The 246,620-nt window shown below is 46.5% G+C and overlaps 10 protein-coding genes, 3 long non-coding RNA genes and 1 other non-coding gene across 36 annotated transcripts; 9 read left to right on the forward strand and 5 right to left on the reverse strand.

Moving 5' to 3' along the window:
* The first annotated feature begins 17,305 nt into the window (after positions 1 to 17,305).
* THEM4 (thioesterase superfamily member 4) lies at positions 17,306 to 60,012 on the forward strand. The gene is made up of 6 exons (XM_003259257.3): positions 17,306 to 17,751; positions 38,079 to 38,265; positions 43,906 to 44,065; positions 44,893 to 45,003; positions 56,162 to 56,286; positions 58,673 to 60,012. The coding sequence occupies exons 1-6, from the start codon at positions 17,653 to 17,655 to the stop codon at positions 58,711 to 58,713; spliced, it is 723 nt and encodes a 240-aa protein (XP_003259305.1). The 5' UTR covers positions 17,306 to 17,652; the 3' UTR covers positions 58,714 to 60,012.
* A 19,746-nt stretch (positions 60,013 to 79,758) lies between these two features.
* On the forward strand, positions 79,759 to 87,833 carry THEM5 (thioesterase superfamily member 5). 2 transcript variants are annotated; one of them, XM_003259256.3, is made up of 6 exons: positions 79,759 to 80,416; positions 81,382 to 81,583; positions 82,657 to 82,795; positions 85,557 to 85,667; positions 85,988 to 86,112; positions 86,435 to 86,524. In XM_003259256.3, exons 1-6 carry the CDS (start codon positions 80,294 to 80,296, stop codon positions 86,476 to 86,478), a joined length of 744 nt encoding a protein of 247 aa, XP_003259304.1. In that variant the 5' UTR covers positions 79,759 to 80,293; the 3' UTR covers positions 86,479 to 86,524. The 2 variants fall into 2 exon arrangements, with proteins under 2 accessions (XP_003259304.1, XP_030680371.1); XM_030824511.1 differs by having other exon boundaries at positions 85,988 to 87,833.
* LOC115837628 lies at positions 82,297 to 89,796 on the reverse strand. The gene is made up of 2 exons (XR_004032660.1): positions 89,488 to 89,796; positions 82,297 to 83,616 (listed from the first exon to the last, which is right to left on the reverse strand). It is a non-coding gene; the product is annotated as an uncharacterized LOC115837628 (long non-coding RNA).
* A 1,423-nt stretch (positions 89,797 to 91,219) lies between these two features.
* LOC115837627 lies at positions 91,220 to 95,277 on the reverse strand. Its single transcript, XR_004032659.1, has 3 exons — positions 95,023 to 95,277; positions 94,655 to 94,734; positions 91,220 to 92,020 (listed from the first exon to the last, which is right to left on the reverse strand). It is a non-coding gene; the product is annotated as an uncharacterized LOC115837627 (long non-coding RNA).
* Positions 93,568 to 95,941, forward strand: C2CD4D (C2 calcium dependent domain containing 4D). 4 transcript variants are annotated; one of them, XM_030824508.1, is made up of 2 exons: positions 93,568 to 93,694; positions 94,540 to 95,941. In XM_030824508.1, the coding sequence occupies exon 2, from the start codon at positions 94,771 to 94,773 to the stop codon at positions 95,830 to 95,832; it is 1,062 nt and encodes a 353-aa protein (XP_030680368.1). In that variant the 5' UTR covers positions 93,568 to 93,694; positions 94,540 to 94,770; the 3' UTR covers positions 95,833 to 95,941. The 4 variants fall into 4 exon arrangements, with proteins under 4 accessions (XP_030680368.1, XP_030680369.1, XP_030680367.1 ...); XM_030824509.1 differs by having other exon boundaries at positions 94,683 to 95,941; XM_030824507.1 differs by lacking the exon at positions 93,568 to 93,694 and adding an exon at positions 93,703 to 94,095.
* A 5,917-nt stretch (positions 95,942 to 101,858) lies between these two features.
* RORC (RAR related orphan receptor C) lies at positions 101,859 to 128,942 on the forward strand. Of its 2 annotated transcripts, none has more exons than XM_030824515.1 (11): positions 101,859 to 102,000; positions 104,328 to 104,357; positions 116,979 to 117,064; positions 117,450 to 117,591; positions 118,831 to 119,343; positions 119,561 to 119,682; positions 120,620 to 120,752; positions 120,910 to 121,017; positions 121,199 to 121,309; positions 122,819 to 122,928; positions 128,858 to 128,942. In XM_030824515.1, the coding sequence occupies exons 1-11, from the start codon at positions 101,961 to 101,963 to the stop codon at positions 128,939 to 128,941; spliced, it is 1,479 nt and encodes a 492-aa protein (XP_030680375.1). In that variant the 5' UTR covers positions 101,859 to 101,960; the 3' UTR covers position 128,942. The 2 variants fall into 2 exon arrangements, with proteins under 2 accessions (XP_030680375.1, XP_030680374.1); XM_030824514.1 differs by lacking the exon at positions 128,858 to 128,942 and adding an exon at positions 126,639 to 128,203.
* On the forward strand, positions 126,817 to 134,007 carry LINGO4 (leucine rich repeat and Ig domain containing 4). 2 transcript variants are annotated; one of them, XM_003259253.4, is made up of 2 exons: positions 126,817 to 129,048; positions 131,549 to 134,007. In XM_003259253.4, exon 2 carries the CDS (start codon positions 131,562 to 131,564, stop codon positions 133,344 to 133,346), a length of 1,785 nt encoding a protein of 594 aa, XP_003259301.1. In that variant the 5' UTR covers positions 126,817 to 129,048; positions 131,549 to 131,561; the 3' UTR covers positions 133,347 to 134,007. The 2 variants fall into 2 exon arrangements, with proteins under 2 accessions (XP_003259301.1, XP_030680373.1); XM_030824513.1 differs by having other exon boundaries at positions 128,648 to 129,048; positions 131,641 to 134,007.
* A 9,727-nt stretch (positions 134,008 to 143,734) lies between these two features.
* On the forward strand, positions 143,735 to 173,538 carry TDRKH (tudor and KH domain containing). 7 transcript variants are annotated; one of them, XR_004032662.1, is made up of 20 exons: positions 143,735 to 143,859; positions 151,206 to 151,354; positions 152,670 to 152,776; positions 154,160 to 154,349; positions 155,058 to 155,197; positions 155,294 to 155,615; positions 157,699 to 157,859; positions 158,032 to 158,204; positions 158,416 to 158,480; positions 158,758 to 158,909; positions 159,135 to 159,236; positions 159,494 to 159,590; positions 159,796 to 159,887; positions 169,698 to 169,872; positions 170,053 to 170,209; positions 170,699 to 170,823; positions 171,024 to 171,074; positions 171,632 to 171,733; positions 172,288 to 172,371; positions 173,003 to 173,538. XR_004032662.1 is itself a non-coding variant. In XM_030824517.1 (14 exons), exons 2-13 carry the CDS (start codon positions 151,231 to 151,233, stop codon positions 159,846 to 159,848), a joined length of 1,698 nt encoding a protein of 565 aa, XP_030680377.1. In that variant the 5' UTR covers positions 143,735 to 143,859; positions 151,206 to 151,230; the 3' UTR covers positions 159,849 to 159,887; positions 164,121 to 165,043. The 7 variants fall into 7 exon arrangements, 6 of the variants coding, with proteins under 6 accessions (XP_030680377.1, XP_030680381.1, XP_030680378.1 ...); XM_030824517.1 differs by lacking the exons at positions 169,698 to 169,872; positions 170,053 to 170,209; positions 170,699 to 170,823; ... (2 more) ...; positions 172,288 to 172,371; positions 173,003 to 173,538 and adding an exon at positions 164,121 to 165,043 and having other exon boundaries at positions 158,032 to 158,216; XM_030824521.1 differs by lacking the exons at positions 169,698 to 169,872; positions 170,053 to 170,209; positions 170,699 to 170,823; ... (2 more) ...; positions 172,288 to 172,371; positions 173,003 to 173,538 and adding an exon at positions 164,121 to 165,043.
* On the reverse strand, positions 163,344 to 170,347 carry OAZ3 (ornithine decarboxylase antizyme 3). Of its 2 annotated transcripts, none has more exon segments than NM_001290275.1 (5): positions 163,344 to 163,601; positions 164,426 to 164,511; positions 164,970 to 165,145; positions 165,884 to 166,020; positions 170,032 to 170,347. In NM_001290275.1, coding segments are annotated over 5 exon segments (573 nt in total). In that variant the 5' UTR covers positions 170,064 to 170,347; the 3' UTR covers positions 163,344 to 163,458.
* Positions 169,699 to 210,807, forward strand: MRPL9 (mitochondrial ribosomal protein L9). Of its 4 annotated transcripts, XM_030824522.1 has the most exons (8): positions 169,702 to 169,872; positions 170,053 to 170,209; positions 170,699 to 170,823; positions 171,024 to 171,074; positions 171,632 to 171,733; positions 172,288 to 172,371; positions 209,477 to 209,587; positions 210,404 to 210,807. In XM_030824522.1, exons 1-8 carry the CDS (start codon positions 169,720 to 169,722, stop codon positions 210,437 to 210,439), a joined length of 819 nt encoding a protein of 272 aa, XP_030680382.1. In that variant the 5' UTR covers positions 169,702 to 169,719; the 3' UTR covers positions 210,440 to 210,807. The 4 variants fall into 4 exon arrangements, with proteins under 4 accessions (XP_030680385.1, XP_030680382.1, XP_030680383.1 ...); XM_030824525.1 differs by lacking the exon at positions 210,404 to 210,807 and having other exon boundaries at positions 169,699 to 169,872; positions 209,477 to 210,087; XM_030824523.1 differs by lacking the exons at positions 209,477 to 209,587; positions 210,404 to 210,807 and adding an exon at positions 173,003 to 173,540.
* LOC115837629 lies at positions 173,533 to 177,997 on the reverse strand. The gene is made up of 3 exons (XR_004032665.1): positions 177,341 to 177,997; positions 175,880 to 175,967; positions 173,533 to 173,612 (listed from the first exon to the last, which is right to left on the reverse strand). It is a non-coding gene; the product is annotated as an uncharacterized LOC115837629 (long non-coding RNA).
* On the forward strand, positions 191,693 to 191,796 carry LOC115837723. Its single transcript, XR_004032782.1, has one exon. It is a non-coding gene; the product is annotated as a U6 spliceosomal RNA (small nuclear RNA).
* Positions 210,188 to 218,290, reverse strand: RIIAD1 (regulatory subunit of type II PKA R-subunit domain containing 1). The gene is made up of 5 exons (XM_003259245.3): positions 218,187 to 218,290; positions 217,635 to 217,711; positions 212,173 to 212,219; positions 210,905 to 211,032; positions 210,188 to 210,305 (listed from the first exon to the last, which is right to left on the reverse strand). Exons 1-4 carry the CDS (start codon positions 218,268 to 218,270, stop codon positions 210,962 to 210,964), a joined length of 279 nt encoding a protein of 92 aa, XP_003259293.1. The 5' UTR covers positions 218,271 to 218,290; the 3' UTR covers positions 210,188 to 210,305; positions 210,905 to 210,961.
* Positions 218,291 to 222,971: 4,681 nt separating this feature from the next.
* On the forward strand, positions 222,972 to 237,773 carry CELF3 (CUGBP Elav-like family member 3). 7 transcript variants are annotated; one of them, XM_030824530.1, is made up of 15 exons: positions 222,987 to 223,037; positions 223,811 to 223,916; positions 225,114 to 225,196; positions 229,288 to 229,473; positions 230,377 to 230,425; positions 230,819 to 230,947; positions 231,089 to 231,168; positions 232,233 to 232,376; positions 232,520 to 232,661; positions 232,874 to 233,023; positions 233,435 to 233,500; positions 233,808 to 233,951; positions 234,210 to 234,353; positions 235,007 to 235,144; positions 236,727 to 237,773. In XM_030824530.1, exons 5-14 carry the CDS (start codon positions 230,377 to 230,379, stop codon positions 235,132 to 235,134), a joined length of 1,176 nt encoding a protein of 391 aa, XP_030680390.1. In that variant the 5' UTR covers positions 222,987 to 223,037; positions 223,811 to 223,916; positions 225,114 to 225,196; positions 229,288 to 229,473; the 3' UTR covers positions 235,135 to 235,144; positions 236,727 to 237,773. The 7 variants fall into 7 exon arrangements, with proteins under 7 accessions (XP_030680386.1, XP_030680388.1, XP_030680387.1 ...); XM_030824532.1 differs by having other exon boundaries at positions 230,822 to 230,947; XM_030824529.1 differs by lacking the exon at positions 229,288 to 229,473 and having other exon boundaries at positions 222,978 to 223,037.
* The last annotated feature ends 8,847 nt before the right edge of the window (positions 237,774 to 246,620 follow it).

The following is a 246,620-nucleotide window of genomic DNA, read 5'->3' on the forward strand; positions in this document are numbered from 1 at the left end:
AGAAGTTGCAGTGAGCAGAGATTGTGTCACTGCACTCCAGCCTGGGCAACAGAATGAGACCCTGTCTCAGAAAAAAAATGCCAAGTCAAACATAAAATTATAGAAATCTATCATAGAGTTGTATAATGAGACCAATTTCATTTAGATAGGTAGTTCTAATTTTAGTCTCTATCTTTTAACAGGATCTCTGAGCTCTGGGCAGAGCCCACACTGAATCCTGGGTCTCCAAAAAAAGAATTTTCATGAGGCTAGACCCAGTGATGCTTTTACGGTGCACCTTTTTTTTTTTTGACAAAGGCATTTCTCTAAGTGTCTAAACTACACTCTTTCCTATCTTAAACATTCAAGAGTAGCTTCTGCTGTAACAACTATTTTCACTCAGAAAAAAAAAAATCAGGTAGCACAATACAAAATCAAGAAGTTTAAGATCTGAGAGGAAATTGTCTATTTATACTCATGTCTATTTATACTCATGGAGGTTTCTCCCCAAAAAGGAGTCTGATGCCTTCTCTACTTTAATCCTTTTCACAAGGCAGTTTATAATTAAACCTAGAACTCTGACAGGTACTCTTGAATACCAGTCTCTGATAACTTTAGAAATTGCACCATTGTAATAGAGAGGAAAAAAAAACAAACTTCTAAGACTCTCATGGAGAGGTGGATAATGTTAAACATTGCTAATCCTTTTGTTTTTCAGTTAATACAAGTTTTTTCTTTTGAACTATTTACAACTTTACCAATTGAGTATACTCCTGTGAACAAAATTTGGAGCATATTGCTTTCTCCCTACCTGATTTCTCCAGAATTTAGAAAGATTTTGTGAGTATTCTCAACTTATGGCAGTATATTTATTTGCATAAGTGCAAAAAGATTCTGTTTTCTTTTGTAACAGAACACAGTTAGAGATTCTGGTTATTCTACCAAGGCTTTGACTAGAATGGCATGCTTTCAAATATAAACAGATTGCTTTAAGGAATCAAATTTTACTTATAGAGCCAATAAAACCCCCTTGGGATAGCTGGCCTCATACTTTGTCTACACAGTCCTTGTACAGAGTTCCTGACCTGTGTTAAGTAAACAATGTCACTTTCTGACAGGCCCAGGAGCCCTACATTATCTTGGGACCTCAAGAGGAAGAACATGGTCGGGCACGGTGGCTCACGCCTGTAATCCCAGCACTTTGGGAGGCGGAGGTGGGTGGATCACGAGGTCAGGAGATTGAGACCATCCTGGCTAACATGGTGAAACCCTGTCTCTACTAAAAAAAAAAAAAAAACATACAAAAAATTAGCTGGGCGTGGTGGCGGGCGCCTATAGTCCCAGCTACTCGGGAGGCTGAGGCAGGAGAATGGCGTGAACTCGGGAGGCGGAGCTTGCAGTGAGCCGAGATTGCGCCACTGCACTCCAGCCTGGGTGACAGAGTGAGACTCCGTCTCAAAAAAATAAAAAAAGAAAGAACATTCATCCAACTCATACAGGTATTTACAGGCATAGATAAATCCAAGGCTGGACTCAAGGCTTTAAAAAGTATAATCTGAGATTCCTTATAGAACAAAGTTTCAGCAAAGCCAATTTTAAAAAGAGCCTATTTGGCGAATAATTATTCTTGCTACACTGTAATATTCTTACAACAAAATGGCCCCTTAAGTGGAATCAATAAAGACTGTAAATGGTCTCGTAGACCCGTTGTATAATAACTGCCAGTCTGCTCTGCGTTGCTGATTTTACAAGGTGCTTTATGATCATCCAGCCCAGGGAGTCCTAGTCTCTTGCTATTTCCTCTAAGGAAGAAAGCCCACAGTTTTATATAGTGCCATAGTCCCTGATCAATAAAGTTCCAGATTTGGGGTCAAACCCCCCCTTAAGTGCTTGTTAGTCTCCTACTTTGGTTTGTCTTCAGCACCCAACTAAGCACATGTTTCTCAAGAATCCACTGAGACTAGAAACTCCCCAAACACTGGAAAGTACCTTAAGAATGTGTATCCCAAGACCTGCAATGACCAAACACATGGCCTACAAGTACTGTTACTTTGAAGCCCTGGAACTTGTCTATACCAAAAATCTTGATACAAACAACTTTTTAAACCACTCCCTGCCAAGTCTCTTTTCAAGTTTCAGAATAAATTAAGAGATCAGCTTTCAGTTTTCAAATCCTAAGCTCCACCCCTCTTACCTTTCCTAGGCAGAAATCATTGTTTTCAGATCCTTGCTTCCTAGCTTAATTTCTTCTCTGCCTCAGTTTCAACATCTGTAAAATGGAAATAACAGTACCCACCTCACACAGGGGTTAGAAGTATTAAATGTAAAATGTTAAGAATAGACCAAGTCCATCATACTGCTCAACACCCTTGTCCCACATTCTGGATTGGGGTTTGTAGGGGATGGAGGTGTATAACTTTTTAAAGCTTTTTAAAATAAGTTGCTGTGAATACTTCAGGTATAAAAAAGCAGATTGGGTGATAATCAACCAGCATTCCTACCATTCTTATCTGCTTATCAAGACAAAACCTGCCAATGTCCCTGGCTACCTGCATTCCAAGTGTTTAGGAATTTGGTGCTAAGACCTGACCTGAGGCGTCTTATAATCTTTACTCAGTGGAAATATGCATATAGTTTACTACAGCATATTGTGTTTACTTAGAGGAGCTGCCCTGGATATTTGGGGGATGGGTCTTTTCTAAACTGTTAAAAGCAATTAATGCCATTATTCTGAATAAATATTTCTAATATGCAAAAAAGTTACTCTACTTTATACAAATAATTGGGCCAAGCATAGTAAGTCTTAAAACTAAGACTTATTTTGCAAGTAAATTTGTCCTATATTTTGTCTTCAAAAAATGGGGTGCTGGAGAGAGAAAAATTATGTTTCAAAAGAACTATAGTATACTTGTTAAGATTCTAGTCTTGGGCCTGGCGCAGTGGCTCACGCCTGTAATCCCAGCACTTTGGGAGGCCGAGTCGGGTGGATCACGAGGTCAGGAGATCAAGACCAACCTGGCCAACATGGTGAAACTCTGTCTCTACTAAAAATACAAAAATTAGCCAAGCATGCTGGTGGGCGCCTGTAGTCCCACCTATTCAGGAGGCTGAGGCAGGAGAATCACTTGAACCTGGCAGACGGAGGTTGCAGTGAGCCAAGACTGCACCACTGCACTCGGGCCTGGCGACAGCGCAAGACTCTGTCTCAAAAAAAAAAAAAAAAAGATTCTAGTCTTGTCTGTTGTTCTTAAGTTTTTATTATTTTCTACAATTTGTACTAAATTCTGAATTCTTTGTGGGCTATGAGCCCCCAAACTAATGCTTTCAAATTTTTCTTCCACTTTTCTGACTTCCACTCAATGAAATTTTTACTACCTTTTTCCAGAGGCCCTGCAAGCTAAAGCTTATTCCTTGTCCTACGGGTGACAAAAATGTGTCAGATTACCATGCCTTCCTCGTCTATAACTAAAGGTATTTTGAGTCTAACATCTGGATAAGTTATGCCCAACATTAACATTTTTCTTCCGTTCCATAGAAATGCCTCTTATTTAAAATCTGTGTGCCTTCATCACATATAGAGGCCTAGCCCACCTGCATTGCCACTCTCCTGATAGGAGAAATAGCTATGTAACTGAACTGATCTAGTCTCAGGACTAGGAAACTGACTAAAAATATATGGAATGGTATATTTAAATATGCTCTTTCCCATCTATCCCAATCGGTCTGACAACCTCTGACCTAAATCTCTCTCTGCTAGTGACCCCTGTCTGACTGTTTCTTGGAGCTATTTACCTGGATCCCTCAGAGATTAAGATCAATTATACGAAGACTTCTGAAGCCAGGAGTTTCACTCTTTATCCTAGGACTCATTATTTACCTTCTAATTCACTGTTCACTTAAATGCTGTGCTAAAATTATAAATGAGAATACTAATGCCTTTATCATGCAAGCCTTGAAACCCCATTGCACTTGAGCATGTGCAAACAGCTGTAAAGCAGTTCCACTCCTCTTACCTTGGGGTCAACACCTACTCCCATTATGCCCCATGTTGGCAGGAAGAAGCTAGAGCGGTCATTAATCGCCCTTTCCCATCTTCATAGCCCACATCTTAAGAAGAAGGTGTTTTATAACCTTATTTACTCCTGAAATTTACTCCTGCCTTTAGAAACCCAAAGGGAGGGACTGAAACTGACTTTGCAAAAATTATAACTCAGAATATTATGATGGTGAAAGAGATCTGACCTAACCAATTCCATCTTGCCCCTACCCTGCAAGCTGTCCTTGTTCATTCCTGGGCACAGGCTGAACTAACTTTGGGAGGAACTTATTATAGTTTAACACTTTGAAACAAAGATTATAACAGCCCTTTCCCATAAAAAAAAAATCCCCTTCCTGCCTGGGGACTAGACTGCCTTTGTAAGACTACCAAATCAGCCGCATGATTAGAAATTATGGTTTAGGAGTCATGCAGCTGGAGGCTGCCAAGATTCCGAATATCCCCAAACTGCTCCTCAGGATAACATCACTATTATAAAACCTAAGACCAATGCTTGAGATATTTTGCAGACCCTGCACTCAATGGATCAGCTGGCACCACCCAGATCAATAAACTGTCTTATTTGGTCTTGTGGCTGACTCAGAAACTGACTCAGCACAAGAGGACAGCTTAAATTCCCTGTTTCATCTCCCACCCAACCAATCAGCATTCCTGCTTCCCAACCCTCTACCCACCAAATTATCCCTAAAAAATGCATTCCCCAAATTTTGGGGGAGACTGATTTGAGTAATAATAAAACTCCAGTCTACCATACAGAGGCTCTACACAAATTAAAGCCTTTCTCTATTGGAATTCCTGTCTTGATAAATTGTCTCTCTCTAGGCAGCAGGCAAGGAGAACCCACTGGGTGGTTACAGGAGCACTGAAGACTGAACTCTGACCACCCATTCTGTTACTGGATACTCCTGCATAGTTCCAGGCCCTTGGTGTCCTGAACAAAGAAGTGGAAGTGACACGCACAAATAGCAAAGCAGCAAAAGTTTATCAAGCACAATAATATACTCTTGGAGAGGTGAGAGCAGGCTGACCTCTGAAAAATGAGATCAGTTTGGTGTATTTTGGGTCATTTTTTTTTTTTTGAGACAGAATCTTGCTCTGTTACCCAGGCTGGAGTGCAGTGGCACAATCTCGGCTCACTGCAACCTCTACCTCCCAGGTTCAAGAGATCCTCCTGCCTCAGCCTCCCAAGTAGCTGGGACTACAGGTGTGTGCCGCCATGCCTAGTTAATATTTTTTTTTTTTTTTTTGTATTTTCAGTAGAGACAGGGTTTCACGACATTGGCCAGGCTGGTCTTCAACTCCTGACCTTAAGTGATCCACCCACCTCGGCCTCCCAGAGTGCTGGGATTACAGGTGTGAGCCACTGAGCCCAGCCTGTTTTTTTCTGCTCTTCCCCAAACTACCTAATCTCTAGCCAGCGTGTGCATTTTGATTGACAGGTGAGTTGCTCAGTTTCTTGGCCTCTGTGCATTTGCGTGACACTTCCATTCTATAATTTTAAGTACATGCATGATATACAGCCTATATGCATGATCCTTAAGTAGCTAATCACCATGGGTAATTGTGGGGTCATTTTAAGGATATATTTTCTCTCTAGTGGGCATGCCCATCTCTTAGGAGCTGCCCCTTACTGGTTTGGTCCAGATCTAGCCAACCATGGGGCTCCTTACTCACTTCTGTATCTTACTTCTGGTTTTGCTCAACTTCTGCTTCTTATCTTGCTTCTGCTTTTGCTCACCTGCCTCTTTATCTTTCTTCTGCTCCTACTCATTCCACCCTTTATCCCACCTCCAGTTCCCTCTGCTATGCTCCTGCCTCAATTCTTTGTTCTAAATTTCTTCCTGAGGAACCTGGAGGGAGTCACAACCACAAAACAAATCTAACATCTTCTGCTGACCCCAAATTTTAAACAAAGCTTATCTTCCTTAACCAATTGCAAATCCGAAAATCTTTGAGTCTACCTATGACCCTGTAAGCCATCCCCTTCAAGTTATCCTGCCACTTTAGGCCAAAACCAATGTGTAGCCTTCATGTATTGATTTATGATCTTGCCTGTGGGAGGCCGAGGCTGGTGGATCACAAGGTCAGGAGATCCAGATCATCCTGGCTAACACGGTGAAATCCCATCTCTACTAAAAATACAAAAAATTAACCGGGCTTGATGCGGGCGCCTGTAGTCCCAGCTACTCAGGAGGCCGAGGCAGGAGAATGGCGTGAACCCAGGAGGCGGAGCTTGAAGTGAGCTGAGATCGCGCCACTGCACTACAGCCTGGGGGACAGAGCGAGACTCCGTCTCAAAAAAAATAAATAAATAAAAATAAAAACTATTACCTGCAAGCCATCAGAGGGTCAGGATTTAAGCACCAGCTGTCTGGTGCCCTGCAAACAAATGCCTTCCTTTCCATAGCTGCAAAACCTGAGTGTAGATATCTGCTCTTACTGCACTGGGCTAGTGGACCCCAGCTCGGTTCTATAACATGGGGAGCTTCTAAGTTGGTGAACTTGATGTGCTGGAAGGGTGGCATGCCCAGAGAGGGCATGGAAGTTATGTCACCCTCTGCATACCCCACACCCCCATCCCTGCCGTATCTTTCCCCATGCATCTTTTTTTCCATTTGGCTGTTCTGGAGTTGTATTCTTTATAATAAAACTGTTACCATAAGTATAGTGTTTCCTGAGCTCTGTGAATCATTTTAGGTGTCATCCAAAAGACCATCAGAATGGCTAAATAGTAGAAAAGAGAATTTTATTGGTGATATCAGTTTGCAAGCCAGGAGAGAGGCTCCAGCCATGGACCAAAGGTGCTTTCTCTTCCAAGGTGTTAAAAGAAAACACTCTTTTCCAAGGTGTTAAAAGAAAAACCTTAGACAAATTAAATTTATCAGAGTTTCATGGAGCAAAGAACGATTCATTAATCAGGAAGGCCCCAAGCTGGAATAAACGCAGAGAGACTCCAGTGCAGCCAAGTGATGGAAGATTTATGAACAGAAAAATGAAAGTGACATACAGAAAAAGTAAAATGACATACAGAAAACGGAAGTGAGGTACAGAAACAGGTGAGTTGGTTACAACTTGGCGATTGCCTTATTTGAACAGTTTGAACAGCTGCCCCATTTGATTGACCAAAACTCAGTGGCTGGCACAAGAGTAGACTGCAGTCTGTTTACACTTCCATTTAGCTTACTGTTCACTATGTACAGAGAAACATTTAGGCAGAACTTAAAATATGTAGCTTTAGGCTAAACTTCATTTAACAAAGGAAAAGAATATGTTGGAGTTTATGCCTCACAGGACCAGCATAATAGATAGATATTCAGCAAGTTTGAGAGAAAGGCTATACATATTTATGAGGGGAGCCCCATATATGTTTAATGGGTAAACATAGTTACATAAATCCTATGTTCACTTTGGGGCAGAATTTTAGAACGAAAATGAAGTAGAAGTTGGCCTTTATGTCAAAAGGTGAGCTGTAGGACACAAAGATGGTTTGTGTGCAGCCTCTATAAGCTGGCTAAAACTGGCTTGAGGTCTGTAGTTGCTTATTAGGAAAGAATGTTTGTTAAGACTGGTCCTGTGTCCAATCAGAGTTGCAGTGGTCTTGGTTGTAAATCAGAAGTGATTGCTCCTTTTTTTTTTTTTTTTTGAGACAAAGTTTTGCTCTTGTTGCCCAGGTTGGAGTACGATGGCGCAATCTCGGCTCACTGCAACCTCGGCCTCCTGGGTTCAAGACATTCTCCTGCCTCAGCCTCCCAAGTAGCTGGAATTACAGGCAACCACCATCACGCCTGACTAGTTTTTTGTATATTTAGTAGAGATGGGGTTTCACCGTATTGGCCATACTGGTCTTGAACTCCTGACCTCAGGTGATCCACCCATCTCGGCCTCCCAGAGTGCTGGGATTACAGGCATGAGTCACCGCACCCGGCCTGATTGCTCCTATTTTTAGGGAGTTTAGTCATAGGAATTTCGAAATGTGCCATGCCAGCCAGGCCCTGAACCCTTGACCCATAGGTAATTTTGTTTCCTTCACTTTGGGTCCATATTAGTTGATAAAGGGGCATTTGTTTTTTTCTTTTTTGTCGCATAGGGAATTACTAAAGAGGGAAGAGGTCATGGGAACCCCAGAATTAATAGTTGGTTAGGCAAAAGTGTAGGTAGTCTGGGAATCCCATTTGTGGTGTCTGAAGTGAGGGCAGTCTTGTGGGATTAAGCACAAGGTTAACATGGGGTCTGTGCTAACCCGGTGTAGTTAGTGTCAGATTTTAATTCAAATGTAGAACACCCCGTTGGTGTCAGAGAACTGAAGAATTGGTTGTTATTTGGAAAAACCAGTCCCGCAGCCAGGAAGGGTCAGAGTCCAATTTAAACCCAAGCTTTCTATCAGAATCTAGGCAAAGAGTAGCTAATGTTGCCAGAAGACCACACAATATAAAAAGAGAGTCCAAAGGGCAAATGTTCCCAAATTTAACAAGAAAGTAGGTGATTCCATGAAGAAACAAATTTCCAGAGATATAGGAATTAAACTTAGATGAGTTGGTATGGAAACCAAGAGAAAAGGAAGTTTAAAGAAAGGTGATTTATACTCTTAATTGTTGTGAAGACATTAAGTAAGACAAGGCTTGACAAATATTCACTAAACTTGGTAGTTGTGAATGACAATTCAATAGTACCTGGGGCCAGAACAAAAAGAGTTTTTTAAATGTAGGTTGGTTTGTGTTCCTTTTTTTTTTGGAACTTTGTCTTTGGTGGAAAGGGGGTAGCAATGGATGAAGGGTATAGGTGTGAGGGTTTCTGCTGTCATGATTGTTGTATTATGTAAAAGAGGTTTGAGTATGTTGAAACAGGCAGAAGCTAGATATAGAAAGTGCTTAATGGGGGTGTCAAAGGATACAATTCCAAAATATCTAGTTTGAAGATCTCAATTGGCTTTATTTGCAATTCTAGAATAAGACAAATTCTCATTCTATAAAACAGAATGAGTGTTCCAACGAGCTCAGCAGAGGAGATTGGTTTTACAGACAGAGAAGGGCTGAAGAAAGCAGAAACAAAGAACAAAGAGCGGATAACTCATTTCACAGTTACTTTCCTTGTACAGTGAGAAGAGGAAACAGAACAATGGAGAAATAACTAATTGGTTAACATCAGGTTACATTTTTTGGTAATGATTAGGGTAGATGAAACTTTATTATCATGCCCGTTTGGGAAATTAGGCTGTTCTCTCTCTCCTGATTTCTAGGAAGATCAAATAACAACTTAGTTTTGGTTTGGTTACATTAAACTTTAGTATGACTGGCTCCATTTTGATTTTTATTCCGATCTGCTGGGGCCTAGTGCAGGCGCTTAGTCCAAAACAATGGCCTCCTGTAATTTTTATTTAACAATTTTCCCCTTTTGGTCAAGGCTCAAGTGAGAACCTGACCAAAACTAAGGGCATTGGCACTAGTCTCAGTTACCATCATTTTAGGTTTCCAGTCTCAACACATCATTCATAGGTTAGTGTCCTCATCATCATGCATTTCTTTGAGTTTTTTGTTATTCCAGCCAAAGACAGACTATTTGACATTCAACAGACGGCTGTATGCAAACATTTAAAACTTTTTTTTTTTTTTTTGAGATGGAGTCTCGCTCTGTCACCCTGGTGGAGTGCAGTGGTGTGATCTCAGTTCACTGCAACCGCCGCCTCCCAGGTTCAAGTGATTCTCCTGCCTCAGCCTCACAAGTAGCTGAGACTACAGACACGCACCACCATGTCCAACTAATTTTTGTATTTTTAGTAGAGACAGGGTTTCATCATGTTGGCCAGGCTGGTCTCGAAATCCTGACCTCAGGTGGTCTGCCCACCTCAGCCTCCCAAAGTGCTGGGATTACAGGTGTGAGCCACCACACCCAGCCACAAACTTTTAAAACTTTTTGAGAGCATACAGTGCAACAGAGAGACTACTATTATTACTCTCAGGAAGATAATACCAAGAGTCTGGAGTATGCTCCTTAGCTAGGGTCCTCATGAAACAAACCAACTAAAACAGAATAGATTGAAGAATGAGCCAGATGAGGAGTATATCCATCTTAACCAAGTAGCCAGTCTATTTTTTCAGCCCAGTCTCTATGATACCTGATATATGTATCCCTGTGCAACAAGAAGTGTTAGCAACTGCAACGATTCCTTCTTGTTCAGCTAATAGAAAATCTTATGACTGAGTTAAAGTATGGAATGACAATTTGCAAGTCACCCACAGAAGCTACTGATTGTGAAATTCTAACTATAGCATTATTCTGCCAGACAAAAAAGATAGGCATAAACAAGGAAAAATTAAGGGAAATAATAGTCTCATTATGGCAGGGTCTTGTTCTGACAGTTTCGTCTGTTTGTTTATTTGTTTGTTTGTTTTTTGGAGACAGGGTCTAGCTCTGTCACCCAGGCTGGAGTGCAGTGGCAGTGGCATGATGTCAGCTCACTGCAACCTCCACCTCCTGGGCTCAAGTCATCCTCCCACATCAGCCTTTTGAGTAGCCGGGACTACAGGCATGCACCACCGTGCCTGGCTAATTTTTGTATTTTTTGTAGAGACAAGGTTTCGCCATATTGCCCAGGCTGGTCTCGAACTCCTGGGCTCAGCAATTCACCTGCCTCAGCCTCCCAAAGTACTAGGATTACAGGCATGAGCCATTGCACTCAGTTGTTCTGACAGTCTTGAGAAAAACTCCCCATGATAAAGTTAACAACTCATGTGGGTTTGTAGTTTGAATTTCTCTGGTTATGGCATTGGGCAGTTTGGTGAACGTGGTATGGTCCACAAGTCAGGCATGAGGCTTGTCCCTTAAAATTTACATTGAGTTGTCCAGCTGTAGCTTTGGGGCTTTAGGAACAGAGCAATTTTTGTTCTTAGTTGGAAAATTATAGCCAGATACTGAAGGAAACTAGAATATGGGATCCAGTCCAGTATACAGGTAGACAATAAAAATTTGAAAACAATGAATAGGAGTACAACCTAATAATAGGTGTACTATAGTTTTTCTTCAGAAACATAATTATTCTCTTTACAGTCACCCCCACTTCTATCAAAGATAAACACTATAAGACTAATATGTTTGCAACATAAATTTAGTCTCATCAAACTTGATCATTAGACTTTCTTCTCAGTATTTAAAAAACAGAAAGCACCATGTTTCTTTAAAAACAATCCTTTCTTCACCTCTGGCTGCTGTCCTCTCTTCTCACTATAAGAGGTCTGAAGAGTAGTCAGTCTACCCCTGTTTGTATGTTTACCTCCCACTCATTCCTCCAGCCTCACCTCCCCACCTCAGCTGCTCTTACTGATGTCTCTAATATGTCCTATGTTCTAAAAAAAGGACATTTTCAGGCCTTTATCTTAAGTTCCAAACTATTCTATTATCTCTACGGTACCTTCAACACAACGTATCCAGAAAAGAACTCACTTTTCTTCCCTGTGCCCCTAAACATACTCCTCCTTTTCCCTTTCTAAAGGGTACCTCCACTATTTGTAGTCCAAGAAACCTGGATAACATTTTAGTCCTCCTTCTTTCCCCTGCCCTTGGCCTCATCCATTACCAAATCCCCTCACTCTATCAACCCCCACAAAGCACGCAAGTGTTTCCTTGATTCCAGTGCAATTTCCCCATAGCCTCTATCATGATCCTTCTAAAATATCAATCAGATAATGCCAGTCCTCTACTAACAGTCTTCCTGTAGCTCTCCATTTCCTCCAGAGTGATCTCTAAGCACATATAGGAGAATAGAGTGCTTTGGGATCTTGAAGCCCCAGGCTGCTTCTCCAGCCTTTTCAGCCTCATCTTTCACCACATCCCCCTCTTACTGGATGCCCAAACTCCACGGAAACTCTCAGTAGTGTCCTCAACTTGCCAGGTGACTTCATGCTGTCCTTTGACATAGAACCTGCAATGTCCTCTCTTGCCTCATTTGCTGGGCCAACTCCAACTTGTCCCTCAAGACAGCTTGTACGTTACCTGCTCAGGGATTTAGTAACTTGCACAAGGACAGTTTCATTATTCATCTATTGTAGGTTTTCTTTTTGAGACTCTTAAGATATTTGAATTAGTGTCAATCCTAAATGGTTTCATACAATACTAAAGGAAGTCTGGCCTGCAGTGATCCTACAACTACAGAAGTGGATTTGTTCCTTTAGTCACATGTTGGTGACTCAAAATCTATATTAAGCATTTGTAAGTATTTATAAATGATACTTTTTTATTATTCACAGTATACCAAGGCAAAAATAAGCTTTCTTAAGTTGGAATTCTGTAAAGATTGCTGCTTATCCAGTTCATCCCACCTCACTCATTACCAGAATCTTCATGTAACAGCTTGATTGGTCTGTCAATCCAGGTGTCTTTACATAGCAAATCCTACAGATGCCCTTAACTCTGAATTCAACAAAGGCAATGTTGAAAAAGACCAACCCAGCACTCTGTATTTTTTAATTTTTTTTTAAATGTTCACCCTGTCTTATGGTGCTGCAGCACTCTGTAATGACAGTGATATAGCAGAACTTTCTTGGAAATATATCATAACATCCATGAAACCCTACATTTGATGATGGCATGGGAATATATAATTTTCTCCAGGTGTTTCAGCTGTAAAATAGGGATAATAATGGTAATCTCACATGATTATCCTGATGATTAAATGAAGAGAACTTTGAACTAGAGATAAAAAGTTAAGATTCATCAGCAAATAAAAGGTATTTAAACCATGGGAATTGATGAGATAACTAAAGAGAAAAAGTTGAGAGAGAAAAGAAGATCCCAGCCCTCCTTCCAAATGTTTCCCACTCATTAGTTCGTTCAGCAATTATTTTTGAGTGTCTAAGATCTGCACGTCACTGAATGCATGGGTACACCAAAAAGACATGGAAAAAGCCTGTAGTCTCCTCAGAGAGAAAGGTAGCACACAAATATATATTTAACTACAAACTATAATAATTGCTTTAAAGGAAAAGTTTCAGCACTCTGAGAGAATTTAATGAAGACCTAATTCAGATTAAATAAAATCATGTATATAAAGCACTTAGCATACTGTCTGAAACCTAGTAAGCACTTTGTTCAAGGAGGGCCTCCCTAAGAAAGTGGCAATTATGCTGACACCAAAAATTTAGTAGGAGTTAGCTACGAAAGAGTAGGCAGAAAGAGCATTATAAGCAGAACATCAACACACAAGAAGGCCCTGGGGCAGGAAAGAGCCTGCGGCACTCCAGGAGCTGAAAGGAGACCTGTGCAGCTAAAGCATATGACAGGTAGTAAATGACAATACCATCTACCTGACACCCCACAAGTAGAAATCTCCCTCTCCCCCATGTGATTAAAATGGCTTCAAGAACCATACAACATTACATGGACATACTGTATGATGGTTAAAAAAAAAAGAACCACACAATAACTCTGTACATTATATTAAAATACTAATGATGCAGATAAATTGTATCTACCTAAAAATGAGCCTGCAATTCCTCTTTTCAACCTCCTCTTTCACAGTCACCCTTCTTCCACTACTGAAAGGGAAGATGGACCCTTAACCCAGCCGGAGACTCATTTTGGTGCCTTGCCCCATGGATAACAATTCAAGAATACACCCTTTCCAAGAGTGAGACCTATGACAACAAATCCAAGAAAAATTCAGCAAGAAATATTAAAGCAGCCAGCATCACACTGTTATTCAGTTTTCTTATAAATGCAAGGTTTGAAATTTAACTTAAAATTTAGATGTGAAATGTTATCAGAGGTGCATTAATAAGTGCAATAATAAGAATACAAATACCTCATTATTTTAAATGGGCAAAATATTTGAATAGACGTTTCAATGAAGAAGATACACAGATGAAAAATAAGCCCATAGATGTCCTACATTATTCATCATTAGGAAAATGCCAACTAAAACCACAATAAAATACTTACACACATCTAGTTACAATGGCTAAAACATTAAAGATTGGCCATACCAAAGGTTGGCAAGGATATGGAGGAACTGAAATCCTTACACACTGCCGGTAAAATGATACAACTACTTTGGAAAAGTTTGGCAGTTTCTTAAAAAGTTAAACATACATCTACCACATGATCCAACCATTCCACTCTTAGATATTTACCCAAGAGAAATGAAGGCATACATCCATACAAAGACTTGTACTCACAGCAGCTATATTTGTAATTCACAAAAACTGAAAATAAACCAAATGGTCATCCATGGGTGAATAGAAAAATTGTGGTACATCCATACAATAGAATACTACCCAGCAATTTTAAAAAATAAATTCTCAACATAAGCAAAACATGGATGAATCTCAAAATAGTTATAGTGAATTAAAAAAATCCAGACCACAAAAAGTACATACTATATAATTCCATTTATATAAAACTCTAGAAAATGCAAATTAATCTACAGTGACAGAAAGTACTGTATGACTTTCTGTCATACAGGATTTACAAAAGGGCATGAGCAAATTTGTGGGTAATATTTTGTGGCTCATTATCTTGATTATGGTGATGTTTGCATGAGTGTAAACTTATATCAAAACATCCAATTGTATACTTTAAATATGTTCAGTTTATGTCAACTATCTCTTTTTTTTTTTTTTTTGAGATGGAGTCTCCTTCTGTCACCCAGGCTGGAGTGTAGTGGTGCAATCCTGGCTCACTGCCACCTCCGCCTCCCGGGTTCAAGTAATTCTCCTGCCTCAGCCTCCTGAGTAACTGGGATTACAAGTGCACGCCACCATGCCCAGCTAATTTTTGTATTTTTAGTAAAGACAGGGGTTTCACCATGTTGGTCAGGCTGGTCTCGAACTCCTGACCTTGTGATCTGCCTGCCACAGCCTCCTAAAGTGTTGGGATTACAGGCATGAGCCACTGCCCCTGGCTTTTTTTTTTTTTTTTTTTTTTGATATGTAGTTTCGTTCTTGTTGCCCAGGCTGGAGTACAATGGCGCGATCTCGGCTCACTGCAATCTCCACCTCAGCCTCTCAAGTAGCTGGGATTACAGGCATGCACCACCACACCTGGCTAACTTCTTTTTTTTTTTTTTTTTTTTTTTTTTTTTGAGATGGAGTCTCGCTCTGTTGCCCAGGCTGGAGTGCAGTGGTGCGATCTTGGCTCACTGCAAGCTCCGCCTCCCACGTTCATGCCATTCTCCTGCCTCAGACTCCCGCGTAGCTGGGACTACAGGCGCCTGCCACCATGCCCGGCTAATTTTTTGTATTTTTAGTAGAGACAGGGTTTCACCCTGTTAGCCAGGATGGTCTCGATCTTCTGACCTCATGATCTGCCCACTGCAGCCTCCCAAAGTGCTGGGATTATAGGAGTGAGCCACTGTGCCCGGCCTTAATTTTTGTATTTTTAGCAGAGACGGGGTTTCACCATGTTGGCCCGGCTGGTCTCAAACTCCTGACCTCAGGTGATCCACCCACCTCAGCCTCCCAAAGTGCTGGGATTACAGGTATGAGCCACTGTGCCCATCCTATGTCAACTACACCTCAATAAAGCTGTCTACAAAAGTAAAGAATGGTGAGAAGACTATTGTTTCATATCATTGGCTTATTCAAAGCCTAGTTCTATCAAGATTGAACATTTGTTCCTTGCCTAAACCATACAAGCTTCGAACTCCTCCACTTCCATAGACTATCAATCCTATTTCTAGACTGTAACCTGCCCTTCCTCTTCCAAATCTGACCAGACATTTTATATGCGCTGTCAACACGAATATCCCAGAGTAAGCCATGCAAGAATGTGGATGACTTAGCTAAATGTGCTGCCGCTACTTGAAAAATTTAGAGTTAAAATTTAATGAAGTTTAAACTCAGTGTAACTGACCTATAATTGCCCTAAGTCTAAGGTCTTTTAAGAAGCTGACAGGTGCCGAGTGCAGTGGCTCATGCTGGTAATCCCAGCACTTTGGGAGGCAGGCAGATCACTTGAGGTCAGGAGTTCGAGACCAGCCTGGCCAACATGGTGACACCCCGTCTCTACCAAAAATATAAAAATTAGCCAGATGCAGTGGCACGCGCCTGTAATCCCACCTACTGGGCATGCACAACATGGGAAGACAACAGACACCAAAGATACTTTGGATTCTTGCTGCTAAGTAAGTATTCAAGCACTACGTGCGCGTTGTTACAATTAATAAGGCAATCTGACCCCATCCCTGCCACCAGGAAACTGCAATACTATTAATATATTAAAAAGGAAGACAACTGAGATAAAGGGAATGTGGGAGGTGGGGGGGGGGTGCTTAGGAGATATCAGAATACAACCTCTTAGAATTACAGAATCTCGACAACCATCCTTTATGCCTGATCTTCAGTTCAGTAGCTCTAGGATTCCAAGGGACCCCTCCTAACTGCATTGCCTTCTCTCTCCAATTCCCTTTGTCTCAGAATGTTACACCTTCCCCCAGTTAATAGCGTGGGCTTAAAATGTATCTAGGTGTTCTTACCTACTGACAAACTGCTGGAGTTGTTCATGGGAAAGGAATCAAGGCAAAATATCTAATGCATTCAGGTCGTTGGAGTTTTCTTTTTAATTTATTGCTTTTTTGAGATTGGGCATTAGTATGTTGCCCAGGCTGAAGTGCAATAGCAATATCTCTGCGAGACTCTGTCTCAAAAAAAAACCATTAGAGTCTTCACCTTAGGATGGACTAGGGCTATGGCATACTGGTAAGCATTTAAAAATAAAGGGGTAAGATGGCCTGGATTTGCAGTATCTGAGTAAAGGGAATACTCCAACCCAGTCCGATTTCAAGGTCCCAGTGAGGTTACTGAATTCGAAGCTCAGACGGTATGCGCCTAGTATTCCCACCATACGAATACAAGAGAGGTAAGTAACCTCAAAAGCATTGATAACAGTAAAATAGTTACAATACCTCTATTACCCCTTTAGTATCCATTACCTTCGTTTGTAATATAATTTAACTGTCAGTTTACATAACAAAAGAGTCTTTAAAGGCGCAAGCGCGCTCCTGGGGAGAGTATGGGGCTGTTGGCAGGGAAAGCAGCTTTTCGATCGTATAAATGTTCTTTGTGCCCAGACTGCCCTCTATAAATCAGCACTATCAACCCTGTCCAGAGACTTGTCCACGACCTCCAAGAAAACACTTTATTCATACTACTCCTAGCGTGCGCTCCTACCCGCCCCAGGGACTTCAGTCTTCCAGGGGAGGGATAACTACTTGGGGACACGGAGCACTGCCTTCGTCCCGGGTCACGCGGGAAGGATGACCGCAAAGCCTCCAGTCGGCGCCGGGTTCCGGGGCTGAGGGGCTGAGGGGCCCAAGACGATAACCGGGATCCGCTCCGGCCGCGCTCCTCTTGCCTTTGAGAAGCCCCGGAAGTGGCCCGGCGCTTGGCCGCAGCGGGAAGTCTTCGGAAAGAAAAGGCCGGAACCAGAAGATAGACTCACAGCAATGCCTTACCCGGACCCCGCCCGCCTCACACCCGGGCCAGCCAGCAGCCAGTAGTGCGCACCGCCTCCTCGCCAAGCTCCGCCCTGCGTCCTCCCCAGGGGTTAACTCGCAATGCGCGGTCTTGTGGCGGAGGTAGTGTGGACCGTCCAGGGCTAGAGTAAGCGGAGCCCCGCGGCCCGGAGCCATGCTGAGGAGCTGCGCGGCGTGCCTCCGCACGCCGGGGGCCCTGCGCCGGCCGCCGGTAGGCCGGCGCCTGCCGGGTAGCGAGCCGCGACCCGTGCTGGTGAGTCTGGGCACCCTCGGGCATGGGGCGGGAGCAGGACTCACAGTCAGAAACACGCCTGCGGTAGCAGAGCCTTCGATTGTTATCCATACCCCAACCAGCCAATCTCAGAATAAAAGCTCACTTGGGCACCACACGGTAGCATAAGCAACAGGGGCCTAGGAATACTCAGTCCTGAGATTCAAACCGTTAGAAAACGGATGGAAAGGTGACTCCGTTTTTTGTTTTTTAAGAGACAGGGTCGGCAGGGCGCTACCTGAACTGCATAATTTAGGCCATCTATTTATATTTTGACAACATCTATATTTTACCAATAATCTTTGAGGCTGTTTTTATTTTTCAAAGATTAAAGTCACATGAACTAAAAGGTACCACAGCTTTTATCTTCCCTTTAAAAAAATATTTGATCCAAGCGCTTATCTTCCTTTAGGTTAATTAATTAGAGCGCTTTTTATAGACATCACACACAACACATATATAACTACACAGACAGGCAGAAGAAAACCCAGTTGCCATAAGATCTTTCATCACAGGGAGAGGGATCTATCTGCTTTTAATTCTTAGGGTTCCATGAGGAAAACAAAGGTCTCCCCTCTCATACGGGCATTAAAAGTGGCAAGGCAAAATGGAGAACAATAACTCAGTTGACCGAAAAGAAACACTTTTTCCAGCAAAATAAGGTCCAAGGAAAGGAAAACATAAAGGCCTTATAAATATAATTACAACTTAGATATCCATTTTTAATTAAGCCGAGCACTCCTTAAGAAAATTCTTTTAACTCCCTTATTATCTAACTTTAGCTCCACCAAGCGGCCAATATTTCTGGCTTTCAAACTTTACTTAAAGGCTCAGAGAAAGGAAAATCCAAGGTGGTTGGTAGAGGGCAGGGGAATCAACAAATAGCGAAAGGGTATACAGATACCAAACCAGAAAGGACTCATTCCCTAAGCCAGGATGAATCTGGGCCACGCCAGGCTAAAGGAAGCTATGCCATGGGGTTACAGGCCATGCCCCCAAGGACGTAAAACAAGATGGAGGCCTGCAGCAAAGTTTGCTCTGGAGCATACAGAAAGACATGCAAAACACACAGATTGGCTACAGCTTAAGACTAACCTCACAAATCCTTTCTCACAAAACTCTACAGAAAATATAAACAGTAATCCTCATCATTCCTAACAGAGCAAAACGTCTTCCAAAAGGAAAAGAAAAACCTCCTTTAAAAGTATACTGCTGATGGGGTGGAGAGGAGATAAGGATGCCTGGGGGAAGAACTTCTTATTCCTATGCAAATTGTTCCTCCACCAGAGAGAGGAGCTTAATTGCTGTGGGACAGAGCTAGACTCCCTGGAATGGGGAGGGGGAGACTGCAGGCACCTGGTAGGGAACACCAGCCAGCCATGCCGGCGCCTTGGGGCCTGGGCAGTGGCTGTGGCTCATTCCTGCCCTGTGTGGCTATTGGACACCACACATACATGCTGCAGACACCACCATGCACCCCAGCCAGTAAAGAAGTGGGGCCAGGAAGCTACCCCACCCAAGTGCCTTGTGAGTGGGTGTGGACCACCTCCAGTATTGTAAAAAGAAAAATAGGTGCTGTTGCTGTCCCCCCAAAAAGAAGAGGAATGTCATAAGACCAAAAGGCTCAGAAATGAAAGTGAGAGGTTTTGAGTTCCCATTTCACTCATCCTTCTGTTGCAGAAATGAAGGAGGACTGGAGAGGCCACGGGGTGAGACAGGAGAACTTTGTTGAGTGCACTCAGACCCAGCAGACTAACATCCAAAAACTGGGCTTAGAACAAAGACAGCACTTGACTTTTATACACACTTCAAAAAGGGGGTGGGCTAGCTTGAAACAAGCTTACAGTGGCGCGAAGCGTAGTGGCGTGAAAGCAAGGATACAGAGGCAGAACAAAGGCAGTTAATCAAATTGTGACCGGTGCATAATTCAGGATTACATATTGTGTTTGGAATTGGTGGGTTCTTGGTCTCACTGACTTCAAGAATGAAGCCGCAGACTCTCGCAGTGAGTGTTACAGTTCTTAAAGGCGGCGTGTCCAGAGTTTGTTCCTTCTAATGTTCGGATGTGTTCAGAGTTTCTTCCTTCTGGTGGGTTCGTGGTCTTGCTGGCTCAAGAGTGAAGCTGCGGACCTTCGCAGTGAGTGTTACAGCTCTTAAGGCGGCCTCTCTGGAGTTGTTGGTTCCTCCCGGTGGGTTCATAGTCTCGTTGGCTTCAGGAGTGAAGCTGCAGACCTTTGCGGTGAGTGTTATAGCTCATAAAGGCAATATGGACCCAAAGAGTGAGCGGCAGCAAGATTTATTGCAAAGAGCGAAAGAACAAAGCTTCCACAGTGTAGAAGGGGACCCGAGCGGGTTGCCACTGCTGGCTCGGGCAGCCTGCTTTTATTCTCTTATCTGGCCCCCACCCACATCCTGCTGATTGGTAGAGCCGAGTGGTCTGTTTTTACAGGGCGCCGATTGGTGCGTTTACAATCCCTGAGCTAGACACAAAAATTCTCCATGTCCCCACCAGATTAGCTAGATACAGAGTGTCAACACAAAGGTTCTCCAAGTCCCCACCAGAGTAGCTAGATACAGAGTGTCGATTGGTGCATTCACAAACTGTTAGCTAGACATAGGGTGCTGATTGGTGTGTTTACAAACCTTGAGCTAGATACAGAGTGCCGATTGGTGTGTTTACAATCCTTTAGCTAGACATAAAGGTTCCCCAAGTTCCCACGAGACTCAGGAGCCCAGCTGGCTTCACCCAGTGATCTCACACTGGGGCTGCAGGTGGAGCTGCCTGCCAGTCCTGTGCCGTGCGCCCACACTCCTCAGCCCTTGGGTGGTCGATGGGACTGGGCACCATGGAGCAGGGGGCGGCACTCATGGGGGAGGCTCGGGCTGCACAGGAGCCCATGGAGGGGGTGGGAGGCTCAGGCATGGCAGGCTGCAGGTCCTGAGACCTGCCCCACGGGAAGGCAGCTAAGGCCTGGCAAGAAATCAAGTGCAGCGCCGGTGGGCCGGCACTGCTGGGGGACCCAGTACACCCTCCGCAGCTGCTGGCCTGGGTGCTAAGCCCCTCATTGCCCAGGGCTGGCAGGGCCAGCTGGCTGCTCTGAGTGTGGGGCCTGCCAAGCCCACGCCCAGCCGGAGCTCCAGCTGGCCCGCAATCGCCGTGCGCAGCCCCGGTTCCCACTCGTGCCTCTCCCTCCACACCTCCCTGCAAGCTGAGGGAGCCGGCTCCAGCCTTGGCCAGCCCAGAAAGGGGCTCCCACAGTGCAGCGGTGGGCTGAAGTGCTCCTCAAGTGCCGCCAAAGTGGGAACCCAGGCAGAGGAGGGGCCGAGAGCGAGTGAGGGCTGTGAGGACTGCCAGCACACTGTCACCTCTCAATATGACCCTTGCTTATGCAGCCCAGGTGGCTGTTATCTAGGCTTGCTCAAAAGAGCCTTGCAAGTGCTTATCTCATAATCTTCGCTATGGTTCCCAGACGGCCGCAGCCTAGGCCTACTCAGGCATGTCTTAACAACCTTCACTGTGCTGTTTAGATAAAACAGAATACTTGAAGTTACTAGTTACAGAAAACAGGAATCTATAAACTCATAAAACTTGAAGAGCAAGGTACAATCACATGGAAGAGGGATGGGATTCGAGGGGGACCTTTACTTTTTCTTATCCTTTTGTTGAAGGAGTGCTGGAAGAGTCTCCAGAGCACATCCTTTGAGCCCTGGCTTCTTTGAGAATGTTGCTGAGACTACACCCGGGTCCGGGCTTTGCCTGTTACTGCCTTTGGGATGAGTCAGCCTCATATAGAAAGCTTGTTTTTCTCTTTTTTAATTTTATTTTGCTTTCTTTAATTTCCTGCCTCACTTCCTCAGGCCCCACATTTGAGCGCCAAACACAGTATAGGACTTTCTTCTCAATTCATCTAAAAACTAGGTTCTTGTCACACAACCAGGAAAGATCAGGCTCATGGACACATAGAAGGGTGAGAATAATGGAATTTATTGGGCAAAAAAGGAAAAAGAGAAAAACCTCAGCAGAGGAAGAGGGAGCTGCTCCTACCCTGCCACACAGGAACCCAAGAGGCCGGGCTCCTTGCCTCCGCCAATGGCATGAACTTCTGTGGCTCCACCCTGTTCTCCCAGTCAAAGGCTGATGGGAGGTTCTCTAGGGAGCTCTTTTTACTTCGCTGTCTTACCACTTTATAAATGTATAATCAAAGGTCAAGCAAGACCTTTCCTCTGTTCAGGACAACAAAATATAATCATTGTCCCTAACATTTTTACTTCATGTATAATCTATGCTTTGTCTTTACTTCAGATATCTTAGTTTTCACCTCCTCGAACTGAACCCTTTATTATTTCTATTTCTACATTATTATAGTGTCCATCTGCAGTAACAAACTCAACCCCTGCCAAACTAAAATTAATAGTTCCATTCCTGTTTTCTCTCTCCTGATCCACATGTGCACACTAAGAAAAACCTTTCTTTTCATTCTATTCACCCTAGTTTTCAAAGCCACAGCTCTAGATAATCATTCAAGACTCTTCTGCTTTCTCTTTCCCAGTCAGTAACTCCCCACATCCCTCAGTCCCAATGTCCTAAATATCTTAAAACTTTACTTTTCATTTCTCAGTACCTAGTTCAGATTCTGACCATATCTGACCTGGGCCTTTGCAGCAGTCTTTTAACTGGTTTCCCTACCATTGCATTTAACCGTTTTAATTCATTCATTACACCAGATGGAGCTTTCTAAAACCTATGTTCATATTACTCCCTTGCTTAAAACTCCTTAAGTCTCCTCATAAAGGAAAAAGGTACTGTATCATTCAAGTACTTTCATGATTCTTTAAAGATGACACTTCTTTAGTTAACTTAATCCTATGTAATAACATTGGTGAAATCATGTGTGAGTTTTCTACTTATGTCCTTTTATAACATATGAATATATTTTGTTATATTTTAAAATACATATATTTTTGTCCTTGTGCCACCTAAAATCATTTTTCTTGCTGGTTTTTGGAAATGCTGACCTAGAAGATGAAATCTAAGCCCTATGGTGTGATCCCTCTTGTTCCTCACATCTTGCTGCTCTTCTTCTCTTTCCACCTTACATATATGAAGGCTGAAATCCTAGCAGTTCCCCAATGTGATATGATTATTTCAGTCTCCTATGCCTTTGCTTGGAGCAGGCCCCCCTCGTCATTCTCTCCTTAATGAACTTTTTATCCATAGGAAATCACTCCATCATTTCAAAGTTTTCCCTGAAAGTCATCCCTTCTATGCCTGTATCTACTTCTCTTGTAGTATTTTTCACATCCAAGGCTGCTAACACTTGAAGGCAGGGTCTAAGTCTTGTCTCTGTTTTACCTGTACCTCACATAGAACCAGGGCATACAGTAGGACTCAAAAAAAGTTTCTTGGATTTAACTGAATCCCAGACTTTAAAAGTTAAAATCAGGAGAACTCACAGTTAAGGGAGTCATTCTAATTCCTAAAAGTATTTAATTAGCTCTGTATCACTGGTCCATAAAAGGACAGTGGAACTGATGGATCCTAGAGTTGCTTGTTTAAGATGAGACCAGTGGCTAATGAGTTCAAATTCATAACTCCAAAGTTTATACATACTATTTTGCCTCTCAGTTGACATGTTTTGGTCAATACATAGTAATCTGTGATGAATTGTCTTTGTTGGGTTTCTTCTAGATTCATATTCTTTAAAAGTTACATAATCAAGACTGGATTCTAAGGAAATAATCCAAAATAGAGGAAAAGCTATATTCATAATGTTCCAGTGGGCATTTTCATTTAGAGCAGCAAAAGATGGGAAATAATTTAAATGTCTACCTTAATGGCTAATTATATAGTATATCAGTTTAATGCACTATTTTTCTGCTATTGAAAATGGTGGTGGGTGGAACCAAGATGGCCGAACAGGAACAGCTCCGGTCTACGGCTCCCAGCCTGAGTGACACAGAAGATGGGTGATTTCTGCATTTCCGTTTGAGGTACCAGGTTCATCTCACTAGGGAGTGCCAAACAGTGGGTGCAGGACAGTCGGTGCAGTGCACTGTGTGCGAGCCGAAGCAGGGGGAGGCATTGCCTCACCTGGGAAGCGCAAGGGGTCAGGGAGTTCCCTTTCCTAGTCAAAGAAAGGGGTAACAGATGGCACCTGGAAAATCGGGTCAGTCCCATCCTAATACTGTGCTTTTCCAATGGGCCTGGAAAACGGCACACCAGGAGACTGGTCCCACACCTGGCTCAGAGGGTCCTATGCCCACGGAGTCTCGCTGATTGCTAGCACAGCAGTCTGAGATCAAACTGCAAGGTGGCAGCGAGGCTGGGGGAGGGGTGCCCACCATTGCCCAGGCTTGCTTAGGTAAACAAAGCAGCCAGGAAGCTCGAACTGGGTGGAGCCCACCACAGCTCAAGGAGGCCTGCCTGCCTCTGTAGGCTCCACCTCTGGGGGCAGGGCACAGACAAACTTAAAAATTCAGCAGGAACCTCTGCAGACTTAAATGTCCCTGTCTGACTGACAGCTTTGAAGAGAGTAGTGGTTCTCCCAGCACACAGTTGGAGATCTGAGAACGGACAGACTGCCTCCTAAAGTGGGTCCCTGACCCCAAGCAGCCTAACTGGGAGGCACCCCCAAGTAGGGACAGACTGACACCTCACTCGACCGGGTACTCCTCTGAGACAAAACTTCCAGAGGAACTATCAGACAGCTGAATTTGTGGTCTCAGGAAAATCCGCTGTTCTGCAGCCACTGCTGCTGACACCCAGCCAAACAGGGTCTGGAGTGGACCTCTAGCAAACTCCAACAGACCTGCAGCTGAGGGTCCTGTCCGGTAGAAGGAAAACTAACAAACAGAAAGGACATCCACACCAAAAACCCATCTGTACATCACCATCATCAAAGACCAAAAGTAGATAAAACCATAAAGATGGGGAAAAAACAGAGCAGAAAAACTGGAAACTCTAAAAAGCAGAGCACCTCTCCTCCTCCAAAGGAACGCAGTTCCTCACCAGCAACGGAACAAAGCTGGATGGAGAATGACTTTGGCGAGTTGAGAGAAGAGCCTTCAGACGATTAAACTACTCTGAGCTACGGGAGGAAATTCAAAACAATAGCAAATAAGTTAAAAACTTTGAAAAAAAATTAGACGAATGGATAACTAGAATAACCAATGGAGACAAGGGCTTAAAGGAGCTGATGGAGCTGAAAGCCAAGTATCGAGAACTATGCGAAGATTGCAGAAGCCTCGGTAGCTGATGTGATCAACTGGAAGAAAGTGTATCAGTGATGGAAGATGAAATGAAGCGAGAAGGGAAGTTGAGAGAAAAAAGAATAAAAAGAAATGAACAAAGCCTCCAAGAAATTTGGGACTATGTGAAAAGACCAAACCTACGTCTGATTGGTGTACCTGAAAATGACGAGGAGAATGGAACCAGTTGGAAAACACTCTACAAGATATTATCCAGGAGAACTTCCCCAATCTAGCAAGGCAGGCCAACATTCAGATTCAGGAAATACAGAGAATGCCACAAAGATACTCCTCGAGAAGTGCAACTCCAAGACACATAATTGTCAGATTTACCAAAGTTGAAATGAAGGAAAAAATGTTAAGGGCAGCCAGAGAGAAAGGTCGGGTTACCCACAAAGGGAAGCCCATCAGACTAACAGTTGATCTCTCGGCAGAAACTCTACAAGCCAAAAGAGAGTGGGGGCCGATATTCAACATTCTTAAAGAAAAGAATTTTCAACCCAGAATTTCATATCCAGCCAAACTAAGCTTCATAAGTGAAGGAGAAATAAAATACTTTACAGACAAGCAAATGCTGAGTGATTTTGTCACCACCAGGCCTACCCTAAAAGAGCTCCTGAAGGAAGCACTAAACATGGAAAGGAACAACCGGTACCAGCCCATGCAAAAACATGCCAAATTGTAAAGACCATCGAGGCTAGGAAGAAACTGCATCAACTAACGTGCAAAATAACCAACTAACATCATAATGACAGGATCAGATTCACACATAACAATATTAACTTTAAATGTAAATGGGCTAAATGCTCCAATTAAAAGACACAGACTGGCAAACTGGATAATGAGTCAAGACCCATCAGTGTGCTGTATTCAGGAAACCCATCTCACATGCAGAGACACACATAGACTCAAAATAAAGGGATGGAGGAAGATCTATCAAGCAAATGGAAAACAAAAAACGGCAGGGGTTGCAATCCTAGTCTCTGATAAAATAGACTTTAAACCAACAAAGATCAAAAGAGACAAAGAAGGCCATTACATAATGGTAAAGGGATCAATTCAACAAGAAGAGCTAACTATCCTAAATATATATGCACCCAACACAGGAGCACCCAGATTCATAAAGCAAGTCCTGAGTGACCTACAAAGGGACTTAAACTCCCACACAATAATAATGGGAGATTTTAACACCCCACTGTCAACATTAGACAGATCAACGAGACAGAAAGTAAACAAGGATATCCAGGAATTGATCTCAGCTCTGCACAAAGTGGACCTAATAGACATCTACAGAACTCTCCACCCCAAATAACAGAATATACATTTTTTTCAGCACCACACCACACCTATTCCAAAATTGACCACATAGTTGGAAGTAAAGCTGTCCTCAGCAAATGTAAAAGAACAGAAATTATAACAAACTGTCTCTCAGACCACAGTGCAATCAAACTAGAACTCAGGATTAAGAAACTCACTCAAAACCGCTCAACTACATGGAAACTGAACAACCTGCTCCTGAATGACTATTGGGTACATAATGAAATGAAGGGAGAAATAAAGATGTTCTTTGAAACCAACGAGAACAAAGACACAACATACCAGAATCTCTGGGACACATTCAAAGCAGTGTGTAGAGGGAAATTTATAGCACTAAATGCCCACAAGAGAAAGCAGGAAAGATCCAAAATTGACACCCCAACATCACAATTAAAAGAAGTAGAAAAGCAAGAGCAAACACATTCAAAAGCTAGCAGAAGGCTAGAAATAACTAAAATCAGAGCAGAACTGAAGGAAATAGAGACACAAAGAACCCTTCAAAAAATTAATGAATCCAGGAGCTGGTTTTTTGAAAAGATCAACAAAATTGATAGACTGCTAGCAAGACTAATAAAGAAGAAAAGAGAGAAGAATCAAATAGATGCAATAAAAAATGAAAAAGGGGATATCACCACCGATCCCACAGAAATACAATCTACCATCAGAGAATACTACAAACACCTCTATGCAAATAAACTAGAAAATCTAGAAGAAATGGATAAATTCCTCGACAAATACACCCTCCCAAGACTAAACCAGGAAGAAGTTGAATCTCTGAATAGACCAATAACAGGCTCTGAAATTGTGGCAATAATCAATAGCTTACCAACCAAAGAGTCCAGGACCTGATGGATTCACAGCCGAATTCTACCAGAGGTACAAGGAGGAACTGGTACCATTCCTTCTGAAACTATTCCAATTGATAGAAAAAGAGGGAATCCTCCCTAACACATTTTATGAGGCCAGCATCGTCCTGATACCAAAGCCTGGCAGAGACATAACCAAAAAAGAGAATTTCGGACCAATATCCTTGATGAACATTGATGCAAAAATCCTCAATAAAACACTGGCAAACCGAATCCAGCAGCACATCAAAAAGCTTATACACCATGATCAAGTGGGCTTCATCCCTGGGATGCAAGGCTGGTTCAACATACACAAATCAATAAATGTAATCCAGCATATAAACAGAACCAAAGACAAAAACCACATGATTATCTCAATAGATGCCGAAAAGACCTTTGACAAAATTCAACAGCCCTTCATGCTAAAAACTCTCAATAAATTAGGTATTGATGGGACGTATCTCAAAATAATAAGAGCTATCTATGACAAGCCCACAGCCAATATCATACTGAATGGGCAAAAACTGGAAGCATTCCCTTTGAAAACTGGCACAAGACAGGGATGCCCTCTCTCACCACTCCTATTCAACATAGTGCTGGAAGTTCTGGCCAGAGCAATCAGGCAGGAGAAGGAAATAAAGTGTATTCAATTAGGAAAAGAGGAAGTCAAATTGTCCCTGTTTGCAGATGACATGATTGTATATCTAGAAAACCCCATCGTCTCAGCCCAAAATCTCCTTAAGCTGATTAGCAACTTCAGCAAAGTCTCAGGATACAAAATCAATGTACAAAAATCACAAGCATTCTTGTACACCAATCACAGACAAACAGAGAGCCAAATCATGAGTGAACTCCCATTCACAATTGCTTCAAAGAGAATAAAATACCTAGGAATCCAACTTACAAGGGATGTGAAGGACCTCTTCAAGGAGAACTACAAACCACTACTCAATGAAATAAAAGAGGATACAAACAAATGGAAGAACATTCCATGCTCATGGGTTGGAAGAATCAATATCGTGAAAATGGCCTGACTGCCCAAGGTAATTTATAGATTCCATGCCATCCCCATCAAGCTACCAATGACTTTCTTCACAGAATTGGAAAAAACTACTTTAAAGTTCATATGGAACCAAAAAAGAGCCCGCATCGCCAAGTCAATCCTAAGCCAAAAGAACAAAGCTGGAGGCATCACGCTACCTGACTTCAAACTATACTACAAGGCTACAGTAACCAAAACAGCATAGTACTGGTACCACAACAGAGACATAGATCAATGGAACAGAACAGAGCCCTCAGAAATGATGCCACACATCTACAACTATCTGATCTTTGACAAACCTGACAAAAACAAGAAATGGGGAAAGGATTCCCTATTTAATAAATGGTGCTGGGAAAACTGGCTAGCCATATGTAGAAAGCTGAAACTGGATCCCTTCCTTACACCTTATACAAAAATTAATTCAAGATGGATTAAAGACTTAAATGTTAGACTTAAAACCATTAAAATCCTACAAGAAAACCTAGGCAATACCATTCAGGACATAGGCGTGGGAAAGGACTTCATGTCTAAAACACCAAAAGCAATGGCAACAAAAGCCAAAATTGACAAATGGGATCTAATTAAACTAAAGAGCTTCTGCACAGCAAAAGAAACTACCATCAGAGTGAACTGGCAACCTACAGAATGGGAGAAAAATTTTGCAACCTACTCATCTGACAAAGGGCTAATATCCAGAATCTACAATGAACTCAAACAAATTTACAAGAAAAAAACAAACAACCCCATCAAAAAGTGGGCAAAGGACATGAACAGACACTTCTCAAAAGAAGACATTTATGCAGCCAAAAAACACATGAAAAAGTGCTTATCATCACTGGCCATCAGAGAAATGCAAATCAAAACCATAGTGAGATACCATCTCACACCAGTTAGAATGGCCATCATTAAAAAGTCAGGAAACAACAGGTACTGGAGAGGATGTGGAGAAATAGGAACACTTTTACACTGTTGGTGGGACTGTAAACTAGTTCAACCATTGTGGAAGTCAGTGTGGCGATTCCTCACGGATCTAGAACTAGAAATACCATTTGACCCAGCCATCCCATTACTAGGTATATACCCAAAGAACTATAAATCATGCTGCTATAAAGACACATGCACACATATGTTTATTGCGGCACTATTCACAATAGCAAAGAGTTGGAACCAACCCAAATGTCCAACAATGATAGACTGGATTAAAAAAATGTGGCACATATACACCATGGAATACTATGCAGCCATAAAAAATGATGAGTTCATGTCCTTTGTAGGGACATGGATGAAACTGGAAAACATCATTCTCAGTAAACTATCGCAGGGACAAAAAACCAAACACCGCATGTTCTCACTCATAGGTGGGAATTGAACAATGAGAACTCATGGACACAGGAAGGGGAACATCACACTCCAGGGACTGTTGTGGGGTGGGAGGAATGGGGAGGGACAGCATTAGGAGATATACCTAATGCTAAATGACGAGTTAATGGGTGCAGCAAAACAACATGGCACATGGATACATATGTAACAAACCTGCACATTGTGCACATGTACCCTAAAACCTAAAGTATAATAATAAAAAAAAATAAAATTAAATTAAATTTAAAAAAAAAGAAAATGGTGGTAACTGATATTACGGAGAAAGTGAATACTAAATAATTTCAAGTGGTAAAAGCAGAAAGCAAAATTGTGGGATTTTTAAAATTTTGTTTGTTTTTGTTTTTACTGAGATTACAAGTATATTAGGGATAATTATATTTAAAAAATTTGGAGGAAAGAAAATTTGCCATTAGTTATATTAAGAGGGAGAGATGGGTGGGTTTAAAACTTTTTCTTTTCTTTCTTTCCCAAATTTTCTGAGCTGGGTTCTGAAAGGATGAGCCAATAAAAAAAAAAAATATGGAAAAAGATTACAAATCCTGGGCTAAGGGCAAAGTGGTTTCAACCCTGATCATGTATCCCCAACCCTCTGATACTCCAAAGTCAGGACTTCCTTTTGTTCATCCAGGACGTTTTTATTCTGTAGAGTTTTTTGTTTGTTTGTTTTTGTGACAGAATCTCGCTCTGTTGCCCGGACTGGAGTGCAGTGGTGCAGTCTTGGCTCACTGCAACCTCCACCTCCCCTGTTCAAGCAATTCTCATTCCTCAGCCTCCCAAGTAGCTGAGATCACAGGCACACACCATCAAGCCTGGCTAATTTTTGTGTTTTTTGTAGAGATGGGGTTTCACCATGTTGGCCAGGCTGGTCTCAAACTCCTGACCTCAAGTGATCCACCCACCTCAGCACCTCCAAAGTTCTGGGACTACAAGTGTGCCACCATGCCTCAGCTTCCATAGAGTTTAGTTTTGATTTGTTTTGTTTAATTTTTATTTTTTAATTTTATTTTTCCATAAGTTATTCAGGTACAGGTGGTATTTGGTTACATGAGTAAATTCTTTTCACTAGTGATTTGTGAGATATTGGTGCACCCATCACCTAAGCATTATACACTGCACCATATTTATAGTCTTTTATCCCTCATCCCCCTCCCATTCTTCCCCCCAAGTCCCCAAAGTCCATTGTATCATTCTTATGCCTTTGCATCCTCATAGCTTAGCTCTCACATATAATTGAGAACATACAATGTTTGGTTTTCCATTCCTGAGTTACTTCACTTAGAATAATAGTCTCCAGTGTCATCCAGGTCACTGGGAATTTGGGTTGGTTCCATGATTTTGCGTTGGGCATTTGGGTTGGTTCCATGATTTGCAATTGTGAATGATGCTGTTATAAACATGCATGTGCAAGTATCTTTTTCGAATAATGACTTCTTTTCCAAACTGTTTTCCATAGCAGCTGTACTAGTTTACATTCCCACCAGCAGTGTAGAAATGTTCCTTGATCACTGCATCCACGCCAACATCTACTGTTTTTTGATTTTTTTTTTTATTATGGCCATTCTTGCAGGAGTAAGGTGGTATTGCATTGTGGTTTTGTCTATTTGTGCTCTTTCAGACTTTTTGAGGAAGGCATTTAGGGCTATGAACTTTCCTCTTAGCACTGCCTTAGCTGTATCCCAGAGGTTTTGATAGGTTGTGTCATTATTGTCATTCAGTTTGAAGAATTTTTTAAATTTCCATCTTGATTTTGTTTTTGACCCAATGCTCATTCAGGAGCAGGGTGTTTTTGTTGCTTTGTTGTTTTGTTTTTTTTTCTGAGACAGAGTTTCGCTCTTGTTGCCCAGGCTGGAGTGCAGTGGCGCAATCTCAGCTCACTGCAACCTCTGCCTCCTGGGTTCAAGCAGTTCTCCTGCCTCATTCTCCTGAGTAGCTGGGATTACAGGTGCATGCCACCACTCCTGCCTGATTTTTGTATTTTTAGTAGACACGGGGTTTTGCCATGTTGGGCAGGCTGGTCTTGAACTCCTGACTTCAGGTGATCCTCCTGCCTCAGCCTCCCAAAGTGCTGGGATTACAGGCGTGAGCCGCAGCGCCTGGCCTATTTGCATGGTTTTGAAGGTTCTTTTTGGAGTTGATTTCCAGTTTTATTCCACTATGGTCTGAGAGAGTGCTTGATACAATTTCAGTTTTCTTAAATTTATGGAGGCTTGTTTACAGCCTATCAGGATCTATCTTGGAGAAAGTTCCATGCACTGTTGAATAGAATGTGTATTCTGTGGTTGTCGGATGAAATGTTCTGTATATATCTGTTAAGTCCATTTGTTCCAAAGTACAGTTTAAATCCATTGTTTCTTTGTTGACTTTCTGTCTTGATTACTTGTCTAGTGGTATCTGCCAAGACCAGCTCAGTTATGGAGACCCTAACCCAGCGGTGCTAGAGGAATTAAAGACACACACACAGAAATATAGGGTGTAGAGTGGGAAATCAGGGGTCTCACAGCCTTCAGAGCTGAGAGCCCCTAACAGAGATTTACCCACATATTTATTGACAGCAAGCCAGTGATAAGCATTGTTTCTATAGATTATAGATTTACTAAAAATATTCCTTAGGGGAAACAAAGAGATGGGCCAAAACAAAGGGATGGGCTCTGGCTAGTTATCTGCAGCAGGAACATGTCCTTAAGGCACAGATTGCTCATGCTATTGTTTGTGGCTTAGGAACACCTTTAAGTGGTTTTCCGCCCTGGTTGGGCCAGGTGTTCCTTGCCCTTATTCCGGTAAACCCACAACCTTCAGCGTGGGCGTCATGGCCATCATGAATATGTCACAGTGCTGCAGAGATTTTGTTTATGGCCAGTTTTGGGGCCAGTTTATGGCCAGATTTGGGGGCCTATCCCCAGCAGCTGTCAGTGGAGTATTGAAGTCCCCCACTATTATTTTGTTGCTATCTATCTCATTTCTTAGGTCTGTTAGTAATTGTTTTATAAATTTGGGAGCTCCAGTGTTAGGTGCATATATGTTTAGGATTGTGATATGTTCCTTTTGGACAAGGCCTTTTACCATTGTATAATATCCCTCTTTGTCTTTTTTGACTGCTGTTGCTTTAAAGTTTGTTTTGTCTGATGTAAGAATAGCTACCTATCTCTGCTTGCTTTTGGTGTCCATTTGCATGAAACACCTTTTTCCACCCCTTTAAGTTTATTTGAGTCCTTATGTGTTAGGTGAGTCTCTTGAAGATAGCCTATAATTGGTTGGTGAGTTCTTATCCATTCTGCAGTTCTGCATCTTTTAAGTGGAGCACTTAGGCCATTTACATTCAATGTTATGATTGAAATGTGAGGTGCCGTTGTGTTCATTGTGCTCTTTGCTGCCTGTGTACTTTGGGGTTTTTTGTTTGTTTGTTTTTTGTTTTTGCTTTTTAACTTGTATTTTTGTTTTATAGGTCCTGTGTGATTTATGCTTTAAAGAGGTTCTGTTTTGACGTGTTTCTGGGATTTGTTTCAAGATTTAGAGCTCCTTTTAGCAGTTCTTGTAATGGTGGCTTGGTAATGGCGAATTCTCTCAGCATTTGTTTGTCTGAAAAGGACTGTATCTTTTGTTCGTATATGATACTTGGTTTCACTGCATACAAAATTCTTGGCTGATAATTGTTTTGTTTGAGGAGGCTGAAGATAGGGCCCCAATCCCTTCTGGCTTGTAGAGTTTCTGCTGAGAAATCTGCTGTTAAGCTAATAGATTTTCCTTTATAGGTTGCCTGGTGCTTCTTTCTCACAGCTCTTAAGATTCTTTCCTTTGTCTTAGCTTTGGATAATCTGATGACAATGTGTCTGGGTGCAGATCTTTTTGTGATGAATTTCCCAGGTGCTCTTTGTGCTTCTTATATTTGCATGTCTAGATCTCTAGCAAGACCAGGGAAGTTTTCCTCGATTATTCCCCCAAATATGTTTTCCAAGCTTTTAGAATTGTCCTTTTCCTCAGGAAGACCAATTATTCCTAGGTTTGGTAGTTTAACAAAATCCCAGACTTCTTGGAGGCTTTGTTCATATTTTCTTGTTCTTTTTTCTTTCTCTTTGTTGGATTAGGTTAATTTGCATTTCTAAAAGTGCATCCAAAATTTCCTGAATTTTTTACTGTTTTTTCTTTAAGCTATCTATTTTCTTGAATATTTCTCCCTTCTTTTTTTTTTTTTTTTTTTTTTGATGAAGTCTCACTCTGTTGCCCAAGCTGGAGTGCAGTGGCACAATCTTGGCTCACTGCAACCTCCGCCTCCCAGGTTCAAGCAATTCTCCTGCCTCAGCCTCCCGAGTAGCTGGGACTACAGGCATGTGCCACCACGCCCAGCTAATTTTTGTATTTTTAGTAGAGATGGGGTTTCACCATGTTGGCCAGGATGGTCTTGATCTCTTGACCTTGTGATCTGCCCGCCTTGGCCTCCCAAAGTGCTGGGATTACAGGCGTGAGCCACCACACCCAGGCCTCCCTGCACTTCTTGTATCATTTTTTGGATTTCCTTGCATTGGGCTTTGCCTTTCTCTGGTATCTCCCTGATTGCCTTAATAGCTAACCTCCTGAATTCTTTTCCAGATAAATCAGGGATTTCTTCTTGGTTTGTATCCATTGCTGGTGAACTAGTGTGATTTTTGGGGGGTGTCAACAAGCCTTGTTTTGTCATATTACCTGGGTGGGTTTTCTGGTTCCTTCTCATTTGGGTAGGTAGACTCTGTCAAAGGGAAGGTCTAGGGCTGAACGCTGTTGTTCAGATTTTTGTGTTCCACAGGGTGTTCCGCTGATGTAGTACTCTTCCCCCTTTTCCTGTGGATGTGGCTTCCTGTGAGCCGAACTGCAGTGATTATCTCTCTTCTGGGTCTAGCCACCCAGCGAGTCTGCCCAGCTCTGGGTTGGTACTAGGAGTTGTCTGCACAGAGTCCTGTGATGTGAGCTGTCTATGGATACCAGTGCCTGTTCCGGTGGAGGTGGCAGAGGGTGCAGTGGACTCTGTGAGGGTTCTTAGCTTTGGTTTAATGCTCTACTTTTGTGCTGGTTGGCCTCCTGCCAAGAGGTGGCACTTTCCAGAAAGCATCAGCTGTAGTAGTATGGTTAGGGACCGGTGGTGAGCGGGGCCCTAGAACTCCCAAGATTATATGCCCTTTGTCTCCTGCTACCAGGGTAGATAGGGAAGGACCATCACGTGGGGCTGGGGCTAGGCACATCTGAGCTCAGACTCTCCTTGAGGGGATCTTGCTGCAGCTTCTGTGGGGGATGGGGGTGAGATTCCCGTGTCACTGGAGTTGTGTACCTAGAAGAATTATGGCTGCCTCTGCTGAGTCATACAGGTTGTCAGGCAAGTTGGAGAAAGCCGGCAGTCACAGGCCTCACCCAGCTCCCATGCAAACCTAAGGGCCGGTCTCACACCCACTGTGCCCTTCCAACATTCCTGAGTCTGTTTCCAGGTGGAGGGCAAGACGGGATTGAAAACTTGTCTGAGGCTTTCCACGTCCCAGCTGCAAAAGAAAAGGGCTTTAGTTCTTCCCCGACCTGTGAAGTCTGCAAGACGGGTTCACGCCCTCCCCCAAGTTCTGGTCAGGAGGCTTCTCCCCAGTTCAAACTGTTACAAAGTTCAGCTGCAGAATTTCTTCTCCTTGTGGAATTTTACCCCCTGCTCCTTTGGCTACCCACCTGATGGATCCCTGTGGTGCCAGGCAGGTATGGGCTGCTTGGGGACTCAGTGAGCTCTCAGGACCTTTCTGCTGCTTCCCCTACCCCTGTATTTTGCTCAGCTTAGCTCTCTAACTTGACTCAGCTCCAGGTAAAGTCAGAAATTTCTCCTGCAAACAGACCAGCTTCTCCAGTGGGGGTGTGTGTTCAGGAGAGGAGGGTCTTTCTTTCCCACTTCCACAGTTGGGGCACTCACAGTATTTGGGATGTCTTCCAGTCCTGCAGGAGTAGTCTGCTTCCTTCAGAGGGTCTGTGGGTCCTCTCAGGATTGCTGGTTCTTGCAGTCAATCTTGAACTAAAATTCACAATGCAAGCCTCCACATGCTCAGCTAATACAATTTTGAAAAAAGTTAGAGGAATCACTGTGCCCAATCCAACACGTATTATGTTCCTACAATAATTAAGAATGATCACAAGGTCCCACAATAGGCTGTCTGCAAGCTGAAGAGCAAGGAGAGCCAGTCAGAGTCCCAAAACTGAAGAACCTGGAGTCCGATGTTCGAGGGCAGGAAGCATCCAGCATGGAAGAAAGATAAAGGTTGGGAGGCCAGGCTGTCTCTTCTTCCATAGAGTTTTTGAGACAGGTTCCCTGTATTCTTCCCACCAAGCCTGCATTGGAGCCAGCCCCTGCCAGCAGAAAGCTGGTTCTCCCATCATACTGTGACTTCCCTGTTTTGGTTTTATGGTGCAGTGTGTGTATTGTAGGTACATTAAATCTGAATGAACTGATAAGGGTGGCTGAAAGTAGAATGCCGTGGAGTTAATAGCTCCTGTGATCCTACATGTTCCAAGATATCTACAGCAGTCCAAAAAGCCAGTTTTCCTTTCTGGTGTCTATGGGCATACACTTTGTTCTGCTCCTTAGTAAGTCACACTTTGTCTTCCAGGTCCTCTAGGATCCCTGCAATGTTCCATTTGTTGCCTGGGCATTGGAATAATAGCAGTGCTTGGTGCTACAGAAATAGATGGATAGAAGCTGTGGTTACTGTGACACCAAAAACTTGTCCCCTGAGCTCCCTACTCCTCTTTCTCCTATATTTTTTGGTAATTGGCTCTGTCATTCACCTCACTGCAGGATTCAGAATCCTGGTACTGGGTCTTATATTTCTCTTTTTCCCTTACCCTCCTTATCCAAATAGTCACCAGTTCTGCTTCATGCTCTCATGATTTCTCACCTGAGTTACCCTAGTAGCTTCCAAATAGGCCCCTCTGATTTCAATCTTGGACACTCCCACTATCTTTTATATTATGGAAAGATGTAATCATGTTACTCCCCATGTAAAATCCCTCAGAGAGCACTGCAGATACAATTCAAGCCAGTTAGCTTAGTGTTAAGGTTTTACATGCATTTCTGCAGCCATCTGCCCCCACTCTTGCACCCTAATAATGCCAAATTTCTTTTAGGCCATAATTTCATCATCTGCAAAATGAGGATAATAAATAGTACCTACTTCATATGATTGTAATAAGGCCCCTCAAAACTGTTTCATGCCTCTTTTGCCCACTGCATTAGGCTATTCTCATATTGCTATAAAGAAATACCTGAGACTGCATAATTTATAAAGAAAAGAAGTTTAATTGACTCACACTTCTACAGGCTATATAGGAAGCATGATGGTAGCATCTGCTTGGCTGCTGGGGAGGCCTCAGAAAACTTACAGTCAGCCGGGCACAGTGGCTCACTCCTGTAATCCCAGCACTTGGGGAGGCCGAGGTGGGCAGATCACCTGAGGTCAGAAGTTCGAGACCAGCCTGACCAACATGGTGAAACCTCATCCCTACTAAAAATACAAAAATTAGCCGGGTGTGGTGGGAGGGCACCTGTAACTCCAGCTACTCAGGAGGCTGAGGCAGGAGAATCACTTGAACCCAGGAGGTGGAGGTTGCAGTGAGCCAAGATCACGCCACTGCACTCCAACCTGGACAACAGAGTGGGACTCTGTCTCAAAAAAAAAAAAAAGGAAGCAAGAAAACTTACAGTCATGGCAGAAGGCAAAGCAGGAGCAGGCACTTCACATGGACACGGCAAGAGCAAGAGTGCAAGGCACAAGGAACTATACACTTTTAAACAACCAGATCTCATGAGAACTCACTATCATGAGGACAGTACTGAGGAGAATGGTGCTAAACCGTTCATGAGAAATTCACCCCCATGATCCATTCACCTCCCAGCAGGCCCCACCTCCAACGTTGGGGATTACATTTCAATATGAGATTTGAGCAGGAACACACATCCAAACTATATTCCAGTGTTTGTTTTTTTTTTTTTTTTTGCCTGTAATACTTTTTCCAGCTGGCTAATTTCTGCTTATCTAATCAATATTCAAGTCAAAGGACCCCTTCCTGAACCCCTAATGCTAGATGAATACTTCTCCTTTATCCCCTAACTTCCTGTGCATAGCCACTGGAAGCGCTTTTAACATAGAAGATAATGCCTGTTCTTCACCTCCATCTCCAGTGTGCTGGGCTTACCTGTGCTTGATTAAAGTTTGGAAAAAAGAATGGAATCAGCAGACCTGAGCATAATCCTGGCTCTGTCAATAGCTCGCTGGGTGATGTTGAGCAAATCATTTTCCGTCTCTCAATCTCTCATTTTCCCAAGGAGGTTGGACCAGGTGATCCCTGAAATTCCCTTCCATTTTGAAGTGACAAGCTTATGGGGAGAAGAAAAGCAGCAAGATAATCTTAGAAATTGGGAGAATATGTTATGAAATAGAATGCACCTCCTATTACTTAACTTTTCTTTTTCTTCTGTCTTTTAGAGGTCATTTTCTTCTGAGGAAGTCATTCTTAAGGACTGTTCTGTCCCCAACCCCAGCTGGAACAAGGACCTAAGACTGCTCTTTGACCAGTTTATGAAGAAATGTGAAGATGGCTCCTGGAAACGTTTGCCTTCATATAAACGTACACCTACTGAAAGGATTCAAGACTTCAAAACCCGTTTTCTTGGTAGAAACAGCCACTTTCCCATTAATATATCTGAGCATCAAATATAAAGCTAAGAACAGATTGAAGTACTAGTTATTACCTGAAAAAAAGAAAAGGGTATAATGCAGGATTATGGTTCTATAGTCACCAGTTTTATAGACCAGAAATCACAATAAATTTTGCAGATTGGAGAGCATAAAGCCTATTGCCAAGAATAAGACTGCTTCCACCCTGGCATTCTTATCACCATTAGCAAGAGTGAAGAAAGGGTCCCAGAGAGCTTCCACCCTTCTACAACCTCATCACCTCTCCGTCTTGAGGCTGTCATCTAATCTCATTTCACCCTTTATCCCATATCTGGTTATATCACCCTAAGAAGCTCAGAACACTCAGGTTACACCCACATCTCCCAGTATCTAAATCCCCAGGGCAACCCACCCAACACCCAAAACACACACATGGCAATTCCTATCCTTCCGTGTTTTTTTACTAATATACTTTTTTAGCATTATAATTTTATAGAAAAATTAGCCTAAAGTACAGAGAGTTCCCATATACCCTTTATCCCCTCCCCACCCCTAATTTCTCCTATTATTAACATCTCACATTACTGTGGTGTATTTGCTACAATTGATGAGCCAATATTGATATATTATTCTTAATTAAGGTCCATAGTTTGTTTTAGGGTTCACTCTTTGTGTTGTGTTTTCCGTGGGTTTTAACAACTGTATAATGACAGATGTCTATCATTATAGTATACTGAATCATTCACAGATATTTCTGAGTTACTCATTATCTTTTAATCATCCAAACACATCTTTAGGTGGTGGGTGGTTTTTTTTAACTGACTTTTAAGAAGGCCCTTGGGCTGGGCACCGTGGCTTATGGCTATAATCCCAGCACTTTGGGAGACTGAGGCAGGCGGATCACTTGAGGTCAGGGGTTTAAGACCAGCCTGGCCAACATGGTGAAACCTCATCTCTACTAAAAATACAAAAAAAGTTAGTTGGGCTTCGTGACGGGGACCTGTAATCCCAGCTACTTGGGAGGCTGAGGCATAAGAATTACTTGAATCCAGGAGGCAGAGGTTGCAGTGAGCTGAGATCACGCCACTGCGCTCCATCCTGGGTGATAGAGTGAGACCATCTCCCCCCTACAAAAAAAAAAAAAAAGAGAGAAAGAAGGCTCTCAATATTGCCCAGCAACCATACTTCATGTTTCCCTAGTTTATTCACTCTCCTCCTTTACTGGATGAGTATTTTCTGCCTTTTTCTTTCTTCTTATGCCTCTAATACTTTCCCTTCTCACCCTCAGTTGGTCTCGCTTCCTATCTCACTAAGAGGAAATAAAAGCAGTCAGAAGAGAACTTCCAGTCTTCCATTGCCTCACATATCCTCCTCCCTGCATCTGTGCCTGATGTTCTGCTTCTTCCTGCTGTGAGTGAACCATCCACACTCTTAGGGAGACCAAGCCTTCCATTTGTGCGCTGCATTCCATTTTCTTTGGCTTACTGAAGGACATCCATCTCTGCTAGATGTTTCTTATCAGCATATAAACATGCCACAGCTGCATTTCTGTCTTCCCAGTCTCTCTCTCTGTTTTGTTTTGGGGGTTTTTTTGTTTGTTTTGTTGGTTTTTTTTTTTTTTGTTTTTTTTTTTTTCAGTTTTGAGAATGAGTCTTGCTCTGTCACTCAGGCTGGAATGCAGTGGTGTGACCTCGGCTCACTGCAACCTCCTCCTCCCAGGTTCAAGTGATTCTCCCACCTCAACCTCTCAAGTATCTGGGATTACAGCTGCATGCCACCACACCCGGCTTATTTTTGTATTTTTAGTAGAGACAGGGTTTCACAATGTTGGCCTGGCTGGTCTCGAACTCCTGAATTCAAGTGATCTGCCCCACCTTGGCCTCCAAAAGTGCTGGGATTACAGGCATGAGCCACTGTGCCCAGCCTATCTTGAACCCACTCCCTCAAAACAGCTCTTGCCAAGGGTACCAGTGACCTTCATGTTGCTGAGTCCGCTAACTCTCAGCTTTTGGCACAGCTGGTGACTCCTTTCTATTTGAACGTAACTTCCAGGACACCACATTCTCCACTTTACTGGTCCCTCCTTTTCAATTTCTTGGGCTGGTTCTTCCCCATCCTCAAACCCTTCATATTAGGGTGCCCTCAAGTCTCAGTCCTTAGTACTCCTCTCTTCTCCACACTCCATTGGTAATCTCATGCAGTCTCTCAGCTTTAGAGACCATCCAAAAGTTGACAACTTCTTAATTAAATGGTTGAAATTTAGTGCCTGGGTTCAAATTCTGGTTCCACAATTTAAAGCTGTGCAACTTTGAGCAAGGCACTTTACCTTTCTGTGCCTCAGTTTCCTCATGGTAGATACTTTAGTATTTGCTGAAGGAATGAATAAAACAAAAATAAAACTAATCAAGAAAAATTATAGAGTTCTTAAGTTTCTTTGCAGAATCTCTGATATATCTCAAGGGAAGCATTATTCTGTTTTATAAATGAAGAGGAAAAATGTGTGGTTTGTATTACTAATTCTTTTCCAACTGTTAGCACATCACACAACTGACTGTCCTTACCCCAGCACAATCTGGCTTCTATCCTAACAGCTCTACTGAAATGTCTTCACTGAAGCCACTAGTGACGGAAGTGCCAAATTCAGTGTGCATTCTTCAGCACTTACTGTACTAGACCTCCCTGTCTCATTCTCATTGAAACATTTTCTTTTGGCTTTCATAAACATTTCAGACCAATCTTCCCTCCTCCTTCTACTTGCTCCTTAAATGTCAATGTTTTCCAGGGTTCCATTCCTACATTTTGCTTATTTCTTCATCCAACCCTCATTCACTCTTGACTAAAATTTGACCCTCTCAGAATCAAGAGGAATTTGAGGTCCTCTTTGCTACCCACACTTGTTTTCAAACCATTACTTCCCCTCATCTTAAAAAGCCCTCTGGGCTGGGCACAGTGGCTCCACACTTTGGGAGGCCAAAGTGGCAGATCACTTGAGGCCAGGAGTTTGAGACCAGCCTGGGTGACAGAGCAAGATTCTGTCTCAAAAAAAACAAAAAAAACAAAAAAAAACCAAAAAAAAAAACCTCTGTTTCTTTCAGTTTATACCATCTAACTTTGTCACCCTCCTCTTCTTCTCCTCCTTGTTGCTGTCATCTGTCAACTTCTCTCTGTGTTGAGTATTTCAGCAGCTGGTCTGCTATCTACCCAACTCCATTCAGCATTCTCAGCAACTCGAGCATCCACACAGTGGCTCCTCAGTTTATGTGCTTCCTCATCACTATGAACTTTTCTTATCCCCCAGCCACAGCCACACACTCCCATGAACATCTCGAGCCTTATCTTCATGCAGTACACAGCCTCCAGATGCATACATTTAAACATCCTGTTTTCTGATGACAGCATTTTTCCTTTCAGCAGCTTACTTGTTCAAAGGCCCCTCAGAAACAATTGTTATTTCATTAAGACCTTCTGAGTTCATTGAATCCTTTACTTTCTCATGGTCCCGTAGCCCTCATCTATCTGACCTTTTGTAGCCCACCTAACCTAGGAAAACCCCAGCCCTGGATGAATGCAACCATCTGCCATCTTTACTTTGAACAGGCTTTCACATAGTTAAGCATTGCTAGAGAAAATCACCCTATCTAGCAGATAGGTTTGGTGATTGTGATCTTCGTAGTCTCATCTCCTGTCTCCATTCTTATCCTCCTCAAAGCCCTTCTTCCACTCAACTGTCAGAATGATTCAAAATGCAAATCTCATCATGTTATTCCACTGCTATTTTCAGTGCTATCCCATTTCTTAGAATACTATTGCCTTTCAGACTTAAAAATGAATATGAAGCACCTAGGAATCTTGTTAAAATGCAAGTTCTGCTTCAGAAGGTCAGAGGTAGAACCTGAGATTCTGCATTTCCAACAGACTTCTTTCACCATCACAAAGGACAAATGCATCCTCTTGAGAGCAGTAGCTTTTGGTCTTTATTTTGAAATGACCTACATTTTAACTCAACCCAGACCTTATTTTTCTCATTTTTATGAAATAAGCTCAAGGTTTGCCAATCTAGACCAGAAATCTCGAACTCCTAAGTAAAAAAATTATAGGTGCTTAACACCTATCTTATCCTGAAGTCCTGGAATGTCAGAATTGGAAGAGATCTTAGAGCTCATTTTGTTTTATCTCCTCATTGTATGGATAAAGTGTGCAAAAGAGTGAGTTCTAGGCCACAGGTAGGCCAATAATTTAATTTTCCCAACTCACGGGCCAAGGTTCTTTCCACTGCACCGTAATACTCATCCCCAATTTTAAGTTTCCTTGTCTGTCCTTCTAAACCATCAATTCACTCAACAACTGCTTAAGTGTATATAGTATGTGCACATCTGTGCCATTTGTTGGGTATGCAAAGTCTAAAAGACAGGATGCCTGCCCTGGGATGCTCATGACCTAATTAAAAGGCATCCTTCTGTCCCTCTCCCCACTTCTCCTGGATCTTCTCATCTGTATCCTTTTCCACGTTTGTAAATATAAATTCAATAGAAACAAAAAAAAAACAGTTTTATATATGGCAAATCATGATGAGCTATGAAAGAAAGGTGAGTAGGGGGATTAAATTTTAAAATAGATACAAAAGGATAAATGCATTTCTTGAGAGCAATGGCTTTCAATCTTTATTTTGAAGTGACCTATATTTTTATTCAATCCAGTTCCCCCAACTTGCTCACAATTGTGTAAGTGAAAAAAAACTGTGTCTAAACAAGTGCACTATTAATTACCCAGAGTATATGGTTCTGTTAACTAAGTGTTCTGTTCCTTTTTAAAGCCTGGTTAATGGCCAGGCTCTGTGGCTCACGCCTATAATCCCAGCACTTTGGGAGGCCGAGGCAGGCGGATCCCTGAGTTCAGGAGTTCAAGACCAGCCTGACCAACATGGAGAAACCCTGTCTCTACTAAAAATACAGAATTAGTCAGGCGTGGTGGTGGGCGCCTGTAATCCCAGCTACTCGGGAGGCTGAGGCAGGAGAATCGCTTGAACCTGGGAGGCGGAGGTTGCAGTGAGCTGAGATCACGCCATTGCACTACAGCCTGGGCAATAAGAGCGAAACTCTGTCAAAAAAAAAAAAAAAAAGAAGCCGGGTTACAACCCACAGTCTGATTTCATGAACCCTAATGGTTCTAACTGCCAGTTTTGGGGGCTTTGAGTATTGGGCAGAACTGACCCTGTTGCTGATTCAGACTAAACTCATGTCTGCCAGGGAAACCTCCTTTCTGTTACATTTTTTATTTTCTGTAAATTGCATTTAAACCACAGTTCTTCCAAGAAGAATTTCCATCTTTACTGTACCATTTTATTCAGTATATTGTTAGCATTTATATACTATATTCCTGATTGCCATATGTAGGTACTTTGTTTTGATTTCATGTCTGTTTACTCTGTCCCCAGTTGAACTGTTAATTCCACAAGGGCAAAGATCCTATTTTCTGTTTCGTTGAGACCCTCCCATTCCTTTCAATTTTGCACCCTGTGGACATTTGAGTCAATCATCTATTGACATGTGATTCTAGCAGGGTACAGGTGCTTGGCTCTGCCATGGCATTTCTCTCACCCTTGTTTCTCATTTGCCATCCACCTCATTTTCTATAGACCCAAAGCTTATGAAAGAAGAACAAATGTCACAGGCCCAGCTCTTCACCAGAAGCTTTGATGATGGCCTGGGCTTTGAATACGTGATGTTCTACAATGATGTTGAGAAAAGGATGGTTTGCTTATTTCAAGGAGGCCCTTACCTGGAAGGACCACCTGGGTAAGAATGATAGCCTGAAAGTGTGGATGTAAAAGATTTTTATCTTACACTGCCCCCATGTGTCCTGTCCGTGGACTACAATTAAGAGTTTCAAATGGTCACATAGATGTATATTTATTGACATGGAAAGATGTTTATAATACATTATTAAAGGACATCTTATCTATATTATTAATATTGATTAAATATTTATATATATGAGCATTATAATATTATAGGGCATAGGGCAATAGAGTATAATTTTAGAGCATATCATTAATGTGTTAACAGTGGCTTGTCACTGACTAGGTGGGTAGTATTATGGGTCCTAAATTTTTTTTTCTTTTTTTTTTAATTTGCATTACCTAAATTTCTAAACAATGAATATGTATAGTTTGTTTTGTTTTGTGAGACAAGGACTTGCTCTGTTGCCCAGGCTGAAGTGCAGTGGCATGATCATAGCTCACTGCAGCCTCGAACTCCTGGGCTCAAGCGATCCTCTCACCTTAGTCTCCTGAGTAGCCAGGACTGCAGGCACATGACACCACACTTGACTAATAATAAAAACATAATATAAATTTTCTAAATTATATTTTAGCTTTTTGCTTGCTTGTGATCTGGTTACTATTAAATTCTGGTTTTATTACAAATACTTAAGACTATACTATTATGCTGTGAACAAAACAAAGTTGGAGACACAGATAGTATTTGGCATTCAGTACACTGAACATGGGCTAAGTGGACCTTTCATAAGTAAATTGTGTGAAGATGCTTGGTTAATTTCTCTTTTTCAAGAGGCTATCTTCGAACTTCTGAAAACATTTCTCCTCCACTCCTGTTGTAACTAGATTCGTTCATGGAGGTGCCATTGCAACCATGATTGATGCTACTGTTGGTATGTGTGCAATGATGGCTGGGGGAATCGTCATGACTGCCAATCTCAACATCAATTATAAAAGGTAAATTCACAGTAATTCTCTATTTATCCTTAGGTGTTGTTAAGTCAGGTTCCCAGTTGCAGATCTTGACACCATAATTTGTGTTCAAGTGATTATTAAAGAAGTGCTCCCAGAGGAAACTAGCAAGGGAGTGGGAGAAGCAGGACAGGGAAGATGAAGAAGTCAACCAAGGCTGAACTCTCAAAAGTCCAGCAAAGCATAGCTTTCGCTGGATCATACAAGGGAGCTCTAGAATGAAATTTATGCCTCAGAATTGTCTGTATCTCAGATGAGGGAGCTAGAGTCTTTATACCCTCGCATGTATCGGTCATAGGATCAGGGCCATCCCAAGGACTATAAATTTCCAAGTACTTCTAAGGGTCTCTGTGTTTGAGCAAACCAAAACAAGTGAAGAAAGGATCCAAGGAGCTCTGGGTGGAGCACCAACATCTACTACATAACAAAATTAATTTTTTAAAAATTTAGCTGGGCCCAGCAGTGCACATCTGTAGTCCTAGCTTCTTGAGAGGATTGCTTGAGCCCAGGAGTTCAAGGCTACAGTGAGCTAGGATCATGCCACTGCACTCCAGGGTGGGCAACAGAACAAGACCCCAACTGTAAAAAAAAAACAAAAAAAACAAACACACACACACACACACACACAAAACACCACGTCTTTTCAGTCCACAAGCACAGATGTCTTTCCATTTATTTGTGTCTTTAATTTTTTTCATCCATGTTTTGTAGTTTTCAGTGTATAAGACTTTTGCTCTTTGGTTAAGTTTATTCCTAAGTATTTTATTCTTTTTGATTGTTTTTTTTTTAATTTTTAATTTTTTTTTATTATTATTTTTTTGAGACAAAGTCTCACTTTATTGTCCAGGCTGGAGTGTGGTGGCATGATCTCAGCTCATTGCAACATCCACTTCCCAGGTTCAAGCTATTCTCATGCCTCAGCCTCCCAAGTAGCTGGTATTACAGGCATGCACCACCACACCTGGCTAATTTTTTGTATTTTCAGTAGAGACAGTGTTTCACTTTGTTGGCCAGGCTGATCTCAAACTCCTGGCCTCAAGTGATCCGCCTGCCTTGGCCTCCCAAAGTGCTGGGATTACAGACGTGAGTCACTGCACCTGGCCTTAATTGTTTTCTTAATTTCCTTTTTGGATTAGTCATTGTTTGTATATAGAAATGCAACTGATTTTTCTGTGTTGATTTTACATCTTGCAGCTTTGCTGAATTTGTTTATTCATTCTAACAGGTTTTTGTGGAATCTTTAGGATTTTCTATATACAAAGTCATGTCATTTGTAAACAGATCTTTGTACTTCTTCCTTTCCAATTTTAATACCTTTGATTTCTTTTTCTTGCCTAATTGCTCTGGCTAGGACTTCTAGTACCATGTAGAATAGAAGTGGCAAAAGTGGGCATCCTTGTCTTGTTTCTGATCTTAAATGAAAAGGTTTTAGTCTTTTACCATTTAGTATGATGTTAGTTGTAGGGTTTTCATAAATAGCCTTTATTATGTTGAGAGAGTTTCTTTCTATTCCTGGTTGTGCCTTAGATTTTTAACCTTTAAACCCAGATTGTCATTGTACCTCCTTTTAATGATTTTAATGGCAATTACATTGATTCTAGAGATTAATTTGGAGAAAGTTGACATATTTACAGATGGTCAATATTTCATATTAGTTATGACTATAAATTAGATTCTAGAAATCTGGGTTTTCTTAACATGATAAAGAATATATTAAAAATTAAGTTTTTTATATTTTTCCATGTCCTGTGTTTTAAAAAAATTTTTCCATGTTCAAATAAAGTTGAATAATGAAGTACAACATCCTTCCTAAAAAATAAATGTAAAAGGTTACTTTGAAAACAAGCTGAAACAAAGTATTTAGATTACCGTTTATCTCAAAAAGTGTTTGTGTCTTAAGCACATACTCAAATGCAAAATGGGAAACAGAACCTGCCAAACTCTATGCTTAGTGCTTGTCCCACCCAATAAACCATCCACAAAAATCAGTTGCGTTGCTGTTCATTTGTTCCCCACAATTGGAAAACATACTGAAAAGAAGTTTTACCTGAAGTCATGTGGATAGAGAGCAATTTAGTCAGAATTAGAACTCACATCTTATGACACCAAATCTGATGCTCTTCACTACAACACACAGCCTCCATTGTCTTCTGTTAGTTGATGACTAAAGACCAGAATAAAGTATTGGATTTTATAAGTAATTTAGAATTTAATATTTATCAGGCTGTGTTTTTTTGTATACAGTTATTTAGGTTCATAATAATAGTAATAATAACATTAAATTTAATATGATTACTTGATGGCCCTTCAGGATGCTACAGGTAACAACCTGGGATTATATTTTAATTGAAAATAATTTGCAGTGTCAATTAATCATCAGATGCCTTAATCTACCTTGCTTCCTTTAAGAAGCAAGATTATTCCTTAATGATTTCAAATAATTTCCAGCCCTCTGATCCAAATATCCCACTTGATTTATTTCCTTGTGCCTAGCACATTAAGATAAATAGACAAAGCAGGTCTAACTAGTGATGACTAGCCAGCTGAAAGGGTAAGTATCTCAGCATGCCAATGACCCATTCACGACACATGAGTTGAGAAGCTCCGATTCGATTTCTTCATGCAACATGGCAAACAAGAAATGCTAAAGGACATTCCTCCTTCAAAACAAGTAGATCCTGTACCAAATACACAAGGAAAGAAACTACCAAGGGTGACTATCAACAGAAACAATAAATAAGATTTAGACCTCAGGGATTTAAGATATCATGATAATCAAATACACAATATAAATGAATAAAGTATGAGATGTTTAAAGAAATAAAAGATGAGGCTAGGCACGGTGGCTCACGCCTGTAATCCCAGCACTTTGGGAGGCCAAGGCGGGTGGATCACCTGCGGTCAGGAGTTCAAGACCACCCTGGGCAACATGGCAAAACCCTGACTTTACTAAAAATACAGAAATTACCCAGGTGTGGTGGCACATGCCTGTAATCCCAGCTATTTGGGGGGCTGAGGCAGAAGAATCGCTTGAACCTGGGAGATGGAGGCTGCAGTGAGCCAAGATTGTGCCCCTGCACTGCAGCCTGGGCAACAGAGCGATACTCCCATCAAAAAAAAAAATAAATAAATAAAAGATGAAATCACAAAAAGAGAAAACAACGATAAACTATAAAAATTATTAGGCAGGTTTGCCACGGAACCTAATAAAACTTTGAGAAATGAGATTGTAGGCCAGGCGCAGTGGCTCACGCCTGTAATGCCAACATTTTGGGAGGCTGAGATGGGCAGATTACAAGGTCAGGAGTTCAAGACTAGCCTGACCAACATGGTGAAACCCCGTCTCTACTGAAAATACAAAAATTAGCTGGGCGTGGTGGTGCCCACCTGTAATCTCACCTACTTGGGAGGCTGAGGCAGGAGAATCACTTGAACCCAGGAAGCAGAGGTTGCAGTGAGCTGAGATTGCACCATTGTACCCCAGCCTGGGCGACAGAGTGAGACTCCATCTCAAAAAAAAAAAAAACAAAAACGAAAAAAAGGGAAATGAAAGTGTAATTGTTTAAAAACAAAAAAATACCTCAGTGAATAGGTTCAAGGACTATTTAAACACAGCTGAAAGTGAACAGAAATATAGAACTGAATAAATTACCGTGATAAAAAGGTATGCTGGTAAAGGTCAGAACATTTCCTCTGAATTTGCTAGAAACTCAAAAGCTGTGGAATGTCATTTCTTTCTCTCCATTTTCCTATTATAACTACCCCACCTTGTGGGCAGTCTATATAGAAAGGTTTCTTTGATACCTGACTGATGTAAGAACAAGAGGGATAAATGTGAATTCTTGTGGATAGATAACATAGGAGTTACTTGAGTTACTTCTAAATATCACTTCACTGCAAGAATTTAAAAAGAAAGCTTTAAAAATACACTCAATAGTTTTCTTGAAAAGGGAAAATGACAATCCCTAGGCTTCTGGTTTTTGTTTGCTTTTTAGAGTTTCGATTGCTTTTCATTCTGTAATTTTTTTTATCAGAAGCTTAGATCACTTTAATAATCTTGTGGCACTGTGTTTCTAATTTGTAGCCAACATATTCTGGAAGCTTGTTCCTTCCTTCCTTCCTTCCTTCCTTTGTTTATTTATTTATTTATTTATTTATTTATTTATTTATTATTTTGAGACAGAGTCTCACTCTGCCATCCAGGCTGGAGTGCAGTGGCATAATCTCGGCTCACTGCAACCTCTACCTCCTGGGTTCAAGCGATTCTCCTGCCTTAGCCTCCCAAGTAGCTGGGATTACAGGCATAGGCCACCATACCCGGCTAATTTTCGTATTTTTAGTAGAGACGAGGTTTCACCATGTTGGCCAGGCTGATCTCAAACTCCTGACCTCAGGTGATCCACCCGCCTCAGCCTCCCAAAGTGCTGAGATTACAGGTTTGAGCCACTGTGCCCAGCGTTTGTTCCTTTAAAATGCACAATTAAGGCCAGGCTACTTGGGAGGCTGAGGCAGGAGAATTGCTTGAACCTGGGAGGTTGCAATGAGCCGAGATCGTGCCACTGCACTCCAACCTGGGCAACAGAGCGAGACTCCATCTCAAAAAAAAAAAAAATGCACAATTAAATCCTTTATTTTCACTAAAAATTTAGTTAGACATTTTATAACTGATATGGTTTGGCTTTGTGTCCCCACCCAAATCTCATCTAGAATTGTAATCCCCATGTGTCAAGGGAGGGACCTGGTGAGAGGTGACTGGATCATGGGGGCAGTTTCCCCCATGCTGTTCTAGTGATAGTGAGTTCTTACAAAATATGATGGTTTAAAAGTGTTTGGCAGGCCAGGCACCATGGCTCACGCCTGTAATCCCAACATTTTGGGAGGCCAAGGTGAGTGGATCACCTGAGACCAGGAGTTCAAGGCCAGCCTGACCAACATGGTGAAACCCCATCTCTACTAAAAATGCAAAAAAAAATTAGCTGGGCATGGTGGTGTATGCCTATAATCCCAGCTACTCAGGAGGCTGAGGCAGGAGAATCACTTGAACCTGGGAGTTGCAGTGAGCCAAGATTGTGCCAGTGCTCTCCAGCCTGGGCAACAGAGCAAGACTCCATCTCAAAAATAAATAAATAAATAAATAAATAAATAAATAAATAAATAAATAAGTAAATAAATAAATAAATAAATAAAAGCATTTGACAGATCCCCCCTTGCTCTCTCTCTCTCTCTCTTCTGCCGCCATGTAAGATGTGCCTTGCTTCCCCTTCCCCTTTCCCTTCACTTTTGCCATGATTATAAGTCTCTTGAAGCCTCCTCAGCCATGCAGAACTGTGAGTCAATTAAACCTCTTTTCTTTATAAATTACCCAGTCTCAGGTAGTTCTTTAGCGTGAAAACAAACTAATACAAACTCTTATGATTTTTATAATCTCACAGCCCAGTAAACCTTCAAATCATTTCTCCCTACAAGTTATTTTCCCCTTCCATTGAAATTTAATCAAGAGTTCATTTGTCAGATCCATATGCTCGGTGATGGTGGTGGTGGTTGTATTACTAAAAACACTAAATTAGTCACCAGCTCCATTGTTCTAGTGCAGTATTGAGATATATCCCATAAATACATCAACATGCCCACCTCAACTAAGTCATTTGGCAGATAAAACAAGCTCAAATGCAAAATGGGAAGCAGAACTTTGAATCAGACTGTTGGGGATTTGAATCCCATGTGTGCCACCAAATAGCCATATAGCTTTAGCAAATTACCTAACCTCTCTGGGCCTCAGTTTCCTCATCCATTAACCAAAGACAATAATACTTTTCTTAAAGAGATATTTTGAGGATCACAGTTAATGTATTTGGAGCCAGCAGCTTAATATGTTAAATGAAGCTTTTTTTTTTTTTTTTTTTTTTTTTTTTTTTTTAATGAGATGGAGTCTCTCTGTCACCCAGGCTGGAGTCAGTGGTGCAATCTTGACTCATTCCAACCTCCGTCTCCTGAGTTGCTGACATTACAGGCACATGCCACCATGCCCGCCTAATTTTTGTATTTTTAGTAGACATGGGTTTTTGCCATGTTGGTCAGGCTGGTCTTGAACTCCTGGCCTCATGATCCGTCTGCCTCGGCCTCCCAAAGTGCTGGGATTACAGGTGTGAGCCACCATGCCCGGCCTAAATGAAGCTTTTTAATTATTATTTTCAGATCTAGGTTTAGCAGAGAGAGAGAGAGAAAAAAAAGATTATCCTGAATCCAGCACAGAGAAAAAAGGAAATGGAAAATATAGAGAGCGTAAGCTATAGTGGACAAATAAAAAGATCTAACATGCTCTAATTAGAGTCCTAGAAAAATAGAATAAAGAGAATTGAAGAGATCCAGTATTTAAGGAAATAATGGGTCAACATATTCGAGAGCTAAAAAAAATCATGAATTGACAATATAGAAAGCAATATATATCAAGCTAGGTTTTAAAAGTATATCTAGAGACATTATAGAGAAATTGGAGAATACTTAAGACACAGATCTTAAAAGCAGAGCTAAGATAGAGCAGCCATTACAGAGCAGTCTTGCTTTTTAGAAGCAAGAGGGCACCATTACACTGGCAGTAAACCTCTCAATAGCAACAGTAGAAGCCAGAAGACAATAAAACGTCTGCTGAAAGAAAATGTCAATCTAAAATCATGCTCTCAGCAAAGCTAAAGTTCAAAAATGAGCACAAAATGAAGGTGCTGTCATTCAAACAAATGGAAAGAATTTATGGAACAGCAGGACAACACCCAGGAGCTCCTCAATGGTGGACTTCAGAAAGAAGGAAAGCAATCCCAACAGGCGGGAGGATGAAAGGAGGAATCATGAGCAAATTAATTGGTAAACATGTAGATAACTAAAATCTAAATAGAGTCTACAAGTAATATTGATGTCTAAATTCTGAGGATTGGTGTGTTGCAGTGGCTCATGCCTGTGGTCCTAGCTACTTGGGAGGTTGAGGCAGGAAGATCGCTAGAGCCCAAGAGTTCAAGGTTGCAGTAAGCTATGATTGCGCCACTGCACTCCAGCCTGGGGGACAGACTGAGAACCCATCTCTAAAAATAATAAAAATAAAAATTTACAATAAATAAATTATAGTGATTAACAAAAGGACAGCTAAAATACTGGATAACAATAGCATGTAGTTTGGGAGGAGATGAACAGAGTTAATGTTGATACATCCTCATATTTTTCAGTGGAGAGAATGATTAAAATAAGAGAAAATGAGTGTATAACTAATATCTGAAACAATACAAGATCAAACAAGTAGTAAAACTCAATTTTTAAAAAGGCAAGGAAAAAAAAGAGGGTCAGAAAAAGCGGGTCAAATAATAAGCCAAAATAAGATGATAGAAATACGTCTAAATAAATCAGTAATGACTATAAATAGACCAAACCATCAGTTCAAAGACAGATTATAAAATTGAATTTTTAAATGTAAAAAACTAGAAACTGTATGAGACATTTTTGAAATGACACCAAAAGTTTAAAAGGAAGAGAAAATATGCTACACAAAAGTTAACCAGAAGAAAGCAGGGATCAGAAAAAATAATGAACTGTCAAAAAAGTAATATTGGGGATAGAGAAGCCTACTTCATAGTAATAAAAGATTCAGTTCAACAGTAGGTAATAATAACTAAATCAATATGCATCTAATAAACAATATAAATAAAATTGATATAATCATAGGGAGAAGTTGACTAATCCACTTTTATATAGTGGGAGATTCCAACACATTGTTCTCAATTTTTTTTTTTCGAGACAAAGTCTCGCTCTGTCACCCAGGCCGGAGTGCAGTGGCGCGAGCTCAGCTTACGGCAACCTCCGCCTGCTGGATTCAAGCAATTCTCCTGCCTCAGCCTCCCGAGTAGCTGGGGGACTACAGGCACCCACCACCATGCCTGGCTAATTTTTTTCTATTTTTATTAGAGACAGGATTTCACCATGCTGGCCAGGCTGCTCTCGAATTCCTGACCTCATGATCTGCCCACCTCGGCCTCCCAAAGTGCTAGGGTTACAGGCGTGAGCCACAGCACCCAGCCTGTTCTCAATTATTGGTAGGTCAAGCAAACAAAAAAAAAAAATCAGAGCCAAGTGAGGTGGTGCACATCTATAGTCCCAGCTATTTGGGAGGCTGAAGCAGGAGGATCGCTTTAGTCTGGGGGTTCAAGGCTGCAGTGTGCTATGATAACTCCTGTGAATAGCCACTGAACTGCAGCCTGAGCAACATACTGAGACCCTGTCTCCAAAAAAATAAAAAACAATTAGAAAATGGAGGATTTAGGCCAGGCACGGTGGCTCAAGCCTGTAATCTCAGCACCTTGGGAGGCCAAGGTGGGTGGATCATGAGGTCAGGAGATTGAGACCATCCTGGCTAACACGGTGAAACCCCGTCTCTACTAAAAATACAAAAAATTAGCTGGGCGTGGTGGCATGCGCCTGTAATCCCAGCTACTTGGGAGGCCGAGGCAGGAGAATCGCTTGAACCCAGGAGGCGGAGGTTGCAGTGAACCAAGATCGCGCCACTGCACTCCAGCCTGGGTGACAGAACAAGACTCCATCTCAAAAAAAAAAAAAAAAAGAAAGAAAGAAAAGAAAGAAAATGGAGAATTTAAACACTGCAAGATAACAAGTATGGTTTATTAGACAAACATAGAACTCTGCATCCAATAATTAGAGAACAGCACACTTCCTTTTTCCCAGCACACATTTGCAAAAATTGATCATGTATTGGCTTATAAATTAAGTCTTAATAGATTTTACAGAATCAGAACCTTACAAGCCAATGTTCTGGCCACATTGAATTTGAGGTAAAAAAAAAAAAAAAAAAAAAAAGAACTTTTTAAAAAAAATCTATAGTAAATTTGAGTAAGCTTAGCTAGTGTAACTCCTACATTTCACTACTTTAAACCTATAGGCTTTTTTGGTTTACCTAATAGTCCCATGTGGTTATCCTGGTCAGTGAGGGTTTTACCCCCATGAAGTGATTGAGAGACCCAGGCTTGTTTCAGAGTGAGACTCCTCCTTCCTCTTAGTGCCTCAGTGTCTTATTTATTCAACTATTTAGGCTTTCTAATCATTTTATTCTTAGTTTTAATAAATTTTTGAAATTTTTTTCTATTTCATCTGCATTTTCAAATGTATTGACATAAAGTTATTCATAATATTCACAATATTCTCAATTTTTTAAAAATTTCAGCTAAATCTATATCCTTTTTGGCCTGAATAGTACTTATGTATGCTGTCCCTCATTGTCTTGATCTATCTTGCCAGAGATTATTAGTCTTTTCAAAGAGTTATCTTTTGGCTTTGTTATGCCTTTCCAGTGTGTGTGTGTGTGTGTATGTGTGTGTGTGTGCGTGTGCGCGTGTGTGTATAGACATATAATAAAACAAATTTTTTTCTTTTTAAATGCTGCTTTTATCTTTGTTATCACTTTTCTGCCTCTAATACAAATCTAATTAAGTGTCCTAGCTAAATGAAGGAAAACAAGCTAAAGCCAGTTTCCTGTGCCAACCAAACTGATCTGTGCCTAAATATTAGTTACATTTAGAAAATTATACTCTATAGTTGTTCCATTATTTTGTATTTTCTGAAACATTTTCTGTAGTCTGTTTACTAATCTAGGACTTTATGTTACAAGGGCAACTCTTAACTCTCACTAGCTTAAGCAAAAAAGGAAACATATTGGCTTGTATGGTTGAGAAGTCAGGTGTGGCTGAGTGCAGATATTCAGTGATGTCATTAGGAATCTCAGCCACATTTTCTTCTAGATCTGCTTCATCCTTATATAGCCTTTCCCAGTGTAGTGGCACAATGGCCACCAGCCAGGCCAACCAGGCTTGTGTCTTGTAAGCCTAGCACCTCAGAGAAAAAAGAACCCAGCCCCAAGGGCTCCAGCACAAGTTCCAGGATTGACTATTTCAGCCTGTGCCCACCCCCACAACTGGTCACTATGTGTATGTGGAGCAGAGGGATCATTATTCAATGCCAGTCAACCTACATGGGCTAAGAATGAGGGAGACGTGGTTCCCTGACAAAAGGGGTACATGAGTGTATCAAAGAGATATGAAGAGAATGAAGGGAGGGTAGGGGATGGATAAATGAAGAGAGTCATGTTAGTAGAAAAGGGAGTTGCTGGGCAGGCGAGAACACCTAATGTCCCCTGGGTCTTAGTAAATGTTGAATTGGATCAACAAAAGAGCAAAGGAAAAGTTAATGGGAGTGGAAGTATTAAAAGGTCATTGAAAGGAAAACTGGGCAGAGAGATCATCACGGTGATAACTTCCTTTCTACCTGGAGTAGTTCCGTCATCTGCTTGATAGTACCATGGGAGCACAAAACACATTTCCGTGCTCTACTTTCTGTTTCAACCAACTGAAATTTCACCTTTAAAGAGATACCCTTTTCACTGTGATATGTATCTCCAGGATTCCCAGAAACGTCTATAGCCACTAGTCACATGTAGCTATTTAAAGTATAAATTAATTCAAATTAAATAAATTTAAGGACTCAACTTCTCAGTTATGCTAGCCACATTTCAAGTGCTCATTAGGCACATGTGGCTACCATATTGGACAACTCAGATATGGAACATTTGTATCATCACAGAAAGTTCTATTGGACAGTACTGACTTAGAGCAGTAAGCTGTTACCAGCAATTTGTTGTTATTAGGTGTCTTTCTAGTCACCATTACTCAGAATTGAATGAGAAATGTTGATTATGACAGAAGAAATGAGAGCAGCTGCCTGGGACCGTCTGTTGGCGCTGTTTTCACTTCTTTAAAGCATTTCACCTCCCTTAGGACTTTGCAGTGGATCTCCAGATGGGATAGTCTCTGCCATCACAGAGCTGGAATTCCTGATGATCCCTTTGAAACAAGCCCAGAGAGACATCCAGGGACTGTAGCCTAGGAGCCACCTGAGAGCCGTGGTGCTTGGGAGAAGGGGAGCTTGAGAGGCTGTTGGTGTCAGAGTCCTTGAGGAATGTATTGTCTAAGGCAGTCAATGCTCATTGTTGTCAGGTGTCATAAATTTCTACCCCTTGTCATGTACTTGATCATCTTTTAATGCTATATAAGTCAGATAAAAACTGATTTTTTTCCTTTTTCTTTTTATTCTGCAGACCTATCCCTCTTTGTTCTGTTGTTATGATAAATAGCCAACTTGATAAAGTTGAAGGAAGGAAATTTTTTGTTTCCTGTAATGTTCAGAGTGTCGATGAGAAGACCCTATACTCAGAGGCGACAAGTAAGAAGCTGGTCTTATCTCTTTCTTGGGGTTTAGTTGGGTTGGGTTGGGTTGGGAGTTTTGGTTGGTTGGTTGGTTGATTTGGGTTTTGTGGGGGTCAGAGGGGTGTTTTGGTTTGGTTTGGTTTTTTGCCCTGGTATTATAACCCATACATGCCAAAAAATTCTTTTTTTTTTTTTTGAGATGGAGTCTCGCTCTGTCGCCCAGGCTGGAGTGCAGTGGCGCAATCTCGGCTCACTGCAAGCTCCGCCTCCCGGGTTCACGCCATTCTCCTGCCTCAGCCTCTCCGAGTAGCTGGAACTACAGGCGCCTGCCACCACGCCCGACTAATTTTTTGTATTTTTAGTAGAGACGGGGTTTCACCATGGTCTCGATCTCCCGACCTCATGATCCGCCCGCCTCGGCCTCCCAAAGTGCTGGGATTACAAGCATGAGCCACCGCGCCTGGCCACCAAAAAATTCTTAATTCCCTGTCATGCAAAGAACGAGTTAAAGATATTCTTATACATTGCTAGTAAAGGGCAAGTTGCCAGCATCTATCAAAATTACAGCCCAATGCATAAGCTCATGCCTGTAGTCCCAGCACTTTGGTAGGCTGAGGTGGGAGGATCACTTGAGCCCAGGAGTTCGAGACCAGCCTTGGCAACATGGCAAGACCCCATCTCTACAAAAAATACAAAAAATTAGCTGGGCATGGTTGTGTGCACCTGTAGTCCCAGCTACTTGGGAGGCTGAGATGGGAGGATCCCTTGAACCCAGGAGACAGAGGTTGCAGTGAGCTGAGATCACACCTCTGCACTCCAGCCTGGGTAACAGAGCCAGACCTTGTCTCAAAAAAAAAAAAAAAAAATTTTACAAAGTGATATGCCCTTTGACCCACCTCCAGGACTTTATCTCACAGGTATAATAACTGCAAAATTATAATGTGTTAGATTGCTAGTGGGTTCCAGTGATTGTGTCACTCACGCAACATTATTTGCAATAGCAAGACAAATGGCAAAACATAGCAAACATAGCTATCCATCAATAGGAGACTGGTTAAAGAACTACAGCTCACCTATAAACTATATTGTATGTGTGTGCCATTACAAAATGGTGAAATATTGTGATACCATAAATAAGAAAAATATGTCTATACTTATGTGTGTGTAGACTGTCTCAGGAAAGTCACACACATGACCTGTTTCTTCCCCGGAGTACTGAGGTTCATCCATGTTGTTGGCTGTGTTCACTTGTTTGTACCACTGTGTAATACTCCATGTGTGGCTATCCCACAATGAATGTCTCTCTTCCGATGACAGTCCTCTGACTATTACAAATGGGGCTGCTATAAACATTCTTGTTCATGTCTCCTGGTGGTGTGCATGGGCAAGAGCTTGGCATATACTTAGGAATAGAATTTCTGGGTGGTAGAGTATTGTGAGTATTCAGCTTTACAGAGGGATGCAAAATTGTTTTCTAAGCCTGTACCAAATTAAACTCCCACCAGCAATATATGAGATTCTTTAGATTCCCATCTTCTCTAGCAATTAGTGAAGTCAGACTTCATGATTTTTGCCAGTCAAATGATTATAAAATGACTTCTCGGTGTGATCTTGATTTGCATTTCTCTGATTACCTGTGTGGTTGAGTGTTTCTTCATATGTTTATTGACCATATTTTTTCCCATTCTGTGAAATTTTTGTTTGTTCAGCTTTTTTTCCATTTGTTCTCATTTTCTGACTGATTTATAGACATTCTTTACATATTTTCTATTAGAACAATTTTTTTATTGGATATATAAGTTGCACATACCTCCTTACAGTGTATAAGTTGTCCTTTATTTGCTTTAAGGTATCTTCTTTATGAACAGAAATTTTTAATGTCAATTTAGTTGCATTTATTACATTTTTCCCTTTATGGCTAATGTTTTTTGTATCTTGTTTAAGAAATTTATTTTTCCTCTTAAGTATGAAGCATTTGCAGGAATGATGGATATAAGGAGCAGGTGGAAAATAATAACTTAAATCCACAGTCAATTTAAGAACTGCATTCCAGGCTGTGGTTTGTACTTCCTGTCTCACTAAACCTTTCAATATCATAAAGGTGCCAGATGGCTCACTTGTAATTTTAGTTCTTTTCATTTCCCTGGCTGTCTCTAATGGAAGTAGTAAGGAACCATGAAATGGCCAAGTGGTGAGGACCTGGTTGTCCAGGGAGAGGTAATACAGTATTGTGATAGTCAAAAGTTGATTCTTAATTTGGCTGAAAAATGAGAGTGGACAGATAGACTGAAGGTACAAATGTGAATCAAATCCTTCTTTTGTATATGTCTTTCTATTTAGAGTAGTCCATCAGATTGAAGTCAGTTGACATATAATCATCTGCTGTTATTTTGTTTGTTTAGGCTTATTTATAAAGCTGAATCCTGCTAAAAGTCTGACATAAAGAGCTGCTGGTGAGCTCCATCTCATTCTCTCCCCTCCAGAAGAAGCAGTTGTCCCCCAAATACTCTGCTCCCTCACTGCCGAATCCCTGTAGGAGAAGCCTGCCAACAGTGACCTTCCGAAACAGCCGTCTGAATACAAGGAGGATTCAGTTTCTATCTTCTCAACTTTTTAACACAGAAACACTTCCTGCAAGCATATCGACAACTCTCAGGCCAGGCGCTGTGGCTCACGCCTGTAATCCCAGCACTTTAGGAGGCCAAGGCAGGAGGATTGCCTGAGCTCAGGAGTTCAAGATCAGTCTGGGCAACATGATGAAACCCCGTCTCTACTAAAATACAAAAAATTAGCCAGGCATGGTGGCGTGCACCCGTAGTCCCAGCTACTCAGGAGGCTGAGGCAGGAGAATTGCTTGAACCCAGGAGGCGGAAGTTGCAGTGAGCCAGGATCATGCCGCATCACTCCAGCCTGGGCAACAGAACAAGAACCCATCTCAAAACAAACAAACAACAAAAAAAAACTCTGTCTCCTTAGGTAACTGCTCCACTGCGGACTAGAGAAATAAACATGTATTGAAACGTTTACTGCAAACTTGAAAATGCTAGAAAACCAGGCATGAAGAATAAATACATGGCGAGGAACACACAGGCATGTTCATATGCATATACATTGTAAGTAAGTTAGAAAGCTAGCTTTGTTGTATCTGAACACATGAATCTTTTTTGGTCAGTGTAGGAAGCACAGCCAGATCCTATAGGAATGAATACCTCAAATCTGTTGTCTGAGATTCTAGAGAGTAAACCACTGTGCCATTTTTAACCCAGGCTGTACTGTTGTTTCTTACCAACAGCATAGGTTTTCATCACTGGAAGGAGCCTGTGTTCATTTCCTAGGGCTGCTGTAGCAAAGTAGTACAAACTGGGTTGTTTAAACCAACAAAAACTCATTGTCTGTCAGTTCTGGAGGCCAGAAGTTCAAAATCAAGATGTTGACCAAGGCCATTCTCCTGAAGGTGCTAGGGGAGGAGCTGTCCGTGCCTCCCTCCTGGCTTCTGGGAGCCTCAGGTGTTCCTTGGCTTCTAGATGCATCATTCCAGTCCTCCATCTTCACATGGCATTCCCTCTGTGTGTCTCCACAGTGTCTTCCCTCTGTGCAGATCTATCTATGTGTCCAAATCTCCCCTTTTTATAAGGAAACCAGTCATAATGGGCCCACCTGAATGACCTCATTTTAACTTGATTACCTCTGTAAAAAATGTATTTCCAAATAAAGTGATGTTATGAGGTATTGGAGATTAGGACCACAACACACCTTTTTTGGGAGGACACAATTCAACCTGTAAAAGAGCCTCGACAAGACTAAAAAATGAATGGAGAGACTTGAAGGGGGCCAGCCCCTCCACACCTGTGGGTATTTCTCATCAGGTGGGATGAGAGACTGAGAAAAGAAATAAGGCACAGAGACAAAGTATAAAGAAAGAACCCTGGGCCCAGGGGACCGGCGCTCAGCATACGGAGGACCCGCACCGGCCCCAGTCTCAGCTCCCTCAGTATTTATTGATTACTATTTTCACTATCTCGGCAAGGGGAATGCAGCAGGAGAACAGAGTGATAGTGGGGAGAAGGTCAGCAGGAAAATATGTGAGCAAAGGAATCCGTGTTACAAATAAGTTCAAGGGCAGGTACTGTGCCCAGATGTGTACGTAGGCCAGATTTATGCTTCTCTCCACCCAAACATCTCAGTGTAGCAAAGAGTAACGGCAGCATTGCCGCCAGCGTATCTCGCCTGCAGCCACAGGGTGGTTTTCTCCTATCTCAGAATGGAACGAACATAGGATCGGGTTTTACACCGAGACATTCCGTTCCCAGGGGCATGCAGGAGACAGAGGCCTTCCTCTTATCCACCACAAGAGGCCTTCCTCTTTTACTAATCCCCCTCAGCACAGACCCTTTACGGGTGTCGGGCTGGGGGACGGTCAGGTCTTTCCCTTCCCTCGAGGCCATATATCAGGCTGTCTCAGTGGGGGGAACCTTGGACAATACCCAGGCTTTCTTGGGCAGAGGTCCCTGCGGCTTTCCACAGTGCATTGTGCCCCTGGTTAATTGAGAATGGCGATGATTTTTACCAAGCATACTGCCTGTAAACATACTGTCAACGAGGCACATCCTGCACAGTCCTAGATCCCTTAAACCTTGATTTCATACAGCACATGTTTCTGTAAGCACAAGGTTGGGGCTAAAGTTACAGATTAACAGCATCTCAAGACAAAGCAATTTTCTTAGTGCAGATCAAAATGGAATTTCTTATGTCTTCCTTTTCTACATAGACACAGTAACAGTCTGATCTCTCTTTTCCCTACAGAGACTAATGTTCTGGAAAATATATTCTGCTTCCTAATGCAGGCAATAGATTATTTGGGCTTCCATTTCTTTCCTTTCCCCTTATTAAAAATTTAAGCTGAACCATATGAAATCACTATTTTGAAGATCAGAATGGTCAAATATTTTTTTTTTCTTTTTTTTGAGACAGAGTCTCACTCTGTCGCCCAGGCTGGAGTGCAGTGGTGCAGTCTCGGCTCACTGCAAGCTCCGCCTCCCGGGTTCACGCCATTCTCCCACCTCAGCCTCTCCGAGTAGCTGGGACTACAGGCACCCGCCACCACGCCCGGCTAATTTTTTTTTTTTTTTTTTTTGTATTTTTAGTAGAGACGGGGTTTCACCATGGTCTCGATCTCCTGACCTCGTGATCCGCCAGCCTCGGCCTCCCAAAGTGCTGAGATTACAAGCGTGAGCCACCGTGCCCGGCTGGAATGGTCAAATATTGACAATTTCCTATGGTTCAACCTAATAACTTAGGGACAGCCTTGTGGTACCCTACCCAGTCATCCTTCCACAGCCAAAAGATCAGCTGGAGCCCTCCATTGCCAGAGCTGACTAACCTGGGATGGCCAAGCCAGAAGAAGACCCAGGTCCTGGAAGCTCTGTCTCTAGTGCCCAACTCCAGTTCTCAAGCTGCAAGAAGGGCCCAGCAGACATGGGGGCACTGCAGAGGTGAAGCTGGCAATTCCTTCTCCCGGAAACTCTGAGAGTGCCTGGGAAAGTGCCCCAGAAGATGGCTGGGCTCACAGCTCTACAAGTTACAGGTCTGGCAACGGCCACCCTCTATTCCCAGTCTTCCAACAAATCCTGAAACTTAAGAGTGGACTCTTACGATAATTATATTTCACATGTTAAAAAATATGATTCCGAAGGAATAAGCCAGCACTGCTCATTTAGCTAGTTTCACTTAACTAGTTGGGAGGAAGTTTAGACAGTGAAGGTACTGTACTCTCATCGTTAGATGTCTCTGGCAGGCTTGCAGAACTGCTATGGCACACCAGACCTCCAGCCAAGTGAAAGAACCTAACTGAAAGAGTGCCAAATGACCAGGTTTTCTTCATGTTAAGTATGCCTGCCTCCCTTCGTATCCACTTTTTTCCCTTTACAGTTTCATTTCTTACACTGGTTTGCTCACATCCAGGTTAGATGCTGCACAAGATCAACTAAGGAAAAAGCTCAGTCACTGTTAACATAGGGTTCCCCATAGCCAGTGAGGGAAAAATGGCTTCCCTGCTTTGCAGCAGACTATTCCTAGCCTTCACCATGCCCTGGCACTCGCTTTCCACAGGTTGTATTTTGACAAGTATATAAGATAGCAAAAGGTGGCAGAAGAGGCAGAAAGAAGGAGGGAGATGCCATCGGAATTGCCAGCTCCACTCCATCACTGGCTTGCTGTGTGACCTAACGGAACTATTGCTCATTTCCTGTTTCCTTCTTTTTCCTTTCTTTTTTTTTTTCAAGACAGGGTCTGGCTCTGTCGCCTGGGCTGGAATGCAGAGACACGATCTCAGCTCAATGCAACCTCCACCTCCCAGGTTCAAGCGATTCTCCTGCCTCAGCCTCCCAAGTAGCTGGGACTATAGGCATGCGCCACCAAACCCAGCTAATTTTTGTGTTGTTTGCAGAGACGGGGTTTTGCCATGTTGCCCAGTCTGGTCTCAAACTCCTGGGCTCAAGTGTTCTGCCCACCTCAGCCTGCCAAAGTACTGGGACTACAGGCATGAGCCACCTTGCTCAACCTGTTGCCTTCTTTATACCAAGTGCTAACATTTTGAATGAATATTAGGAATTGATGCTGGTTAGTGCTAAAATATCTTTAAACTATTGGTGTAAACATAATTAGGACTTGAGTTTTTGCTCTTACTCCCAGGTTTCTAAATGTCTAAGGAACAGTAAAATGAGAGTCATGTGCAGAAATATATTGTTGGAAGAATTTTTTTAAAAAGCAAAATAAGATTAAGTTTTTCTCTAATGGGAAGATGGAATGAAATATATAAGTTAAGAAAAACCTTTTCTTCTGTATTAAGGAAGCTCATATCCTACACGTTCCTATGTTCCCTATCCCATTACCTTCTCGGGACCCTTAACCTCTTCTGGGGACTTACTAAGCCAAATTATTGTCTTACCTAATGGATGACCATCATGGAACCCTAGTCAAACATATTTTTCAGGACCAAGTATACAACATCCTCTGTGATGGAGACAATGAGGCAATCTTTCAAATTTAAGTCACTAAAAATAAGTCGTGAATTTTATGTCTCAGAAAAGTTTGAAATTTCACTTGATAGTATTCTTGGTCTGGCACTACTCTGACCAGTTTAGAATTACAGAATTGGTTTATTCCTTCTCTTAAATTATAGATTTAAAATTAAGTGGGCTGCAGACAAAGATACCATAAGAGGAAAAAAAAGTCAAAACTACAGATCAATATCCCTTACGAGTATAGATGCAAAACTACTCAACAAGATAACAAGCAAATCCAATAGCACATTAAAAAGATTATATGCTATGACCAAGTGAGATTTATCCCAGAAATGCAGAGGTGGTTCAACATAAGAAAATAAATTAATGTAATACACCACATTAATACTTCAAGAGAATAAAACCACATGATCATCTCAATTGGTGCAAGGAATGGCATTTGACAAAATCCAACACCCTTTCATGACAAAAAGCACTGAGAAAACTAGGAATAGAAAAAGACTACCTGAACATAATCTAGAAAAATGCACAGCTGGTATCACACTCAGTGATAAAAGACGGAAAGCTTTCCCCTAACATTAGGAACAAGGTAAGGATTTCCACCTTCACTACTGCTATTCAATATAGTACTGGAAGTCTTACCCAGAGGAATTAAGCAAGAAAAACAAAAACAGCTTGCAAATTAGAAAGGAAGATGTAAAATTATCTCTATTTGCAGATGACATGTCTACATATAGAAAATCCCAAAGAATTCACCAAAAAAACAAAACTAGCACTAATAAATAAATTCAGCAAAATTGCAGGGTACAAAACTTCATTGGCTGGGTGCGGTGGCTCAAGCCTGTAATGCCAGCACTTTGGGAGGCCGAGGCGGGCAGATCACAAGGTCAGGACATTGAGACCATCCTGGCTGACATGGTGAAACCCCATCTCTACTAAAAATACAAAGAATTAGCCAGGCGTGGTGGCGGGCTCCTGTAGTCCCGGCCACCTCAGGAGGCTGAGGCAGGAGAATGGCATGAACCCGGGAGGCGGAGCTTGCAGTGAGCCGAGACTGCGCCACTGCACTCCAGCCTGGGCGACAGAGCAAGACTCCGTCTCAAAAAAAAAAAAAAAAAAAAAAAAAACTTCATCTTTTGTGCATTAAAGAATATTATCAGTAAAGTGAAAAAAATCCCTACAGAATGGGAAAAAATTTGCAAATTATATATCCAAAAAGGTGTTAGCATTCAGAATATATAAGGAATTCTTACAACTCAACAACAAAGAACCCAGTTTAAAAATGGGCAAAGAACTTGAATGGACATTTCTCCAAAGATATGGAAATGGAAATGGCTAACAAGTATATGAAAAGAGCCTCAACATCACTAATCATTAGAAAAATGCAAATCAAAACCACAATGACCACACCTACTAAAATGCCTATAATTTTTTTATTTTATTATTATTATTTTTTTTTTGAGATGGAGTTTCACTCTTGCTGCCTAGGTTGGAATGCAATGGCGGGACCTGGGCTCACTGCAACCTCCGCCTCCCAGGTTCAAGTGATTCTCCTGCCTCAGCCTCCCGAGTAACTGAGATTACAGGCACCCACCACCACACCTGGCTAATTTTTTTGTGTATTTTTAGTAGAGATGGGGTTTCACCATGTTGGCCAGGCTGGTCTATAATTTTTCATTTTTAAAAACAGTGTCAAGGAGGATGTAAAAAAAAATAGAAACTTCATACATTGCTGGGTGAATATAAAATAGTGCAGCTGCTACGGAAAATTCGGCAGTTCCCCAAAAAGACATATAATTACCATATGACCCGGCAATTCCACTGCTAGGTATAAATACAAGAGAAATGAAAACGTACATCCACACAGAAGCTTGTACACTAGTGTTTATAATAGCATTATTTGTAATAGCCAAAATGTGGAAACAACCCAAATGGCCATTAATGAATGAATGGATAAACAAATTGTGGTACACACACACACACAATAGATTATTATTCAGCCATACAAAGGAATGAAATACTGAAACATGCTGCAGCTTGGATAAACCTCAAAAGCATCACATTAAGTGAAAGAAAACAATACTATATTTAGAATAGGCAACTCCATAGAGACAGAAATGGGTTAGTGATTGATATGGTTTGGCTGTGTCCCCACCCAAAATCTCGTCTTGAATTGTAATCCAAATTGTAATCCCCATGTGTTGGGGGCAGGACCTTGTGGGAGGTGATTAGATCACGGGGGCGGTTCCCCCATGCTGTTCTCGTGGTAGTGAGTGCATTCTCATGAGATCTGATGGTTTTATAAAGGGCTTTTCCCCGCTTCGCTCAGCACTTCTCTCTCCTGCTGTCAGGAAGGATGTGTTTTCTTCCCTTTTTGCCATGATTGTAAGTTTCCTGTGTCCTCCCCAGCCATGCAGGACTGTGAGTCAATTAAACCTCTTTCCTTTAGAAATTTACCCAGTCTCAGGCAGTTCATAGCAGTGTGAGAATGGACTAATACAGTGCTTGCTAGGGGAATGAGTGTGGTGGGCATGGAGGAGAGAACAGGAAGTGATTTAAGTGATTACTTACAATACTGTTTTTCTAGGGTGATAAACTTTTAAAACTAGAGAAAGGTGGTAGTTGCACAACATTGTGAATGTACTAAATGCCAATGAGTTGTACATTTTTAAATGATTCGGCTGAGGGTGGTGACTCATGCCTGTAATCTTAACGCTTTGGGAGGCCAAGGCGGAAGGATCCCTTGAAACCAGGAGTTCAAGTCCAGCCCAGTCAACATGGCAGACCCCATTTCTACAAAAGAAAATTTTTGAAAATTAGCCAGGCATGGTGACATGCGCCTGTAGTTCCAGCTACTTGGGACGCTGAAGTGGAAGGATTGCTTGAGCCCAGGAGTTCATGGTTGCAGTCAGCTATGAACATGCCACTGCACTCCAACCTGGGCAACAGAGCAAGACCCTGTCTCAAAAATAATAATGATAATAATAATCAGAAATTGGAACCCTCATACATTGCTGGTTGGAATGCAAAATGATGCAACCATTCTGGCAGTTCCTCCAAAAGCTAAACAGATTTACCCAGCAATTCTAGTGGTAGGCATATTCAAAGGAATTGAAAAGAGGGATTCAAACAGATCGTTGTACTTCAGTGTTCATTGCAGAATTATTCATAATTGCCAAAAGGTAAAAACAACCCAGATGTCTATCTACAGATGAGCAGATAAACATCATGTGATATATACATACAATAGAATATGATTCAGCCACAAAGAGGAATGAAGTTCTGATACATGCTACAACATGGATTAAGCTTGAACACATTATGCTAAGTGAAATAAGATTTTAAAAGGACAAATATTGTATGATTCAATTTATACGAAATATCTAGAATAAGCAAAATTGTAGACAGAAAATATATTAGAGGTTACCAGGGGCAAGGGAGAGGCAGAAATGGGGAGTTATTGTTTAATAGGTACAAAATTGGGATGATTAAGTTTTGGAAATAGATAGTGGTGATGGTTGTACAATATTGTGAATGCAATTCCTGCCACTGAATTGTACACTTAAAAGTGGTTAAAATGGCGAATTTTATGTTACATATATTTTACCACAACGTCAGAAGGCTATTGTAATATACCAAAAACCATTGAATTGTACATTTTAAATGTGTGAATTGTGTATTATATGAATTTTATCTAAACAAAGCTGTTTAAAAAAACAAAAAAGATAATACTAAAACTGCAAGTACAGGCCGGGCACAGTGGCTCACACCTGTAATCCTAGCACTCTGGGAGACCAAGGCAGGTGGATCACTTGAGGCCAGGAGTTTGAGACCAGCCTGGCCAACATGGTGAAACCCTGTCTCTACTAAACCTACAAAAATTAGCCGGGCATGGTGACGGGTGCCTGTGGTCTCAGCTACTCGGGAGGCTGAGGCAGGAGAATCACTTGAACCCAGGAGATGGAGGTTACAGTAAGCCGAGATCACGCCACTGCACCCCAGCCTGGGTGACAGAGTGAGACCTATCTCAAAAAAAAAAAAAAAAAAAAAAAAAAATGCAAGTACAAGCAAACAATAAGAAGATGGCCGAGCTGACACTTGTACTACCAGGAGCCCTTTGCCAGCCACGTTACAAAGATAAAACAGTGACTGACATGCTCAGTTTCACTGGTCTCACTTTAAATACTACTGTAAGATTTTTCTATTGAAAGCAAAAATAAGCTGGGCGCGGTGGCTCACGCCTGTAATCCCAGCACTTTGGGAGGCCGAGGCAGGCAGATCACAAGGTCAGGAGATCAAGACCATCCTGGCTAACATGGTGAAACCCCGTCTCTACTAAAAATACAAAAAATTAGCCGGGCGTGGTGGCAGGCGCCTGTAGTCCCAGCTACTCAGGAGGCTGAGGCAGGAGAATGGATAGAACCCGGGAGGCAGAGCTTGCAGTGAGCTGAGATCGCGCCACTGCGCTCCAGCCCGGGCGACAGAGCGAGAGACTCCATCTCAAAAAAAAAAAAAAAAGAAAGCAAAAATATTATTTGTATTGATACTAAATACAACTTTTAATTGTTAAAATTAAGTGGTCTGGAAACTATCAATCTCGTTTGTGTGATATTTTGTTTTAAAGTGTTTTGTAGATCTTGTTTATTGCTTAGGAGAAATTAAGATTGCCCAACCAAGGGACCTTGAAAAGATTTCACTTTTTTTTTCCGTTTCTGCCTTCTCAGGTCCTTCCTAAACATTCCCTTCACCAGCAGAACTTTTTCAAATTCATCCCACTTATCTTTAACTCTCTAAAATCTTACAGTACTATGACCTGAATCTTACTTAATTCTCTAATTTTTTAACAAGCTAATAAACCAAAAAGCTCCTCTGTATGTATGTATGTACGTATGTATGTATGTATTTGAGACAGGGTCACACTGTGTTGCCCAGGCTGGAGTGCTGTGGCACAATCACAGCTCACTGCAGCCTCAACCACTCGGGCTCAAGTGGTCCTCCTACCTCAGCCTCCTGAGCAGGGGGAACTACAGGCAGATAGCTTGAGCTCAGGATTTCGAGACTAGCCTGGGCAACATAGTGGCGGCTCCATAGGAGGAGAAAAGATGGCAAAGAGAAGCGATTCAAAGTTTTTGGAACGTGTCTAGAAGCACCTAGGTGGCGTGAGGGAGTTGCAGCAGGAGGGAGGAGGGCAGAAAGAGGCAGGGGCAGGGGACAAGAATTGGAAGGGGAAGGGGTTTGTAGAGTCAGGGCCATGAAGTGGCTCACCTCCAACATGGGCCCCATTCAGCCCCTTTGGGTGGTGGAATCTGAACTGGAAGCAGCGGCTGTGTGTGACCACAACTGAAGAACTGTGTCTGTGTGTTAAGCATCATAGCAATGGGAACCCAGGCCCACCTGGTGGGAGCACCCGGAGGTGAGCCTCACTCTTGGGAGAGGAACTTCTTCTTCACCCCATCCTGAGAAAGCAGTGGTGGCTGTCATCATGGAAGCAAGGGTGTGCTTGGGTGGCCATCACTGTGGAAGAAAGACAGGCTCAGTGGAGGACGTGCCTCAGTCACCACAGGAAACTGTCGGAGACATGGCAGAGGTGACAGCAGCACCAGCATCCACAATGGGCCCCTCAGCAGCCTCCCACCCTGTTTTCCCTGTGAGGAGCTGGGGCTGCCGCCTTGGCCCTAGTGGCTCCTGGCTTCTTGGGCTGCCTACAGGAGGCCAGGAGGAGCAACCCTGAAGCAGGGTAAGAAATGATACATTGCCTGCCTGCACAGGTTGGAGGTGGCTTTGCAGCTCATGCACTAAACTTGGGGCACCTTCTGTTAGACCAGTATTCACACCCCAAATAGTGTATGCACAATTATGAATGACTTTAATGAAAATGAAGGTCCCTGCTGGCTGCCCTGGGAATATGTGCCCAACCTTGAAAGGTGGCAGTTCACTCGCCTCCTGCCAACCCTCCCCAGTCCTCACACTTGTGCTTCCAGAGCACAGCAGTCTGGCCAAGTGCAGACAGGGAGGGACAAAAACTGAGGAATGTCAACTTCCAGGAGCAGCTGACCTTAAAGAACCTTTTCATGAGCATATGTGCAATAGATTTAATGCAAGGCTTTTACCCTACTTGAGAGAAGCAGTGTTAAAGAAGACATACAGAGGCTGTTTATGAAGAGGCAGTATCCATCTGCAAGTGAAAAAAAAAAGATGAATTGGCCCATAACGCTTCTCTTGAGTTGTTCAAACCTACTGCAATACAAGTAATTAATTGTGGAAAAAAAAAGTGATAGCTATTACTCAGTTACAGTTTGCTAGGCATTGTGTAAGCACATTATTTGTGTCACTTTCTTTACTCCTTAGATACTGTTGATAGCCTCAATTTACATGTGAACAAACTTTGTGAGGCTTAAGTAAATTCCCAAAATCACACAGCTACTCCATTAAGTAGGTACTTTTATTATTCCCATTTTACAGATGCAGAAGTTGAAGCAAACCTGGGATTTGTATCTGGGTCCTCCTGGCTTCAGATCCCAAACTTCCAGCATCAGGATTCACTACCCCTCCGTGATGACCAACACAGAAGTGCATAAAGGTGTGATGGTGTAAGTGGAGACAGATCCTGGAGAAGGCAGAGGTGGAAGGGACATTTCCTTTATCACTGCACTTAAGGCCAGAGTTTCCAATTTACAACTTTGAAAATGTTATATTTTATAAAGAATAATACGCGATCAAGAAATTGATAAAGTTTTAGGCCAGGAGGCCAAGGTGGGAGGACTGCTTGAGCCCAGGAGTTCAAGACCAGCCTGGGCAACACAGCAAGATCTCATCTCTACAAATAATTTTTAAAATTAGCTGAGCATGGTGGCATGCACCTGTGGTCCCAGCTACTCAGGAGGCTGAGGCGGGAGAATCAATTAAGTCCAGGAGGTCAAGGCTGCAGTGAGCCGTGATCACACCATTGCACTCTAGCCTTGGTGACAGAGCGAGACCCTGTTTCTAGGAGAAAAAAAAAAAGAAATTGATAAAGTTTTAATAATAAGGAAAATTTTGATAGTGGCATATCATTAGTGTCAATTTTAGGATCAGAATAAAACTCCTCTAGAATAATAAGGTAATGAGTAAATAAAAGTGTAAAGGACTGGGGTGGATGTTACAGAGTGGTCGCTAATTATACATTACCCTAATGTACATTAGCAGAGTCAGGAATAGAAATGAAATAAGTGTTCTAATTTAGGAGACAACACTTGGGCTGTTGATTGCCTCTGAAAAACTTTATTGTTCTTCAGAAAACAAAAAAACTCATCACAGCAGGTGTAGATAAAGGTGACAAAGGGAAAACATACTAGAAACAAGATTCAGGAATAATATCTACCTCACCCAAATCTAAAATATAGGAAAAATGTTTTCATAAAGTCACCCAAGTCCTCAGTTCATTTATAAAACATGCCCCCCTGCAAACTTTAGCAATTTTCTAAAGAACTCTAGGATTGAAACACTGAACTGTAGCACTTGGAAATGAACCTCAGCCAGAAACACCACCTTCACCCCTCCTCTCTCTTATTTTGTCTCTGTTTCATCCCTTCTCTCCCAAAACACAATGTTCACAATGGGGACTTGCCTCCTCCGTCACCCCCACCCTATCCATCTCTGGGTCAGAAATGTCTAGGCTATTACTAAGATACAATCATGGACACCAGTTGTTTTCTTGTCTTTCATCTTCTATCCCTTCCTCCCAGTCTTCTGAAAACAGAACCATGCTGACTTGGCAGAAAGCCCTTAGAGTCAAGCTGGGTGAGAGGACTGCCAATCAAACCTGGCCACTTGACAAGCTTTGATCATCATAGCTCCCTACCCCCTTGACCACAGACATTAGTCCAAGGAGGAGGCACATAACCTAACAATAGAGTCTTCCCTGGGATTTCATATGTGGATGATAGGTGAAGGAGAAAACAGATTGGGATGAATTTTGGAAATGCCATCCATGAGGCTTGATGTGTGGATGGACAAGTCACGTAACCTCAATGAACTTGAGTTTTCTTCTCTTTACAACAAGAGACTTGAACCAAAGGCTCTTGGAGGCACCTCCAGATTCAGTCTGAGGGTTCTGTGGGCCTTCACCTATGATGAGGTCAGTCTGTCTGGTCCAGCCATGCCCTTTCAGGGCCGAGATACCTGGCAAAATTATGCATCTAGGGAAAATCTCTCTTTCATAAGCTTAGATACAGGGTTGTCCCCTTTGCCATCATTTCGCCCTTCTCCTTATCAAAATGTACTTTTAAGTTCCCATTTAAACTAAGAAGTAAAATACAATAACTAATTTTATTTTATTATGTAATACAATAAAATAATGTAATATACTTTTACAGTATGACCCTTCACAAGAATATTTATATTTCATTTTATTTATTTATTGTAACAGATGGGGGTCTCACTATGTTGCCCAGGCTGATCCTTGAACTCCTGGGCTCAAGCAATTCTCCTGCCTCAGCCTCCCAAAGTGCTGGGATTACAGGTGTGAGCCACCCAACCCAGCTAGAATATCTACATTTTAAAAGAGAAGCAAAACTTTATGAAGAACAATGCATGATGCAATGACTGTCAACATCACAATTTATTAAACTCACTCCAAGCTTCCCCCACATAGAAACATACACACAGTCTTCTTCCCTTCACAGCCTTTGGAAGGTCTGTGTGTGCCTGTGTGTGGTATTATGGAGTCAATGTGTGAGTGAGCATATATATATGTGAATGTGTGTATGTGCATTTGTGTTTATGTGTGTAAGTTTATATATGTGTTTGAGTGTGCATGTATTTGTGTGTATTTGAGTGTGTGCACGCACCTGTGTGTATATTGTATAGACATGTGTGAGTATGCATGCATGCATGTATGTGTGTGAGCATGTATGTGTGTGAGCATGTATATCCACATCTGTGGATGTGTGAGTGTATCTATGTCAGTGTAGGTGACTGCATGTGCCTGTGCATGTACTAAAAGAGCCAGTTAACTTTGGAGCTGCAGTTGCTGAAGGTGGGGGCAGAGAGGAAAGCCCACAGTGCCAAGGAGTCAGGCCAGCTCAGGCTAACAGAGGTTGCTGTGGAGAGCACAAAGCTTTCTTTCTCACCCTGGCACCAATAAACTCTACACTGGAGCAGCTATAGCTGATGGAGCCACCAAGGCACAGTGGCCATGCCATGTGCCCAGTGCCCAGCTGTGGACAGCAGAAGTGCCCCTCCAAGGAGGCCACACCTCCAGAGTTTCCCTGAGCTACTGAAGGCCAGGAGCCACAGCCATAGGAAGGAAAGGACTTCCCAATGAATTCTTTGTATGTCTTCATAGACAGAACCGAAGACAGCCTCAGAGCCAGACACTTGCAGACAGCCCAGCTTCCATGAGGGAAAGCCATGGTCAGGCTGGTTTAGTATGACCCAATCTTTTCAGGGCACTCAAAGAATGGAGTGTCATTGTTTTCCCTCATCCTCCAGAAGCCCAAAGATAGAGCCCTACCAGGCCCCAGGGGAAAAAGAACCTGTTTTTCAGTTGCTAATTATTCCTGCCTGGGCTCAAATGGGAAGAATTCTGAGAAGAAAGGGAGTCCCCCCAGCGCTGACAGAACAGAGGCCTGAGGACTGACTGGGGAGAGGGGAGATAGAGAACCTTGGCTACAGGGGATCTGGCAGGGAAAGGTGCCCAAAGAGGGAAAGGGCTCCTTGTCTGGGGAGCACAGAGATAGGGGTGGCTGGGGGAGAACCTTGGGAGGCTCCCCTGCAGGGACAGTGCTCAAGAACCCCTCGGGAGCCTCCTGGGGCCTGAGGAGGACTTGCCTGCACCCCACCCTTGTCCCGGCCACTGCTGTGACTATCAGCAAGGACAGTGCCCTACTGGGGCCACAAGACTTGCTCCATAGCCATCTGTTATCCTGTGTGGAACACACTCCACCCCTGGGATGTCCCTTACCTTGAGAGAGGAGGCTGGTTCCTGGGCGTCCTCAGCGGCTGGTGAAGTCCACATCACCTGTACTTGGAAGCCTCAGGAGCTTGGCCATTGAGCTGACTCAAGCACCTAAACACCCCTGCTTCAGAGTTCTCAGAGGAGAAAGGGGCTCAGGATGTCAGGAGTGTCAGTCATTTAATATGCTTCTTAACAGGAAAGTGGCCTTACTTTGTACCCCAAGCTGGTAAAGCAGATATGCCAGTGGCACTGTGTGGCTGTCCCACTGGTTTGAAAGTATCCCCTCTCAAGCTGTGATCTGGATTTGAGGTGGAGGGGATTGCAGTACAGGGCTGGCCAGGGCCTCTGAGCCCCACCTCAGCACGTGCGTGTGCGTTCACACACACACACTCCTTCAGGATGTCACCACAGCTTTCTGAGCTTGGAGGTCCTGCCTCGCTGCCCCTTAACATTTCACAAATAGGAACTCAGTTCTAGTTGAGCAGTGGTCAGGGCTCCACATTTGTGGAATGGCCTCGGGTTTCCCCTCAGTCTCAACACAGTTCCTGTTTCTGTTCCCTGCCGAGACCCCCTCATCAGCCCTGTGATCACACCGGCAGCTGCCCACACAGCCAACACCTGCCTACCAGCTGTGTGGCTCCCTTAGGCAAAAGGTCCCTGTGCCATGGCCCAGGGGCCCTTCAAGCCCAGCCTCCCAGGGTTCCTCTGGGCAGAGTGCTCAGCAACCATTTATTTTAGCCCCCATCCTGTTCCCCATGTTTTGTCAAGACAGTCTTTTCCCCGGTCGTGGTGAGTCCTCACCAGCCCTGGACTGTCTGAGGGTGGGTTTGTGCCTTTCCCAAAGCTGCCCATTGGCACCTTTCTCCTGTAGCAAAGACCAAACACCTTAGAAACCAGATGAAGCACAAACCCTGAGGCCCCATAGAGCCAGCTGATTCATTCGTTTCAACATGTAACAGTTACTTTCCTTTTCAAAGAGTCCCCTGTGGGTGTCCAGGTGTAAAACAAATCTCAAGAAGGTCCCTCCCAGAGGGAACCAGGAAAAAAATGGCTAATCTGGGAAGAGTCAGAGACTAGATCTGGGGCAGACAGGCAGCAGACTCCTGGAAGGCCTGGGAATGAGCTGAGAACCAGGGGGCAGGACCGGCAGCCCACAGGACAGGATCCAGTCAGAAGCATTTGGTTTGGCTCAGGCAGTATTTTCATAAATTACTATTGCAGCATCTAAAAGTTAGAAGTTTTCACATAAAAGTCTAGATTTGTGCCAGCTTTTCTTGAAAAAGCAGAGGTGCCGGCAGCTGGGCCTATATCATGCTAACTCCCACATGGATTGAGGCCAGGTTTGCCCCCAAGTCCCCTTGGGTCTGCCCACCACCCCTATTATGCACAGCTGCTCCTGCCCAGCTTGCCTCTGACCCTTAGCTCTGCAGATCAAGGAACCCAGCTTTCCTGAGGGCAGGGCAGCCTTGGCGGGAGTTTGACAGGGAGCCTTCCAGAAGTTGCCCGTGGTAAGCCTCCAGGGCTGAATCTTCAGGTGGGATCTGACATCTAGAGAAGGTCCTTCCTCATCCAGAATGCCCAGATGGGAATCAGCCCAGACAGCACCACTCCAACGTGCTGGGAGTCCCACGATCCCATGGGGAGCCAGCCAGTCCACATCAGGGGAGCTCAGCACATGTCCAAGGTGATCTGAGAAGGGCTCCCAGGGCCACCCAAGACAAGGAGGGATTTGGGAGATTTCTGGGAATGTTAATCATCTTCCTGTTTCCTCTTAGTGGTTAACAGTAAATGTCTTTGAACAAAACATGTCCTGTGAATTTGTTTGTGGGGCAACAAAGAGGACAAGGTGGGGAGACTGAGTACTCCATAGTCAGCCTTACAAGGGAAGGAACTTCAACTCCAAAAGGTAGAGAAGTGCGAGTGAGTTTAGATCTGGAAAAGAGCTGATCTGCTGAACCTACCAAGGCCTTGGTCACTCCTGCTCTTTCACTGTGAGCCAAAGAGTTTGCTCATGCAGTGGTATGCTGGAGCCGGGTCCTACTGGTTTGCAAAAGCTGATTGGGCTCACCTCCTCCCAACTGCACAGTGACTTCATATGGATAGCTAGAAATCAGCCACCATGGGAATATTTACACTGCAGAAATGGGCAAATGCTACAAATCAGAGCTTCTCCCACCTTACCCCCAGCCCCAGGGCAGACTGTTACATGTTTGACTGCACACCACTGCTGGCTCTGCTGTGGACCACAAGCAGATCAGGCCCAAGACGTGCTTCTGGGCATAGGTCATACCCAAGGAAGAGAAGCTTTCAAACTCAACATGCACCCACATGTCCCAAACTGGAAATGAACCAGGCCAGCAGTAAGCTAAACCAAAACTCAGCAGGAGTTCTCAGTTGTGCTTAACTGGCACTGGCTTCTTCTTTTTTCTGACTGTTTCTCCAGAGACTCCAGGCCTGAGGAGGGCTTTCTTGTCTCTGAGATGAATTTTTTTTTTTTCTCTGAACTAAATTCATACAGAAGGAGAAGGGAAAGGTTGGGGCTAAAGTTCATGTTGTCACAAAACCCATTCAAAGTATTAGCTGAGCACCTTTCCACCTCCCTGGAGAGTGGACCACTTGACCCACATCCAGGAAGGGCTCTGCATTGCAGAAAGCATCCACAAGATGTGTGGAATGGTGGGAGGAGAGTTGGAAAGGGAGAAAGGAGCACTTTCTCAATAATCCTAATCTTTCTCTTCCTAGATGGCCTTGGAAACCTCCTTCACTCTCCTCCAGCCAGCCTAATTCGGGGCCACATCCATGGTTGTACCATCAGTTATGGATGTTCTTCTCAGATATCCTAATTCTTTCCATCTGTCATGCCCTTGATCTAACTAGAGCTGCTCTGCAGTATCACAGACAGCGCCAGAGCCTCGTCTCTTTTATTTTCTCCCTCCTGGATGCTCTTCCCTCCTAGCAGAGAAGTGAAAGTTGACCTCGACCAGTTGTCAGCTCCTTCCCTTCCTCCGTTTTCCTCTGGACCACATCATCCAGCTGAACCTTGGTAATTATCCACTCAAGAAAATAAAGTGATACAGGAAACAAATGTAACTGTAGTATGTGGCAAGGCTGACAGCAAAAGTTACATAATCATAATTATGTAAATATTTGAAAGTCGATTTAACCAAAAATCGTCAAACAACCAACATAGGAGGCAACAAGAGATTCAGACCCCACTGGGATCACCGTGGGAAAATCGCTGAGTGACAACCCAGCTCCCAAGTGGCACTAAGCTAATGAAACAGCAATTTCCTTTCCCAGGTGCACCTATCAACTTTTTTTTCTTTTAATTGAGACAGGGTCTCACTCTGTCACCTAGGCTGCAGTGCAGTGGCACAATCTGGGCTCACTATGGCCTCAAACTCCTGGGCTAAAGTGATCCTCCTGCCTCAGCTTCCTGAGTAGCTGGGACCACAGGCACACACCACCACACCCAGCTAATTTTTTTTTCTTTTTTGTAGAGTCAGGGTCTCACTATGTTGTCCAGGCTGGTCTTGAATTCCTGGGCTCAAGCGATCCTCCCACCTCAGCCTCCCAAAGTGCTGGACTTACAGGCATGAGCCACTGCACCCAGCCACCTACTGACTCTTTATATTTTTTGACACAGAGTTTCACTCTTGCTGCCCAGGCTGGAGTGCAATGGCACAATCTCAGCTCACCACAATATCTGCCTCCTGGCTTCAAACGATTCTCCTGCCTCAGCCTCCCAAGTAGCTAGGATTACAGGCATGTGCCACCATGCCCAGCTAATTCTGTATTTTTAGTAGAGATGAGGTTTCTCCATGTTGGTCAGGCTAGTCTCAATCTCCCAATCTCAGGTGATCCACCCGCCTTGGCCTCCCAAAGTGCTGGGATTATAGGCGTGAGCCACCGCGCCTGGCCCTACTGACTCTTCTTAGGAGGACAGCTCTTTCCGCCTGAGGATCCCCTCTTGCTCCCCACTCACCTGTCCTCTGACTTCTCTCCAGTTCACCTACCCTTCCTAGGATTTTTCTTTTCTATCCTGTCTTCTCAAGTCCATCCTTCCAGATCAAGGATGGACCCAGGGAATGAAGGGACACCAAGTGCCAGGGGAGGCCTGGGCAAGCCACAGGCACAGGGTACCAGCCACAGCTATTGTGGTAAACTGAGGACCAGAGAGACAGATATGGAAAAACAGGACGATGTTTATTTTAAGGTAGGCACTGGCTCAGTGGATTCACATCCAAAAAGCTGAGCATTGAATAAAGACTGAGCAGGATTTTTATAAGCGGGCTTACAGAAGCAAAACAGGCAATTAATCATATAATGACAGGTCACATAATCTATAGCATAACTGATGACTTGGCATAACTTGTGGCTTTGCATAGCTGGTGGCCTTGTAGCTGCATGGAAAGAAAAAAACAAGAACTGGCTAAATACAGACAGACATTTGTGCTTTTTTCTTTTTCCTTCACCCTTGCTCCAGACGGGGGATGTCTGAAGCCTATTCCTTTGGTTTCAACTTCTCGAACAGCGGACAGCGTTATCTTATAATTGTCTTTGAAGTGAGCTTGCTAGGCAGAGAAAAACTTGTTCTTCCTTTCTTTTTAACCTTTGCCTTTTTAACCTTTGCCTTTTTAACCTTTGCCTTTTTAACCTTTGCCTTGCCACATTCTGGGCCTTGGCTTTTGCTTCTCAAACTAGGTCACTATGACCTTCTTATAGCCTTGTCTGTTACTTTTCTTGGAGTGAATGAATGTAGTACTTACTTTTTTTTTTTTTTTTAATTTCTGCCTCACAGCAATGGCTGCGGCCCAGAGCTGAAAATGAGTGCTGCCAGATATTCTCACTTATCTGGGGATGGCAACCAACTCAAATATCTTTGCTTAGACCCAGAGCCTGAATCAACCAAAAAAACTGGTTCCAGCTGGGTGTGGTGCCTCATGCCTGTAATCCCAGCACTTTGGGAGGCTGAGGCAGGCAGATCAGCCAAGGCCAGGAGTTTGAGACCAGCCTGGCCAACATGATGAAACCCTGTCTCTACTAAAAATATAAAAAATAGCCGGGTGTAGTAGCAAGCGCCTGTAATCCCAGCTACTTGGGAGGCTGAGGCAGGAGAATTGCTTGAACCTGGGAGGCAGAGGTTGCAGTGAGCCGAGATGGTGCCACTGCACTCCTGGGCAACAAGAGTGAGACTCTGACTAAAAAAAACAAAAAACAAAAAGAAACAAAAAAAAACAAACTAGTTCCCCCAGTCCTTGAGGAAGTTTAATTCAAACCTTTGCAGGAGGTGAGGGGAAATATTTATATTCTAGTCTTCTTCTAGGGCAACAAAATACAGAGGGTGAACCAAATCTTTTAAATTTCCGCATTAAATCAGTTTCATCTTTTGGAACCTGCCAAAATGTCATAATCATCACAACTATTATTATTATCATCATCATCACTGTTAATGATTCCACCTTTGCACAGTTCTGATTTTTTTTTTTTTTTTGAGACAGGGTCTCACTCGGCCTCCCAAAATGCTGAGATTACAGCCATGAGCCACTGTGAGAGGACTGATCTTTAGAACATGCTTTTATTTTAGTCAATTTAAAACTGAGACTTTTCATTGAAAATTGGCAGTTTAAATTCAATAGAAGACACAACGCCACCAAATCCCACTGCCTTGCAGATGTTGGCTGAGTGTCCCTTCCCACTCACAAAGCCTCACTGCCGCGCCCACCTCACTCCCAGCACTGCCTGCTGACATCAGCCACTCCCTGGGCATGGGGTTCCCAAAACATGAGAGTATCCCTGCCAAGCTGTTTCCTCCAAAATTATTTGCTGCCCTCCCTGTCAAGCCCTCCCCGACCTCCAACTCCTATCCCCAGCCAGAGACCAGCAGGTGAGACTCTCCTGTGCTAACCCTTGTCTGGGATATAAAAAGAGGTGTTGGCCGGGTGCGGTGGCTCATGCCTGTAATCCCAGCACTTTGGGAGGTCACCTGAGGTCAGGAGTTCAAGACCAGCCTGGCTAAAATGGCAAAACCCCATCTCTACTAAAAAAAGAAATACAAAAATTAGCTGGGTGTGGTGGTGTGTGCCTGTAACCCCAGCTACTCAGGAGGCTGAGGCAGGAGAATCACTTGAACCCAGGAGGCGGAGGTTGCAGTAAGCCGAGATCACACCATTGCACACCAGCCTGGGCAACAAGAGCGAAACTCTATCTCACCAAAAAAAAAAAAAAAAAAAAAAAAAAAAAAAGAGGTGTCTAAGGCTGTGAGTTGGTTTTCTTTTTTTTCTTTTTTCTTTTTTTTTGAGACAGAGTCTTGCTCAGTTGCCCAGGCTGGAGTGCGGTGGCTAGATCTCAGCTCACTGCAAGCTCCACCTCCCAGGTTCATGCCATTCTCCTGCCTCAGCCCCCTGCGTAGCTGGGACTACAGGCGCCTGCCCCCACGCCCAGCTAATTTTTTGTATTTTTTTTAGTAGAGACGGGGTTTCACCGTGTTAGCCAGGATGGTCTCGATCTCCTGACCTCGTAATCCGCCGCCTCAGCCTCCCAAAGTGCTGGGATTACAGGCGTGAGCCACCGCGCCCAGCCTGTGAGTTGGTTTTCTGAGTCACAAAATCATACCAGAGTTTTCAGAGTCCGGTATACACTGCAGAGCACATACCAAGAACACTCCACCAGCACCCTCCAATCAAGGGAAAGGCTTCCCTTATCCTTCTGGAAATATTCTTGGATTCTCCCTCAGAACCCCCAGGCAGCTCTCCAAGGCTCTATATACCCCATACTATTTGTTTATGTACTTGTTTACTCCTTTTGCAACTCAAGCCAGTCCTGCTGCCTTTTCATGCCCAAGCAGCATCTGTCCCTCCCCAGGCACTGGGTGGGGCTCTTAGACCAGCTAAAGGTGCCGAGCATCTGTGGGTGTTGCAGCACACCAGCCCAGCCTTGCCTAGCTCTCTGAAAGAAAGCCTGCAACAGAAGGGAGAGAAGTGGCCCCAAGTGCAGCTGAAAGCACTCCTGGGGAATCAGCCAAGACCCTCCATCCAAGCAGGGCCGGATCCTTGCACTTGGCCATGATAAGGAGAGGCTTCCAGGTGGCAGCAAGACTTGGCCACCACAGAGGCCTTCTTGGGCCCCCCCGTATCCTGCCCAGACTCAACCCTGCCTCAGCATTTGGATCCTCCACAGACTCCATGGTGAGTTCCCAGCTCAGCCAGATGGCCAGTGTTTTCCCAGGAGCCTAGGGCTTAAGGAGCACCCCAAATCTCCTCTTCCCAGCCCATAGCCAGGGCAGGTGGGCAGTGTTCGGAGGAGCTATTTGATTTGGCAAAGAGAAGGTGCTCTGGGATACCAAGTCGCCCCCATTCAAAACTAAAACCACCAGGAGACCTGCATCTGGCTCTGAATCTTGTGTGGCCACCAACAAATGACTTTCCTCCTGTGGGACTCAGACTATTGCAGCAAAGCTGGGGTGTCCCCAGACAGAGGACCCCATCTGTGGCATTGGCAAGCAGCTCACATGCTGTCTACAGTTGTGACTGGTGGTGAGGACTTCCTTACGTCACACAGACGGGCACATAGTCTGTGCCCCAGCCATGGCACCACACCTTTGTGGGGGCCCAAATGTGTTTCAAAGGAGCCGCCCTGCCCAGGCAGGCCCACAGCAGTGGGCGGAGCTGGAGTAGCCCCTGAGGTGGGGGTTGCTAGAATGGTCCTCAACAACTGTGACCCTGCCCTGCAGAGGAGACAGTGTCTAGTGGGACCACCAGCTCTCACAGTCACATGCTTGGCAACCTTGGCCATATTCCCTCAGTTTCCCCATCTGTACAGTGAGGCTAATATGAGCAGTTGTCAACTTTAAAGAACTGCTCACATGTTTTAAGCAGAACAAGGGTAAGGCACCGCATCGAGCAGCATGCCCATCATCTCTGGCCCCACTCCCTGCCCGCCCTTCCCTTGCTCTTTAGCATCCCTGTGCCCCGTCACCCATAGGGGTCCGCAGCCCCCCTGCAAGGAATATGGGCCCTTTCCCTTGGATCGATATTCTGGCAGAAGGGATTGAGAAGCCCCAGCACCCAGGAACAGCTGTTTAGAGGTCCCGAGCCCAGGCAGCAGCCCCGCTCCAGGATGCTGTCTAGTCATTCTGATTTTTCCTGCCCAGTTCTCAAGATTCTTGCCAGAGAAGACAGACTTGAAGGATTATGCTCTTCCCAATGCCAGCTGGTGTTCGGACATGCTGAGCCTGTACCAAGAATTTCTGGAGAAGACCAAGTCTAGCGGCTGGATCAAGCTGCCCTCCTTCAAGTCCAACAGAGACCACATCCAGGGACTCAAGCTCCCATCTGGACTGGCAGTTTCCTCAGGTAAGGACAGGACCATGAGCACACACACCCCAGCCGCCCTTCCCTGTGTTCTAAGACTGAGAAGCAACTTCACAGACCGCCTTCCAGTTCTCAGCCAAGTTCTTCCTGCTGTCCAACTCCACCCCTGATGCTGCAGCCCCAGGCAATAGGCGGCGGGTGTCCTCTCAGGTCTCCAGCTCCCCTCCTCCCATCTGAAGCAGCACACCCTGGTGGGCCCACCTTTGCTCCCAGCCAAGCATGTCCCCACTGGAGGACAGCCAGCCCAGCTCCTGCCCTGACTTCTCACTGACTGCCCCTCCCTAACTATCAAGCCTCATCCCAAGCCTTCCGCCCCAACCCCATGAAAGCCCTTGGACCCCACACCCCTTCCACTGGAGGCCCTGCACATCATCCCTGCTGTGCGGGGTCTGGAGCAGCACCCCTGAAACACCTAATGATCCTAATGGATCCTAATGATAGAGCTTCCACCCTCTTGTGTGTGTGTGTGTGTGCGCTCGCGTGTGCACGCACGTGTATCTTCCTGTCTCTCTCATTCATATATGTGGTCTTCCTGCCTAGTGATGAAGGAGTGGTACAGGGGACAGACTACCCTTGGGTTTATGGCACAAACAAAGCAGGAATACCAACATAATTTTTTTTCAACGAATTTGGTACTTCCAAAAAAGGATGTAGTAGTGGTAGCTGTCTTGGAAAAAAAAAAATCAGAACTTCGATGGACTTTTCTGCTCTTATTTTACTGTTTAGTATTATTCTTTTGAATTATATGTGAGTTACATGAGTAATTACATTTTCAATTTTCAATGCTTATGGTATCTTAAAGTCTTGCCCTGGCCCTGATCCTATCTCCATTCTCAGCCAGGGCACTTCCTGCATGTTTCTCCCCTAGACAGAAAGGCTGTGTGAGGACAGCAACTGTGCCTCTGCTCCCAGAGGGAAGGCTCCCTGGGGGTGGACCTGGTGTCCTCTGGTTTTCTCTCCTTAATCTTGTACCAGAGGCAAGACTCAACCAAATGGTGCTGCATCCTGACCATACCCTCCCTTCTCCGGCTACGACACTGCCTATCTCTCCCCAGACAAAGGTGACTGTCGCATCTTCACCAGGTGCATGCAAGTGGAAGGACAAGGCTTTGAGTATGTCATCTTTTTCCAGCCATCCCAGAAGAAGTCGGTCTGTCTTTTCCAACCAGGTCCCTACCTGGAGGGGCCCCCAGGGTAAGGTCACTGGTAGGACTTTGGCTGCCTCCTGGGCTTGGCTCAGCAGGGCAGGTTCAGCACCCACCAGGCTGGCCCTGGAATCTCTATCTTTCTCTCAGGGGTGAGGATGGGAGTGTGGGGCACTGGGCTTCAGCCTCATAATACCAGGCCTGGAAGGACACACAGGGTTATCTGGCCTAATCCCCAGTGTGCAGATATGGGCTTCTCATCAAAGTCTCAAAATTTTCTAGACAAAAGACCTGAGAGACCACTTTGAGAAGAATGTGGTACACTTGGAAGAGGGCAAGATCTGGAATCTAGACTCTGACTTGGTGTCCTGCTTGGCTGCTGCTGGCTGTGGGACTCTGAGCAAGCAATTTGACCCCTGGTCTTCAGTCTTCTTACCTGACACCTGGGGCAATAATATCTACCTCCCAGGGTAAACAGAGATATGATATTATGGGCCTATGTGTGCGTGCTCATGAACCGTAAAGCACAGTACAGCTATCAGACACTTCTATCCAAAACCCATGTTCTATCCATGGGGAAATGGAGGTGCACGCAGCTAAAGTAACTTGCCCAAGGCAGCACCAGCAATCAAAGTCAGATCCAGGACTCTAATCTGGGAGGTGAGATTCCAAGTCCACTGTTCTCTCCACTCTACTCTGCTGCCTCCAGACTTGGAACAGACCTCGGGAGGAATGCACACTGGGCATAAATGTGTCCACAAGGGAAATCAGGCTGACCCTGGGTCACCAAGTTCATGGTTGTCCCCCTTCTCCTCCATCCCGATCCCTGCTCCAGATGGTCACTGAAGGCTGGAGGTGGTGCTGGAGCTCCTACAAGGGAGAGACAAGAGAGGGCAGGAGTGGCTTTAGGGTCCTGAAGCCTGAGAGGGGCTTAACTGGGGTTAAATAGAATCCAGAGTGCTAAACAGATGTCAGGGCCTCCAGAGGCTGTGGATGCCAACTGTAGCCCTCAGTCACCTTGGCCATCCCAAAGGAGTCCTCCACAGGGACACTGCTCCACACACTAGGATGTGCAGATACTAGTGAATTGCTCAGAGCCCTGCCCAGGCCATGGACTCCCTCCCTTCTGAAGCATGGCTGACTTTTATTTAGGGGCTGATGGAGGTGAGGCCAAAGAGGCAGAGGAGGACCATCCAATACTAAGGCCAGTGGATTGAGGGGTTGGGGGTCTAGAGAAGAGATTAGTATCCACCAGGCCCCTAGACCATGGGGAGTGGGAAGGAGGAGTTACTTGTTGGCCAAGAGCTACTCTGTAGATCCACATACTGGCCAATGGGTCCCCAGGCTGGCCAGTGAGGACAAGGAGGAGAGAGTTGGTCTCGAGTTCTTTGACACCAACTCTTTTCACTCTCTTTCAAGTAATTTGGGAGGCAGAGAGGGAAGTGCCTAAGAAGTGTGTAAATTATGTTTGCAAACATTTGTTTATTTAATCTGCTGAGATCGGAATTGTGAAATTCATGGTGGAAAAACTAAGGCTCAGGAAGGTTTAGCAATTTGCTCAAGATCAAACAGGTAGTGAGCTGTGGGACAAGGAGTCCAACTGGGTGGGTAGAGACCAAAGAAGCAGGGAGGGAGGGGTCTGGAAAAGCCACTGGTCACAGGAGCAGGAGGGTAACCCATGGCAGTACAGTGTGGACAGCTGATCTGGCTCCGTGGAGAACAGGCTGTGCTTTTGAAAATCAGGAACTCAAATCTGTTTGGTGTTATTTGAATTCTAAAATGGGTGCCTATTTTCCCCAAATTAGCCAACCAGGAAGTAGCTGACATAAAGCTTGCATAAGCAAGAATGAACATGTTATGCTTTTTTTTCTTTTAAATTTTGAGACAGTCTTGATCTGTTGCCCAGGCTGGAGTGCAGTGGCGCAATCTCAGCTCACTGCAACCTCCACCCACTGGGTTCAAGCAATTCTCATGTCTCAGCCTCTCGAGTAGCTGAGTTACAGGCACTTGCCACCACACCCGTCTAATTTTTATATTTTTTAGTAGAGACGGAGTTTCACCATATTGGCCAAGCTGGTCTCCAACTCCTGACATCAAGTGATCTGCCCACCTCAGCCTCCCAAAGTGCTGGGATTACAGGCGTGAGCCACTGCGACTGGCCATTCTATGCATTCTAAATAAAGCAAATGTCTGCAGCATTTGAGCATTTCAGCTCAATTTCAGCATTGAGCCTGCTGAAGCAGGCGCTCTGCTTTCTGTGGCAACGCTGCTCAGAAGTGTGTCATGCCAGCCCTTGATAGGTCATAAGTTATGTTTCACATTTACTTATCTTGAGATGTGGGCCTCGCACTGGCTGTAGTGACTTAAGGTAAGTTGAGAAACAGCCCAGGGTTGTGCCTCAAAGACTGAATCAAAAAGTTCAGGGACTTTTTCATTTCCTGTATATGCCCATTCTTCCAAATTATGGCAATTATTGCCAGCAATTAGGTAATCAACCAGAAAAATGTTTTCTATTAACTTTATCAGAAAAAAACAATTTTCCCTGATGAAATAAAATGTTGTATCAGTGGCTACAAATGCATGCTGAAGCAAAACAGAAAAGCTCAGCTGATTTTGACGGGTTTGATCAGATGGGATGCAGCTGTTTCCTTCTTTCCTATTTGGCTGCCCTGAGGCTGAAGGTCTGTGTTTGGAAGGGTCTAGGGAAAGGGAGAGGTAGGATCACCACAGGAGGGAGGGAAGGCCCATTGAGGGGGTCTGCCCAGCAGCCCCAGCCCAGGCCTTGCTCCTCACCTTACCCCCACCCCCAGGTTTGCTCACGGCGGGTCCCTGGCAGCCATGATGGATGAGACCTTTTCTAAAACTGCCTTCCTGGCTGGAGAGGGGCTGTTCACACTAAGCCTCAACATCAGGTTCAAAAAGTAAGTATGGGCCCTTGGGGCATTGGCCAAAGTCACAGACCTTTTCATCCCTGGAAGTGGCCACCCTCGGCAGCTGGGGTGTAAGGAGCCCTGCCTGCCACTCTCCTTCTCCAGCCCATTCCCAAGCAATTCCTCTAGTCCCTGGCCAGGACACAGCCTCTGCTATCCAACTTTGGGAGCTGACAAAAAGGCCCTGAGCCCAGGGCCACTTATGAGTCCTCTAGGCAGGGAGGGATGAAGACAGGGAAGAGGACGCAGAGGGTGAAGGGATGGGGGACCGGGTTCACATGAGAGATGGGCTAAGCTGCCTCCTCTCCCAGCTTGATCCCCGTGGGTTCTCTGGTCGTAATGGACGTAGAAGTGGACAAGATTGAGGACCAGAAGCTTTACATGTCCTGCATCGCCCACAGCAGAGACCAGCAGACAGTTTATGCCAAGTCCTCAGGTACAGGGGCCCCCAGCCCAGCCCCAGGCCCCATCCTGCCACCACCAACCCCCAGAACAAACAGGAGGAAGAAAAGATGCCAAGGATTCATCCCAAGCTGCGGTCCAGCTTCTTTAGGGGTGGGATAGGGCACCTACTGGGGACACAGATGAAGTGAGGGAGAGCAGAACTAGGATTTTTTTTCTACGTATGAGTTATCCAACCTGTAACGAAAGGACAGGACCCAGGTAATGGGTAATTTGCAGCCAAATGCTCAGAGTGTCCATCAAGCTCCTGCCATCTCAGTGCAGCTCTTGCAGCTCAGCTCACCCTTCTCTTGCAGGTGTTTTCCTTCAGCTGCAGTTGGAAGAAGAGTCTCCCCAGTAACAGCCACTGTGCCTGCAGGAGAGCCTCCCACTACCTCCCCTGCCTGCCTGGGACCCACCAAAGAGCAGGGAGGGGTCCTCAAGCAGCAATTGGTGAGGCGAGGGAAAGGACTCTTTTCTCTGAGTAAATAAAGTCTCACAGTCCCATTCTCGGCCCAGGGCCTTTCTGTGGTTGGAAATCAAAATCCTTCCAGGGCATCCCACATACCCACCTTCCCATTCAGCACCGACTGAAAAGATTTACTGAGTACCCGCCAGGTGTCAGGCACTGTGTGAGGCACCAGGCACCCAGAAGTGAAAGACAGGGCCCCGGTCTCAAGATGCACAATGCGGGAGCCAGGTGCCAAGTCAGAGTGCCCTATCACACTCTTCCCACACCCACCCTGGCTTCTATCATAAGTGCAGTGTCATCTCAGCAGGAGGAAGGGCTAATTTTACTCTACAAAAGCAATCAGAAAACATCTTCTAGAAGAAGCTCTTCCTGAACTGTCTCAAAAGTTAAGTGGTGTTCATTAGGCAGGCAGGGGAGAGGAGGATATCCCAGGCAGAGGGGAAGTAAGACAAAGGTGCAGAGGTGTGAAAGTGTACAGGGACTTTGGAGAAGAGCAAGGTGTTGAGGAGGACAGGCATTTAGGGAAAGAGAAGGTGGGCAGGAGCAAACCACAGGAAGGCTTCGTAATTCCTGCTGCAGAGCTGGAACTCTGTCTTGCAGGCAACAGGGAGCCTCTAAAGGGCTTGGGCTGGGGAGTGACAGCTTTGTTATTTAGAAAGATGACTCACTGGCAGTAAGGCATCGGCAAGACTGAAGGCAGGAGCACTAGTTAGGAGATCCCTGCAGGCTTTACACTAGAGACAGTAAGGGCCTGCAGGGGTCAGAGCTGGGAAGCTGAGAGATATGAGAAAATGTTACAAATACAGGAAGTGCAGGACTTTGCCACTAGTTATACAATGCGGATCTGTGAAGACGAGCTGTCTAGGATGACTCCAAGTTTCTGGCTTATGAGTTTCCAGGTGGTTATCACTGGAAATACAGAAAAAGGTGGGGGTAAACAATGAGCTCAGTTTTACATGCATCGAGCTTGAAGTGCCCATGGAACTTGTACCATGTGGCAAGTGCCAGCAGGAACATGGATATTGTGATATGGAGCTTGGAGAGATAAGCTACTGACTCAAATTGTGAGCCAATATAAAATGTGACATGAGGCCGGACGCAGTGGCTCATGCCTGTAATCCCAGCACTTTGGGAGGCCGATGCGGGCAGATCACCTGAGTGATTCCAGAGTCAAGAGGCTGGTCGGGAGTTCGAGACCAGCCTGACCAACATGGAGAAACCCTATCCCTACTAAAAACACAAAAAATTAGCCGGGTGTGGTGGCACATGTCTGTAATCCCAGCTACTCAGGAGGCTGAGGCAGGAGAATCACTTGAACCCGGGAGGCGGAGGTTGCGGTGAGCCGAGATCACACCATTGCACTCCAGCCTGGGCAACAAGAGCAAAACTCCGTCCCAAAAGAAAAAAAAAATGTGACATGAAACCCCTGAGAATGCCTTATGCAGAGTGGAAGTCAGGAGGAGGCAAGGGGAAAGACAGAGGTGAGGAGGGAGGGGGAAAGGGGAGGGAGGGAAGGAGAAGGAAAGAGGTCAAAAATAGAACCAGAACCTTATGTCACACTAAGGCTTAAAGTTGGGATAGAAAACCAAGGATCGACTAAAGAGGCTGAGAACAGGACAGGAGTAACCATCCTTAAGAGGAAGAGTTCAGCAGTATCAAATGCTGAGGAGAAGGCAAGGAAGATGAGAATTAAAAAGAAGCTTTTGAGTCAGGAGTGGTGGCTCAGGCCTGTAATCCCAACACTTTGGGAGGCCAAGGTGGGAGGATTGCTTGAGGCCAGGAGTTTGAGACCAGCCTGGGCAACAAAGTGAGACACTCATCTCTACAAAAACAAAAAAGGTAAGAAACTAAAATAAATAAGTGCATAATAAAATTAAAAAGAGACCTTTGGATTTGGTCATGAAGAAAATGTGGTTTCCTTTGCCAGAGCAATCTTAGGAGGTGGGAGAAAAATCCAGATTACAGTGGATGAAAATATGAACAGGGAATGAGGAAATGAATGTAGATGCTTCTTTCTAGGAATGCTGTTGTTATTCAAGGAAAGATATTTGATTGTATTTTAATTGCTAGTGGAAAGAGGCTGAAACTTTTAGGAGAAAGGGGGACAGAGATGTCATCCAACAGAACAGCTCTCTTAGAGCTGTCTTGGGAGCCATGGGAGAGCGTCAGCATGACTCTGAGACCGAAAGGAAGGAGGTAGAGTACAGAGCAGGACAGGAAGTTGAGGGGATTCAACCCAGGGTGCTTCAACTTTCTCAGTGAAATGGAAGGCAAGGCCATCAGCGGGGAAAGAGGTCTGGAGGAAGGGGGATGGTTTGGAAAAGCCACTGTAGGGATCAGGAAAACAGGTACCAGGTACATGTGTGACCAAGACATCCTGAGTGCCCAGCTGCTGGTAGAAAACAGGTATCTGGAGTGGCACCAACCTTAGGAGAAAGGAAGATGGGAGCCAGCTGGCAAAACCCAGGGGCAATGGTGGATGAGTCAGGTGAGAACAGTGGAAGCGGAGGAAAGACGGCAATATGGCTGGTACACATTTCTAAGGAGAAACGATTTGCTGTGAGGGAGAAGAACAATGGAGGAGGCAATGGCTATCCAGAAGAAGTCTGTAGCTCCTCTGAGCCTGGGGAGGAGAAGGGTGGGACCAGCTTCCACAGGGACAGCTGTAAGAGGTGTCCTGTCTTAAGACAACCAGAATTCCACTGAGGCTAGTAGGTGGAGGGGATGTTCAGCAAGAGGTCAAGATTAGGGAAGGTTTACCAAAGAATTAGAGCTTCCCGAGCCGTATCATAAAGGACTTTGTTATTAGGTATGGTAAAAACAAATGTTGAAACAGATAAGCCTTTAAATCTCTGTAGCGTAACCCATATCTTCAAATAGAATGTATTTCTCACTCACATAAAGTTCAGCCCGTGGTGTCTAGCAGTCATTCAGGAACCTGGCTGACAAAAGCTTTGTGATCTCCAACACATGACTCCAAAATCACCCTTGGTGTAGGCATCCAGTTGCCAGATGAGAGAATCCACAGGAAGATGTTCTGGGCCAGGCCTCCCAGTGGTTCCATTGGCCAGAATTCAGTCACAAAGCCCCACTAAACTGCAAAGAAAGGTGGTTAGAAAATATGGTCTAACCCCAGCCTGACCAATATGGTGAAACTCCATCTCTACTAAAAAATTTTAGAATACAAAAATTAACAGGGCATGGTGGTACTCGCCTGTAGTCCCAGCTACTCGTGAGGCTGAGGCGGGAGAATCGCTTGAACCCAGGAAGCGGAGGTTGCAGTGAGCTGAGATGGCGCCACTGCACTCCAGCCTGGGTGACAGAGCAAGACTCCATCTCAAAAAAAAAAAAAAAAGAAAAAAGAAAATATGGTCTAACTACATGATTTTTGTCTGTTTTTTTTTTATAATCTACAAACTTTATTCAGATTTTGCCAGTTGCCCACTAATACCCTTTCTGTGGTTCAGCATCCAATTCAGAATCATATGTCGCATTTAGTTGTCATGTTTCTTTAATCCCCTTTAATTTGAAACAGTTCCTCTTTCTTTGTCTTTCATGACTTTGACATGTTTTTTTTTTTTTTTAATTTCCTTTTTTAGAGACAGAGTCTTGCTCTGTTGCCCAGGGTGGAGTGCAATGACGTGATCATAGACCACTGCAGCCTCAAACTTCTGGGCTCGAGGGAGCCTCCTGCTTCAGCCACCCAAGTAAATGGGACTACAGGCGCATGCCAGCAAGCTCAGATAAATTTTATTTAATTTTTTATATAGATGGGGTCTCCCTATGTTGCACAGGCTGGCCTCAAACGGCTGGCCTCAAGTGATTTGCCTGCCTTGGCCTCCCAAAGTGTTAAGATTACAGGCATGAGCCACTGTTTGGAATCCAGTCCACTGATATGTTTCTCAGAGTACGAGTTAGTTGTTTTGTAGCGTGTTCCAAGGTTTGGATTTCTCCAATGTTTCCTCGTCATTAGATTCAAGCTATGCATTTTTGTCAGCAATATTTCAGAAGCAATGTTGTGGCCTTCTCAGTGCTTCACGACATGAGAAACATGATGCTGATTTGTCCCATTAATGCCAATGTTCCCTTTGATCAGTTGGTTACTACGGTGTCTGCCATATTTCTCCACTGAAAATTACCATTTTTACTTTTTTAATAAGTATCTTATTGGGAGGCACTTTGAGATTGTATAAATATCCTGTTTCTCGTCATACTTTTGCCCATTAATTAATTAATAAGCTTTTATTGATCATTCTTGCCTAAAGCAATTATTACTGTGATAGTGGCCAGTGGTAATTTTCTAATGCCATCATCCCTTCAACATGTTTTCATTCAAACTATGTTAAAGAAGAAAGTAAAATAGGGGGCCAGGCACGGTGGCTTATGCCTGTAATCCCAGCACTTTGGGAGGCTGAGGTGGGTGGATCACTTGAGGTCAGGAGTTCGAGACTAGCCTGGCCAACATAGTGAAAACTCCATCTCTACCAAAAAATACAAAAATTAGCTGGGTGTGGTGGCACACACCTGTAATCCCAGTGACTCAGGAGGCTAAGGTGGGAGAATCGCTTGAACCTGAGAGATGAAGGTTGCAGTGAGCCGAGATCACACCACTGCACTCCAGTCTGGGTGACAGAGCAAGACTCTGTCTCAAAAAAAAAAAAAAAAAAAAAGAAAGAAAGAAAAGAAAAGAAAAAGAAAAAGAAAGTAAAATGGGTTTGGTGAGTAGCTAGCAGCCGCTGCCTCAGTTTAAGAGGAGGGCCAGTAGAAGATGACAGAGTCTATGTAAAAACTCTTACTCTGGCAAGTAAAATATTCAGCTTCAGGCATATGCTAGGGCTCCAGGATCTGGGGCTGGAGCTGGGGATTCAGGGAATCAGAGAGAATGAAACCCTTTGTGACATGGAACCAGGTCAGAGAGTTGTGCACAAATTCAGCAGCAGCAGCGAGGTAGGTGGGTCAGGCTCCCTCTCTAGTACCTAGACCACATGGTTCCTAAGCCATCAGTCTCACGATGGGCAAAGGATAGGTGGACATGGATTTGAATGGCCTCAATTTAGTGCCTTCCAAAAGCTAGAGATGTACCGGAGGCCATAGCCAAAAAGCTTATGACAATCAACTATTTCCTCTCCCATATACTCCCATAAAAACATTTTCTCCTTCTGTGCTTTCACAGTGCCCATGATATCTACACTCTAGACCCAGAGTCTAAATCACTGTATACTAAAAAACTGGTTGCTCTTCATTCAGGGTCAAGGAGAGTCTAATCTTCATTCAAACACTCCCAGAAGGAAGGAAATACATTCCATCCTTCCTATGCAGTCAGGAAAAGGAAGAGGTTGGTCCAAGTGCAGTAGTGTTTACCACTAACTGATCACAACCAGTTGCAGATTTCTTTGTTCCATCTCCACTCCCACTGCTTCACTTGACTAGCCTAAAGAGAAAAAAGAAAAGGAAGAAAAATAAAACAGTTGTGTTCCCTGGGTCCTACCTACTTCTGGACTTCTTCTTATGGAAGTCAAGTGTCCATATTGTTAAGTCAGACTGAGTTGGGTTTTCTGTTTTCTCATACTTTTAGTGGATGTCAGCCTAAATGATGCCCACATGTTATCTTGTTTAATCCTCACACCAACTCAGAAACTTTTATTCTTTCTGTTTTCCAGATGGAAAAGGAAAGCCCCAAAGAGATTAAGTTACATGCTAGAGGTCACGCAGCTAGTCAGTTGCAGAATCCAGATTCCCAGCCCATCTGACTGATGCCAAAGCCATGAATACTACAGCACTCCAAGAAGACGGACCCTCCCCCAGAAACAACACCAGGGCTGAGCTGAGTCAGAAGCCACAGGAATGGAAGGTCTGGAGGCCGCCAGGGATCGCCACAAAAGAAACACTTGCTTTGTTAAAATCTTCAAGTATCATATGACACAATAATCATGGCATTTAGGTTTGTTTCATCTTGTTTCCTGCATTTCACGATTTGTCTTATTGTCGTTTGCATGTTTATTGTCTGTCTCTCCCCTTAGACAGCTCTCTATTCTGTGTATCCCCCTAGCACAGTGCCTGGTACATTTTAGGCACTTCAATGAATGGATGAACAAAATGATTCAAGTATAATTTTGCTTACTACTTCACTCATCAAATACATCCTGATTGAGTACCTGCTTTGCACCAAGCACTGTTTTTAAGATTCTTAGTCTAGTAAGAGAGGTAGACATTAAACAAATAACCACATAGAGGGGGAAAAACTGTAATCAATGCCATAAAGGAAAAGTATGAGGTACTATGAAAGTGTACAGCAGGTGCCCCTAATTTAGATGGGAGGGTGTCAATGAGGGCCTCCAGAGCTGAAGCATGAAGGGGAAGAGTGGTCCTAGGTGAGGAACTAGCCTTGCTTCCTTTCAGAGATTGAAGGATGGTAGGTGTGTCTAGAGTGCAACTGATGGTCTCATCTTGTTTGTGGTGGCCTGTGCTTCCTAAGATCTGTCAGGGATGGAGGGCATAGGCCAGCTGGATCCTGACTGTTGGATCCAGCTTTATCTTCAGTGTTTCTAAGTCCAGAAATCCTGAGTCTGGCCACTTTTCCTTTAGCCAGAATAATTCAGAAAACTATTAGCCAGAATAATGCAGAGAACTGATCACTGCAAGTCACTCTGCCTTGGAGCTGTTGGAATGGCTCCAGAACAGGGCACTGGGGGCCAAGGCAGGATTTCAACCAGGAGGGTTTTACAGAAGACGGACTTCACCTGTGAGGGCTGGGGTTGGAACCGAGCACCAAAGAAGTGGCCACTGTCCACTGATGGCCGCCTGCCTCTTCTCCGTAGCCCTCCCCCACCCCTAAGCAGCCCAGCTTCAGCAAAGGAGGCCTGGGCACAGGAATGGATTGTTGCTAGAAACCTGGCTTCAGCTGGAGGAAGTCAGAAGACCGGGCTGATGGCCGCGCAGACAGAGCTGTGTTTATCCAGGAAAAGAGGTAGGACGTTGGCAGCGGAGGCCCCTGCCAGCTCCTCCCAGAAGGACTGCGCTGGGGGAGCAAGCTGCAGAGAAAGCTGCTCCCCTCTGGCTCTGAAAGTGTCAGGGCCTGAGGCCAGAACCCAGAGGCGACCCACAGGTGAGGCCAGCAGTCCGGGCGCGCGACGGAGAGGATCGCGAGCTCGGATCCCAGGGCAGAAGGTCGGAATACGGTGCTCTTGGTGGCTCCGCGCAGGGGTGAGGCGAGCGCGTGGTGGCGGAGCCTTCCGGAGACCGCTCTAAGGGTGGCGGAGAATCAATGCTGCCTTTGTGCTCGGTGGTTTCCGAGGGAGAAAAGGAGTGGAGAGTGTGAGGGGCAACCCAACGGCCCGGCCCCGCCCTGCAGACGCGGGATGCGGTAGGGCTGGGAGGCGCGGGAGCTGGACGGTCAGGGCTACCGGGGGTGGGATTCTGTGCCCCCGGGAGGTGCGTCTCCTTGGACCAGCCCAGGGTGTCCTGAGGTCAGCAGCCAGGTGTGTCCCCTGGCTGCCAGGAGCAGAAGTGAGTCCTCTTCTGGCTTGGAGCGACTCGAGGAGGGGAGGGAGGAGCCAGAGGAGGCAGGTGGGGCTAGGACTGAGGGATGGCTCAGGGCCAGAGAAGCTTGCGCCGGGGCAGCCTGGCAAAGGGACGAAGTCCCGAGGGGCGCCAGACTGAATCCCAGAGGAAAACCCAAGTCTTCGAAGTGGGCGGGGGAGAAGGGCGTGAGCCTGCCTAGGGCGCGGTGTCCCAGGGGGTTTGGGATCTGGGTCCTTTTGGTATAATGCGGTTATTATCCTATTTGTCCTAATAGTACCCTAGGGTTCCAGTGGGTACTATATGGGCCCTCTAACTCTAAGGTGAATGGGGTATCTTTAGTACCAGTGGGAGAATCTGTGTACTTGGTGACGGAGGCCCGTATCTGAAAATGTGACTGACTGGCCCTTCGCTCCCTCCATTTCTCCCCAGCCCCCCAGACTTCGCCGCCCTTTCTTTTTCTGCTCAAATAGGGGCCCGCGCTCCCAATGGGTCAGGAGACCGGGGCGCGGTGGCTGACCGCCCGGTGTACGCCAGCATCCCTCACCTCTGACTCCTCTTCTCTCCTCGCCCAGCCCCGCTCCGCCGAGCACTCCCATCTGAGACGAGATTTGGACCCTCTCGACCCTGCGGAATTCGGAATTCCATTACCCCACCCACCGCATGTGGCTCTTGGAAAAAGCTGGCTATAAGGTGGGGGCCGCGGAGCCTGCGGCTCGTTGGGCGCCTTCCGGCCTGTTCTCCAAGCGTCGCGCCCCGGGCCCGCCCACGAGCGCCTGCCCCAACGTCCTCACCCCGGATCGCATCCCGCAGTTCTTCATCCCGCCTCGGCTCCCGGACCCAGGCGGCGCAGAGCCCGTAGCCCGGCGGGACGTGGCGGGGCGCGGCCTCCCCGCGACCTGCTCGCTGCCTCACCTGGCGGGCCGCGAAGGCTGGGCCTTCCTGCCGGAGAGCCCGCACACGCGCCGGCGGGAATCCCTGTTCCACGGGCCGCCACCCGCCCCGGCCGGGGGACTCCCCGCGGCGCAGTCCCGGCTGCACGTCTCCGCCCCGGACCTGCGCCTCTGCCGGGCCCCCGACAGCGACACGGCCTCGTCGCCGGACTCGTCGCCCTTCGGCTCCCCGCGGCCGGGCCTGGGCCGGCGCCGGGTGGCCAGGCCTCACTCTCTGTCCCCAGAAAAGGCGAGCTCGGCCGATACCAGCCCGCAGCCGCCGCGCCGCGCCGGGCCGCCCACGCCGCCGCTCTTCCACCTGGACTTCCTGTGCTGCCAGCTGCGGCCCACGCGCGAGAGCGTCCTGCACCTGGGGCCCCGCGGCGGGCAGCTGCGGCTCTCCACCGAATATCAGGCCGGGCCCGGGCGGCTGCGGCTGCGCCTAGTGAGCGCCGAGGGCCTGCCCCGGCTGCGGTCCCGCCCCGGGAGCGGCGGCGGCGGCTGCTGTGTGGTGCTGAGGCTGCGGCCCCGCGTCCGGCCGCGGGAGCAGCAGAGCCGCGTGGTCAAGTGCAGCGCCAACCCCATCTTCAACGAGGATTTCTTTTTCGACGGGCTCGGCCCGCCGGACCTGGCCGCCCGCAGCCTGAGGGCCAAGGTGCTAGACAGGGGCGCGGGACTTCGCAGGGATGTGCTGCTGGGGGAGTGCGAGACGCCCCTCATTGCGCTGCTGCCCCCGCTGGGTGGGGGACTAGGTCCCGGGTCATCCCTGGCGCCCACCCATCTCAGCCTGTAGACTGATCCCCTGGCTTCCTCAGGACGTCTCCACTGTGTCTGCAGTCCACATTCTTTCCACCCTGCCCGGCTTGTATTTATTTTTGCTAATAAAATGTCCGCTTGTCCTTAGCCAGATTTTTCCCCTTACTGGCACCTTACACGCTCGGGCGTAGAGCCTACCCATCTTCCCTCTATCCCGGCCATACGCGGGGGGGAAGATGCTCATTCAGACGGTCTGAGTAGAGCAGACCTTAAGCAGTGGTTCTCAAGCTTGAAGGAGCATCAGAATAACCAGACCTCAGAAATCCTGGAAGAGCTTGTTAAATATGCGGGGTCCTGGGCTCCATCCCCATGAGATGCTCCTTCAGTAGATCTGGGCCAAGTAGGTCCTAAGGTCCCCGTCCAACAAGGCCCCCGAACAATCAGGGACCCCTGCAATCACTGAGTCACTCTGACAGAAACCAACACAAGCCACCTTCCACTTGGGGGTCCCTTGAGGCTGCACAGAGGAAATTAACACTCCCTTCCTGTGCCCCTCTAAAACCCACATCTGTCCTGAAGACAGATGAAATTTCTGGGTCTCGGGAGTGAGTCAGGGGATGTCAGATGAACACACAGTGCCCTTTAGTCTTCCTTCTTCCCTCTTGCCTCTTCCACACCTGTGCCTCCCTTGAGGGGTGGGGCAAGTCTGGAGCCAAGAACCAGAGAGGTGCTTGGGTACCAAATGAATGAAATATAATGTCCCAGGGATTGAAAGGGGGGAGGTGGGGTACTACCAAAGTGTGAGAACTGTTCTCAGGAATGCCAGAAGAAGCTCCTCCAGCCAGGAGGTGGGGGTGGGGGGAGGTGGATAATTGTAGGTCACATTGTGTTTACCTCTACCTGAATGTCCCTGACGTCAGCAGTGACCTTCTTCTCTCTCCCTCCACCTTCCCAGGAGCCGGTTCCTCTGGACTCAGGCCAGGCTTGGAGGAGGGAGGGAGGAAGTGAGGTAGGCACTAGGCTAACCCAACTTCTTTCTCCCTCTCCCTTGGGCCCTTTCTCATTTTTCGTGGTGCCAGCGGTGACCTGCACCAGGGCTAAGCTTGCTGGATCTGACAAAACCTCAGCACCTGGACACGCTAAATTCCAGAGCTCATGCGCGCGCGCGCGCACACACACACACACACACACACACACACACACACACACACGGCTTCATTCAGACAGCTCTCCAGTTCCTTCTCCCTTCCCTGATCAGGTCCCCACTACCTAGCCCTAGGCCAGAGAACTCTTGCTCCAGGTGTCCACCAGGTGGTGGCATTGACCAAACAATCCTAAGTGCTACCTACTACACATGGATTATAACCACGTGAGGAACTGTTCCAACAATTAGGCAAGCCATTTATTCCTCCCAGCACCTTCTATAAGGGTGTAAATACTATTGTTATCCAATGGGACCTTGGGCCTCACATAGCTAGTAAAGGGAAGAACTAGGACTCACATAGCTAGTAAAGGGAAGAATTCAGGGAGTCTGGCTCCAGAGTCTGGACTCTTAATCACTTCAAGATAATACCCCCCACTGCCAGCTGCTGCCTCCCAATCAAGTCACTCTGAAAGGGGCCTCCTTCCCTAAGATGGTAGCTCTGCAAAGGTTTCGTACCCTGCCGGTTTAAAATCCCATGTTTGAATTCTGGGAAGTCTACCTATAGATTTAGGTTTACCCCTAGTACTGGATTTCTATTTCAGCCCCCAAATTCTCCCATAACAACCCTTGGTGAGAAACTGGATTTGATGCCCATTTGAAAGTATCTGGAAAGAAAGTTAGAGGCCGTAGAACTTTCATGCATTCCTTCAACAAATACTTTGGGAAGGTCCATCAGGTGGCAGGCATTGGATACAGCAGTGATTAAACAGACATGGGGATCAGAAAAGTGATAAAATAAGCCATTAAAATGTAAAGAATGCTACTTGGTGATATGTTACAGAGAAAAATAAAGTAAGAAAGGGAATAGAAAAGAGGGGTCAGATAAAGAGAAGGGAAGATTATAGGGACAGAAAGAGGGAGGGAGGAGAGGAAACTTTTTTTTTTTTAACCATAGTACTTTGGACCAGGTCCTGAACTTTATCTGTGTTATCTCAGTTAATCATCACAACCACTCAGTAGAGTAGGTATTATTATTCCTCTTTTTTGGGGTGGGGGGATGGAGTCTCACTCTGTTGCCCAGGCTAGAGTGCGGTGGTGCGATCTTGTCTCACTGCAATCTCCACCTCCCAGGTTCAAGTGATTCTCCTGCCTCAGCCTCCCGAGTAGCTCCCACTACAGGCGCATGCCACCACACCCACTGGTTTTTTGTATTTTTAGTAGAAACGGGGTTTCACCGTGTTAGCCAGGATGGTCTCCATCTCCTGATCCGATCTCGTGATCTCGGTCTCGGTCTCGTGATCCACCCGCCTCGGCCTCCCAAAGTGCTGGGATTATAGGCGTAAGCCACCCGTCACAACCCCTCAGGAGAGTAGGTATTATTATTCCCACTTTACAAACAAAGAAATGGATCAGATAGGTTAAGTAAGCTTGCCTGGGGATCAGCCCTGGCTAGAGGGAAAGGTTCTGACCTGACTCCACCCAGACACCCCCACTGCCACCCCAACTGCTTAGGGGAAGCTGTGAGGAAATCCAAGGCCACTCCTCCCAGGAGCAGTTCACTCAGCATTCACAGCCCTGAGGCTCTGTGATGGGGGCCCTAGCATTGCTGGAGGAACATCCTGGGTAGCTAAAGTACAGAAACAGGGGAATGAGGAGGTCCTAAGAACCCCTCCAGCGTGCAGATTGCTCTGGCCCCAAAGCACCTCTATAAACACTAGTCAGAGGCCAGGTGTGGTGGCTCACAACTGTAATCCTAACACTTTGATAAGTGGACAAATGTGGGAGGCTGAGGTGGGCAGATTACCTGAGCTCAGGAGTTTGAGACCAGCCTGGACAACATGGTGAAACCCCGTCTCTACAAAAAATGCAAAAATTAGCTGCATGTGGTGGCATGCACCTGTAGTCCCAACTACTTGGGGGGCTGAGGCAGGAGGACCTCTTGAACCCAGGAGGTCAAGCCTGCAGTAAGCTGAGATCACACCACTGCACACCAGCCTGGGTGACAAAGTGAGACCTTGTCTCAAAAACAAAACAAAACAAAACAAAAAAATCCACTAGTTAGGACAGGTATTATTGCCCCATTTTTACTGATGTGGTAGCTGAGGGCTGAGATTTCCCTCAGGGCCTACAGCTAGTAAATGGCAGACCACATTCTTAAAAGTGATTCTGCTCCAGCATTTAAACCCTTCTTGCCGCCTTCAAGCCTGTGTGACTATAAATGTTAATTGGTAGAGAGGAGAGGTACAAGCAGGGTCACTGTGGAAAGTTCAAGGCCAGGAGCTAGGGTCAAACTCCCACTGTTCCTCCACCCACAGTGGCCTTTGTGACAAGAAGGGGGAGGGGTGGGGACTGTGAGATCTGGAGGCTACCGAAGGTTACAGAGCCTGGGCTGTCCTTTTTCAACGGTTGAGGCACAACCCATCCCTGAGTCACTCCAGTGGGTTGAGGCGTCTCCAGGCATGGAACCCCCTAGAAACCAAAGAAAGGTGGTCCCTAATCACTGGATCAGGCATCCCAAGGAGAGGGCCCTCCAAGGATGGGGCTGGGGAAGTGTGTGCCACCGCAGAGTACCCAGGCTCCACATATTTTCCACCTTGACCCCCAGGCCCTCCCTGAAAGGGCAGACTTGTGCTGAGCTTTAAGTGCTTTCTGTGGTTTAGGGGTGGGGAGGGAGGGAAAGAGATGTTGGGGACTGCTCCCCAGTTCCAAGCCACCACCACCACCTCCCATCCCTTCCAGAGTGTTTGCCCCCAGCATGGAGATTTCCCTGACAAGGGGACTGGGCACGTGGGGATGAAATGATTCTCTAATCCCTATCAGCCCCTTCCTTACGTAAGATTGTATTTGAAGAGGAAATAATCACCACCCTGCTTTGAAAGGACGATTCCTCCAGATAACGGGCTGTGATTGCAGCAAGAGGGAGAAAGTTTAGACAAGAGGGGGAACTTCCCAAAAGGATGACCAAGGGACCTTCTTGCCCTGGGGAGAAAAAAAACTCAAGCTATCCATGTTTAGGGCAGGGGGGAGGTAGAGAATGCCTAGGAAGCATGTGACACTCGTAGGCCTAGAGGCCAGGATACTGTCTTCTAAATCTCCAGTCACTTCCTCCCCACCCTACACAGTAGCACAAAATGGCACAACTGGGGAGTCAGCTGTGCCTGCAGTGTCTGGGGATGCTCTGTGTCCATCCACAAGCATTCTACGTGACCTCTGCTCTGTGCCTGCGATTGGTGGGTTGTAGGAGAGGTAGTCACGAAGGGCCCCTGGGAGACTCAGAGTTAAGAGAAAGAGAGGCCTAAAAAGGAGAAAAGATAGACAGGGGACAGTTGGAGAAGAGCCACAGACAGGCAGGAGCCAGCGAAGAGAGACAGAGAGATGGGGAATAACTGAGGAGTTCTGGGGAGGAGGGGAGCAGAACCACATCTCCCCTGCACTCCCACCCCCGGCATGTTGCTGGCTCCTCCTGTCAGCTGAAGGGTGCTGGGTGGGGGAGGCAGGGTGCTGCAAAGCACTTTACCTCTCATTCCAAACCTGCCCAAGGGGCAGAGCCCCCAAACAGACCAACATCCTGTACTGTGCAGAGACGCATACATGGATGAGTGGGCCCACATTTACCAAAAGAATACGGGGATAATCAGAACCTCAGAGGCATAGACACATACCCTCAGACTCTCAGTGCAGAAGGTCCCCCAAACTTCCCCTCCTCTTTCTCACTACTCATCCACTGTCAATGACCCTAGGAGTTGAAAAGTCCTTCTCCACTTCTACGTTTATCTCTCAATCTGCAGCCATGGGGAGACTCTGGGAGCTACCTAAGAACAGAGGTGCTGATGGTAGCAGAGTGTGAAGCTCCAGGGTTGGGCAGGAGTGGAGGATGGTGAGACGAGACGGCAGAAGAGGGAAGGGACAGCTGCTTGCCCTCTCCATGCCAGGTGCCACGTGCACCAGGTGGGGGGGAGTGGGCGAGTCACGAGGCTGTGGCATGGCTGATTCTTGCTCTGCTGTTTACCAGCTGGGAACGAGAGCAGGAGGAGGTGCCAGGGAGCCTCTTGCTGCAGCCTGGCCCCTGGCCAGTTGACTGTTGGGTAACCAGGAGAGCCAGGCCCAGCTAATCAAACTCTGGGCCCAGGCCATGCAGGAGAAAAGCAGCACCAGGATCCCCAGAAGCCTCGTCCTCTTGGCCCCCCTCAGAGCCTTCACTGCAGGCCTCAGTGTGGGCCACTAGGTCTGGGAGCCTCTCCTTCTCCCAAAGAGTCCAGTGCAGCATCTCTCCTCTCCTCTTCCCCACCATGGCTTCTCTGCCTCCAGGCACTCCTCCAGGCCTGCCCCTTGCCCCAACAGATGAGGAGCTCGTGGAAGCATCAGGGGGTCAGGGAGTCCTGACAAGAGCAGGAAGGGTTAGGGGCAGGGGCCAAGCAGGCGGAGGCCTCAGGGAACTGAACAGTCACTGGGAGGAGTCTGACTGCATCCTAGAGAAGAGACGCAGTCCCCCAAACCTGCCTTCTCCATCTCCCCTATGCCTGTCGCCTGTCTTAGGTAGAAATCACAGGATTCTGAAGTCACAAAGACTTGGGTCCAAATCATAGCTCACCCATTTATTGTTCTTGTGTGAGTCCTTGAGCAAAATCACTAATATCTCTGAGACTCCCTCTACTCACTGATGAATCTGGAATAATAATGTTTCCCTGTGGTGGGTGTTGTGAATATTTACACAAAGTAAAAGCATGGACTTACATAAAGTGTCCTATAAAGGGCCCAGCACACAGTAAGTGATTAATAAATGCTAGTTCCCTTCCTTTCTCCTGTCCTGTTTCTCCTCAAGGCTCCATGCGCTGGTCCACTGGTCTCTTCTCATGTCCCCTCCTGGTGCCAGGACACTCTGCCAGCCACTCCTTTTCCCTGCCTGCTGGAGGGCCAGGTGCTCCCGCCTTCCACCCTCCGCCCTCCTCCCTCCCCTGGGCCCTGCTCCCTGCCCTCCTGGGCAGCCAGGGCAGCCAGGACGGCACCAAGGGAGCTGCCCCATGGACAGGGCCCCACAGAGACAGCACCGAGCCTCACGGGGTAAGAGGCCCATGGCCCTGCCTGCAGGTGGAAGAGACTGCCGGAGGTTCAGAAGAGGGCAGAAATGGCAAGAGACTGGGCAAGAAGTGAGGAGGGGAGGGAGGGACAAGAGTGCAGAGGAGAAAGCCCTGGGTTGGCAGGGAGGGAAACTGGAGGAGAAACAGGAGGAGGGGCTAGGGTGATGACAGAGGAGAAGAAATTGCAAAAGGAGAGAAACAGGAAAGAAAGGGAGAAGCGGGAGAAGGAAGGAACAGGTTGGAGGGTAGATGGGGAGGGAAGAGCCAAGTCAGGGGAGCCAGATCTAGACCCAGCGAGGGGTCAGAATGTGGACAGGCCCTCCCAGGTGTGGGCCTGCCCCAGGAGGCACAGGGACACTGCTTCCTTGATCTGGCCAGGACCCCAGACAGCAGTGGCCGGGAGGCTGGCTGCTCCACCTTCCGTTCATTCACCAGTGGAGAAACCTGTCTTTTAAGGAGTGACAGACTTGGGGAGTGTGGCAGGGGGAACCACACCCTGTCAGCTGCCCACGACCATGTAGCCTGGTCCTTTCCTCGCCACTCACCCAGGGGTGTGGGATTTCATCTCTGCAGAGAATGTGGGGCACTGGGCCATCAGCAGGGAAGGACAGAATGTCAGGCCGTCCTTGGCCCCACCCATGGTCCAAGTCAGGAACCCCCTCAGAGCAGGATCCCAGGGCCATAGGCTTGGTCAGCTGTGAGCATGGAGGAGGAAAGTTTGAGGGCCAGAGCCACCAAGCTCCAGGGCCACCTGATGGAGGAAGAACTGGCTGCCTGGGTGAGCAAGGGGAGCACCCCCACCACAGGACTGCTCTGAGGTGCAAGGCTACAGGCCAGGAGCCGGTGCCACGTCAGGGAGGAAGATGGGTGGGGCCAGGCAGGAGCAAGGGGAGGTGGGCGGGGCTGGGTGGGGCCTTGCCACCTCGGGGCAGTCTTTTCTCCTCCCTCACCCCAGCAGAGCCCAGGCCATGAGGACACTCGCCTCCACACAGCCCAGTGACCATGGCCTGCCAGTGGGGAGCATCTCCCGGGCAGAAGGGCATTGTGTGTGTGTGTGTGTGTGTGTGTGTGTGTGTGTGTGTGTGTGTGTGTATGTGTGTGTGTGTGTATGTGTGTGTGTGTGTCGGGTGTCAAGACTGAACAGCAGAAGGAAAAAAATAACAGAACAGAGTCAGAGGTTAGGGAAGCTATAGAGGGTGTAGGGCATGGTTGAAGCACTTTCTGAGACAAAAGACTGGCCCTGTGCTCTGTGATGAGCTGCTATGTGGATGTAGGAAATGGGCCAAGGTCTGGCAGGGGAATCCTCTTTCCAGGGGCTCCCTGGCTAGGTGTTTCATAGATGCTAACTGCATGAATGGGTGACACCCCCCCACCAACCACGCTCCAGCTAAGGCCCTCCCCTCAAGGGCTGCTCCTCCTGGAGGTCTGAGTATCCGTGTGACCCCATCCACCCACTCATGCTCCCTACTGCCCAGTCTCCACCCAGACCCGGCCACGCAGCAGCAGCAGAGAAGGGATGCCTTCCTCTTCAGGCTGGTAGGCCAGGGAAGCCTGGCCCATGGAAGCCAGAGAGGGGTCTGTGTTTGTAGCTCTCCCCTCCTCTTCCTCCAAACATCCTCTCCCCCTACTCCCAACCCCCACATCTCTGAAGCCCTGGTGTTTTCAGGCATAGATAAGCAACCAAGAGATTTCAGTCCCACAGAGATTTAACTCTGGCTGTAGGATATTTCTTGTGCACCTCCAATGAAATTGCAAGGTGAATAAGACCGACACCTCTGGAAATTACAAGGTGAATAAGACCGACACAGTCCCTGCCTTCACAGGGCTTTACAATTTGGCAGGGAAGACCCATTTCATAGACAATGACACAATTACAGCAGTTAGGTGACAGTTGGTGACATGGTGAGTGCCAGGAAATAAAATGCAAGGAGCTAAATGTGTCAGCACAAGGGCAGGGGAAGGGGGTGTGTGTGGCTTCTCCAAGGAAGAGACATAATCAGAGACCTGAGGGAGAAAGAGAAGTTGGCTAGATTAAGGGGTACAGGAGGGACGGGCATTCTAGGCAAGGAGCAGCTTGGGGGAGTCCCAGAGGCAGTGAGGAGCCTGACACTTCTGGGTACCTGGAAGAGGGCCAGTGTGGCCCAAGGGCAGAGGAGGAGAGAGGGACAGTGCAGGGGGTGGCCTGCCTGCCCTTCAGACGCCAGGCTCTGAGGGAAGGAGTGCGGCAATGGGATCCTAGGAGTGGGGGAAGTGTCTCAGCCCCTCATGGTCTTCAACCTTTGACGTCAACCCCCTCTCTTGTCTTTACAGAGCTGCTGGCTGCAAAGAAGACCCACACCTGTGAGTAGGGGGTCCGGGGCAAGAAAATGGCTGGGGCATAATGAGATGTAGAATAATTCAGCAAGTGATCTGTGGGGGGACTGAGGTTGGACAGAGGTGGAGGAGTCAGGAAGAGATGGCAGGCAACAGGAAAGCAAGGGGAGGTGCGAGGAAACCACAGATCAGGGCAATGGGAGGAGATGAGGAAGAAGCCTGAAGCATGAAAGGAAACACTGTAAAGAAACCAGGAAAGAACAAAGGAAAAGGGAACCACCTTGTGAAAAAAGGCGAGGAGAGATGCTGGACAGAGGCAGGGAGATGGGAGGGGGTGGGGGCCGACTGCCAGGCCCGGGAAGGAAGGAGATAGAGGTAGGGGGGCATGCAGAGGCGGGGTGGCCTCAGGAACTCAGCGCTGCTGCCAAGGGAGACAGGGAGCCTGCACCAGGCTTTTTTTTTTTTTTTTTTTTTAAGACGGAGTCTCGCACTGTCGCCTGGGCTGGAGAACAATGGCACAATCTCAGCTCACTGCAACCTCCACCTCCCAGGTTCAAGCAATTCTCCTGCCTCAGCCTCTCGAGTAGCTGGGACTACAGGCACCCATGACCACGCCTGGCTAATTTTTGTATTTTTAATAGAGACGGGGGGTGTCACCATGTTGGTCAGGCTGGTCTCAAACTCTTGACCTTGTGATCCACCCCCCTCAGTCTCCCAAAGTGCTGAGATTACAGGCATGGGCCACCGTGCCCAGCCTGCACCAAGCTTTATGGTGCTGAGCCAGGTTTGGTGTTCATCTCTGTGGTTAACACATCCTGAGGTGTGAACAAGCCTGGAGCCAGCCTGTGCAGGACTAGAGAGCAGGAGAGCTTTATCTCTGTAGGAAACAGAATGGACAGGGGCACTCTGTGTCCTGGGGCCCTGAAAGCCAGACTACAGCAGGTAAGAAGGGCACTGGAGCTCAGAGAGGACTTCCCAGTGGACGCTAGTGAATAAGCATCGTCTCTAGGGACCACTCAGCACATCAGCTCTCCTCTCCTAGTTTGCGGCAAAGGCTAGTCCCCCAGAGAATGCACACAGTCCCAAAGCTATGCCCATCAGGGCTATGTGTGCCCTTCTGTGAGCATGGGTCCCTGAATCGAGAGGATCCCTCCAGGGTAGGAGTGGCCACACCATTTCTCCGTAGCCGTCCCTTGACTGCCTTGCCAGTTCCTCCTGAGAGCTCACTGCCATCTCGCCCACTGCCAAAATTGTCTAGAGCCTCCCTGTTCCAAGTAGAGACATCTCAGAGAGCAAAGCATTGCCCTTCTCCCTGAGCTGGGCAGTTCAGGGCTGAGGGCCATCCAGGATGCTACCTCCTCCTGGGTGGGGGTTGCTTTGCTCAGCATAATCCTGATCAGTGTCTCGCCTGCCCTTAGCCACAGGGCCCCACGGAAATGCTGAGCAGGGCCCCGGGAGGAAAGCGGGTCAGGGAGTGACGCGGGTGAGCTGGGGGAGGGGGGTCACGGACCATATGTGGGTGGGGGGAGTAGGGGGACTTTTGGAGCAGCAGGAACTGGGAGAGGTCAAACCCTATTCCTACCCTTAACCTCTGACCTCAGAAACCTCAGCCAGGACTATACCTCCTTATCCCTTTCCCAACCCACCGGTCCTCATGTCCCCACCCCAAGAGTGTCGTCCTGAGGATCCAGGCTGACAGCCTCTCCCCCACTCCACAGCCCAGCTCCTGAAGCCCCAGGAAGGCCCAGGAAGGCAAGGAAAGGCCTGTGCCTGGATGAGAGGGTCTAGAGTCCCAGCAAGATCAGACACCTCTCAGGAGTTTGCCCCACAGAATCCAGGAGACATTAAGGCCTCCCCCGGGCCGAGAGACTCTGAAAATTGGCTCCTGAATTGAGACAACCCCAAGATGGGGGTCCAAGATGGGGAACCCAGGGGAACTCCCCAGACCAAGAGGGAGCCTGAATACTGAGGGGCCCTGAAGAGGGACTCTCAAAGCCAACATACCCCACAGAGCACCTAAGAAGCTGAGAAGGTCTCTGGAATTGTTTGGCCCCTCCCCCAGGCCAAAAAACACTCCAGAGAGACTCATATACCCAGGCTGAGACACCCTCAAAAGCAGACTTGAACCAGAGAAACCCTCCCATCCTTCAAGTGGGATCCGAAGCCAATCTGCCTGGGCTTGAATCCTGACTCTGCGACTTACTAGCTGTGTAACCTTGGGCTAGTTACTTAACCTCTCTGTGTCTCACTTTCCTCCTCGAAATGAGGATAATGGTAGCTACTTCACAAAGTTTTTTTCTTTTTTCTTTTTGAGACAGTCTTACTCAGTTGCCCAGGCTGTAGTGCAGTGGCATTATCTCAGCTCACTGCAAACTCCGCCTCCCAGGTTCAAGCAATTCTCCTGCCTCAGCCTCCCGAGTAGCTGGGACTGCAGGCGCTCGCCACCATGCCTGCCTAATTTTTGTATTTTTAGTAGAGATGGGGTTTCACCATGTTGGCCAGGCTGGTCTCGAACTCCTAACCTCAGGTGATCCACCCGCCTCGGCCTCCCAAAGTGCTGGGATTACAGGCGTGAGCCACCGCCCCTGGCCCACATAAAGTATTTTGTGAGGATTAGATAATCCACATAAAACATTGAGAACCATTTCTGACACACAATAGTAAGCACTATTATTATGATTATGAGTATGATGATGGTGATGATGATCATTATCTACACTCCAATTTCAGCAGTTTGGCTCCTAAGGAAATTTCTGATTTCCTTCTGTGGATTGTGGGTATTTGCCTGGTGATTATTACTGCTTCTATCATTTCCATGTATTCCCTAGCGCAAGATATATGTGGTGTCTGCAGGGAGGAGCGTGGGCATGGGGGTGGTGGGACAGCCCCCCAGGCTGCACCACAGTGGGTATGGCTGTTGGCAGTCCACAGGGTGTCAGGTGGCAACATGCCACCACCCCAGGCAGACATCCTGTGACTTACCTCTGAAAACATCCCTGTCCCTGAAGTCACCTGGCAAAGAGGGTCAGGCTTGGAAGGTCCTCAGGGGTAGCAGGAGTAGAAACCTGGCCTCAGGCTCGTGTGAGCTCCATTCCGGCTCCCCAGCCAGAACTACCCTGGCGGGTGGAAACAGCTTTTACCGCGTGTGGCTGTCGCATGTGGTTTTGGAATTTTCCAACGCCCCCTACGATTGGCTGCCCCTCCCCTCACACCGTGCCCCAGGCCCAGATTGGCCACGTGGGGCGCCTGTCATCCTACTCACTGCACCCCTTGGGGGTGGGGTGGGGGGTTGTCACTTGGCCACCTGTGTGGTGCAGAGCTTAAACCCCCCAGCCCAGAAGCACTGGGGGAGAGAGCTAGGTGCAGAGCTTCAGGCTAAGGCGCTGCTGAGAGGGCCTCGCACCGCCTCTGCCGCCAGCTGCACCCCACTCCTGGACCACCCCCTGCTGAGAAGGACAGGGAGCCAAGGCCGGCAGAGCCAAGGCTCAGTCATGAGAAGTAAGTGAATGGGGCCACCTGGGGGCGGGGGAGCCTGGACCCTGTCGTCACCCCTCTGGAAAGGAGGATGTCTTGGGAACAGTGTGAGCAAAGCTGAGTGCTCCTTCCTGGCAGGGTGCGTCCTGGTCAAGGTCAAGATCTGTTGGGAGTTGGGTGGAGCAGCTGGGGAGTCCTGCTGGCCAGGCAGCTCCCTGACAGCAGCAATGGTTAGAGGACTGTTGAGGAATTCCTGAGTTCCAAAAAGAACCTCCAAGAGTATCTGAGGTATCCAGGCCCCTCATTTTACAAAAAGACTGACAGCCAAGGAGGCTGCGTACTTCACCCAACGTTACACAGCTGGTATCTGATGGGGGCTGGTAATTACTAGGGGCCCTGAACGCACTCTCCTGGCTCTTGTTACAGTGTTTCCCTCTGTGCCTCCAGCCTGCTTGTGAGTAAAAGGAGGCCAGAGCAGTTGCTGTGCTCTGAAGCAACAGGACGGCGAGGGTCAACTGAGGTTGGCAGGCAGCAGGGCACAGAATCCCCACATCCAGGCCTCAAAGCCACCAGGCTTTCTGCCCAATCCAGGGACATGAGGACTATGTGGAATCCAGTCAGGGTGCACCGGGGCACATGCCTGCGTGTGTGTGCATGTGTGTGTGTGTGCGTGTGTGTGTGGGGGGGTGTGTGCGCGTGTGTGTGGGGTGTGTGTGCGTGTGTGTGTGCGCGTGTGTGTGTGGGATGTGTGTGTGGGGTGTGTGTGTGGGGTGTGTGTGTGGGGGTGTGTGTGTGCGCGTGTGTGTGTGCGTGTGTGGGGGTGTGTGTGTGTGTGTGCGTGTGGGGAGGGTGTGCGTGTGTGGGGTGTGTGTGTGTGTGTGTGTGTGTGTGTGGTTCTCCAGGGTCAGTCACCTATTTGATGGGGGAAGCAAGGCAATGGAGATGAGATTGGAAAGACCTCAGTCTCACTCTTTTCCTGGCTTGGAGCCTGGGCCAACAGTTGGTGGGCAGATGTCTGGGGTTCCTGTGCCTTCCAGCAAAGCAAGGGTGGGCAACCTCAGGAAGTCCCCTGTACTTGTTGTGAAGGGAAGCCAGGGAAGCCAGAGAAGCTCTCAGAGCACAAGGTAAAGGAGGAAAAAGGAAGCCCCATGCCCCTATGGCTGAGGCCTGAGGCAGCCCCAGCTTCAACCTGGGGTCTTCCCACAAGCCACAGAAGGGAGGCCGTATTGAGTCCTGGAAAGACCCCTGGACTGACAGTGTAAGACCAGGCACTTATGCCGCCTGTCACTGGCTAGCTGTATAGACTTAGACAAGCCAAGTCACTGGGCCCTGGTCTACCATCCGCAAAACAAGGGAGCTGAATTTTAAGATAGAACAACAAAACCAACTATGGAGAGTCTCCCAGTTCCAAAGGCCCAGGGCCAAGAGAGAGCTCAGTGCCCTGAGGCGGGCATCCCCAAGGTGATGAAGGAGACTCAGCTCTCCCAGAGATTAGAAGGAAGGGAAACCAAGGAAAGAAAAGAATTCCACTTCTGTGATGGGGACTGAGGCCACAGTGCAGGCATATGAGCTGGGGTGGATAAGGAGGGCTGGAGAGAAGAGCCAACAGCTTCTACACAGAGGAAAGGGCCCCTTGGAGCTTCAGTTTCCCTTCTAGCTTCTCTCTATTAGCAGCAAATGCTGGCAGACTGGTCTTCCCAGAGATGGCGCCTAATGAGCAAATCAACCCTGGGATGAAATGACTAGGTGTGCTTCTAGCCCAGCAGTGGGGCAGGAGTCCCCAGCAGGGGCTGAGGGAGACACTTGTCCAGCTCTCCATTATTCCCACCCCCACCCCACACACAGCCCCACCCAGGCTGGGAGGTAGGAGACAGGGCCTCCTCCAACGAGGGGGTCAGTGCCACTGGTCCTTCTCACTTGGACATTTACAGGTATCTCATAGCCCCAAGTTATCTGACCCCAATGAGTGCCAACCACCACCAGCCCCTCCAACCACCGATGTCGAGAGTCAAAGCACATGGGGCTTGGGACTGTGACACACCCAGAGACCAAGGGCCCGACAAAAGGAGCAGAAACAGATTAAGAAATAAGGAGAGATGCAGAGGCCCAACTGAAAGGGCAGGTTTCTGGAACACCTGGGGAGAGAGTAATGTCCAGCTGGAGGTGTGGATAGAGAAACACCAATAGAGCCAAATGCATGGAGGTGCGGCCGGGCACGGTGGCTCATGCCTGTAATCCCACTTTGGGAGGCTGAGGCTTGAGGCCAGGAGTTTGAGACCAGCCTGGGCAACAAAGTGAGCCCCTGTCCCTACAAAAAAAATTTTTTTAATTAGCTGGGCATGGTGGCATGTACCTGTAGTCCCAGCTACTCAGGAGACAGAGGCAGGAGGATCATTTGAGCCCAGGAGTTCAAGGCTGCAGTGAGCTATGATCAATGTCATGGCACCCTAGCCTAGGTGACAGAGCAAGACCCTGTCTCTTAAACAAACAAACAAACATGAAGGTATGAAGCCCAGAAACAGAGCTGGAGTGCAGAAGATCACGAGGCACATAGACACAGGGAGAGGTGGAGAGAAAAGATAACTGGCAGTAAAGGGAAGACAGGGAGACACAGGGTCTAGGAAAGCGGTAAGGGGGAAGTAGGGTGGCTCTGACAAGGATGGCACCAGCGCCCTGCCATCCGACCTGCTGCTGTCAAGTGGAGATAATGTGTCTGTCTATACACCAAAGAGACTCCCAGCCAGCCAGACGGAGGGTAGCCCAGACATCTTCCCCTAAGGGCATGGCCAGCATGGCGCCAATAGGCACTCAGGCCCTGGCATTTGGCCTGGATGGGGAGGTGGGAGGCTGAGGGGTGCGAGGTCACTGTCTATGAGCTGATCTTTCTTAGGTTTGGTCATGATCATGAGGAACAGTGGGCCAGAAAGGACTCCAAGTCCCCAGGGTACATAGATATCACCCTGAGAGCCCAGGGCCATCTTAGGACTCCGTGAAGGGCTTCTTCCTTCCTTGCATCACTCCAGCACACTTCTCTTTCCCCGTCTTCCCATTCCTAACAGAAATACCAAACCACCGAGCCCAAGGTGCTAGACTCTGAAAAGACCCAGCTTGTCCCAGCACAATGAAAATATTCGGTCCCTACTAAGGGCTCCTCCCCGTCCCCTGCCTCTGTGCTGCTGACTTAAACTAACAGGAAACAGGACTTTCTAAGGGCTAAGGTCTCTCCCAGGCAGGCAGCCCAAGGCCTTTGCTCCTGTTCCCATATAGCTAGTCCTTTCGGAGGTCTCACCTCCACGCCTGCTGCTGCAGTGCAGCCCCTTCCCTGGGGCCCTGAGGCTCAGAAAGAATGGAGATGTCTATTTTGGGGGAGGGACAGTAACAAGGCAGGGCCTCAGGGTCAGAGCCAAGGTCTTTCTGGGTCCACTACCCTCCCTGAGCAGCAAAGGTGCTCTGGGATGGGGGACAGATGGCCCTGAAGGCAGGGAAGGCGCTGATGGTGACGTCTGGGCTCCCACTCGCCAGAGCTTCCTCCTAGTGATTCATCCCCTCCCCCATTCACTAGTTGTTTTCACTCGCCTTTCTCCAGTCCCAGACTGCGGGGGTGGCGGAGGCACCAGGAGGGGGTTTCGGCTGGCTGGCTGGCTGTCATTCATGGCTTTTCAAAACCCCAGACTCTCCCTCGCCCACCTGAGTTTTAGCTTCACTATTTTCTCAGCCCTAGGATCTGGGTGTTTCAGCAGAAAATTCTCACCAGGAGCTGCGATGAGGGCCTTGGCCTGGGCTGGGGGTAGTGTTCACCAGGTAGAACCGCTTCTCCCCCAGGCCCCACCCAGCCCTCCCACTCCTGCTCCCCTGTGGTGGCACCCACCACCTTGGTTTCCAGCTTTGCAGAAGCTGGGGGAACTAAGAGCTGAGAAAGGAGGGAGGCTGGTGACAGGTTGGGGTGTGCAAGGGACCGCTGACCAGAGCTGTGGTCTCGGTGGGGATTGAGACAGAGAGTTCTGGCTGTGGGGAGAGGAGGAGCTCAAGCTAAGGAAAGAGATGCATTCCTCTTTCTCACTCATTCATTCATTCTGCAAAGAGAGGCATACCAAGATGTATGGAAACCTAGTCTATACCCTAAAGGGGCTGTGGTGTTCCCGAGGAGTCCCCGGGAACCCTGTTGGGATATATAAGTCGTCCCACTTGGCCTTAGAGAAAGGGGTAGGGCAGGAGGAGGCTGGGACCTCAGAGGAAGAGTTGGGACAGAGGGAATAATATCTCTTGGGATCTTTATACAAACAGGAGTCCTGGCTTTAGTTCTGTGGGTTTCCTCTGTGAATTCTGTTCCTAGACCACCACACTCACCTCACACTTTTTTCCCTACAGCCAAATAACCATGTCCTCTACCCAGGTCTCCAATGTGCATTTGGGTGTCTTATCCTCATAAAGTATGTAGCTTAAGGCTTGAGGGCACTGGCTGCAGAATTACAGAGATCTAGGTTCAAATGCTGGATCTGCCACTTCTGGCCATGTGACCTTAGTCAAGCTGCTTATTCTCTCTAGGCCTCAGTCTGTAAGATGAGGATGATACTAGCAGGGCCTACTTCACAGGGTTGTTGTGATCATTAAATGAAAGTGCATGTAAAGCCTGGCACAGAGTAAGAATTCAGCCAATGCTTATGTCTATCATTATCCTTTCTCCTTAGTCAGTATCCACTGGGGAAAAGGGAGAGAGAAAGAGGAGAGGAAAAGGCCCATCTCTAGATTGACGAGGCACCAGGAGGAGGAGATGAGGACCCCGGGGTTTCTCTGTGTGAACCCATTCTCTACCATGATGGTGGGGGGTGGTGGTTCTGGGGTTTGAGGGGAGAGATCCCCCTGGGTTGCAGCCCCTCCCCTGCTCCTACCACTTCCTCTCTGTGGCATAGGGCACCTGGACAGGGCCCAGGGTTGGCTTCCTAAGCTGGCACAGGGCCAGGCTCTGGAAGTACTCAAAGCACTATCACTGAATCTCGCAGCTGTGAGAGGCTCGATTAGAGGAGGATGGAGGACTTTGCCTCTACCGTATTTCCCCTCATAGCAGGAGCTACTAGGATGCTCCTGGGGGTACTTCAGTCTCTAAAGCAATCCAGAGGAGATTCAGTTTCTTTTTCTAGTATTGTCTCGGAATGAAGTTTTAGAGGTCACACTGGATGGCAGAAAAGATACAAGAATGAGCTCAGGAAAAGATCGCCAACCCCAGCCCCACTCCCTGGAAGGAGCAGCCTGGCAAAAAGACAGGAATAGGGATTAAGTTCTTATTACTCAAAGTATAGGCTGAAGACCAGTAAGCTTAGGCACCAACTAAGAGCTGACCAAAGTGCAGAATCTTGAGCCCCACCTCAGATCCCCAAGTAATCTTGTTTGAGATGCAAAAAGCCATAGTCATTCAGTTATTAGATGACTTAAGGAGCTGGCGGGTGCATTTGGGCATTTGTCTCTCCTTTTGGAAGCATGTGGAATTGGAGTTTTCTTTTGGAGAAAGCTCTCTCTCAGGAGAGAGCTACAGTGAGAGAGCTGTAGGTGAGATCAAAGATCTTTCCAAGACAGCAGGTGAAGGTAGAGTTAGGGCTGCCATGGGAGCAGTGGTGCAGGGGCTGGCTCGAGGTTCCTGACCTTTGCTTGGCTCTAGTTCCTGGCACTGGCAGGCCCTTAGATGGTAAGTTCCTGGCAGGCCTGGCTCCTGGGCAACAGTTTGAGTAATCCTGTGATTACTCAGCTCCTTCTCCCCAATCTGAGTTCCCACCACCTGCTGCTTCAGGGACGTGTCTCCCAGGGGTAGCTTTTGAAGGTGAGTTATCATCAGAGATGTTTTCAGCTCCTCTCACCAACCCCCAAGTCTACCAGCCCCCTTCCCATTCTCCCCCACCCCTTCTGTACAAGTAACACATACCCTCATGTACACAGCACTGGTACTTTCTTTCTGAGGTTTGGGTGGATGGCATTGAAGGGAGTGCAGGTGGCAGGGGAAGGAGGGGGGAGCAGGACTAGAGGGCCTGAAGTGCTGAGAGGGCCATGGGTTGGGCAAAGGCCAGGATACAAGCGTGGATTTTCTGTGTTTCAATGTTTCCGCAGCCGTCTCTCCATCCCTAGATCTATGTCTCTGTTTTTCCTGGTCCCAAACCTCTTGGTCTCTCCAGCTCAGTGAGGCTAGGGGGTCTGACATTCTAGCTCAGAGTCTTTGGCCTTGTGTGCCTGTCTCACTGGGTACTTCTGTCTTGGACTGGGAGGATTGAGGATGGGCTGACCAGGTGGCTGGAGTCCAAGGCTGTGGTGTCCCCCAAACATGGGTATCTGCGAAGGGGGTCCTTGACTGGCCACATCTTCCTATGAGAAGGTCAAGGTCTTGGTGACACTGTTGTGAGGTTCCTAGGGCCAGGAGCAGCAGTGGGTCAAGCATGGGGCAGGGAGATGTGTCTGGGGTCACCCATGTGGTCAGCACACACACGCACGCGGATGTGGCTCTTGGAGAAGGGAAGAGGCAGGGAGGCCTGTGGTTGACTGCTGGGCCAGAGCCCGAGTTCCCACTGTGGCTTGGCCTAATCTCCCTCCCGCTTACTTTTTTGGGTGGCCCATGTTGGTTTCTCCCGTCTCTGGTCTTAGGCCAGTAAAAAGAGAGATGCCACAGTGTTGGACGGGGAGGTGTTGGGCAAGAACAGAGTCCACAGGGCCCGAGTGCTCCTCTCAGCCTTGCCAGGCCCACTGGGCTTCTCAGCCTGACCTTTGCTCAGGAGTAACTTGAATACACAGTGCTTTCCATGGGTGATATCATTTCATTACTCTCTGTTACCTACAATCACCCCATGGACAGGCAATAATACTTTTATCCAGATCTTGCTGACAAGAAAACGCAGGTCTAGAGGGAGAATCTAAGTGACTAGAAGTAAGGGGGCCCCCACATTTTCTGCCCCTGTTCCAGACACCCAGTGCCCTCTTATTCTCTCTTCCCCTCCATGCATTAAAATCTGCTCTTAATTTACTGGAAAGAATCTGGAAAACTCACTTACTACCTGGTCCTGGGGGGACCACAGCTTACAGTGTGAGCACTGGAAGCTTGCTGCTGGGCAGGCACGTGTGGCTGGGGGTTGGGTGAGGAATTGAGTGCTAACGAAGGGATTTCAGATACCCATGTGCCCTGTCCCCGTCGGAGGCAACTACTGCCTCTGACTCACCTCAAGTCTGGCCTGAGGGATGATGGTTTAAGAGTGATGGAAATAATATTTTGGGGAATGGCGGGCAAGCCATGGTCTCCCTGCCCACTTCACATCATCAGGCCCGATATGTGACCAGTGTCCAGGCCAGGGACTGGAGGTGAGCTCACAGCAATGTGCATTCGCCCTCCAGAGAGGCTGCCACTTCTTTTGCCCCTTTGGTGGGAGACATGTCATAGATTAAAAGGGGCTCTGGCCGTTCTCTTTACTCTTCTGGCCTGTCCTGCCCCAGGACTCCCCACTCAGAGGGGAGGCAGCAGGTCAGTGATGGTGGAAAAGAGACCCATGTGCTCTGGGAAATGCTAAAAACACCTACAGTAACCAGGGATCCCAAGCTTTGCCCAGCTACCTTTCAATGAAGAGCTGGGAGAAGGCCTCCTGTGGTCCCACAGAGCTCATCAGAGAGTTGTGGGCATTGACAGGACCAGGGCAAAGCAGAGATGAGCCTAGGGCCAGCAGCAAACCACAGGGGTGGGGAAGCAGGTACAGGTTACAGTGAGTTCGGTGGGAGAGAGAACCTGGGGTCCTAGTGCCCCATGAGCAGACGCTAACATACAAATATGCACGTGTGGACGCAGGAGCAACCAGATATGTCGTAGGCTCACAAATGACACGTACTTTTCATGCATATGCACACGCACAAGCACACCTTCAAACATGCCCACTGAAATGTGTACCCCAAAAGACAGGTACACAGAACAGCATAATGGAAAGCTCAGGGGAACTGGGATGTAGACCCAGCTCTTAGGCAAACTAGCCTATGACCCTGGCCCAACCGCCTTGCCTTATCTGGCTTAGTCCTTCATCGGTAAATGAAGAGGTTGAATGAGATGGTCTCTAGTCTCAGCCATTTTTTTTTTTTTTTTTTTGAGGCGGAGTCTCCCTCTGTCGCCCAGGCAGGAGTGCAGTGGCGCGATCTCGGCTCACTGCAAGCTCCACCTCCCGGGTTCACGCCATTCTCCTGCCTCAGCCTCTCCGAGTAGCTGGGACTACAGGCGCCCGCCACCACGCCCGGCAAATTTTTTTTTTGTATTTTTAGTAGAGACGCGGTTTCACCATGGTCTCGATCTCCTGACCTCGTGATCCGCCCGCCTCGGCCTCCCAAAGTGCTGGGATTACAAGCGTGAGCCACCGCGCCCGGCCAGTCTCAGCCACTTTTAACATTGATGATTCATGTTCACACAAATGGATACAGATACCCTTGTACAAACATAAGTGTTCACACTCAGACACACGGATGTACACAAAGCCACACTCTCTCTGCTCTGGGGCCAAGAGCCTAAGAACCTTTCTTTCTGGCTAATTCTGGCTAATTCTTTCCCTAGGCTCTCAGGCATCCAGCAGAGCTGGGGTGTTGAGCCCCAGTTTCCTGGGCTCCTCCCTGCCACCCCCTCACCCCGTCTGTATATAGCACCTCCCTGAGCCTTCACTGTCTGGCTGGGAAGGACTGGCATCTCTGCCTATCTCCCACCCCCTGTGTACCACATCTTCCTGCTATACCCTACACTCTGCCCATGGGAGCTGAGCCCCAGTGGGGGAGGGAGGCACAGAGAAAACCCCTTGGGCGGGAAGCAGGTGTTGTGAGGCAGTGAGGAGTCCTATGTCCCAAGGCGGGAGGGAGGCAACTGGAGCTTTTCAACTCGAAGGGCTGAGCAGGTGGCCCCTCTGCAGCTGCTTTCTCTGCCTCCATAGCACTGATACAACTCCCGGCTGCCCCTCGACACTCCCCTCCTCTGTGAAACAAATGCAGCTTCCTCACACCCTTTGCTGAGAAGCATTTGGCATTTCACTTCCCCTTCCATTTTGCAAGAGGGAAACAGCAAGCTGGAGCTGGTTGGAGAAGTAGGGGAAGCACCAGGTACCTGTATCTGCAGCCCAGGTACATGGTGGTTGAATGCAGAAAAGGCTCCTGGGCTGACCTACTTCTCTTTCTCTCTTCCAGCACAAATTGAAGTGATCCCTTGCAAAATCTGTGGGGACAAGTCGTCTGGGATCCACTATGGGGTTATCACCTGTGAGGGGTGCAAGGTGAGTCGTAGGCATGTGTATGCATGCATGTGTGCGTGTGCATACACAAGCACACACACACACACACACACACACACAGCGTCTCCTTAGAGATAAACAAGGGGCTTAATGGCCTTTGTTCTGACTCCAGGGATGATCTCCTGGGCAGCCAGGAAAATGCCTGAGTAGTGCCTCCCTGCAGGGCCCTCGACACTGGCAGGGCCCTGTCTTAAGCTGGGGAAATGACTACAGGATAAATTGCAATTACACAAATAGATGGAGGAGAGAGAAAACTGACAGGTCGTGGGATGTAGAAAACCTGCCAGAGCTTGTGGGCTGGAGGCCTTTGTGAGTGAGCTGGGCCTGACCAGGATAAGCAGTCTTGCCCTCCACCTGCTTTCCCCAGGGCTTCTTCCGCCGGAGCCAGCGCTGTAATGCGGCCTACTCCTGCACCCGTCAGCAGAACTGCCCCATCGACCGCACCAGCCGAAACCGATGCCAGCACTGCCGCCTGCAGAAATGCCTGGCGCTGGGCATGTCCCGAGATGGTGAGGCCAAGTCGACAGCCCCCTGGGGTTTTTTTTGGTGTCTCCAGAGGGGCAGCCTGGCCTGCTGAGCTAGACAAGGCTTAACCTGCAAGACTGCCCGTCCTCTGGTCTGCTCTCCATTCCTCCCCCTTACAACCCCTTGTCTCCTCCCCTGCAGGGATGGATGGGTCACCCCCATCAAAATTCTTTGGAGCCCCCAACCTTAGGCTTTGCTAGAACAAAGCTCCTCTTTCCAAGGTCCCATACCTCTTCATCTCTTCTTACTTGGAACGAATTCTCCTCACTCTGCTTCCCTCTGGCCCAGCTCCCATGCAGCTCTGGCACCTTCCCCTGCTACCCTGTTGCTGTAGTTCTAGCTCTATCTCCTTTCCTAGTTCCCCATTCCCATAGTTGGACACAGGACTGTAGCCAGGAATGGAAACAGAATTGGCCGGAGAACAACCAGAGGGTGGTCACGGGGGAGGGCTGGTGTTCCTGGTGCCTTATCCACCCTCCTCACCCACCACCTCCTCACCAGTCCCCCTGCACACCTCCACCACCACAGAAGGAGCCTAGGGTGGAGCTGGGGGGGCATGAGGTGATGAGGAGCCAGAAGGAGCCTGTCAGCAGTTTTCAGTGCCCAAAATAACAAAGCAAAAGGAAGCACGCAGGGGTGCAAAGGGGCAGGCGGGGCGAGGGGCTGTGCCCCCACACCTGGGAGGGGTGGCGGGGGGAGTAAAAAGGCAGGAAAGAGAGAGCAGAAGAGGATGTTCAGAAACAAGCCGCGGAGCCCGGGTTGGGCTGTGGTGAGTATCTAGGTCACCAGGGAGCCTGCAGGCCTGACCACAGGGAGACCTGTGTTCTCAGCTCTCCTCTTCCTCCGACCCTCCCAAAAAGGCGAGGTGACCCCAATACAGCTTGAGGCCCTCTGCTCGACCACCCCCAGCCCCAATATCTGGAGGCCAGAATCCCCAGCCTAGACTCGTTGCTTGAATTCTGCCATGATTCAAATCTGATCTAGAACTTAGAAGATTTTGCTTAGCAGATTGAAATGGCAGGCTGGACAGACCCCAGAAGCAAACAAGAGTGAGAGGTGGATGGGGTCTTGAGCATAAATTCCCTAAAGGCGAGAGAAGCTGTGCTTGGAGTCAGCCATTCAGAGAGCAGCAAGTTAATCCTTTAATGACCAAATGCCTGCTGACCCTGCCCTGTGCCATGTTCTCCTGCCTCATAAACCCCTGGTCCCTGGACCTCTTTCAGCTGTCAAGTTCGGCCGCATGTCCAAGAAGCAGAGGGACAGCCTGCATGCAGAAGTGCAGAAACAGCTGCAGCAGCGGCAACAGCAGCAACAGGAACCAGTGGTCAAGACCCCTCCAGCAGGGGCCCAAGGAGCAGATACCCTCACCTACACCTTGGGGCTCCCAGACAGGCAGCTGCCCCTGGGCTCCTCGCCTGACCTGCCTGAGGCTTCTGCCTGTCCCCCTGGCCTCCTGAGAGCCTCAGGCTCTGGGCCCTTATATTCTAACGGCTTGGCCAAGGCAGGGCTCAATGGAGCCTCATGCCACCTTGAATACAGCCCTGAGCGGGGCAAGGCTGAGGGCAGAGAGAGCTTCCATAGCACAGGCAGCCAGCCGACCCCTGACCGATGTGGACTTCGTTTTGAGGAACACAGGCATCCTGGGCTTGGGGAACTGGGACAGGGCCCAGACAGCTACGGCAGCCCCAGTTTCCACAGCACACTGGAGGCACCCTATGCCTCCCTGACAGAGATAGGTGAGCAGCTGGGGAGGTGGAGAGGGTGGTAGAGATGAGGGAGGGGTTTCCACCAGCACCCCATATCAATCAAACATGCGCCTGAGGGAATTGAGGGGTCCGGACGAGGGGTGGAGGGAGGAGGCAGAGCAGGATAGGCCAGGCTGAGAAGTGCCCCTGCGTGGGTACGGGTAGGAGCTGGCTGAGATCAAGCCATGCCTTCCTTCTCCGGCCCCAGAGCACCTGGTGCAGAGCGTCTGCAAGTCCTACAGGGAGACATGCCAGCTGCGGCTGGAGGACCTGCTGCGGCAGCGCTCCAACATCTTCTCCCGGGAGGAAGTGACTGGCTACCAGAGGAAGGTGAGGCCAGGAGACCTGCAGGAAGGGAACACATCCCACCCCCACGGGGAGAGTTCAGAGATGGCTACCTGCACACACCTGGGTCCTGGGGCAGGGCGGGACATCACAGACACAGGCTGGCCAACAAGCATGTGCACACCGTCTATGCACAGGCTACACCCCAGCAGATGGATGAGCGCTTTTCCTTAGTTCTTGCCTATTAAAATTGTACCTGGCCTTCATCCTACCTCCTCTACCATGCAGACCTTGGTGTACCCTCCTTCCTCCTCTTCCATCAACAATAACAATAATCAGAACCCTGATTACCATTTGTTAAACACCACTTCTCTGCCAGGCATTGTGCTAAACGCTTTATGTAAATTATCCTCAGTCCCTACCACAACCAACCTATGAGGGTGGCATTTATTCCTATTTTTAACAGACAGAAACTGAGCCTAGAGGGGTTAATAGATTTCCTCAAGGTCACAAAGTGGTGGAACCAAAGTCGAATTCAGATTCATCAGGCTCCAAAGTTTATGCTGCCTTTTCGATTACACTCTCATGATACCACCTGCTCTAAACACACTCGTTTGGCACTTCACATTTGCTTCTCTAGGTTATTGAGACCTTGAGCATAACCTTTGTGGGGGAAGGGGCAGCAGTATGTCCTGTTCACCTCAACAAGATGTACCTTGTTGGAGGGCAAAGCTGTATCTCATGCTTTTTTGATTCCCTCACAGCAACTAACTCGGTGTCAGCAGCCGGTGGGTGCTCAGTGTGTGGGACTCACTGGCAGGAATCTGTGCATTTGTGCTAAGACCAGCCTTTTGAAAATGCTAGTTGAGAACATAGGAGTTCAGAGCCTACCCCTTGCAGTTTATTAGGTGGGGCTCCAGGGCTCAGGAGGATCACAGGGCCACACAGAGCGCTACAGCGGGACCCTCCTCCCTCCCTGCAGTCCATGTGGGAGATGTGGGAACGCTGTGCCCACCACCTCACCGAGGCCATTCAGTACGTGGTGGAGTTTGCCAAGAGGCTTTCAGGCTTTATGGAGCTCTGCCAGAATGACCAGATTGTGCTTCTCAAAGCAGGTGCCCAGGGATGGGTGGGTAGGCCTGGGGGCAAGGGGACAGAGCACGGCACGGGGCAGAGCCAAGTGGAGGGAGGTGGCTTAAGGAAATCAGGGGGACAGAGTCAGATCTGGCTTTGCTTGACACTGTCCCTGCATCTTCTCTCCCCACTGCCCAGGAGCAATGGAAGTGGTGCTGGTTAGGATGTGCCGGGCCTACAATGCTGACAACCGCACGGTCTTTTTTGAAGGCAAATACGGTGGCATGGAGCTGTTCCGAGCCTTGGGTGAGGGGCAGGGAGAAATGAGAGAGAAGATTCTGATGCCAACCCCAGGCAAAGCTTTGTGACCCAGGGCACCCTCTTTTCAGGGCGAATTGCCCCCTCTGCTCTAAACACCATAAGGGCGGTGTCCTCGGGCACCATCACTCCAGCCACTGTCTCACTTTTCTCATTTCCACTCCATCAGGCTGCAGCGAGCTCATCAGCTCCATCTTTGACTTCTCCCACTCCCTAAGTGCCTTGCACTTTTCCGAGGACGAGATTGCCCTCTACACAGCCCTTGTTCTCATCAATGCCCGTGAGTGTCGCTGGGCTTGGGTGAAGGACATTCAGGTGGCAGGGGCATGGCAGATATCGAAGAAGAGTCTAGACCTTCGGATGTGGTTAAATCTGGGAAATTGCTTTAAATAGCAGAATGAGCCCTACTCAGTATTGCTATAAAATAAAATGAGTTAAAATAAAGATTCAGAGGATGCTCAGAGAGGGACAAGAGCAGCATAAGGTGGGGTTGTGGGAAGTGGGGAGAAATGAGGTTGAGAGGAAATGAGCCACTTTCCTGACGGAAATGTGTCTGTTAGTCTGTGGCAGTGATTTCATTGTAGCACCCATCAGAATCACCTGGGGAGCTTTAAAAACTATTGCTGCCTGGGTCCCACTTCCAGAGATTCCAGTGTACATGTGCTCCGTGACTTATGATGGGGTTATGTCCCAATAAACCTATCAGAAGTTGAAAATATGGTAAGTTGAAACTGCATTTAACACGCCTAACCTACTGAATGTCATAGCTTAGACTAGCCTACCTTAAATGTGCTCAGAATGCTTACATTAGCCGACAGTCTGGCAAAAGCATATAACACAAAGCCTATTTTATAATAAAGTGTTGAATAGCTCATGTAATTTATTGAATATGGTTCTAAAAGTGAACAGCAGAATGGTTGCATGGGTATTCAAAGTATGGTTTCTACTGAATGCAAATGGCTTTCTCACCAACATAAAATCAAAAAATAGTAAGTCAAATCATCATAAGACTGGGACCATCTGTAATTGATCAGGGGTGTGCTGAATTTTAACAGCCACGCCCAGGCCACCAAGATTAAGAATCACTGCTCTGTGTGAACTAATTTTAAGGCTGTATGCCTATAATGGGAAGACTCTGGATATCCTATCCATTCCCCTGGCATGGAGTAGCTGGGCTGAGCCAGCTGAATGCTAAATATTCAGAGAACCTAGGGAAGTGGGTCAAGCTGCTAACCTGAGTTTGCAGATCGAGACTATCAGTCTGCTGGCTCTGCCAGTGAGTGGACACCTAAATATGCCCCTCAAACTAGAAGATAAAAACTTTAAAGATGACTTCTGGGTATTTTATAGAATCAGGGCAAAAGTTAGTCACAGATTGCTGCAAGCCCCCTGGTGCAGGCCTGGGCACCTTCAGGAAGGCCACCTCCTATCAGGAGCCTTTTTCGTACATGGGAGAGCTCTTTTCCAACTCTTGTTCCCCTTATGACAGAATCCTAGTGCCTAGCATTGAATGAGCTATGTGGAATATCAGGTTACCAGGGAGAAGGTAGCTTGGAGTCAGGAGATCAGAAATTCTCATACCTTTCATCTCTTCCCAGTTTTCCTTGTAGACAGCTAGCCAAGCCCAATGTCCCAGAGCTTACCATTATCAAACCAAGGCACACACATGCACGCGCTCAGCTGAGAAGACCTCTATCCAGCACAGATGTCCAAAAAGATACACCCTTTTGTTGGGAGTTAATGTCCATGTTCTTTCTTGTTCTCATTACGGTCCCACCCCCTCCTCCAGACCGGCCAGGGCTCCAAGAGAAAAGGAAAGTAGAACAGCTGCAGTACAATCTGGAGCTGGCCTTTCATCATCATCTCTGCAAGACTCATCGCCAAAGTATCCTGGCAAAGGTAGGAGCAGTCCCTGGGGTAGAAGAGGCCAGGCCCATCGCCAGCTCTGTGACATCAGAGTTTGCGAGGGCCGGGGTCTGTGGGTACAGAGGAGGGAGTGCGGAAGTACCACGCTGTGTTTGAGAGCTTGCATCAGCCGTGGGAACTAAGGGAATGAACAGCTACTTCCATGTGCATAAAGACTGGAAAGTTAGAGGGCCTGGAACTGGGAGGGACCTCCAGGGAACAATTCAGTTTAATATAGCCAGCACTTACCCAGCACCTGCTTGTACAAGGCACTGTGGAAAGATACAGAGATTTGGTTGCTGCCCCCACCAAGAGATTTTAATCTGGTATGAAGAAGAGATCGGTGTATCACTAACTCACACAAAGTAGAATGTGGTATGTGATATAATAATAATGCAATTAACAGAGTGCTTTTGCTGACATGCTTTCTCATCCTCATGGCAACCCAGTCAATAGGACGGGTGTTCAAATCTCCCTATGTAGCAGCCGGGCGCAGTGGCTCACACCTGTAATCCCAACACTTTGGGAGGCCGAGGTGGGTGGATCACCTGAGGTCAGGAGTTCAAGATCAGCCTGACTAACGTGGTGAAACCCCATCTCTATTAAAAATAAAAAAATTAGCCAGGCATGGTGGCAGGCGCCTGTAGACCCAGCTACTTGGGAGGCTGAGGCAGGATAATCGCTTGAAACCGGGAGGCAGATGTTGCAGTGAGCCAAGATTGTGCCATTGCACTCCAGCCTGGGCAACAAGAGCAAACTCTGTCTCAAAAAAAAAAAAAAAAAAAAAAAAAATCTCCTTGTAGCTATTAGGAGACTTCAGTGACTTAAATGCAAGATTGAATCCCAGTGCTGTTTGCCCTCTTTCTATCCCTGTGTCCCCTATGTATAACTATAATAAGAGACACCAGGAAAATGTTATGAGAGTATAAAACAGGGATTAAAAATAATTTGGGGGTAAAAGGAGTGGGTCATAAATACTTCCCAGGGCAGATGACATTTATACTAGGCCATGAATGATGTAAGATTTTAACAGGCATTCATGGGGGTGGGGCAGGCATTCCAGGCTTAGAGAACAATAGGAGCAAAACAAAAAAAAAATGAAAAAAAAATCCTTTTCCTGGGGGTCTAACCAAAAAAATGGATGAGATGAGTAAGAGAGGCTGGGGATAATTGCTTTATGGGATTTGGGTGTGGAACTAGAGTACAATGAAGACCAAGAACAACAGGAGCAAAAACAAGGCGGCAAAATAGTGTGTATGTGGAGAATCGCTCATGGTACATCCTGACTAAAGTGTAAAATCAGGAGCTGGGATAGACTGATGGGGCAGAAGAGCACCAGATGATCAGCCTGAAAATTAGGTCAGGGGCAAATCAGAGAGGACTTTCAATGCCATATAAGAGTTAAAGCTTTATTTCTAGGCCACAGGGAGCTCCAAAGGCTAGAAACATGACACAATCAGAGCTGTCATTTAGGCAATTTACTTTGGAACCAGTATAAAGGAACCATTTATGTAATTATTCAAGCAGGCCTTTGCTATGTGCCAGGTACAGGGCTGGGTGTTAAGGGTACAGCAATGACTTACACAGTCTGTGCTCTGAAGAACTTGAACATTAATCTGCTACAGGATGGATTTGAAGGAGGAGAGACAGGAATCTGGGAGAGCAATTGGAAAGCAAATCTGGTTGGATCTGCTTTCAAAATACATCACCTTCCCTACTATTACCACCACCCCAGCCCCTACCAGCTCTCAGCTCTCACTTGGACTTCAAGAGAAGCCTCATAACTGAGCCCATGTTCCACCCTCATCTGCCCTGTAGCAACCACATCACACCTACTCAGCACCCACGCTAGCCCTTTTAAAAATGCAGTCTCATCATGCCCCACTCCTGTGGTTTTTTCTTGTTTTTGTTGTTGTTTGTTTGTTTTTTTTGTTTGTTTTGAGGCAGTCTTGCTCTGTCGCCCAGGCTGGAGTGCGGTGGTGTGATCTCGGCTCACTGCAACCTCCACCTCCCAGGTTCAAGCGATTCTCCCGCCTCAGCCCTCTGAGTAGCTGGGATTACAGGGGTGAGCTATCACACCCGGCTAATTTTTGTATTTTTAGTAGAGATGGGGTTTCACCATGTTGGCCAGGCTGGTCTCAAACTCCTGACCTCAGGTGATCTGCCCACCTGGGCCCCCCAAAGTGTTGGGATTACAGGTGTGAACCACCACACCTGGCCTTGACTCCTGTTCTCAGCCCTCCTGTAGCTGCCTGTGATGCCGAGAATCAAATCTAGAGTCTGTGTCATGGTCAAGTGGCTCATAACATGATCCCTGCCTTCTTTTCTCACCTGATCTTCCACTGCCCCTTCAAACACCCATTGCAGCCACACTTGCTTCCTTGCTATTCCTTGAACACATCAAACCCAGTCGCACGGCTTTTGTACCTGCTATTGTAGTCACCTGGAGGGTTCTTTACCCAGTTTTCCAAATGGCTTACTCCATCTCTTCATTCGGGAGAGGTTTTTCCTAACCAGTAACCCCATACAAAAAGCTTTAGTTTTCTTTAAAGAACTTATTATCTGACACATTACATATTTATTTTCTGGGTCCCTCACCAGAATGTAAATTTAATCAAGATACAGATTATACTTTATTGACTGATATATCTGATATATCACTAGAGGCCATCACAGTGCCTAGCTCAGCTTCAGATGAGTTCTCAACAAATATTTGTTGAATGAGTGAAGGAAGCTATTGCCATAGCCCAAAAAAGCTCAGAACAAAGCAGTGGCAAGGAAGAGAAAGAATCAAGGAGATATGACGGGATCACACCCTGCTGCCTGCTTTTCCCTGACTGCCTCTTTCCAAGGAAACTAAGCTAGTGGGAGGGAGGCAATGGCAGGCAAGAGACATTTTTAAGCCCCTTGGTTATAGAGGAGACTGCAAGAGATAAATTGTTCTTTCAGTCGTGCTCCAGTGAGGTCTCCCTGTCTCCATCTGCTCACTGGTTTCTGTGCCTTTTTCGTCTCCCGTTTGGCTGAGTGCTGCCAGCATTGGTTTCCTACTTGCAGTGTTAGGTGCCTGTTTAGAAAGTCTGTTTAGTTCAAAGAGTTATTAAGCATGTGCCATATGCTAAGCATTATGATAGGTACAGAGGAGACAGGGAAAGAGAGACCTCAGCCAAGGAGCTGAAATCTAGGGTGGGACGGCAGACAAATTGGACTATTTTCCTGCAATGTAGTAAGTGCTATACAGAGGAAAGCCCAAACGAAGGGCCCTTAATCCAGATGGGGAGCAGTTAGGGAAATAGTCTTAGGAGAGGTGACACCAGAGGGTAAGGATTAGTAATGGGAAGAGGGGAACAACATGCACAAAGGCAGAGGCATGTGACAGCATACAACAAGAGTCACAGACAGTCACTCTTATAAAAGCATGAAGTGCACATTAGAGTCTTTGATGAGGTTCATTCTAGAAGTATTGGGAACATAAATTGAGGGCTTCACCCAGAAAACATTCACCTGTCCCCCATCCACTCTCACTTCCCTCCAGTGTCCTGAACACACACGTACTTCTACCAGCGGGATTTGGCTGGTGCCAAAGTGCCAAGTACATAAGGGGAAGGCAAGGAGGGTTGGTCCTAGCCCAGGAAGAACAAGTGGACTTCTTTGCTCTGAGGAGAGCTGAAGTATTGACCCTCCCTTCCCCATTAACCCATATCCAGCTGCCACCCAAGGGGAAGCTTCGGAGCCTGTGTAGCCAGCATGTGGAAAGGCTGCAGATCTTCCAGCACCTCCACCCTATTGTGGTCCAAGCGGCTTTCCCTCCACTCTACAAGGAGCTCTTCAGCACTGAAACCGAGTCACCTGTGGGGCTGTCCAAGTGACCTGGAAGAGGGACTCCTTGCCTCTCCCTATGGCCTGCTGGCCCACCTCCCTGGACCCCATTCCACCCTCAGCCTTTTCCTTTCCCATGAACCCTGGAGGGTAGTCCCCACCAGCTCTTTGGAAGTGAGCAGGTGCTGCGGCTGGCTTTCTGTCAGCAGGCTGGCCTGGCAGTGGGACAATCGCCAGAGGGTGGGGCTGGCAGAACACCATCTCCAGCCTCAGCTTTGACCTGTCTCATTTCCCATATTCCTTCACACCCAGCTTCTGGAAGGCAGGGGGTGGTTGGGATATAAGGACTTCTGGGGGACCAAGACATCCTCAAGAAAACAGGGGCATCCAGGGCTCCCTGGATGAATAGAACGCAATTCATTCAGAAGCTCAGAAGCTAAGAATAAGCCTTTGAAATACCTCATTGCATTTCCCTTTGGGCTTCGGCTGGGGGAGATGGATCAAGCTCAGAGACTGGCAGTGAGAGCCCAGAAGGACCTGTATAAAATGAATCTGGAGCTTTACATTTTCTGCCTCTGCCTTCCTCCCAGCTCAGGAAGGAAGTATTTGGGCACCCTATCCTTTACCTGGGGTCTAACCAAAACTGGATGGGATGAGGATGAAAGGCTGGAGATAATTGTTTTATGGGATTTGGGTGTGGGACTAGGGTACAATGAAGGCCAAGAGCATCTCAGATATAGAGTTAAAACTCAAACCTCTTATGTGCACTTTAAAAATAGACTTTAGGGGCTGGTACAAATCTGATCAGAGACACATATCCATACACAGGTGAAACACATACAGACTCAACAGCAATAATGCAGTTCCAGAGATACATGAACCTGACACAATCTCTCTTATCCTTGAGGCCACAGCTTGGAGGAGCCTAGAGGCCTCAGGGGAAAGTCCCAATCCTGAGGGACCCCACCCACAAACATTTCCATGGTGCTCTGGTCCACTGATCTTGGGCCTGGGGTGATCCAAACACCACCCCAGCTCCAGCTGTCTTCTACCACTAGAAGCCCCAAGAGAAGCAGGGGTCGCTGGCACTGGTCAGTCGGAAGGCAAGATCAGACCCTGGAGGACTTTCCTGGCCTGCCCGCCAGCCCTGCTCTTGTTGTGGAGAAGGAAGCAGATGTGATCACATCACCCCGTCACTGGGCACCGCTGACTCCAGCATGGAGGACACCAGGGAGCAGGGCTTGGGCCTGTTTCCCCAGCTGTGATCTTGCCCAGAACCTCTCTTGGCTTCATAAACAGCTGTGAACCCTCCCCTGAGGGATTAACAGCAATGATGGGCAGTTGTGGGGTTGGGGGGTTGGGGGTGGGATTGTGTCCTCTAAGGGGACAGGTTCATCTGAGTAAACATAAACCCCAACTTGTGCCATTCTTTATAAAATGATTTTAAAGGCAAGAGGTGTGTGTGTCAGAGGGTGCGGGAGATCCTTAAATTAGATTACCTGCATGCCTGCTCTCCAGTCTCATTCCTGGGTCAAGACTCAGGTTTCCAGCTCAGCAATCCATCAGCATTTTACAGATCCAAGCCACCCTCACCCCGACCCTGCAGTTTCTCCCCAGGTGGAGCAGTCCCTCAGTGAGGACTGTGAACGAATCCTCAGGAAGCCCCACTGTAGGAGCCTCAAACTGAGCCCCACGGGAGATGCTCTAGACTGAGAACTTCCCATAAATGATACCCACAGAGAACGTTTAGATTTAGAGGTTGCACAGAATTGCTCCACATCTGGGAGACCAAAAGACAATCCTCTGGAAGGTGGCTGGCCCAAGCTCCCCAGTGGGGGAATCAGGATGTCAGAGAGATCCTCTGGAACCTGCTGTTCTTGCTATTGCATGACCCCTCCCTGGCACCAGAGCCTCCCTCCTGGCTCCCTCCCCTGTCACTTGCCAGCCTGTAGTGGTGCTTGCTGCAGCCCTCCCTGGTTGCTTTATTTATTTATTTTGCACCAACAGGGTTGCTGCAGACTCATTCTTGCCTGGTTTAAAAAGAGAGAGAGAGAGAGGAAAAAAAAAAAAAAGGAGAAATGCTTTCTGGCTCTTTTCTCCACCTCAGTCTTGGCAGCAGCGGCTGCAGCAGCAACAGCAGCAGCAGCAGCAGCGGCAGGCGGCAGCCGGGCAGCCAGGCAGCGGGGGTTGAGGCACACAGGGAAGGTGCAGGGGCCTGAGGTGCAGCTCGAATGGGACAGGGCCCCCAGCGCTGGACAGATGCAGTGCCAAACTTGATGCCACCTTCCAGCTTCTCCGGTAAGTGCCCCCACTCTCTGTCCCAAAGATGCAGCGGTCCTTCAGAGACAGGCCAGACTAGTGTGCCCCTCAAGGCAAGAGGTTTTGGGCCCCCACCCTGCTAACAATTAATCCTGGCCCCATGGGACTTTGAGGGGGAAACTCAAACATCCCAAGTACCCCTGGGTGGAAGCGCTCCAAGGAGACCTCCCTTCCATCTCCCCAGTGCTCCCCCTTCCTCTGGAAGGGTTTTTCTTCACAACCAGTATGGATCTTCCAGAAATCTTTCCCCCAGGAACCCTCTCCCCACACAGTTCCCATTTGTCAGTCAGTTGTGCTTTAAAGAGGATACAGGATACCCAGGTTCAAAAGTGTCTCTGGACTGCCACATAAAGACAAGAAAAAGGCTCCCTACCGTTGAGGGGTGATGCCTTCAAGGGTCATGTCTTGGTGATGTCCCCACCCCACTGAAGAGACAAAAAAGTGGTTCTGACATCTCTCTTCCTGCAAAGTGGCCGGAAGCCGGTCCTGCAGCTGTGGAGGTTGGCAAGGGAAGTTTGTGATTAAATTAGCCACCTTAGAAATAAAATAGGTTGCTCCAGCTCCCTCAGCCCCTGGCCCAGCAGGCTTTGGGACTCAGGGGAAACTCACCGGAGCAGGAGGGAAAAAAGCTGGGTTACATGCTTCACTGCACTTTTGCTGAATGCAGAGCAGAGGATGGGCAGGAACTGCAGCAGTAGTGATGAAGAGCTAGCTGTCAGGTGGACTTCCCAGAACAAGCCTAGGGAGAACAAGGGAGGCTGGGCCATCTTTCCCGGGAGAGCTCCAGGCATGCCACAGAGACCTGTTAGGTCAAGATGGGGCGAGAGGAGTCTGCTCTGCAGTCTTTGCCCCACATTATTCTTTCTAATCCCCGAGCCTCACACCAGTTTTCTGCATCCTTCTGCTCTTTTGGCCTCTTTCTTTAGTTTCCCAACTAGGACAATCCTCTCAAGTGGCTGTAGGATAGCCACTAGAATGATCCTTCTAGGAGGTGGAGTGTGGGAAGGAAAGGGGAAGAAATGACCATCTCTTAAACTGCCTCTCCTAAGTTCCACATGAGAAAAAATAAGGCATGTAGTAGAAAGCTGATCCTGTAGAGCCCAGAGAGCCTGAAGCCCACAAGCCCAAAGGTGATCAGGATTGCCGCTCAGGAGAGACTCAGATGCGCTGTATCCCAGAGAGCATCCGTAGGCTTCTGCTCCTATCTCTGTAGCCATCCCTTGCCAATTCCAGTACTTCCTCTGCCTTGGGGTCCCTGTTGACATCGAACAGGGTGAGTCAAGGGCCCTCATCACCTAGAGGGCCCCTTCTCCTCTGTCACCTCAGCCACTGTAGTCACCATCTTCCTGAGGGTTCCCGGACCCTGGTACCCAGAAACTGACTATAAGTCTACAGGCTCTGCACACTGTCTGTGCCCACATACCTGCTGTGCCAGCCAACGCCCCCCTTCCTCCTCACCCTACAGAGCTCGGTCAGATGCTGTCTCTCCTCACTTATCTATGCTCCCTGGTCCACAATCTGTCTCTTGGGAATTTCTCAGGCAGCTCAGGCCAAAAGGGACATGAGCTCTCCCTCAGATCCACACACTGGACCAGAATCCAAACACCATTATGGAGGGATATGAGGGAAGCCCAAGACTGAAGACCAAGCAACAGAACTCAAAACCTGGGCATCCTTTGGGTCCCTCACACACCCCAACTTCAACTGTAGTGGAGAAGCAGTTGCCCTTGGGCTCTTGCAGGGGATTCCCAGCTTCCCAGTCAAGTGCCCCCTGCATCCTATGCCACAGCTAATGTACAGCTTGGCAGTTGTCCACACAGGCATTTTGGGGAGATTGGATCTTGTTAGTCCAGGGCTCAGGCCCTGGGCCAGGCTGGAAGAGGGCTCGGCATGGGGGTGGAGCTGAGGCCTGCATGTTTCCCAGCCTTGGGTGAGCTAGTCAAGGTGAGGACGTCTCCAGTCAGGACAGGGAACTCTGGGCCAAGGACATGATCTCCCTGAGCCTTAGGCAAAACTATGGGTACATAATGTGAAAGAATAAGCGTGAGCAGAGAGGGACAGAGCAGAGCTTGGGAAGAGCAGATATCAGGGAGAAGGGACCTGAGATACTCCTGGATCTCACAGACATCAGGAAACCCCATTACAGAAAGACTCAGTACCTCCCTGCTGTTCCCTGCCCCATTCCCATAAGCCTTTTCCCCACAGAAATCAGGCTTGGCTAGGGTTCCATGAGCCAGTAAGCACTTGGCTGGTTATCCAGGGCTGGAAGAGGGAGGAAAGCAGAGATTCCCCAAAGAGAAGCTCCAGGAAGCCCCAGGGAGGTGGCACACAAGAATTCTTCCTGGTTCTGTGCCCTACTTGTTGGCAATGCTGAGACAGATAGACCAATTTCTCTCCTCTCTAAGAAGGGCCAGGAAGTCCAGGGTCACCATCATCTGAAGCCACTTTCCAAAAAGGGTCATGTCATCATCTATTCCAGGACTGAAGAGGGAATGGATGCGGCCACAGCTCCAAAGCAAGCCTGGCCCCCATGGCCCCCGCTCCTTTTCCTCCTCCTCCTCCTACCTGCAGGGAGCGGTGGCAGCTGCCCTGCTGTGTGTGACTGCACCTCCCAGCCCCAGGCTGTGCTCTGTGGCCACAGGCAACTGGAGGCTGTACCTGGAGGACTCCCACTGGACACTGAGCTCCTGGACCTGAGTGGGAACCGCCTGTGGGGGCTCCAGCGGGGAATGCTCTCCCGCCTAAGCCTGCTCCAGGAATTGGACCTCAGCTACAACCAGCTCTCAACCCTTGAGCCCGGGGCCTTCCATGGCCTGCAAAGCCTAATCACCCTGAGGCTGCAGGGCAATCGGCTCAGAATCATGGGGCCTGGGGTCTTCTCTGGCCTCTCTGCTCTGACCCTGCTGGACCTCCGCCTCAACCAGATTGTCCTCTTCCTAGATGGAGCTTTTGGGGAGCTAGGCAGCCTCCAGAAGCTGGAGGTTGGGGACAACCACCTGGTATTTGTGGCTCCGGGGGCCTTTGCAGGGCTGGCCAAGCTGAGCACCCTCACCCTGGAGCGCTGCAACCTCAGCACAGTGCCTGGCCTAGCCCTTGCCCATCTCCCGGCACTAGTGGCCCTAAGGCTTCGAGAACTGGATATTGGGAGGCTGCCAGCTGGGGCCCTGCGGGGGCTGGGGCAGCTCAAGGAGCTGGAGATCCACCTCTGGCCATCTCTGGAGGCTCTGGACCCTGGGAGCCTGGTTGGGCTCAATCTCAGCAGCCTGGCCATCACCCGCTGCAATCTGAGCTCGGTGCCCTTCCAAGCACTGTACCACCTCAGCTTCCTCAGGGTCCTGGATCTGTCTCAGAATCCCATCTCAGCCATCCCAGCCCGAAGGCTCAGCCCCCTGGTGCGGCTCCAGGAGCTACGCCTGTCAGGGGCATGCCTCACCTCCATTGCTGCCCATGCCTTCCATGGCTTGTCTGCCTTCCACCTCCTGGATGTGGCAGATAACGCCCTTCAGACACTAGAGGAAACAGCCTTCCCTTCTCCAGAAAAACTGGTCACCCTGAGGCTGTCTGGCAACCCCCTAACCTGTGACTGCCGCCTCCTCTGGCTGCTCCGGCTCCGCCGCCGCCTGGACTTTGGCACGTCACCCCCTGCCTGTGCTGGCCCCCAGCATGTCCAGGGGAAGAGCCTGAGGGAGTTTTCAGACATCCTGCCTCCGGGGCACTTCACCTGCAAACCAGCCCTGATCCGAAAGTCGGGGCCTCGATGGGTCATTGCAGAGGAGGGCGGGCATGCGGTTTTCTCCTGCTCTGGAGACGGAGACCCAGCCCCCACTGTCTCCTGGATGAGGCCTCACGGGGCTTGGCTGGGCAGGGCTGGGAGAGTAAGGGTCCTAGAGGATGGGACACTGGAGATCCGCTCAGTGCAGCTACGGGACAGAGGGGCCTATGTCTGTGTGGTCAGCAATGTCGCTGGGAATGACTCCCTGAGGACCTGGCTGGAAGTCATCCAGGTGGAACCACCAAACGGTACACTTTCTGACCCCAACATCACCGTGCCAGGGATCCCAGGGCCTTTTTTTCTGGATAGCAGAGGTGTGGCCATGGTGCTGGCAGTCGGCTTCCTCCCCTTCCTCACCTCAGTGACCCTCTGCTTTGGCCTGATTGCCCTTTGGAGCAAGGGCAAAGGTCGGGTCAAACATCACATGACCTTTGACTTTGTGGCACCTCGGCCCTCTGGGGATAAAAACTCTGGGGGTAACCGGGTCACTGCCAAGCTCTTCTGACCTTTCCTTCCCCTGTGGGGAACCCACCAAGTCCACTTCAGATACCAAAGGGGAAGACAGAACCAAGGCTGCTTGAACCAGAACCTAGTCCCGAGCAGCACCACTCTCCCGCACCTCCCGCCTGCGTTGTGCCTCCTGCCGGAGAGTCTGCCTCCTGAGCTTTTCCGGTCTGAGAATAGCATTGTCATTTCTTCTGTGAGGGTCCCAGGGAGCTGCAGATGCAGACCCCATCGTTAGTCTAGCCCCCCCTTCGCCCCTTCCACACACAAAACAGGAAACATAATCAAAGTGCTAGTCAGCTAGTCTAACCACTACGCTTTCTTCACACACGCTTATATCCTTTAATAACCAAATGCCAACGACGGCTATAAGATTATTTCACAGGTGGGGCTGGGAAGTGCCACTTGCTCCTTGGAGTCTCTGTTTGTCAACCAGGCAGAGTCCCTTTCTTTTCTGCTCCCCACTCCAACCCTGCCCCTAGGTACAGGAATAAGAGCAAAGGAGCCTCAGGCTACAGAGAAGAGGATGGGGACAGAGTGTGGGATGGGGAGGACAGACCATACACTGCACTGTGTTTGCATGAGCCTCTACCACCTTCCTCTGTCAGCCAGATCATTAAACCTGCTGTCAAAGGGCCACAACCGCAGCAGCCAAAACTAAATGTCATCTCTGAAGTTTTCTTTACTTCAGTCTATTTCCTACCCTCATTTCTGTTATATCTCCCCGGCTCCTTCTCTTTCTGCTTGCCCATTGATTATGTGTCCCAGTGGCCTTGCCTCCATCTAACCTGCCTGACAAACAGGGTAAGGAGTGCCCCTCCCACCTTCACTTTCCTCACCCCCCTGCACCCCCACCCCCATGCCTGGAGGGATCAGCACTCCTAGACCCGGTTTCAGCCTCAATCCTTTCCCTTTCACTCCCCATCTCTGGAACTGGAGAAGGAGCGATCCTCTACCTTCCAGGGGACCCCTGCATAGAAATTCCACCTGGGACACCCAGCTGCTGCCTCTCTTTCCCATTTCTCCATGGGAGCTCCCCATCATTTTTGTGTCACAGATCCCTAGTGCCCTTGGGGAAAAGTCAGAACTCCAAGATAATGACTAACAAATGCAAGAATCCGCAGTTGTCAAAGGAGAGAGACCCAGGACACTGTAGAGACTAGGCTTGGAGGAACAGGGAGGAGGGCACAGCAGGCCGTAGTGAGAAGTGGAGGGAAGGGGGAGCAGCAGTAACTGCCTGCCTAGTTAATTTCCACCATCCTTCTGCAGCTTCCTCTGGTTCTGTGCTTAGTGCAGCCCCAGTGGGAAGCTGTCTCCGGATAGAGGTCACTGATTTACAGAGACCCCCAGATGGGGAGGTGGAGTAGGAGGTGAAACTGCTGAGTACCACTGACTGTGCTTCAAATAGAGGGCAAAGCAGAGCCCAAAAAGAAGTAGAGATGCTGGAAGCTCAAGGAACAGAGCAACAGCCTCACCATCACTGGAAGGGAGGAGTGACAGGGAGAGGAGAGGAGTGGGAGGAGGGACTGAGAAGGGAAGAATCACGTGGCCCTAGGGAGCCTTTCTGAGCAGCAGCATCTACCCAGCGTCCTTAGTTTCCTCCCACCCACCCCTACACCAAACCAGATGCAAGCATTGTGAGCTTTCTAGTTGATTCCTGCTGTTGTTGTCCTTGCTCTGAGGAGACTCCACTCATTAGAAGATTCCCAGCTCAAACTGCCTGACAGGTGAGACACTCAGAGCCACTGAGGAGGTGAAGCTGGACTTCACAGGCAGGCCGCTCTTTAGTGGGGCAGAGATAGGAATATGGGGGTAGTTAGTACCAGAGGTGAATGTGAGAACCAGGCAGACAGGAGAGTGAGGCTGGAGAAACTGACCTGCTTGAGAAACGAGTTTCCCTGAGCCTGCAATCTCCCCACCCACCATGCACACACAACTCAATCAGCATCCCAGCAACTTCCCCTTCTTTAGTGTATAATGTACCAGACAGATTTCCTGGGGCACAGCCCTCCCACCCCTTTCCATAACCTTCCACCAGCAGCTTATTAGGTTGGGACTTGGGAGTCAGACGCTGAAGGTTCTCACTCTAGTTGCCCTCTCTGCAATGCGGAAGCAGCAATGCTGTTCAGAGAAATCTTCTCTGGGAAGCCCCTGACACAGTGGGGAACAGATGACTGTCTGGCGCTGGGACATGCTGCTGCCCAAGGCCTCTGAAGTCTCAAAGTCTCCAGAGCAGAGCTACCCAACAGACACAGAATTTAAGTCACATATGTGATTTCAAATTTTCTAGTAGCTACTGCATTAAAAAATCAAAATGAAACGGATACATTTAAATACTTATTTTATTTAACCCAATATACCCAAACTATTATCATTTCAATATATTATCAATATAAAAATCAATCATAAAATGTTTAACATTTTTTCATATTAGGTCTTTAAAATCCAGTGTATATTTTACACTTACAGTACATCTCAACATCACAATTCAGTTACTAAGTTTTCACCAGAAAAATCTGTATTTCATACAGGTCACTGTTGAGAAAGTGGATTCACACATCGAAGTTTTTTCAAACATAAAACATTTTCCAATAACTGAATCGAATATCTGTCTTAAATTTTAAATTAAATAAATTTAAAATTCCATTCCTCAGCTGTACCACCTACCTTTATAAGCATTCAATAGCCACATGTGGCCAACGGCTACCATATTGGACAGCAAAGCTTCAGACATTGCAACCGGGGCATAGACTAAGGTCTCCTTGGCAGTGGTGGGTGGACGAAGTATCCCTCAAGAAACACATTTAATCTCAAGGAAATGCCTACGGAGTTAGTCTCACCACAGCCCCTTTGTCTCCTTTCACAGCTTTTCCAGAACACTTTTGAGAGCTGAAGCCCATTCAGGTAACAAGCTTACTCTGATGAGCACTTCCACAGCTTGTCCAAGCGTTAGCATGCCAGTCCCTCATCTTACCTGTTGGGAAGACTGCCCTCAGCTCAGCTGTGATGGCACAGGCTGCTGTGTGTGTGCTGATGAGTGTGCAAATGCAGCCAAGGACATGAGTGGGTGGTGTGTGTGCAGAAGTTTTGTGGACCATGTGCAGGGATGTATGGTACCACATCATGGGGACAATCTAATGGAGGCACTGCCCAGGGTGGGACAGCAGTTCAAAGAGAAGAAAATAACATTTATTGAGGACCTATTCTCTGTCAGTGGCTTTATATATATTTTTTTATTTAATCCTTACATCAACCCTACAAAGTAGGGAGGCATCTTAGCTGATGAAACTAAAGGTCAAATAGAGTAAGTGCTCAAGTGCGCAGAGCTAGTTAGTAAATAGTAACTAGCTATTTGAGCTCATGGCAGTCTGATTGAAAACTCCCCCTTTCCACCACACTGCCATCCTCACTGCCACACCCTCACGGGTCTCTCTCCCAGGGCCTTTCAGTCGCAGGACATGACCTGTAAGAAAGGGGAAATCTTCCAACCCAACCACTCTGAACTTTCATGGGGGACTGGGCCAAGTTATTGGTCCTTACCTTCTTCATTAACTCTAATGCACCTGATTCAGGAGGTTGGGGTTTTTCTTTGTTTTTACTCTCTCTTCTCAGTCCCCTCTCCCAATGTCCTTACAGCCTCTGCCTCAGGGACTGGTAGAAAGGAGCAGAAATTCCAGGGAGTAAATGGACTGCAGTGAAATGCCTGGCTTCCAGCAAAGGATTCTCTGAAATGGAGGCTTCAGATTTCCTAGTTCTTTTCTGGGTTCTAACCTCAACAACCTCCTAGGTTAGAGAGAGGTTGCACAGATTGGCGGAACAATCTGTGAGCTATTTCAGATTGGAGAAGAATTTGACTCTGCCTACCTTCTGCCCACCCCTGCTTGACAGAACCCTTCTGAGGACATTCCATCCTGCCCTCCTTCTACCCCTCTCTCTTCCATCTCAGACATGGTCTTACCTGAGCTGAGAGAGAACTCTGGACCCAAAGATACTGTGGCACCATCTCAGCACTTCACATTTCCGTCCCCGATACAATCTTTCTCTATTTCTGACTTCTATTTCCTGTCCTGATTCAGGAGATGAGAGCCCAGCTAAGCAATGATCCTCAACTTTTTTGAGTCACAGACCCCTCTGAGAATTCCTGATGCAAGCTATGAACAAAAATGTTTGTAAATTATCCAGTTATTCTGAAGCCATCACAGACTCCATAGAATATAGGTTAAAAATTCTGCTATAAGAAGCCACAGGTTGCAGCGGAAACTCTGAGGCCTCAGGCCACCTTTGCTCCCCAGGGTCCATTAGAGGCAAAGAGACAAGGCTGAGAAGGACTACTGTTCAAAGTGGATGTCAGCACAGGTAAGAGCAGGTATTTCAATGGGCCCAGCAAGAAAACACACAAAAATGCTCCATCATTCTCTCCTCCCCTGTCCCCTTCTCCCACCAGCACCCATCTGAGGGACAGGCAAGAGACTTTGGGTGGAACTCTTGCTGTAAGAAGTCAGTATGGTGGTGACTCAGGCTGGAGAGTATCTGAAAACAGGGACTCCTGGGTCCTGTTCCTCCAAATTGCTTCGTAAGGGGAATTAAGTAGGAAGATAGAGCTGGGTGGTGGTGGTCAGAGAGGCTGAGGAGAATTCTTTCCTAGGGCATCTGCCACAATTCAATCTGGTCTAAAGATTGAATAGTAGCACCAGTATAAGTGAGGACACTAAGGCTCATGCTCCCAGTCGCTGGTTTCTGGTGAAGAGGCTTAAGTGGGGAGGAGGGGTGACTCCTACGATGGGCAACAGGAGAGATGAGTGCTGTTTTTCAGACTCAGACAGCTGAACAGCACTTGAATGAATCATTCGTATGTTGTACAGGGAGGGAACTCTGTGGGCAGCCAAGGCTCTGGAGCCAGGCTCCTTGTATTTGAGAGCCCCTCACTGCCCAGATCCCTAGCTAAGATCTACTTTCCTGCTTCAGTTTACTAAAGGGAACACCTGCTCACTGAACCCTCTGGGCAACCCAGACCTTATCTTAACTCACTCCACCTAATGCCTCCCACAGCCTGCTCAGAACACCCTTCAGGAAAACAGAATAGACTCTCAGGACTGGAGATGTTCACTCAATCCCAGCATCTCACAATTCAATCTTTCAATCCTGATTTGGGATCTGAGAGGAGAAATGAGATGACAAATCCCAAATGTACAGTGACTTGAGGGTGAGTTTGGCATCAGCTCACTCGAAGTTATTTCTTCTGCTCCCCAACCTCCCTACCCAGCAAGTTAGAATTCAATCTGATTTTAAAATAAGATCAAATAAATCTTATTTTAAAATAAGATCGTGGTGGCTCACACCTGTAATCCCAGCACTTTGGGATGCTGAGGCAGGTGGATCACCTGAGATCAGGAGTTCAAGATCAGCCTGGGCAACATGGTGAGACCCCATCTCTACTAAAAATACAAAAATTAGCTGGGTGTGGTGGTGTGCACCTATAATCCCAGCTACTCGGGAGGCTGAGGCAGGAAGATCACTTGAACCCTGGAGGGAGAGGTTGCAGTGAGCCAAGATCGTGCCACTGCACTCCAGCCTGGATGATAGAGTGAGACTCCGTCTCAAAAAAAAAAAAAAAAAAAAAAAAAAAGAAATTCCGGGAAAAGTGATGCCACCTGGCTTTTCACTGCTCTGATTAAGAAATTCCTCCTGTGAGGCTGAGCACACTGACTCACTCCTGTAATCCCAGCACTTTGGGAGGCTAAGGCAGGCGGATGCCTTGAGCCCAGGAGCTGGAGACCAGCCTGGGCAACATGGTGAAACCCCATCTCTGCTAAAAAGACAAAAACTAGCCAGGTGTGGTGGTGCATGTCTGTAGTCTCAGCTACTTGGGAGGATGAGGCAGGAGGATCGCTTGAGCCTGGGAGGTGGAGGTTGCAGTGAGTAGAGATCATGCCATTGCCTCAAGCCTGGGCAACAGAGCAAGACTCTGTCTTAAAAAAGAAATAAATTCCTCTTGTGGTTTAACTATAAAGTGTAACCCCCTTTTTGGACTTCATTTCCTCTTTTTTGCCCATCCCACCTTCACTGGAGCTAGAAGAAGATGGACCCATAAAGTAGGTCTGTATTTTTATAGCAACACTGGACACATTCTTCCTTGGATTTGAGCTACCATTTTACCTTTTTTAAAGTAAAAATAGCTATAGCAATCAAGGCACTCAAATACCTAGGAATAATTTTAATAAGAAGTATGTAAATTCTACATAATGAAAACTAAAATTCTATTGATGGGGCACCAATGACTTGAATGTATAGGAAGATTCTTATCATACATTCTCCTTTAGATAATCTAAAAATATGTGATTCGAGTCAAAATAACAGTAACAGAAAAGTAAATTATTGTTCAATATAGCCTCACAATATTATACTACACAGTAGTCAGAATGAAGGGACTAAAACTATACACAATATGGCTGAATCTCACAGAAATAATTTGAACAAAGGAAGCCAGACACAAAAGAGTACATACTCTGTGATTTTCTTTATATAAAAAGCAAGAACAGGCAAAATTAGTTTATGGTATCAGGAGTCAGAAGAGTGGTTGTCCTTGAGAAGAGCAGCGACTGTGAGGGAACACACAAGTGGCTTCTGGGGCACTAGCAATGTTCTGTTTCTTGATCTGCTGCTGGTTACACAAATGTATTCCATTTGTGAAAATTCATCAAGATATATACTTGTCATTTGTGCATTTTTCTGCATGTATATAAGTTAATTTTTTAAATTGTGATAAAAAACATAATGTACACAATTTTAAAAATTTTTAGGCTGGGCGCAGTTGCTCATGCCTGTAATCCCAGCACTTTGGGAGGCCGAGGCGGGCGGATCACCAGGTCAGGAGATCGAGACCATCCTGGCTAACACGGTGAAACCCCATCTTTACTAAAAATACAAAAAATTAGCCAGGTGTGGTGGCAGGCACCTGTAGTCCCAGCTACTCAGGAGGTTAAGGCAGGCAAATCGCTTGAACCGGGGAGTTGGAGGTTGCAGTGAGCCAAGATTGCACCACTGCACTCCAGCCTGGGTGACAGAGTGAGACTCCGTCTGAAAAAAAAAAAAAAAAAAAAATTTAATGATCAATGGAACAAAATGAAAAAAATCCAGAAATAGACCCAAATACATATGGCAATGTGGTATTATAAAGGTAGCATTCAAAAACAATGGAGAAAACATGGGTTCTTCAATAAGAAGGATTTGAATAAAACAAAACAAAGTTGGATCTCTATCTCACACCTTTACACCAAAATAAATTCCAGGTGAATCAAATATTTACATATACAAAGACACTATCAAAGTACTTTTTAAAAAACATAGGAGCTTTAAGAATAATCTTAAGTAGTGGGAGACTTTACTAAAAATTATATGAAACACAGAAGTCGGCCAGGCGCAGTGGCTCACGCCTCTAATCCCAATATTTTGGGAGGCTAAGGCAGGTGGATCACATGAGGCCAGGAGTTTGAGACCAGTCTGGCCAACATAGCAAAACTCCGAGTCTACTAAAAATACAAAAATTACCCAGGTGTGGCGGTACATGCCTGTAATCCCAACTACTCAGGAGGCTGAGGCACGAGAGTCTCTTGAACCTGGGAAGCAGAGATTACAGTGGCCAAGATAATGCCACTGCACTCCAGCCTGGGCGACAGAATGAGACTCTGTCTCAAAAAAAGAAAGAAAGAAACCCAGAAATTAGCAAAGAAAATATTGATAAACTCAATTACGTAAAAATTTTTAAAATTTGCAAAGAATAACCATAAACAGGCTGAGGGCAATGGCTCAGGCCTGTAATCCTAGCACTTTGGGAGGCTGAGGCAGGCTGATCACCTGAGGTCAGAAGTTGGAGACCAGCCTCAAAATATACAATATACATAGAACAAACTTGGAAAGGGGAAAATACTTGTTATATGTATAAACAACATACATAGAACAAACTGGGAAAAGGGACATACTTTTTTTGTTTTTTTGGAGACGGGGTCTCGCTCTGTTGCCCAGGCTGGAGTGCAGTGGCAACCTCGGCTCACTGCAACCACCGCTTCCCCAGTTCAAGCGATTCTCCTGCCTCAGTCTCCCAAGTAGCTGGGATTACAGGCGCTTGCCACCACAACTGGCTAATTTTTGTATTTTTAGTAAAGATGGGGTTTCAGCATGTTGGCCAGGCTGGTCTCAAACTCCTGACCTCAGGTGATCAGCCCGCCTCAGCCTCCCAAAGTCCTGGGATTACAGGCGTGAGCCACCACACCTGGCTGGGAAAATATTTTTAACTTATATACAAACAGCAAGTATTAAGAAATGACCCTATAACCAATAAAAATATGAACAGAATTTACAAAAAAATTGTCATTTAAATATATTAAAAGATGCTCAACTTTACTTATAAGAGCAATGAAATTTTATCTTGCAATGAGATAGCATTTACACTACCAGATTGTCAAAAGTCAGAAAGTTTAACAGCACCAGTGTGCCATCAAACAGGTTCTTTTCATACATTGCTGACGGGAGACAAAATTGGTAAAATTTCCAGGGAAGGCAATTTGGTAATACTAACTAAAATCATTTTCAAAAATTGCTGTTGGGATGAAAATTATAAAAATCTTTGTGGAAGGAAGAGAATTTGCAAAACTTTATCTATCCAAATGAAAAAACAATGCACACATTTCTTTAACTTGGCACTTGCATTTCTAAGTATTTATCATACAGATATGCAAGAGGGAAATGAAGTATCCTTGCATATCAATCAAACGTTAAAGGACTGGTTAAATATATCTTCATATATCCCTCAGGCATACTATGAAACTATCACTATGAGGCAGATATGTATATGCTGCTATGGAAACATTTCCAGACTGTATCAAAGAAAGTTGCAAAATAGTATGTATGTTATCAACTGGGTTAAAAAAATATGTGTGTGTGTATATATATGTGTGTGTGTGTATATATATGTGTGTGTGTATATATATATACACTTTATATATTACACATATACACACGTTAACTATAGAATATCTTGTGAAATTTTTCACAAGAAAGTTGTAACCCTAGTTGCCTTGAAGGAAGGAAGATTTATTCACTATAATAACCTTGTTTCTTCTGAATTTTATAGAATGTATATGTATTACTTATTCAAAACGCATACACATTTTTATATTAATAGAAAGCAAAACCTGAGGCCCAAAGGCATCTCCCTAATTGACAAAAGATACAATCTTGCGTTCTTTCAGCAAACATTTATTGCTTATCACCTGCCAGGTATTGTGATGGAAGCTAGTGCGGAAGATCCCCCAATGACCAGGATCGCCCGACCTCTGTCCCCAGGGTGAGCCCCTAGCGCGGGGCGGGGACAGGGTGGACCGAGTAGGGCGCAGCGCTGGGCTCGCGAGGCTCCCCGCCCCACGGAGGCGGTAGCAGGACCCAACCGTTCCTAACGGTCCAGGGACCAGGACAGCGTCTGGAATAAAATCTTCCAAAGCAAACTTCCGCCTGCGGAGACCCGCTCCCTTCCTCGCCCCCACAGAAACGCCCCCCGCCACCGCCCCCCCCCCCACCCCCGGCGTAGGCCTTCACGCTGTCGCCTCGACCCGTTTCCTCGAATCCCTGGGGAAGGGTGGGCCCCTGGCGCCCCTACGGCCCGCCGCCCCCTTACCACCGCGGTCGGAGCTCGGGTCTCACTCTCCTGCCGCTGTTTCGGGCCACACCGTGTGTCCGTGCCTCGGCAAAGGAATAGAAGAGTGGGTCCTCGCTCTCTACGGCGCACCGCTTGTCCCTTGACCTCCTGTCCATCTACAAAGCCTATTTCATGTTTTCCAGAAAGAAAACATTTTTCCGTGTCTCTTGAGTCCTCATCACCGTATGCGGGGCTGGACCGATCTATGCAAAAGGTCGCAAGAGAAACAACTGATGGAGCATCGCCCATCATGAGGCTGCTCTCCCGATGCTCACTGAGTTGTGTTGTGGCACTGTCTTTGTACAAAGACATCAATTTTTGCGAACGATGCCACTCATGATTCAGCGCTCTCACGCCTGGGTCGCAGCTGCTGGAGCGCCGATTTTCCCCCAAGGGCTAGAAGATAGAAAACTCCTCGGTAATTGGCCTAGAGGTGGTCTGCGAGAACGCCGGGAAACTTGTAATTGGCTGTTTAATTCTCAGCAGGTGCGGTCTCAATTAACAACATCTGCTTTTCCTGGAGCTTATTGGCTGATGGGGTGGGCCTGCTTTGGATTCCATCCGGGTAATTGGGCAGTGGCTAGCAGCAGCCACGTCGCTCAGGGGCAGCCCGCGGAAGGATTGGTTGTGACGGGAGAAGGCGATTGGTCGGACTGCGAGCAGGGTGTTGATTGGTGCTGTCGGGCTGCGGGGGCGGGGAAGTGGCGGCTGAAGCGCCGCCGGCGGGGCTCTCTGTCGCCGAGTGAGTGGGAGGCGGCGGCGCTGGTGGCTGCAGCTGGGGTGAGGCGCGAGGCAGCGCACTCGACGGCTGACTGGAGCAGCGGTAAAGGCGGGGATGGAGAGCGACGGTTTGGGGAGTGGGAAAGACAGGGTCATGGGCAGCCCTGGCCACTAGGAGACGGAAATGCGGGATCGATGGAAGGGAGGGGTCTGGCGTGCCCCGGGGCGAGGGAAGGGTGTGGGGCGCAGCGAGGGAGTCAGAGCCCTGGGCTGTGAGACGCCGCCCAGGGGCAACTTGACCCACTGGGAACTCGTAACTGTATCTGAGGAAAATGCTCCGGTCACCCGCTTACGCCATAACGGACCCGGTGCGGGAGCGTTTGTGTTTGCCCTGAGTCAGTTCAGACTCTTCCACTGGGCCTTTTTGAGACTGAAAGCTGCCATCCATATATCACTTTGCCTTTAACTTTCCCCAGCTTTTTCTTTGGTTATCGCTAATAGGATGGCTGTTTACGGTCGTCAGAATAATACATTGGGGTTTTTGTTTTTCCAGTATCCCTCATTCCTTAATGCAGGTATCAGTGGGGGTTGGCTGGAGACCCCTATTTCAAAGACTGACTTTTAGACCCTTTCCTTGTTTTGAGAGAAAGGAGTTGACACTTTTTTTTTTTTCTCCTGAATTTAAAATAAACGTACCAAGGATGAGAACATTGAGCTGCTTCGATTCAAGCATGTCACCATGTTGTAGGTTCTTTGTAGGTTCTGGTTATTAGGAGATATTGGAATGAGTTATCTATGCTTTCATGGAGCTAACAATGTGATTTGACTCCTGATCACATCCTATTTGACTCCTGTCATTTTAAATGATAAGGTAAGCCTTAGCGATGCATATCAGATAGTTTTTGGCAATTGTTCAATACAAATGTCAGAGAATTTCGAAGTTAGCTTTTACTGAAAACCATTATCTAACCACATTCCTCACTGAGCAATGATCCTCCTCTTCTTAGCTTCCCCTAGAAACGGTGGTCTTAAGTTCTAGTATCTTCCTCCTTCCCATTCAATTTTTAAGTAATAAAATCAAACACAAGCTAGCAGTCAGTACTATGCAGTTATCCCCGTTTGCATTGTATTATTTTCCATTTCTCTTTAAGAGAAACATAACTGAAAGGATATGAAAATTGTGAACAAACCATAGTGACAGATCAAGTAGAGTCTCATTTTTTGAGACATCAGCTGATAACTCAATTAGCACAAATTCATTTGTAATGTTTGAAGAGGAGTTAGTGAAATTTACCTTTTGCTTCAAATAGAAGTCGGCCAAAACCGCGCCTATAATCTCAGCTACGCCGGACAACTGCGGGAGTTCAAGGCTGCAGTGAGCTATGATCATGCACTGCATTCCGTCCTGGGTGACAGACCAAGGCTCTGTCTCTAAATAAACAACAACAAACTTTCCAATTCATCTACTCTCCATCTCCATCATTGACACCTGGACTAGTCCCTGATTGGTCTCCTGCAGCCACGGTTACTGCCTTCAATTCTCCACCACGGACACAGATGTTAATCAAGAATGACAAGCATGGCATGTGTTATCAAGGGATATTGGGGATTCTGTGGAAGCCCATAGCAATGTAACTCAACCCAGTGTAGGGGGTTGAGATTGAGGGGCCTTGGCTACAGAGGCCTTTCTGCACTTGATCTTGATAGTGTCAGAACTGGAAAACAAAGGTGCTGCTAGTCCTTTGGGCCTCTGTAAAGAGGTGTGATTATGACTGGCCATCAAAACAGACTTATTTCCCTTGCGCACTGTATTGTGTAGAAATGACTAATGAGCTGTGTGACCTTAGATCAATCCTTTTCTATCCCTTAGCCGCAGTTTCCCAAATTGCTGCGTTATTAATGGAATCAAATAAGTTCTGTAGTCCCTTCTAGTTATAAAATCTTGTGATTTCTATGCCCCATAAGCATCAAGTATGGCCAGTTTTTAAAAGCAGACAGCATGAAAATACAAATCCAGTTTATTCTTGTTCACAGGGCTAGATTTCAGTTTCCCAAAGCCTTTAAGAGCTAAAGACTCCTGCCTGTCAAGATCTTCCTTGCCAGATGGGAAACTCCATGAAGGCAGCTGCCAAGTCTGTCTTGACTGTTGTGTCCCCAGGGTCAAGCACACATCAGAACTCGATATTTATTGGCTTGAATAAATGTCCATTTACTGCAGTTCATTCATGTAGTATAGGTTTGCAGAAAAAAATTGAGTTGTATTTTAATGAGATGATTTTCAACTATACACCGTCTAAGAAATAAACCTTAAGGTTCTAGCTCCTTTCAACTGTCGCATTGACCAAGAATTTGTACAGTTGTCCCTCCCTTCGTTATCTGCAGGGGATTGGTTCCGGGAACCCCGCAGAACCCAAATCCGTAGATGCTCATGTCCCTTGTATAAGATGCATATTATTTGTATATAACCTACACACATCTTGCCCTATACTTTTTTTTTAACCCCTTGAGACAAATTCTTGCTGTGTTGCCCAGGGTGGAGTGCAGTGGTGTGATCAGTTTACTGCAGCGTCCACCTCCTGGGCTCAAGCCATCCTCCCACCTCGGCCTCCTGAGTAGCTGGAACTACAGGTGTGCACCACCACGCCCAGCTAATTTTTTTTTTTTTTGTAGAAACAGAGTCTCACTATGTTGCCCAGGCTAGTCTTGAGTACTTGGTCTCAAGCAGTCCTCCTACCTCAGCCTTTCAAAGTGCTGGGATTAACAGGCATGAGCTACTGTGCCCAGCCTGTTTTGGTGTTTTATGTTTCCTAGACTATGAATGTTTCCAAGTAGAAATTCTTCTTCCTCCTTCTGTCCCCAACATGCTCAGCACACAAGAAGGAGATAGCACTATTTAACCAAGACGCATTAATAATGGAAACAAGCTTTGCACTTTAGTGGTCATACAAGAAAATACCTAAGCCAGGCGCAGTGGCTCACGCCTGTAATCCCAGCACTTTGGGAGGCCGAGGTGGGCGGATCACGAGGTCAGCAGTTCGAGACCATCCTGGCCAATATGGTGAAACCCTGTCTCTACTAAAAATACATAAATTAGCCGGGCGTGGTGGCGGGTGCCTGTAGTCCCAGCTACTCGTTAGGCTGAGGCAGAAGAATCGCTTGAACCCAGGAGGCAGAGGTTGCAGTGAGCTGAGATTGTGCCACTGCACTCCAGCCTGGACAACAGAGTGAGACTCCGTCTCAAAAAATATATATATCTAGAGTAATCGGGACAAAAGAAGTCAAATCCTTTCTAGACACCAAGAATAAACCATCTCAATGTAGGAAAGTAGCAGTTTGGGAGGTATGTATTCAAGAATTATTTAAGTCAAAAAACTCCTTTATGAAACAACTTGTTTCCTTTCCTTTTGTATATACAAAGACGCTTATATAATACCATCCAAACTTTCAGGATGGTGAAAGCTTTTATTTGCAGCCTATTTAAAAAAAGAGAAGCTAATGCTTATCCAATGAGTTGGGGAAAGAACCTCATAAATGAAAACAAACAGCCTACGTTAAACTCAACCCTTTCTGTCCTACATTCTAAAAAGGTCGGGAGAGAACAGTATTCCCTCAGATTGATAGTCTCTAAAAATGATATACTGAATTTACTGAGTAACTAATGACCCAAAAGAGACAACACACTTGAAAAGAGGTACCCACCCCCCACCCCGGGTAGTAAAAGGCGGTTTTATTTTTTGCTCAGGCTGTGAGTCTGGGCAAGAAGTTGGATTAAATTTGTTTAAAACCAGGATATAGAAAAAATAGATTTGGCAAGCTTCTGGTAGTTCTCTGAAGAACTTTATTTGGTTCTATTGATCAGTAAAACTGTGAGACCAGATGCAAATTCTGGTCATCTGTATGACAGTGTAGTAGTCTCCCCTTCTCTGTGGTTTTACTTTCACTTACCCATAGTCAATCCTGGTCCAAAAACATTAAATGGGAAGTTCCATAAGTAAACAATTCTTAAGTTTTAAACTGTGCACCATTCTGACTAGCATGGTGAAATCTCCATCCTGGCCCAGACAAGAATCCTGCCTTTGTCCGGCATATCCGTGCTGTATATGCTACCCGCCTCTTAGTCACTTAGTAGCCATCTTGGTTATCAGATTGAAAAAACCTATAGTTTTCAGTACTCCAAGGCATCCACTGGGGTTCTTGGAACATATTCCTCGAGGATAAGAGAGGATGACTGTTGTAAGAAATCTACCTCCAGCCTCCCTTACCTGACTATATCTGCCCTCAGTGAGATTTCAGTGCTAGATGTTCTCCTTTCTCTCTTTGCTCTTCCAGATGGACTGTGCTTTCCCTGAAAGCCTAAGTTTTATTCCAGAGTAGGTTTTGTATTAATGAGTATGTTTTTAGCCTTACCAGGATATAGCCAGTTTTTCCCCCCAGGGTGAAATACATTTTTGTTTATTATAATTATTTGGGTTGAATTTTTGTACCTGGAGGTAAATTATGGCATAAGTTACATTTACTCATTTTTAAGCAAATCTCATTTAAAGGCAGCTTGCTTTGTTCTACCAGATTGTAATATCTGGAAATACAGATATTTAGTTTTCAGTTTTTTATCACCTATCTTTGGTTTTTTAGTCTTCAGTGTTTTTTAACCACCTACAGTACTTTCTACCAGTATTAATTTTGAATTGAATATGTTGATCAAAATAAAGAATAAAAATACAGGTGCTGTTACCCTGAGAGTTTAGGTAAAAGGAAGAGTGGGGAAGGATTTCTAAAATCACTTTACAAGGTTTTTTTACAAGCACATAATAACCCAGACTCTGGGTTAGAGATTAGATAACCTCTTCAAGCATGGGTACTCTTCTATGGGATTAATATTTCCTGCCTTACAGGGTTATATGACTATAAAATAAAATTATGTAATTTGCCTGGCATAGTAGCTACTCAACACATTTATCTTTTCATTTTTGTGTCTTTAGTGCCACAGTAGCATCTAGCACATAGTACTTACCCCAGTTCTTGTGTTGAGAATAAACTGAATGGACAATGGCAAAGGCAGGAATGTAATTAAACAATGCAGTAATCTAGGGAACAGATAATGGTGTTTTAGAGCAGGGTCATAGAACTGCAAAGAGAAAAAGTGGTCAGATTCTGGATAATTTGAAGGTAGAGCAAATAAGATTTGTTGACAGGCTAGGTGTGCAATGTGAGAGAGAGGATGACTAAGGGAGTAAGAGAATGCAGTCGAGGCAGAGCACAGTGGCTCACACCTGTAATCTCAGCACTTTGGAAGGCTGAGGTTGGTGGATCACTTGAGCCCAGGAGTTCCAGACCAGCCTGGGCAACATGGTGAAACCCTGTCTCTACAAAAAATACAAAAATTAGCCAGGCATGGTGGCATGCACCTGTAGTCTCAGCTACTGGGAGGCTGAGAGATGGGAGGAGTGCTTGAGCCCAGAGGTTGTGGCTGCAGTGAGCCATGGTTGCGCCACTGCACTCCATATCACTCCAGCCTGGCAACAGAGAAAGACCTTGTCTCAAAAAAAAAAAAAAAAAAAAGGGAATTGCCATTTGCTGAGATGGCAAAGATTATGGGAAGGGGGTGAATTAGGAGCTCAGTGTTGAGATGTCTATTAGACATCAAATGGAGATCCATGTAGGCAGTTGAGAAAGGTCCTACATGGATCTATTAATTTGGAAGTTATCAGCATATAGATTAGGAGTTAAAGCCAGTCTGTGAATGAGACTTGAGATCACCAAGGATGTGAGGTAGAACAGAGAAGAGGGCGAAGGACAGATCCCTGAGGCACTCCAGTGTTTAGAGGTTAGAAAAATGTGAAGAAACCAGCAACTGGGAGACTGATGGAATAGCCAGAAAAGAAAGAGGAAAACCAGGAGGGTGTGGTATGGAGAAAGTGTTTCAGAGAAGAGGGAATCACCAGCTGTGCCAAATACTGTGGGGACATCTGGTAAGATGGGAACTGAGCATCGATCTTTGGATTGAGCAGTATGAAATCATTGGTGACCCTGATGTGAGCAGTTAGAGTGGATTTAAGAAAAGAACTTGAGGACAGATATATTGACACTCGAGTTTTCCTTTAAAAGGAAGAAAAGAAATGAGAAATAGTTGAAGTGAAATCCAGGAAGTGTTTTCTTTAAAAATGGAGAATGTTTGTCTGCTGATGGGACTGTCCAGTAGAGAGGAAAGAAAATGTTAATCATGCAGGAGAAGCAAGGAGAACTTGTGGAGCAGTGCTTTTATGAAAGACTTCAGTGCTAGGAGCAGAGACAGTTCATCTGTGGTCACAGGAGAGAACAGCAAGCATTTAGGCACAGGTGGAGGAAGGTGGGCAAATGTGTAGAAGCTTGTGGATATTTTCTCTGAATGCTCTTCTGTTTTAGTGAAATAGAAAGCAAGGACCTCAATTGAGAGAGGTTGGAGGAGGCAGCACAAGACGTTTGAGTGGAGAGGGAGGCTGAGAAACTATGTGGAATAAGGAAATATAATGAGGAACATGTTAAAATTTGCTTGGCAGCAAAATGAAGATACAGTGTCAGAGAGAAACTCAGCACGAAAGCCTGTAAGAAGGCCACTGCAGTGGTCTAAATAAGATTTGAGCTTCTGAATCAGGCCAGATCCAGCATTGTTGATGTCATTAACATATAGGTAGTAATTGAACCCACATATGTGGATGAAATGGTCTAAAGAGAGCAGAGTGACATTAACAATTGATGGCACAGGATGAGAAGCCCAAACTTGGAAGGACCCTCCAGGGAAATAAGAGGAAACCAAGAGAAAGAGGGCAGAGAAACCAAGGAAAGAGTTTTGTGGAGGGAGTGGCCACCTTCCTGCTACCACAGAGAGATGGGCGAGATAAGGCTCCAGGCATGCCCTCTAGGTTGATTATCTGGGAAGTTACAGTTTTGGTGATGGAGCAGGGAAGAACCCCATTTCACTGTTCATTAAGGAGTAAATATATAGAAACCAAAAGTAGAGACAGTAAATGAAGACTGTACTTCCAACAAAGATAAATAGTAAGGCCTTTACTAAGCCTGGAATGGCATTTCTTGCAGAGGCAGCAGCTTCTGGAAAGCCCTGGAGGCATAAAAGGACTTAGATAAGTAATTTTAAATAATTTAATATGAAATCTAAGTATATATATTTTAAATATTTGATTCATTTAGTTTTTTTTTTTTTTGTCTTTTAAAACTGACTTGGGTGGGGAAAGTGAAGTATGCTTCTCTTTAATTCTATGTGTACCTTAGCTAACTTTTAAAAAATACCCTGAGCCCTTTTTATATGAAATAAATTTTGAAATTGCTGAAGCTCTTGAAATTGGAAGGTAGGCAGTAGTAGTCTTCTCAGTAATAATATGCTCCCATGCCTCTCTGCTATTCATACAAGGATTGGATGAAACCTCCCTCTTTTCCCTGCTTTGCTTGTTTCAGGATATAAGTCAGAGTACAGCAGAAAATGTCTACTGAACGGACTTCTTGGACAAGCCTGTCCACCATTCAGAAAATAGCCCTGGGCCTTGGGATCCCAGCCAGTGCAACAATTGCCTATATCCTATACCGCAGGTATAGGGAAAGCAGAGGTATGTGAACCCTATGACTGTGCATGTGAAAATGTTCAGACATGCTCCTGCCTTGTTAAATTGAAAAAAAAAACTCTTTCCTTGCCAGGTATTGTGTGTTTTTTGTTTTGGGGTTTTTTGTGGGGTTTTTTTGAGACAGGGTCTCACTCTGTCACCTAGCCTGGCATACAGTGGCACAATCTTGGCTCACTGTAGTGTCGACCTCCTGGGCACAAGCAATCCTCCCACCTCAGCCTCCAAGTAGCTGGGACCACAGGCCTGTAGTTTTTGTAGAGATGGGGTTTTGCCATGTTGCCCAGGCTGGTCTTGAACTCCTGAGCTCAAGCAACCCACCTGCCTTGGCCTCCCAAAGTGCTAGGGTTACAGGCATGTGTCTCCATGCCTGACCCAGGTATTGTAATTGACTTTCTGTGAGGAATCTTTGACTAAAATTATTTAGTCTTTTTTTTTTTCTTTGAGACAGAGTCTCACTCTGTCACCCACATTGGAGTGCGGTGGAGCAATCTCAACTCACCGCAACCTCTGCCTCCTGAGTTCAAGCAATTGTCCTGCCTCAGCCACCCTAGTAGCTGGGATTACAGGCGTGCGCCACCACTCCTGGCTAATGTTTGTATTTTTAGTAGAGACGGGGTTTCACCACCAGGGTGGCTGACCTCAAGTGATCCACCTGCCTCGGCCTCCCAAAGTGCTGAGATTACAGGCATGAGCCACTGCACCTGGCCTAGTCTTTGCTATGTTCTTACATAGCAAAGTAAGCTAGTCTATGAAATGAATTCATTTTATAACTCCATTGATGTGTTTTCTTCAGCAACATCAACACAGCAAAGAGTGCTTTTTTAATTTCTATACTCATCTTTTTTATATATTCCTTTTCTCTAATTAATTGTTAGTAGAACGCACTTACCTCAAAGGCTAGATCTAGAGAATAGGACCTAGAGAAATGACTTATGTACGTATCAGTCAGGAGAAGTTCTGAGCCTAATGGACCCCTCAGGTAACTTTTGGCCTTCATTCTTCTCCAATAGTCATGTCTTGGGAGAAATAGTTGGCCCAAACCCCAGCACCTCTTTATTGCAGAGTCTCCTTTTCCCATTTTAGCATCTGAAACAACATCCCAGAGAAAATGCCCATCTCTGATCCTTTGGGACCTTCTAATTCCCATTCAGATGCCACTTTTCCTTGTTGTTATGGTTGAGATCCTCACTTTATCTCTTGGATCAGTGTCTCTTTGACAGCCAGATTCTGGGGAGGACTGGTAGTTATAATAGCTTTGGGTGTTATCTAAGTCTGATCTGATGAACAATGATCTGTGCAGAAGAGCGGCTGACATTTGTTGGGGAAGATGACATTGAGATAGAGATGCGGGTTCCCCAGGAGGCTGTGAAACTCATCATTGGCCGGCAAGGAGCCAATATTAAACAGGTAAGTGTGTGAGTAGGCAGTCTGCTTTCCCAAGGATTGATTCTGTTTACTGATTTCTTGTTTCCTTCCACTGACCCCATATCACAAAACATTCACATGCTGTGTGTGTGTGTGTTTGTGTGTGTGTGTGTGTGTGTGTGTGTACATATATATATATATTTTTTTTTTTTTTGAGATGGAGTTTCACTCTTGTTGTCCAGGCTGGAGTGCAATGACACGATCTCAGCTCACTGCAACATCTGCCTCCTGGGTTCAAGTGATTCTCCTGCCTCAGCCTCCCGAGTAGCTGGAATTACAGGCACTCACCACCACACCCAGCGAATTTTTGGTGTTTTTAGTAGAGACAAGGTTTCGTCATGTTGGCCAGGCTGATCTCGAACTCTTGACCTCATGTGATCTGCCTACCTCGGCCTCCCAGAGTGCTGGGATTACAGGCGTGAGCCACTGGGCCCAGTCACTATGTATATTTTTAAAAGAACAAATAGAGGAACTTTTTAGCTAACTAAACTTTTTAGCTACTTCCCTTCTAGAGAAGAATACTTCTCCCTAGAGAGAAAGGATGACTTAGCTTGAAATATGGGTTTTTGACTGGATGATTGTCAGCATGGTATAGCTTGAATTATCCTTTTTTTTTTTTTTTTTTTTTTTGAGACGGAGTCTGGCTCTGTCACCCAGGCTGGAGTGCAGTGGCGTGATCTTGGCTCACTGCAAGCTCCACCTCCCAAGTTCACGCCATTCTCCTGCCTCAGCCTCCCAAGTAGCTGGGACTACAGGTGCCCGCCGCCACTCCCAGCAAATTTTTTGTCTTTTTAGTAGAGACAGGATTTCACCATGTTAGCCAGGATGGTCTCAATCTCCTGACCTCGTGATCCGCCCACCTCGGCTTCCCAAAGTGCTGGGATTAGAGGCATGAGCCACCGCACCTGGTCAAATTATCCTTTTCTACTATGGAATTAATGAACTCTCATTAATTGACAGTAAATATTGAATGACTACGTGGTTCTTCTTACCATCTTCCATTCAGCTGAAATGTCAAGAAAACAAAATATTTGATCCTCTAATCCAAATAAAATTAGTAAGGGGAAAGGATTCTAAACACAAAGATAAGTGCGTTTGAATTCACTGCTATTTGGGGTTACATTTGTTACTAATCTCCTTCCATAAAGTGAGGACTGGTTGTATAGATGGTAACTGAGGTTGTATATAAAGTAAGATAGTAACCGAGGTTGTATATAAAGTAACTGAGGACTGGTTGCATAGATAGTATTAGCTGATGCCTTTGGCTAATTCTGTCTACCTCCAGGGTTTGTTTTAGAGTGTCTGTAGCTGGGCTCAAATGGGAGCTCTTCCAGAATGTACTGCCAAATGTCCTTTTCTTTGCAGCTGCGGAAACAGACAGGTGCTCGGATTGATGTGGACACAGAGGATGTAGGCGATGAGCGAGTGCTGCTTATCAGTGGTTTTCCTGTTCAGGTGTGCAAGGCCAAAGCAGCAATCCATCAGATCCTGACAGAGAATACCCCAGTGTCTGAGCAGCTTTCAGTTCCCCAGAGATCTGTGGGCAGAATCATAGGTACCACTGGATGGCTTCCTCTACTGTTTCCTTCATTCTTTACCTTTGTCCCTCTTCCACACCTTCCCAGGGTTTTTTCTGGCCTAGTTCCCCTTCACCATGTGAGGGGAAAAAAAGGGACATTGAGATCAGAGGTTTACTGTTTGTAGAACTGGGGGTAAAACCAAACCTGTTTCCTCAAGAAGTTATATGATCTGAACCTTACAAATTGATTCTTTAAGGGTTCTAGTAGATGTATTATATTTACCTTATAATTGATTTTTAAAGGGAAGCTTGGGATGCTCATGTTACCTCAAGTCTTTCAAGACAGTGCTCTAAAGGGTATCTTTTGTGCTTTCCCCTAGAGCATCGCTTAGTGCTGCTATTAGAGGCAGAGAAATGTCCTGTCCTTGATCCAGTGTTCTGACACACTATATAGCATATCTTTTTGTGACCTGATATGGCCATGCTGAGTGGTCAAAATGAAAATGACATGAAGTTAGCCAAAGTGTAGAGTTTAAATAAAATGGAAAAAGGAAAGAATATGGTATTCTCCTTTTCACAGTAATGATTTCAGTATCTCCTGCTTTCCATTCAACATCTTGTATTTTGTTCACTTAAGAAATGAGAACTGATTCTCTTCTCCTAGTATATACAAAACAGTGATTTCTCCAGTAGCTAAGGTTGGCCAGGAGGGAAGGGCAGGTTTTTATGTATTGTTTAATGTAGGGAGAGGCGGCGAGACAATTCGTTCTATCTGTAAAGCCTCTGGAGCCAAAATTACCTGTGACAAAGAATCAGAAGGGACATTACTACTATCAAGACTTATAAAAATCTCAGGAACACAGAAGGAAGTGGCAGCAGCCAAGGCAAGTAGCTAATAGACTTGAATTATACCTGAGCATGAGAAGATCCTTTTACTCTATCCCAGGTCAGAATATCATCCTTTCTCTTATTTTCCACAGCATTTGATACTGGAGAAAGTTTCAGAAGATGAAGAACTTCGGAAGAGAATTGCTCATTCTGCAGAAACCAGAGTCCCACGCAAACAGCCAATCAGTGTGAGAAGAGAAGACATGACAGAGCCAGGTGGAGCAGGAGAGCCAGCTTTATGGAAAAACACCAGTTCTAGCATGGAGCCAGCTGCACCCCTGGTGACTCCTCCACCCAAAGGAGGAGGCAACATGGCTGTGGTAGTGTCAAAGGAAGGTTCCTGGGAGAAACCTAGTGATGACAGCTTTCAGAAGTCGGGAGCCCAGGCCATCCCAGAGATGTCCATGTTTGAAAGTATGTAACAAAGAGGGAGCCCATTAATCATAGAAGATAGAAATACTGGCTTAGATAGTGGAGACATTAGAAGGAATGCTTTCTCAGTCTGAGCAGCCAGTATAATATGGCTGGGGTCAGGACAGAAGATTCAGTAAGATATTTTGAAGATGGGATGGAGGTAGAATCCACACCAACAGTTGCTGGAGAGTTTGAGGATGCAGATGTTGATCACTGAAAATGATTTATGCAGGTTTAAGATTCTGCTCCTAATTGTAGGAGAGAACTTGGTGCCTCTTCCACTCTGAAGCAAAGTTGATGAAAGTCTTCTTCCTTTTCCAAAACCCAACCTGAACTACTTCTTTCTCGAGACAGACTATATTGAGACAAGTTGTCACCAGCGAAAGATAGATACATCACCTTTATTAACAAAAATGAATTAACCAAGAGGATATTTGTAGTTTATTATTTACCCCAAAACTTTCTGTGTCTGGGTACCCTCTGAGTAGGCCTATAATTCCTGCCTTCACTGTATGCATTTTCCGTAAGCTAGCAGACCTATGTGGGGAGAATGCACAGGAGCTTGGAGGTATAAGTAGACAGGGTGGGAAAGAGAGAGCTCCTTTCGCCATGTTTTACCAGCCCGCTGTGTTATAACCTCTTAGGTTATATCCTTTAATTTCCAACCTTTTAGTTTAGTTTCTATAACAGAACAAATGAGTCTGGGATAAAGTCCTCAAAGTACTTCAAATGGTAATTGTTTTGTTTTTGTAACAGCTTAACAAATAACCTAGGTTTTCTGTTTAAAAAAAAGAAATACTGGCTTAGGGTGTGGTGGTGCAACCTGTGGTCCCAACTACTTGGGAGGCTGAAATGGGAGAAGCGCATGAGCCCAGGAAGTCGAGGCTACAGTGAGCTGGGATTGCACCGTTGCACTCCAGCCTGGGTGACAGTGAGATCCTGTCTCAAAAAAAAAAATTAAATATTTTTTTAAAAAGAAATACTGGCTTAGATTACCCAAAATAGGAAGCAATAAAAAGTCTTTTTTCATGAATACACTTATGTCTATCATCACAGATATTCCTTACTGGTAATAATATTTTACTTGAATTAATACTAAACATAAGTATTTTTCTAAATATAAAACAGCTGATGAAAATGGCAAAATAATGCTGACACAGTAAACAAATGAGTAATACATCAAATAATTGGATTTACATAATATTGCTTCTCTAGACATACTTTTTTTTTTTGAGACAGAGTCTTCCTCTGTCTCCTAGGCTGGAGTGCAATGGCACATTCTCGGCTCACTGCAACATCCGCCTCCCAGGTTCAAGTGATTCTCATGCCTCAGCCTCCTGAGTAGATGAGACCACAGGTGCACACCACCACACCTGACTGATTTTTGTATTTTTTAGTAGAGATGGATTTCACCATGTTGGACAGGCTGGTCTCGAACTCCTGGCCTCAAATGATCCACCCACCTTGGCCTCCCAAAGTGCTGGGATTACAGGCATGAGCCACCATGCCCAGCCTAGACATACTTTATCAACAAATAAAATTCTCAGCCAGATTTTATATTGCGTTTTTCATTACTGTTTTTAAAAATCATCACTATTGAAAAGGAAAAGGCTGTGAGCTTTCTCTTCTGTACATAGGTGTTGGCGTGGGCAAAGAGGACCTGGGTCCCCAAGAAGCTCACAGACTTGTCCAGGGTCACGTAAGGAGTCAGTGGTAGAATGGGATCTGGAACAGGCCCATGTCCGTCACTGTCCATGTAAAGATTGCTGTCCATATACCTTTTTACTGATCGGTGCTGCAGCTAGCATATGGAGGTTTACTTTCTGCATAATTGGTGACTGATTTGAATATGTAGCACATGACAAAGAATGTAAGCTGTTATTACTCAGTTACATGGAAAGGTACAAAGGATAGCTTAGTATCTTTCTTTAGGATATTCTTGTTTGATTCATCCAGTTGCCTCTCCTGCCATTTTAAAATGGTAGCAGCCATTGGTATTTGTACCTGTCACTACCCTGGTTAGTCTCTTCATTCCAACAAGAGATGGGTCTGATGTGGCCACCATCCTTACCTCTGTGTTCAGTCCCCAGTCCTGACTTCAGTTTTCATGCTGATGAGTACCTAGAAGTCTACGTTTCTGCTTCTGAGCACCCTAACCACTTTTGGATCCAGATCGTTGGCTCCCGCAGCCTGCAATTGGATAAGCTTGTCAATGAGATGACTCAGCACTATGAGAATAGTGTGGTGAGTTGCCATAGGGACAGGGCTGGGGTTTAATGAAAAGAAGGCATATCTTTTTCACTGTGCTCTCTTCCTTTCCCTGTGGAGCAACTACTTTTCTTTCTTCCTCCTGCGATTCTGTTTATGAGCCTACCACTTTGTAACTCTCTGCCTTTGTCCTCCTCCCCACATGCAGCCTGAAGACTTGACTGTGCGTGTAGGAGACATTGTAGCAGCACCTTTACCTACAAATGGTTCCTGGTATCGAGCCCGGGTCCTCGGCACCTTGGAGAATGGGAACTTGGACCTCTATTTTGTTGACTTTGGAGATAATGGAGATTGCCCACTGAAGGACCTCAGGGCTCTCAGGTCAGTGCTGAGGTCAGCTCAATCCCAACTACTGACTCAGTTCTGACCATAGGGTGGTGAGCTGTTGGCAGTTGTCAGGGGGATTTGGAAGGGAACCTGTTTACAGAGAGCAGATGGTTATCATCTCATGTTAGTTGGTTCTTTCTGAAAGCGGCAATATAAGAAGATGTTTTTGGCCCCGGGATTCTAATTTTAGTTTCTTTTACTTCAGGAGTGACTTCCTAAGCCTTCCATTTCAAGCAATAGAATGTAGTCTGGCACGGATCGCTCCCTCAGGTAAATTGGTCATGCCACCTATTGAGCTTACCTCCAAATAGAATAACTTTCATACAGTTCATTGGAAGGAATTCTCACATTCCCAGGCTTTTTGAATTCTGGGGACTCAGGTGCCTTTTCCTCACCAGCACTAGCAGCAGCCAGAAACTTGCCTGGCAGACCCAACCCAACCAGAGAAGACACAGGTGCCTTCCTGAGTAGAAAAGGGTAGTTCCAACTTGCCTCCAGGGTATAATCCCCACCCCTATCAGCAGTAACCCCTACAATCTTTTGCCAGGTGACCAGTGGGAAGAGGAAGCTTTGGATGAGTTTGATAGACTCACTCATTGTGCTGACTGGAAGCCTCTGGTAGCCAAGATCTCTAGCTATGTCCAGACTGGGATCTCAACTTGGCCAAAGATCTACCTATATGATACTAGCAATGGGAAGGTAAGACTGGCATTCACTCACTGCTTGCCATATCTTCAGTATATTTATAGCCTAATTTACTTTTTCTTTCTCAGAAACCCTTATCTGATATTACTCTTACTGTAAGATCTTTCTCACCATCTTACCAAAGGAATGTCTTTAAAGTGTCAGTCCTTCTGCCTTGTTTCCTCAAATTTGCCCCTGCTTACTGAGAGAACATCATTCCCTTTTCATTTTTCTTCTCAGAAACTTGATATTGGGCTAGAATTAGTACACAAAGGATATGCAATTGAGCTTCCTGAAGACGTAGAAGAAAACAGAGCTATCCCAGACATGTTGAAGGACATGGTGAGCCATTGCAGTTATATAGGGTGCTGCTTTCAGGCAAATCTAGCACATAGACATTAAGGGCTTCTAGTCTGATACTGTGTTAGCTTTCCTAAGGACTTTGAGCTCCTCCAGTAGTTGACCAAAGGAGCATTTTGTCCCTCTTGGTAGCCAAATGCAACTGCCTTAACCAGGTCCTATGAGAAGAATGAAAGGGTGGCCTCTTTTTTCCTAAAAGCCAACATGTTCCTCCTTTTTTCCTGTTTTCATCCACTCAGGCCACAGAAACAGATGCCTCTCTCAGCACCTTGCTCACTGAGACCAAAAAGAGCTCTGGAGAGATAACACATACCCTGTCCTGCCTCAGCTTATCAGGTACAAGCAGTATTTCCTCCCTAGAGCATCTTTGGAGATTAACTTTTCTCATTCAGTCTTTCCAGACTAGGGAGGTTAATTGAAGGCTTGGTTCCTAGTCAGGTCATTGAGCACCAAGAGGTCCATTTTTCTTTTGAGCCTCGCTGGCAGTGCCTGCTAGAATAGGGCAGTGTCTAACTTTCTCCTTCTTATTTATCTTCAATAGAAGCTGCTTCTATGTCTGGTGATGATAACCTTGAAGATGACTACTTACTCTGAAGTCTGGGCTTCAGCTTGCTCAGCCATCTGCTTTGCTGTGTGAGTGCAGCTATCATCTATCTGTAGCAACAGGAAAGTAATGAGGGTGACAGTGGGGCACTTGCTTTGATTCCCTCTTTCCCGTGCCCTGTCTTAATATACTTCTCTGCAGCTGCTTTCCTGCAGCTTAACTTGCTCTCAGATTGAGCACTTTCAAGCTTTTTGTGTATTTCTGTGTTTGGCAGGATTTGGCGTAGGAATTGGTGCCTGGAGGAGAGGAGTGTATGATAAAGGATCCATGCAGTCCTTCCTTTATTACACATACAGTCTGGCTTGTTGTGGACCAAATTCATATTCTCCTCCCATCAGACTACAAAAAAATTGGACTACCACACTACAAGTGTGTCTCCCCCATTCCACCTCCTGCTCCTGATCGCTCCCCAACCCTCCAGTGTTTGAATACTGCTGTGTTACTTCCAGGCCGTTCAACGTCAGGCTCAGTCCCCTCTACCAGTCATGATGCACATTACTGCTAGGCTGTATCCTTTTCGAGGCTGGGAAACAGTCAGGCTTTCGTCATTGGAAGTGATGATTCTGCAGACTTCTGACTCACCTTATCAGGGGACTCTGGTTAAGGAAAGCTTTTGATCGCTTCTCGGCCTTTTGGCTAAGATCAAGTGTAGGAAAGCTTTTGAGTGGTGAACTCAAAGACCCCAGTTGAATCAGGAGGCAAAGGCAAAAATTAGCATAATTATATTTAAAAGCCTCAGGAAGTGGGAAGAGAATACTGCCTCCCAGCCTCAATTGCTGATATGTTATTGAAGACAGGCTTTTGAAACTGCTCCAGCTATTTCTCTGTAACCTTTAGTTAAAATATAAGTAGAAAGGAGACAGGAGGCTCAAGAAATTTTCTAAATTGCTAGTATAATATCTATATGTATGCACACATATCCACCCGTGGAGAGAGAGGAAGAGTATACAGTCCTGTTTAAATCATTTGGAGGATTTTTTTGCTGAATAAAGTTCTCAAGAAAATTTTCTAAAACCACATTCTGATTGACTCACAAGGTGGAAGCAGGATGTGAGCCTAAATCTGGTGAAAACTGCCAACTGCCTCACAGAAAGCCCATCTTTGAAACAAGTGTCCCTCCCATGTACACATTGATATTGTTTCTCTAAAGTCACTTCAGAAATAACCATTCACTGGCTGGGCACGGTAGCTCACACCTGTAATCCCAGCACTTTGGGAGGCTGAGGCAGGCAGATTACTTGAGGCCAACATGGTGAAACCCCGTCTCTACTAAGAATACAAAAAATTAGCCAGGCATGGTGGCATGCACCTGTTGTCTCAGCTGCGTGGGAGGCTGAGGCAGGAGAATCGCTTGAACCCAGGAGGCGGAGGTTGCAGTGAGCTGAGATCATGCCACTGCACTCCAGCCTGGAGTGACAGAGAGAGACTCTGTCTCAAAAAAATACAAAAATACAAAATACAAAAATTAGCTGAGCGTGGTGGCAGGCACCTGTAATCCCAGCTATTCGGGAGGCTGAGGCACAAGAATCACTTGAACCTGGGAAGCGGAGGTTGCAGTGAACCCAGATCACACCACCACACCGCCAGCCTGGGTAACAGAGCAAGACCTTGTCTCAAAAAAACAAATTCACTAGGAACCCGAACCAGTTTAGGTTTAGGCTGTGTGAGTAAGACCCCACCTATACTATTCAAAAGAAAAGGCGGCCGGGCGCTGTGGCTCACGCTTGTAATCCCAGCACTTTGGGAGGCCGAGGCGGGCGGATCACGAGGTCAGGAGATCAAGACCACGGTGAAACCCCGTCTCTACTAAAAATACAAAAAATTAGCCGGGCCTGGTGGCGGGCGCCTGTAGTCCCAGCTACTCGGAGAGGCTGAGGCAGGAGAATGGTGTGAACCCAGGAGGCGGAGCTTGCAGTGAGCCGAGACTGAGCCACTGCACTCCAGCCTGGGTGAAAAAGCAAGACTCCGTCTCAAAAAAAAAAGCCCAGATTAAGATTCTAGAAACCTGGATTCTAGGAACAGCTCTGGTAAGTAGCTCATGTAGTCTTGGAGGAATCTTTAAGGAGTAGATCTCCACTGTAAACTTTTTGCAGAATTTTAATGTGTTTCCTTATAGCATCTTTCCATTTCTGACAGTACTGTGAGGCTCAAATGAGAGGCTTGAAGTACTTGAGGTGCTTCAAAGTAAATATAAATGTATTTGGTAGAAATGGTAGAAAAATGGCAAGTGAACTTTTTTTAAGGATAAAGCAAGATAAACTAGAAAATTTAAAACTAGCACATAAGGATGCCTTACACAGGTCTTTTTTTTAAAATTTAGGGATTAGTAACGTCTACCTATATACTACATGGCAACTACATTTTCTCATAACCACAATTCTCAAAATTTATTTTCTCAGAAAAATCTCAGTATTAGCCAGGCACCGGTGGCTCACGCCTATAATCCCAACACTTTGGGAGGCTGAGGTGGGCAGATTGCTTGAGCTCAGGAGTTCAAGACCAGCCTGGCACCATGCTGAAACCCCATCTCTACCAAAAATACAAAAAAATTAGCCAGGCATGGTGCTGTGTGCCTGTGGTCCTAGCTACTTGAGAGGCTGAGGTCGAGAATCGCTTGAGCCCAGGGGAGGAGAGGTTGCAGTGAGTGAGCCAAGATTGCACCACTCCACTCCAGCCTGTGTGACACAGCAAGATGCTGTTTCCAAAAAAAGAAAAGAAAAATCTCAGTCCCAATTAGCAGAAAGGCTCTAGTGAAGGAACAGCTCTGGTGAGTAGTTCAGGTACTCTTGGAGGAATCTTTAAGGAGCTTCCATTTATTTGATGTTTCAGATGTTGGCTGCAATGAACTCGCTGAAGCATGCTCAGCCCTGGAACTGGTGCTACCAGAGTTCCTTAGGGAACCTTTGCTCTTAAGATAGAGGTCCCTGATATAAATCATTTATAAGACTTCCTACCCTGAAAATGAGTAATGTCTCATTCTTACCTGCAGTTTGTTACTATGTATAAAAGTCTTTTTCTTTAATATGCCTTTAAGTCTTAACCTGTTTACAGCCCATTCTGATGGGTTCTTTTGTCATTCTGTTAGTATAACCCAGTACTTTTCCTGCTGCCTGGAATGCCCTCTTCTATGTCACCTATTCTGTCCATTGAGATCCCCCAACTTGGGCCAAAGCCAAGGGATCTATGTGCCTTCTTTGGTTTTCTCCACATCTGTAGCACCTCAACTGAAATATGTGGATAAAAACAGCCCAACAAATCTCAGTCTTTCTGAACTAGGGAGTTCACTGATTAGTGCTCAGTAAATGGTTAGAATAAATGGGGAAATAGTTTGGGGCATGGAGGAAGGCAAAGGGAACCAAAAATCCTTAGGTACTTTCCCTCCGTAGTTCAGGTCCCTGTGATCTTTACAGCGAATTTAGCTCTGTAAGGTGTATGTCCCACTCCAGCCAACCCTATTACCCACCCCACCAAGAAACAGTGAACACTTGATGATTGCACTACCCTTTATTTCTAGGATGGAAAGTGTCCTGAATCACATCCCGGGCCCCTGATTCCATGTGTCAAGGCTTCCAGCCCCTCAAAGCGTTGGAATAATCATGTTCAAGGAGGCTCACTGGGCAGGTGGCCAACATCCCTTTCAAGGGGATACACCATAAAGATGACATTGTCCAAGGGAGGGAGGGCAGGGTGACCTGGTCTGACCACCTCAAAGCCCATGTAGCTGAAGGCCCGCAGCAGGGCACCTGTGAAAGGATAGAACAAATGATTAGAACATGCTTTAAAACTCAATACATGTATGCCCCCAGATTTGATTTCTTCCGCTAGGGAGTGGCCCTGGGAAGCAGTGTAGTGCAGGCATATAGGATGTGCTTTAGTCAGACAGACCTAGGCTCTAACTCTGGTTTTAACACTTGTTCTGTGAGTTAGTCCTGCAGAACTTCAGTTTCCATCTATAAAAGTTTCCATTTATAAATCATAGAACCTTCCTCCTCACAGAATTTAAGATTAAATGCGATGTTCATGAAGTGCTTAACACTAGAGATGAGTGAAGTCTACCTATATACTAATACAATGATGGCATAGTAAGCTCTGAAATAATATCTATCACTTATGAATGGTTATTCACCATCCCTTGTCTTATATCCAACAGAGTTTGAACTCCTTGAGGCAAGAGGCTATAGTTTCTGTAACATATGCTCCAGGCATCCGGTTAAATATGTCCCCGTTCCCTTGGCCTTATGTCTGACCCTTTCACATTGTAGGTGCTCCATAAGTTTGAGATCCATTTTGTCCTGCTGGCCACATCCGTTGAATGGATTCTGTGTAATTTCACCAGTGCTCCTTCAATCTGACCCCTAACACCACCTGCAGGGGCTTCCTCAGAGTCCGGTTGTAACTTGATGGAACAAGTTACAACTTCCCACCTTTGTGGTGGGTGGGAAGAAAAGAATCCCTGAAATGCCTGAGGGTGCATTTTTAAAGATGGGGGAAGAGGGTCTCCTATAAAGGAAAAGGAGTTATCCAGCTGCCTCAGCATGAAGAGCAAGGAAGAACAGCAGATCCCCACCTCTGTCGTTCCGATCGTTCTGGAAGTTCACAAACACAGAGTCCACATTTGTCTTCTCTTCCACGTACTCCAGGGTTGCGGTCAAACTAGGAGCCACAGAAAAACAGTTAAAATGTTTGGCCAACTCAAAATCCAGAAAGACACCTACTTGGAGCAGAAAAAATCTTATTGGTCGTTTTCTGCCCTCTACCCACTCAAGTCAGGAAATGAAAGTTGCTATACTAGTTTTGGTAGATTTTTCTCGGAAGCCAAGAGATTGCACACCACTGGATGTAAGCCACAGAAGGGGTCTGGGGAGAAAGGACTACTGAGATGAACAGCTAGAAAGTACTTCGTTATTCAACTATTTCTGGATCTGAGTCCAACTTCCCATGGACTCATCCCTTGAACCCCAGATCCTGGCTCAGCTCACAGGCTTGTCTGCATGCCAGGTGAATGGATTGCTTATATCTAGCTCCAGAATTAGCCCTATGTACTATGACATGATAGAAGGGTGAAATCCCCTAACTATCCCCTCCCAATTCTCCCATCCAGGCTCAGTCACCTTTCCCGGTTGCCTTGATCCAAGGCCCGATACGGGATATCCAGGAAGAGTCGATGGTCACAGAGAAGGCCGTGCCAATGGGCAGAGGTCTGGGAGGTGAGGCGGAAGTGAAAGTCTAACTGTACTGGGTCCTGGTGGAGCAGGGGGTCAGTAGCCAGCACCGTCAAGTTCCCAGCCTGGAAAAGGAGTAAAAATGCTCCTCTAGTCTTCAAATCAGACCTCAGGCAGATTGGGGTGTGTCTGTTGAAGCAAGGTGGGCATTGATGGGGGGAGCCTGGGAGAATCGGAGCCAAGATCTTAAAGATGCAATAATATCCCTTAGTCCCAGGAACTAATAGCCTATGCCTATTATGGGGTTCTCCTTTATATCAAACAATCCAGCTGAGGCAGTATTACTGCCTGCTGACTTCAACACAGGAGTACAATAACCATTTAGGAACTTAGAAATGTTTACATCAGAGAGCTTAGGATTTAAACAAAGCTTTATAATGTGCTTCCTTTCTCACTAATAATTTCCACTTTTTTCATTATATGGGTTTTCTCTAAATTCTTCTATTTAAAATGTCGTAGGTACAACCAGGCTTGTTATTGCAATATGATATGTGGGCAAGTTCTGGATTCCAGATCCTGCTTAGCATCTAAACAGCTTTATGTCCCAGAAGTCCTATAGAGTTTGTTCTGCCGTTGTCCCCACTCCCTCTTTTCCCATCCTGATTTTCACTACCATCTGTATGACCTTGATTTTATAGTCTGTGGGCCAGAATCCTTGTCTATATAACAAGTAGCTTTTACACATGCGTTCCAAGATTCCGTCTACCTCTATAATTCATCTTCCAACTTGCTAATGTCCCTCCTCTGCAAGGTATGCAAGAAAAGGGTTGCCCTGTCACAGCACCAGCTGACAGTCCACTTACCGAATACAGTTCTTTAAGCTGGTCGTGGTTACCCTGCTCGGTGCTTTTGCCCTCCTGGAGGCCTACTAGGGACTCAGGAGCACTGGAGGCAGGAACGGGGCTGGAGTGTCAAGTCCTCCTCTTCCTTATAAGTGATGCTGGTTGGGAAAGAGACCCAAATTAGTTTATCTTGGAATCTGAGGTGGGAAGATACACAGTACCAGGCTCTGGCATGATCTGTATTTTCTGTTGTCCAGCCTGTTTCTATGTTCCTGGGCCAACCAGATGGAAAAATTCTGAAGTTCCATGCCAGCTTTCCACCCCCTATTCTGTTGTTATTTCTTGCCATTTGGGAAATTCTTTCAAATTCTTTTACTTTTTCCTTACATATTATATAAACAACTACAAATAGAGATGAAAACAAGTACCTTTTATAACAACGAGGCAGCATCTTCTCCCGGAGGGTGATCCGGTACTTGTAACAGTAAAGGTAATAGGCGTATGGAGACCAGATCGGGTAGAGGTAGTTACGTGTTTTTCCCCTCTTGATATAAGAAAGGGAGTAGACAGAGGGGCGACACCTGTTACAAGGCAGTTTTTCAGTTCAGTGCCTCCCTGTGGCAAAGTGAAGTTCACAGGTGGGTGGCAGAGGTTTAGGCAACCTGGTGGCATTGTGACCCGGTGGGCACTATGACATGGATAAGGGGTCAGCCCTTATGTCACCTCAGGACTCCACTCTGCTGCTCATCTACCCTAATCCCTTATCCAGGGCTCATATTCAACTAGTATGCATGTTATGGCTGTATGAATGATTGAAAAATAGGACTTGAAGACTTCTGTACTGGTTGGCCAAAAGCCCTGCCTGAGCACTTGTGCCCACCCACCCTGCTCTTCTGTGGACACTCCCTTTCCCCTAAAATCCAGCAAGTAAATAGTTGGTATCTGACTCTTCCAAGGCTCTGATCCAGTGGTGACCTGATTAGTTGGTTCCCAGTTCATACCAGTTGAGTATTTTTATTATCATCCCTACCCTTAATAACCCAGGGTTGCTACAGATTGTTGAATCCTTGTAGGGTAGCAATTGCCAACTAAATGCCTTCAGGGGCCTAGACAGCTTATGGAAATTAGTGGAGTGGCAGGGTAGGGCTGTAGCAAAATAGGAAAGCTCACACCTTATCTAAAGGAAGTCCACACAACTCAATTCCATCCAGTTCCATGCAAGAATGCAGACTTGATGGTGCTGTATCGTATGATTTTTGAACAGAAACTGGAAAGACAGTTTTGTAGTAAATCTCACCAATTTTTAAAAATATCGACTACTGGGCCGGGCGTGGTGGCTCACGTCTGTAATCCCAGCACTTTGGGAGTTCGAGGCAGGTGGATCACGAGGTCAGGAGATCGAGACCATCCTGGCTAACACAATGAAACTCTTGTCTGTACTAAAAATACAAAAAATTAGCCGGGCGTGGTGGTGGGCGCCTGTATTCCCAGCTACTTGGGAGGCTGAGGCAGGAGAATGGCGTGAACCCGGGAAGTGGAGCTTGCAGTGAGCTGAGATCGCGCCACTGCACTCCAGCCTGGGGTACAGAGCAAGACTCCGACTCAAAAAAAAAAAAAAAAAATCGACTACTAAAAAAATTGTTGATAAACAACATTGTAAGCAAAATTTGATTCTGGGACTGCCAATTTGAGACCTCTGCATATTTATCCATTCAACAAATATTTATTGAGGGTCTACTATGAGCCAGCCACTATTCTAGGTGCTTGAGATACATCAGTGAACAAAACAAATCCCTGCCATATGGAACATATCTTCTAAAAGTGAAAGGACAAACCTAGAAAATAAACATAGTAAATTATTTAGTATGTTAGAAGGTAACTGCTATGGGGTGGGGAGGAATAGAGCAAGATAAAGGAAAATAAGGAATGTGAAGGGGATGGGTCAGGGTTACAGTAAGAAATAGGGTGATCTCTCACTGAAAAAAAACTGACATTTAATTAAACACTTGGAGGATGTGAGGTTGTTAACCAAGCCAACATCTGAGGATAAGAGCATCCAACGCAAAAGCAGCCAGTGCAAAAGCCCTGAGCAGGAAATGTGCCTGTTTTCAAGAAACAAGGAGGCCACTGTGGGTGGAGCAGTGTAAATTATAGAGGAGCTAATGGGGTCAGATTATGTATGGCCTTGTAGACCATCTGATGGCCTTTTTCTTTTACCTTGAGTAAAGGAGGAAGTCATTACAAAGTTTTGGGTGGAAGAATGACATGATCTGACTTATGCTTTAAAAAGATCATTCTGGCTGCTATAAATAAGCTACAGAGAATTATAAACTGTAGAGAATTAAGGGAGATCTTTTAGGGGACTATTGCAGTAATCCAGAAGAAAGTAGTGTCTTACTCCAAGGTAGAGCATTGGAGGTAGTGACAAGTGGTTGGATTCTGGAACTACAAGTGCTCCTTGACTTAAAATAGGGTTATGTCCTGATAAACCCATCGTATGTTGAAAGTATCGTAAGTTGAAAATGCATATAACACACCTACCAAACACCATAGCTTAGCCTAGCCTATCTTAAACATGCTCAGACAACTTAGCCGACAGTTGGGTAAAATCATCTAACACAAAGCCTATTTTATAATAAAGTGTTGAATATTTCATGTAACTTATTGATGTCCTACTGAGTGCACATCACTTTCACACCATCACAAACTCAAAAATTGTAAATCCAAGTCAGGGACTATCTGTAAGTTAAAGGTAGAACCCACAGGATTTCCTGATGGAGTATGAGAGAAAAGAGAATGGAAAGAATGGAGTTTCTGTCAACTGAGAGGAAAAAGGCTGTGCAGATGGGGCAGTTTTGGGGGCGAGGGGGGGAATAAAATAAGTTCAGTTTGGGACAGTTAACTTTGAGGTGTCCTTTGGATACATAAGAGGAAAATGACGAATAAACAGTTGAATATTTGAGATGAGTTTGGGAGATGTCTAGGATGGAACTAGAAATTTGGGAGTCATTGGCATATAAATGGTATTGTAAGCCACGACACTGGATGAGATCAACAGTGAGTGTATCCTGAGAAGAGTAAAGGTTCAAAAACGGAGTCCCGGGGGCATTCTAAGAAGCGGGGAGAAAAGGAGAAATCAGCAAACGAGACTGAAGAAGACCGGTGTCCAGGAGGCCAAGTAGCGTATTTAGGAGGAAGGAGGACTGGTCAGTATGTTTAAGGGCCAGTCTTTCCATAATCTCTGCCAAATGGACCTTCTTTCATCCAGTTTTTATGGTCTTCTGTCCAGTACCGAGACCCTCCCCAGAGGGAACTGTCGCGGCCCTACCATAGTTGCTTTTTTACTATGGTTTACATAGCTTGTGATTTAGAATTCTCCTTTATTAGCTTAAATACTGCAGCATAATGATTAAGGGTTAGGCTCCTCCTGGAGCTGGCAGAGTTTTCCAAGAGATCCCATCCTTTACCACTTTTAGGTAGATTTGAAGTAAGGAAAAGCGAGAGCATCATTCATTCTCCCGTCAGTATCCAGTCATCACAGAACGTCAGAATTAAAAGTTACCCCAGCAACTAGAGCTAAAGCAAAGCCCACACTTTCAAGAGGAAAAGCGTCTTTTCCGGCGTCAGTCCACCTAACACTCATTCCATTATCAGTCAGTAATTCTGGGCGTCCGTCCCCTCTGCCAAAAAGTAAAAACAGGCAAGCCGCGGTGCCATCTTTCCCCCGGCCCGCTCCCCATCCCCTCGCTCAGCCCAGACCAAAGCCGCGCCGGCGCGCCGCAGGCAGCCCTGGCGGGGGCCTTTCCTGCCGCCCGACGCCCGGGTCTTCGCTCAGATCTCATTCTGTGCCTGCGAACATGGCGGCGCACGTTGTCACGGCCCCGGGCAGAGCTCTGCTGCGGGCGGGCGCTGGGCGGCTGCTGCGGGGAGGCGCCCAGGAGCTACTGCGGCCGCGACATGAAGGGAAGTCCCCTGACCTGGCCTGCGACTTCAGCCTCTCTCAAAATCGGGTGAGGGCTGAGTGTGGGGTAGGGGGTAGACACGCTCGAGTATTGTTTCTGGAGGCGCACTGGGACCTGGAGGGAGCCGATGTGGGGGTGGCGGGCTTTCCTTGAGGGGCTGGTGGCCGTGGTGGAGGGAGGGGGTGTTCCTTGTGGAGACTAGCTCACCGTCGCTTTCCTGGCCGCCAGGGCACGGTCATCGTGGAGCGCTGGTGGAAGGTACCGCTGGCCGGGGAGGGCCGGAAGCCGCGCCTGCACCGGCGACATCGCGTCTATAAACTGGTGGAGGACACGAAGCATCGGCCCAAAGAAAACCTGGAGCTCATCCTCACGCAGTCGGTGGAGAGTAAGGCCCGGGCCGAGGCGCTTCCTCTCAGGCTGGTCCGGTTTGGCATCAGCTTTTTCTAGCCCGTCCCCCTCAACTATTTGCCTTGCTTTTTCTTTGTGGAAATAATCAACTCTATATGTGAGAAGAGGAAGCCATAAAAACTATTTTGATTGTGACATTGGCCTCCAGCATTGAAAATTAAAACATAAAGGCAGCAACATCATTAACAGTGTGTGGGGAGAGGAGCCTGACAATTTGTGCCACATATACTGAAATCCTCCATGGGACAACTCCTCCCTCTGTACAGGGGATATTAAATTTATACATCAAGTTCTAAAGAAACTAATTAGCAGTCTCTTAGATCTTCTTCCTAGTGAATATGAATTAGCATTTCTTTTAGGAAAAATAAGCACTGTGAGAAAGTAAGAGGTGCTTCTCTCTTTGATCATCTTTTCTTTAGGGACTCCTAGATGGTTCTAATTCCCCTGTCTCTGTTCTCATTGACAGATGTTGGAGTCCGGGGTGACCTGGTCTCAGTGAAGAAATCTTTGGGCCGGAATCGACTCCTTCTTCAGGGACTGGCTGTATATGCATCCCCTGAAAACAAGAAGCTGTTTGAAGAGGAGAAATTGGTGAGCTCAAAGGAAGGACAGAGAGACTTCTTTTCTCTCGCAGCTTCCTTCCCTTTGACATTTAACTTGAAAATGAAATAGGAACTAGAAGAACAGGCATCCAGAAGCCCAGCCAATGCCCAGCATAGGAATAGTTTGATGCTATTTAACATGGGCTCATTTTTCTTTTACTGTTTTTCATCTCTAACTTTCTTTTCTAGCTGAGACAAGAAGGAAAATTAGAGAAGATCCAGACCAAGGCAGGTGAGGCGGTGAGTAGAAACGTAAAAAGTATTTATTTGTCACTTACAAGACTTAACCAACCTCACCCTGAGAGTCTCCCTGATTCCTTTGAGATCTCCTGATTGCAGACCCAAGAGTGGGAGAAAGGGGAAGTGTTGTGGCTGCCCCACAAAACCGGTATGTAGACCTCTTGGGAGATCCCTGATGTGTTGCGTGAAGTGCCTTAAAGTACCAAGGGAGGTCCCAATCTGGGAATCAGGGAACCCATGGAATAGTCTGAGATGAGGGCTCTGCCTTCAAGGATGTTTACGTACAAGTTGGAGAGAACATGGACACATGAGAAGATAATCAGTACAGGTGCCTGCCACCATGCCCGGCTAACTTTTGTATTTTTGGTAGAGACAGGGTTTCGCCGTGTCGGCCAGGCTGGTTTCAAACTCCTGGGCTGAAGTGATCCACTTTGGGAGACCCATCTTGGCCTCCCAAAGTGCTGGGATTACAGGCATGAGCCATCATGCTTGGCTTGCATACCTTGTAACCCTGACATGTTTCCTTTCCTTTGACTCCAACTCATAATTCCTTTCAGACAGTGAAATTTCTAAAAAGCTGTCGCCTGGAGGTAGGGATGAAGAACAATGTCAAATGGGAGCTGAACCCTGAAATAGTTGCCCGCCACTTCTTCAAGAATGTGAGTGTTCCCAAAAATCACTCTACCCCTGAGGTGGAAGCTGCCTCTGGGAAGGAGGCCTGGGATTGATCCCTTTGTTAGGAAGGGTTGTGATCATCCAGTTATAGTTAAGGAAAGTATTCTTGGTTAGTTTGCAGGAGTATGGGAAGGAAATGGCTAAGGACTAAGGATAGTCACATAGAATTTGAAGATTCATAGGAAAAGGTGGTGGTTTCCGTTTATTTCCTGTCTACCTAGGGAAACGCTGGGGATTTGTGACTCACTGGAGAATTGTTACTTTTGTGGATGAAGTGGTTTTGGCCTCAAGCCCTGTTTCTCTTTGTGAATCTACCTCCCTTTCTGAGAATCAGAATTGAATATTTCTCTACTACCGTCTATGAAGGTGTATGCCCTTCTCTCCCATGGAATCAGCCAGAGTAGACACCCCAGTTTTATGCATCCCTGTGCAGGAAATCCTGTAACCCTCTTTATGAGGTTCCCTAGAGTGGCAGTCATGAAAACAGAGTTCGTTTGAGCTGAGATTTTTTTTTTTTTTTTTTTTTTTTTTTTTGTAGCTTGGTGTTGTGGTTGCCCCACATACGTTAAAGTTACCAGAAGAGCCTATCACACGGTGGGGCGAGTATTGGTGTGAGGTGACGGTGAGTGTTTTGCATACTTTCTTTTTTCTTTTCTTTCTCCTTTCCCCCTACTTTTTCCTTTTTTTTCCTTTCTCTTAAAGACAGGGTTTTGTTTCATTGCCCAGGCTGGATTCAAACTCCTGGGTTCAAGCGATCCTCCCACCTCAGCCTCCCAAGTAGCTAGGACTATAGGCGTTAGCCACCGTACCTAGCACCTACCCCTCCCTTTTTTCTTTTTTTTTTTTTTTTTTTTTTTTGAGATGGAGTGTCACTCTGTTGCCCAGACTGGAGTGCAGTAGCACGATCTCAGCTCACTGCAACCTCCACCTCTCAGGTTCAAGTGGTCCTTCTGCCTCAGCCCCCATAGTAGCTGGGATTACAGGCACACGCCACCATGCCTGGCTAATTTTTGTATTTTAGTAGAGACAGGGTTTCCCCATGTTGGCCAGGCTGGTCTCAAACTCCTGACCTCAGGTGATCTACCTGCCTCAGCCTCCCGAAGTGCTGGGATTACAGGCATTAGCCACTGTGCCCAGCCCTAACTCTCCTTTTTCTGACTGGGAGAAAAGTCAGGGTGAAAAGCTGGGATTAGGTGGTGCTAAATCTTACCTACCTGACTGATCTCTGAGAATTCCCATTGTTTTGTATGCAGGTAAATGGGCTTGATACTGTGAGAGTGCCTATGTCTGTTGTGAACTTTGAGAAGCCCAAGACCAAAAGATATAAGTACTGGTTAGCCCAGCAAGCTGCCAAGGCCATGGCCCCCACCAGCCCCCAGATCTAAATCTCCTCTCCCTCCAAGGCAGCAAAGCAGAATCAGGAGCAGTGGAGCAGAAATGGGCAAGCACCCTGATCTCACTCCCAGCTCTGACCAAATACAGAATTTTAGAGAACATCTGAAGACATCAGACTGCACTGCGTATACATGTTGAATTCTTCATTTTTGCCATCTTTATCTTTAACTGTCATCACTGGGGCAGTCTTGTTCCAGAAGTACCAGGCTGTAGATTTGATAAGCTAGATACAATAGACCGAAACCATCCAAAACCTGTTTAGCTTCTTCCTCCATTGGAGTTTATTGGGACAAACAGAAGAGCCAGCCATTGTCTCCAGTACTTGCCTCATTCTCATCATCCAAACTGAACATTTGTATCCCAAGCAGAAATAAAGAGATTATGTTCTTTTTAAGTGTTGTTTACTGGTCTTGAGTAGATGGGACAGGACATCCAACTGAGATTTCCTTGAGCCACAGAGGTTTGCTGCTAAAAAGGAAAGAAGAGAATATCTTAGACTGCATCCCACAGTTACTGTGGTATGAACAAATTGTGCTGAACAAGTTGATGATGTGTTTGGTCTTAACACTTACTCTTCTTAGATACACTGATGCAGTCATCAGTGTGAATAAGCACAATGGATTCTACTTCTCTAAGACCTGAGTAAGGCCTAAGGGTAATTGTTGGAAAGCTGGGATGAAAGAAGCTTAAAAAGGGAACTTTGTTCCTTGAACCAGCTCCTGAAATTCTGAAAAATAAGTTACCTTAATTTTCTAGACCAAGATTAAGATAGGGAGCTAGTCATAAGGTAATTCTGGAATGGATGAATGGATGTCTTGATGGGAGATAAGGAAAGTAGATGATAGTTTTCTTTTTTCTTTTTTTTTTTTTTTTTTTTGAGACAGAGTCTTGCTCTGTCACCCAGGCTGGAGTGCAGTGGTGTAATCTCAGCTCATTGCACCTCCGCCTCCCTGGTTCAAATGATTCTCCTGCCTCAGCCTCCCAAGTAGCTGGGACTACAGGCATGTGCCAGCACCCGGCTAATTTTTTATATTTTTAACAGAAATGGGGTTTCACCATATTGACCAGGATGGTCTCGAACTCCTGACCTCATGATTCACCCTCCTCGGCCTCCTAAAGTGCTGCGATTACAGGCATGAGCCACCATGCCTGGCCTGAAAGTAGATAGTTTTCTATAAGTTCAAAGTTTCATTCGTAGAAAAAAGAACATTCATTTTCAGGTGGATTGTGCCAAGGTCACTCAAATACAATGTGAGGTCATGCAGTTTAGGGTAGTAAAGATGGGATCATTGAGTCCTTCGCTATCCACACCAGACATTGGTTTCTTTCATGTTTGAGCTCACCTACCACTCTGAGTCAGTTAAACACTTTTCATCCCATCTCAGCTAATGAGAAAGTCTGTCATCAGTAGTTGCACTGATAACTATAGCCAACTTCATACTTGACAGAGCTCTATAACAAGTCTGGCACTGGCACTATCTGAAATTTAGCATTTCTCCCCTCCCCACCCTTTTCTTTTTTTTTTTTCTTTTGAATGGGAAAATAACATTATTTCACATTAGGGAGTAGGCAGACATCCAGACTCAACTGGAATTGCTTCTTGGTGGCACTGGGGACCATGAGCATGTTGAAGTGTACCATCTTGCTCATGCTGGTGCTTACCCAACTATGATGATGTTGCTGATCTGGATATCCCTGATGCAAGGGGATGGGTGCACGAACATGTTCTTGTGCTTCTTGAAGCAACTGTACTTACACATGTAGTAGAAATAGTCTTGGTGGATGATGTTGATCTTTTGCATCTTTTATCTTGGTCACCATGCCAGACGGGATCCACCCTCAGATGGAGACATTACCAATGAAGGGGCAATCAGTGTAAGTATAGGTGCCCTCATATCCCATTTGGGCATATTGAAGCCCAAACTGGTTTTGTTTTTTTTTTTTGAGATGGAGTTTCACTCTTATTGCCCAGGCTGGAGTGCAGTGGCATGATCTCGGCTCACTGTAATCTCCATCTCCCGGGTTCAAGCGATTCTCCTGTCTCAGCCTCCCAAATAGCTGGGATTACAGGAGCCCGCCACCAGCCCAGTTAATTTTTTGTGTATTTTTAGTAGAGACGGGGGGTCTCACCATATTGACCAGGCTAGTATTGAACTCCTGACCTCAGGTGATCCACCCGCCTCGGCCTTCCAAAGTGCTAGGATTACAGGCATGAGCCACCGCACCCAGCCCCAGACTGATCTTGTGGTCCTATAGGAACTTCTCATTGCCAGTGTCTCCCAGCAGGACCCTCTTGTTTTGAAAGATGGTTGACTGCTTTTGGTAGGCACACTCAGTCTTGGATTTAACAGAACTTTCTGAAAGGTTTGAGCCTCCATTAACTTGCAGAGACCCCAGCATTTAGGAAGTGCTAATCTAGATTGAAGCAGATGCATACATTTCTGTACCCCAGTTAATCCCTAGTGAGTTGGAGACACCCAGAATTAACCCCCAAACTGAAGCACAGAGTTCTGCCATCCTGGACACACTCCTGAGGTTTGGGGAGGACCTGCAGCCTCGGCATGAGTCCCAAGCCCACTGAAATTTGCCATTTCAATGATCCCCATTCCTGTTGTCCTTGAAATGGTAGGCTAATTACACACACACAGCATCTCTCAACATGACCATCATGAAACTCTGAAATTGAGCAACAAGCACACATTTCACACAGCTAACCTTAAAAAGCATTTAAATACCTGCCATAGGTTGAGTTCTTGGCAAAAACACTCTGTGTTGGAGATTCACATGCAGAAATTTAGTGGGAGGAGTTATCTGCATCAACACCTATTGGGGAGTAAAGGCAGTAGAATTGGGTATAGGGAGAAATGGAGCTGATGCAGTCTTAACAAACGCCTCAGTCAATCAGGAGCTCAAACTAGGATGGCTCTGCAGGATGCCCCAATAGGGTAAGTGGGCTGGACCTTATCTCCCCACTTGACCAGGAAAGGGGTATGATCTTGAGTGAGGTGGCTCACTTCAGCCAAAGGCGGTCCCTGGATGGGGCACAGGTGACAGCTGTCAGCATTCTTAGCAGCTTCAGTCCTCAAGGGGAAAATATGGGCAGCACACCACAGTCAACACTGCAGTCCACCCTTTGCACTGCTCAGACTGATTTGTTTCATTAGTTTTGGAATGGTTTCTTCAGGATTCTGATGGATTGCTTTCTGGGGAAATTTAAAAGAGGAAGATCTGGAACAGGCCACAGCCTCTGCTGCTGTAGCTTGAGTTTGCAACTGGCATTCACCTCCTTTCTCTACTACCTATTGTTGATCTTTCCCCAATCCCCTCAGACTTGTACCTCTGGTTCATGTGGGTTACCAGATGAGGTACCTGGCCATCATGCCCTTCTCAGGCTATGACTGCACTTGTTCATTTATCATCAAAATTGGGCAAGGAGAAACATACTCAAGTGGATGATCTGGGTGCCAGATATATTCTTCCCTGTCCCCACTGTGTAATAGCCGCCCCACCTCCTGATAATGACTCCTTTCCTTGCCTTCTTGTCTCTTGGTAGTGATTTGGAGTAATCTAGTGCCTGCCATATCTTAAAGTTTAGTGAGACTCAGTGTGTCCACTGTTGCAAGTATTCCCCTTCTGGGAACCAGGACTTCTAAACCCTTAGAGACCAGAGTTGGGATAGAAGGCACAGTTTCCTCAATTGGGTCACTGGGAGTGATGATAATGGCAGGCTGCTCCTACACGCACCCTTTGTTCCCCAGAGCCATATATTTTCCTTAAGGATACACTATTCCATGGCTATTGGTCTCGGGTGTGTACTGCATCATGAAGGATATATCATCATGAAGGATGATATCCTTACAGGGTATCATCTCCAATCTGGTGCCTTAGCTGTGCTTTTAACAAGCACTTTATCAGGGAGCAGCTTCTGCATAGTATGGTATGTGATTAAAGCCGATCCCACCATCATGTACCCAGCATTGTACCTCCTTGCTATCAAGTGGGTCTTTTGGTTTGATGCAATGTTACACAAGATTTCAGGCCAATGGATCAAAATTTTGTAAACCTTTGGATGATGTTGCTGACCGAGGCTGTGCAGGCAGGAAAGGCAAACCAGTACCCATAATATACATCAATGTCCCTTCAAGATAGAACACTTCCCCTTCCAAGGTAGCAAGGATACAGTGTAATCAACTTACCACCAAGTGGCTAGATGGTTTCCTTGAGGAATGGTGACATCAGGCTAAGTGTTGGTCTCTGTTGCTGGCAAGCTGGACACTCACTGATGCAGTAGTTAGATCAGACTTGATGAGTCCATGACGTTGAACCCTTGCATTTGCTCCACTGTGGCTCCTCCGTTCATAGGCTCACTTTGCCAGCATTGGGGTGCCAGCAACAAAGCCTGGTTAACATTATTTGGCTAAGTCATTCCATCTGCTTGGTTGGTGCCTTTTCTGTGGTGGATGTTATCTGATGGGAATTAACCTGCAATACAAAAATCATCACACTGTATACCCATTCTCGGGTATGTTATGTGCCTTTTCCCCACACTTCCTTGTTTTTAATCTTCCAGTTTGCTTTCCAGGCCCATGAGTCTATATATATTCTTACTTCTGGCAGGTACACAGGCCATCTCTAAGTGGGGCCATAGTGCAGCCACAGTGTATTTCCAGCTTACTTTCACCTAATGAGACAACTGTACATTAACCAAGCTCAGCCTTTTTCCTCTTCTGTCATCAGGTCATGAGGGATCTCCGATCCATGTGGCTACAGATGTAAATTGAGAAAGCACCACCAGTGCATCAGTAGTGGGTGACAGGGGATCTGGGCACCTGCTTATGTAGCTCACTTTTGCCTTCCAGCCCTGCTTGTTCCCAATTCTACATATGCCACTTTCATTTTATGAAGGATGACCCGTCAACCCACCCAGCCTTATGACTTGTGGGTTTGACAGAACCCAGGTTATAATACATCATCACTTAACATCCCATAGGTAAGCACGTTGTCTCAACTAGGGCTCAGTAGCATTCCAGGAGCTATCTTTTGCAAGGTGTATAATGCTCTGTTTCAGATAGCATGACATTGCTCCAGCACTACAGGGGGCTGTGTGTGACTTACTATTGGGATTTATCATGAACAGTATATGATCTTTTCTCACCACTGACACCTCTAATATAATATGGTGTCTTGTGATCCAAGCCGCAGGGCCATTTGTATCACAGTCTTGACCTGCTACAGAGCTTTTACCTGCTCTGGGACCCACTCAAAGTTGGCAGCCTTTTGTGTCACCTATGATATTTGTGTCAGAGCAACATTTCCAAGTATGGAATATGCTAGCAATAGACCCCAAGACATTTGCAAGGCATTGTTCTTTTTAGTGGTGAGAAATATGAGATGCAAAATTTCTCCTTATCATCTTTGGAGGGAATGTCCTGGTATGCTTCAGACCACTGGACTTTTAAAAACTTCACTGATCTGGCAAGATCCTGAATATTTGTAGGATTCTTGCACTACTATTCGAAGAAGATTTATCCTACCAAGGCCTCTGATACAGGTAACATTTCAGGTTCATCCTGTACAATTACCATGATGCCATCAGTGCAGTAATGGGATGTCCTATGGTATGTCCTAATGATCCAGGTCCCTTCAGACTATATTATGACAGAGGCAGGAGAGTGTACATGGTCCGGAGGCAAAACTGTAAATGTATATTATTGGTCATCTCAGTGAAAGCAAGCTTTTATGATCTTCCTTTCTACAAGGATGAAAAAGGGTGCATTGTCAAGATCAATACATACCATGTAGGCTGCGTTAATCTTTTCCAGCTAAGGTACCACATTTGGAAGAGCAGATAGAATTAGCATTATTTGTTGATTGAGATTGCAGTAATCCATACTCATTCTCCAAGATCTGTCTGGTTTTAGCAGTTGCCAGACTAGTGAATTAAATGGCAATACGATGGGCACCACCACCTCTGCATTCTTTAGGTCTTCAAGTGGGGCACTAATGGAGTAATTTTTATTTATTTATTTATTTATTTATTTATTTATTTATTTTATTTATTTTTTATTATTATTATACTTTAGGTTTTAGGGTACATGGGCACAATGTGCAGGTTTGTTACATATGTATCCATGTGCCATGTTGTTTTGCTGCACCCATTAACTCGTCATTTAGCATTAGGTATATCTCCTAATGCTGTCCCTCCCCCTTCCCCTCACCCCACAACAGTCCCCAGAGTGTGATGTTCCCCTTCCTGTGTCCATGAGTTCTCATTGTTCAATTCCCACCTATGAGTGAGAACATGCGGTGTTTGGTTTTTTGTCCTTGCGATACTTTACTGAGAATGATGTTTTCCAGTTTCATCCATGTCCCTACAAAGGACATGAACTCATCATTTTTTATGGCTGTGTAGTATTCCATGGTGTATATGTGCCACATTTTCTTAATCCAGTCTATCGTTGTTGGACATTTGGGTTGGTTCCAACTCTTTGCTATTGTGAATAGTGCTGCAATAAACATACGTGTGCATGTGTCTTTATAGCAGCATGATTTATAGTCCTTTGGGTATATACCCAGTAATGGGATAGCTGGGTCAAATGGTATTTCTAGTTCTAGATCCCTGAGGAATCGCCACACTGACTTCCACAATGGTTGAACTAGTTTACAGTCCCACCAACAGTGTAAAAGTGTTCCTATTTCTCCACATCCTCTCCAGCACCTGTTGTTTCCTGATTTTTTAATGATGGCCATTCTAACTGGTGTGAGATGCTATCTCACTGTGGTTTTGATTTGCATTTATCTGATGGCCAGTGATGATGAGCATTTTTTCATGTGTTTTTTGGCTGCATAAATGTCTTCTTTTGAGAAGTGTCTGTTCATGTCCTTCACCCACTTTTTGATGGGGTTGTTTGTTTTTTTCTTGTAAATTTGTTTGAGTTCATTGTAGATTCTGGATATTAGCCCTTTGTCAAGTGAGTAGGTTGCAAAAATTTTCTCCCATTCTGTAGGTTGCCTGTTCACTCTGATGGTAGTTTTTTTTGCTGTGCAGAAGCTCTTTAGTTTAATTAGATCCCATTTGTCAATTTTGGCTTTTGTTGCCATTGCTTTTGGTGTTTTAGACATGAAGTCCTTGCCCACGCCTATGTCCTGAATGGTATTGCCTAGGTTTTCTTGTAGGATTTTAATGGTTTTAGGTCTAACATGTAAGTCTTTAAACCATCTTGAATTAATTTTTGTGTAAGGTGTAAGGAAGGGATCCAGTTTCAGCCTTCTACATATGGCTAGACAGTTTTCCCAGCACCATTTATTAAATAGGGAATCCTTTCCCCATTTCTTGTTTTTGTCAGGTTTGTCAAAGATCAGATAGTTGTAGATATGCGGCATTATTTCTGAGGGCTCTGTTCTGTTCCATTGACGTATGTCTCTGTTGTGGTACCAGTACCATGCTGTTTTGGTTACTGTAGCCTTGTAGTATAGTTTGAAGTCAGGTAGCGTGATGCCTCCAGCTTTGTTCTTTCGGCTTAGGATTGACTTGGCGATGCGGGCTCTATTTTGGTTCCATATGAACTTTAAAGTAGTTTTTTCCAATTCTGTGAAGAAAGTCATTGGTAGCTTGATGGGGATGGCATTGAATTTATAAATTACCTTGGGCAGTATGGCCATTTCCACAATATTGATTCTTCCAACCCATGAGCATGGAATGTTCTTCCATTTGTTTGTATCCTCTTTTATTTCATTGAGCAGTGGTTTGTAGTTCTCCTTGAAGAGGTCCTTCACCTCCCTTGTAAGTTGGATTCCTAGGTATTTTATTCTCTTTGAAGCAATTGTGAATGGGAGTTCACTCATAATTTGGCTGTTTGTCTGTCATTGGTGTACAAGAATGCTCGTGATTTTTGTACATTGATTTTGTATCCTGAGACTTTGCTGAAGTTGCTAATCAGCTTAAGGAGATTTTGGGCTGAGACAATGGGGTTTGCTAGATATACAATCATGTCATCTGCAAACAGGGACAATTTGACTTCCTCTTTTCCTAATTGAATACCCTTTATTTCCTTCTCCTGCCTGATTGCCCTGGCCAGAACTTCCAGCACTATGTTGAATAGGAGTGGTGAGAGAGGGCATCCCTGTCTTGTGCCAGTTTTCAAAGGGAATGCTTCCAGTTTTTGCCCATTCAGTATGATATTGGCTATGGGTTTGTCATAGACAGCTCGTATTATTTTGAGATACGTCCCATCAATACCTAATTTATTAAGAGTTTTTAGCATGAAGGGTTGTTGAATTTTGTCAAAGGCCTTTTCTGCATCTATTGAGATAATCATGTGGTTTTTGTCTTTGGTTCTGTTTATATGCTGGATTACATTTATTGATTTGCGTATGTTGAACCAGCCTTGCATCCCAGGGATGAAGCCCACTTGATCATGGTGTATAAGCTTTTTGATGTGCTGCTGGATTCGGTTTGCCAGTATTTTATTGAGGATTTTTGCATCAATGTTCATCAAGGATATTGGTCTGAAATTTTCTTTTTTGGTTATGTCTCTGCCAGGCTTTGGTATCAGGACGATGCTAGCCTCATAAAATGTGTTAGGGAGGATTCCCTCTTTTTCTATCGATTGGAATAGTTTCAGAAGGAATGGTACCAGTTCCTCCTTGTACCTCTGGTAGAATTCGGCTGTGAATCCATCAGGTCCTGGACTCTTTTTGGTTGGTAAGCTATTGATTATTGCCACAATTTCGGAGCCTGTTATTGGTCTATTCAGAGATTCAACTTCTTCCTGGTTTAGTCTTGGGAGGGTGTATTTGTCGAGGAATTTATCCATTTCTTCTAGATTTTCTAGTTTATTTGCATAGAGGTGTTTGTAGTATTCTCTGATGGTAGATTGTATTTCTGTGGGATCGGTGGTGATATCCCCTTTATCATTTTTTATTGCATCTATTTGATTCTTCTCTCTTTTCTTCTTTATTATTCTTGCTAGCGGTCTATCAATTTTGTTGATCTTTTCAAAAAACCAGCTCCTGGATTCATTAATTTTTTGAAGGGTTTTTTGTGTCTCTATTTCCTTCAGTTCTGCTCTGATTTTAGTTATTTCTAGCCTTCTGCTAGCTTTTGAATGTGTTTGCTCTTGCTTTTCTAGTTCTTTTAATTGTGACGTTAGGGTGTCAATTTTGGATCTTTCCTGCTTTCTCTTGTGGGCATTTAGTGCTATAAATTTCCCTCTATACACTGCTCTGAATGTGTCCCAGAGATTCTGGTATGTTTTGTCTTTGTTCTCATTGGTTTCAAAGAACATCTTTATTTCTGCCTTCATTTCATTATGTACCCAATAGTCATTCAGGAGCAGGTTGTTCAGTTTCCATGTAGTTGAGCAGTTTTCAGTGAGTTTCTTAATCCTGAGTTCTAGTTTGATTGCACTGTGGTCTGAGAGACTGTTATAATTTCTGTTCTTTTACATTTGCTGAGGAGAGCTTTACTTCCAACTATGTGGTCAATTTTGGAATAGGTGTGGTGTGGTGCTGAAAAAAATGTATATTCTGTTGATTTGGGGTGGAGAGTTCTGTAGATGTCTATTAGGTCCACTTTGTGCAGAGCTGAGTTCAATTCCTGGATATCCTTGTTAACTCTCTGTCTCGTTGATCTGTCTAATGTTGACAGTGGGGTGTTAAAATCTCCCATTATTATTGTGTGGGAGTTTAAGTCCCTTTGTAGGTCACTCAGGACTTGCTTTATGAATCTGGGTGCTCCTGTGTTGGGTGCATATATATTTAGGATAGTTAGCTCTTCTTGTTGAATTGATCCCTTTACCATTATGTAATGGCCTTCTTTGTCTCTTTTGATCTTTGTTGGTTTAAAGTCTATTTTATCAGAGACTAGGATTGCAACCCCTGCCTTTTTTTGTTTTCCATTTGCTTGATAGATCTTCCTCCATCCCTTTATTTTGAGTCTGTGTGTGTCTCTGCAGGTGAGTTGGGTTTCCTGAATACAGCACACTGATGGTTCTTAACTCCTTATCCAGTTTGCCAGTCTGTGTCTTTTAATTGGAGCATTTAGCCCATTTACATTTAAAGTTAATATTGTTATGTGTGAATTTGATCCTGCCATTATGATGTTAGTTGGTTATTTTGCTCGTTAGTTGATGCAGTTTCTTCCTAGCCTCGATGGTCCTTACAATTTGGCATGTTTTTGCAGTGGCTGGTACCGGTTGTTCCTTTCCATGTTTAGTGCTTCCTTCAGGAGCTCTTTTAGGGCAGGCCTGGTGGTGACAAAATCACTCAGTATTTGCTTGTCTGTAAAGTATTTTATTTCTCCTTCACTTATGAAGCTTAGTTTGGCTGGATATGAAATTCTGGTTTGAAAATTCTTTTCTTTAAGAATGTTGAATATCGGCCCCCACTCTCTTCTGGCTTGTAGAGTTTCTGTCGAGAGATCAGCTGTTAGTCTGATGGGCTTCCCTTTGTGGGTAACCCGACCTTTCTCTCTGGCTGCCCTTAACATTTTTTCCTTCATTTCAACTTTGGTGAATCTGACAATTATGTGTCTTGGAGTTGCTCTTCTCGAGGAGTATCTTTGTGGCGTTCTCTGTATTTCCTGAATCTGAATGTTGGCCTGCCTTGCTAGATTGGGGAAGTTCTTCTGGATAATATCTTGCAGAGTGTTTTCCAACTTGGTTCCATTCTCCCCGTCATTTTCAGGTACACCAATCAGACATAGGTTTGGTCTTTTCACATAGTCCCAAATTTCTTGGAGGCTTTGTTCGTTTCTTTTTATTCTTTTTTCTCTCAACTTCCCTTCTCGCTTCATTTCATTCATTTCATCTTCCATCACTGATACCCTTTCTTCCAGTTGATCGCATTGGCTACCGAGGCTTCTGCAATCTTCGCGTAGTTCTCGATACTTGGCTTTCAGCTCCATCAGCTCCTTTAAGCCCTTCTCTCCATTGGTTATTCTAGTTATCCATTCGTCTAATTTTTTTTCAAAGTTTTTAACTTATTTGCTATTGTTTTGAATTTCCTCCTGTAGCTCAGAGTAGTTTGATCGTCTGAAGCGTTCTTCTCTCAACTCGTCAAAGTCATTCTCCGTCCAGCTTTGTTCCGTTGCTGGTGAGGAACTGCGTTCCTTTGGAGGAGGAGAGGTGCTCTGCTTTTTAGAGTTTCCAGTTTTTCTGCTCTGTTTTTTCCCCATCTTTGTGGTTTTATCTACTTTTGGTCTTTGATGATGGTGATGTACAGATGGGTTTTTGGTGTGGATGTCCTTTCTGTTTGTTAGTTTTCCTTCTCCCAGACAGGACCCTCAGCTGCAGGTCTGTTGGAGTTTGCTGGAGGTCCACTCCAGACCCTGTTTGGCTGGGTGTCAGCAGCAGTGGCTGCAGAACAGCGGATTTTCGTGAGACCACAAATTCAGCTGTCTGATAGTTCCTCTGGAAGTTTTGTCTCAGAGGAGTACCTGGCCGAGTGAGGTGTCAGTCTGTCCCTACTGGGGGGTGCCTCCCAGTTAGGCTGCTTGGGGGTCAGGGACCCACTTTAGGAGGCAGTCTGTCTGTTCTCAGATCTCCAGCTGCGTGCTGGGAGAACCACTACTCTCTTCAAAGCTGTCAGTCAGACAAGGACATTTAAGTCTGCAGAGGTTCCTGCTGAATTTTTTTTGTCTGTGCCCTGCCCCCAGAGGTGGAGCCTACAGAGGCAGGCAGGCCTCCTTGAGCTGTGGTGGGCTCCACCCAGTTCGAGCTTCCTGGCTGCTTTGTTTACCTAAGCAAGCCTGGGCAATGGCAGGCACCCCTCCCCCAGCCTCGCTGCCACCTTGCAGTTTGATCTCAGACTGCTGTGCTAGCAATCAGCGAGACTCCGTGGGCATAAGACCCTCCGAGCCAGGTGCGGGACACAATCTCCTGGTGTGCCATTTTCCAGGCCCGTTGGAAAAGTGCAGTGTTAGGGTGGGACTGACCCGATTTTCCAGGTGCCGTCTGTTACCCCTTTCTTTGACTAGGAAAGGGAACTCCCTGACCCCTTGCGCTTCCCGAGTGAGGCAATCCCTCGCCCTGCTTCGGCTCGTGCACAGTGCGCTGCACCTACTGTCCTGCACCCACTGTTTGGCACTCCCTAGTGAGATGAACCCGGTACCTCAAACGGAAATGCAGAAATCACCCGTCTTCTCTGTCACTCAGGCTGGGAGCTGTAGACCAGAGCTGTTCCTATTTGGCCATCTTCAATTTTTATTTATTATATTGGTCTGGAATGGTGGACGCAGTTCCAGACACTTCATGTTGGCCTTCCTCACTATGATATTTCTTACCTCACAAACCAAAAAAACCAACCAGTTCTGCCAACTGTCAAATATGTCTATTCCAACTGTCCATTAAGGACTCATGAAATAACCACTAGGTGAGTCTGTAAACCTGGTAGACCTACTGAGAGTCAGACCTGGAGCTGGAATACAATTATTACCTACCCTCCACACCCTGCCACTCTAACAGAGGTCCATAATGGAGCTTCCGATCCTAGGGTGTCAATGTCAATGGACTCAATCCAACAGTGCTTTAAATGTTTGCATAGTCCTCTTTCTCTCATGTGTGTTATGAAAATAAAAGGTCATAAGTCCCTGTGGGTTAGGATTGGGAAAATTACTACCTTATATACTCGTCGTGGTGTCTCAGGGTCCTTTCTGCTAGAGACGTAGCCTCTTTAATAAGTTGTTTCCAGCTGAAAAATTGGCCCAAGAAGACTTCCACTTCTCCCAAGAAGGAAGTACAGCTACAGAAATTGCCTTCCCACCATACAACTATGAAACCAGATAAAATTATGAAAGAAATATTTACATATGGAAAGCCGGTAGTGCAGAATTGTAACTGAGAAAAGGGAAACAAGGTGAGCCACATCATTGCCTCAGCTTACTGCCTAGAGGCAGTTTCCTGCACTGCAGAGAGGGGACCCCCAATAGAGCAAGCAGTCTCATTGAGTGGAGAAAACAGAGATTAGAGTTGGTGGAGAATGCGTTGGCTAGAAATTAAGAGGGAAGGCCGGGCATTGTGGCTCACGTCTGTAATCCCAGCACTTTGGGAGGCCGAGGCAGGTGGATCACCTGAGGTCAAGAGTTCGAGACTGGCCTGACCAACATGAAGAAACCCCGTCTCTACTAAAAATACAAAATTAGCTGGGTATGGTAGCGCATGCCTGTAATCCCAGCTACTTGGGAGGTGGAGGCAGGAGAATTGCTTGAACCTGGGAGGCAGAGGTTGCGGTCACCCGAGATTGAGCCATTGCACTCCAGCCTGGGCAACAAGAGCGAAACTCCATCTCAAAAAAAAAAAAAAAAAAGAAAAGAAAAGAAAAGGAAAAAGGAAAGGAAAAGAAAGGAAAGGAAAAAAGGGAAAACATTGGAGATGGGGGAATGACACAGAGCACTTTGGAGATCTGTCAAGAGGTCCCAGACCTCAAAACTTTGGCTGAATACTGATATGTACATTAATGAGGCAAAATTCCACAAGGCAGGGGGTTAAAAACAACAACAACAACAACAGAAAATGAAAGGCCAAACAATTCTCAGAACTTACACAAGATTGGGAATATTTTGTGTTCTTGACAGCCCATATGAATAGATCCTATAATACATGGGGCATCATATAGAGACTTTAAAAGGACTCGGTAGTGGACACTAGAATAAAGGCTGCTCTGGAGCCACCATGCAAAGCTTGAAAGCAAGCACTGATGATCAAACTTATACCAAGCATGCCAGAACCAAGTCCAACACTCATTAGAGAAATGCAACAAAACCTATCACTGAACAAAATAAAATTCCCAAGGTTTGACATTCAATTTAATATTATTGTACTGGATGTGGTGGCATGTACCTGTAGTCCCACCTACTCGGGAGGCTGAGGCAGGAGGATCACTTGAGGCCAGGAGTTTGAGGCTGTAATACACCATGATCACACCCAAGAAGAGCCACTGCACTTTAGCCCGGGCAACACAGTAAGACCCTGTCTCTTAAAGAAATGATTATAAAAAGAGATAGGAAAACATTACCCAGAACCAAAAGAAACGGTCCCAGAAATGTGGAATTAGTAGACAGGACATTAAAAGAGATATAAATATGCGTTGTTGTTTTTTTTTTTTTTTTTTTTTTTTTTTTTTGAGATGGAGTTTCGCTCTTGTTGCCCAGGCTGGAGTGCAATGGCGTGATCTCAGCTCACTGCAACCTCCACTTCCCTGGTTCAAGTGATTCTCCTGCCTTAGTCTCCCCAGTGGCTGGGATTACAGGCACCCGCCACCATGCCCGGCTAATTTTTTTTAGTAGAGATGGGGTTTCACCATATTGTCCAGGCTGGTCTCAAACTCCTGACCTCAGATGATCCTCCCACCTTGGCCTCCCAAAGTGCTGGGATTACAGGTGTGAGCCACCGCACCTGGCCTGCATGTTCTTAAGAATGAAATAAAGGAAATGAAAGTAGACCCTTATTTCATACCATATATAAATATCAACTCAAAATGGGGAAAAGACTTATATGTAAGACCGAAACAGTAAAACTACCAGATGAAAACATAGGGGGAAAGCTCCATGACATTGGTCTGAAAAACGATTTTTTAGATATGAGTCCAAAAGCACAGGCAACAAAATCAAAAGTAGACAAACAGAATTGCATCAAAATAAAAAGCCTCTGCACAGCAAAGCAAAAAATCAACAGAGTAAAGAGACATCCTACCCAGTGGGAGAAAATATCTACAAACCGTACATCTGACAAGGGGTTAATATCCAAAATATATAAGGAACTCTAACAACTCAATAGCAAGAAAGCAAACGACCTGATTTTAAAAATGGGCAAAGGGCCGGGTGCAGTGGCTCATGCCTATAATCCCAGCACTTTGGGAGGCCAAGGCAGGTGGATCACTTGAAGTCAGGAGTTTGAGACCAGCCTGGCCAACATGGTGAAACCCCGTCTCTACTAAAAATACAAAAATTAGCCAGGCGTGGTGGTGCACGCCTGTAATCCCAGCTACTAGGGAGGCTGAGGCAGGAGAATCGCTTGAACCCAGGAGGCAGAGGTAGCGGTGAGCTGAGATCGTGCCATTGCACTCCAGTCTGGGCAACAAGAGCAAAACTCCATCTCTAAAAAAAAAAGAGAGAGAAAATAGATTTTATGTGCTCTTACCACATACAAAAAATGATAAGTACATGAGGTAATACATGTGTTAATTAGCTAGGTTTAGCCATTCCACAATGTATACATATATCAAAACATCATGTTGTACCCTATAAATATATGCAAGTTTTATCTGTCAATTAAAAAAAATAAAAACAGACCAAGTCAGGAGAAAAAGTTCAAAAAAGGAGTTTTACTATTAACTTCACTAAGGCATCAGAGGAGACATAGTATTTTAGTTCTGAACTTAAAAATATGTGAAACTAGAGGTTATAGAAATAAATATTTCGCCATTTTCCTAGTTGTCTTTTTGTAAAGGTTAACAGTTTCATACTAAATTAAATTTAAAATGAACATATTTAATTTGTTTGTTAAATAATGTAAAGAAAAACAAAAATATAATGAGGAGAGAAATGGAAGGTATTTTTAAAAGGCCAAAATGGAACTTCTTGAGATGAAAAATATAATATCTGAAATGGAAAATACACTGGATGGAACTTCTGCCTCTGGGAGGATGGGGTAATGTACTTTCACCACTCCTGGAACAACCATAAACCCTGGAAATTATTTATTAAACATAAGAAGACTTTGAAAGGTGGAGAAAAGAAAGCAGACTGGATAGAAACCTCAAGACCCAAGAAACACCACAGTGGTGAGTTCTCCGAGTTTTCTTTTTGCTTCATTTATTCCACACTTGGAGCTGAAGAAACCAGCAACCAGGAAATGTCAATGGGCACAGACCAAAAAGAAAAAGAAAAGCTCCAACAAAAGCCTGTTTCTGCTAGCCAAAGGCAAGGGGCAGTCTGCAAGACAGGAACTTTTAGCCATGCTACAGGGTGCCTAGATTAAACTTTATTCTGGGTGGTCTGTGAGGTGTTTCTGGATGAGATTAGCTTTTGAATCCATGGACTCAGTAAAGCAGATTACTCTCCCCGGTGTGAGTGGACATCATCCAATCTGTTGAGGGCCTGAATAGAACAGAAAGGCAAAGGAAGGATAAATGTCCCTGTTTTGCTTTCTACCTGCCTACTTGAGCTGGGACATCAATCTTCTCTTGCTCTTGGACTGGAATTTACACCACTGGCTCCCTTAGTTCTCAGGCTTTCAGACTCAGACTGGCATTACACCATGGACTTTCCTGGGGCTCTAGTTTGCAGATGGCAGATCATGGGATTTCTGAGCCTCCATAATCACATGAGCCAATTTATACATATATTCCATTGGTTCTATTTCTCTGGAGAATTCTATCATAATGGCCCTACCCCAACCCATGCCAAAACTAAGTGGGAAACCTAGACTTCCACTCTCAAGGTTGTAACAGGCCACCCCAATACCCTTACTAGAGTGGTGTCACACAAGGCAAGTAGGGAAGTGGGACTTCTGTGCCAGCCAGCCAGTAATGAGCCCTCCTCTCTGTGTGCATGGTGGCAATAAAGACTGTGGTGTCAGTGGGGAACCTGGACATCCATCTGGCAGAAATGAGGTACCCCTCTGCTTTCCTGCTCGGTTGGTATCAGAGGAGGCCTAGTAGAGAGTCAGGACTTTAACCATCACCCAGAGGTAATGAGGCCACCTCTACCACCATATCAGTAGACACCATGTGGGGCTGGAACAAGCAGCCCTATCCAGCAGTAAGGAGGAGACCTGTCCCGTTTGAGTGTCAACAGAGGTACAGTGGGAAATCTGAACTTCTACCTTCACCTGGCAGCGATGAAATGACACCCCCTCTCATGCCAAAGCGGTGACAGACAAAGTTAGTTAAAACAAAAGTTTTAAATTAAGATCCAAAGTCTTATAACACAAAAATGTCCAGATCTCAAACTGAATGAAAAAAGGCAGTAGAGGTCAACACTGAGATGGCAGCTATATTAGAATATCTGACAAAGATTTTAAAGCAGCTATGATAGAAATGCTTCAAGAAGCAGTTATGAAAACACTTGAAAAAAGTGAAAAAATATACAACTTCAGCAAAGAAACAGAAGGTATAAGGAAGAACCAAATAGAAATTTTAAAACTGTAAAATACAATAACCAAATAGAAAAGCTCAGTGGATAGGCTCAATGGCAGAATAAAGAGAACAAAAGGAAGAATCAGCATACCATAAGGTAGAACAATAGAAACTACTCAATCTGAACAACAGAGAAAATAGAGTGAGAAAGTGAATAGAGCCCCAGGGACCTGAGAGACGGTAACAAGAGATCTAACATTCCTGTCACTGGAGTCCCAGAAGAAGAAACAAAAGAAGGCAGGGCTGAAAAAGTACACCAAGAAATAATGACTGAGCACTTCCCAAGTTTGTCAAGAGACATAAACATAGTGATTCATAAACATAGTGATTCAAAAAGATGAGGAAGGCCGGGTACAGTGGTTCATGCCTGTAATCTCAGCACTTTGGGAGACAGAGGAAGGCAGACTGCTTGAGGCCAAGAGTTCAAGACCAGCCCAGGAAATATGGTAAAACCCCATCTCTGAAAAAAAACCAAACCAAAAAAAAAAAAAAAAAAAACCACACACACAAAAAATTAGCCAGATATGGTGGTATGCACCTGTGGTCCCAGCTGTGAGAGGATCACTCAAGCCCAGGAGGTCAAGGCTGCAGTGAGCTGTAATCACACCACTGCACTCCAGCCTGGGAAACAGAGTGAGACTCTCTCAAAAAAGAAAAAAAAAGAAAGAAAAAATGCTGAGGAAACCTCAACCAAAATAAACCCAAATAATCTGTGCCAAGACATGTAAAAATTAAACTTCTGAAATCAAAGAAAAAAAACTCTTGAAAATGTCACTATAAGGAAACAAACAATTCAGTGACAATGGATTTCTCATCAGAAATCATGGAGGCCAGAAGGAATTGGTACAATATTTTTCAAGGGCTGAAGGAAAATAGCAGTCAACTCAGAATTCTATACCCAGAAAGAAATAGAATTCTATACCCAGAAAGAAATAGAATTCTATACACAGAAAGAAAAATCCTCCAGGAATGAAGAGGAAACTAAGACATTATCAGAAGTTTTCTTAGGAAAGCGAAAAGTAGACCTACTCTAAAAGTGGCTAAAGGAGATTCTCTAAATGGAAAGGAAACAATGAAAAAAGAAATCTTGGAACATTAGGAAGAAAAGACACAGTTAGCAAAAAATATCGGAAAATCAATAGACGTTTCTTCTGAATTTTCTAAACTATGTTTGACAGTTGAAGCAAAAATTACAACACTTTCTGATTTTATTCTAAAGGTATGTAGAGGGAATGTTTTCAGAAATTATAAATTAGAGAGGGAAAAGGGACAAAGAGAGGGTTTCCATACTTCACTCATACTGGTAAAATAATGAAAACAGTAGGCTATAATAAGTTATGTGTATATATAACATAATACCTAGAACAACCAATAAGAAAGCTATACAAATATACTCAAAAACACTGTAGAAAGTGCTCACTTCAGCAGTACATATATTAAAATTGGAATGATACAGAGATTAGCATGGCCTTTGTGTAAGGATAACATGCAAATTTGTGAAGCGCTCCATATATTTTTTAAATGCCATAGATAAATCAAAATAGAATTCTAAAAAATGTTCAAGTAATCTTTAGGAGGTAGGGAAAAGAAAACAAAGAAACAAAAATCAGAAAAAAACAAAAACAAAAAATGGCAGACTTCAGCCCTAACATACCAATAACTACATAAAGATTAGTAGAATGAATTAAAAAGCATGACCCAAACTATGTACTCTCTACAGGAAACTTACTTTAAATATAATGATATGGGCAGGCTGAAAGCAAAAGGATGGGGAAAGTTATATCATGCAGACATTAACCAAATTAGCTGGGCTTGGTGGCAGGCACCTGTAACCCAAGCTACTCAGGAGGCTGAGGCAGGAGAATCACTTAAACCTCAGAGGCGGAGATTGCAGTGACCCGAGATTGTGCCACTGGACTCCACTCTGGGTGACAGAGCAAGACCCTGTCAAAAAAAAAAAAAAAGCCACAAGTGGTGGCTCACACCTGTAATCCCAGCACTTTGGGAGGCCAACGCAGCCAGATCACTTGAGGTTAGGAGTTCGAGACCAGCCTGGCCAACATGGTGAAACCTCATTTCCACTAAAAAATAAAAAAATTAGCCAGACATGGTGGTGGGCGCCTGTAAGACCAGCTACTCAGGAGATCGAAGCACAAGAATCGCTTGAACCTGGGAGGTGGAGGTTGCAGTCAGCCGAGATGGTACCACTGCACTCCAGCCTGGGTGATGGAGTGAGACTCTGTCTCAAAAAAAGATAAACATTAACCAAAGGAAAGCAAAAGCGGCTATACTAATAACAGGTAAAGTAAACTTCAAAGCAAAGAAAATTATCAGAGACAAAAAGGATCATCATATAATGACAAAAAGCGTCAGTCCATCAATAAGACATAACGATCCTGAACGCATATGCACCAAACTAAGGAGCTGAAAAATGTGTGAGGCAAAAACTAATGGAACTCAAAACAGACATAGACAAATCCACAATTATATTTGGAGACATCAACACCCCTCTATCAACAATGGACAGAACAACTAGACAGAAAATCAGCAAGTATATGGAAGAACTCAACAATATCATCAAACCAATAAGACCTAATTGACATTATATAGAACACTACTCCCAGCAACAGCAGAGTACACATTATTTAATGCTCTCACAGATCATGTACCAAGGTGGACCATATCCTAGACCATGTAACAAATCTCAACAAATTAAAAAGGATTACACTATACAATATGTTCTCTGACAACTATGGAATCAAATTAATAATAGAAAGATAGGAAGGGCCAGGAGCAGTGGCTCACACCTGTAATCCCAGGACTTCAGGAGGCCAAGGCAGTCAGATCACCTGAGGCCAGGAGTTCAAGACCAGCCTGGCCAACATGGTGAAACCCCATCTCTAATAAAATACAAAAATTAGCCAGGTGTGGTGGTGGGCACCTGTAATACCAGCTACTCGGGAGGCTGAGGCAGGAATTGCTTGAACTCGGGAGGCAGAGGTTGCAGTGAGCCAAGATCACACCATTGTACTCCAGCCTGGGTGACAAGAGTGAATCAAACTCCGTCTCAAAAATAAAGAATATAGGAGGAAAATTTTCAAATACTTATAAGTCAAACAACACACTTTGTAAAAACCCATGGGTCAAAGAGGGAGTTTCAAGGAAATTTTTTAAAAATACCTTCAATGCCCTGAGTGCAAAGGTGCAAGCCTGAAGTCTCAGCTTCTCAGGTGGCTCAGGCAAGAGGATTGCATAAACCCAGGCATTCTACTGCATGATTTAAGAAAAAAAAAAGTTTTGAAATACATTCAACTGAATAAAAATGAAAACAGAACATATCAAAATTTCTGTCACACAGCTAAATCAGTGCTGAGGGAAAAATATGGCATTAAATGTATACATTAGGAAAATTGAAAAGTCCATCATCAATAATCTAAATTCTCACCTCAAGAACTTAGAAAAAGAAGAGCAAACTAAACCCAAAGCAAGCATGAGCAAGGAATAATGAAGATACCAAAAAGAACAGGAAATTGATGAGATTTATTTTTTTAAAAATCAATGAACAAAATCAATAAAACAAATAACTGTTTCTTTGGAAAAAAATTATTAAAATTGGCAGGCCACTAGCAAAACTGATGAAAAACAAAAAGATACAAATTACCAATATCAGGAATGAAATAACATATCAATATAAACATCAAAAGGATAAGGGAATACCATGGATCTATACACGTAAATTGACAACTTAGACAAAATGGACCAAATCGAAAAACACAAATACCACAATGAACACAATATAAAATATATAATTTAAATAGCTCTGTAACTATTAAGGAAATTAAATTCATGATTTAATACTTCTCCCACTTCTTAGGAAAGGAAATCTCCAGGCCCAGATAGTTTCACTAGAGAATTCTACCAAATGTCTAAAGAAGAATTAACACCAATTCTACATAATAGAAATAGAGGAGGAAAGAATACTTCCCACTTCATTTTATGAAGCCAGTATTACCCTGAGGGGGAAAAAGACAAAACAGTATAAAACAAGTACAAACCAACATCTCTCATGAGTATAGATGCAAAAAGCATTAACAAAGTATCAGTAAATAGATCTCAGTAATGTATAAAAAGCATTACACACCACACCCATCTCATTCCAAAGATGCAAGGCTGGTTCAATATTCAAAAATCAATCGATGTAATCCATCATATTAAAACTCTAAAGAAGAAAATCACAAGATAAAATCAAGTAATGCAGAAGACTCATTTGACAAAATAACATTCATTTGTGATTTAAAGAAAAAAACAACTCTCAGAAAAATAATACAGAGAAACTTCCTTAACTTGACAAAGAGTACCTGTAGAAAGCTTACAGTTAAGATTACACTTAATGGTGACAGTCTGAATGTTTTTATATTCAACATAGTGCTGAGGTAGTACAAAGGTACTACCTCAATTCAATGAAAAGGTACTACCTCAATTCAATTTAAAAAAATCAATTCACTGGAGGAAAGCTAGCCTTTTCAACAAATGATGTTGGAGCAACTGGACAGCCATAGGCAAAAAATGAAACTCAATCTAATACCTTCTACAAAAATTAGCTCAAAATGGCAAAAGACTTAAATGTGACATGTAAAACTATAAAACCTATTTTTAAAATAGAAGAACACTTTCAAATTCTAGGATTAGACAGAGAGTTCTTAGACATGATACCAAAAGCACAATCCATGAAAAAAAAATTGAGATTTTGGACCTCTCAAAATTAAAAACTTTTGCTCTTGGAAAGCCCATGTGAAGAGGGTGAAAAGACAAGGTACTGGGAGAAAATATTTGCAAATTACATATCTAACAAAGGACCAGTATCTTCAGTGTATTAAAAAAAAAAACCCTCAAACTCAACAGTAAAAACAAAACAAACAAAAAACTGCCTATAATTCCAACACTTTGGGAGACCAAGGTAGGAGGATCACTTGAAGCCAGGAGTTGGAAAACAGCCTGGATAACATAAGGAGACCCCATCTCCACCAAACATTTAAAAATTAGCCAGGTGTGGCAGTGCACACCTGTAGACCCAGCTACATAGGAGACTGAGACAAGAGGATCACTTGAGCCCAGGAGTTCCAGGTTATAGTGAGCTATGATCATGCCACTGCACTCCAGCCTGTGCAACAGAGTGAACCCCTATCAAAAAAACAAAACAAACAAACAAAAACCCCACAAACAATCCACTTAGAAAATGGGCAAAAAACATGAATATACATTTCACCCAAAAGAATATTCAAGCATATGAAAAGACGTTCAACATGATTAGCTATCAGAGAAATGTAAATTAAAACCACAATGTGTTACTACACACCTATTGGAATGGCTGAAATAAAAAATAGCAACAGCACCAAATCCTGCTAAAAACGCAGATAAACTGGTCATACATTGCTGGTAGGAATGCAGAATGGGGTAGGAACTTTGGAAAAAGGTTTGGCAGTTCCTTACAAAGTTAAAACATGTACTTACCATTTAACGCAGCAATCCTATTCCCAGATATTTACCAAAGAGAAATGAAAAGTTACTAATATGTGAAAGTTCATTGGAGTTTTATTCATAATAGTCCCCAAATGAAAACAATCCAAACATCCATCAACTGCTGCAAAAACAATGGAATACTACCCAACAAGAGAAAGGAACAAATGATATGTACAACAGTGATAAACCTAAAAGTATAATGAAAGAAGTTGAACACAAAAGACTACATGCTATATGATTCCATTTATGTGACATTCTTTAAAAAGCAAGACTATAGTGGCAATTTGTCAGTGGTTGCTGGGGGCCAGAGCTGTGGATGGGAATTGACTGCAGAGGGGAATGAGCAGTGGTGTCCTGGGAAATGTTTAACAACTGGCTCTTGGTGGAAAGGGAGCCCTGGTTTGCAGCATTTGCTGATTTCCATGGTGTAAATACCCCTCCGTTGCCAATTTCAAATTACTGATGTGACATGACTGAACATTTAGTAGAGAAGAAAGGCTGGTTAACAGCTGGATCTCACAAGGTGGCATAAGTGGGATCCAGTGCACTACTGTCCACAAGGAAATTTGGGGGCATGATGGAAATGTTGCATATCTTGTGTTAATGGCTGAATAACTGTACATATCTGTAAAACTCATTAAAGTATGTATTTAAAATGGGTGAATTTTAATGTAGGTAAATTGTACCTCGATAAAGATGAATTTTTTATAAGCTGGGTGGGTGCAGAAACAGTAAGGAGTTGTAAGTTTTTATCAAGGTGGCTGTCCTCCACCTCCTAATCATCCGTCTTTACTTTTTTTGTTGTTGTTGTTGTTTGTTTGTTAATGCATTGAACAATGTATTTGTTGAGTGCCATCTATCTTGTCCCCAGGAAGCCATGCTCTATTAATGATCGCCAAATTTCTCTGCTGGTCAGACCCTGGCTACCTCTCCAAACTTTCTGCTCAGCACAATAATTCTGCTACTTTGATTCTGGCATCCTATTGTCCCTCTGCTATTAGTAAGCCCAGCTCTGTGACCGTATACCCTATGTCAGCCCTGGCCTACAGAGAACAGCCATCCCTGAGCTTCTCTTACCAGCACATTCTTCATCACTTCAAGAAATTGAGTATTCTTTCCACGCCCAGCCTCGCATGCCCACTCTTTTGGGCCTTTTAAAAGAAAGTGAATATTCTTTGGGATGTCTGATGGAACATAAGCATTTGGTGAGTTTTCTGATTTTACATATTAATTCTAGCATACCCACTTTTTAAAAAAAAATAGAGATGGGGTCTTATTATGTTGCCCAGGCTGTGCTGGAACTCCTGGGCTCAAGCAGTCCTCCTACCTCAGCCTCCCAAAGTGCTGGGATTACAGGCATGAGCCACCGCGCCCGGCCTAGCAGGCCCACTCTTTTGAGCCATTTAATACCTCTTCCACTCTATGCCACAGCCCTCCTCACATGCCTACTTCACTTAATGTGGGCCATGGCTTTCTTCAAGCTTCCCAGAGTCATCTCACTGTAACCAAAACAGGTTCAGTTGCTTGCTGCTTGCAGAGTCCAATTAACAAAAGCAAGGTCTGGTATAAACAAAGCGACTTTTTATTCCAAAGCTAGCTTAGGGGAAGAAGGTATAGCCTCTGGCTTTTAGGGTACCACTTCACTTTTGGAGCAGAAAGCAGGTGCTTTTAAAAGGGGACCTGGGCCGGGCGCGGTGGCTCACGCTTGTAATCCCAGCACTTTGGGAGGCCGAGGTGGGCGGATCACGAGGTCAGGAGATGGAGACCATGGTGAAACCCCGTCTCTACTAAAAATACAAAAAAATTAGCCGGGTGTGGTGGCGGGCGCCTGTAATCCCAGCTACTCGGAGAGGCTGAGGCAGGAGAATGGCGTGAACCCGGGAGGCGGAGCTTGCAGTGAGCCAAGATTGCGCCACTGCACTCCAGCCTGGGTGACAGAGCAAGACTCTGTCTCAAAAAAAAAAAAAGGGGGACCTGGCATGCTGACATGAATGGCATGCAGGTGCCTGCATACTCGCTTTGGTGCCTTGTCTACTAGGTGGCCGAGCTGGTGACTACTGGCGCCTTCATGGGCAGGACTAGGTTGCCAAAGCAGCCAAAAACTCTCCAGGTGAGAGAGTCTCATAGCAGGCATAGGTTGGCTTGTAGATGGACTTGTAGGTTGTCTCTTCAGGTAACCTCCTGCTTGGGTGAGAGTTCTGCTCTGGGACTTCTAAACACACAGTTAGATGAACTTGCCCTGTAGGGAGTGTCTGGTGAAGAGGAGGTAAAAGGCTATAACTGCATTTCTAAATATAGTTATAGGGGAAAAGGAGAAAAGAGAAAAGGAGAGAAAAAAATAAACTATCTCTTGGAAAATGGGGTACTCAGTTACACTATCAGAATGTTAGCAACATCTCTTAGGGTCTTTGTCAGAGTACTAAATCCCATATCCTAAGAATGGGATCCCATAGGCCAGGCGCAGTGGCTCATGCCTGTAATCCCAGCACTTTGGGAGGCTGAGGCGGGCGGATCGCGAGGTCAGGAGTTCAAGACCAGCCTGGCCAACATGGTGAAACCCTCTCTTTACTAAAAATACAAAAATTAGCCGGGCATGATGGCAGGCATGTGCCTGTAATCCCAGCTACTCAGGAGGTTGAAGCAGGAGAATTGCTTGAAACCGGAAGGTGGAGGTTGCAGTGAGCTGAGATCACACCACTGCACTCCAGCCTGGGCAACAAGAGTGACACTCTGTCTTAAAAAAAAAAAAAAAAAAGAATGGGCTCCCAAATCCATACACTCTCCCTCATCAAACTTTATGTCCCACCCTCCTTGATCCAACACCCTCAGAATCCAGTCCCATACATCTCCAACCTGTATTTGCTAGTTAGGTCCTCTTGAACCTCCAGGGCATGGTGCGTTTTTTCTCTTAGGGGAATCTTAGCTGAGTTCTAAAAGTACTTAATCCTAGTTATTGGTTTGCAGATCAGGAGAGGAGGTGGGGTAGGTTTTGAAGGGAACCTGTGTGGTCTTGCAAGCCAGAGGCTTCTCTATCATCCTTAAGCAAGGAAGTAGTGATAACCTTTACCAGGAACAAGTGGGCACTTTTGCAGGCCCAAAAGATGGAGAATTTAAAAATTCAAGACTTTTTAAAGCATTAACCCAGCTGCCCCCACTCCTGTGTCTCTCAGGGTCTCACTCCTTCTTGCCAGAGTTAAGAATTCAACCTTCTTTGGAGCCCTGATACTCTTACAATTAAATATTGGACCTTATTCTCAATTTTTGGGGGCCTCTAGATACAAAAGATAAAAAATGTCTTTTAAGTTGCTAAGGAGGGCCTTGGGCTTTCACTCTTAGCCTTTATTTGGTGATCAATCACCCTCAACCTTTCATTGCCTTTGTCCAATGCATTGATTGCCTCCAGCTAGCCATCCAATTCCATTGTCTTTATAAAACCTGATATATTTATCAGACCTGATATATTTCCCCCACTAAGCATTGCCTTCCCCCAGGATCCCATCCCAGTTCAGCACTAGTGAAAGCTTTGACAGTTGCACTGATACCCTGCTGGGGAATCTCCATGCTCCACCTACTGCCAGTGGCCCTCCCTGCCAGTGGGCCAACAGGTATTTCCAGTTTAGAATCTCATTTTAGAATCTGCTTCCTCAGCACTCTTGGCACTGACTGTCAGGCTGGGTTCCTCGGGAAACATACTCTCAGATGGAGATTTGAGTAAAAGAAGTTCATTGAGTCGGGCTCTCAGGATCAACAACACTGGGGAGAAAGTGAAGGCCTTAGAACTGGACAGCAGGAACTCAGGAACTGTTGTGGCCCTGCAGAGTTGTCCCCCACTGAGACAAGGAAATCAGAATCATGCAGGGGAATATACTTCCACATAGACCAGTAGATGCAGGCTGTCTTAGGAGGGGGCATAATCTTGAATGAATTTTCACTTGAGGGCATCTCCTCGAGGAAGCCCAGCTGGGAACTGTCAGTCACCCAAATTCCTGGAAATGCTGGTGCAACTGGGAACTGTCAGTCACCCAAAATTCCCAGAAGTGCTGGGGGGAGGACAAGGATGAGTGCTTCAGTCCTGATGGGGGTGGGTATCTGGGCAGCACAACAGTATCCACTACAGTACCTTTATTTCTTTTCTTTTTCTTTTTTTTTTGAGACAGAGTTTCACTCTTGTTACCCAGGCTGGGCTCCCATGGTGCAATCTTGGCTTACTGCAACCTCCACCTCCTGGGTTCAAGCGATTCTCCTGCCTCAGCCTCCTGAGTAGCTGGGATTACAGGCATGCACCACCACAGCCGGCTAATTTTTTGTGTTTTTAATAGAGACAGGGTTTCACCATGTTGGTCAGGCTGGTCTCGAACTCCCAACCTCAGGTGATCCACCCGTCTTGGCCTCCCAAAGTGCTGGGATTATAGGCATGAGCCACCGTGCCTGGCCTATAGTACCTTTAAATATGAGAATTGAGATATATTTTTTGAAACTTCTCACCTAGATAAGTATTTTTTAGATATTTCTTACAGCTCTAAACAGCTACTCTTTCTTCCTAGTTGGTTTGGTTGTGGAATTTCACAAGGTTACTTTACCATGTTACTTTGCCATTGAAGGGGCATTGCAGAGGAAAAGAAATCATACAGTGGTGTATTTCAAAGCCAAACAGACATTGTGTTTGGATTTTATTCGAGATTAGTCCTGGCTAGGTGCGGTGGCTCACGCCTGTAATCTCAGCACTTTGGGAGGCTGAGGCAGGTGGATCACGAGGTCAGGAGATCGAGGTCATCCTGGCCAACATGGTTAAACCCCGTCTCTACTACAAATACAAAAATCAGCTGGGTATGGTGGTATGTGCCTGTAATCCCAGCTACTTAGGAGGCCAAGGCAGGAGAATCGCTTGAAACAGGGAGTTGGAGGTTGCAGTGAGCTGAGATCACACCACTGCACTCCAGCCTGGCAACAGAGTGAGATTCCATCTCAAAAAAAAATAAAATAAAATAAAAATTAGGCCTAACACAGCTATAGCTATTGTATTAGTCTGTTCTCACATTGCTATAAAGAAATACCTGAGACTGGGCAATTTATAAAGAAAAGAGACTTAATTGGCTCACAGTTCCACAGGCTGTACAGGAAGCATGGCAGTATGTGCTTCCAGGGAGGCCTCAGGAAGCTTCTAATCATGGCAGAAGGCAAAGTTGGGGAGAGCATCTTACATGGCAGAAACAGGATCAAGGGTGGGGGGAGGTGCTACACACTTTTAAACAACCAGATCTCACAAGAACTCACTATCACAAGAAAGGCACCAAGGGGATGGTGCTAAACCATTCATGAGAAACCCTCCCCCATGATCCAATTACCTCCCACCTGGCCCACCTCCAACATTGGGGATTACAATTTAACATACCATTTGAGCGGGGACACAGATCCAAAAATATCATTCCACCCCTGGACCCTTCCCAATTTCATGTCCTTCTCATGTTGCAAAATACAATCATGCCTTCCCAACAGTCCCTCAAAGTCTTAACTCCTTCCAGCATTAGTCAAAAGTCCAAAGTCTTATCTGAGACAAGGCTAGTCCCTTTGACCTATGAGCCTGTAAAATCAAAAACAGATTGGTTACTTTCAAGATACAATGAAAGTATAGGCATTTGGTAAATATTCCTGTTTGAAAAGGGAGATATCGGTCAAAAGAAAGGGGCTGCAGGCCCCACACAAGTCTGAAACCAGGCAGGGCAGTTATTAAATCTTAAAACTCCAAAATCGTCTCCTTTGACTCCATATCTCACATTCAGGGCACACTGATGCAAGAAGTGGGCTCCCAAAGCCTTGAGCAGCTCTGCCCCTAAGGCTTTGCAGGGTTCAGCCCCTATAGTTGCTTTCATGGGCTGGCATTGAGTGACTGGAACTTTTTGAGGTTGAGGGTGCAAGCTGTCGGTGGCTCAAACATTTCAGGGTCTAGAAGGTGGTGGCCCTCTTCTCATAGCTCCACTAGGCAGTGCCCCAGTGGGGACTGTGTCAGGGAGCTCCAACCCCACATTTCCTCTCTGCACTGCCCTACTAGAGGTTCTCTGTGAGGGCTCCACCCTTACCAGCAGGGTTCTGCCCGGACAACCAGACTTTTCCATACATCCTCTGAAATCCAGGCAGAGGTTCTCAAGTCTCAGCTCTTGCACTCTGTGCACCCACAGGCTTAACACTACATGAAAGCCACCAAGGCCTAGGGTTTGCATCCTCTGAAGCAGTGGCCTGAGCAGTACCTTGGCCCCTTTGAGCCATGGCTGGAACTGGAGTAGCCAGGATATTAGGAGTAATGCCCCAAGGCTATGCAGGGCAGCAGGACCCTGGGCCTGGCCCCCAAAACCATTCTTCTCTCCTAGGGCTCTGGGTGTATGATGGGAGGGACTGCATGTAGAGGTCTCTGAAATGCCTTCAAGGCATTTTCCCGATTGTCTTGGATATTAGTGCTTGGTTCCTTTTTACTTATGCAAATTTCTGTAGCCTGCTTGGAATTTCTCCCCTGAAAATGGGCTTTTCTATTCTACCACATGGCTGGGCTGCAAATTTTTCAAAAACTTTTATGCTCTACTTCCTCTTTAAATGTAAGTTCCAGTTTTACATCATTTCTTTGTTCATGCATATGAGATAGGTTGTTAGAAACAGCCAGTCCATATCTTGAATGCTTTGCAGCTTAGAAATTTCTTCCACCAGATACCCTAAATCATCACTCTCAAGTTCAAAGTTCCACAGATCCCTTAGGGCAGGGGCACAATGCCACCAGGTTGTTCGCTAACATATAACAAAGGTGACCTTTGCTCTAGTTCCCAATCAGTTCCTCATCTCCTTCTGAGACTTCAACAGCCTAGACTTTTTGTCCATATCACTATCAGCATTTTTGTCACAACAATTTAACAAGTCTCTAGGAAGTTCCAAACTTTCCTTCATCTTCCTGTCTTCTGAGCCCTCCACACCACACTCTTCCAACCTCTGCCGGTTACCCAATTCCAAAGCTGCTTCCACATCTTCAGGTATCTTTATAGCAATGCCCTACTCCTCAGAACCAATTTTATGTATTAGTCTGTTCTCACATTGCTATAAAGAAATACCTGAAGGCCAGGTGTGGTGGCTCATGCCTGCAATCCCAGCACTTTGGAAGGCCAAGGTGGGTGGATCACAAGGTCAGGAGTTTGAGACCAGCCTGACCAACATGGTGAAACCCTGTCTCTACTAAAAATACAAAAAATTAGCCAGATGTGGTGGCATACACGTGTAATCCCAGCTACTCAGGAGGCTGAGACAGGAGAATCACTTGAACCCGGGAGGCAGAGGTTGCAGTGAGCCAACATTGTGCCACTGCCACTCCAGCCTGGGCAACAGAGCAAGACTCCATCTCAAAAAAAAACAAACTAAAAACAAAAAAACAAAAAAAAACCTACCTGTGAGCAGGTAATTTATAAAGAAAAATTGGCTCATGGTTCCATAGGCTGTACAGGAAGCATGGCAGCATCTGCTTCTGGGGAGGCCTCAGGAAGCTTCTAATCATGGCAGAAAGCAAAGATGGAATGAGTATCTTACATGGCAGGACCAGGACCAATAGAGAGTGGGAAGGTGCGCTTTTAAACAACCAGATCTCATGAGAACTCACTATCTTGAGAACAGCACAAAGGGGATGGTGCTAAACCATTCATGAGAAACCACTCCCTGATCCAGTCACCTTCCACCAGGCCCCACCTCCAACATTGGGAATTACAATTTGACCTGAGATGTGGGTGGGGACACAGATCCAAAACATATTAACTATTAAATACATGTAATCAAGAATATACTGTACATCTTACATTTTACTTTTGAAACTGTACTGTAATTATCTATGTACCTATGTATCTGTCTTCACTCACTAGACCATGAGTTCCTTGAGGAGCGTGTCTGATTCCCAAAACTTTGCATCTTGAGTACATAATATGCCCTAATATTTGTTGAATGAATGAATAAGTGAATGAATAAATGAATAAATAATCAATTTGCAAGGTTTCTCTTCAGATACTTTAAAGAAGTAAACATTGAATGGGTACGGTGGTTCATGCCTGTAATCCAAGTACTTTGGGAGGCCAAGGCGGGTGGATCACTTGAGATCACAAGTTTGAGACAAGCCTGGCCAACATGGTGAAACCCCATCTCTACTAAAATTACAAAAATTAGCTGGGCATGGTGGCACATGCCTGTAATCCTACCTGCTCGGGAGGCTGAGACATGAGAATCACTTGAACGCAGGAGGAAGAGGTTGCAGTGGGCCGAGATATCACCACTGTATTCCAGCCTATGGACTCCATCTCAAAAAAAAAAAAGAAAGAAAGAAAGAAGTAAACGTCTAAGGTACTCATTGAAGCAGCACTGCCCAGGGCTAAGGCCCTGGTCTTTGTAACATCTAAAGAACTTTCTGTTACAGGAATCTGTGTGTTTGTTACTATTTTCCCACTCCCAGCCCAGCTTTGTTTCCTCTTCTCTCCCCCCTGCTGACACTCCACTCAGGCCTTGAGCAGGCATTCTCCAAACAGCATGTCAACTCTGCAGACATGCCCAGGAGAGGGCAGCAGAGGCCAGTCCAGCTAGACTGAGAGTGGCCTGCTTTCCAGACATTGCCCTTCCTTCCCACCCCGTGGACACAGCAAGGCATCCACACACTGAGGCAATCCTTACTGCAAGCCTAGGGAGAGCTACTGCTCCAATTTTGAACACGAGGAACCTGACACAGAGGGGTTGCTGAAGGTCACTAGGTGGCAAAGCATGCCTGCCTGTAGCCAGCTTATTAGCACATGTATTTGCTCTCTGGATATCAGATCCAATCTGAGCAGCAATTCCAAGACACTCCTAACTTTAGCTTAAAAGTAAAATATATCAGAAGAGATGAAAGCGTCCAATTACTGGATGCTCAAGCATCTCCCATTACAAGAACCCACCCTTGACCCTGCTTCCCCCTCCAACGACTGCCCTTTCTCCATTTCCTCTCCCAGCCATGCTCCTAGAAAGCGTCTTCAAGGGCAGTGTGTATCTACTTCCATGTCTTCATCTCACAATTGCCACCAAGTTGACTGCAATCTGACTTCTGCCTACCCCACTAAAGCTATTCATGTTCACATCACCATGACCCAATTGCAAACTCAGTGGAAAACTTTTGGCCAAAATTCATCTCCCCATTTCCCCTGCCCCTACCTGCTTGCCCTCTGTATTAGTGAATGATTCCAGCATTCCTCTTCTTTCCCGTGCAAGAAACCTGGAAGTCATTCTAGAATCTACAACTTCTGTAATAACTCCACCCCATTCAAATTACAGGTCCTGCCAATTCCCCTTCCTAAATATGTCTAGAATTCACCTCCTGTTTTCATGCCACTGCATATATCAAGGCCTCATCTTGCAGTTCAGTCTTCCAACACCCCATCGATTTATCATTCAGCAAATGCATATTGAGCAGCTGCACGAGGTCAGGAGATCGAGACCAGCCTGAACAACTTGGTAAAAATACAAAAATTAGCTGGGTGTGGTGGCACACACCTGTAATCTCAGCTACTCAGGAGGCTGAGGCAGGAGAATTGCTTCAATCCAGGAGGCGGAGTTTACACTGAGAGTGCAGGAGAGTGCATACTCTGATTTCAGTTTCTTAAAAGATCATTCTAGGCCAGGTGTGGAGGCTCACACCTGTAATCCCAACATTTTGAGAGACTGAGGCAAGAGAATCATTTGAGTCCAGGAGTTTGAGACCAGCCCAGGCAACACGGCAACCTGGGCAACCCATCTCTACAAAAAAAAAAAAAAAAAGAATTTTTTTTTTGAGATGGAGTCTCGCTCTGTCACCCAGGCTGGAGTGCAGTGGCTCAATCTCAGCTCACTGCAACCTCTGCCTTCTGAGTTCAAGCGATTCTCCTGCCTCAGCCTCCTAAGTAGCTGGGATTACAAGTGTGTGCCACCATGCCCAGCTAATTTTTTTTGTATATTTAGTAGAGATGAGGTTTCACCATGTTGGCCAGGCTGGTCTTGAACTCCTGACCTCAAGTACTCCACTGCCTTGGCTTCCCAAAGTGTTGGGATTACAGGTGTGAGCCACTACACCCAGCCTACAAAAAATTTTTTTTTAAATCAGTGGTGGCATATACCTGTAATCCTAGTACTAGGGAGGCTGAGGTAAGAGGACTGAGCCCAAAAGTTTGAAGTTACAGTGAGCTACACTGTACTCCAACCTGAGTGACAGAATAAGACTGTCTCAAAAATAAATAAATAAAATTAAACTTTAAAAAAAGAATTATCCATGGAAGATGCATCAGAAAGTGCAGGTGGGTCCTATGATGATTTGGGGCTGACCCAGCAGTTTCCCTCCCGTTCCTGGTCTCTGTTGAGCTTAGGATGGGCCGCATGACCCTGGTCTGGCCAGTGAGGGAGAGGTGGCAGACCTTCAGAGAAGGCTTGTCTTTGCTGATAAAAAGGGACACAGTCAGCTGGCGCAGCTCTCTGCCCTTCTCCCTGCCTGAAATGTAAAGAGGACACCTGAGAGCGCAGGAGGCCTCACAGCCATGACGGGACAGGCTAAGGCTGGCAGAGTGAGGACAGAAAAAACCTGGTCTGGGTACTTGTCAACATCATTGACCCTTTGACACTTGCCTACTGCTGAACTTATTAGGTGAGAAAAATGACCCCGTATTTGTTTAAGTTACCATAAATTTGGTTTTCTGTTACCTACAGCTAAATACGTTCTCAACTGAAATAGTGGACAGAGAGTCAGCAAAGAGACCAGGGTAAGAAGCAACTGAAGTGGTGCAGGTGAGAGACAATGACAGCTTGGACAATTATAAAAAAACAAACAAAAAAAGAACAAAAACACAGAGTCTCACTGTTGCCCAGGCTGGAGTACAGTGGCATGATCTCGGCTCACTGCAGCCTTGACCTCCCAGGCTCAAGCGATCTTCCCATCTCAGCTTCCTGAGTAGCTGAGAACACAGGTGTGCATCACCACGCCCAGCTAATTTTAGTGGGTTTTTTTGGTAGAGACAGGGTTTCACCATGTTGGCCAGGCTGGTCTCCAACTCCTGACCTCAAGTCCGCCTCGGCCTCCCAAAGGGCTCGGATTACATGTGTGAGCCACCATGCCTGACCAGCTTGGACAATTATGATCGTCTCCCTACAGGTCTTCCCATTTCTAGACTTAGTTTCCCCTAATTTGTCTTCCATGCTATTATACTTTCACAATGCAAATATCTTTATAATTCCCCTCGGCTTACAATTATTTGCTGGCTCTCCACTGCCTACATGATAAAAACCTAACCTCCTTTGCCTAGTACACAGCACCCTTTGATTTGTCCTACCTTCTCATCTGACTTTTCCTCTCACCACCCTTACCCTTGTACTTCATACATCACCAGGCGGCACGCCACTAGCAAACACCTCCCATGCACCAGGTACTGTCCATTCTTTATCTCTAATCCAAACGACCCAGAGAGGTGGGTATTGTAGGTCTTATAGATGAGAAACCCAGTGCTCAAGGAAGTGAAGTGATTTGGACAAGGCCAGACATCTAGTAAGTGGTGGATCAGGATGTAAACTGTGGTTTGATTTTGAAACAAAAGAGATTCACTATTCTCATTTGCCAAGAAGTCTGAAGGTAGGTGGGTGATTTCTGGGCTGTTTAAGTGCTCAAAGATGCCATCAGGACCCCAGGGTCTCCCCATCTTCCCTTTCTGCTGTTTTAGAGGTCTGGCTTTCACCCTCACACTGATTACCTCACGGTCTTAAGACGGCTGCTCAGGCCGAGTGTGGTGGCTCACGCCTGTAATCTCAGCATTTTGGGAGGCCAAGGTGGGCGGATCACATGAGGCCAAGAGTTTTGAGACCAGCCTGACCAACATGGTGAAACCCTGTCTCTACTAAAAATACAAAAATTAGCTGGGCATGGTGGCACATGCCTGTAATCCTACCTGCTCAGGAGGCTGAGGCAGGAGAATCGCTTGAACCTTGGAGGCAGAGGTTGCACTGAGCCAAGATCGCGCCCCTGCACTCTAGCCTGGGCAACAGAGTGACACTCTGTCTCACAAAAAAAAAAAAAAAAAAAAGATGGCTGTACAGCGTACAGCTCGAGACATCACGTTCAGATCCAAATCAGAAAGGGAAAGGCTATTCCAACCTAATCTTTTGTCCCCAACTCCGGTTTTTCGTTAAGAAAAGCAAAGGTTTTTGTAGAACCCCCAGCACACTTTTACCTCTAGCTCATGAACAAATGGCTGCCCCAAGCTGCAAGGAAGCCTGGGAAGTCAGGGAATGCCACTGTTATAGTTGGCCCAGATCAAATTCCATCCACTACTTGGGGCTGAACCCACTGCTGCCCTCAACAAACCTGGAGTTCCATTAGCAAGGAAGAAAAGGATAAGGGCGAGCAGGTGACAAACAGGACCTGCCACCACCATCCTGCTCAGCAGAGTGGAAGCACCAAGGTGCTCTTGACTACCCTCTTCCCAGGTCTGCCTGGCAAACGCTTTTTTTTTTTTTTTTTTTTTTTTTGACACGGAGTCTCACTCTGTCGCCCAGGCTGGAGTGCAGTGGTGCAATCTCGGCTCACTGCTACCGCCGCCTCCTGGGTTCAAGTGATTCTTGTGCCTCAGCCTCCTGAGTAGCTGGGACTACAGGCGTGCACTACCTCGCCTGGCTAATTTTTGTATTTTTAGTAGAGACGGGATGTCACCATATTGGCCAGGCTGGTCTCAAATTCCTGACCACTTCGGCCTCCCAAAGTGCTGGGATTACAGGTGTGAGCCACCGGGCCCGGCCAGCAAACCCTTTCTAATCCATCACATGCCAGTTCTCATGGGATTGACCTCACTTTCCCAGGCAAACCTGGTGCTTTTTCTCCTACCTCCCCTTATATTACGTACCTACTTCCATCAGAGGTATGTAATTGCCAATATAGCAATTGATGTAATGCGACTGCTCATTCAATTATGCAGACATCATTTTCTCTGCAAATGCTTGCTGAGTTCCTGCTATTTGCCAAAGACTGCTAGGAGTCAGGAATTCAGTAGTGAACGAGTTAGATTTTTAGGTTTGCTCCCTGCCCTCATGGAGCTTTCAGTCTAACAGGTGAGATATTCAGACAGAAAAGAAGCCCATCTCCCCAGACTATAAACAACTCTATGGCAGGACTGTCTTTATGTCTTGCCCCCAGGACATAGCACAGCATCTCACACAAAGCAGATGCCCTATGAACATGTGCTAAATGCATTCTTTACTCAGGAAGGCATTGAAATGTACCTTAAGTGTAAATATTTTAAAAGAAATGCATTTCTTATTTCTGCCAGGACACCCCCCCAAGAATGAACCACTATACTCTCCCAGTATTAAATCATGTGCTACAGCATCTTGGAAAACGCTTTGCTCTCTTCCCACATTGTTCCAGGTCTCTTTCCCCAGGAAAGGTTCTCGCATTGTCTAATCTAACACTACACATCAGAGATCCTTAGTAGATGTGTGTTTTTTGCTGAAGGGTTCGTCTGGATTTTCTAAAGAAGGGTATCTTATTGTCAGTGCCATAGCTCCCAAAGTGTGACTCTGAAGGCACTAAAAATAACTCCTCAGGTTCCTATTCCATAGCTTATTATGTGTAGTTTTAATAGTTCTTTAAACACCCTGTTTTGTTGCCCTTTCTACTACTGCAGGTGATGGCAGCTAGGAATAAGGCCGACAGAGACAAGGGAAATAAAAATAATACAACCCCTGCTTTGGTCTGGGCTTCTGTTGCTATGGTGACATTGACAAGTAACGCACAGGTGAGAGGTTCTTTCTACAGTGGAGCCAGTGCATCGTGCAGGCCAGAGGGGTAGGACATAACCACGAAAGACCCCCAAGCTCCTAGGCCTGAAAAGGACTTACTGAAGCCATCTGGTCCACTCCCATACCTCTTACCTGAAATCAAGTGGATGGGCAGCAAGTTCCCAAAAATCCTCAAGAACAAAGCCCACAACTCCCAAATCCCTTGTTGGGCACATATTTCACAATATCTACGACCCTGAAAGGGTTTTCTGTGGCTCATCTCACATTCTCTTGATGTCCTTCCAGCCCAATTCCTCTTACAATTGCTTCTATGGAAATCAAAGTTAATCATCACCTTACACTCTGTACAGTAACCCAAGAAGTAAGATAAACAAGAAAACAAAACCACAGCTGAAGCATGGACTCGCTTGTTTCTGTGCCCCCGTGATCAGCTGTGTTCTTCTCAGGGGGTGGGCACGACAGCCCACGGACCCAGCAAGAGGCCCCTGGCTGCCCTGAAAGCAGAAACAGGCCGGCTGCCTCACACGTCAAAGTGGGGCACAGCAGCCCTCCCCTGAAGGATGGCTTCCTCCTCTTGAGTGAAATAAAGCAGAGACAGCAAGAAGGTCCGTGTTTAATGAGTATCTTTAAAAGCTTTTGCAACAGTAGACAGAGCCCAAGGCAACTTGGAAACCCACACTGATGGCAGTAGGGCTCTCATGCCTCCAGATGACCCTGCAAAACAGAAATGGTTCCACCAAATTAGGAGTGTGACCTTTGCCCACCTCACATTTTTTTTTTAATTTAAATCCCAGCTTTCAATATCATTTCAGGAATCATTCTGCCTGAAAAACGTGTGGTGGCCTTAATGGCACAGCCTGGCTTGAAGATGGGGCAGGAGTGGAAAAGTGCCCAATCCAAGAAGCAAGGAGGGAAACTGCTCACACCCCTTCCAGAAGCAATGGAACCGTCTCCCCTCTCACCACCAAGGTCTCACGGGAAAGGCCACCAGCAGGAACATCATCTTGATGCTAATGGTCCCCTCCCCATTTCCCTGTTGACATCTTTACCCCTGAACTACTGTACTCCCACTTCCATTCCCTTAATCCATTCTACTACATTAAGAAGCTTCCTGCTACTGACATGACACATCAACCCTGGGCCTCTCTTCACAGTCCCTAATTCCCCAAAACAGTAGAGGAAAAACTAAACATTTACATTAAACTTCTCTTTAAATTCTCCACTTGATTTCTTTCACACCCTGGACCAATAAACCAGAGTTTATTTTCACAAGAGTAAAGAAGCCTCTGTCTGTAAGTGAGGTTAACACCCACCCCGAGGCTGGATTCTGTCTGGTCGCTCCCAACAGCTGAGCATCATGATTTTGCTAATTAAGCCACTTTCTTGTCTTTAATTAGCTGCATGTGAATCTTGTTGGGAAGTCTGGGATCCGTGAAGTAGTCTGGGATAAAAATCAAAAAGAAGACATCATCTATACCCAAAGGGAAAAGACTTACCCATGGAAGGAGACAGCCTACTCCACCAAAAAGTTAGGATGGCTTGGTACTAGCAGGACTGCTACTGGTGGCCCTGCTTTACAATGTAATATGGTAAAATGAGCGGTCACTGCCCCCACCCGAGCAGTTCTGATTCTGCCAGCTCCAACATTCCCAGGAAGGGCTCCCAGAGGCTGGCTGCCGCCTCCACACTGTGCCTGCCCCCACCCCCCACCTACCCCGGGTCGCATCGTTTGCTCCTCCGCCTGCTGACGCACAGAGAGCCATCAGAGGGCTCAGGGATTCTCTGGGTTTTCTGCTCCAGGCCCATCTTGGAGCCCAAATAAATGCCAAGATTTATTCTTGTCTCAGCTCCGCTTGCCAGCTCCTGTCTCTGAGCTATCATGCCTTCTCTGAGAATACCCTCTCAGAGGAGAGCCAGGCTCTCGCAGGATGACGCCAGATGAGGGTTTTTATACACCCAGCATACTGTGAATCAGAGGCAGCATCTGCTGCGCTAGCAAAGGCGTATTGAGATTCCGTTAGCAATGGTTTGAGGTCTGGGATGTAACCAATTCTCAGGACTAATGGGAACCAAGAAATTGTCCAATCCATCCCTTTCCCTCTAAATACCATTGACCTTAAGGCATCTGGGGCAGCCAGTCCATTAGAATCACCTGGGGAGTCTTTAAAGCTATGTATGCTGGGCCCCACCCCAGACTAATTAAATAAAACTCTCTGGCGGTGGGGCCTGAGCATCAGTATTTCTAAAAGCTCCCCAGGTGATTCTGATGCACAGCTAGGGTTGAGAACCCTGCTTTAAGATTCCCAAGGGAAAAACTGCCGCTATGTTCCTTTGGGAATCTCAAAATTCTTAACAATCCTCACCATGAGGAAGTTCTGCCTCATTTCTTGTCTGTCCTCATTTTAAGGAAATGATGATGGAGGAAAGAAAAAGCTGAAAAAAAGCTTCCTTGGGGGACATCAGGTGAAGGAGTACCCCAGACTCTGCAGGGAGAATCCTGGGCTCATTCAAGTCTAAACTCACAATCATGGTCCCTGCGCTGGCTTTGTCAGATACCCAAAACCGATGCTGCCTTACTCACCTGCAGCAAATTCTAGGATGTTGTCTGGTCTTTTCAAAAATATTTCTCTGGAAAACATTAAAGGATAGGATGAGAGGTAAAGTAGACTTTAAGGCAGGCTGTGGCTACTGCTTCGGGTCCTGTACTTTCACAGATGAACCTGAGACACAACCATCTTGGGAGTCAATAAATCCGCAGACTCCTGACAAAGACCCTTTCATTCATGATTTTCCTTCAACTCCATATCTAAGGCAAGGAATGAAGCATCCGAAACGGCAATACACTAGGATATTGCTTACGTCAAGAAAGAGCTGTGCTGCAGCCAAGTGGGGCTTGTCATTCCGTCGACAAATTTGTTTATGTGTGCATTTATTTATTTATTTGAAACAGGGTCTTGCTCTGTCACCCAGCCTGGAGTACAGTGGCATGATCAACTTCCCTGGCTCAAGAGATCCTCCCATCTCCAGCCTCTCGACTAGCTGGGACTACAGGCATGTGCGCTGGCTAATTTTTTTTTGTAGCGGCAGTGTCTTACTATGTGGCCCAGGCTGGCTTCGAACTCCCAGGCTCAAGCGATCCTCCTACTTCGGCCTCCCAAAGTGCTGGGATTACAGGCGTGAGCCACGGCACCCGGCCTCAATGATCATTTTCACTGAACCAGATCTCAAGCCAGGGGCAAGAGGCAAAGATGAAGAACATGCCGGCCGGCCCACTAATGGTGGGAGATATGCAGCCCCACAATGTCCTGAGTAAGCTTAACCATGAATTCAAGGGGCAGAGGGAGATACAATAAACAGAGCTAAAAGGTGGACCTCAGATGGTTATTGGCCCCTCAGTCCAGCAAGGAGACACTGTGGTAACACCTGCAGGGCCAATGCCACTAGAGAGTTGAAAATGCCTTATATTGCATAGAGTTTTATGGTTCATAAAGTATGTTCACAAATATTGTCTCACTTTACAACAACCCTGTGAAACAACCATTATTATGCTCCCATTTTACATCCAAAGAAACCAAGTCTTCAAAAGACTAATGATTTGCCCAAGTTCATAAACTTGGTAAATAAAGTAAAGAGGGCCTAGGTCTTGTGACTCCAAGGTCAGTGCTCTCTATAATATGTTCTCTTGGCCAAGGCCTCCCAACTCACCAAGAAGCCCCTCCTTCCTAAGCTTCCAGAATTTTGCCCCCCTTCTCCTTCAGTTCATTTTGATAATTATTGAGCACAAATTATGTGCAAGTAATTGCACTAGATATGAGTGATTGCTTTTTTCAAAATAAAATAAAATATAGCCCTACCTCAAATAACTTACAGGCAAGTAAAAAGGAACAAGTCAGTTTCCAAATGTCCAAAAGCCAAGGAACCTCTGACAAGTGCTAAAGAGAGGTATTAAATAGTGCTCTGGGAGATCAGAGTGGGGAAAGAGTTTACTGAGAGGGGGACCCCAACAATCTTCACAGAGCAGCTGGCATTTGAGAGGACCCTTGAAGTACACATGGGATTGTAGTAGGCGGGATGAGGGTTGAGGGACAAAAACATTCCTGATCCAGGGAAACAGCAAGAGCAGAGACCCAGAAAGAGAAACAGTTTCTCTTCTATAGACTATGACTTCCTTGAGAGTAGGAAGTGGGTTGTAGACACCTTTCTATCTCGAGTCCAAAAGAGAACTCAAGAGGCATCTGTGCCTGAGCTCCATAGGGTCAGCAGAATGATCAGAAATGTGGTCTGGCTGGAGTGAGGGACGCATGCAGGGAGTAGTGGGAAACAGAAGAGGCTCTATTATGGAGAGCCTTGAACGCTGGGGAGAGACATTTATACTCAATCCGAAAGACAATGGAAATAGACAAAACATGGCATAACACATGATGAAATATTATACAGCAGTGAGAATGGAGGATCTACAAGATACGACTGAGCAAAAGGAAACAGGCACAAAAGAGCACATAGTGTAGAATTCCATTCTTATAAAATACAAAAGCACACAATAAATCTGTGCTAGTAGAAGTCAGGATACTGGCTACTGTTTTAAGGGGAGTGACTGGGAGGGGCACAAAGGATGTGAGGTGTTGGTAAGGTTCTATTTCTTCATCTGAACAATAGTACCATGTGTATTTTCACCCTGTGACGTTCATCCAGCTTAGGATATGTCACTTTTCAGTATATTTCAATAGAATCTTTAAAAACAAACCCAAAAAAGCAACGTTGTGGAACTACTGAAGATTTTTCCAGCCAAGGAAGGACATGATCACTGCTGTATTTGTAATCCCAGCACTTTGGGAGGCCGAGGCAGGCAGATCACGAGGTCAGGAGTTTGAGACCAGCCTGGCCAACATAGTGAAACCCCATCTCTACTAAAAATACAAAAAATTAGCCGGGCCTGGTGGCAGGCACCTGTAATCCCAGCTACTTGAGAGGCTGAGGCAGGAGAATAGCTTGAACCCAGGAGGCAGAGGTTGCAGTGAGCCGAGATCGTACCACTGCACTCCAGGTGACAGTGTGAGACTCTGTCTCAAAAAAAAAAAAAAAAAAAAAATGGCCAGGCGCAGTGGCTCACGCCTGTAATCCTAGCACTTTGGGAGGCCCAGGTGGGTGGATCATGAGGTCAGGAAATTGAGACCATCCTGGCTAACACAGTGAAACCCGTCTCTACTAAAAAAAAAATACAAAATAATTAGCCGGGCGTGATGATGGGCACCTATAGTCCCAGCTACTCGGGAGGCTGAGGCAGGAAAATGGCGTGAACAAGGGAGGCGGAGGTTGCAGTGAGCCGAGATCGTACCACTGCACTCCAGCCTAAGCGACAGAGCAAGACTGTCTCAAAAAAGAAAGAAAGAAAAAAAAACTTTCTACAATTTCATACCTGGCTATCTATCATATCTGCAGCACAAAACCTGAGGTTTCTGTGTACCTTAAACTAAGTCAGATTCCTACTCTTTCCATTTTTCAGGTCCAAAACTCAAGGTGTTAAGAGTTTGGTACGCTGTATTTACCAATATAGGCTGGAGAATTGTGGCTGAATGGCCATAAATCATTAGGATCTAAAAAACCCAAGTGGGGGTTTTGCTTCCCAGAAAGAACCCTTCAGAGCTTCTTTTGGCTTGGAATGAATCAACAGCCGATATCTGCAGAACAGACAAGGGCAGGCACGGTGCTCAGGACTCTGCCCTCACTTCTCCCTTCCTCTTTTCTCACAAGAAGGACCATGTGAGGTGGCCAGCAGAGACAGAGGCTGATTCTGGTTCATCCTGGTACCAATCAAAGGGAACAATGACACCAAACAAACAAAAGTAAACCCTAAAACTTCAAACACTAAACCCCCTGCAAGCTCCACCCAGGAAAAGAGGTCAGAAGAATTTCAGGTAGAGTAGCTTTAGGGACAGCAAAAAGAAAAACCTGGTGGCCTACCTGGCCTTGACAGGAACATGGTAAGAAAGGAAAGGAAATATCTGCGGCTGTCCCCACAGCAGCCAGTCCCCGACACCCAAGCTGCTCCTGGAAACTCTTCTGGACAAAGAGAGAAGCAAGGCCATCCCTGACAGGTGACTGAAACAACTAATTCTTCATTCATCAACCCCAAGCATTCTAATCCTGTTGTTTGTGAGTAATGCAAATGTTGATTTAGTTTCAGCTTTTAACTTCTATCCCCAATCTCTCTGCTGGAACTACTTCTAATGTGGAGAGCAAGCTCCCCAGGATAGGAACGATATCATCTTATTTCCCTTTATTTCCCTTTAGAAGAAAAGTTGCAAAAGGTGACGGCCTGATCCTCAGGTCTGATATTGACAGAGGATCCCTAAACTCTCTTCTGCCCAAGCCTTATCCCTGGCCAACCTTCATAACTGGATAGGTTTCAGTTTTCTCTGTCTCCTTCCCCTATCTGCCCTCTAAGAATCTGTTGATACTTGGAGAAACGTCTATTATATGAATAGTGAGTTTTTTAAATTTTTATTTCATGAGATAGAATCTTGCTCTGTCGCCCAGGCTGGAGTGCAGTGGCACAATCTCGGCTCACTGCAACCTCTGCCTCCCAGGTTTGAGCGATTCTCCTGCCTCAGTCTCCCAGGTAGCTGGGATTACAGGCACGTGCCACCACGTCTGACTAATTTTTGTATTTTTAGTAAAGACGGGGTTTCCCCATGTTCGCCAGGCAGGTCTCGAACTCCTGGCCTCAAGTGATCTGCCCCCCTTGGCCTCCCAAAGTGCTGGGATCACAGGTGTGAGCCAATGCATCTGCCTGGCCAACTTTTTTTTGTTTGCGATGGAGTTTCACTCTTGTTGCCCAGGCTGGAGTGCAATGGAGCAATCTCAGCTCACTGCAACCTTTGCCTCCGGGGTTCAAGCGATTCTCCTGCCTCAGCCTCTCAAGTAGCTGGGATTACAGGCATGTGCCACCACGCCCGGCTAATTTTGTATTTTTAGTAGAGACGGGGTTTCACCATGTTGGTCAAGCTGGTCTCAAACTCCTGACCTCAGGTGATCCACCCTCCTCGGCCTCCCAAAGTGCTGGGATTACAGGCATGAGCCACCGTGCCTGACCTGGCCAACTTTTGAGAAGACAAGAGAGGGCCTGCCTCTGGCTATAAGCACACAGTCCAGAGGGGAAATGGGGACCTACTGCTTACAGCACAATACAGTGGAAAAACCAGGGGTTTGAATCCTGGTTCAGCAACTTTGGGAAGGTACTTCACCTTTCTGAGCTTAAATTTTCTCACTTGTAAAATGAAAATGACAATAACCTGTCTTTTGTGGAGGTGCTGGGAGGATCGGCAAAAGTGTTCCAAGATGCCACACACTGCGTGGGCACTGGGAACACAAACACACTCCACTAGCTCAGAGCTTTGGACCAGTAACAGAAGATTGACAGCTCAATTACAATACAGTGTGGTAAGTGCTAATGTAGGGAAACAGCACAATGCCTGGAGATGGGTGCCATTATAATTATTTAAACCTTGTCTATTTGTCTATAACCAAACGGCATTTGAGATAGCGCTATTGTTTTCATCCACTGATGCTCCGTGATTTATTTTTTTAATTCTCTGCCTTCATCCCATTAGGATATGTTTCCATTCAAGCAAATGCCAGGCTGAAAGGAGGGTGGGGGAAGGAAAGAACATATTCCAGGATACACTGGTAAATTGTCTTCTCTTCCCCAAGAAAAGAGTGGCTTCCAACCCTTGGAATTTTTCTACAGTAATGTTTTCAAATAGGGAAGGGCCAACCAGACAACTGATTTTTGTTTTAAATTCAACTAGTGATTTTGTTAAGCTCCTATGGTTGAAAATAGTGTTCTACACCCAGTGGATGGCTGTTGGGTTTATCAACGCCAAATTCCCTCTTCCAAGTGTCGTAAGGTATGTATTTATCCTTACGGTTAAAATAAATGAATAGACATATTTTTAAGGATTTAGAGATAACTGAAGGAAACCTCTAGAGATAACGAAGAAAACCCTGCGTGCCACAAATCCCAGAGCCTGGAAAACCACCTACCTGAAGAAACCACTTATGAGCCACTCTACTTCTTTGTGGGTCCTTAGGTAGTTTTCGTTAGCAATCCGAGTCTGAATCTGGGGGGCAAGAATAAAGGGTCACTTCCATGAGGAGACAGATTCAGGGTTCAGTCCTGGAGATGTGAAGGGCTGCGGGAAACGGCGTGCGCATTTAACCTAAGTCTTTCCCCAGGATGCTTGAAAGTTTAAGCCACCCATCTTCTTACAGATAAAATATCATTCTGCCGCCTGTTCAGGCTGAGGGGCCTTAACTAAGGTCGGATATGTCTGGCAGTAATTTCGGCCGATTTCTCTGGCCGATTTCTCAGGAGTCCCTGAGTTAGTTCTTCCTGCACTCTCAGGTGCCCGTCGCGCTCTGTGCTGGGATCAGACGCCCAGAGGTCCGCCGGGGGTCTCCCCTGCGCCCTCCCCACATTATCAGGGTACAGGCTCCCGCTCCCCTTCTCTCGGCGGCTCTCTTCCCAGTCTGAGGCCCCAGTCCTGGGGGAGCTACACTTTGGTGGACGCTGGATGGGGGCGTGGGCGCACCCACCTTCAATTTTCGCAGCTGCTCCAGCTGCGCGGCGCTAAGCGCCCCGGGGTCAGGCCGCTGCAGCAAGCCTGGCAGCGTCTCCATTTTGCTGCGGTCGTCAAGGCGACCGGCAGCGAACCGGAGAGGCCCCGCCCCCGGCCCCGCCCTGCCCCCAAGCCCGGCCCCTACGGCGAAGCGGGGGCGAGGAGCTGAGGGGTGAGCTCCGGGGCGGGGGTTAGGGGGTTGGGTTTCTAAAGGATCGCCTTTCCCGGATTGGGGGACTGATTTCTGGACTTAATTGTATGTGGAATGAGCCCTTCTTGACCCCACCCAACTTCAGGTGTTTTTTGTTAGCTCTAGGGTAAAACAGGAAAAAAGGTCTCCCTGAATCTGCTTCCAGACTCCCTCACTTGGACAGAAGCTAGAGGAAGCCTAATACTGGGGAAAGAGAACCCAAGCTTCTTCCCTTTCCACTGGCCCAGAAGCCAACCCGTCCCTCTGTCCTGTACACATTCGACACTGGAGCCGTGGATTCTTCAAACAACGTGGAAGCACCCCAGAACATAGAGTGAGCTGAGTTCTGCAAAGGAAGGAACGTTCTGTCCGACTAAAGATGCTGGAAAGGACCTGGGGGACATTCTGCCAGAATTTCCCCTTCTTGGACTTTGTTGTGTAGATTGATTTCTCTTCACCCTGGGCTCCTCGTAAATTCTAAATTATTTTCTTCCACTCCCAACTGAATACGGGAGGAGAAAGGGAATTTGGTCTTCAAGATTTGTTCTTCTAGTATCTAATTAAGAAGAGAAAGTGAAACATAAAGCCAGAGAGCTGAAAATAGCCACGAGAAAGGGCATGAGCCTGTCTGTCAATACACACATGCCGAGCTCCTACCCCCGCAGAGATCGTGCTCAGCAGAGGCCTTCTGAGAAGCAGGAGAAAAAAGGGAGGTTGTCTTTTCAGATTTGTGAACAACTGCCCTAAGGAGCAAGAAAATACCATGAGAAACAAGCTCAGCATTAGGCCCTGGCGGGGAGGGGTTGTCATTGGTCTGCCTCTGTCCTTTCCAGCAAAGACTGAGGAAAAGAAGTGAAAGTGTTGGCAGTTCCCAAGCCAGGGAAAACCACAAGAAGTAAAGTAGGTACTGGGCTACAAGCCACTTCCCAGGAACCCCATCTTGGTTAGTGATCATTTTGGTTGTTTGTCTTTTTTTAAGAGAGAGAGTTAATAGAGTGAGAGAGAGATAAGCTGCCATCTGTCAGAAGTGATTTTTTTTTTTTTTCCAGCAAGAGCAAGAGGTTAACCAGAGATAATGGTTCCTCTTGGCCAAGATCTGTCTTTTCTCCCCACACTCCCTCCAGAGAAGGTAGTGGTGGCACCTCCAGAGCTGTGCCAGCCAATACAGTCACCACAAGCCACCTGTGGCTCTTGAACACTTGAAAAGTGGCTGTAGGTGTTAAACGTGCAGCAAATATAAAATACACACTGGATTTTGAAGGCTTGGTATGAAAAAAATCTCAGTAACATGTAATTGATTTACATGTTGAAATAGTATTTTGGATATATCAGGTTAAATAACATTTATTATTAAAAGTAATTTCTCTTGTTTCTTTTTGCTTTTATATGTGGCTACTAGACATTTTTAAACCATATATGTGGCTTGTATTATATTAGACAATGCCAGAGCCTGGACCAGCAAACCTACATACTCAAACACACACAGGCATGCACAGTGTTCTCTACCTCCCCAACTCCAAGTAGGAAATGATTGATATCCTCCCTCTGCCAATCTATGATCTTCCTGTGCTTTGATAATCAAGCCTTTCTTCACTGATCACATCCTATGGGCCAAATGCCCATGTATGAGAGGGGCTACTTTTTGTTTTTTTAACAGTGTCTCAGTATTCACTATTATGTATTGTGTTGGCCTGTCTTACCTTCCACTTGAGGTGGAAGCCACTTGAGGGCAGGAAGGTTATAGAATCAATTCTTTGTGCACTCTCATAAATTCTGCTGCAGATGTCTTCACTCTGTATTCAATCAGTGAAGCCAGTAAGTACCTCACGACTAGCCACTCTGCCCACAATTACCGCCACATTTTGCCCTTTCTGAAAAATATCCCAATTATCCGGCATTTCTCATTTCCTAAGAATCTAAAGCCAGGATCAGAGCTCTCCCTTTATAAATTCAATGATCTTTTTATGTAGGGCAGCCTAGCTTTGACTGTAGAGGAATAAATCGTGAGCTTGGGGGTGGTGGGCAGAGAAAGTATCCTGGAAGCCTCTCTCCCTCTTAGAGAGAAACTTTCCAGAATAGGCATCTGAGTCTCAGGGCTCCCCTGTCTTTACCTCACAGGAGTCCCATCCCGTGGCCTGAAAGAACACCAGAGATGTGTTCACAGTCACTCAGCAAGGAGAGTCTGATGAGAGGTACCACTCTTCTCCCCTAAACCCTGCCTCTTCTCTCAGACTGACACCTTTGGGGACCACAAACTAAGCAAAATACTGGAGGCATTTTGCTGTCTGCAGCTGTCTCCCCAGTTACTGACTGGGAGGAGGAGTGAGGGGAGTTCATTTTAATTCATTTTTGTGAATGTTTAATATTTCAATTAATATGATTAGCCCCAAGCCTGAATGAGCAGCAGGGCGGCAGATCTGCTGAGAAGACATAGAGTAATGAGATCAACAGGGCCATAGGGTCTTCCCCTTCTCCATCCTCAGAGGGCATGATCTGTTTAGCATCTCCATAAATACCAAGATCAGATTAGAAGGCAAGGAAAGGAGCAGTGGGGGTGGGGTAGGTGAGTGGAAAGTTACTTTCAAGATGTGTTTGCCCTTCTTGATTCCCTGGCTCTGCCATCATTTGCTTCTTCTGAGCACCCACCACTGAGTCCTCTAGCACCTCCCCCCACTGCCACCCCATCTTAGGGGACCCTACTTGGGGGACCCGGGCATCCATGTGATGAAGTGTAATCAAGTCTACACACATACACATTCACTCAAATGCAAGCACCTGCCAGAGCGTGGCTCCAGGCCACAACAAAAAAACAGGGTAAGGAAGGATGGGAGGTGGTCCACAGAATCAAGCAGTAAAAAGAAGGACTCTCTCTCATCCAGGGCTTAAATGGAGACAGAAGAGGGAGAAAGGCCAGACTTCACCACTGCTCCCATTCTCAAGAGGAATGTTTGATGTGGGAGTTAAATGCGTGGACTCAAGAGCCAGACTGCCCAGGCTCCAGTCTCAGCTAGACCTCTTTCTAGCTGCATGGCTTTAGGCAAGTTATTTCAGCTCTGTGTCTTGGTTACCTCCTCTTTATTTGGAGATGATAAAATCTACATCATAGGGGGGTGGTGAGGGTTTAGCAGTTAGTAAATATAAAGCACTTGGCACAAAGCCTGGGACACTGTAAGAGCCATGTAAGCACTGGCTGTTACTATTATTTCCCTTCCAGAAGAGAAGCCTGCCTGCCGTGATAGCTCAGGAATGGAGGCCCCTGGGACTCAGCTGGGACACAGTTTAGAGACACGAGTGCCTCTGTGGAAACAGCAGCCCTACCCCGGGGGTGAAGAAGGGAATGACAGGAAGACAGGGTGCTCTACAAAAGCCCAGAGCCCCAGGAGAGCCCCTGTTGCTGAGCACTGACAGAAAGCAAGGGCTGCCACCACTGATAAGGTTTGATGTCCACAGATAATCCCCGCACTGAGGGTGTGCTCTGAGTGAGCCCAGTGCATGGAGGGGTCACGCTGCCTCCAGATCGTGGAGCCTGCCAATCATCCATAGAAGTATCCACGTTCAGGGGAGCAATGGTCCCCGAATGTGCCTCCCCTGCTCCTCTGTGCTACCTGGCTCAATTTGAGTCCCACTCAAAGAACCCATCTGAAGAAAGAAGCAAAGGAAAGAGTAATTGGGTTTCTGCATCCTAAGGGGAAGCTTGGCAGCTGTGGTTCTTCCCACTGAAGGAATCAGGAATCCACTGTTGTCAGAGGTTCTTTGCATGAAGTGTTTGTTAAGCTCCTGCTACGCATGAGCAAGACAGGGTGCTAGACACTGTGAACAGTAAGATGCTGAATTAAACGGTGTCCTGGTCTTCAAGGAGCTTACAAGTCAGAGCGCCCGCCGCGCCGCCTCCGCGGCCTCCCTGCCCACGCACTTTATACACACAAACCCCCCAGAGGGAGAGAAGGGGGCATCGGCAAATGCCAGAAAGCTATCGCTTTTCTTGGTTCCTTTTCTGGAAAATATACAGTTCTCTTTCTGCATTCATCTGATCCTGCTCTCCCCTTCCCCACGTCCCTTTCCATTTTGCCCCTCTGCATTTTTTCTTTTTCCCCCAGACTCTGCGACCTGCTTCCCTCTCCATCTATACCTCCTTTCCCTTCAGCCTGTGCAACCGTCCTTTCTCATTTTTCTTTCCCCTGATTTCTTTCCTTGACTCTCTACTCTCGGGGCTCCCCAGATGCCGGGCTGCCCTCTTTCCCCGCCACCCCCCCCGCCCCATCTCCTGAGTCTTCCAGCACCGGGGACAGCTCCAGCCCCCGGAACAATGGACCCCACTTTAGGGTTCCTCTGTAAATTCTCCATCTTACTGCTTTGCCCAACTCCTGACTGGGGAGTAAGATGGGGGAAGGGCTATTATCAACAGGACCAGCTGCTCTTCTGGGGGCGGGAAGGGAGTCAGGGAGGATGGAGATAGAAAGAGGGCGTGGCTCTTGCCTGGATTGTGCGTCCCTCTCCGGGGTAGAGAATTTGTATTCGACCCCTGAGACTGACATCACTGATGTCAGGGGAAGGGAGGTGGGAGTGGGGAGGGGGGTGTGGAGGGGGGAGGTTTTTGTTGAGGAGAGCGCGGCCGGAGAGCAGAGCTCCGGGACCCAGGTGACCGGGAAAGCAGGCAGCCCCAGCGGCGGGAGCAGCCGGCAGCAGCCCAGGCCCGGGGACCGGGGTGGGGGTGGGAGGGGGGCTGAGGGGAGGACCTGAAGGGGGGCGGCAGGGCAAAAGGGACCCCTGGAGCCCTGCCGCCATCAGAGATCAAGCATCTGGCATCAGGGATCTTCGGACCCAGCAGAAGGATCCGTCACAGGGGAGGTGTCCTCCCAGGGAAGCCTACGAGAGATTCACCTGCTCCACATCAGGAGTGGGCCCCCCTCACTGACGCTGCTGGCAACCATAGGAGGCCCCTTAACCCCTCATTCTTCTCCCCATCACCCTCCTCAGGCCCTTTCCCCGCCTCCAGCTCTCATCTCAACTCCCAGTTCCCAGCCCTCTAAGCCCCAGCACCCTCGGCTACCACCTCACCCTCCAGGTCTTGGCCATACTCACCCCCATCTTGGGACATCTGCCAGATCTCTGGGAGGGAGATCGTTTGTTTGGGCGATGCCCCCTGGTGGCATGACAGCGTCTGCCTAGACCCCTGACCCCTAGCACTCAACTCCCTGGGCCTCCTTTGTGTGAAGAGCCGCCCCTCTGCTCAGCAGCGTGGTTGGGGGCCAAAGGGAAAGCCAGCCCCGGCTGGGCCCCCAGGCCCCACCACTTATCTCCTTGCTGGGCAGCTCCCCTTGGCCTTTGGGCCTCTCCCTGCTCCCCTCGGCCCCTCCTCCTGGGCCGCCTCAATGAAGGAGCCGGATGCCATCAAGCTGTTTGTGGGGCAGATCCCGAGGCATCTGGAGGAGAAGGACCTGAAGCCCATCTTCGAACAGTTTGGTCGGATCTTTGAGCTGACTGTCATCAAGGACAAGTACACCGGGCTGCACAAGGGTGAGGGGTCGGGCAGGCTGAAGAGGCTTCGGGGTGGGCTGGGAGGCTGGGGGTAGTTAAGCCAGGCTGGAGGGGTGGAGTGGCTGGGAAGGGCTGATGTGGAAGGAGAAGAGTTCAGGGCTGAGGAAAGTGGATGGAGGAGCTGAAAAAGAACTCAGCTAGAGTGATCAGGAAACCCCGGTGAAGGACTAAGGAGGGCCTCTTTTGGGTGAAGAGTTGTCAAGACGGCTGCAAAGATGTGGATCCCAGACATATGGGGGTGTGGATGTCATGGGATGAACTCAAGAAAGAATGGAGGGACAAGAGAGCTGGTTTGGGAGATAAGCAGCTGGGTAGGGGTGTGTGTGTGTGTGTGCATGTGCAGCAAGACTGAGAATCTGAGCAGCCTCAGATAATATTGGGATGGGGGTCAGGACACAGGGTCAGGTGTTCAATGTGGAAAGCGTGGAGCTGGACTGGGTAGGGCAGCTCCAGGACTAAAGAGAGGGACTAGGAAGCAGGGCATGAAGGCTGGAGATTGGTAAAGATCTGGAAAGTGTGGGAGGCTTAGAAAGTTAAGAGAGTGGGGGAGAAGGGAGGGTGCTCCTCAGGCCTATCCAAGGGCTGTGCGGCTAAGCGGGGGTGGTCAGGGTCGGCACTTGGAGAGCTCCACGCACCGGGGATCCCAGGGGCCACACTAGCTCCCCCTCCACCTGGCACAGGGAAGAGGCACTTCCGGCTAACTGTTCTTCCCTTCCCTTCTCTATTTCACTCTCCATCCTCCACCTGCCTATGGTGGAGGTGGGGAGAGATGAGGAAACAGGGAAAACGGGAGAAGAGATGGATGATGGTGATCAAGATGGAGGGAGGTGGAGGTGAGGGAGAGAGGGGAAAGGAGAACAGCTCAGCAGGAGAGAAAGCCACACTACTCTTACTTGTCTGGCGGTCACATGGTCCTTCTCTCCCTACACAAAGCCCGTCTCCTGACAGCCCAAGTATCCTCCCTCTCCCATCACCACCAGTATTTAGGCCTCCAGGTGTCTGCCCCACTTCTGGGGCAGAGTGTCTACCCCTTGGAGACACCTCCCTACCCCAGCAGGCAGAAGATGACAAGAAGGGAAGGCTTCCCAGTCGTCAGTCTTTGGAAGGGAGCCTTTCAGAGAGGGGAGATGGAGGACTAACCCCCCGCCGTGTTTCTCTGCCCCTGCCCCTCCTCAGGATGTGCCTTCCTGACATACTGTGCCCGGGATTCAGCCCTGAAGGCCCAGAGCGCCCTGCACGAACAGAAGACGCTTCCAGGGGTGAGTCCTGCCCTTTGCAGGGCCAGGGGGCTGAGAAGGGCCATAGAAGTGGCAGGAGGCTCACCACCCTCCTGACACTGAGCATATTTTCCACCTCCTCTCATCGCCAGGAAGTCCCCCCGCTCTCTCTCTAGCATCCATCTTTCTTGCTGTAGATGCATGCATTTCTTGTTACCTGGAGAGAAGGAAAGCAGCGATTAGTGGCGTAAACATGACTTTTACCAGGAGCAGATGCAGCCCCTTCCCCACTTCCCAAGCTGCCCATGGGGCAACACTAGAGGGAGGACTCGCTGGTTGGAAGGTGTGGGGGAAAGTCTCTGGACACCAAGTGTGGATCAGGGTGAGCAGGGGGCACCCAGGCACTCTTTTGTCACTCTGGAAAGGCAGGCTGGGTGGCTGTGAGATGAGGGAGGAGTGCCTGGAGAACAGGCAGCTGGTGCCGGCTGGATTGGCATCTCATTGCTGGTTCTTGAGCTCCCTTCTCCCTTCTGTCTCCCAGGAAGAGTCCCAGGAACAGAGCCACAGAGCATCAGGGTAGAGCAGGGCCTGGGCAGGCCTGGGCAGGTCTGGGCTGGAGGTAGGCCTGGGAGTAGCAGGCAAGGGGAGGGACAGACATTGTAGAGGATCAGGCCTGATGCCACCAGGTATGCCCAGGGAGGCAGGGTTGGCCTCAGAGGTGGCCCCTCTCCTGCAAGGTCCTATCTCTTTGTGTCTTCTTCTTCCCAGCCAGCCTTGCTGATTGTCCCAAGCCTGGGCTGGCAACTGAGGGCAGGAAGAAAGAACCTTGGACTTTCCCCCCCCCCGGTCACGGAAGCTGGGGGGAAAGGATGCCCCACTCCCTTTGCTATCTGTCTGCCCTGCCTTCTCCCAGACTGTGAATCCCAGCAAGTGCCTTCCTGAGACCTAACTCCATCCCCACCTTCAGCAAACATTTGCTCAGCAGGGTCTGGATGCCAGAGACACATCTGTCCTGGCCTCTACTCCTTCTCCAACATGAGAAGTGGAGAATGCTGCTGCTCACTCATCTCTTCCTAAGAGGGAAATAGAAAAAACAGATGGGGAAATGGCAGGTGGGGACCTGTAAAAATTAGAACTGCTGCAACCACCCCCAACTTCAAACCCTGCATAGGTCCAAGACCCAGCCCTTCCATGGCCTCAACCTTTGAGTACTGCTAGGAAAGCAAAGCCAACTGCGGCAAATCCATCCAAACCCCCACCCCCACCAATGATCTTATCCCAGTCAGTGTCAAGAATAGCCATTGCCTATCACAGCCAGAGTTAAGGGCCACGCACGTGTGTGAGCTGCAGGACCCAAGGCGAGCCTGTGTTTGTGCACACAGGCATGTGAGCTCTCGACAGGCCAGATGTGTGGGGTTTGGGCACACGTATCCCTGGGAAGCCTGGTCCCCATCCAGTCCCAACTTGCCTTCCCTGCTTTTCTCTGTGGAGGCCCTCACAAATCAACAGTTTTCATCTCCATCGCCATTTGTCTTTTTCTGTTGTCTCCCTATCTCAGAGCCCCTGCAGAAATGAGAGGGGGTCAGAGGAAAAGGTAGATAAAGAGGACTGGAGTGGAGACATGGATGAGAGACAGCCTGGGGATGGGCATGAGCCCCAAGGGTCATGTGTACCAGCTGCAGGTGTCCACCCTAGGTCTGTGCCCCTCCAGCTGCCTGGCAGCTCAGGCAGAGCTCCATCCTGGGTGTGGAGAGGTGCCACCTGCCCTTCTTGAGGAAGTCCAGCCCAGGGTGGGGGTGAGGAAGAAGGGTGCCTGGTTAATGATTGTCTAGCCCTGCTCCAGAGCTTCTAGGTGATGCTGAATTCTCTACTTTAGCCCTTGCCCCAGGGGACAGAATCCAGAGGGACCTGACAGAGCTTCCAGTAGGAAATGAGGGTTCCATCCTCTAACAGGGACCCCCATCCAAGGGGTTTGAAGGAACAGACCCAGGGCAGTTGTGGGGAGCAGATGTCTGTGACCCTTTGTCTTCCCCAAGTCTTCTCCTGCCACCTGCATTCTCCCCTCAGTGTGTGTTTGCACGTGTGTGTGCATGCATGAGTGTGTGTGCATGCACAAGTGTGTGTGCAGTGTGTCAGCTCCTGCATAACTGTGTTCTTCCTACTGTTTAATCTCCATGCCTTCCTACTGCAGGTTTTTTTTAAAAATGAGACATTTAGCCCCCTCTCCTTGCTCCCCATCTCTGTCACCCCAAAAATCTAGAGGGTGCTACCATACTAGGGTGATATTTTGGGCTGCAGAGAGAAAGAGAAAGAATGGGGGCTGGGCCTGTAGCTGTTGAGCTCCATTTCCTCTTCTCTCCCCTAAGAGTTCCCAGGAGTGGCTCTGCCACAGGTCCCTGAATTTGTCCTCTGAGCAGGGTGTGGCCTCCTGGAGGTGGTGGAGTGGGGGTTGCCCTCTGTCTAGCTCTTCCCCCTTCACCCTGAACCAAAATCCCACTTGGTGCACATGGGCCTTCCCTGTCGGTCTGCAGTCAGGAAGGTGGATTCTGGCCCCACGGAGAGAACCTGTGAGTGGTCTGGGATGCCTGGAACAAGTGTGGAGCCAGGAGTGGCAGGACCCCAGGCTGTACCCTCAAAAGAATTAGATTTTGTGAGAACTGTGAGGTCTTCTTGGAAGTGGGGTTTTTGCTATTGGCGAGAAAGATGAAGGCCTTAAAAGTGACCGTGGTGGAGGGGCTCGGCTATACTGGGTTGGGGTATAAATAGCCCCTCCTTCTTTGGGAGGCCCTAGGGAGGGCTTGTCACCTGGTGGGTAGTAACTAGGGAGGAGAGGCGCTGCGCCTGGTTGCCAGGTAAACAGGGCACATCTGGACTCAGGGGAGGGGGCAGGTGTGTCTGAGCTGAGCTAACAAAGCCTGAGCTCCCCACAGGAAGTGCCAGGCCACGAAGAAGGAGGCTGGGAAGGGGACACTGGGGCGCCAAGGACCCTGTCTGTGAGGGTGTAGGGGGAGCCTACCATCAGCACGGTCCTTGCTGTGGTCTGTACACTTGTGTGTCTCTTTGTGCGAATCCACATCAGCCGTGGGTATTTCTCGAGATGCTATTTTTGTGCCTGGGAGCCTATGCCAGGAAGGAACTGCATCCTTTCTCTCTGGGTCCCAGGTTCCCATCTCCATGTAGAACAGCAAATCCCCAGGCCTGCTGGGAAGGGGGCTAGCACCAAGCGTAAGAATCCCCCAACCCTGGTTCTGATTCTACTTCTTTTGGCGTGGGTGTAGGGGTGGGTGCCTGGCTACGGAGGTGCCTGTGAGGGAATTTCCTGAGTGCTTTGGCTAGAGCACAGGAGAGAAGGAGGTGAAAGCCCATGCACCCCGAGCATCTGCCCCCACAACATGCTTTGCCTGCGCATGCGCACTCGCACACACATGCCTAAGGAGATTGAGCCTCCGATGGGATAATCCCAGATTGGCGGGTGATAAAGCTGGGGGCAGATTGGCTGGAGGATTTGTGTGACTGTTACCCTCCCTCCTCACCAGCTGCTCTCAGATCCAGAGATTTGGGGGGCGGGGGTGGGGCCCTGGAAAAGGAGTATCAGTTGAGGTGGGGCTTAGATTTGGTCTGAGGCCGGGAATACCTAACTGGTGGAGTCGGCCAGACCGACTGGCATGATGTGACACCTGGGTGAGGATCCAGGGTGAGAAGGGGCAGGGGCAACTGTGACTTCTGCACTTCTCAGCGCTAAGTGATGCCACACACAGGATCTCCACATGCTGGAGCCTGGAGCTGACCAGAACCTGACTAGACATTGCCTGGCCCACTCCCTTGTTTTACAGATAAGGAAGTTGAGGTCCAGAGGGGACAAGTGGCTTGTCCAAGGTTGCCCAGCTAGTAAGTGGCAGGGCAGGGCTAGTCCTCAAATCCAGGTCTCCTGACTCCCAGTCCAGTGCCTTTCCTGAGGGTACCTCTAGCCTCACCCTCAGAATGTAAATGGATGGTTTAATTTTTCTGGTCACTGGAACTACTGCCCCACCATCAGATGAGTGGGGCAACCAGGTGTGGTTCCAGCTGTCAGAGTCCTCAAGAGCAAAATATTTTCAGACACTAAATACTAAGTCCTTCTCCTCTTTCTCCAGTTCCTATAATACTCCCCACCCTGGTTAAGAAAATCAACCTGCAGGAGTAATTTCCAAGTCCTCTCACCAGACAAGAACATGGAGAGTGGAACTAGGAATTTCTCCATTTCCACTGAAGACTGAACAAAGGGAGATACTGCAGGGGTCGGGGAGAGGTTAGAGCTCTGGAGGACTTCCGTGCACAGGGTAAATTGCGAAGGAGCACGGGACAGCAACTCCTCCTTTAGAGCCCTCTAGGCACCAACGATTTGCTCTGGAGGAGGGAGGCAGGAGAAAGGATGGGATGGCCCCTGCAGGTCCTGCTCTGCAAGCCTCCCTCCAGAATCAGGAAGGTTTTCTGGGCCCCTCCCCCACCTCCCAGCCCCCACCAAATCCTCCACCCCCCAGCATACCCTGTTACCACCCCCCACCCCACTCCTTCTCTGGGTGTGTGGAGCAGCAGAAGTGATGACGTCACCACGGTCGCCAGGGCGACGGGGACGGATAAATCAGGCTGAGTGGGCGGTTGCCATGGTGCACATTCTCCCGTTGCCACGGAGACTGGGCATCTGCTCCCTTTGTGCTGCCCGAGTGCCTTCCCCCTGGGGTCAAGGGGTATAGGGGGGCAGAAAGAGAGGCAGACACACCTCTAGAGGTCAGAAGGAAGTCTGGGCCTCTGTGGGGTCTCCCTCAGTCTAGAGTCCTCCTTGGGGCTTCTTCAGAGTGGCCTCTGTTGCGCCCACTTTGTGGAATTGAGGCAATTCTTGTTAAATAACCCCTTGGTCAGGCTCTCTCTCAGGCCCCGGGTCCTATGCCCAGGCCCCCTTCTCCCACTCAGGACAGCAGCACCCATCCCTGGCCAAGTCATCAGGAGCCTAACCTGAGCCTGGAGCTGTGCCCATGAGCCTCTCCCTCTACATCCTCTCTCTCCGTGCCTCTGATCCCCTCAGGCCTTCATCCTGAATGATATTAGGCCCTGTCCCTTCCTTCCCATCAGAAACTTAGAGGGCCTGGGCTTGCCCCTCTAGTCTCTCTGCAGGGCCTGGCCTGGGAGGGCTCTTGGGTGTTCAGAGGAGGTCCCCAGCAGCTGCCTTCTCTTCTCTCCTTCAGATGAACAGGCCGATCCAGGTCAAGCCAGCCGACAGCGAGAGCCGAGGAGGTAGGTTCTGTGCCTTTGGACTCCATCCCTCTCCTCCCACCCCCAGGCCCAGGGCCTGGAGCTGTCGAGGGGTAGCCTTTCTTGAGGGAGAAAGCCTGATGATTCTGAAGAGTTCCCAGCTGTGGTGAGATAGGAGTCAGTGTGGCCAGAGGGGGCGAGACCTGGTGGGGGTACAGATGGCAAAACTGAGGCCCAGGGTGGAGTGCGAGTCCCTCAGAGCTGGGATGAGCACCCTCTGCAACTATACCCCATTCCCCAACCATCAGCCCCTACAGCCATTGGTCCCTAGGGCAGCGGAAGTGGTGTTAGGAGCTCCAGGGAAGGGCGGAAGAAGGGCTGGGAAGGCAGCCAGGAGGCCCTGAACATGCCCTCCTCCTGTGCCCTACCACCCAGAAGACCGGAAGCTCTTTGTGGGGATGCTAGGGAAGCAGCAGACAGATGAGGACGTCCGGAAGATGTTTGAGCCCTTCGGGACCATTGATGAGTGCACTGTGCTCCGGGGGCCAGATGGCACCAGCAAAGGTAGCCCACCCACTTCCCCCTTCCCCACCGGGCCCTTCCCCTTCTGTTCCGCCCCCAAGGCTCCCTAGGCATCGGGTTCCACCGAGGGGTCCCGTGGGGATGGGTGCTCACCCCTCTCCTCCTCCATCTCAACCTCTCCAGGCTGCGCCTTCGTGAAGTTCCAGACCCACGCTGAGGCCCAGGCGGCCATCAACACCCTTCACAGCAGCCGGACCCTGCCAGTGAGCCCCATTCCCCTGCCTCCGGGCCTCTCCTTCCCACCCTGCCCACCCGCCCGCCAGGCCTGACCCAGAGAAGCAGTCCACTCAGGATGGGCTATTTGAATTTATTGGAAAGGAATGTCCTGGCAGAAGAACCCAACTGCTTAGGGACACCCTCACATTTCAAATGGCACTTCCCCACCTCCCCACTCCCCCCCATTCCCCATCCACCTTCAGCCAAATTCACTCACATCCCTCTCCTTCCCCCTCCATTCCCCAGCCCTCCCTTCACCCCCATCTCTTCTCCAGCCTTCCCATATCCCCCTACCCTCATTTGCTGGGGTGCCAGGACACTTGCTTAGAGGCCCCACGTGCACCCCTCTTCCCTGCCCGTGCACAGCAGCGTTAGGTCAGTGACCAGTCTAGAGCCCACATCTAAATTAGAACTGACTGACTCAGAAGGCTGTGCACTTCCCGTAACTCACAGCTCTCCAGCAAAGGCTGGGCAAACATTTCACGGGGACTTGGTGGAGGGGACACAGCATTGGGTAGAGAACTGTGTCCAATGACCGTATGTCCCTTCCAGCTTTGAGATTCTAGGATTCTACCATCGTCCTTGCAAATGCTCCAATTTGGTTTTTATTCAGCTCAGACTAATATTAAGATTTGAGGCACACCATGAGGACTGGGGTGTGGGGGCAGGAGTCGTAGTAAGGCACACAGGGCAGCTACAAGGGAAGACTAGCCTGAGATTAAACATTTGCTGTGGCGACCCAGGGTAGGGATGATTTCCAGTTCAGAGTCCTCACAGAGAAGCCAATGATGCCCTTTCCATTCCAGTAGGTCTTTCACTTTCCAAGCATGTGCCTTCACATTCCTCATTTTTTCTTCTAGCCTCTTGCACATCCTAGCACAGGGAAAGGGTGGGATTAAAATCTCCCCATCTGTCATACACAAAATGGTGGCCGCCCTCTCAGAGAGGCCAAGCCATGCCATGGGGGTGGAATGGAGACAAGGTCCTGAGGGCTCTGGGGAGGAGAGACCCTGACCCTGCACCTCTGACCTGTGTGTGGGCCCGTGCCCAGGGTGCCTCGTCCAGCCTGGTGGTGAAGTTTGCTGACACTGAGAAGGAGCGAGGTCTCCGCCGCATGCAGCAGGTGGCCACCCAGTTGGGCATGTTCAGCCCCATTGCCCTCCAGTTTGGAGCCTACAGCGCCTACACCCAGGCCGTGAGCACTGCCCCCGATGCCAGGCCAGCCCTCCTGACCCCCTGTATCTTGCCCCCAACCTCCCGATGCCAAGGCCCAGGGCTGGGAGGGAGCCAGGGTGGGGCACAGGGGGCCTGCCCCACTCTCCTCTCCCCTCCCCCCAGCTGATGCAGCAGCAGGCGGCCCTGGTAGCGGCTCACAGTGCCTACCTCAGCCCCATGGCCACCATGGCTGCTGTGCAGATGCAGCACATGGCTGCCATCAATGCCAATGGCCTCATCGCCACCCCCATCACCCCATCCTCAGGTATGGCCTGGGCAAGGCCGGGCAAGGGAGCTAAGCATGGTAGGGGTAGGGAGGGGCACAGGGCATTGCTCAGGGAAGCCTTGGGGTCTGGGAGGGACTCAGGGGTCAGAGAGGCCTGCTTCCTCCCCTCTGCCCGCAGACTTGCTGACTGGTTCTCTGCCTGTGTGTGTGTCTGCTCCTCTGCTCTCTCCCTGTCGCTTTCTCCTCCCCAGGAACCAGCACCCCTCCTGCCATCGCTGCCACGCCTGTCTCTGCTATTCCGGCTGCCCTGGGCGTCAACGGCTACAGCCCGGTGCCCACCCAGCCCACTGGGCAGCCTGCCCCTGATGCTCTGTATCCCAACGGGGTTCACCCCTATCCAGGTGGGACTCTCTGCCTGCCCACTCCGTCCCAGCAACCATCTAAGCCACCACTCCCATTAGGGAGGCAGGACACACCTTCCCTCCCAGCTTTGGGGGTTACAGGCGCTTCCTCCTGCCCTGCCATCCTGGGTGGGGATGATCCTTCCTGTTGGGCTCGGCCAGGAAGCTGAGGTGTAGAGCGGTGAAGCGACCTGTCCAGGGTTGCAAGACAGTCAGACCCAAGTCTTTCTAACGCTGGGCTCTTTCCCCTCTTCCCACTGCTTTGTGCATTTCCACCTTCTCAATTCACACCCCATGGCCAGAGAAGCTCTGCTCCCTACCTGCCTGGCCTCGGCCCAGAGGCCCAGAGAGGCATTGAGGGCCCCCACTGCGTGCCAGGTCCACGCTCATGGTCTGTGCTGCTCTCCCCAGCCCAGAGCCCCGCGGCCCCCGTGGATCCCCTGCAGCAGGCCTACGCGGGGATGCAGCACTACACAGGTGAGGCGCCCTAGCCAGGGCCCTTGCTCAAGTGGGAGAGGCGGCAGGAGGAAAAGAGGCCCAGTAACTGAGTCTGGGCTCCTTGGCTCCCTGCCAATCACCCTCTTCAGGCTTTACTGACAAGCCCAATTGTGGGGAGGGGTCTTTAAGGGCAGCACACCCAGGGGTCTGAGGCAGCTCCTTCCCTGACCACCTCTCAGCCCTGCAGGTGCCACTGGCCTGGGCTAGGGGAAGGGAGACAGAGTTGGCTGGGAGGGCTCAAGAAGTCAGGGAAGCCCCATCAGCCTCTCTGTTCTCCCCACCCCAGCAGCCTACCCAGCAGCCTACAGCCTGGTTGCACCTGCGTTCCCGCAGCCTCCAGCCCTGGTCGCCCAGCAGCCCCCACCACCGCCTCAACAGCAGCAGCAGCAGCAGCAGCAGCAGCAGCAGCAACAGCAGCAGCAAAGAGAAGGTGCTGGCTGGGGCCTTGGGGGACAGGAATGCCCTCGTTATGGGCTTGGGGACTCCCTATTGCCCCGCGCTGATCCCAGCTCTTGCCCGCGTGTCAGGATGAAAGCAAGTGGGGAGGGGGTGGCTGGAGACTTGGCCCACACTGTTGAGGACTGGGACTGGAGGGCCCTCCCAGGATCTGCTTTCCCTGGGACATTTGATCCTGGAGTGTGTGCCTCCCAGTCACTGAGCTCTTTCTTCTGTCTCTGCCACCACCCAGGCCCTGATGGCTGCAACATCTTCATCTACCACCTGCCCCAGGAGTTCACTGACTCAGAGATCCTCCAGATGTTTGTCCCCTTTGGCCATGTCATCTCAGCCAAAGTCTTTGTTGACCGGGCCACCAATCAGAGCAAATGTTTTGGTAAGAATATGATATGGCACATTTTTTGCCATACTCCAAATCAGGACAAGGTCTAATATATTTGAAGGCATTTATGGTCACAGTGGACCCAGTATTTGAAATACTGATTATCCAAGAGTACAAAAGAGCCATTTTGACACACCCAACATGCCACACCCAGCTGCTTCCTGGGCCCATCTCTTCTTCCTTCAGCGTTTCTCTTAAAAACTGGCCAAATTCATGTCCCATGAGGTCTGAAATAGGCTTATGGTCTGAGGATGTTTGATTTGCAAAAGGTGGGCTTGGGGAGTCGGTTTTAGCTGCCTTCACATCTTTGAAAGGCTTCCTCAGGGGAGAAAGGGAATGTTCTTCTCTGCTTCAGAAGCCATTTAGGGTCTGGAAGTGGCCGTTTTCAAAGGGCAGGCTCAGAGCTATCCAGGCAGAGGAAGGGGTCACCGGCACAGAATGCTGGGAAGAACGTGGTAGTTTGAGTGGCTGGACTGGATTCATCCATTCAACCCATCAATCAACAAATTCCTACGGAATGCTGCTATGTGGCAGGCAGCTTTCTAGGCATTTGGGACACTTGGGAGACATAGGGTAGTGCCAGAGGTCTCCTAAGCACAGAAGAGCGAGGTGGGGCTGGGCCGGGCCTTATGCCCCTCTCACCCCAGGCTTTGTGAGTTTCGACAATCCGGCCAGTGCCCAGGCTGCCATCCAGGCCATGAATGGCTTCCAGATTGGCATGAAGCGCCTCAAAGTCCAGCTAAAGCGGCCTAAGGATGCCAACCGGCCCTACTGAGGGCCCCCAGGTGGGTCCCGCTCCTCTGTTGTGGCCTCCCTCCCCAGCTTCACACACTGCAGCCAGGGCCCTCGATTGGACTGCACCCCCCACCCCTGTCCTCCACCACCCTCAGGGATGCCCACCCTACCCTTGACCCTGGGCACTTGAAGCAGGGGACTGGGGCAGCTCCCTCAGCTGTTTTTCAATAATCTGAGTCACTCTCTCTCTCTCTCTCACATACACACCCTCTGTGACCCCAGAAAGAGCCAAGTCTTTGTATATATGTGTCCACTCCCTGGACCTTCCACAATATCTGGTCTCGTTTGTCTGGTCAGTGTCCCTGTCTGTGTGTCTCTTTCTGGTTTTCCTTCGGGTTAGAGTGGAATTAGGGGAATAGGACTGGAGGATTAAGGGGTTGGCTGAGGGTGCCAGAGGGCCCTAGAATCCTTGGCTCCTAGAATCTCTGTTGTCCTGAGAAGTGAGGACATCAGCCCTGGTTTCCCTGGACTTCAGGTGATTTTTCCCATGTAGCAGCAGACCCATGGGGCAGCAGAGTGCACAGGATAGACTGGGGGAGCCCATTTCCAGGCCTCTTGGGAGTTGCTCTGGTTTAGGTGGAAGAGGTTGAAATGTCGTGCCACCTGTGAAGTTTACTTATCAGGTCCCCTCCACCCCATTGCTGGCCACCACCTCAACCTCATGGCCACAGAGCTGTGCGCCTTGGTTACTTTCACACTGTTTAATCTCCTTTGGACCAAACCCTTGAGAAAACACAACCCAAGAAAAATACCCACATTTTCTGTTTCTCCCCTTTCCCCCCAATCCTGGCTGCTTAACTCCCCCCACCCTGGGGGCCCCCCCAGCCCAGGGCCCGTGTCCATTGTCGGCCGAAGCCCCCATCCCCGGACCCCTGCTCCGGGCCCCTGTAAGTTGCATGGAACGAGCGTGTTGTCTTTGGAGCCGATTGTTTGTTTTTTGGGGAGGGGCCGCGGAGGGAAGCTCCCCCAAGCCCAAGGTCAGGGCCGGGGGCAGCTCGCGGGACGTGCTTGGTCTACAGTGGTTGGTGACTGTGGTCTGTGTTCTGTGCATTTCTCTCTTGCTTTCTGTGTTCCTTTCCAAAAAGGAATGAGAGCACTACCTGGGGGCCGAGGGTGGTCTCACCCCATAAGACTCCATCCCTGAGCCGTGACCTGGGCTCTGCCCTGGCCTTCTCTGCGGATGTTCCCTTTCTTTTTCCAGGTGTCTCTTACACGCACCCCCTTCTCTGCCTCTCTCTCCATTTCTCTGCCTGCCTGTCTGTTGTCATCTCTTTGCCTCTCTCCCCTTCCAGTCTTTATTTTTCTCATGGGCTGTTTGACTATTTCCTTCCTAATATCGTTTGGTTTCCTGTATGGGTTCACCCCCTCCCTCCTGTCTCCTCTATCCCTGCTCTCATGGCTGAGGGGTGGGGGCAGATGGGTCCATTTGAACTGAGGCCTGATGATCTGCCTTCCTCAGGCAGCCCCATCCTAGATGCTGTCACTCACCCCAGCCCCCTCCCCTCCCCCAGAGCCTGTGATCCGCATCAGCGGTCTCTTCCCCATGCTTCACCCATGTTTCTTCCTTCACAGGTCTGGAGATCCCAGAGGAAGGGGCGCCTCACACCCTCTTCCCACGACTGGCCCCGGCCCTCTCCGCACACCTGCCCTGGGCCTTGACTGGGTTCTGGGGCAAACGCTGCTTCGTGGCCCCCGGGGGCACAAGACACTGGCCCCTCCCACTCCCCTGCCTCTCTGAAGGGCCGTGGCTGTGCTTCCCTGGCTCCAAGGGCCCATTTCCTCCTAGATGCCCTTCTGGCCTTTGTGAGGGAGCGAGGAACAGGCTCGAAGGTTCCGGGGTATCTGCCTTCTGCTGGGCTCCTGTGACAGGCCTTCTGTGCCCAGCGTTTGTACTTGCCTCCCCCACCAGTGGGCCTGTTCTACCTGTGCAGGCCTCAGGAGAGCCGCAGGGGCCTGCCACACACTCCCAGCGCACCCTCACCCCAGCCTCTTCCCCACATTAGGGGTTTCTTGGAAGCTGGCTCTCACTCCCCTCCACCCTCAGCTAGAGGTAGGATATCCCTGACTCCTGGGCTCCCAGCCCTAAAACTCACTGCCTCCCCCAAGGGCCCCCTCTAAGGAGGGTGTGGGGGAGCCCTGAGGGCTGCCTCTCTGCCAGTCAGCCACAGAGACCCTCCTCCTTTCACGAGGAAAAGACCTGCCCCTGAACCCCTAAAAATGTTTACAGTCTCTGCTGGTTCCCTCCGTGTAAATACCACTACCACCCGTGCGTTATCCAGCCCGCCCGGCCTGGCCCGGACGCTGCCATCTCTCTTTTTGGGAGTTTAGACAATGTTGCCCTTGGATTTTTTTCTCTCTCTTAATTTCTCCCTTTGCTTTGGGGGGTAATTGGGTATTGGGAGGAGGGGTGTGGGGAGGGGTCAAGGGGTTTATTACCTGATCATTTTCTTTAGGAAGAGGTTTTAGGGAAAAGAAAATGGGGTGGGGGTGGGGGTGCTAAGGGGAGACCGGGGAGTCAGTTTCAGACAGTTCTCTATGCTTAACTTATTTATTTATTGCATTTTACTTTTAAAGAGTTGGTCTTTTCTGTCTAAATAAAGAAAAAAGTTTAAAAGCATCCAATAAGAGTCTTGGAAGGTTGAGGGTAGGGGATTGTTCCCTGCCCACACTGGGAAGCGGGAGGGAGGTAGAGAATGAGGTTTGAGAGAGAAAATCGCATCAGGGAAGGCCGGGCCCTTGCTTTTGAGCAGCATCCAGGCCTTGTTCATGGCTTCATGATCCTGTCCTTCAGCCCTTCTTTGGGGCTTAATTCTGGAATGTCCTGCAGAGTTTGGCACAAGGAGATCTCCCCTGTCGGGGGGTCTCCCCTGTATCCAGCTGTGTCCCTCTGAAGGCTGAGGACTTGCAGTCTCACATCTGGACTTCCATTTCTGCACAGAGGCCAGTGTGGATACTGGGAGCCAGTTGTGACACCACCATTTACTAACCACTGCTCTGTAAGTGATTCTGTTCCAAGTCCTTATTGTGCAATTTCCTCATTTTACCTCCTAACAACCTTGTGAGGCAGGATATAGTTTATTTATTTTATTTATTTATTTTGAGACAGGGTCTCGCTCTGTCACTCAAGCTAGAGTGCGATGGTGAGATCATAGCTCACTGCAACCTTGAACTCCTGGTTCAGGGGATCCTCCTGTCTCAGCTTCCCAAGTAGTCAGGACTATAAGTGGCTGCACCACCACACCCAGCTCATTTTAAAAAATGTGTTGTTTTTTTTTTTTTTGTAGACAGGGTCTCGCTATGTTGCCCAGGCTGGTCTTGAACCCCTGGGCTCAAGCAAACCTCCCACCTTGGCATCCCAAAGTGCTCAGATTACAGGCATGAGCCACCACGCCCAGCCTAGGTAGGATATAATTTTATAGATGGGAAAAGGAGGCTTGGAAGGTTAACTAACTTCCCTGGAGTCACAAAGCCAGTAAGGCATGGCTGTAGGAGTTGAACCCAGTTAGTCAGACTCCAAAGCCCATGATGTTCTCTTCTTACCTGTTCTTTGACCTGAGGCAAAGATCCCAAGAAGTAGCAAGCAGGCTTAGCAGTGAGTCCTTCAGGTAGAGGGTGGACTACATAAATAAGCCCTAAGTCCCTCCACTTCCTAGATTCTTCTCTGTGAGCTGCTTTAGGGCAGGCTCAGGATCACACAGGTGTCTTCTTTGACTTCATAGAACATGTGCTTCTAGGCTGCTACCCCACCCTCAGTATGTCCCTTCTTATAAACTTGCTCAACTTCCAGCTCTGATCTGGCCTCAGGTCAGAGCTCTGTGAAGGCACAACAGTAAATCCCAACTCACCCCCAGATCCCTGCCCTGTACTTCTGCTTCTCTTCATAGACCTCAAACTAAGAATAGTTAAAAAGAGAAGCAAAATGTGAAGTGCTATGCAGATATATATGTGGACGTTGTTTTACGGGGAAAAAAGTGTCTCTTGGATTGGTAAAGATCAGAAATGGGACCTTACAAAGGAGAAGAATCCAGCCAGTATTCTCAGCCAAGTAGATAGCATCTGAAATCTCAACAACACAGAGCTGTTAAGTGTGTGTGGGTGTGCTCAGAGATGAGAAAAAGCCTGTGTAGCAAGGGGGACAGGAATCAGCATTTAATATCTACAAATTTCCCCATGAGCTGCCTCAACTTCAGGGCAGGTTCTAAGTCAGGACAGAAAGACAGAAGGTGGGTTTTAGACCAAACGGCATCTCCCAGAGTGATTCACTGACTCGGGGGGTCTCTCCTAGGGGGTGAGGGTGGCAACAGGACGGAGAAGCTGCCTCCTTCTTGGCCTCTTCCCAGACCTCAGGCAGCGTCTCGGTGTGACAGCCCCTGCTGCAACATCAATGGCTACTTTTATTGTCTGTTTCTTCTTCTAAAATAAGTTATGTTCAAATGTTAATGGCAGCATAAAGGGAAGAGAAGGAAAATAACTTCTTGAGCTAGAAGAGTGGAGCTGACATGTTAATAGCAGGGACAGAGGGGGGCCTTTCAGTTGTAGAAATGAAAGCAAACATTTAGAAAAATACCTTGTTAGGGAGATTAGGTGATGAGACAATGGCTGGGGAAAAAAATAGCCCTAAATAATTCCTTCCACATGTCCCATCCACTTTCCATATTTTTAAAGCTTTGGAAAGCATAAACGTAACGTGAAGTGTCTCTATTTCCTCAGGTTGGACTCTGCTGGCCTGACAGCCAGCCTCTCTGACTTTCAGTGTTTCCTTTGTCTTTTAATTCTCCTGCTAAAATTTCAAAGCCTTTCACAGCCTTGTCTTCAGGTATTTGTGACTGAAGCAATTTCCCACTCATGACCAAGCCTCATTCTCTTCTCCAAATCTGGTAACTTGAACAGCCCTGATCCAAGCCCCTGGTTCTAATAAGACCCTTGTTCTCTGGCCCCTCTTTCAGTCTATTTCACAGAGCAGTCAGCTTCTTCTTGCTCCTCATAAACTTGGTTTCCCTCCAATATATTGCATCCTCTCACCTGCCTGATGAAAACCAAGTCCCAGTGATACGTTTCTAGCCTAATTTTTGTCCTGAACTCAATTTTGGTATTACCTTTTCTCCCTCAGTCTTCATCATTAGTAAGCAGCACCACTAGGTACCTACTCAAGGATTACACCCTTTCTCTCATGTCTCCTCCCCAATCCAACTGCAAAGCCCTACTAAGTCTACCTCTAAAGTATTCAGCTGATTTACTTACTCATGTCTCTGCATCTCCACAGCCATCAACACTGTCCATGTCACATTGCTCTCATCTGTCTCCTTGTTTCTTCCCCTGCTCTCCTACAATTTGTCCTCCCAAGAAGCCAAGAGTCATCTTTTAAAAGTTAATTCACCAACATTTACTACCTAGTCTGCTTTGTCCAGCACTGTATCCTGGTCACCCTAAACAGTGCCCCAAACATTAGACATTGCTTAGTAAATAAGAAATGACTGTTGGACATCTATACTGGATTTCCCATCCGTATCTAAATCATCAGAGGGCCAATGCTAAAACTTTCTCCCATAAAGTCCCAACTCATATATTTCTATTTTCTAGTCACATAGACAGAAAATCTCAAGAGTTTTTAGTACTTTCACATAAACTCAATGGTATTAAATCATTTAAGATTTCACTTCCACAAACTTTCTCATATCATTTCCCTCTTTTCAATTATCACTGCCTACACTTATTAACTGAGTAGTCATAGCAATTTCCTAATTGGTCCTTCTGTCTATGTTCTGAAGCATCAATCTTTCTAAACTGCAGCTAATAAGAAACAAAACTTATCTGCTGCTGTTTTTTGTTGTTTTTCATAGAACACCTCAGCCTGGCATTCAAGGCTCTTTGAAGCCTTACTTTCCACTTCATTCCTACACATCCAAATAGAACTATTCATTGTTCTCTAGGCAAGTTTGGTCCCTTTTCTCCCATGTCTTTTCATTCCCAGTTACTACAGTGTCTGGCACATAATGGCTCAATAAATGTTTGTTGAATGCCTTCTTGTTGAAATCCTTCTCACACTAAAACAGTTCACCTTAAACACTACTTTCTTCATGAAAATCTTAATGGCCCTCATCCACAGGTCTTTCTCCTTCCTTTTCTAGTCCTTATGGCACTTAAACCTTTCACTGCTGTGTATCATGGCCATGCATAAGTGTCTCATTCTTCTGTGAGCCTGTAAGCTGGCAGAAATGTTTCTTTCTTTGCTTTTGTGTCTGTTGCAGTATCTCAAACAATCTCCCCACTCCACCCCCAACAGCAGATACCTAATAAATGTTTGACTTTAACCACTGTAACTCTAATTCTGGAATTCCAGTTTGTTCTTCTTTATGGATTCTTTGCTTAGGAAAGGTAACATTTCCCCCCTCCATTAGCATAGTAGTGTTTCTTAGATTTTAAATATCCAAAGCTAATGGGTGGGTGAATGAATGAGCCCCTAACAATGTCTCTTCCCAAACTGCCAAACAAAATGTCACAATGGTCCTTGGTCTTATGGTCATCAGTTAGGGAACAAAAGCGTGTGGTCGGAAGTTGTAAAAATAATAATAAATGAAGCTTTATAAAAAAATTAAAATGTCTCACCCACCACAAATGCTGAGCTTTTCAGACCAGAGTCAGCTCATAAACAAATGTGCAGAGAGGAACAGGTACTCTTGAGAGAAGGTAGTTAGGCCCCAGCCCCTCAGATGCCTCTGTAAAAGCAAAAGGCAGTAGGATCACCCTTCTTCTCAGGAGTGTGGGAGCAGGGGAGAGTAAGCCCACCCACAATGCCTAGTTTTGTGCTGGACATTCAATAGTCATAATGTGTTCCTTTCAGTCTAGATCCCAAAGAGAAAAACTTTCCCGATTTACCTGAAAAAGTATATACCTGTTGCTGGGGGTGGAGAGGAGGGGCCATTGCTAAGATCTGTACCAAAGGCTCTGCCAGGCTCTATCTGCATGGCAGAGAAAGGAATCCTGTGAATCTTTAAAGGATTTTTGTGCAAGCTTGCAGATGGGAGGGGTAAGCTCAATCACCTCTGAGATCTGAAGGAGAAGAAGGAATTTTCAAAGGAGCCACTGGGAAGAGAACTGCAAACCAAGGGCCTCCTGTGGCTTCTTTCCTCACCCTTCTCCATTCCCTGCACTCAAAAAACTGCCCCACTAGTTACCTGGGAAAACTGGTTAGATGTTTCTTCTTCTTTTCAGACTGACCACTCTGACTCAAATCTCAAAGGTCCCTGTTCACTTCTTCCCACACAACCCAAAGGATTTGTAGTCTAGGAAACCAAAGAAGTGTTTGATCAATAAATCAATTTATTTAAAAGAATATGTTACAATTAATTACACTAAGTGACATTACCAAACAATTTTAGAGTGGTTAGCTCTAGAACAAGGAATGAAAGAAACACTGTTAGCCATTATTGTGTCTGTGTATTTTCTCTTCACATTTCTTAAATCACAAATAAAAAATACAAGATACTGCAGTGAAAATACAATTAGAGTTTCTCTGAAATAAATTAAATGTGCATGGCCTGGGAAAAACTGAAGCCCAGCTCACTGGCTTAAAAAGGGGTCATGATATAAAATTAATGTCCAAGTTTAGCAGGCGGCCAAGTGCCCCCACCCCACATCACTCCCCTCTTTGTTTCTATTCCTTACCACAGCCCTGACCTTCCCACATACCCTAGATTATTGCTGAGGAGTGAGCTGATGCTGTCCTGGCAGCAATGAGGCCTGGCATGATGTGCTCAGGTTTAGGGGAACAGGAAGTCAAGAGGTGGACCTGGAAGATGGGGAGCTAAAGAAGCATACCCACTACCTCTCTTCTGCCCCCCTCTCTCTGAGTGTTCTATCACATCATCCTCCAAAAGGAAGCCACTGTGACACAATGAAGCTGGTGAAGAAACAGCAGTATGCTGGGGTCAACAGATCAAAGAGCTTCCACTGCTGAATGAATCTAGCCAAACAGCATGATGGCGAGAAGGGAGGGCACAGCAGTCCCTCCCGGTCTGGAAAATTCAGGTCAACTAGGATGCAGTCCCCTTCAAGAAAACTACCTCCTAGGAGCCCAGCCCAGAAGTTGGCAAATTCTGAGATAGGAGAGGGAGTGTCATCTCCTGTCAGTGCCCTATTATGCTGCTCCAAGTGCTGGGTTTGGAGCTACAGGAAGGGATAACCCAAAGCTACTGGCCTGGGTAACTAAAGGATGAAAGTAAATGGGCCAGGCATGAGGATGTTTGAATATTTATCTAATTCCTCCCTGAGAGCTCGGTCCAGGCCTAGGAGATGCCCTGAGCACGCACATATCTGTACCTGTGTTTAGGCCTAGGGTAAGGACAGGGCGGAAAAATGGAGAATAGAATAAACATATAAAGAGGAGAGGCCCAAAGCATGGCCCAAGGGAACCTTTCTGCAGGGACAGGTTTCTCAGGGTCTACACTTTCTCCTGGGCCATAAAAAGCTCTGAGCTTCTACCCCAGAGGATAGAAACCTAGTGTGGAGGAAAGCCAGTGAGAGACCAGGAGGATCCTGCTGGTTCTGCTGGGATGAAGCTGGGGGCACTGGGAGACCCCCTCTTCTCAGGGACAAATTGCAAAAGAAGTCTGGGTAGAAGCCTCCCTGGGCAGAAGCTGGGACTAAAAAGAACAGTAGGGATTACAGAAAGGAAGTGCAGGGGAAGGGGAGAGAGAAGAGTCACAACTAACACTGCTTCATGCAAAGAAGGGCTTGATCCTATGGGATCCACGCAGCCACAGGGACCCCGCCTCCATCACCCAAGGCCGTGCATGGGTGGAAGAGAAGAAGGCGCTATCCTTTAGGGGTACCCTCCTTCCCCACCTCCTTGCTACAGCTGGGTGCTTTGTTACTGGGACACTTTCAAGAAGGGCTGTTCCTAAATAAATTCTGCCAACAGGCCAACTACCTATAGGGCCCTCACCTAATCTCCAAAGCACCAAGTGAATGCTATGCCAGAAAGGGAACATAACACCATCTACCCATTCTAAGGGGCCCCCAAATCCCTATGACTCATGTCTGAAGGTCAGCATTCAAGCTGTCGCATGGAATCCCAGCTCTGTTCATTACTGTCCCACTCTGAACGAGTAGGGGCAAATTGCTATTTTTACAGTTTGAACAAAGCTGGTGCCAAGTCTCTTTAGCATCTAGGAGTGGGAAATCAACATGTCTTCTTTTCAGGGTCCTTTGGCTCATTTTAAATTTATTTAAGCCAAAAGAAGTTAGTTCTGTGTCAAAGTCTTCAAATTACGGATCCCTCTGCAACTTTACACATTCAGCATTCTTATGTTTTGTACTCTGTGATTCCACCTAGATTTGGAGAAGGTGAGGGAGGAAAGGCTGTCCTCTTTGATCCCATACCATGCAGGGGCAAATGGCTGCCAGGATAACAAAATAAGAAAGAAAGAAAGAAAAGTGGGCCAGGTGCAGCGGCTCACTCCTGCAATCCTAGCACTTTGGGAGGCCGAGGTGGGCAGATTACTTGAGGTCAGGAGTTCAAAACGAACCTGGCCATCATGGTGAAACCCCGCCTCTACCAAAAATACAAAAAATTAGTGGGGCATGGTGGTGTACACCTGTAATCCCAGCTACTTGGGAGGCTGAGGCAGGAGAATCGCTTGAACCCAGGAGGCGGAGGGTGCAGTGAGCCGAGATCGTGCCACTGCACTCCAGCCTGGGTGACAGAGCAAGACTCTGGAAAAAAAAAACACACACACACACACAAAAAAAAAAAAAAAAAAGGAAGGAAGGAAGGAAGGAAGGAAGGAAGGAAGGAAGGAAGGAAGGAAAGAAGGAAGGAAGGAAGGAAGGGGAAAGAAAAGTGGCCTCACAATGATTTGCAACAACAAATTACAAAAAAGAGATGAAAGAAGGAAAGCAAAAGAAAGAGAAAGAAAGAAGAAAGAAAGAAAGAAAGAAAGAAAGAAAGAAAGAAAGAAAGAAAGAAAGAAAGAAAGAAAGAAAGGTGGCCTCACAATGATTTGCAAAAACAAGTAACAAAAAAGAGACTTTCCAACCACCCCAAAACTGCTTAGTAGAGTTGACTACAACCAATTATGACTGTCTCCCAGTTAGAGCAAAAGATGTCATCCTAGGAAGGCTTTTGTTTAGAAAGGGGAGAAGGGAAAAGGAAAAGGCTCAAAGATGTGTTTTAGTTGCATCTGAGCCTGACTTGGTGCTTCTTATGCACTATCTACAGAGCTTAGGGGCAGGGAATATTGTCCTACCCCAATTAGCCCTGGCTTCTGCTCCTGGGATGCAGCTCTTAAGTCTCAAAGGGTCTAGCTGCAAGATCAGATGAGGAGCTCTTTAAGGGACAGAAAGCAGAAAGGTTTTCCTTCAGTCTCCTTTCAATTAAAACTTGGGAGATCCAATCTAATCAACCGTATTCCTACTGCTCCTTCCTGGGTCCTCAGCTGGCTTGGATGGGGCTATCGTTTGGTTGGCACAGACCACTGACCCACTGCAAGTTTCCCCAAGGCCTTGAAGATACTATTGGATCCCTTCCCATCACTGTTGTTTAAGGAAGTCACAGAGAATGCCGTAGTTATGGGTGGTTATTGGTCAGGAATGGAGGAGGTAAAACCTCATGTACATAGGGCATTGCTTGCTTTCTTTCCTCTATGTAAGTCCAACGTGTGTGCCTAAGGTATCAGCTTAACTCTGGTCCTGAGTACTATCCCTGCTGCAAAAAAGGCAGGGAAGGACACAGTGGCTCATGCCTGTAATCCCAGCACTTTGGGGAGCTGAGACAAGAGGATCACCTGAGGCCAGGAGTTTAAGACCAGCCTGGGCAACATAGTGAGACCCTGTCTCTACAAAAAAATTTTAAGAAGAATTAGCCAGGTGTGGTGGTGCACACCTGTAGTCCCAGCTACTCAGGAGGGTGAGGCGGAAGGATCACCTGAGCCCAGGAATTCAAGGTAACAGTGAGCTATGATCATGCCACCACACTCCAGTCTGGGCGACAGAGTAAGACCCTGTCGCAGGAAAAAAAAAAAAAAAAGGCAAGGAAAACAGGAAATTACTACCATGAAGTGTTTCAGGTTCAGGTTCCCATGGCATCAACCTCTTGAGCCCACTTGCAACTTCACTCAGGGCCGGTTGAGGGAAAGCATACCGAGGCTCTAGGAAAGCAGGAAGGAGGTGCAGAATGTGGCTAGAAAGCCAGGAGTGAGAGAAACAGATGGATCAAAAAAACTGTCATGGAATCAAGAGACCATACCAGGACTTTAGGCTCTCCCTGCAGAACTACAGCCTGTTAACCTTGAGAAACACACCTCTTTCTCCTCCCCAACACCCTCGTGGAAGATAAAGAACCTATACTCCTTGCTCCCAGACTCTATGGCAACCCATGAGCCGGAATCTATACTCAATACAAAAAAAGGGGCAAAAATCCAAGCAGGTTGTAAACTTTTCAAGTCCTTCATGAGGAGAGGTATTTTT

This window comes from Nomascus leucogenys, chromosome 12, assembly GCF_006542625.1.
Source record: "Nomascus leucogenys isolate Asia chromosome 12, Asia_NLE_v1, whole genome shotgun sequence".
NCBI classification, from domain to species: domain Eukaryota; kingdom Metazoa; phylum Chordata; class Mammalia; order Primates; family Hylobatidae; genus Nomascus; species Nomascus leucogenys.

Coding starts and splice junctions, on each gene's coding strand:
- MRPL9 (XM_030824525.1), top strand. CDS start 169,720: ATGGCGGCGCACGTTGTCACGGCCCCGGGCAGAGCTCTGCTGCGGGCG. Junction 170,824..171,023: donor TGTTTGAAGAGGAGAAATTG/GTGAGCTCAAAG, acceptor TTTCTTTTCTAG/CTGAGACAAGAAGGAAAATT. Junction 171,734..172,287: donor CCCGCCACTTCTTCAAGAAT/GTGAGTGTTCCC, acceptor TTTTTTTTGTAG/CTTGGTGTTGTGGTTGCCCC.
- RORC (XM_030824514.1), top strand. CDS start 101,961: ATGGACAGGGCCCCACAGAGACAGCACCGAGCCTCACGGG. Junction 117,065..117,449: donor TCACCTGTGAGGGGTGCAAG/GTGAGTCGTAGG, acceptor TGCTTTCCCCAG/GGCTTCTTCCGCCGGAGCCA. Junction 117,592..118,830: donor GCTGGGCATGTCCCGAGATG/GTGAGGCCAAGT, acceptor GACCTCTTTCAG/CTGTCAAGTTCGGCCGCATG.
- C2CD4D (XM_030824508.1), top strand. CDS start 94,771: ATGTGGCTCTTGGAAAAAGCTGGCTATAAGGTGGGGGCCGCGGAGCCT.
- LINGO4 (XM_003259253.4), top strand. CDS start 131,562: ATGGATGCGGCCACAGCTCCAAAGCAAGCCTGGCCCCCATGGCCCCCG.
- RIIAD1 (XM_003259245.3), bottom strand. CDS start 218,270: ATGGAGACGCTGCCAGGCTTGCTGCAGCGGCCTGACCCCGGGGCGCTT. Junction 212,220..217,634: donor CTCATAAGTGGTTTCTTCAG/GTAGGTGGTTTT, acceptor AATGTTTTCCAG/AGAAATATTTTTGAAAAGAC. Junction 211,033..212,172: donor CATCCTAGAATTTGCTGCAG/GTGAGTAAGGCA, acceptor TTTTTATCCCAG/ACTACTTCACGGATCCCAGA.
- THEM4 (XM_003259257.3), top strand. CDS start 17,653: ATGCTGAGGAGCTGCGCGGCGTGCCTCCGCACGCCGGGGGCCCTGCGC. Junction 38,266..43,905: donor CTTCAAAACCCGTTTTCTTG/GTAGAAACAGCC, acceptor CATTTTCTATAG/ACCCAAAGCTTATGAAAGAA. Junction 44,066..44,892: donor TACCTGGAAGGACCACCTGG/GTAAGAATGATA, acceptor TGTTGTAACTAG/ATTCGTTCATGGAGGTGCCA.
- TDRKH (XM_030824517.1), top strand. CDS start 151,231: ATGTCTACTGAACGGACTTCTTGGACAAGCCTGTCCACCATTCAGAAA. Junction 152,777..154,159: donor AAGGAGCCAATATTAAACAG/GTAAGTGTGTGA, acceptor TTTTCTTTGCAG/CTGCGGAAACAGACAGGTGC. Junction 159,237..159,493: donor CAGACATGTTGAAGGACATG/GTGAGCCATTGC, acceptor TCATCCACTCAG/GCCACAGAAACAGATGCCTC.
- THEM5 (XM_030824511.1), top strand. CDS start 80,294: ATGATAAGGAGAGGCTTCCAGGTGGCAGCAAGACTTGGCCACCACAGA. Junction 81,584..82,656: donor TGGACTGGCAGTTTCCTCAG/GTAAGGACAGGA, acceptor ATCTCTCCCCAG/ACAAAGGTGACTGTCGCATC. Junction 82,796..85,556: donor TACCTGGAGGGGCCCCCAGG/GTAAGGTCACTG, acceptor CCCCACCCCCAG/GTTTGCTCACGGCGGGTCCC.
- CELF3 (XM_030824526.1), top strand. CDS start 223,772: ATGAAGGAGCCGGATGCCATCAAGCTGTTTGTGGGGCAGATCCCGAGG. Junction 230,948..231,088: donor GCCAGATGGCACCAGCAAAG/GTAGCCCACCCA, acceptor CAACCTCTCCAG/GCTGCGCCTTCGTGAAGTTC. Junction 232,662..232,873: donor CCCCATCACCCCATCCTCAG/GTATGGCCTGGG, acceptor TCTCCTCCCCAG/GAACCAGCACCCCTCCTGCC.